At 41.0% G+C, this 254,556-nt stretch overlaps 9 protein-coding genes and 4 non-coding genes across 31 annotated transcripts; 8 read left to right on the top strand and 5 right to left on the bottom strand.

Moving 5' to 3' along the window:
* Positions 1-16,758: 16,758 nt before the first annotated feature.
* Positions 16,759-28,743, bottom strand: st8sia6 (ST8 alpha-N-acetyl-neuraminide alpha-2,8-sialyltransferase 6). Its single transcript, XM_084925346.1, has 7 exons — positions 27,883-28,743; positions 23,640-23,714; positions 23,434-23,508; positions 22,163-22,307; positions 21,055-21,167; positions 20,879-20,971; positions 16,759-20,799 (listed from the first exon to the last, which is right to left on the bottom strand). Exons 1-7 carry the CDS (start codon positions 27,981-27,983, stop codon positions 20,322-20,324), a joined length of 1,080 nt encoding a protein of 359 aa, XP_084781472.1. The 5' UTR covers positions 27,984-28,743; the 3' UTR covers positions 16,759-20,321.
* Positions 28,744-37,881: 9,138 nt separating this feature from the next.
* Positions 37,882-40,951, bottom strand: rpl19 (ribosomal protein L19). Its single transcript, XM_084925345.1, has 6 exons — positions 40,861-40,951; positions 40,372-40,478; positions 39,391-39,513; positions 39,146-39,266; positions 38,802-38,912; positions 37,882-38,074 (listed from the first exon to the last, which is right to left on the bottom strand). The coding sequence occupies exons 1-6, from the start codon at positions 40,863-40,865 to the stop codon at positions 37,951-37,953; spliced, it is 591 nt and encodes a 196-aa protein (XP_084781471.1). The 5' UTR covers positions 40,866-40,951; the 3' UTR covers positions 37,882-37,950.
* An 8,203-nt stretch (positions 40,952-49,154) lies between these two features.
* On the top strand, positions 49,155-87,915 carry cacnb1 (calcium channel, voltage-dependent, beta 1 subunit). 3 transcript variants are annotated; one of them, XM_084925344.1, is made up of 14 exons: positions 49,155-49,436; positions 54,664-54,750; positions 69,797-69,916; positions 70,099-70,221; positions 71,125-71,261; positions 71,742-71,809; positions 72,884-73,044; positions 76,799-76,879; positions 76,976-77,034; positions 78,371-78,480; positions 82,176-82,327; positions 82,457-82,552; positions 84,258-84,443; positions 85,803-87,915. In XM_084925344.1, exons 1-14 carry the CDS (start codon positions 49,347-49,349, stop codon positions 86,340-86,342), a joined length of 2,010 nt encoding a protein of 669 aa, XP_084781470.1. In that variant the 5' UTR covers positions 49,155-49,346; the 3' UTR covers positions 86,343-87,915. The 3 variants fall into 3 exon arrangements, with proteins under 3 accessions (XP_084781470.1, XP_084781468.1, XP_084781469.1); XM_084925342.1 differs by lacking the exon at positions 72,884-73,044 and adding an exon at positions 73,518-73,546 and having other exon boundaries at positions 49,157-49,436; XM_084925343.1 differs by lacking the exons at positions 49,155-49,436; positions 54,664-54,750; positions 72,884-73,044 and adding exons at positions 60,711-60,861; positions 73,518-73,546.
* Positions 54,031-54,102, bottom strand: trnac-gca (transfer RNA cysteine (anticodon GCA)). Its single transcript has one exon. It is a non-coding gene; the product is annotated as a tRNA-Cys (tRNA).
* A 3,605-nt stretch (positions 87,916-91,520) lies between the features above and the next one.
* arl5c (ADP-ribosylation factor-like 5C) lies at positions 91,521-94,675 on the top strand. The gene is made up of 6 exons (XM_084925341.1): positions 91,521-91,743; positions 92,128-92,188; positions 92,296-92,443; positions 92,770-92,853; positions 93,349-93,500; positions 93,662-94,675. Exons 1-6 carry the CDS (start codon positions 91,698-91,700, stop codon positions 93,708-93,710), a joined length of 540 nt encoding a protein of 179 aa, XP_084781467.1. The 5' UTR covers positions 91,521-91,697; the 3' UTR covers positions 93,711-94,675.
* Positions 94,676-95,008: 333 nt separating this feature from the next.
* trnac-gca (transfer RNA cysteine (anticodon GCA)) lies at positions 95,009-95,080 on the bottom strand. The gene has a single exon. It is a non-coding gene; the product is annotated as a tRNA-Cys (tRNA).
* A 3,009-nt stretch (positions 95,081-98,089) lies between these two features.
* LOC146388192 (plexin domain-containing protein 1-like) lies at positions 98,090-112,768 on the top strand. Of its 2 annotated transcripts, none has more exons than XM_084925338.1 (14): positions 98,090-98,521; positions 107,441-107,607; positions 107,890-108,033; positions 110,709-110,778; positions 110,877-110,999; positions 111,091-111,209; positions 111,311-111,410; positions 111,486-111,581; positions 111,670-111,751; positions 111,818-111,878; positions 111,971-112,091; positions 112,184-112,219; positions 112,292-112,449; positions 112,556-112,768. In XM_084925338.1, the coding sequence occupies exons 1-14, from the start codon at positions 98,443-98,445 to the stop codon at positions 112,667-112,669; spliced, it is 1,470 nt and encodes a 489-aa protein (XP_084781464.1). In that variant the 5' UTR covers positions 98,090-98,442; the 3' UTR covers positions 112,670-112,768. The 2 variants fall into 2 exon arrangements, with proteins under 2 accessions (XP_084781464.1, XP_084781463.1); XM_084925337.1 differs by having other exon boundaries at positions 112,286-112,449.
* Positions 108,238-108,309, top strand: trnac-gca (transfer RNA cysteine (anticodon GCA)). Its single transcript has one exon. It is a non-coding gene; the product is annotated as a tRNA-Cys (tRNA).
* trnac-gca (transfer RNA cysteine (anticodon GCA)) lies at positions 109,964-110,035 on the top strand. Its single transcript has one exon. It is a non-coding gene; the product is annotated as a tRNA-Cys (tRNA).
* Positions 112,769-113,616: 848 nt separating the features above from the next.
* Positions 113,617-148,266, top strand: lasp1 (LIM and SH3 protein 1). Of its 2 annotated transcripts, none has more exons than XM_084925339.1 (8): positions 113,617-113,945; positions 123,725-123,819; positions 129,765-129,849; positions 135,500-135,607; positions 139,174-139,252; positions 140,847-140,944; positions 141,133-147,318; positions 147,502-148,266. In XM_084925339.1, exons 1-7 carry the CDS (start codon positions 113,877-113,879, stop codon positions 141,304-141,306), a joined length of 708 nt encoding a protein of 235 aa, XP_084781465.1. In that variant the 5' UTR covers positions 113,617-113,876; the 3' UTR covers positions 141,307-147,318; positions 147,502-148,266. The 2 variants fall into 2 exon arrangements, with proteins under 2 accessions (XP_084781465.1, XP_084781466.1); XM_084925340.1 differs by lacking the exon at positions 113,617-113,945 and adding an exon at positions 123,244-123,359.
* A 4,272-nt stretch (positions 148,267-152,538) lies between these two features.
* On the top strand, positions 152,539-219,615 carry arhgap23a (Rho GTPase activating protein 23a). 12 transcript variants are annotated; one of them, XM_084925326.1, is made up of 24 exons: positions 152,539-152,969; positions 192,454-192,657; positions 195,748-195,772; positions 196,970-197,062; positions 197,861-197,939; positions 198,672-198,732; positions 200,265-201,861; positions 205,542-205,697; positions 206,557-206,665; positions 206,754-206,796; positions 207,950-208,087; positions 208,170-208,478; positions 208,586-208,647; positions 208,860-208,978; positions 209,498-209,616; positions 209,715-209,867; positions 210,511-210,589; positions 210,689-210,762; positions 210,864-210,953; positions 211,045-211,170; positions 211,267-211,308; positions 212,036-212,129; positions 215,718-215,749; positions 215,834-219,615. In XM_084925326.1, the coding sequence occupies exons 1-24, from the start codon at positions 152,961-152,963 to the stop codon at positions 217,265-217,267; spliced, it is 5,247 nt and encodes a 1,748-aa protein (XP_084781452.1). In that variant the 5' UTR covers positions 152,539-152,960; the 3' UTR covers positions 217,268-219,615. The 12 variants fall into 12 exon arrangements, with proteins under 12 accessions (XP_084781452.1, XP_084781449.1, XP_084781440.1 ...); XM_084925323.1 differs by lacking the exon at positions 152,539-152,969 and adding an exon at positions 166,007-166,306; XM_084925314.1 differs by lacking the exon at positions 152,539-152,969 and adding an exon at positions 166,238-166,306 and having other exon boundaries at positions 206,757-206,796.
* A 1,051-nt stretch (positions 219,616-220,666) lies between these two features.
* On the bottom strand, positions 220,667-222,650 carry hexim1 (HEXIM P-TEFb complex subunit 1). The gene has a single exon (XM_084925335.1). It carries the CDS (start codon positions 222,267-222,269, stop codon positions 221,190-221,192), a length of 1,080 nt encoding a protein of 359 aa, XP_084781461.1. The 5' UTR covers positions 222,270-222,650; the 3' UTR covers positions 220,667-221,189.
* A 3,352-nt stretch (positions 222,651-226,002) lies between these two features.
* Positions 226,003-253,724, top strand: plcd3a (phospholipase C, delta 3a). Of its 4 annotated transcripts, none has more exons than XM_084925328.1 (16): positions 226,003-226,389; positions 239,348-239,405; positions 240,103-240,267; positions 244,034-244,262; positions 245,083-245,212; positions 245,746-245,971; positions 248,732-248,933; positions 249,027-249,171; positions 249,388-249,540; positions 249,625-249,777; positions 249,874-250,024; positions 250,176-250,292; positions 250,477-250,655; positions 251,643-251,778; positions 252,107-252,256; positions 252,376-253,724. In XM_084925328.1, exons 1-16 carry the CDS (start codon positions 226,357-226,359, stop codon positions 252,516-252,518), a joined length of 2,370 nt encoding a protein of 789 aa, XP_084781454.1. In that variant the 5' UTR covers positions 226,003-226,356; the 3' UTR covers positions 252,519-253,724. The 4 variants fall into 4 exon arrangements, with proteins under 4 accessions (XP_084781454.1, XP_084781455.1, XP_084781456.1 ...); XM_084925330.1 differs by lacking the exon at positions 226,003-226,389 and adding an exon at positions 234,372-239,013; XM_084925329.1 differs by lacking the exon at positions 239,348-239,405 and having other exon boundaries at positions 226,042-226,389.
* Positions 253,725-254,556: the final 832 nt, after the last annotated feature.

The following is a 254,556-nucleotide window of genomic DNA, read 5'->3' as shown; positions in this document are numbered from 1 at the left end:
TCCTTAAAATAAAAGACCTCCATCCCAGTGGTTTTAAAAATGCTGTTTCAGGACGTAAAAAGCAGGACGTGATATATGCTGAGGTGTAACCTCTGAGTGAAATCTAAATATTTTGCAATGGATTTTAACTGCTATTTGTTTGTCCGGCTTGATTTGGTGATGGGCAATTTAAAGATTCTTCTCTTCTGAATGTCAAGGTAACCATGCAGAAGGAAAAGCCTCCATGATGTTGTCTCCTCCATGGAATGTTTCATTACAAGATATAGTTAAATGTGCAAGTTATCCTCTGACTGTTCTTTATGATGTACCCATGGCTAAGACATAAACAATTTACCTTTACTCTGTCTTCTCGGAAGGCTTTCTGACATTAATAGAACGCGTTTGTGCCAATAGGTACATCAGTTTATTTCAGATTTGCATACAACTAGGTGTTGTTTTTCATGATTTTTCACATGCTGATAGCTCCCATCACTCATCTTCTTTGGAAAGTTCTATTGACTTCTCCTTGTGTTTCATCTGAAAATAATAGAATCAGATTTATGCCTTTGTGCCTATATTCAGTAAGTTTCTGTTGTAATACATGTTTTTCTTTACATCCCTCAGCTGACGTGAGTCTTGCAGCAAATTAGTCCTTTTTTCTTATCAATGCATCAGAAATTCCTTCATATCTGATAATCTGTACTGGTTCTCCCAGTAGAGCTATTTTTTTTTAAAGTTCATCCATCCATTATCTTCCACTTATCCTTATCAGAGCAGCAGGGGGCCAGGAGCTTATCACAGCTACATATGAGCCGGGGCAAACCCTGGACAGGTCGCCAGTGTGACACAGGGCTAACACAGAAAGCCACTGCAACCTTCTTGCTGTGAGGCAACAGTGCTAACCACCGTGCCACCAGGTTGACGGCAAATAACAGATTACTTGTATGAGGTTAAAATGTAGTGGCACATTGTTGCAGCAAACAGTCACCTCACAACAAGAAGGTTCTGTTTTTGAGTTCACTGGTAATGGGGGCCTTTTCATCTGAAGTTTGCATGTTCTTGCTCTGCCCCTGTGGGTTCTCGCCCAGGTACTCTGACTTCCACCCACAGTTCAATGACAGACATTTTAGGAAATTACATTAAATCACATTCTAATCTCAAATCTCAGCAAGTTTTCAGTCTGTTAATGGCTTCACGACTCTAAATCATCAAATCATAATACTTTTTCTGTCAGTTTAGACAAGAGAATCCCACCACAGCAGTTCTTACATGCTTTGCGTGATATTTATTAGCCTGAATGTAATTTTCCCTCCCATATTGTGCTTTTCATTAAAAAAATATATATTCACACTCGCATTCAAAAACATTAATTTTTTTTTTATTTAACACACCAAGAATGACCAAGTTTTGTAATTTTTACATTATATTACCAAAAATATTTCCTCACCAACATAAATAATTAAATCCAGGCCACTGCCCCTTCCAGGAAAACAGTACTTGTCTGTCCGCACTGTGCCAAGTCTCAGGTGGAAACATTTGGACATTTGAATTTGTTCCTCCCAAGGCCACAGAAATGGTATCGCTTCTGTTCTCTCATCTGTCCCCAAGAACTAGTTGTCACCTGTTTTACAGTCACCCAAGTGAAGCCTGAGCACGCCTTGACTGTGCATCTGCAACATCTGGTCAAATTCAGCTGGCATTTTATGGAAATACTTATTAACTGGTCTGTCATCATAGTAGTGGTTAGTCAGAGTCATGCCCATTTGATGCTTTCAGTAATCTGCAGTACCAGTAGAGGTAGATATTTTATGAAATCATGGGAAAGCTTTTAAAGAGACATCATTATGAGGGTTCATAAACTCACTAATCTTGATTACTGGAATAATGGTTTGATTATGTTTTGTGCTTTGATGAGCTAATAATCAGCTCTCTTTTTCTCATTTTTGTTCTAAGCAGGCCTGAAAGATTGAATTAACAGCGCTGTAAAAAATTTTCGGGAGAATAAATTTAAGGTGAGCTTTTCCAGATTACAATGGGCCGAGGAAAAGGCTACCTGTGGGGACCTGATCAGGTTGTAAGTCCCTGTCTAAAAGGATTGCAGCAAGTCAATCCAGTCCAAGAGCATAAAGAACTCTTTTCCTAAAAAACAAAAAACAAAACAAAATAAAACAAATGAATGAGTTCATGTTGCTGAGGGTGGAGAATCTGATTATTTGCGCGGGAGTCTCCACTATCAGCAATATCTGGTGTGAATGCGTGTGAGTGAATGTGTGTGAATGGACTGTGACTGGACTGATGATGTGGACTAAAGGTTGGACTGACTGGACACTGAGATAAAGACTGGACCAAGAGTGGGATGAATAAATGTTGACAAACAATTCACCACGCTGGCAAGAAAAAGGGGATGCTTTGCTTTGTTTTGTTTTGTTTTGCTTTTGCCATGAGCAGGAGGAGCGGAAAACTTAATTCTGGGGCTGCTGATTTTGGGTTGCTGATGTTTGCTTTGAGAAAATTCTGTTTTATTGACTGGGTGTAGATTCTGGTAGTACATTATATAGTGGGGAAAATACCAAGTGCTAAAGGGGAGAAAATGTTGGATGTTACTCATGTTACTGTTAACAAAAGCAGGCCACTGTAGCAGTAAATTAAATTTGATAGAGGAAAATAATTACAACCCAAGTAATATTTATGAGTCAAATAGGGGATTGCTAGACTTTTCATATAAAAATGCAGTTATAGAATAACAAAGACTTGTCCAAGTGACCAAGGTTTTTATCCTTTAAAACAGTAAATTATAAAAGAGCTGGTACTGGAGGGAGACATGTGTTGTACCTTCATCCCGAACAATACTGCTCCAGATGGCTCAGTAACCCGAGTTCTGGAGGGGCTGAAAACTCTGTCTAAAACCATGCATGAACACTTGGGAATTGACAATTTGCTGGACAGCTGGATGACCTCCGTGTTTGGGAAATGGGAGGGGTTTTTCATGTCTGCAATGTTTTCTACTGCCGCTTTTTTTTTAGGGATACTGGTCACCTGCGGTTGTTGTCTCATTCCTTGTGCCAGAGGACTGCTGGAAAAGGTAATAACGAGGGCAGTGGACCCCGGAGCGGTAGTTCCGGTGGCCATGATGCCATTGATGGACTTAGAAGCGGCCGAATGGGCCGAGGAGTGACACAACACGAAGTGCAGTGACTTTTCTTTTTGAAAGGTCAAGAGAGGGAAGGATAATCCTGGGAATAAAGAAAATATTTTACTGCTACAATATAGCCTTTAACATTGCATTAAAATGTTTATTAAAGCTACTGGCATTAGACTAAAACTTTTATTAAAGGTGCAGCTATAATCATTGTATACACACATTGCAGATCGTGCTCATGAAAGAGTTGTTGCTCAGTCTATTCAAGGTCTTAAGCTTCATTTGGCGCGATGACCCAGCGATCTATTGTGTAAGTGACTTGGAGCAATAGAAGGTTAAACCGCATAAACGCTTACAAACACAAATGATGAAACAATGAATGAAACAAATTGCCATGTATGGAAGAATGTGATAGAAAGAGGAACGTCTCTGTCTGTTTTTATGCTGATATGGTGATGGTGTATATCTTACCCTGGGTGTGTTTAATAAAATTAAAAGTGTTGCTCACACTCATAAAGAGCGTTGAGAGTAAGTAAATTAAGATTAAGTAAAGATTAAGTAAAGTTAATATAAAGGATAGAGCCCAGAACATGATATTTTGAACCAACTTTGAATAATTAATAGTTATGGGGCGATCGTGGCTCAAGAGTTGGGAGTTCGTCTTGTAATCGGAAGGTTGCCGGTTCGAGCCCCGGCTCGGACAGTTTCGGTCGTTGTGTCCTTGGGCAAGACACTTCACCCGTTGCCTACTGGTGGTAGTCAGAGCGCCCGGTGGCGCCAGTGTCCGGCAGCCTCGCCTCTGTCAGTGCGCCCCAGGGCGGCTGTGGCTGCAATGTAGCTTGCCAGCACCAGTGTGTGAATGGGTGGATGACTGGATGTGTAAAGCGCTTTGGGGTCCTTGGACTAATAAAGCGCTATACAAATACAGGCCATTTACCTTTTTTTTTTTTTTTTAACTCGCAAAATAAAAACAAAACAACAAACACGAAAACACCAGACATTATAATACAGACTTATAATTTGCACTGATGTTTTTTCGAAATTCTATACGCGAAAAGTGAGCGCGAGAGCCCTCGGTGCGCCTGCTTGCTGCCGAAGTCAAAGTAAACTTTATTGTCATCTCCGCTACATACAATCCAGTATATAGAGAGACGAGACGACGAGGCAGTGCAAGTTACAGCAGTGCAAGTAAACAAACAATAAATATAAGAAGAGTAAGAAAATAAATATACGCTTTAGGACTAGAGGTAAAGGGATCAATAACAATTTAAAATTTATAATTTACAGTTTGATGATTTAAAGTCTCACACACAACCCGTCGAAAGGGGAGAGGAGCCGGATGCTTCCAAATAGAGCACATATCATTCATAATATTGTAAATGATGTATTCATGATTTGAATCCTGGGTTGTGTGAAATCCCAGAAATACTAAAATAAAATCCCAGTCTGTTAGGTTATGTTGTGGTGATCCTCGGGTTGGGGAATGGGTGTTCATACTGGAGTGCAAAATTAAAACCAATGGAAGATGAACAAGAAAAGTTCAAAGCCATCAGGTCCTCAGTTTAGAAAAAAATAGAAAAGAAGAGAAGGAGAAACGAGCAAAAGATAGAGGTAAGCAGATGTGTCATTGGATAATGGCAGGTCATGTATCCTGAAACAAACAGAATCAGAATAAGAATACTTTATTAATCCCTAAGGAAATTATGTGGGTTACAGTTGCTTCAAAAAGAAATGGTAAAAAATAGTAACAGTAACAGACTAAACTCCAAACAATATATTATGTTACAGATTTTAATATTAATTAGTCATTGTCAATTGTTGATTTGTCCTGTTCTCATTGTATGACGAATTATGATGGCTGTTAGCCGTTTGCATACAATGCATACTCTCTCTCTCTTCGTGTGTGTGTGTGTGTGTGTGTGTGTTTCTCTGGTGAATTTTTATGTTAATGTACAATCCTTAATATGTTTTATGTGTGTGTGTGGGGTGGGGGGGGGGGGGGGGGTGGGGGCGGCAGAGGGAGTGTTAGCCCAGGGCGCCAAACAGGCTAGGACCGCCACTGTGCAGACATATTATTAAAATTTGGGCTATAATGGTTGTATTGATGTATATCAACTTGAAATGCTCCCAAAAATGGCACTACAGCATGTAAAAATATAATATAAGCTCTGGCGGACTTGGTTCTATGGTAGGTCTTAAAGGGTTAATATGTTTTATGTGTGTGGGGGGGGGGCGCCAGAGGGAGTGTTAGCCCAGGGCGCCAAACAGGCTAGGACCGCCACTGCCTGCTGCACTGTAAAATGTAATATTGTGTTTAATTAAAAATATTAAATAGGCTGAACTCAGTTTTTATCACTTTGTTATTAGAACTCGATTTAAATAAGTTACCAGTACATTTTATGCAAAAACGCTGATAAACTCAATTTATTTGAGTTGTCTTAACTTAGAAAAACTAAGTAAGATGGAAGTTTTGCTTCTCAGTGCGGAAGGATGAAAGATGTGTTTTGAAAATGCCCCGTCACTACCGTCCTCCTCCCTCTCGGATCAGTCCGCATGTTCATGGTGCCAGCATTTGTTATGGAATATGTTGAGCAAACCTGGAAAAGCGTCAGCTCAAGAGATTATTGTTATGCTGTGGATCTTTATCTGATACACTGACTTGGTGAGTAAATGTTTACTCTTATTCAAACTGATTCTCGTAGTTTAGCACCAGGTTTATAATCTTGCTAGATAGTTAGTGTTAGCCTAGCGTTGCTGCTGCCGCTGGGCTCATGTTACATAAAAATTAACACCACAGCCTTAAAAACCTTACATAAAAATATGTCTGTGAAATTTTCTGTTGATTGTTTGAAATAAAAAAAGTGAGATAAGAGCCCAGACAAAATTCTTCGGGAGGTGTAGCCGTTAGGGGTGGGGTGGGGTGTGGGGGGTATTTTCAATCCATAGCTATAACTATATATATATATATATATATATATATATATATATATATATATATATATATATATATATATATATATATATATATCATGTTTAACCTGAGTAGCAAAAGACTGCAGGGGGTTGAAAACAATAAGCCAGGAGTTAGCTGTGCTCGCAGACTCTTTCGAGCCTTGACCTCCCGGTCAGCTATCGCGCTGGTGGATAACAGAGCTCTCCGAAAACGTGGAAGCACTTTTGCAAATATGTGATATTTTGATAAATTAAGTCGATATTTGATTATTACACAGCTACATTCTCGGCTGAAAGTATCTTAAAAGGTTATTTTGTGACCCAGAAAGGGTAGTCTGGGGAAAAGGAGGATCGCATATGTCCCAGCAGTTGTGGGAGCCTGTGCGTACTTGTAAGCGCAGCAATGGTGGAGGAGCGCGGCTAAAAAACTTATTATTTTTCTGGGTCACAAAATAAACTTTTAAGATATTTTCAGGCGAGAATGTAGCTATGTAAAGTTCAAATATCTGTTCGATTTATCGAGACATCACATATTTGCAAAAATGCGCTGAAGTTTTCAGAGACGTCCATTTTTTTTCATGCTTTGTTGCAGCTTTTGAACATCTGTGACATCTATTAATGTCAAATCTAGACTTTATTTAACAACATAAGCAAACTCTATGTTACAATGATTGCACAGCCATTAAGGATCAAATCAGTTTCTGAAAAAATGTTCTGCTTTTTCTCCCTCTGCTTGCTTCTTACTGTCTTTGAGGCTCGGGACCAGCACTCCTGTTGTTGGACAGAAAGACATCAACTCAGCAGTAAGTATTTTGGTTTTCCAATATATTAGCAACTATCAGTGACATTTATATTAATCAGGCTGAACTTTAATCATACTTTAGATCAGCCTGTTTTACTTATTGTTTTTGTGCTTTGGTTTGGGCAAGTTATTTCTTTACTGATCTTTTCCTGTCATCTGTTATTAGACTTGAGATATGACTGCACTATGCTGTTGCTGGTGACTCCAGTTAATTCTACAAGACATGCTGTGTAAGTAAACAAACAACAACAGTTTGGTCTGCATTTCTTGAAAGATCACATCCCCCAAACTTAGTTTAGAGGGTCTACACTGTAAATAGTGAAGTCTGCAAGTTTTCTTATGTTTTGTGCCCAAATCATTTTGCACATCATTAGAATGAAAGTTATTGGCCATGTTTGCATAGCCCTTTTTAAAATGATGCTTTCATGATATTATTGTATGTTGGGTGGTGGTTACGGCTATCCAGACTGACAATTGGGACATTGAATGTCACCTCTCCGGTGGGGAGGGAGCCTGAGATTGTCCAAATTGGAGTCTGTTTTATACTAAATGCAGAAAAAAATGTTTTAAGAAAGCAATTAAGTTCATGTTCCAAAAAATATGATTGTTTGCTTGCAGGACAACAGGAAGATGAGTCCTCCGTCACAGATGGCGTGGTCAGTGAAGATGGTCGCCTGCAGGTTCAAGCTCATTGCATCTCCAACCCACATCCACTGCCACTGTACTTAAGGGAAGTTAAAGACTTTCTTCTGCACCTACATTTGGATCACCTCGATCCATGATAGTCATTCAGGCAGTAATGCCTGGACTGGAAACAAGCCATCCTTAAAATAATACAACATTCTAGCTCATGTGTTGGAATGAAAAACAAATGTGTTGTTTAAATCAGAGACTGCACTTGTGACAGAACAACAAATATTTTATTTACAAAACAAACTTGTGGTAGGCCTAAACTTATTTTCAGAATAATTACATCTGAGACTTTGTTTCATTGTATGATTATAACAGTGATGGCAATATAATTGTTTGTTGTTCAGCAGAACAGTGTCCAGTATGTTGGCTGTTATACTTTGTTGTGTTTGAAAATAAAAGTTAGTCTGATTTTAACATCATTACAAAAAGTGTTGTTAATTATTTTTAATCATATTCAGGTTACCACAAATTGTTTTTTCATTTAGTTGAACTTGAAATGTTTGTCAGTAGGTAAACAATTAGTATTGTACAGTCAGAAATATCAAGTTATTCTTAATAGACTTGCACTGTATAAGTTGTCCTAACAGTCATCTTAAGTAAGCTTTACTTAGTTTTTTTGAGGCAACGAGTTTCCTTAATTTTTTTGAGTTCTGGGAACTAACAAGGTTGTACAGTGTACTCAAAATGAGTAAGTTGCCCTAACTTGGTCATCTTACGTAAACTTGATCCAATTTTTTTGAGTTCTGGGAACAAATGAGCTTGTACAGAGTACTCAAAATAAATAAGTTGTCCTAATTTAGTCATTTTTAGCTAAGCTTTACTCAATTTTTTTGAGGCAACGAGTTTCCTCAATTTTTTTGAGTTCTGGGAACTAATTAGATTTTACAGTGTGGGCATCACCTTGCAAGTTTAAAACAATGAGGGTGGGGCATGCAGTTGCTGAGCTCCGACGCGAAGATAGGCCTAAGGGTCCGCTGTTGCTAGCTACTTCAGAAAATAGGCGAGACCCTGCTCGACTGGTACATCTGCGGGGCTTTTACCTTCTTGAGGAATTACAAAAAGAGCCGATACCGGCCACTTTAAAAAATAGGTCGGGCCCTTGTTCGCATGGTACTCTCAACAACTAAGTGATACACCTATCTTTTGTCTTCCTATGGAATCACAACAATTAAATGATACCTGCGGTGGGCTTTTGCAATCCTGAACAATTTCAAACAATTAACCGGCTGTTGAAAAGACGGAGCGGGTCTGTGCGACTGGTTTTAGAAGTTTCACTGCAGCGTTTATTTTCTAAAGGGCTGAATGTTATTTGCGACCATCTGTTGTGTTAAAAACTACTCTGAAACCATGAAACCCCTTACGGAAGAGATTCCCGTTTGATCCATTTTTAAATAAATAAAATGCTTGCATCACTGCATGCTGTGACATCAGAATCACAAAATGAGTGTGATTAAAACACAATTAGTTTGAAAGAGTGATACTGGCTGCTTTGGGGGAAAAGGTGACATCGTGTGCAACGTGTTTTAGAAGTAGCCCAATAGCATTTATTTTCTAAAGGGCTGAATGTTATTTGTGACCATTTACTGTGTTAAAAAACTAGCTGGCTCTGTCTCTCTCATAGTTCAACATTCCGAAATCCCGATTTTTAAATAAAATGATCGCATCAACCCGTGAAAAAAAACCCCAGTAGATGCATAAAAACTAGTTAGATTAAAAACTAGTGGTTTGATTAAATGAAACGCTTGTGAACAGGCTGACATTGCCCATTCAGAAGAAATTCCCATTTGTGCCGTTTTTAAAATAAAATGCTTGCATCACTGCATGCTGAGACATTGTCAGAATCACAAAATTAGTGTGATTAAAACACTGTTACCAACACTTTTGACTAGATGTAAATAAAAAGCATTCCAGCTTTGTTAATGCGCACTGTGAAGCAAAACGGCTTCCACCCCTCCACGCAAAAACAAAGAATTGCTCTTAAGAACACATATGTCTGCATAACTGAATGTTGAGACACGCCAAAGCGATAAAATAGTTTAATTAAAAACCCTATGGTTTGTTTAAATTAAAACCCAGTTAAAAACACATAAACTCATATAACCTCTCTGACGCCCCGTGTGTTTCCACACGTGAACTCGCATGCGCACACGCACGAAGCCGTCAAACAGGTTGTCAAACTGGTTTGGTTGGCCGCCATATTGGACTAGTGCCATCGTATTACTACTAACACTGAAGAAGCGCTTTACTTTTGACACTTTAATTAATTTAATGATACTATGTTTATTATAATACTTCTTCAAGAGCCTCTTTAGTTTTTGCTCTTTGAGCACAAAGGTAGTTATGTACTTACTTGCTGTCCAACATGTACCAGATAAGGGTGGTTATCACGGTCCCCAAACTGAGGAAAGTGAACATGAAAGACAAGAAAGACTTCATACGATGTCCTCTCATACCTCTCCCCTCCTGTTAGTCTTACACTTCAGTCTGTCCAAATTTTCTCTCTCCCTCTTCCTCCTTCTCCCGCTTTTACCTTTCACAAAACTCACTTTTTTTATCTGCCCTATTCCAGTTGCTTAGGTTTTCAGTTTTTTCCCACTCCTACTCAGATTGCTCTACCTCACGCATTGCATGCCAGCTCAATGAAGCCAATGAAGTCTATGAATCCCACTATGAACCCTAGCCTGTTTGGCGCCCTGGGCGAACACTCCCTCTGCGCCCCGCCCCCCCACACACACACATTAACATAAAGCTGTTGTACACAGACACACGTATGAAGAGAGAGAAAGAGTATGCATAGTATGCAAACGGCTACCAAACAGCCATCATAATTCGTCATACAATGAGAACAGGACAAATCAACAATTGACAATGACTAATTAATACTAAAATCTGTAACATATTGTATTGTTTGGAGTTTAGTCTGTTACTGTTGCTAGTTTTACCATTTCTTCTTGGAGCAACTGTAACCCACATAATTTCCTTAGGGATTAATAAAGTATTCTGATTCTGATTGTTTCAGGATGACCTGCCATTATCCAATCACACATCTGCTTACCTGTATCTTTTGCTCATTTCTCCTCCTCCTCTTTTTTCTAAACTGAGGACCTGATGGCTTTGAACTTTTCTTGTCCATCTTCCATTGGTTTTCATTTTGCACTCCAGTATGAACACCCATCTCTCAACCCGAGGATCACCACAACATAACCTAACAGACCTACACCTTAGTTCACAGATTCACTTAGGGTGCATTTCTGGGATTTCACACAACCCAGGATTCAAATCATGAATACATAATGGGCTTGGATTTACAACATTATAAATGAAATGTGCTCTATTTGGAAGCAGCCGGCCCTTTCGATGGGTTGTGTGTGAGACTTTAAATCAGCGGTCTCCAACCTTTTTTGCGCCACAGACCGGTTTATGCCCGACAATATTTTTCATGGACCGGCCTTTAATGTGTCGCGGATAAATACAACAAAATAAAACTAGTACCGGTACCGAAAAAAAAGAAGATTTATTCATAACACACTTGAAAAGACACAGGAAAACCGAGTTAACGATCAAAACGATAACAAAATAACGCTGAAAACCGATAAAAACCCTGAAAACCATACATTTCACACCTGAGCCTCAACTCTCGTGGCCCGGTACCAAACGACTCACGGACCGGTACCGGTCCGAGGCCCGGGGGTTGGGGACCGCTGCTTTAAATCATCAAACTGTAAATTTTAAATTGTTATTGATCCCTTTACCTCTAGTCCTAAAGCGTATATTTATTTTCTTACTCTTCTTATATATATTGTTTGTTTACTTGCACTGCTTTAACTGGAGCCTCGTCGTCTCGTCTCTCTATATACTGGATTGTATGTAGCGGAGATGACAATAAAGTTTACTTTGACTTCGGCAGCGAGCAGGCGCACCGAGGGCTCTCGCGCTCACTTTTCGCATATAGAATTTCGAAAAAACATCAGTGCAAATTATAAGTCTGTATCATAATGTCTGGTGTTTTCGTGTTTGTTGTTTTGTTTTTATTTTGTTTTATTTTGCCAGTTGGTTATTAGATGTTGCTCCAGCCGGTCAGTGAATCCCCCGCCGCCCCACCCTCTCCTCCCTGCGCCGCAAGCAGCAGGCGCACCTCGCAAACGAAGGGCGCCCTTACTCCCCGCAAATGGGCGATAGAAAACCGATCGGTGCGTATGCCATTCCCAATATGCGCTGGCTGACGTCGGGGGAGCTTGAGTACGAGGCTTTTTTTAAATTTTTTTGGCCGATGCCCGTGATGCCGCCCAATCAATCAGATGAACTCTTAATACCAACCAAACGCTTATGAACACATAAAAGCTTTCAGCTGGTGTTTCTCTAACCAAGTAACGAACAGCTGGAAAAATGAGAGAAGTGGGAAGTGATGATTTACTTGCTCTCTGTTGCCAAATGAGTAATGTTAGCAAAATTAAATTCTTGCAGTGATTAGAATAATACTAGCAAAGCACTTTTTTCAAAATTAACTTAAAAAAAACATACCTTTAAAAACACATCTGATAATGTATTAATATTTTAAACTTGTATTTAATCTTATATTTTACTTAAAACTACGTTATACAAGCATTTCACATATCAGTACATGCAAGTGTCCACTTTGTGGCAGCATTTCTTCATCACTATGTTGTCACTGTTATGGAGGGAGTGCAGAATTATTAGGCAAGTTGTATTTTTGAGGAATAATGTTATTATTGAACAACAACCATGTTCTCAATGAACCCAAAAAACTCATTAATATCAAAGCTGAATGTTTTTGGAAGTAGTTTTTAGTTTGTTTTTAGTTTTAGCTATTTTAGGGGGATATCTGTGTGTGCAGGTGACTATTACTGTGCATAATTATTAGGCAACTTAACAAAAAACAAATATATACCCATTTCAATTATTTATTTTTACCAGTGACACCAATATAACATCTCCACATTCACAAATATACATTTCTGACATTCAAAAACAAAACAAAAACAAATCAGCGACCAATATAGCCACCTTTCTTTGCAAGGACACTCAAAAGCCTGCCATCCATGGATTCTGTCAGTGTTTTGATCTGTTCACCATCAACATTGCGTGCAGCAGCAACCACAGCCTCCCAGACACTGTTCAGAGAGGTGTACTGTTTTCCCTCCTTGTAAATCTCACATTTGATGATGGACCACAGGTTCTCAATGGGGTCCAGATCAGGTGAACAAGGTGGCCATGTCATTAGTTTTTCTTCTTTTATACCCTTTCTTGCCAGCCACGCTGTGGAGTACTTGGACGCGTGTGATGGAGCATTGTCCTGCATGAAAATCATGTTTTTCTTGAAGGATGCAGACTTCTTCCTGTACCACTGCTTGAAGAAGGTGTCTTCCAGAAACTGGCAGTAGGACTGGGAGTTGAGCTTGACTCCATCCTCAACCCGAAAAGGCCCCACAAGCTCATCTTTGATGATACCAGCCCAAACCAGTACTCCACCTCCACCTTGCTGGCGTCTGAGTCGGACTGGAGCTCTCTGCCCTTTACCAATCCAGCCATGGGCCCATCCATCTGGCCCATCAAGACTCACTCTCATTTCATCAGTCCATAAAACCTTAGAAAAATCAGTCTTGAGATATTTCTTGGCCCAGTCTTGACGTTTCAGCTTGTGTGTCTTGTTCAGTGGTGGTCGTCTTTCAGCCTTTCTTACCTTGGCCATGTCTCTGAGTATTGCACACCTTGTGCTTTTGGGCACTCCAGTGATGTTGCAGCTCTGAAATATGGCCAAACTGGTGGCAAGTGGCATCTTGGCAGCTGCACGCTTGACTTTTCTCAGTTCATGGGCAGTTATTTTGCGCCTTGGTTTTTCCACACGCTTCTTGCGACCCTGTTGACTATTTTGAATGAAACGCTTGATTGTTCGATGATCACGCTTCAGAAGCTTTGCAATTTTGAGACTGCTGCATCCCTCTGCAAGATCTCACTATTTTTGACTTTTCTGAGCCTGTCAAGTCCTTCTTTTGACCCATTTTGCCAAAGGAAAGGAAGTTGCCTAATAATTATGCACACCTGATATAGGGTGTTGATGTCATTAGACCACACCCCTTCTCATTACAGAGTTGCACATCACCTAATATGCTTAATTGGTAGTAGGCTTTCGAGCCTATACAGCTTGGAGTAAGACAACATGCATGCAGAGGATGATGTGGACAAAATACTCATTTGCCTAATAATTCTGCACTCCCTGTATATTGTACCCGCACATTGTTACTGCTCTTTTGAAACAGATGCCTCCCAAAACAAATATTTTTAATCAACTATTTGCTCAAATTGCCACAGATATTCAGATATTCTTGTGTATTATGCTTTTGCTCCCTACCAAGAACTAACGCCCCAGTTCTTGACTGTTGTTTATTTTTGTTCATTTTTATTCTGACAGCTTGGTCCTTCAAGCTGGATCTCAACATTTCCCCCACTCACCTCGGGAACATGACCAAGACCGTGCATAGGGGAGTCTGGGGCTCCACCCCAGTATTGTTTAGAAGTGCTGTTTCAGAATGTAGAGAGCGGGAGCTAGAGGCAACTGAAAGAGTGACGAGAATCATAAACCAGAGGAGCAACTAGAATTGGGAGCAAGTGGCCTGGGACCCCGAAAAGGAAACCTCACATGGAAAATAAGATAGGCCTGCTACTAGAATCCGGGACTCTGACTTTTCTAGACTTTTCTAAGAGAGACTAGTCATTTAAAAGGGTGTGATCAAAGCCCAATGATCAAACACCACTGATCAATGGCCATGAGTACCATTCACAGAGAGTTGGGGAATGGCTGCAATCACAGCATTGTAAGATGGCGAAAGATGTACCCTTAGGCCCCCTCCTCAATTCAGAGATGGTCTTTCCCTTTTCACGTAAATAGCCTCCTTGAGCCTCCAGAGGAACCAGCGTTCCTCTGGTTTGAGCGCTGGCCTGTAGGTGTAAATACACTGTGGACTCCTAGCCTGACGAGTTAGCTCTTCTGTGTTGTGCCATCTGCTTCACCAGAGGTTGTTTGGTTTCCCCGATCTATAAATCTTGGCAATCCTCCTGGCACTAAACAGCGTACACTATGTTACTCTGTTTGTATCGGGTGACCCTTGGGGTGGACCAGTTTGTGGTGCAGCGTGTTTTGGGGTTTAAAAGCCACAGAGACATGGTGTTTAGAAAAAATGCATCTCAGCTGGTCCGATACTCCTGACACGTACGGGATCACTAAGGGTTTTCCCTTAGGCAGCAGTTGTCCTTCTCTCCTGGATCAGCTGGAGCTTTCTTTTGGTGCCTTACCAGTTTTGACACATGTCCAGCTGGGATAACCACATTTACGAGGGGGCTTCTTGATGTGATGTTCTTCTGCTTCCCTGGCTGCTGTGGCTGTGGGGATGGTGTTCGCTCTGTGTTGTAGTGTCCTGATGACACCCAGTTTGTGCTCCAGTGGATGATGAAAGTCAAACCTTAAATATTTATCCGTATGCGTAGGTTTACGGTACACGTCAGCTTTTAAATGTATCCCTTTACTGATGGGAATCTCACAGTCTAAGAAGGCTAACCTGCCACTTTTCATATCCTCCCTGGTGAATTTGATCTGTTGGTCCACCGAGTTAATGTGATCTGTGAATTGTGGTACGTCCTGAGATTTGCATATTAATGATCAAGGAACTGACCTCACAGTCACCTGCAGTCAGCTGAGACTGAAGAAGTCACTTGGATGAGTTGAAAACGCTACATCCAGACGAACAGAATCAATCTTTTGGGATTTACTTACCTGGATGATTGAGCATGCATCAAGACATGTCATTTAAGGGAATGAAACACATGAAAAAATGTTGAATAACAAAACTCTGATTTCCTCAAATTCTGTTCCACAGCAGGAACCAGGACCTTCAACAGAACGGGTGAAGCCAGGAGACTGGGTGTACCTTAAAGTCATTAAGAGCAGTGAAAATAGTGGAGAGAAGAACCTGGATGAATCTAAGCCATTGTAAGTCTGCCACACACGTCAACCACAAAGACAACAAATAAAGCTGAGGTAAAGCAACACTTTCAAATGCACTTTAAAACTATCTACACAATGGAACCTGTACCTGTGCCCTAGTTTATCTGGTTATATCTTTTACTGTGGTTTTAGGCCTAAAGGCAAACACTTTGGCATCAGAAAGTAAACTTTCTCACAAATTCTATAAAAGAGACCTACCCACATTTGAATGGCACATGTATATATATATATAGACCCCATGGGGGTTCCAAGAGGAGTCCCAGATGAGTTTAAAGCACATAACCAGATAGCTGCAGGGTTTTAATCCATATTCTCGTAGCTAACTATTATTAAAATGTTGATTGGATAAATTAACTGTATTACAAACAACAAAGATTCTTGAATTACTTTAGAGTTGCAAATAAGAGACTTTTGGAAGAGCAGAAAGATAATATACTTTAAAGGCATGTTGAAAGTCTTATCTTCAAAAATAATAAAAATAAATAGAAGCTTAGCAAGAGAAAGAACTCTTACTCTTCCCAAAGAGCCTGAAACAAGAAAAGCGGAGAAAATGAGGAGGAAATTCTTGTCCTAAAGGAATTGCTAGACAATATAAACCCTTGTTTTAAGGGGAAAAAAGACAACAGTATTCCAAACGTATTAGACTATAGTGGGCGGGATGCAGATGTTGAATTCATCTATCACAGGGGTGGGGAACGCCAGGCCTCAAGGGCCAGTGTCCTGCAGGTTTTAGATGTGTCCTTGAACACAGCTGATTTAAATGGATAAATGACCTCCTCAACATGTCTTGAAGTTTCCCAGAGGCCTTGTAATGAACTACTCATTACTACTGATTCAGGTGTGTTGACCCAGGGTGATATCTCGAACCTGCAGGACACCGGCCCTCGGGGCCTGGAGTTCCCCCACCCCTGGTCTATCAGAATAACTCTGTGACAGGATGTCACATGTTGGATTTGATTAAATATTTGTAGGTTTGACATAAGACCAAACAAAGTCACAGTGTAGGATGATTTGTTTTCCACCTTCAGTAGCAGGTAATTCAATTGCACATCAGCAGATTCTGCTGATCGACACCATGCAGGACATCACAACATGACACATCAACAGGAGACGAGCATTTTAATAACCTGATCTTCCTTCATAACAATATCATGCACATCAGTTATATCGTTTTACAAAAATTGACATCATGGCATAATTTTACTGGCAGCTAACCCACACTGGTTTTGTTTTCCAGAATTGTCGAGATGATTTTAGCGTAACATATTCAGGTGGAAATCTAAAAAGAAAAATATAAATAAATAAAAAGGTCCCATTCCCAGAGTTAAAGATGATTATTGTACTTCAGGTTTATGTCTTGCAAAAATGAGCCAACATTCCCTTCTCTAAGCAATCTTGCCAAGAAACATCTGGAACTTATTACATCATCTGTACCTTCAGTTAGGATTTTCTCAAAGACAAAGTTAGTGAGCTAGAAAAGAAGTACAAGAAAACATTTATTTTCCATTAATAATTTGTACACTTTATTTTAAAAAGACACAAGTGCAATAACAGGGAAAATGTCTTGTTATTATATTATTGCTTCTGAACAAAAAAGTGGAGTGTGCCATGTGAGATTTAGAGCAACAAATACTTCGCTAGCAGTCTGTCTAATTAAATATCCAGGCCTAGTGTGTGGTTTCCCCTCATTACAGGCTACAACTTGGCATGCCAACCCACTCAGTACACTCTGACAGCGCCTCAGACAGCAGATCCATTACAGACTACGGGACCCTGGACACCAGTATCTCATAAGGGTGGAAGTACGATACTGTACAATAGAATACAATAAAATTTTCAAAATAAGATCCCACAGGTTTCAAAGTGTCCGTGATGGGGCTGATTAGGATTGTGATTTCATGCATGAGGTGGGAAGTTGTATTTTCTAAAATATTTGACCAATAATATTTAAGAAATCTACTATCAGATCAATTTATTAGACATGCAGTTCTTTAAGGTAATCAAAAATGCACCTCTCTGAGAGAATCATACATTGTCATGGTCCCTCGGTCCTACCTGGCTGACATATCAGGGTTTGTTTTGTCTCTCTCTAGGCTTCCGTTTCTCTCTCCTCTCTTCTGTCTGTTATTGTTTGTTGTTGTCTGTGCTGTGAGGCAGTACTCATTCGTGTTCCTACCCTTGAGTCTACACACCTGAAGATAATCAACCCCCTCTGGCCTCTGATCTCATCATCAGCCATTACTTAAGGTAGTCATTCATTACTGGATTGTTGAACTACCTTGTTAGTTAAGCACTGGCTCCTAGCTTGTATTTTGCTCGTGTGTGTTTGCCTCAAAGGATCCGACATTGTCTTCTCCCTCTGCACAGACCTTCCCTGGATTCCCCTTCCTGGAGTGTGGTGAGTGTGCCTATTTTGAGAGAGTATTGTACTGGAGAGACAATTGAATGTTTTCGGATGCAGTTTCACCTTGGACCCCTGGAGACCCATTTTTCCACCTGCACTGTTATTTATAGCATATTCTGGTGAAAACGCTGTAAATAGAATGCGCTAAACTTTAAAATCATAAAACATCAATTATCTGTCTGCATCACTAACAGCTTTAAGCATAAGAAAATTAAATTGTTGTGAACCCATGCTTTCATTTAGTATGAAACATGTTTAACAACCATTTAGTAAATACAATAACTGAGGCCTTGGTTATAAATTCCACATTACTTTCCACGTCCGCAGGTCTGCTGGACTCTACTTGAGTAAGAGTGGCTTAACTTCAGGAACAGCTATGAGGGTGTGTGCATGGCATCATGGGCCTGCCAGTTTTTTGTCACTAATTGCACATTCACCCCAGATGGCAAACTTCAGATAAGTATGACAGGAACAGCTACTCAGCCATGGTGTCTCCAGCTCTCTGCACCAAGGTTTAAGTTACTAAGCTCCCTTAACCTTATAGTTAGAAGAGAAGGTTGTATGTTACTTTTCTCTGGTAGGGTGTCCCTAGGCAAATTAGACCATTTTAATTTCTTCCTATGTTTCATTGGCAACCTAAAGGCTGAATGCATAGCCATCTATCATGAAATCTTCTATCTATTAGGAAGTATCTCCAATGGTTTTATGTCAAGTGTCTTAGTGCCCTAGTGGTCAGTATATTGATAGGAGTTCCACAGAGATATATTTTAAGAGCTCTATTATTTACCATTTATATAAAGAATAAATCTGTCATGTATATGTTTACACTATTTTATATGCCACTTGAGAGCTTTTTCTTTTATCTGGACATTGCAAAACTGTTGTCTTCTTTTGATATATTTCAAATCTACCAAGAAGAGGCCAAGAAATCTATCAAGACATGGCATGCTCATCATTGCTACAGTAATTACAATCGCTGGTCATAGGACTTTCTAATATTAGCTGTGCTTCTTATTGAAATCTGTATTTAAAAACACAAAACAGGATTATAAAAATAATAAAAGGGAAAAAATGCATATAAATATATGTATATATACACTAACCACAAAAATGCCCAAAAGACAGCAAGTTTTTAAGCACTTGAGATACTAAATCTTCCAACTGAGACATCTAGAGAAATCTTTCCCCACCTGGTTAGAGAAGTGAAAGGCACCACACTTTTTGATATTTATGTATTCATTTGAATTTCATTTTCCTTTTATAACATACTGTTAAAAACAAAATATACAAATGTTCACAATATGTTGCCGTTGCTACAACAAGAGATGTCAGGTGTGATAATTCACAGCTTTATAATGCAGTGTTATGCTAAGAAACCTTGCATAATACTCCACGTAACTTGGCATGCACCTCACAAAATATGTAACTACACATCAGCGCCGATGTGTAGTTACACAAGAGGATACCCACAAAGGTCCAATGTCTCTTGTGGACTTAAATGGCAGGAGGCATGTCATTTTAACATTGTGGCTTATTAGGGGCATTTCTGCATGACAAAAATCAATGCTAATACTTTAAAAATACCAGCCTAAAAGGCAACATTCCCACCTACATCAGACACACCTAAATACTGTTACAAATATTGCATAAGAAATTGTTCTGAACAGAGTTTTTCACTCTAAGTGCAAATTTTACAATTACATTTTTACATTTACAATGAGATAAAAAGCACTTACACAACTAACATTTTACCAATAAATGTATGTTGCCACTTTGTGGCAGTAAGTTTTTTATCACTGTCTGGTCACTGCAGTGACGAAGCATAACACACATTTGTGTGATTTTATCAGGCACTACACATTCATTACCAGCTGGTACTAAAATACAAAGTGGTTAATAGTTTAAAAAATGTCAAAATAGGCCTTACATTCAGTGTATTCGTTTTCTTTCTAAAAAGCTTTTCAGCACGAACGTCCTCATATAATGGAGGTATTTCAGACTATAAGGTGAGATCAATCTTTCATAAGGCACTAGACTGAGAGCAACTGCCTTACAGAGGCATCAAACTGCATTAAAATCATTTCAGACTCCAAATGGAACATTTGTTTAATAAATAGAGTTAAAGAGGCACTCATCAGTGCAAATGTCTTGGTTGCTGGAAGGTAAGGAAGGTGTCTATGTGGCCATTTTCCATCTTTCCACTAACCAAAAATAATGTGTAAATTTTCTCAAACACATATGAAATGAATTGAGTGTCTAACTTCATCCTGAGGCTATAGAGAAGGCACTTAATTCTGCACTTTGCTTCTGTGCTGTTGTCTATCCCTGGAAACTATTTTTCATCTGATTCACAGTCTCCCAGGTGAAGCCTGAGTACCCCTTCAGTGTGCAGCTGCAACAAGCGGTTAAATTCAGCTGGCATTGCGTGAAAACTCGCTTTAGCTGGTTTGTCATCATAGTAGTGGTTAGTCAGGGTATAGAGGCCATATGGGTGATTACTAAAGGGCCAGAATCCATACAGATGCACATTTTCACACAATTCCAGGGCCATGCTAACCATAATTAACCCAGTGCTGAGCCGCCTTTCTTTCAGGCCTTCAGAGCTCCAGAATTGAGCCAGACTGTCAAGGTACTGAGGGTTAAAGAAAACAGGTCGAATAGGGCTTTTAAAGTCCTCTATTGTATATGCAACTCGCTGACACACAGCAGTATTTATACCAAAGGAGAAGGCAGGAAGGAGCAGCAGAGAGTTGCCGTACTTGCGAAGACTCTCCACGAATGGAAGGCGGCGTCCCACCAGGGAGCCATACCTGTGCAAAAGAAACAGCTGACTTTGAGCAACAACTCATAAGTAATGTGAGGTGACAGCAACTTTTTTTTCTTGCTTACCTCTGTGTGAAGATGCTTGGGTTTGCTGTCACAAGGCTAGTTTTGCTGCCAACATCTTTCTCATATCCATTTTCCAAAGGAGGTAAGTTGCACCTTAACAAACAAAAAAGTAGACACAGAAATGGTTACGTGGAATTTCCACTCTGGATTTGGTCTACATTGGACACTTTTCTCACCTGATAACAAAGTCAGATGAATCAATCATTTTTCCACAGCTGCTCTCAGACAGGATCCCACCATTCCCAACTACTGAACAAGTGTTCCATTTCTTATTTGAGAAAGGATTCTCCTGGAATAGACAGCGACAAATAAGGCATTATAAAAAAACATTTACAAAAACATTTACATTGTTGCTGATGTCAAATGTTGAAGCAAAAAGGATTTATATATAATCTTTCCTCATCAATTCACACATGTTTTCTGGCAATTTAAACTGATACTGAACTAAATCAGCATTTGTTGCTTTGCTGGTTGAGATGCTACTATATCACCTTAGCTTTTGTGGTTTGGTAGCTTACATACTTTTATATCTTTCATTCTGGATTTGACTTTATTTCTGTAACACTTCAAAACAACATAACAGCTGACCGAATTGCAGTACAAACAGAGTAATTAAAATGTTAAAAAAAAATAAGATAACAAGAACAGAAGAATAAATCAGTACAGGTACAAACAAAGAGCGAGAGGTTAAACACAGATAACAACTCACACTGGGTTAAAAGCCAAGGAAAAAAGCTGTGTTCTTAAATGATTTTTAAAAACAGCAAGAGATGAAGCCTGCCTGGCAGCTCATTCCACATTTTAGGAGGCAAAACTGCAAAGGCTGTGCCTCCTCTGGATTTATAAAATGTCTACGGGACAATCAAAAGCATCTGGTTATCTGATGTAAGAGCATGTGAAGGCATGTAAAGGTGAAGCAGCTCAGACAAATAAGAAGGGGCAAGACCATTAAGACACTTAAAAACAAATAAAAGAATTTGAAATGGATGAAATGACTGCATGTCTGTCATTACTATGCAGCTTTTCTGCTTCTGCTTTTATACTGGTGTATACTTTATACTTAGTTTGTATCCGTTTGAGGGGGTGTAGCATTTAAGTTCCAGTTTGTAATACTTCTAAAAACATATTTTTAAAAGTGATGGTGCATTACTTACATATGGCTGTGTATGTATTTACATAAGCAACCCCCAGCCCCTCCCGCCTCACACACACACACACACACACACACACACACACACACACACACACACACACACACACACACACAAAAACAAAAAACCCTACCTTTGTAAAAATGCTGAACAGCTCTTTGTTCACCTGTAGAGTCCTCTTCTTTTCCCCATCATAAACGAGCTTCAACCCCACTGGAGTGTTATTCTTGGTAATGATGGCTTTGTCAATGCCATTGCACTTACGTCTCAGATCAGTTCTGGGGAACATAAAACACTTTGTTGACACAGGCTAGCGATTTACCAGACAAACTGGTTTGCAGTTATTAACTGGGAACAGAAATATTGCTTTTCTCAAAATACAAGCTATCTGGATTGTCATATAATTCCATATTATGCAGTAAATTAGAAGAATTTTTTAGGGAATAACATTAGTTTATTAAAAACATGACAATGGTGGGATCTCGAATAAAAATAAATTTTAATGCCATTATAAGAAATGCATATTAGCCATGTGTCTGAAAGCCTGTGTGACATCTAAGAAAACTGTCAATATTTAAAGTTGATGCTTGTTTAATTTATACTAACAGACATTGCCAATCTAAATGAAACCACTGCTATCGGTCCCTTAACGTAATGCCAAGGAATACCATTTCTTTAATGCTTTTGATTCTCTTCATGTTCATTGATGTGTTCAGTGAAATTGTTCAGTGTGAGTAAATAGACAGAGAGAGATGAGACATCAGTACACCCACAGGGCAGGAGAGCAAACAACAGGTGAGTGAGGGGAGGAACAAACACTGATCAATATAAAGTTATACAAGAAAAGGTTAAAAATAAAATAAAAGAGCAGTGTATTACAACACAGTTAGCTTTAGTAATCGGTATAAAAAAATCTTTCTTTCAGCTGTAGGTAACAAATACAACAACAACTCCTGTTAATGTTTTATGCAGCTCGAGCTAATAGAAAGTCTCAGTCATATAGTCTTAAAGAGATATTTACCCACATGGTAAATATCACAAGTATTCTTTGTTGTGCCTACAGAGATATTATGTCAAAGTCATCGTCCCTCATTGCAGGGCTCCTTTGGTTTAAGCTACTGGCTCACTGACTCCTACATGAGGCTGATGACACCTGATACCTGATAAGCTGATACCTCAATCAAATCTTTGCATAAAAAAATCCTGTTATCGATACACTATTTGAATATATTGTGGTAGGAATCATATTATGCTTGCAGAGCTCATCTGTGACTTTAATTGTATTTTATTTTTAATTAAAAATTTACTCGAGCAGACACACACACTCCTATTTAGTAAAAAGTTTTACTTTGATTTGTAATTTCTATAGAAAAAAATCGAAAGTGTTGGCAAATTGGTTCTTACCTGAATTTTAAGTAATTCTCCTCCTGCTTCTTCCAGGTTTGATTGTAACGCTCTTGTACCTTGCTAATGATTTCCCTGTGACACACACAAACACACAGTCAACAGAATCATATCTGCACAGCTGACTTTGCACAGCTCATTTTTGATGATGGCATAAACAAAGAGGTTTCTCAGGGAAATTCTGAGACTGTTATGTTTTCTCTCACTTGCAGCCTTTGCAAATTTCTGAGGGCTTTGCGGCATGTTTCTTTTGAGAAGCTGGTTGGTGAGGCTCCACATGTCTGCAAAAAAACACAAACAAACAACAAAAACAAAGAAAACTGGTCAGATTAAGTAATATAGATCAGGAAAATGCAGAAAAAAGAGATGACATATTATAACAGCATTTCATTGTTGTTGTCAGTTGTTCACACATCCTGGGTGGAAAAGGTGTGATTCAGAGTGACGTATTGTTCCAGTCAGTGTCAAGCACTGTACTTAAAACTTGCTTGTTGTCCTTTTTTTCCAGTTTGTGCAACTAAATAATTATAATACATAATATAATTATATTACATCATATCACAGCAACTGTTCCTACTTTTTAACTGATCCGACAAATTACTTAACGTAATTATTTACAAAGGACAGTTGGACTGAATGATATGTTATCCTGGGTCCTTCCAACCTGCATAAAGATTAAATAATCTTGCATGCAATTGGTGTTCATGACTTGAACACTTCTTCGTGCAAATGATAGCCTCAGTTTCCTGTTCCTAGCTGGCAGCAGTGACAGTGTGTGGTGACCTGCTGCTGTAGCCCACCTGCTTCAAGGTTCAACATGTTGTAAGGAACCTTGGAGTCATTTTTGACCAAGACATGTCCTTCAATGCACATATTAAACAAATATGTAATATGCTTTCTTCCATTTGCACAACATCTCCAAAATTAGAAATATCCTGTCTCACAGTTACGCTGAAAAACTAGTTCGTGCATTTATTACTTCCAGGCTGGACTACTGTAATTCATTATTATCAGGATGTCCTAAAACCTCCCTGAAAAGCCTTCAGTTAATCCAAAATGCTACAGCAAGAGTTACTGACAGGAACTAGAAAGAGAGAGCATATTTCTCCTATATTGGTTTCCCTTCATTTGCTCCCTGTTAAATCCAGAATTGAATTCAAAATCCTGCTCCTCACATACAAGGTCTTAAATAATCAGGCCCCATCTTATCTTAATGACATTGTAGTACCATATCACCCTATTAGAGCACTTCGTTCTCGCACTGCAGGCTTACTTGTTGTTCCTAGAGTATTTAAAAGTAGAATGGGAGGGAGAGCCTCCAGTTTGGAGACAGACACTATCTCTACTTTCAAGATTAGGCTTAAAACTTTCCTTTTTGCTAAAGCATATAGTTAGGGCTGGACCAGGTGACCCTGAATCCTCCCTTAGTTATGCTGCAATAGGCATAAGCTGCTGGGGGATTCCCATGATTCATTGAGTTTTTCCTTTTCAGTCACCTTTTTCACTCACTATGTGTTAACAGACCTCTCTGCATTGAATCGTACTTGTTATTAATCTCTGGCTCTCTTCCACAGCATGTTTTTATCCTGTTTTCCTTCTCTCACCCCAACCGGTCGCAGCAGATGGCCCCGCCCCTCCCTCATCCTGGTTCTGCCGGAGGTTTCTTCCTGTTAAAAGGGAGTTTTTCCTTCCCACTGTCCCCAAAATGCTTGCTCATAGGGGGTCATATGATTGTTGGGTTTTTCTCTGTATGTATTATTGTAGGGTCTACCTTAAAATATAAAGCGCCTTGAGGCGAGTGTTGTTGTGATTTGGCGCTATATAAATAAAATTTAATTTAATTTAATTTAATCTTCAGTGTACCCTTTCAAATAAAGCTGTCTATAGCAAATACTTCAGCTTCTACACCTCTTTTCAGAAGATAGTTCTGCTTCTTCTGCTTTTTTCAGCAGATAATTTCCACTACACAACTTTCACACTGCATTCTCGCAGGAAATGCAACTTTTTCTAGTTTTTACTATTATTATTGTTGTTGTTGTTAAATAATGATAAAAAGAAACATTTTATTGCTATTAATAGTAGCTATGTGATATTATATCGAGACTTATGTTTGGATAGGGTTTAAAATATTTAGTTTAATGAATCAAAACTAATTCAGTCCTACCTAAGTGGTAAAACGGAATATACACAATAATGCAACAGCCATCATATACAGCACACCATGTCTAAGTCAATCTTTGACAGGGGTGCGTTGGTCTAAATAAGGCTTGCTATTCAAATAATAAATAAATAAAGCAATGCATATTTACAACCATATGCGCATAGTACACTCCTTGAGAAATTTAGCCACAGTTATAAAACTATAGAGTTATCTGTCTTAGATTGCAGAAAATTTGTTTTGCAAGCTGATCGATGAATATCTTTCATTTCAAAGAGACTTGGGGGGGTTTTTCTCAAAGTCTGTCCTGCTTAAGCTCAATGTATGTCTCAGTCCGGGGGTTACGACTGCTGCAGAAGGATCGAACTAGAGTGAAACGAATTAAACTGAGCAATGAATACAAAACTGTATGAATTAGTGTAACTTACAGTTAAAGTGTATCAGCAGAATTCAGCTAAAGGGCAACAGTAACTTTCCTGGGCGAGCCTGGACTCCCGAGGCCCTTAACCCTTACGCTGACTCACTCAACAGCCTAATATCTAAATGTAGCTTAAATACAAGAATTTTATCATGTCTTTTTCAACACTTAACACCTTTTCGTTTTCATATTTCAAAAGGTTATTACATTTTCATATTTCAGATTTGAGGTATATTTCTTCAGCTCCAAAAAGGCTGAATATATTATTTAAATATCTAGGCTACAGGTCCATATGTCCCCAAACCTTGACCCCAAGACGCTGGCAGTCGCATTATTTATCAGAAAACATCATAACAGAAATACTGAAAAAGTCCTTTACTTTTGACACTTTAGCTTCACTTTAAGGAAATGTACTTAAGTGTGCCTATGTGCCTATGGCACACTTATTACTATTTGGCAGATTTATTATTGTTATTATTATTATTATTATCATTATTCCGCCTAAAATTTTGATCACGCCCCACAGCTTTGAGACAACCCCCAGATTTGTTATACCATTTCATGCGGCTCGATAGGGAATGGTGTGCTATGGGAAAGGGCCTGAAAAAAGGTCCCAACCCAGGCCACTTTGAAGGTCCACCACTCGGCCATACTTTGTCATAGAAACATCATTTAAACTTCTACAGGTCACAAGACTTTGGACTTTTATTGACCAAATCCATGTTGTGAGTGTGGAGAATAATTTGAAAAAAAGGTCTTTCTCTTCCTTTCCCACCCAAACCGTTTGCCCTACATGTATAATTTATACATCAAAACGTAGCTATCGTTGTCTACTTTCATCCAGTGTCTTCCTCACTGAGATCATATTTACGGTTTTCTCACAAATGCCATCAAAGCGCAGCCTCCTCCCTCTCTGTCCCCGTAGACGGCCATTCTAAACCTGCTCTCAATTTTCGGTTCAAATTTAACATCAGAGCGTGTCTTTACACTGTCACCACGTCAGTATAATACACTCTACAGGCATGGAAATTTTATATGTTGTAGTCTGGAAGTTCCTACCACTCACAGTCAAAGAATCTTTGTGATCGGACCTACAGTTTTCTCTTGGGAACAATTTGTTTCAGAGTTTAATTCCTGTTTGCCGTTCTCTGTGTTTGACCCCAAATGCAGTGTGTGTGTGTGTGTCCCAGCCCCTCCTGCCACTCACACGAGTTACTATAGCAACCAGCCTTAACAGCTATGAACTGATGATTGTTTAAAAGTCAACGGTTTTTATCTCCAACCACATACATCCTGTCTTCTGACAACTACCTTTGTGAATATGAGCTCGAAACATACTCTGATGAGTAAAATTAAGTGCAAAACCGTCCTAAAATTGTGAATGTAACCTACAAGCATACTTTAACAGCAAAAATTAAGTAGCAAATCACCCTACCTTTGTTAATAAGAGCTAGAAACACACTCTGACGGGTACAATTAAGTGCCAAGCCATGCTACTTTTGTGAATGTGACCTACAAGCGTACTTTAACCGGTAAAATGAAGTGGCAAACCGTCCTGGCTTTATGAATATGAGCTACAAGCATACTCTGATGGCCAAAAGTAGCAAACTGTCATACCTACTTAAATTTATGCTGGAATTACTCTGTGACAGCAGAAATGTGCATAAACTACTTACGGTAGGACGTTTTGCCAAAGTAGGATGGTTTATCAGAACACCGGCATAGGCACAATTAAAATTTCTTCAGAAATGTTCACTTTCTAGTTTCACATTGCTGTTGCTAGTTGTTGCTACTTTTATAAGGTGAGCACAATCGTTCTTCCACAGCCTCTTTAGTTTTTGCTCTCTAGGCACAAATGTAGTTATGCACTCACTTGCCGTCCAACTTGTACCAGATGAGAGTGGTCATCAGGCTCCCCAGACAGACGAGAGTGATCATGAGAGACAAGAAAGACTTCGAGAGCTGTCCCCTCATACCTCTCCCCTCCTGTTAGTCTTTCCCTTTAGAGGCCCACCTTTGTCTGTCTCCCTCCCTCTCTTCCTCCTTGTCCTGCTTTTACCTTGCACAACACGCGCTTGTTTTATCTACCCTGTCCCGTTGCCTATGTTCTCATATTTCCAAACTCGGTTTGCACTGCCACGAAGTACTTCACAAGCACACACGCCGGCTCAGTGAAGGCTGTTAATCTTTTTCCTCATGCCTGTCTGCTGTTTTACGCACTCATCACTCCCGCCCCCCTCGCTCACTCTCTTCCTGTCTCATTTGCCTCTGTGGTTCAAATCCCTCCTCGATAAATTAAGCACCAGAAATTCAGTCATTTCTGTCTGTCTAGTATGATTTCTTTTCCGCCAGACTGGTTGAGACAAGTTTGAGCCCCTGTGCGCACTTCTGTAACTCTTGTTTCCTCTCGTTACACTTTGGTGGCAGTCAGCCGAGATGAAACCGATAGAACGTTCCTCCACATCCCTCTTAAATTCTCGCCACTTCTGCTTTGCTCGTCCGCCTTCTTTATGTTGTCGCGCACCTTTTTTGTCATTTGCTCACACGAGGAAAGTCCGCCATTTCTTCATCTACAGCTCTGTTTTAGCCCCATTCTCTCGGGCTTCTGTGTGTACTTTCCCCTCCCTCTGCCCACATTGGCTAAACCCCTCTGCACTAAAAGCACGTAGTAACATGAGTGCCCTGTACTGAATTAGCTCACAGTTGTCTCTTGACTCGACTGGTTCGTGTGTTGGTGAGAGTGTGTGTGATAAGAAACACGTTCAAAATCAATGAGAGTCAGAGGAGGCAGGAGCCTATGATCGCCCCTCCAATCAGAGGGACTCTTAAAACCTACCAAACTCTTATTAACGCACACAAAAGCTTCTTTGATTCGCGTGTGAAACTTTGCAAGCTTACAGCTGGTCTTTCTCTATGTAACTAACAGCTGGAAAAAATGAGAGAAAGAGGAAGCCATAATTTCTAACTTTTTCTATGTTGCCAATTGTGTGGTGGAAGTGGAATTAAATTCTTGGAGTAAATCATAATGAGGATTATGTTAAACGTTGCATTTATGGGAATTTTTTTTCACAATGAATAACCATAAACAGATGGTTACTCCCACACTAATTCTAGTTGTCAGTGGTAAATTTCTTTTTCTCTCTCTCTCTCTTTGCAATAAAGGCATAATTCCTACATGCTATGGGATACCAGTTGTATCACAGCAACTTCACTTTAAGTTTTTTAAGTTCTTTGGAGTTTTGCATCCATGTTTATTATAAGGCGTTTTCTGTTTGGTTTCAGCTGCAGCTCATTGGAGATGATGCCATTTCCACTCAAACACCCCATTAGCTATTTAAGCACATTAAACATTCATAATGTTTTAACAGAGGAGTTTTCCTCAGCGTTATGCAGTCCTGTGAGTGCAAGAAGCCTCGAGTCTCTCTAATGATGGAGGATTGTGTTGTTAACTTTTTATTGTACACCTGTCATGAGTAGTAATGAACAGGGTTGTAGCTGTGAATGTCTATATGTTCCCAAAGCTGCTCTGTTGGATTAAAATCTGATAATTCTGGAGGCCATTTGAGTACAGTGAACTCATTGTCATGTTCGAGAAACCATTTGTGAAATGGCATGTTATCCTACTGAACATATCAGCAGATAATGTACACTGGAACATGGTTAGCACAAACAGGGTGGGGATTTGAGACTTTGCTCAGTTGGAACTAAAGGAGCCAAAGTGTGCCAAGAAAATATCCCTCACATTGATACACCCTGACAGCAGCAGTCTGAACTGTTATACCGTTGATACAAGACAGGATGAATCCATGTTTTCATGTTGTTTACACAAATTCTGACTCTACCATCTTAATGTCACAGTAGAGATCAAGATTTTTCCAATCTTCTTGTCCAATTTTGCTGTTCCTATGTGAATAGTAGCTGCAGTTTTACATTCTTTGGCCATGATTATACTCAGCTGCAGACACTGACGCAAACAGCTGGAGGCTCCAAGTCTGAGTAGTCAATGGCGATGTCAGCGTCAACCTCAATTTTATTTCTCTAGGACATTTCATTGTATGCAGACATAAAGATAAAAGCATGAAAATCAGGTCTACAATGGCTTAAGGCAATAAAATAACAACAAAATAAAACTTTACACAGATAAAATACAATTTAGTGTTCACATACACGCACAGATACACACACTTTTTGACAGTAGCCCCAACGTGTGAGAATAAAAAGTGTTTGAATATGTTTTTTTTTAATGTAGATAAAGTTCTAAGTCAGTGGGCAGATTGTTTTTAAGAAACAGTAACTGAAAGCACCCTCAGCACCATCAAATCTAATTCTGAGAAGAGTTTTGCACCTGATGACCTGAGGGTCCAACTGGGTTATAAACACTAAACAGTCAGAGATGCACTCTGAGAGCAAACCACTGAGTTCTTTATGAACTAATACAGCTATTCCTGTTGTATTTCTTTGAATTCCACTGCCTGAGGCCAACGCATAGTTCATGCATGGTTCATGGTGCTGTTTTGTTTGCTTTAAAGAACAGTAACTAATAAAATGAGTGCATCATCTTATCTTTTTAATGATTGTTTGAATTTTTGTTTTTTATTTACACTACAGGGCTTAATAAAACTAAAGAACTCTTCAAGTCATTCAGCTTTATGAGATTCATGATTCCTTTGATTTTTTTTTTTCTAAGAATGAGTTTGATTTCTTGTGACTAAAATGTTGTTTCCCAGTCCTGTTTTCACAGTTATTGTAGTAAGATGACCGCAGCACTCCAGTTTTGTTTCCTGTCAGGTTTTATGGCATTTGAGATGCCTGATAAATAGGTTTCTGTTTAACTTTTAGTTCAGAATTGCTGTTTTTCAACTCCTACTTAGAGTTTATTTGTGTTTACCTTCTTTAGTCTGTCTTGTCTTCCTATGGTTATACTTAGGGGCAGCTGGGGTTCAGGGGGTGGAGCAGGTCCTCTACCATTTGAAAGGCTGATGGATCACTCCCTAACCCCTTTATCATGACAAAGTGTCCTTGAGTAAACCCTGATTGGCTTTCATCTATGCGTCTATGTGAGTGTGTGTAAAAATGATAAGGCATGTGTCACTGGGTGAATGAGACTTGATTTTTATTTAGTTTAGTTTTTTTTTTTTTTTTTTTCGTGCATTTGGTTCTTCCTGCACACACTCCAAACCCATGATAGGGAAGTAAAAGCAACATTTAACCTAATTTGTACATCAAATACACAGTGATTTCTTCACTGATGGACAGATCATGTGACTCCAGACTCCAGTAAGCAGCTGTAATGTGTTTGTCACAGTATGTAAAACTTCCAAGTGTCAAGTGTTTTGCAGATAGCTGAAGTCCTGGGAAGATAATGTGCATTTACACTTGGCATACATCATGAGGCACTAGCAGAAACATAGGTAAAATGTTGTTGTTGTTTTCCATTTGCATGAAATAACCACAATAAGGACTAGGCCACGACTAGAAAAGGGGAAACCAGTGTCACTAGTGTATCATAGGGCAGTCAGACAAACACGTTGCTTCAGTGGCTGTCAGATTATTCAATAACCCAGACGTCTGGTTTTCCATCATTACAGGCTACCCTGCTGCCTCCCACAGCAGTCATTAGCTTGTTACAGACAATGCCAATTCCATCCAAAGACTCCATTAGCTATTTAACCACATTAAAGGCAAAGAAGTAACTTTTCATAATGACATTCATAATCTTGTAAAACAACAGAGTTCCTCACCATCGTGTAACCCTGTGCCTGTGTGAAGCCCTCAGGCTCTCTAATGACATAAGATGGCGTTATTAACTTTTAATTATACATCTGTCAGGAGTAGAAGGAGAAATTGGCAAAAAAATAAATAAAAATAAAAAAGTTCTGTGCAAATTTTTCACATGTCTAAATTGGCTTACACAGGATCAGCTGTGAAGGTCTGTATGTTCTTAAAAATTGGTAAACACAGTTAAAATGTGCATGTGAGAGGACAAAAGCAAATCTATTACAGTTTATTGCAGCAGGGAGGGTGACAGTGGATGAGTGATGGGTTGGAGGAAGAAAAGGGTGGAAGGTGTGCAAAGTGCTTCCTCCATAAAGTCATGCTATATGCAAATGGAACAAGACAGAGAGATTCTTTGTTGTGCAACAAGTCACCTTTTAATAACAAATAACTTGCTGGTTATCTGATTCCTCTGTAAAACTGTGTCATTAATGGTGTAATAAAAGTCCAAATGTAAGTCTGTTCCTCCATGTATATACAAGGTGGGACTTTTGCTGAAAGTACACTGAGCTTCCTTTCAGGCTTTTAAGGTCAAGAGGCCGCATGCTGCAAACATCACCAATCTGCATGTTTCCTGCCAGCTTGCATGTTATTCTTTGCAGTGCATTCTCCTTCACGATGCTTTAGTAGACAGCAGAATTCATGGCTCCATTTAACACAGCAAGTCTGTCAGGTCCCAAGGCATATAAACAGCCCCAGACCATCACACCTCCACCACCATATTTTACTGTTGCTATGATGTTCCTTTTCTGAAATGCTGTGTTACTTTTACACCAGGCCTCAAACTTCCCAAAGAGTTCAGCTATTTTCTCATCAGTTCACAAAATATTTTCCCAAAAGTTTCGAGTTTCAAATGTGAGATGAGCCTTTGTTCTTTTTGGTCAGCAGTGGTTTTCTCCTTGAAATCTCCCATGGATGCCATTTTTGCTCAGTCTGTTTCTTATTGTTGAATCACGAACTCTGACCTTAACTGAGACAAGTGAAGCCTGCGGTTCTTTAATGTTGTTCTGGGTTCTTTTATGTCCTCCTGGATGAGTTGTCGATGTGTTCTTGAAGTAACTTTAGAAGGCTGATCACTCCTGGGAAGGTTCACCACTGTTCCAAGTTTTCTCCACTGTGGTTCACTGGAGCCTTAGAAATAACTTTGTAACTCTTTCCAGGCTGATAAATGTCAGTGACTTTGTTTCTCGGGTGTTTCTTTAGATCATGACGTAATGTGTTGCTTTTTAAACTCTTTTGGCCTGGTTCACTTTGTATTTACTCAGGCTATCTTTGTCTAATATTTACAATTTGTTTAATGATCTGAAACATGTAAATGTGACAAATATCCGAAACTCTAGGAAATCGGGAAGGGGGCAAACACTTTTTCACACTACTGTATACATCAAATGGGGACACAATATATTTCCAGAGTTTCAGAAACACAACCAAAACACCAAAATAAACAAAACAACGAAATAATCTTTATGTCCAAGCAAATTAATCATAGCATCTTACTTATCAACAATTACACGACATGCATGAAATATTACTTATCTTATCAACACAAGGGGAAGTCCCAGTGATTCTGGTGTTGGTGGTGGTGATAAGCGTGCAGTAGTAGTAGCCAAATTAGTTATTAGATATTCTGGTTCCAGCTTCTTGTATGTAAAGATTTTTCCATCTTTGTTATAAGCAGTATTTACGTGGGTTGTTGTTTACAACTTCAGGCCATTCGTGCTTATTGTTACTTTTTCTGTTTATTAAATTCTATTCTATTTATTGAAGACATAAACGTAGGATGTTGATAACACAATTAGCCTAAGGCTAGCTTTTAATGCTAATGATACAAAGTCCAGCAGGAATCCAGGAAACTCTAGGAATACTGACTCAGGAAGACAGAATGAATGTAAACACCCAGGCAAGACTAGAAAACCAGACATTGGAAACACAAAGCTGGAAACAAACAGCAAGCATCAGGAAACAAGCAAAAGAGAGGGATGACTCAACAAAGGATGAGGGGAGACAGAGACAACAGACACTAACATGCAAACTTGGCACAGAAGTGCAGAAAGGGGAAAGCTAAGAAAACAATAAGAGAGTGTACAAAATAAATCTGAGGCAGAGAACCAAAAACTGACAAAAAGACTCTGGATACTTAGAATAAATAATAATTATCAAACTAAAAACCAAAAGGAATGTTAAATAATAAAAAAGAATTCAAGCCCTCTTGAAAAACCAACGCCCAGGACCACGACATTCATAATTAATTTCGGTTTGGAACAACTAAACCTTATTTATTATTTTGATTGTGCTTTTTTCTCCCTAATTGGTTCCATCTGCCGAGGCTTGGCTCAAAACTTGAGGCTTGGATGTCATTATGGCCTTTGGGACTTCTTGGTCACTTTATGGAATATTTGGTGAATTTTCTCAAGCTGCAATCCTTTAAATTTAAATTGTCAACTTCCACGGCTGTGACTATCGAATGTCTCCACATGGGAGTGTTGCAGAAGACATGGGCCTTAGGGAGGGAATATTGGGGTCATGTGGTTTGGAACAGCTGATCCTTGTGCTTTCCAAGGCTGTTTAGTGGTTGGTATTTTTATGCCTCAGTGATCTATTGCCTCCCTGTACAGCTCAGAAAAAATCACAACCAAAACACAAAATAGTCAAATGATATCAACAGGCAAGCACATCTTGAGGAGGAACCTATAAGCGACAGGAAATGGAAGTGGATAATTTACACTTCCCCCAACATGAGAGACATGAGTCTCTGTTCCAGAGTATTAGGAGTTCATCATTAATTTATTAAATAAAGTAGATAACAGATATATGTTTATGTGTGTTAAACAAAAACCTTAAGCATAAGAACATATAATGGCAAATCAAAATATTGAAATCAATCTACAAACACAGATTCTGAGAAACAGTAGTTCACTGTGCACCTGCAGATGCTGTTCATTTAACTGTGGTTAAAGGTTGCAAAAGTGAAACATCTCTGGCAGGTGGTTCAAATCAAACTTTTGAGAAATCCCATGCTGCAACCACTAGATGGCAACAAACCTTGAAAATTAACAAAGTTTATTTGCCCATTTATGGATCAAAATTATGTACACATTTGACAGGTTCATTGAGAACACATGGAAAATCCATCAGTTTGAGCTGGTTTGGGTTGTGGGTCAGTAGAAGTCATAACAGCGGCCTAAGAGAGTTCACTGAAGGATTACTGTTCTTCAGAAAGCAGGAAATAAAATTAATCACAACAGGATTAGTCACGGGGGACAAGGCATAGGGGATGAAGTTAAATTGTATAGCCACATGGAAAACTAATTTAGAGAGAAACATGACTAAGCAAGTTCCAAAGGATGTGAGACCCATGATCCAAACATGGATCCACAAAAAACAAGCACATTCATACACATTCAGTCAGTGCCAATTTTCTGCTTCTTAAGACTTACAAGTATTACAGATGTTATTTACCTTTGTGATTTTTCTCATTTTAATTTTTCTACCACAAACAACTGTAAAAATGAAAAAAAAACATATATCTTTGTAGAATGCAGTTTCTATACTGAATAAATAAAATGATAGATAGATAGATATGTTGAATTGAATTTAAGGGGTAATTTGCTGGTTCACAGTCATGTCCTTGCTCACAAGATAGATATTTGCCCTGTGTATGCATATCAGTGTGTAGGTATGAACATACTTGTGTTTGTGTACATGGGCGACTGACAGGACAGCTACAAGTAAGATGAATATTGCTTTCAATCATTAGACAGAATGCTCTGGCCCCCCGGCCATGAAAATGAATGCTTGTTTACTTTGGAAACATCAGTTTGACAAAACAATCAATTTAAAGGCTTACTTTTTTAAATCTTTTAATAACATTTTCTTTTCATCATTAAAATGATAAGCTGATTTTGATTTAATTCTGTTCAACCAAAGTTACCCAGGATGATAAAGGAGGTGAAAATTTAGTGGATAATAAGTGTGCGACAGTCGTTGAGAGTACTTCTTGCTCTTCTGTGGACTCCACTCTACATTTTGTAGTCAGCACAGTCATATATAACTTTCAATGTAAAGCACGGTGCAACTTTCAAGTACAATCTAGAATAATACAAAAACAGTAAGCACTGGCTGATAGAAAGAAAAAGAGCAGTAGCAGATTCTTATTTCACTACTTAATATACTACTTTTGTAAAATAACTGGGTATAAAATATTACAATTATTACAAACACACAAACTGCATAGACCACCTCACAATTAACTTTATCCATCCAGGTCCAGAGCTGCATCATCCTCCACCAACAAACTGCAGTATAGACAAACTCAAAGGTTGACTTTGAGTTGTTTCAGTAATATTTCTATTTCTGGTAAAAATGCAGAGCTGTCTTTCACAGTGTATGGCTGTGTATACAAATTGATAATGTTAAACATTTTAATTTGCATTACAAGCAACAAGCAAACATGCTGCTTAAACATGTTCACCACTATGTTGTTTATTTTCATAACACTGTATCCTTCCCACTCACGCATCACAGCAGTCTACTGAGTGCCTACTAAACACAGAGCTAAAGCAAATTTTTAGCTGTGTTTCTGAAATTAATTTCCGATTTCATTCGACCCTTTACACTCCCTTGTTTTTAAAAATGTCCCCCGGAGACAAGAGAATACAGATGCTTTCTTATTTTTTCATGTATTATCCACAATTCATGTGTAGGACTGTAGATCAGCCAGTAAATCAACAGTTTTGTTACTATTTTTACTTTGTGAACCAGGACAAAAAGCAGTACGTTGTCACTGCAGAGTTCATCTTTATAACCACATAAATTTATTAGAAAAAAACAGTGTGGGTCAGGGGGCCCAATGACCAAATGGTGGTTAAACAAAAGAAATGGTTTGTTCAAGCTTTTCTGTGATAATTAGGCATTTGCGGGTTTTAGGAAATGTCTAAACTTTAAAAAATGTATTTTTATTGCATAGAGTACTAAGTTATTCAGTCATGCAACTCAAAGAATGACTCAAGAGGTTTAGGAAAACAAGGCCATCCATCAACTTTCTGTGGTCTAACAGAAGCCCCGCACTCCCTCTTTCTAGTGTCCTCTGGTGAACTTGTGAAAACAGAATTACATGTGAGGCTCAATCACTTAAATGTTTATATGGTAAACTTTTTATCAGCAAGCAGTTCGTTTTGCTTCTAATGTAAACTCCACCTATACCGTTTTATCACTGGTGTAACTCTGTTGCAGAGTAAATTAGGAATAAGGCCATATTGTTACAGCTTTGGGAGCCCATTATCACTTTGTGGAAGCTAGAGTAACTTTAATCTGTAAATCATATAAGAATTTCTTTCATTGCCCCTCTGGTAACTGATAGCAGTGGTTAACTTTGGGACCAGCAATGTTGTGCCACCCTGCTGGGTTTTGCTTTTTTTTTTTTTTTTTTTTTTTTTTTAAATCAACAGATCCAACATATTTTTATATACATTGAATCAGCACTAAATTAAGTGGAGAAATGCTAAACATGAACTTTCAGCAAAAGATTGTAACCACACACTAAAGATGTTACTTTGTAGAACAGAAGGGAATACATCTCACATCTATGAAGTGTTTTTAATGCTCATGAAATTATTTGCATTACTTGCAACTGGGGCAGTTGCTTTTTAGACTTGGCACACATACTTAATAACACCGGTTATCAAGTATATGCGTTTGGTTTTTATTGCCCATTTATTGAATGTACGTGCACACAGACAGATGGATATTTGGTCGCATGTAATAAAACATGTCACCGTGTGTTACGCCTTAAGGTTTTCTCAATTAAAAGATATTGCTAATGCATTAGTGCAGGGGTGGGCAATTCCAGGCCCCGAGGCCAGTGTCCTGCAGGTTTTAGATCTCACCTTGGGTCAACACACCTGAATCGCAAGATTAGTTCGTTACCAGGCCTCTGGAGAACTTCAGGACATGTTGCAGAGCTAATTTAGCCATTTAAATCAGCTGTGTTGGTTCAAGGACACATCTAAAACCTGCAGGGACACCGGCCGTCGAGGCCTGGAGTTGCCCACCCTTGCATTAGTGTCATCATGATGGAAGTAAACACACAAGACTACTGTTGTGTTTATGTACACTTTTATTATCAGCACTTGACAGGTGGCAGTCAGGCAGGACATAAAAAGCCAGATTACTTCTTTGTCTCCTCCTCCTTGGACAAGTTCTTGATGATCTCCTCCTTCTTGGCCTGGAGACGCTCCTCTCGGCGCTTGCGGGCCTCTCTTGTCTTGGAACGACGAGCCTCGGCCTGATCGCTGCAGGACAAACAGGAGAGACACGCGTGTTTATACAGTGCATAATCACAGCCACCACAGCTATTTTACCACAGATGTTTAACATCAGTGTGTTTTCTTTTTAGTTGACTAAATCCTTAAAACTGACACACTAAAGACTGAAAACATCCTTTATGTAAGGGCAGAACAAAAACACTGATCTTTTAGTTCTTCCCTCACAACTGCCAAATTATATAAAGATGCAGGTATAATCAACACAATCCACAGATCATTAGTATTGCTAACACCCAACAAACAAAACTCCTTCCGATCTATCGTAACCAACACTCTGCACTTAAGCTGCACAGGCAGCAGAGCACTTTCTCTAACAGACTGATTCAGTTTTTTTGTCACAAGAACAGACACCGGAAATCTTTCAGACCTCAAGCAGTAACTCTCCACAGATCTGTGTAGCAGATAAATCTCTGCTCTTGTCTGAAGAGCTTTATTTCAACCCTCCACAGCTACTTGTGCTTCTGTATTTATCGAGCCATTTTACTTCAGGTTTTGCCCTGCAGTTGATTTAGATTTTAATTTGCTGAGCTTATTTATTTCTATTTTAGCTTTTCTTTTGACTTTACTGAAATGTTTTGTTTCGTCTTTCTATACTTTTCGTGGTCAGGGCACATATTTTAACCTGGGCTTTCAAAACAATCCAGATGCCACAAATAGGCGTCACTGTGCCAAATAAAGATGTAAAAATACTTACGCCAGGAGCTTCTTGCGGGCCTTGTCTGCCTTCAGCTTGTGAATGTGCTCCATAAGGATGCGCTTGTTCTTGAACACATTACCCTTAGCCCTCAGGTAGAGGCTGTGGTACCTGAAACGGATCATGTGGAAAATAAATGAAGGGCATCACAATGAAATAAAAACAAAACAAGATCAACGCCCACCCAAACAAAGTGAGGGCAAAGGATTTAAAAGCAAATTCTTTAGCCCAAGAATAATTCTATAAATACCAGCACGTTTCACTGAGCTGACTTTATTAACTAAAAATCAATCAAATTTCAGAGAGTGTCCAGAGAGTCTTTATTTAACCACTGCAGAACCTACATGTGCCTGTCAATCTTCTTGGACTCCCTGTAGCGACGCAGCAGACGACGCAAGATCCTCATGCGGCGCATCCAGGTCAGCTTCTCGGGCATACGAGCGTTGGCAGTACCCTTTCTCTTACCTGGACACGCAATAAAAAGACACATCAAGTACCGATGACAACGCAAACAAAATTTAAATTAGCTTTGCCGTTCAATATCATCTTAAAAATGTAATCACTTTCTGCTTTGCAAGTTTTAACCTACCGTAGCCTGTGTGTCTTCCCTTGCGACGCGCCAGTGTGTTCTTGCGGCAGCGGGCCCTGGAGTGGACCGTAACAGGTTTGCGGATGATAAGACCATCCTTTACCAGTTTACGGATCTGCTGGCCTGAAAATGGAAGGAAATAAAGTGAGACGATGGGATGCAATGAATACCACCTGTGTGGTTTCTACCTATCAAAGCAGTGCTGAGTAGGATCCTCGGATATCCACAATTTATTCACCAAGTACAGACGAGTGTTAACTAATATTAAAAATTTCCACCCCCCAAAAAAACAAACTAGAAAGTAGAACTGCTCCAGAGCGCTTATGCTGCAGTTAAATACTAGATTACGTACATCACTTCATACTCATGTCACTGACTCATATTGGTTTAATATTGCTCCAGTAAAGCAAAAAAAGATCATAATTGTTTTGGTCAACACTGTAATGAATTACTTAACAATCATTAACCTAACAAACTATTAAATTATTTAAATTTTAAAAAAATGAAACCAAGATTAAAATCCCACGGTTCTCTCAGCATCAGTATTAAGAGTACACACTGTCTAATTTCTGCAGTACATGAAACAGCAGTATGACCTAAAGAGACTGATGTATAGTTGAAACACTAGTTTTTTTTAATTAATATTAGTGAAGTGTATATACAAATATTTAGCAGCGCCACATAAATCCCTTCAGATGGGCGTCTGACGTAAAAACTGCCAAATCAAACTGAGGAGGCCTGCTGCGTTAGTTTCCAGTGTTGATACACATTAACACTGGAGTTCACCTGTAAGATTGTGATGTTATAAATTCACTGTGCATCGAGTATGCAGGGCACTTAATTTATTTAGCTGAGCTGATCCTCTGGCTCAGTTTTGGTCACACACGTGTATGTAACTTTGCATGAGCCGGTGAACTTTTAAACTGAGCCGCTAACAAGGCTTAAAGGACAAACTACAAAACTACTTTTTGTTCTGCTTACGGGAGTTGGCGTTGGCGATCTCGTTGGTCTCATTGGGGTCCAGCCAGACCTTCTTCTTGCCGCAGCGTAGGACGCTGGAGGCCAGCCTCTTCTGGAGCCTGAGCATGCTGCGGGAGGCACAAACAACCACCGGTCAGAATTACAGCTGAGATTAGACCCCCAAAATTTGTTTCTGTAGTCTTAAAAGCAGAATGTCTTTTTAAGGCTGTAAAAGTGTTGTTAACACACCAAAGAATTACGAGAGGATTAGTTAAAAGCTAGCTGTACGGCTAACTACCAGCCGGGCTGACAACATGGCCTCTCCGTCTGCTACATCGTGTTACACAAAGCACCGTAAAAACATGCCACGCTAACTTTGGACAGATCTATAAACTTTATATATTGATAAAAAGGGACTTTGCGTGTCTTAATAAAATGGTACGATACTGAAAGCTGCGCATTTTAACGCTTAAATTTTGACTTTTACTATGGAATCGCCTCGGCTCCTACCTCATGGCTGCTACTTCAGTAGGAAAAGGAAGGCTTCAGAGACGGACCGGAAGCTACCATTTCTGAGGAGAGTCCATCTCTGATCTGTGAAACAGCTCGATGTCGACCCATACAATAATGGACATTATTATCACTTTAATTTTTACATAATGTTACTATATATCCATATTGGAGCAATAAATACATAGGAAAGTGACAGAGAGAAAGGAAGTCTTTATCGCATTTTAAAAGTTTATATCGGTGACATCCCCTTTTGCCAAATAATGGCACTGCCCAGCATTGCTGCACTGCATTATGGGTGGAGAGGTAATTGGGTGTTTTCTGACGTTACACCACATGATGGCGGTGTTGAGACACAAAAACTCGAACAACCCATGAACGTTAAAAAAATATTTAAATACATTTTTCTATTCTTAGTTTCACTTTGAATCCTAAAGGTTTGTTTTTCCTTTAAAAAATTACAGGACAGCCCCCTTTTATCATCCTGCAAGTGGCGTTGCGTTCGAGTCAATGAAAGGACAACGTAACTAAAATGACAATGACAATTTTTTTTAATATTAAAAAATTAATATGACATATAGTAGTATATCATCAAGTCATTAAACGTCTGGAATATTGATCTGGTCTTATTAGCAGTTGTTAATCAGTTTCAGCTGCTTTGGTGATAATCAAACCAACAACAGGTGCACTAGACGAGAAGCAATGAGACATAACCCCTGAACAGGAATGGTGTTACAGGTCACTGACAATTTTTCACCCCTCATCTTATCTTTTGACTCTTTTTTCAGTAATCTCGCATTTGACTAGGGTCAGTGTTAAGACAAAGGCAAAACCTGGACCATACCGAAGTGGCACAGGTATGGTCAAGGTTTTGACGTCAAGTCCTCAGGCCACCATCATGAGGAGTATTTGTGATTGCTTAGGCAGAGGCATTAACACCAGTGGCCTGCTGAAGATCATTTTGTAGGGCTCTCGCAGTGCTCAATCTGTTGCTTTAACAAAAGACCAGACACTGGTCATTCAGATGGTTTAAGGACCTTCTTCGGTTCTGTCTAGCCCTTCAGAGAGCAACTGCCTGTCTCCTGGAATCTCCTCCATGCTCTTGAGACTATGTTGGGAGAGACCTTCTGGCAATGGCATCCTCTAATGAGCCCTGTGCCTCTCACATATCAGAGTAGGTTCACCCTGAGCACACGTGATAGATCTGGAAGTGTCTGGAGAAGCTGTGGAGAACGTTATGCTGCCTGTTACATCATTCTTCATGACTGGTTTGGTGGTGGTCAGTGATGTTGTGGAGAGACATATCCATAGAAGAACACACAGTGCTGGTGCAGTAGGTCCTGGGTTCCTCTTGGTGCATAACAACGCCCAACCACGTGGAAACAGTATGCACTCTCACCTGACTTAAATCCAGTTGAACACATCTGGGTCATTATCTTTCTGTCCATCTAAAACCACCAAGTTGCACTCAGACAGTCCAAGATCTCAGTGATGGCTTGGTTCAGATATGGGAGAATATCCAACCAGAATGCATCCTTCATTTATTAGTTTAGCTTTTCTCACAACATTGTCAGGCATGCACACAAACACGTAGGAACCATACAAACTACTGAGTACCATTTTGAGTTGCTGCAATAAAATTTTGACAAAACAGACTAGCCTGAGGTATCACTGTTCACTTAGATTTTTTATTTATTTTTGGTTATCTTTGAATTTAGCCCTCTGTAGGTTGATCATTTTCACTGACATCAAACAATGTGGTCTCCTTTCGTTCCATAACCAGTGTAGAAAAATAATTGCTATTTCCAACAAAAAGAAATTGCAAAGAGAAACGTTTCCCATAATATTACACAAAATATAATTATCTTCACACTGTCTGAACTGTGAGTGATGTAGTGTGAAATTCAACATGTAAAGGTGTAAAAGCCGCTGAGTAAATAATTAACCTGCTGAGTAAAATAGCAAAAGTGTGATTGAGAACCAGGAGTGTCAAGAATGACAAATAAAGATCATTTTCTGCTACTCGAAAACATATAGTTTGAGCTTTGTTATTCTACTAGAAGCAGTCTTTGGAAGATGAGTACACTGTGCTCATAAAGGCATGAACATGGTCAGCAACAATACTCAAGTAGGGTGGTATTTGAATAATGTCTGATGGGCACAAAATGTGTTCTGGCCTCCCTTCACTGGCTTCCTTTGTGTCTTTAAGAATTTATTGTATGTTTTTAAACCCCTTAACGTATTAATATTACCTTGCTGATCTTTTAACACTTATATATCAACTTATATATGAGTGTCTTCTTTAAAAATAAAGTTGGGTAGTGAGTGGGATTCTTGTGAATAGACTTACAAAAAATAGCCATCTGATACATTACCATTTGACCGGCCACTTAGTAAGAATGCTGTTATAGTATCCTCTGCTTTTCATCCACACCAGGAGCAGCAGCCCATCACTATGGCAACACTGCAAACCTGTTGTGTGGGTGAATGAGGACCACTTGTGTGACTTCTTCACCTCAGGTAATACGAGTGAAAATCACCATCTGAGGGGGAAGTTCAACACAAAGTACTAGATCATCAACTCTCCTCCTCACTGCAGAGGAATGTGTCATCCAGCAAGAGAGAAAACAATCTATAAACTCCATGAACTTTGTGTTGGGCCACTGTCTGCCCAGGAAGAGAAGCAATATAGCTCATCTGAACTGCCATGGCTTTTGGAGGCCTCGGTGCGTAGTCTCTGATGTCCTCTGGTGCAAATAACACCCCAGTTTGGGTTACGTTTTTGCTTTGCAGGGGAAACAAAAATGCCTTCCCTTAACAAATATCGAACAAAAGGCTGCTCATTTGCAATGCAATCTTGCATCTAATTAGCATTATCGGAACCTAATGCTTCAAACAAATTATAATAATGCCAATCTTGATTCTATCTAATAATTCAGTAAATGTGTATAGAGCTACAATGAGCATCTCTCATTTCTTCTGAATCCACAGCTTAGAATAAATAAGTGTTTCCGTAGCATTTGTTCACTCACTCCTGACTGAGACACATTTTCAACTTTAAATCAGCCCTGCACTCTTGCTTCCCTCAAGATTTGAATCCCTGCCATTAAGAGGTGCAATTAATTGGCTGTTGTTATACTGTAACATTTAATGGGTCAAAAAGTATTGATTTGTCTTCTGTAGTATCAACATCACTGAAAGTCTCTCTTCACTGAGCCAGTAGGGAATCTACTGAATCCTCCTATCAGCACCGGGATGCTACAGTGAGTGATATTTTTAATGTTGAAATCATCAGGATGTCAATCATAGTGAGTTTGAACTCCTATCTGTGAGATTTCATTCATATTGTTTATGAAATCATCACTCACATAAAAGGACACAAAAACAGAGCAGGCAGAAACCAAACAGCCGAGAAAATCACCATGTACTGAATTAAAATGTCATGGCTGCACATTTATTATAGTGTTGATCCTTGTGGAAAAGTAAATGGATACTAGAGCTGACTACCTTGAGCTACCTTGGGTAGCAGTAGAGAGATTTAAAAAAAAAAACACGAGAGGCTAGATAGAAAGTCCTGCTCTCCTGCTGCACATTATGTTCTTCTTGAAGGAGGATGTCAGCCAGTTGCTGTAGGAGAGTTAAAGGGACTGTTCAGAGACATGACTACCATAATTTCAGTAAATATGTAAAATATGATAAAATATGAATATAAGTAAAATATGATCCGTTTTTGCTTCTTCCTCCTATGCAAAACTGAGCTCAGCGAAAGTATGAGCTGCAGCCGCGGAGGACGATCTTGTGGGTGTTCAGTCCGATGGCATCAACTCGAATCAGGACGTCACACTGATTTCCCCCCAGAAGGGCTTTATCAAAGACTGCTGCAGGTGTGGGGTTCATTTTCCTTTATGACTGGTTGATGCGAGAGGAGGAGGTGGATGAATCATCCCTTTGTTTATTCAGATTTACACGGATATCATCAATGCTCTGTGAACTCAGTGTTTATTACACTTCCGTGACTGTCATCATCTAAAACTCATCAACACCCAAACCTAACGATAATTTTGGGAACCGGCTGCTCATTTCGATTTCAGCCATGCACTTGAGGTGGGAATAATTCGCTATAACAGTTGGCCGTATAAACATCTGAAAATGCCACACTGAATAATATGCAGGAATTAAATACCAAATGGACCCTCAGAGACTTGCACTTGCATTTGACTTTTTACAGCCTTTTAAGGTGTTTCGGGTCCTTTTTTAGGGGACACTCTTTGACTTTACAATCTCCATGAAGTATCACAGAAATGTGGAAGTTTGCATCAATAGATGTGAGTTAAAACTGCATGATGAGCTTCAGCGAACAGCTAAAAAGGAGAAAAAACAGAGCAGTAAGACTTTCGGGTGAGTTTTGACGTCAGTCAAAGGTTCAGCAGAAAACAAGCACATGCACTCTCGGTGGGGATAGGTGAAAAAAAGGTTCACAGTTCTTCTCTTTTTTTATTCTGAGCTGATTCACAAAAGCCACTAAAGAGTTTTAGAGTAGTAGCACAAGGTGAACAAATAGATTAAAAAGAAAGACATCTTTCAGGATTTCAGATATTTGATTTCCAGCTAATTTAGCATATCTTCATCGTGGCACCATCGAAAAATTGGCAGAAGAAGTGAAAATTCTTATTGTGAGACTTCATGAAGATGTAAAAATTCTAAAGGAACACCAGTAGCTAATTTTTAAAAAATGGTCCACTCAGGAGCTATAAAATAATAGTGCCTTTATAGCCACACTGACTGTACTCTTAAAATTATGTCCCCAACAATGCACTGCTTGAACAACAAGTCCTGAAAAACAGATGCTTTATTTCTTTAGATTTGGCACAGAGATAGCATCAGACAGCATGAAAAAAACATTTTGAGATTAAACTTTTCTAAAGATCTTGAATAGTATAAATATATTTTTTGGTCAGATTCAGTATACAAGACCTTTGTTGTCAGTGTGGAAGCAACGTTACATAATGTATAGGAACAGAAGTGTTGGACCACACCACTTAATCTTTCAATTAAAGCAAAGCAAAGTGGATATTTTTAGGAACCAAAGCAACTCAGACACAAAGTGGGAGATTAAATAAAGTTAGTGGGTCCCTAACTAGTGTGCAAAAATGGCCAACCATCTGCTGACAGAGTTCTAAATGTCCTCTGTCTTTAACATCAGCAGAAAAACTGTGCACCAGGTGCTTCATGGCATGGGTGTCCATGGCTAAGTAGCTTCTGGTGCACAGTTTTTGTCATACACTGGTAAAATTGAACATAAGAATATTGCACATCAGGACTGTACATGAAGTACAGTTCAGTGTTGCAGCTGTTGTGAAGAATTTGAGTTTCAATCTGTTTGTGGATGCTTTTATAGCACTAAAGCACCCGCCTGCTGCAAAGAACTTGAACAAATGGTGTCCAGCATGTGTCTTTGTGAAGTTGCTCAGCACTCTTCAAGCAGTGAGTGATGCAGAGATGTTCCAGAGATGGCTGGCAACAATGTTTTGTGCTGTTTTCAAAAGACACTGGAGTGGCTTTTTGTCAGCTTTGGTGCTGCTACCCTACCAGGCTGTCATGCAGCTTGTGAGCGCAGTCTGTAAAATTTGGCAAGCCATTATGGGGGGGGGAGTTGGCTCTCTTTGACTTTTTTAATAAATAAAGGTGTCATCATCCCAGGAAAGGTGCTCAGTGATGTGAACCCCCCAGAAACCAGAAGCGGAGGGCTCTTTTCATGGTCTCTGTACAGAGGTGTCTGTGGTTTTCTTTGTAGTCCTTGTTTGGTGGCATATTTGGTGTGATCGTGTCCATGATTTCCTCAGTAAATGCATGCTAATAATTCTTTATTACTGAGGTGGAAGTACTGTACAATAACGTTGTTGGGTTTTTTTTAATATATCAAAATACTAGCGGACAAGAGAGTAGCAGAGGAGGAATATTCCAGCATCCAAAGCACATTGCCAAAAAAAGAATTTCTAAAAAAGAAGAAACTAAGAACTGTGACCTGCTGCCTGAGTCGAGTTCAGCAGAACACTTTCGCAGCATTTTAAAGAGAAAGACAAACCAACCAAACCCTTCAGCAAAGAGGGTTTAAAAAATTGTTTGAACAGCGGAACAGCAACAGTTCTTCATAAATCTGTACTGTCCTGCATGTCAAAGACAATTTAATCTGTCATCAAAAGGAAAGGCAGAACAGGATGCAAATTAATGAAATAAATAAAAGATTTAAGTAATTAAAGTTGTACTGTTACACTGAGTTCCTACTGTGGAGCCTGCACTTATTACAGTAAATGCAGTTAAATCAAATCAAATCATGAGACTGCAAAAGTTTCCCCTCAACTCATGTGTCATGCTCCTGTTACTGGCTTCCATCTAATGTCTGTCCAACAGATACATTTAATATTGGGGCCTTAGGCTAAATAACGCCATCAAAAAGTCAAATCTGAGCAATTGATAGGTGGCAAAAACTTTGCTTTCACTTTCGGTCTAAAACAATGCGCCTTAATAAACCAGGTGCATGCTACCTGCTCAGCATCAAATGACAAATCGGGAAATAGCTAGCTGAAGAGCTGGTTAAGGCATGGATGTTTTTAAGTTAGAGGACAACAAAGATAAAAGGTATTGTTTACTGGATGTGTACTCATGGGATGGTTTGCCTATGCATCTGCCCACAAGTGATGATTTGCATTTAGCTGTTCACTCATTTATGTCTTTTCTGTTGTTGTTCCAACTCCAAGAGACCAAAATTATATTTAGTTTGATGATTTTGAAAGCTTTAAGTTAATCATTTATAACTTTTTTACTAGATACATTAAAACTGTGAGATGATAGTGATTCGTTTTTTTAAAAATATTTCTGTATTTAGCTAGGTAACGCTAAATTTGGGCCCCGGCTCCCTCCTAGCAAATCAGACAGTCTTACCTGCTCCTGGGTCAGCATTATAGCTCAAAGTTTATTTACTTTATTTTATTTATTTATTTTACCCAAGGCCACATCAACATCATTCTCCTCTTCTTCAAATCATAGAGACGTAAGGCATTGAGCCTCCCTGCTGCTTCAACAAACTAGCTGTCAAACTGAACTATTCTCACCCCCCATTACAGCCCCGCAGGACCTTTGATTCCTGGATCCCGGTGCGGGGACCAGTGGCTCAGCTTGACAGCCTATCCACACCCACAGCATCCATCGCTGCGGCTCGCTTCTCTCCATCAATCGATAAATGAGGGTGGGGTCTGTTCAGTGGGGCGTGGATCTCGGCTTCCAGCTGGAGTCTGTTGAGTTGAGCGCACACAAGGAAAAGAATCGACGTCAAGACAGAAAGAGAAACACAGAAACCCGAGAGTAGTTAGAAGATCCTGCCTTCAAAATAAAAGCCTGCCCGCGCTAGGTCGACTGACTTTGTAGCCATTAGTTTCTACTGTTACATCTTTCACAAATATAAATTTAACAAAACTGGTACCATCTATTAGTTTTAGCATAACACTCAACTAGTGAAACCCAGTGTTCTGCATTGTTTTCACAGTGCAAACAGTGGAAAAAAACAAACAAATTGTACATAACCTTGATGTTGATAGGCAGGTTGTTTCAAGTCTCAGGAAACAGTTCTTCATCTGTTTCAGGACTCATTGTTCTTTTTTTTTCAGCTGAGTGTAATTCCTTATGGCCAGCGTTGGGGTTATATTTCCAAAAATGTGACATATTACATGTTAATTACATACTTTTAAAAAGAAAAAGCCCAAGTAACACACTACGCCGAACACGGCTTATGACTGGTTGTATGTTTGGGCCGAGTAAACCCAGCACCAATCAGGTGCCTGGAATCAAACGTCCAGCAACACTTTGCATTACCGATGCCTTTGAGCATTTTGCTAACCCTGAAAGCACATAAGGACCACAGGGGTCAAAGTTCATAGGTCGTGCTGGATCAGATGTCCCCAAAGCATCCCTTAGTTGCTCTGCTGTGTGTTCAGGCTGTTGGTGGGCTCTTTGCAAAAGCTGGTTCTGCCAGAGGTCTCTTACTGTGAAAAGGGAGTTCTGTCTCCCCACCACTGCCAAATTAATTTCTCTCTAATATTCTACAACCTTTACCTTATTATACATAAAAAACGTAGTTTTGAACATGTGCTATGCGGAATAAACATCGAAAACTTTCAAGCAGGTAAAAATAACAATAGTTGTAGTGATGCTTCTTTCCTATTCAAAGAATTTTGTTTTGAAAGCAGGATAACCGGAAGTACCCGTGCGTCACACCCATAACTTGACTCTTGTGTAAAAGCCTGGTGCGACAGTGTGTAACGCTATAGGCTGGAAGGAGGCAGCTGTTGCCATTATATTATCAACCAGCTTAGACGCATCAGCGGCTTCATTCTCTCCGAAAAAAATAAAAATAAAAGATGAGTCGATCGACACCATCGTAAACACACGAAACTAGAAACTGAAAATAGATTTTTAAAAAGTTAAATCAAATGGTACAGAAAAGTAGTATGTCCAGGACGCCTTCGACCTCAACCCAGGAGATCCAAATGGACATGTTCGACCATCACCCACACACACAGGTAAGACCAAGACACGGGAAGAGGGTAAAACGTAAATATTATGGGAGTGTTATGTTAAAAATCCCACGTCTACTATTCTGAATTCATACTCTATATGATGCTGGTGAACATTAAAGCTGCTGCACTTCTGAAGATTAACAGGTTGTTCTCCAATTAAGTCGATAAATTTGCCTTCGGGGTGCCGAGACGCTCGTGTACGTTGCACGGATGAATTTAGTCAAATTAATGATTTTAAGAAGAAGTGAAATGGATGAAATATTCTAGTTTTTCCTCACTACGGATTTTGAGTTATAGCTACATCCTTGTTCTGTGTTTCATTTTTTCTGGCGTTAATAAGTCTGTGCTATGTAACTGTGATGTGACGCTTGTTTATATGCTGTCTGACCAGAGGGTTCCCAGGAAAACCACGCCTTTGTTTAATTGATGTCTAATTATCGAGTAACATGTTGAATTGACCAGCTTCTTCTTTTTTGCGGGGGGGGATTTAATAATTTCCATAAATGAAAGAGCGACTTGAGTTTTTCATAGGTGGAGTTGGTTTGTGTTGTTGACATTTTTCCCATTTTGTAACCCCTCCTCCCAAAATACCAACAAATAAACAAACAAACATAAAATAAAATAATAATAACTCATTGATAGCCTTTATCTCCCCATGATGTCACCTGTTTTACAGCCACAAATACAGAGTAGCTTAGGAAGTGACATGACGTTGTGGGCATGTTTAGACATAAATGGATGACAAAAAAAAAGAAAAAAAAGATGAGAATATCTAGAACAAACACACCCACGCTGGGCTCAGTCATTATCTCTCTGGAGAAGGGGAAAAAACAGAACACCTCACCATCACAGACAACCAGCGCTTCAAACCCTGCCAAGTCCCGCTCTCTCCTCTTTACTCCCACTTCTCCCCCTCAGCTCTCCATCCACTTTGAATGTGCCACTATGCCCATCCTGCTCTCGCCTTCTCACCTCATGTGAGATGTCTGTTTTTAGAAATCAGATCTTTATCTGCTGAGAGGCTGTGGTGAGAAGCAGATGGGCACGGCCCTTGTGCCAGGCAGATTAGATGTAAAGTTCATGTTGACCTGCAGTGGGCTATGCTGTTATATGCACTTGTGTTTCTTCTGTAGAGAGAGAAGAAGAAGAAAAAAAGACACATTTCTAATATCCTGCAGGAAATGGCCAGAGTTCTCTCACCAGCCAGTTCTTTAACACGGAAGAAGAAATGAACTGTGCGCTGAGAAATTATCCAGTTTCGGAGCCTGAGGGCATTTTAGATTAAAGATTGTGTCTGCTGACCGCTGTCACATTGCAGATCAGTTGGGCTCTCTGAGCACAATATTGTATAGAAGGTTCTGGTTAAAAGAATGAAATATGTTTGTGATACCTTTCAGTGTGCCACCCTCCACCCCTTATACTCCCTGCCTTCCTGCTTTCACAAACAGCACCCTCCTTAATTATACACTTAATCTGGGAGGATGTTTACCAGCAGGAAGCTTCCCATCCCACTTCCTTTGGCATTTCTCTGCTCTTTAGTGACAGGAATCAGCTCCATCATGGCTCCAATCATAGAGATCCCTCTAAAAACATGCATGCTAATGCATGTATGCACCTGATATCACACACGCTGTGAGATGTGATAAAATTTACCAGCTTAATTGCTGACATATTTAGTGGCACAGGAGCTTCTCCAGCATAGCAAACAGTGGGATCGGGCTGTGAGGATACTTTTGGGTTCAATATTAACTTTATTGATTTGTGGCATGTCCACTCATCAAACAATACAGATATTTTATTATTAAAAAAAAGAAGCTGGACCTGAGTCCTCCCTAAAATCTTACCAGTCTGGTCCTATTGAAAGGCAGATTACCATACCAAGCAATGATACAAAACATTAGAACAGATTCTATAAAACCTTTATTTTAAAAAAGGGTCAACACTTCAGGTGAAACATTTAAAAAAGTACAGCCGTTGTTGGACTTTTTTTTGTGTGTGTTGTAGCAGCAAAATGTGACTCAAAGGACAGAACATTACCAAGAAAAACAGATAAACATGACAGTATATTTGCACACAGGTCAAGAACCATGGATTTTGTCTTGTATCGCTAGGAAAACGAAGAGTGTTTAGCTTGTTTCAGTGAGCATATGCATATGTTTGAAATGCTGTCTGCAATATAGTTCTTCATGACCCTGATGAGGGCCGCAACCTGACATGGTAAGGTATTAAAGTTGTTCCTCATCATAAAATTATTGCTGGCGCTTCAGCGTCTTTAGGCGATGAGCCTTCTCCATGAACCTTGGAAGTAGGTGAAGTTGTGCCAGAAATTAACTTTGTGTTTTCACTATGTGGGATTTGCCAGTTGGACGCTCTAAGACTAACAGCCAAGCAAACGGGTGATGTGAGCAGCACCAAGATTAAATGTTATCAGCTGATGCACAGAAACTGCAGGCTGCAGAGATGTAACAGAGCAGGAGCAAGACCCAGGCATGGAACAGAGGGGGCATTAATGAAAATACCGACAAAGTCAGATAAACCGTGAAAAGGATGAGCTGATGTGAACGTGGGTTGCAAAGCGGCTTACAGAAAACAGCAACTGTAGGCAGAGTAAAGCACCCCGAATAGCACATCCTGTATGCCTTTCACTGATGTGGACTGACATTGTGATTATGAATATTCTTATAAGTTAAATATCCGAATACAAACCAACATCTGTTTGATATTTTTGCGTGACAAAATATTTTCATGAACGCACACAGCACACCTTCAGAGAAGTCATGATTCTTGGATTCTTTCAGTCAGTGTAGGTGGACAGATTTGCCAGCAGTGATGTCATCCTCTATTTTTAAATCTGAGCAGCACAAAGTACAGCTGCCCATCCACATCATTGACAATATATTGTATCAACACTTCATATTTCATTTCAATATTAAAACCCACTACCCATGTTAGCCGAACATTGAAACACAGTAATTGTTGTGGGTTCATCAGAGGTTGTCTTTTTTTCTGTGGAACATCCTGTGGTGTATTCATCCTATCCCATCAAAAATACTAAATCAAGCATACCACAGAAGGCTCTGTAGATAATTTTTTGCGCTGCTGGAGGCTTAAGATTGATTGAAATGGATTCCTGAGCTAGATTTTTTGGAGAGGAGCGTGTAACAGATGTGTTCCCTTTTATTTGTTAACACTGGAAACCTCTCGGCCGCAGCGTGCTTTTATGTTCGCACCAGTTGGCGCTGGTGTAACAGGTCATGTTTGTTTAAAAGCAGGCGTGACAGCATCATTCATCCAAGGGCCTCGGTTTGCCCCGTTGAACATAATGTGACAGTGATAGCAAAATACTGAGTCGAGGACACTCACTGTTGGCTTGTAGTTAATCTGTCTCTGGATCCCACCTGCCAATTCAAGATTAGCCAATATATACTGACATTTGGGAAGTTTTGAGGTAGTTGTTCAGTGTTTACAATGGTGAGCATGTTTGTGTACAGGATCTGGGGGGCTGATTGGAAACAGTAGCAGGTAAATGCTGTTGTTTCTCATGGGAACCATAAAGCAAACAGATGGTTTATTAGAGTGTCACTGAAGAGAATATGTTAGGGTTTCATGCTGATTACTGACCTTCTGTGTATCCTTTTAAGAAAACTCACACTTCTTTAGAATTTTTATGTCTTTTTTTAATCACAAGTCATATCTTTTCATGTCATGAGCAACACTGGAAATATTTATGATGATCACATTTTAGTTTTTATTTACAAAATTCTTTCATTTTAATTGGTCAAATATGTGGATAAAAATAAACAAACATCTTCACTGGTGAAACTGGCTTTGTATTGGTCCAAATCAGCTACCTGCTAACATGGACAGATTAGCCAATTGTATCTCAGTCACTAGCAAAATACGATTGGAATCCATATCAGCTTTTATTGCTTTATGCTTTTGTGGATCCAAATAAAGGGCAAAAAAGGAAAACTCAAATTTTTATTGTAGGCAGTTTTGTCCTTTTTTAATTTTACTGATAAGTTTTAAGCTAAAATTAGCCCGTGTTACTCATTTCATAGAAACTCCATGCCAGTTCCCTCAGGCTGTTTGAGGCAACCAATACCTCTTTTATGGTGTTATGTATTGTACAGTGTGTTCATACACTGTACAAAAAGAACACAAGAAAATAGGAATATAGAAAAATGTAAAAAGCTGTTATAAACAGAACCTGTAATGGAGGTATGTTGTGATTATGGGGAAAGCAATCCTGAAAGAGAGATAGTTTATTCTGCTGTGTGAAAGTTAACATTAATAGAGGATAGTTTTCACTAGAAACTAGAGTGAGTAAAACACTCACTCTAGTTTCTAGTGAAAACTATCCTCTATTAAACTCCAAACTCCAAAACGGAGTGGCTGTCTCGAGCTAGTTTCCTGTTGGGTTTGTTTTGTAAACTAATGTGAAAAAAGAGAAAAAGAATCAAATAGATGTTTAGTGTGTTTTTCTCAGGAATCACATCAGGTGCAGATGATCTATGTAAACAAGATAAAATACACACCCATGCAGTGCTTTAATAGGAAATGCCACAGCTGTTCCTGCTTAAACATGCTGAGAACTAGGGGGCATCCGGATTTGAACCGGAGACCTCTTGATCTGCAGTCAAATGCTCTACCACTGAGCTATACCCCCTTTGAGTATGCAGCAGCAGGAGGATGATTACCTGAGGTGTGTATTAATGTGCTCTCTATGTGGTAGCATGTCATTTCTGTATATTAATCGACCATGTTTATTTCCTTATCAGCAGTTCGCTTTTCATGCTGAAAGAACAACAACGCCATCCTTCTGATTGCAGACAAATGCGATTAGTCGGCATTGCGTTCCCATGACAATGTGGGCAGGGTGGGCTCATAATGCAATGTGTGGCCTCTGCACAACCCGGACAGGCCGTTTGCCAGGGGTCTACCAATCAGATTACAAGGTCCCAGTTTGCATCACAACATGAAAAATGACAAGTAATGAAGGCAGTTCACTGCTCGACTTCCTCTACGGTCTGGGACTTGGGCTGCTTTATCTCTGGCTCCATCTAACCGCCTGATCATATTCAGAAGCTTTTACAAACGCTGCGCCAAATGTTAATGTCTGCCATGCTCCTCGGAAACAAGGTTTTTCAAGAAATATGTCAAGATAATTATTGTAAAGGAACATAATTAAACTTTTTCTGTTTTTTTTCTCTTTTCTCAAAACCTTCAGGGAAAGTACGCCAAGAGGAAGAGCCGATTTAAGCGCTCAGATGGAAGCACCTCATCTGACACCACCTCAAACAGCTTTGTCCGACAGGTAACATTTCACACCTAATCCTTCCCTCAGACTTAATGAGGGCGCCAGACTTGGCCTCATCTTGTTTAATGAAGAATTACAAGTTTAATGGAATCAAGTGAGAACTTTTAGTGCCTTTGCATTTCAAGAGTTGCTAATGAAAACTCATGGTTTATTGAATTTATTAAAGTTTTTATTCCCTTTTTTTAACATATGCAAATTGAAATGTTACAAGAGATTATTTAAATGTGTAAATCAATACAAAACACAACACAGTGAACACATTGTAACAAAAAAATAGCTAACATATATCTGTAGTACAATATGAAATAAAAGTGTAAAACACAACAGGGCAAAGAATGAAAAAAATAAGAAGATAAAATGAGTTAGTGGTACTGTTAGTTTAGCACATATACTAAAAAAAGAAAAAAAATACTTTGTATTAAGTCTGTCCAAAGCTCATAAGAATTTCCATGGAAATTGTTAGCCCTTGCAATTAATCCTAATCTGACTCTTCCAGTGCCAGAGAATGACTGCAAAGCTGTGTTAAAGCCTGCAAAAATGTTGTTTAGATACAGCAGAAGGTTACATTTACATTGGCAACAGTAATCCTCACCCACTTTAACATGTGTATAATAACAATATCTACGGGTGACTTTATTGCACATAAATTTATCCACCGCATCCAAATGTAACTGAAAACATCAACTCATGTAGTTAGATATTCTATACCTCTCATTCATTTAGTATTATAGTTTTTCACAACTACCATACAATGCCACTTTTATTTTTAAAAAAAACTTGTTAAAAACAGCCAAAACCACATTTTTGGTCACATTTTTTTTAGTCACACAAAACAAACTATTTGAATATGTGAATTTTCCAAATAAGTAACATTTATCTGGAAAATCATCATCACTTACAACATATTTATATTGATACAGATTGATTGATATATTTATATTGAATACATCATTGATCCATTTAACGCCCATTTAAAGTTTTACTTTAACAAATTTCGCAAATTTACAGATTTTAACTTAGAAATTTAAGTTAAAATCTTCAAATTTTGTAGTAACCTGTAAATTTGTATATTTTACTGTAAACCTACTGTCATTTAATGGTCGGGCATTGCACAGCTATTAGCATTTCACCTCATGTCATATTGTGTATGGTTGTGTGTGTGACAAATAAAATTTGAATTTGAATTTGAAAGGTGAGCACTGAAAACATGTTTTTCTGAAACACAAGTTGCCCAATTATCAGAGTAGGTTACATTTTTATGTTTGCAGTTCTTTCTCTCTTTACCTGTGCATGTCACAGGCAGCACACACACTATATAAATAAACATTCATGATATGATAATCTCTTACTAAAACCCCTGTGGATGCAGCTATGCGTCACAGCATTATTCTCAACTAGCTTGAGCTGAGAGACATCTGGACAGATTCCTCCAGGTGCGACTGTGAATCCCAATCCCCAAGTCTTACTCGTGCCACACCAATGCCCTCTGATCTGACCCCTCCCGGCCTGTTGATGTGTGTATACATGGATTTCTCTGTCAATCAATGCATGTAGTGAACAAGTTATAGCTTTAAACTTGTCCAGCTGCAGATGTTAATGTTCCTGCTCGGAATGACTGAAGAAGCCTTTCTTCTTCAGCTGTGAACATTTCTTCTCCTCGGGGGGTTGAAGGAGTTGGTTTGGGTGTCACACGCTCATGACCCACGCAGCAGTCCTTGTCTGGCTGTGACATTTCTCAAAGACATGCTGCGCCGCAGCTAAATGAGCCCCCCTTTTCCACCTGACCTCTTCATTTGAGAGAGGGAATGATGCGCCGCGAGCTGAATGACATTTACCTGTTCAGTACTGGTGTTTCTTCAGAAAAAAAAAATCTCACTGCCGTGTGGTGAACACAGGGAGCTCAACTCCCCTGTGGTTTCTAAAGGTTAGCCACATCCCTTGCCTGCACATACCCCCCTTCCCACTGCCTTGTTCTTCATTAACTTTGTGACTGTGGACTACAGGTAGACAGGATTCATATCACCCACGCTGTATAACGAGCGCATTACCTATATAGTAAGGATGATTTCATGCTTCATGATATAAATATGCTCCCATGCCTTACACTACTGCACATCCGATCCACTCATCAGAGTTGTCAGGGTTGATGTTGAGCTGTCAAAATGTTGCACATATAATATAAAAAGTGATTTAGCAACTCAACTGTTAAGTGCATGGAGTGTTTCCGCACATGCACACAATTTTTTAAACTATGTTAAGATATTTTTTAAAGGTGTTTATTCCAGAAAAAGAAGCATAAAGGCGTTATATAGGTTTTTCATACATATAGCCCTTATTAGCCGAACAACTGAAAGCAGAGCCCTGTATAGGCTTTACAGTCTCACACACACCTACGCAAGTGCACACTCGTTCTTTCTCACACACACACACACACACACACACACACGAATAGACGAGAGCCACAATCAACCAACAGTGGAGCGGCTGGTACACTCGGCCTGGTTTCCATGGCAACCGGGCTACTGAATCTCTCCTTGTGTGCAGGCACAGTGGGATGGAGAGACGAAGGAGAGCATGTTTAGATGGGGTTGTGTTTGCTCGTGTGTGTGTGTGTGTGTGTGCAGCCTACGTGTTTGTGCAGTGTCAAGTTCAACAAAAACACACTCTGTCTTCAGGTGTGTGAATACAGGCAGGGATTGTCTGCTGCTGCGGCTGCTGTTGTGTGAAGTTGGGATTATTGTATTTGCTCCAGTAGTATTTGGTGATGATGTCAGTAAACAAAATACTTTTTACTTGCATATTTATGTTCACCTTTTTGGATCAATCATGTCATGATCTAAAGCCACAACACCCTCATCAGGGACTTCTAACACCCCCACCATGGACTGTTCTCCCTGCTGGAAAGAGGCTCTGCAGCACTCGGTGCAGGACCACCAGGTTATGCACTTGCGTTTTTCCCGAGGTCATCGGAAGTGCTGAAATCTAATTGGATACCATGTGTCTATATGTTAATTTCACCGGTTGCTTTAAGCATTGCATTTTATATGGTAATTTTGGATTCTATATATTTTTATATATTTAGCATAGGTGTTTATACTTTCACCCTGTGTTGAACCAACTGCAGTGAAATTTTGTTCCTTGTACACTTGCTGTACACTGAATGACAACGAGTCTGTCTGTCAAATTAACAACCCAAAAAACAGACACAGCCATCACTGCTTCATGATGCAACATCAGTTTAGAAAGGCTGTTATAATAAAAACATGACTTCTAATTAGGACACAACAAGATCCTTCGGACAATGTGAAATCTAGCCTGAACTTCCTATTCCTCTCTAACCCTAAACATCTACATGAAGCATCTCTTATGGAGAATGAAACCAATTGTCTTTTCCGGATTTAATCACCAGTGATTTCCAGTGTTTTAGTTTTTAAGCCGATGCTGATACGACTTTACATTTAAAAAGGAAACAAACTGAAAGAAAAAAAATCTGCTAAATGAGGATGACTATATTCAAAAGAAGACTCCTATTTCCCTCTGCAGGAGGTAATATTAGGCAGTCTGGCCCTGTTGGGGGGACCTCCCCACCTCTCCACATGCTTAAGTGTAAACCATAAAGTGTAATTTACAGTACAGGGTTTGATCCCTACAGTATTGGACAATGTTGTTGTTTGTATTTATACTTGTGTGCTGGTATGTCTACATTGTCTGCCCACAAGTAAAACACAGGTGTTCATAGTGGACTTGAAATCCAATAATCTTGAACAACAATTACTACAGGACAGAAAATGCCAGAAGCCATTCTGAGTTGTCGGAGCTAGAAAAATGAGTAAAACAACATATCATTTGTACACTGTCAGAATACTAACTATTGCATTACTGTAGTGAGCATGCAATTAGTGCTTTTACTGAAATATTATCCTTGAGCTTGTCTGCATACAAATCACAGTAGAGAGCAGCAGCAAACCGATGCACAGAACAGAGTGGGGATAAAACACAAAAGGTCCTTTTGTTATACCAGACATAGCATGAATGTTGGAGTTGAGGTGGAGGTAGGTTGCAGATGCAAGACAGCAAATCTTTATCAGAATAGCTATGAAAAAACAGAATCAAGCTGTTGCAATGACCCAGTCAAAGTCTGGAGCTCCACCTGATTGAAATGATGTGGAGAGCTGTGCATACACGAATCCCTGCTAACCTCAATATGCGAAAGCAACGTTGTAAAGGAGAGTGGGTCAAAATTCCCCCGTTTTCACAGTAGTCCCTGCAGTCGAAAGAAAATTTTCTTTTTAACATGATTGTATATGATCTTCCAGTTTGCGGGTCCTTGATAACCAAATTTATATTGCAAGATGTGAGCTTTATCTTGATGGAATAGCGTTGTGAGTTCATTATTAAATGTGCAGGATCCCATCATTTACACTCCACTGAAGCATACTCTGTGTGATTAATGTGATAGATAACTAACTGATAACTGCTGTTGAATAAAGCAACATTGTGACATGAGAACTTCCACCTGAATAAAACTCACCTCAGTGCAAAGTTCATTGCAAAACTGTGCAGCAAAGATATGACATATTTTAGTAGGTTAAGTGCTAAATTTGCATTACAAGACCTGCAATATTGTTTCAGTTAGTTAGTTAGAGTTTTGCAATATTTGGAATATGTTTCACTCATCAAAAAAAGCCATATAGGAAAATTTATTGACAATTTGAATGTCTTAAAAACTATTTGAATAATTTAAAAAGTAGAATAAGTCAAACTTGCATGTGGTTTTGCTTTAAACACAGATTCATTTCTGACATCAGAATACCAAGACCCATTAATCTTCCCAAAGACAAATCCTGGCTTGGTTGCCATATATGAAGACTTTGAGTGTTTAGATCCCGGAGAGATGCAAGCCGTCCTCCTGTCAGATCTGACATATGAATCCCAGGAGAGAGCCCCAGTTGCTGCTGTGTTTGGCTGCTCGAGGAGCCAGCTGGTATATGTGTTAGCAGCTCTCTGTTTTTTCACCGTCCCTCAGCTGACTCTGTTGTCACCGGTTACAAACACAAGTCAGGAAGGGGTGGTGGGGCCTATAGTCACGAAGAAGCCCCTGTCATTGTGTCAAAGGTTGCCCTCTGGTGGACACAGTAGACTTTTCTACCCGCTGCCTCCACAACACCTCCACCTACAAGTATCTGCTCTCCAACTGCCTCCTTTTAGCCTTTTAATAGTGTCCTATTTTGGATAATGTTTAAAATGTAGAAGGTACATTCATGGGGTATGAGCGGCAACTATTCAACAGATACTTCAAAGGCTCGAGTCATCAAGCGCCAGTTGCTTCAAAGTGTCACAGCCCAGATCGCTGCTCTTCATGTCCTCCATTCCCTAATGCTGCACTGACTACCTCTCTTGTCTGTTTCACCTCTGCTCATATCCATATTAATTCCTCATCTGATACCCCTGTTTCCAAGAGATAGACAAAGAAACAGAGAGAGCTAGAGAGAGGTTGGGAAGAATGAGATCAGGACAGAGGCAAGGGGGACTGAAGCAAAAAAGAGAGAGGGGAGGGGGTTTCCCTGGGCACTGCCCCAGTCTTCTCCCACGTCAGCTGGGGCACTGAATGGCTGACGACTGCATACCAAGCCTCCTTCTGGGTCTCAGTGTGTTCACGTCCCTGTTTCTGCCCAGCCAGGGCTAAATATATTTCCCCAGTTTGCAAATGTAGCACAAGTCCTGCAACCTGACCCCCAGCCAGTTCCAGCTCCCTTCCTCTACACAAGGTTCACGTTCCTCTGGGTTGTGGAGGTGGGGGGTGGATATGTGTGCGTGAGGGTGTGTGTGTGTGCGAAAGGGTTGGAGGTTAAGAGAGCGCTCACTTAGTTTCGGGCGCACGACACTCTTTTCTGGCTTTCTCTCCTGTCACAGACACACATACACTCACAAATACACACATACACTCATGCACTTGTTAAGCTAATGGGCAGACACTCACACTAGGTTCCACGATATACACGTTACTCTGTCGGCGGACTCTGGCGTTGCCCCCTTGGTTTGCCGTGGTGTGGCGAGTGTGGCAAACGAGGTATGGAGAGGACTGAGAGGATTCAAAGGCCTGTGTTGGTAAGAAGGATCTGGATTAATCTGCAAGCTGTGCACTTTCTGCTGTGCCTGACTCAAAGTATGTAATGCAAGTGTGTATCAGTTTCCTTTCTGAATGGACTAACTTTTGAAAATTCAGCAGAGGCTTTGAGATATGACTGGAGAATATAACTTTGTGTAGTGTCCTGATAGCGTTATACCCCCTGCTCTGCGGCTTTCTTTGCTCCCCCTCTTCTGACTATACGACTGTGCGATTCCATTTTGGGCCGGGCCACAGCTGCTGGAAAGGCGCTGTGTTTTTAATTAGACTTCCAGTCCTCACCGTTGCGTTTGCAGCTATGTGGACTGCCTCTCAGACCAGGACTGTGGCCATTTCAGGGGGGTTTCTTTTACTGCTGTCCCTCAATCTCTGGCCTCAGTTGAATTGTGGATCACTGGCGTTGGAACTCCAGAATATTTTAAGAGAACTACGACTTGATATTGTCCTTGTTGCGCGGGTTTCCATTATGTTTGTAGTTGTTTTGGGCAATAATTGAGTTAAACTTCAGTTGAATATTTTTGTAATGATTTGCAGCTAAAAAATGTTTCCTCTTTTTATTAATCAATTTATATCAAACATTTGATCATCTACTGTCAGTAAATGACAATATGGGAATGAAAATACATGTTGAAATTTTTCCATTTTCTAGAAAGAAATCCTGAGATTTGTCATTTTATCTGATCTCAGGTATGATTGTATTAACCCTTTTTTATTAGAAAGTAGAAAGAATAAATGGCACCACTGTGACGTTTCTGTAAATTGAGTATTGACAGATGGATAAATGAAACTTATATATTGTGTTGTTGTTTTGCAAAATTATTTTGTCTAAATTGAATGAGCAGTTTTGTACATAGGGACGCACATGCGATACACAAGTCATCACTTTGATTCATTTATATGCAAGTGAGCACTAAGGACTGAGGCTCAGGAGTTTCTAAATTTGATCTTGATTTAGGCTGTTTATGTTGCATTGCTAACATATTTAATTAACTTACACAATGTTTGTATTTTGTGTGTATTATAGCATGTATATGTCTCATTAAAATCTGCTAATGAAACTATGATCTTTTGCATAAGAATTAGCTTTAAATTGTAGCACATTTGTATGTAGCACATTTAAACACAACAGACATTGTCCAAAGCGCTGCACAGCAAGTAAAATTATCGAAACAATACAAATCTTTTAAGAACAATGAAAAGAGTCATAATGATGGTAATTCATGTATTCAGCTGTACAAGCTTCAGAAATTAAAAACTATTAGAAGCTACTGATCAAGAAGACCTAAGTGAGCAACATGAGACACAGACATTGTAAAAGATCTCATAAATAACCAGGAGCAAGCTCATGCAAGCCAAGCACTTATATGTGAGCAACAGTATTTAATTAATTAATCCTGTACTTCACGGGAAGCCAGGGAACCGATTTAAGAATTAACTGTGATCACGCTTCTGTGTCCTTATCAGGAGGCTAGCAGCAACATTTTGAACCAGCTGTTTTTGCTCCGTCCGACGTATAATTTGTTGCAATTATCCAGTCCAGATGTAATTAAGCATGAATAACTTTCTCTAGGTCACTGATAGAAATAATTTTTATAGCTTTAGTTTAAGGTCCTAATTGAAAAAAGCCGGCTTTAATAAGTGATATGTAAACATATTACCAACAAATTTCTTTACAAGTGAATTTTTGCACTGCACAGTAATGTCTTTAGAATTATTTTGTTTTTCCATCTTACTTACATTTACACAGTTGGTTCATTATGTACACTATATACATTTGGTCCCAGTCTAATGTATACAGGCAAATATAATAATCTTTATACTTTAAAATAATTAGATTTTTAGATTTCTAGGGAGTTTAAATGTCGTTAATAATGATCACGGTTTTGTTTCTATGGTAAAATAAGTGAAAGTATAACAGAAAATCTAATTTTGGCTTCTCCCTTATTCTCAAGGATCATCACAGCAGATGTCCTGAGATTGATCTTTTGCTTGTGTTGCTTGTGTTGTAAACCTTTTCTCTGTTGGTGTCAGAATTTGGCAGCCTGTGCTTTCTTGATTTATACGTCTCAAAAGCAATGAAGAAAAATTTTCAATAACGATAAACTCCAAACTCCAATGGGTTTTGTCCATCAAACAGTTCAGTATTAGAACACTTGCTTTTACACTCCAACGTTTGCTTGTTTGTGGGGATTTCTGATGAGTTCACTCCATGACTCATCTTTCTGGTAATCTCCATTCTCCGTCCATCTGGTTGCCATGACACTGCTGTGACAGAGAAGGGGCCATGGCCATTTACAGCCACTGGCCATTAGCTTCAGCCAGGAAATCTTTAGTCTGTGAATAGTAGGTTTGTGAGACATATATTTTGCTACTTCACCATTTCTTCCCTCCTACCTCTCTTACTGAGTTAACCTCACCCTGGATGTGGTATGAATACACAGTCGGTGAAGCTGAGGCTGAGACTGTTGATACATTCTGGTTGGCTCTCAGAATTCTTACTTGTATCGTTGTGTTCTTCTTCTCTCAACTCTTTGATGACTGTGGCCCCGAGGAGACACCGAGATAAAGCGGATAGGAAAAGAATATTAAATGTTGTGGTTTTTCCATGCTTTTTTTAAAATTTACACATCTTCTGATGTGACAATTGTGAATACATTTTTATCTGAATAATTACCAGGGCAGAGGATCACAGTATGTGTGAGCTTTCTGAGGGTAATTATTTCTTTCTAACCCATTGTGAAGTCTGACAACACCTCCTGTGGTGTTCCTGTTGTTTGTGATACTCACAAATTAACATGTTTGACCTCTGCACTGTTGCCTTGCATAACAGAAAAACACTGCTGATGATCTGCTGTGTTTTTCTAAAGATGTTAGGAACAAACATGGGGACAAATACAATATCAGTGCCAAACGAAGAATTTCATTTTGTAAGCTGAGGCTTAATGCATGCTACTAAAATATATCTGCTACTACTACTACTACTTTATTTCCCAATTATAAGTAACTGCAAAACTCAGCCAATCAACCGATCTCAGTGCAAAACCACATCAGATGATTAGTCAGGTAATACCCATCTATGCATCCAGTTAGCAAACATCACATACGGTATGCTAGTTAAAGGGGACCTCTCTTTTTTTCCTTTAATGTCCCTGCATACAATTTATAAAAACCCCATAATAGATCGATGTGTACTAAACTGTTCCCATGAGGGAAATGATTCAAAAGCAACATATGGAACTACATTTGTAGTTCTCTATGATGTCATCTCCGACACACAGCTCTGGCTGTAAGCACAGAAGCCCCACCCACCTGCTGTTCGAACATTGTGGAGGGTGGGAGCTAAAAAGGTTATTTTTAAGCTGCTTTAATAGTGTCCATTAAATAAACATGAAGTTGGAAATGAGCACAAGAGGTCTCCTTTAATGTGATTTAGTCTGGATTAGCTGCATGCCACTTTGTAACCCAACTCCTTCTTTTGATGCTGGGCCAAACTCAATCAGGAACTTCAGGTTTGTCGCTGCTGGTCTCTCCATCAGTGCTTGCCTGTGAAAGGGCGATGAGGTTTCTGAACAGAGCTGACACCAACAAATATAAATTACTTCAGATGGAAAGAACAGCTCTTTTTTTTTTTTTTTTTTTTTTACTGTAGTATTAACTAATTTCCTTGCTGCGGGGTGACTCTTTTCAACCCTCATTATTCAAAGCACTTGCTGTTACCATCCCGCCGTCGCTCCTTATTCTATTACCCCCCTACGTTCTATTGCACTCCCTCTTTACCTCCCCCCTCCATTTATTCAATATCAATGCTAAGGAGGTGTAAATTCATCATGATGGCAGCCACTGTGCAGAAAATGGAAGGAAACCAGTTCATGTTCGGGACCATTACCGAACTTTACCTCCCTCTCTTTTCTTTTTTCCCCACTATCTGCTCCTTCTGTGAACAAAAGTTTTTGGAATTTCATCCATTAGATGTGGGAAACTGTAGCATGTAAAAACATTGATATTATATCTGCTACATCCCTTAAAAAGCTTACCCAAAGCCCATAATGTTTTGTTGGGTGCAGTTATTGACATGTTATACTAAGGCCTATTGACTAGACTGCGGTCTCCCAGTGTGATAAAATACCACATTGATCACCTGTTGAAATGCTTTTATACAATTTCCCTGCCTCTTATTTCACATCAGGGCATTTCATTTACTATTGATTCCCATATCGTCTTTCTGTATCTCCTTTGCAATACAGCGCTCTGTGGCTGCCAGTAATAAGCTGCAGCCATGGTTACTATGACACTGCTGGGGTCTCTACTAGGGCCTGGCCAATAGGAAAGCAGCTCTGCCATCAGGTGGCCTGTAGCTATTTTGAACAGGAGCTGTATGTGAAGTGAAGCAAGCAGCTAAATTAGAGACACAACTCATTGACTTCAGAGAGGGAGACGAGGAGGAGGACAAGGGGAGGGAGGGGACTGTGGAGGTGGAGGAAATTAGTTCATTTGTTTGCTCAGTCTGTCCACACATTTTGATGGAATTGATGGGAGAAAGGTGTAGAAAGGTTATCAAGTAGTTTCTATTTTTTCTTCTCCTTGTTTCCACTTTTTTGGGATAAAATACTGACTTTTGTGTCCTTCACATTTATTCCTGGCTGTGTGTGACATGAATCAAGTTATTCAAGCACAACTTCATAGTGATCTCTTGTCCCTCCCACTCCCTCTATATTTTGCTGCATCACCGACCTGTTGTACTGAGCGTGTTATTCACAGGTAGTTTCCAACGTCATTTCAGCTCTTATTCTCTAAAAACATCCCCCTGGGTTCCCTTCCAGTGTCTGTTAACCTTCTCTTAGGCAGGGCTTCACATTGGGATGCACCTCTATGGTGTAGAAAATGACTCAGAGTCACTAAGTACAGGCGGCTATCCTCATTAGATGCGGCGTACCACTCACAGGATCATTCTTCCTACTTGAGTGGGATGTGGGCGCACCGCTTTGAGTGTTCGAGTAAATGAAACAGGAAGTGTGGATGGCTTGTAAATGCCCGAGGACACAAGGAGTCACTGGCCATTGCCTTGGAAACAGGGAGGAACTACATTTAGTGTGCTGTTGCCAAGTCACAGAGGGCCTCGGTATGACAGGTGGCAGAGCTAGAATCAACATTAGTATGTGTGGTTTCATTTCAGATCATACAGAGACACGTGAATGCTAATCAAAGGCATAGAGGAGCATTAACCATGCGTAAATGGACGTGCAAACATTCAACCACCACATGATGCTTCACATATGAGCAGCTTCTTTCTCTGAGTAGATATGTTACAATTTATATGAGTTGTTTATTCCTGTTGAACAGACAAATTAAAGATTTAGGAGCATACAGTTTGTGTTTCTGAGAGCAGTAGTCTTGGCTCCACTGGTGCTGCTATGTTAACTTTTCTTTTTAACCTGTAATAGAAGTTTTTTTTTGCTCTAGCTTGTCATTATAAAGTAAATGTTGATTGCACATTGCAGTGACTGCAGAACTGTACATCAATAACACCGCCTGCATTTTAATTGGTTCCCGTAACTCTCGCTTTTACCATACAAATTCAGTAAACCACCAGGGATGATATTTTCCAGGAAAATGTAGTCTAAATTTACTGCACAAAGAAAGCGTTTGCATTTTGTACCAGAGGTGGTTATGTCATGTTTCTCTGCTCATTTCTAATATGAAATCAAACATCTACCTTTGTCTTCTTTTCATTTTCTAAAAAAACATAACACGAAACCAAACCAGCCTACTTTCTTGTGATAAGATAATCTGATTTGATATTTTCCTCATTCAATCTTTAATGTAATCCCTTTTAAAAACACTCACCGGCCCCTTTATTTGGTGCGTGTGTTCAACTACTTATCGAGTAGTTCAAACTGAGCATCAGAATAGGGAAGAAAGGTGATTTAAGGGACTTTAAATGTGGTGTGGTTGTTGGTGTTGTTGGTGCCTGGGTAATTCAGAAACTGCTCATCCACTGGGATTTTCCCATAAACCATCTCTTTGGTTACTTTGGTCCTGTGCTGGGTATTTTAAAGTGCTTTATAAATAAAATTGGATTGGATTGGATCTCTGGAGTTTACAAAGGATGGTTCAAAAAAGAGAAACTATCTCTGATATCTGCCTTGTTACCTGCAGAACTTAATTGTAACCTCTCTATACAACGAAGTTACACAGAACACCGTCTCTGAATGCACAACATATCAAAACTTGAAGCAGATGGGCTACCTTAGCAGAGGACTGCGCTGCAAGCCACTCCTGTCAGCTAAGAACATTTACCTGAGGCTACAGTTCACACTGATTTACTAAAATTGGACAACAGAAGATTGGAAAAGCATTGTCTGGTCTGATGAGTGCTGAATTCTGTTATTGCGTTTGGATTGTAGGGTAAGAATTTGATGTAAACCACATGAGCGTTTGGATCCATCCTGCCTTGTGTCAGTTGAACAGGTGGTTTTTTAATGTGTAATGTAATTTTCTTTGCACAAAAAGGGGCCAACCCTTGTGACCAACTGAGGATCATATAAAATCCAAAATCTTATGGAATGTTTCTGGCACCTTGTTGAATCTATGCCATAAAGAATAAGGCAGTTGTGAAGGCTAAAGGGAGTCCAATCTGGTAATTACCAATTGTACCTAACAAATGTGTGTATGTACCTAGTGACCAGAGCAAAAATAACTGTGATTTCTCATTGTGCGGTGCTGCTAACATGGCAGTGTAACTGTATTAATATTAGCATTGGTGAGTCTGTAATTGGTGAGTCTCAGTTGCAGAGGCGGGCGAAGGCATCACACTTTCTACAGTCATTGCAAAATAAGAGGCCTCAAGCAAATATGTGAGTTTTAGACTCACTCATTAATGTTCTGTAGTTAATAAGAGGAATCAGATCATTTGCACTGTCTAATTTTAACTTGTTTTATGTTCATTTATATTAGAGTGTCCTTGGGTGTTTTTAAAGGCACCTATAAATAAAATCAAATTATTATTATGATCATAAAACTTACATACTGACAGTTCACTGATTGGCATCAGAAATCGTATGAGCCTTTGAAATACTGAATGCAAAAGGTTTACTTTAATTGAACTAATTACAGCTTAATTATTTTAGGGAAATGATTTTTTTTTTACTAGATATTAAAATTTAAAAAATAATGTAACGTCCCACCTGCTGTACTCCAAAGAACTACTAGGTGTGCTGCATCTATTAGACCCACTGGAGAAACACTGGAACAGTTATAGCTATATAACAGCTATATAAAAGTGTGGGAAAAGCCTGCAGGTGAAGTCCTGCAGTAAGGGAAAGGAAAAATCTATATTTATTATTAGGATATATATTTATATATCTATAGTTATATTTTAAAAGAAACAGAAGTGATTGATTACATGAAAATCGTTCTTTCTTATTTAAACAATATATAGTCCTGATTCGTCTTGTGTCAGTTTTGGAAAAGAAGTAACAGGATGGAACAGATGGAACAGTGGCTATCAGGAGCCTGAAGTAAAGCTTTTAATGGGTCTATTTCCATTAACAGTTTTTCATAATCACTGAGAATACAAACTTAGGCCTATGTGATGGTTGGATTAAACTAGATAGATGAATAAACTCACACAGTTACTTCTAATGTTTTCTTACCATTTACTCCACAAAGCAGCTAAGTGCTTCATGTAAAGGTATGACAGTTTAACTTTTTTCGTCTTTGCAAAAGTAGGATAAATCACATGTCCTGTGTTGTTGGTGGTTGCTAAGCTTTAAGGAAAACAGAAAGCAACAGCAGCGCCAACAGTAAGATTTGACCAGTAATGTACTGAGTGTAGTTACACAGTGAAAAGCACTGCTAGTATACTCACGTTCTCCAATCTGTGGATTTATAAAAAAAAAAAAATTGTTGACATACTTTAACTCTAATATTGGCATCAATACTGAAAGAAATTCCTAACAATAGCCGGCCACAGTCCAAAGATATCTGTTATACTCACTGTTTGTCTGAGTACACATGTGCAGGGAATTTTTCATCATCATTGCATATGCTGTATGTCATCTTTGTTCATTCTCACCTCTATTTTAAAAACCCACACCTAGTGACTCATTTTTTCTGCCTGGAACATTCATCTGTCCGCATTTTTGTCAGTACCTCCCACAAAGCATCAGGCAGCCTGTCAGCTCAAAAACGAAAACAGCAACAAGAGAACAAGTGGGATTGTTATATAAATTGAACACTCGAACACTTCAGAAGTTCAGGCTGCCTCCCTCCCTGCGCTGGACTTGCTGAGCAGTACAGCGGGTCGACTCTGCAGGCTCGGAGGAGGCTCGGGTTTTTGATTGTGGCATGGGTGTCTGAATGAGGGTCAGCAGGAGAGAGTCGAGTTCCAGTGCATGAGTGGTGGATGTGTTAGAAACTGTAGCCACTTCATGAGAAATTTATATCCTTGCTGATATTATAAACAGTCCTCGAGCCATTTTTTCCCCTCTCCACATCTTTCTGTCTGTACTTGACACACCCACACATGCTGAATCTATTGTGCCTGTGCAAAAAATAAGATTTAACACCCCGGCCACTCTCGATGCTGCGGTGGAAGTGTCGGCAAATGAAAATGTTATGCATCCTTCCAACCTCGAATAACAGAGTCAGCTTCATGCAGTGTGATGGGCGGGGTTCTCTTTGTGTTTATTTAGGTTGCACTTCACAAGGTGGTCTTGATATTATAATCTCAGGATATTAAAAAAACAGGCTGCAACCTTTACTCCTCATATTGAGGAGCAGCTGAAAGACACATACCTGGATTTAAGGTGCAACACGAGTGGACTGATGGGCATGCAATTCATCAGTTAGACTGCAAACCTCATGCTTATTTGGTCTAACTCTGCTTTCGTTATATGAATTCTTTGTGCATTTCAGGGCTCTGCAGACTCCTACACCAGCCGACCGTCGGACTCGGACGTGTCCCTGGAGGAGGACCCTGAGGCTTTGAGGAAAGAGGCCGACAGGCAGGCTCTCGCCACACTCGAGAAAGCAAAGGTCAGAGATCAAGCCTTTCACATCCATCTCTTATGCTGTGTGCTCATCCTTATTGAGTAACTGTCACGTGATTAAGTGTTTGGACACAGTTAAATCTCTTCAGCTGTATCAGGCAGCTCTAAAGTGCGATTTAGTGAGCTGCTCTGTGCATACTAATACCTTTTCTCCCATCTTGGCTCCAGACCAAACCAGTGGCATTTGCTGTGCGTACAAATGTTGGTTACAACCCAGGCCCCAATGATGATGTTCCTGTGCAGGGCATGGCCATCTCCTTTGAAGCCAAAGACTTCTTGCACATTAAAGAGGTTTGAACTTATTTCATTCTCTTATTATAGAGTCATTTCAGTACATTTTTCACACTGAGAGTAATTTCTGTGGCTTAGAGCACCAACGTTAACTAAAGTTAATGCTTTTGAGTTTGAGTGAGGATATTTTGGATTTTGGATGGTATTGGGAAAAGAATGCCAGTAGCATATTGGCCCCATCCAAAAACTGTCAGTGGTGGTGGGTGGGAAACCAATGAGGGATCATGCTACAACTTATTGCACTGCCTCCTTCTTTTGTAAAGCCTAGCCAGGCCATGAGTGGGAGTTAGCAGCAATACAAGCTGCAGTGCAGTGAGAAATAGGTGATCCAAATTTGGGAAAAAATGGGAAAATATTTGCTAAATAAAAGTAGTGCTCTGATTTGTTTAATACTGTTTAATACTTTGAGTGACTCAAGATACAGAATTGTGCGTTTTTACCAAGTTTGGGCTGCCATTTAGCTTGTTTTACAGTTTATATTTAGTCTAAAGTTTCATATAAAAACTTAATAATCATATCCAAAAAGTTTAAATGATGAAAGTTTTAATGCAGCCCTATTTGGGAAAATTTTCTGGCTGCAGAAATGCTCTTGTGCTCTACTGGAGAAGTGATGATTCACAGTTTAAATTAAGCCTTATTTAGCTTATTGGACCTTGGTGCAGGCCCTTTTCTGTTTGAGATGAGACATTTTAACTCCTCTCCTTTTAAGGCTGCTCTCTCCTTAAGCCATTTCTTCAGATAGTCCACCCCCGGCATTAAGAAGGTTTGAAACTATAGCCATGTTTGTACAATGGTGGATTCTCATGTTTAATATATCCATGGCAGAAAATAAGGGTCAAATGGTAAAATATATTTGTATAAAATGCTGCATTGCCCTCTGATGCCTGTCTGTTCTGAATACAGAAGTACAACAATGACTGGTGGATCGGGCGTCTGGTGAAAGAGGGCTGTGAGGTGGGCTTCATTCCCAGCCCGGTCAAACTGGAGAACACCCGTCTGCTGCAGGAGCAGAGGATGAGGCAAAACCGACTCAGCTCCAGGTAACAATGAAGAGCGAGCTCTCTGTGTCTGCGTTATCAGCAGCACAAACAAGAACCCACTCTTTAAAACAGGTCACACATGAGTCACACAGCACTCAGCGGCAATGTAAAACATACTGAAATAGACAAAAGCACTGCTGTGAGTCACTCTGTTACTCAGTGCATCTATAGTATAGTATGTACAAAAGTCTCTATAGTCTCTGTATTTACACATGCAGTAGAGGAATGTTAAATACTGAACTATTTAAATGTCAATGCTGAAACAGATTTTAGTATACATATTAGTAGAATATGAATTTCTGCACAGTCAGCAGGTAATTTAAGCAGTTTTCCACGTGTTTTTTAATGTTCACATTCGCATCATTATATGTAACAATTTGTGTCTTCTTCTTTGTTTAAGGTAGAAAATAAAAATTCAATCAAAAAGAATCATGTATCGTTCTCCAAGCTATGATTTGTGCCTGTTTTTCTGTATTTCAGTAAATCTGGAGGAAGTTCTAGTCTTGACGTTGCCACGGGAACCCGCAGGCCTACTCCACCTGGAACAGGTGAGGTCACAAGGTCGCCCTGTCACGTGGAAACATAGTGCCTGTCTGTGTGTGTGCGTTTGTGTGGGCACCTGAAAGGGTGAGAGAGAGCGAGAGAGATAGCAAGATGAGACGGGCGCCTGATATTTAGATGAACATTTTAATTGGCTAGTTAGTCAGGCATGATGATGAATCACAGCGTGTCTCAGTGGGTTGCTGTGTGAAGCGAGAAAGGTCTTAGGAGGTCTGTCATTAGCACACAAGACGGGACTGAAATAGAGCCGAAAATGAACTTCACTCATTAAACTTGTTAAGTACGTCTAGCTGACAGAGAGAAGGAGAGACGGTGGAGGAAATGGGTAAACATAAACATCTCTTGATTGACTTTAAAAGGCTTTGCATATCTGTGTAACAGAAAAATCATCTCTCTAACACACCTTGTACATCCTAAGTTGTTGTTCTGACTCAAAGTCAGAATTTGACATAGATTCGAGATATACTAGAGAGAGAGTTAGATATAGACACACATTTTAATGAGCTAGTAAGTGGATTTTGCTACTTTTGTACAATTTTGTTACAATTACTCAACCCTTTCAATATATACCTTTAAAACAAGACACCTGCAAGGCCCCATTCACCCTCCCTCATCCCTATAGCAACACACACCCTGTCTCCACCCCAAACTTCCCTCTTTGCTTGATTCCTTCTTTCCTACCTGTACCTTTTTCCAGTTCCCGCTGCAGCCATCCTTCTCAACGGTTCGTTCACATCTTTACTTCAGGTTTTGTTTCTTTCTCGTCGCACCAAATTCACTTTCTGTGCTCTGCCTCATAAAATTGTGGTGTGTTCTTTTTAAGACTCTTGTAAGTGTCGTTTCCAGTTTAAATCATACTCTGTGTCACTTTTTTCCAGTCTCTGTGCCATCTCTTGCCTCTCTCTGGATGCATCTCACACTTTATTCTTCCCCCTCTTGCCTTTTCTCCCTTCTGCTATTCTCTCTGCTCTCATCCTTTTTCACTCCACCTCATCTCGCTTTCTCCTCTTTCTCCTGTTCTTTTGTTCCGTCTCTCCAACGTCCACCCTTGCCATCATCAGCTCACGTGGACATGTCCACAGTGGCCTTTGACGTTGACCCCCTCGACCTGGAGGCTGAGGAGGCCCCTGAGTCCCAGGGTGACCCTCGCTCTTCCAAGAGCATGTCAGGCAGCGTAACATCCCCCCAGGCCAACATCCACCGACTGCCCTTCTTTAAGAAGGTAACATTAGAGGGCCAGGTGATCTCTCTCCTCCTCCGTCCTGCATTTGCCCCCCTTTCCTCCAAGATATCCAGGTTTAAGCTCTCCTTCTTCCACTCTACATCTCTCACTAACCTCTCATAACTGATCCGTCCCTGCTGCTGCTATAGATCCTAAATCTAACACTGTTTGGCCCCTCAGGCTCCCACGGTTACACTGATATGTTTGGATGTGCGTTTCTGTGCTTGTTGAGCTGGGAGAGGCGTTGAGCTAACTGATCCTCTCTGAAATGGCTGCTGCTGGATATCAGTCTGAATCAGTTTGAAAATGAATTCACAGTGGAGGCAGTCAGTGTAAACTCTGCTTTAATCAACAAACAGCTCCTCTCCCAATTCCCCCACCCCTCTAATCCAAACCTGTTAATAACTAAATGTGCTCTTGTGTTTTGTGCTTTTTTTTGTCTCCTCTGGCTTTTGTGTGGATTGATACTGTAGGTGGCCCGGCTAAACAGAAACAGAAGTCGGTGAGTGTGGCTTGTCTTCAAGACTAACCTCTAGCATTTCGTCTTTTTTCCTCCGTCTCCTCGTCTTCTGTTTGTTGTCTCCTCTTTTTATTCTGTGTATCACTTCTGATGCTCGTTAGCGCAAAAATATTCACTGGATCATTTGTAAATTGTGGTGACACTTCTGTCATTTCCTCAGAGCGTGTATCACAGCTGTTAGTGTGCAGATGCAGGTGCAGAGCCGTCCCAGACCCTGTTAGTCAGCACGTGGCTATAATGCGTCCTGACATGCTTTCATTTTCATTTGTGATGGCTGATTTGAGTCACAGTGGCCCACAATCAGCAGTTTTTATGCTTTTCAGCACAATTTCAATCACACGTAAAGGCTGAAGGCTGTTGCGGTAGGAGTAAGAAATACAAGCAACACCATTCGCACAGCAATACTTATCACAGCAATATCTCATAAGGTTTAAAATTCATTTCACGACATATTTTTATCAATTTTTTTATTCATTATGCACTTTTAGCCCACTTTAGGACATTTGTAACTCCCAGTCATTTCAATTAAAAAATGGAAATTGCACACTAACACATGAAATAACTACAGAGCAGAACAGAAAAGAAGCCTGAAAGGTTTAATCAAACATCCCACTCACTGAAGAGAAAAGACATTTTTATAGCTTATTATTATTAACCTAGTGGGGGGGGGGCAGAAACACTATATTCACAAGAGAAAAACACAAAAATGAGGAGTTTAGCTAGACAGCTAGGGAAAACAAACAGGACCGAAAACATGATGCCAGATAACATGAGAGTATAATCCGACATCTGCAGTGAGGACAAAGGGAAAGAGGCAACTGTGGTTGCAGCCATATAGTCAGTTTCAAGGTTATTAACTGAGCGAAGTATCTACATAACAGCCGTAATAACATCTGTTCATCTTCTCTGTATACTAAGAAAAGGTAGTTCAGTACCTACTTTATTACCTCCTTTAGCAGCAGATATATTGGACAAGGAAAGAAGATAAGCTGTCCCAGAATTCATAGCAAATGCATCATCATACCATGACGATCAACAAAAGTGCCAAAGTGAAACATTTTGTGTAAAAGTTTTTATATAAATGTTTCATTTTGTACTATAGGATGTTAAAATGTTTCATATTTACAATAGCAGAGTGTTAAACCCACAGCTAAAGCGATGAAGTGATGGGAATTGAAGGGAATTTGCCTTTACTCAAGGAGTAAAATTGTAAAATTGAGAAAAGTGGTTATACTGGCTATGTCTTTAGTAAAGGTCATAAGAAAATAAGATTTATTTCCTAAAGACCATAAGCTTGCTTTTCTTTAAAGTATGAGTTATGAAAAGAAAAGGGAAGTAAAACTAGAAGAATAACCACCTTTAAAGTAAAAGAGGAAATGACAACTGGGGAAAACAGGTAGCAGGTACTGATATACAGACAGGAGAAAGCAAGTGAGGGAATCCTCAAGCTACACTACTACTATTACTATAATCACAAGAAGAAAGGACAAGAGCCAAAATTGAATGATATCAACAACAAAAAAAACTGAGATTGTGACATGAAAATAATGCAAATGGGATTCATTTTCTCCCTGGCTGACTAAAATACTTTAAGTTATTTCTTTCAATTCATGTTTGAAACCTAAACAAATATGGCTCGGCCCCCACAATAGACTGGGAAAGCTATCCAGTTTATACGCCACCTTTCACCCTCTGACTGCTGGGATAAGCTCCAGTCCTTCCATGGCTCTTAAACTGGATTAGCAGACATGATGGATATGCAGAAGCACATGTAAGATCATTGAATATAAATAAGATATATTTTATTTACGCCAAAGCTGTGAAATTTCTTTGTTACAGTAGTTAAAAATGAAGTAAAAATGAAGCCGGGGTTAATACCCATCAATTCTTCCATTCCCATCCAATTCTGGAGCTGAATCAGTGTCATAATAATATTATTACTTATTATTGCAATATAATATAAGGAAAACTGTATATCTAACATGAAGTTCAATGAAAGGATGGGTAAGTCGGGTAATTTGATTTCAGTTTTCCAGTTTAATCTTTCGTCCACGAGAGCTCACACGAGTTTTCTGCGTGATACCCGATGGAAATTCACAGTCATCCTTTGCATCATTTTTGAAAAGTATTGCATATAAATGAGATTTTTTTTTCTGTTGTATAAACATGAAACTGTGAAACCGAATATCTACACGCTGGAACTGTATAACGTGTTATTGGAGAAGAACAATAAACCGCGTGTCATTCCTCCCCGTGCTAAATTGTTCCCTGCGCTCCTGTTTTTCCCGAACGAATGAGTAGTGTTGTGATGTTCAGGGCTCCAGCGCTGCCCCTTTATAGACAAGAGCCATTTGGAAGCTTTTATAATATGTATTTTTAGCTTCTGTGAATACAAATTGGGTCAAATGAGCTTCCGTTGTTCTGCTTTATGTAATGTAATGTAGAAGCGCGGGACACTCCAGCACTTTCTCTTGCCTGAAGTGCTGTACAGCGTGCACAGGGGCGGGGGCGTGCTTGGAGTACAAATGTAGAAAAGGTTAAAAAAAAAAAAAAAAAGCATCCAGTTTCATTGTCAGAGTATATCGGACATGTGACTCCTTCCATCCATTTCTCTCTAACAGAGGACAGAAACTAATGTCTCAGTTGATAATTTACAAATGAGCCTAAAGTTCAACAATGCAGGTGGAAATTTGATTATAAATGCTACACTGATTTTTTAGTTTTAGTTTTTTTTAAATATAAGAAAGTTGATTTTTTTTTTACTGTAAAATACTACTCGTACTGCAAACAATACCTTGCAGTAATTATGTGACAGTGCAGAAGGAAAAGAAAGAGCTGCAAAAGATGACGTTTGCTTTAAGCTGTGACGCAGTCACGAGATTTCTCCTGACAACCTGGCATCTGGGTTAATTACGGGCACTTTAATTATGTGAGACTGCAGACTGAGAAGTAGAAGCCAGGGCTTTCGGTGAGAAATTGATCCCTGACCCTGAACATTCATAGACACTCAATAACGCAAATGGACTCCAAACTTCTGGAACTCTCCATCCATCAATCTGACTGCTCACAGAAGAGAAGGAGGGTTTATGGGGAGTGGGTGGGGCTGTTTTGTGTCAAGTTAATGTTGATTTGTGTGTGAGTATAACCCTGTGACTGCAGGTCTTCTAAGGTCTTTGGAAATGTGCTGAGTGTATAACGTGACACCAACTCACGTGCTGTGTTGTCCGTGCTCAGATGGAGCATGTCCCCCCTTACGACGTGGTTCCCTCCATGAGGCCCATCGTCCTAGTCGGACCTTCACTCAAAGGCTATGAAGTAAGGAGAAGCAGCGCATTCTCGGCTTGTAATTTCTACTTTCATTGGATATTACTATTAAATATTACTTGTTTCTGATGTCTGATGTTTTTCTAGGTGACGGACATGATGCAGAAAGCACTTTTTGACTTCCTGAAACACAAGTTTGAGGGCAGGTAAGAATGGAGGCTTACACCCATCCAGGATTTTAGTTTTTTAATGATTATCCATAATCATATACACTCCAGCCACTTCATTAGGTACATCTTGTCCAGCCCTTTAACCAGTTTGCACCCGATAACTTCCTCAAGTCTTCGTGGCGTTTATTTAACAATGTGCTGGAAATATTGCTCAGAGATTTTGGTCCAGATTAACACGAAACCAGTTCCAGCACACCCCAAAGATGCCCTATTGGGCAGAGATCTGATGACTGTGAAGGCTGTTTGTTTGTATTTGTGCTTTATTTGTTTTGGTTTTTTTACATCAAATTCTGACCCTACCATCCAAATTTCACAGCATAAATTGAAATTCAGTAAGACGACGCAACTTTTTTCCCCCAATATTCTGTTGTCCAGTTATAGCCTCAGTTTCTAGTTCTTAGCTGACAAGAGTGGCACCCAGTGTGGTCTTCTGCCGTAACCCTTCTGCTTCAATGTTCAACATGTTGTGATTCAGAGATACTTTTCTGCAAGCATTGATTTTAACAAGGGGTTATTTGAATTACTGTTGCCTTTACTTACCTCAGGTTACAGCTTGAAGTAGTCTTGTCATTCTCCTCTGACCTCTGACATCAGCGAGGCATTTGTACCAAGACAACTGGAGTATACTGGATATTTCTTCTTTTTTGGACCATTCTCTGTAACCCCGAGAGATGGTTGTGTGGGGAAATCCCAGCAGATCCTGTAGATTAGCAGTTTCTGAAATAATCAGACCAGCCTGTATGGCATCAACAATCATGCCACATTCCAAACACCTAAATCACCTTTCATCGCCATTCTGATGCTTAGTTTGAACTTCAGTATGTCATCCTGACCGTCTACATGCCTAAAACACTCCAATTAGATACTTCGATTAGTGAGCAGTTGAACAGTTGTACCTAATAAAGTGGCCCATCAGTGTATATGACATTACTGGATCATAATATTGATTCATTAAGGTGTATATCCCTTAAATTTTATAGCCTGAGATGGATTACAGAGATCACTATTTGCATTAGAAGTGGAAAGCACTGTAACATAATTACTTAAATAAAATAAAAGTACAGTAAAACTGTATATGAGTAAGTGTTCGTAGTTACTTTAGATGTCCTATTTATGCCTTCATCCACTGATATTGAGGATTGTAAGATGAACAGTACTCTAGTCTAGTTGGGGGTACAAAGGGAGGCCAATCATATTTCTGTGTCACTCCATGCCCCTCCCCCCTCTGGACACACCCTTGCAGCCATGATTGACTCTAAATTTAATAGGTTTCTTTTTACTGACCCAGTAATGTGCTGGCTCTCTGTTTCAGGATATCCATCACACGGGTGACAGCAGACATCTCTCTGGCCAAACGTTCAGTCCTCAACAACCCGAGCAAACATACTATCATTGAGCGCTCCAGTACCCGCTCGAGCCTGGGTAAGAGGACGCTTTTGTTATCCGCAAACCACAACAGGCAGAATCACACTGAGAAACGCAACGCAGACAGGTCATGACAATTAGGATTTTATTTTTACTATTTCAACAGCTGACATATTAAAGTTTAGGGAGAATATTAGTGTAATGTATTTTTGTTCATCACATCATGTTACTGAACATCTTTCACTGTCCTTCATATCTATATTTCTTTAAGTGTGTCTCACTTTTATTTAGACAGACAAGAGTCCATTAATATTGCGTTGTTTTTGTTGTTGTTTTTTAAATACTCAACAGCAGCTGGGAAATTACATTTTTAGCAAATGTTACTAAAACAGGAGAAACATTGCATTTGCTATTTTATATCAGCCACACAGGGAATGTTGGACTGATCAAAAAGACAGTGTGTTTCTGTGTGTGGACATATCTCCCACAAGCTGACTTATAAATTATTAAAGGGATGACTGACCCCAAAATCACATTTACATATTTTCCTCTTGTCCATAGTGCCAATTATTCATCTAGGTTGTTATGGTGATTTGCCAGTTTTTAAGATTTTAAAGGTGTGTGCCCTCGCTTGCATATAATGAGACTACATGGCACTCAGCTTAAATTTCCCTCAATCATGACCCAGTTCCCAAAATATGTCCAGAAGTCTTGTTATAAGCAGTTTTATCTACAGACATGTGAAAATACTGCTTATGTAGGACTTAAGAGGGAAAGTAGCTGCCAGATCCTGCTAATCAAATCCATAAGCACCAGTGGTGGCAGTGATTGAATCGATCATGAAGTCTAGAGTCGAATGTGAAGCCATCTGCCATCAGCTAACGGTTGGCCAAAATCAGGTCATGCAACAGAATGACCGAAAAGGCATAAAAGTGTTGCAGTGGCCCAGTCAAAGTCCAGACCTCCACCTGACTGAAATCCCGCCGGTGCCTTAAACAAGCTGTGCACAAACAAATGCCAACTGCCAATGGCTGCCCCTCTCTGAGCCTGGTTCTGCTTGAGGCCTCTTCTTGTTAAAAAGGAGTTCTTACTCTCCACTGTCACTAAATGCTTGCTCATACGGTGTCATATGATCGTTGGGCTTTTCAGCATTTTTTAGAACTTCTATCCGTTCATCCATCTGCCACTTATCCAAATCAAGGTCGTGGGGGGTTAGAGCGTATCCCAGCTGTCATAGGGCAACTGAATAAGGTGCCAGTCTGTCATAAGGTTGACACAGAGAAAAAACAATCATTCACCCTCATACCTATGGCCAATTTACCTCGGAGATAACAGGTAAGCATCACACACAAGGGCTGGTATCTTGAGATCTGAGGAGCTCACAGAGAAATGGCCTAGATAAATAAAAAGCACTACAGGCACTACACAAGTTAATATATTTGATTATGGGGTGAGCTATAACTTATAGTCTTTAGACCAGCGGTCCCTAACCCCCGGGCCTCGGACCGGTACCGGTCCGTGAGTCGTTTGGTACCGGGCCGCGAGAGTTGAGGCTCAGGTGTGAAATGTATGGTTTTCAGGGTTTTTATCGGTTTTCAGCGTTATTTTGTCATCGTTTTTATCGTTAACTCGGTTTTCCTGGGTCTTTTCACGTGTGTTATGAATAAATCTTCTTTTTTTCAGTACCGGTACTAGTTTTATTTTGTTGTATTTATCCGCGACACCTTAAAGGCCGGTCCGTGAAAATATTGTCGGGCATAAACCGGTCCATGGCGCAAAAAAGGTTGGGGACCGCTGCTTTAGACAACAGTCACACTCTTCTTCATACAAATATAAACTTTAAAGACTTAAAGACAGACTTTTTAAAATTGGGATCAGTCTGTAGCTGGGTTTAGTCTTTTTATTTGACTTCTTAATAAGAAGACAAATGTAGAAAATCATCAGACTTAATATCTTTTAAGCTTTACACATTAAGAATATGTGTAAAATAGCATACTGTCTGTATTCGAGCACAAAATGAAGCTCTTGAAGCTGAATGTTTGAGAAAAACATTTCAGCATCTGTGTCGTCAGAGGTGTGGTTAACAGTGACATCACATGGAGGAATTTTCTGTCAAATGTATACATGATAAATCTGAATATTTTAGGTTAGATAATTACTAACGATCAGTTCCAGCAGTTAACGTACTTCAGTTTCAAGTTTGAGGTGTATCATCCAAAGACACGAGACTGTCACTTATTTTCTTTTTACACCTGCTCTGATTGCCTGAGTCTGATCTGGCCTCCTCTCTCTCTTCATCCTGTCTACACCCATCCTCCCCCCTTTCTCTCCCACCACCCATCCTCTTCCTCCTCTGTCTTTTGATTCAGACGTACTGGGTACGTATGCTCTTCCCGCAACAAAACAATGAAGCATCTCTTTCTCTTTCCTTCCCCTCCCCTTTTTCTTCTAACTATATTCATCATCTGCTCATACATCGTTGTCTGCCTGTCTGCTTGCCTGTCAGTTTCTCTGTTCCTCATACTTCTGTGTGACAGCCTGTAGTCTCTTAACAAAAAGAAACCAATTACAAAACCCAAGCAGGAAGAGATCCGTGGGAGGGCAGCAGAGCGGCTGGTAGCAGAGAGGGAAGACGATACTCTCCCATCCTGCTGTCACCCTTATGTTGTGACTCATAATGCTGTTTATCTTCAGTCATACCCAAGGATAGCATCTATTGCAGCTGGACCTTGCCTTTTAAATTCACTCTTGTCATCACGGGGGAGCAAACGTCTCTCTGAAGTTAAATCCAAATTCGCAGAAGGCTTTGTCGAGGTTAATGGAAACCTTGGCTGCTGTTTCTTTGTACAACTTAAAAGTTCACGTCTCTTGTCATTCTGCAGAGACCCCGTTTCGCCTCCGGCTTTAATTCTCTATCCTTTAGCCCTCTGGAGGCTGCTGAAATGTGCGGGCCACGTCTCTGTGCAGATTGCCTTGCCCCTGTTATCTCTCTTTGCCACTTGGGTTGGCAGCGCACACACACCTCCGAGGCGCTGAGGGTTGACCAGACAGACGAGGAACATTCTGGTTTTCTGTTTTAATTTCGCTCCTTACGCGTCGACAGGCTAATAAAAAGGTGGAGCTGTCTTCGAAATGCTAAATAACCAGCTTTCATAGGCTGCTGTTGAGGAACAATGAACACAACGTTCAGCATTCTACAGCCTTGAGTGGTGCACCTGATAGTATAATTACCGCTCTGCCTATTAGTGCTAACAAAACAACTAATGTTCCACTTCATCTATTTAATGAGGTTGTTTTTTTTTTTTTTGTTTGTTTGGTTGTTTTTTTTGTCGTTGATGTTTCTGTTTTAGTTACATGGTGAGAAATTGTGCCCTTATTGTAAGTTATTTCAAGTACCACAGGCATCTCATTCTTAAGTGCCTCCTTTCTCTGCACCTTTTAAAAAAGCATTAAATACATATCTGAAATGTCAGGAGGGGGCAGGAGAATGAGGATGTTGGAGCGCTCCATTTAGCTGTGCATAAATGGAACTTTTAACTGTGGTCCGATCTGATTCATACGCTTGGAGCTGTTTTGTTTTCCTCTTAACTCCGACATGCATGAGTAAGAACTAACACGTCTGTTATGTACTTGTGCACAAAGTTAAGGAAGATTGGCTCACATGCAGTGCTTTAACTCCTCAAACAGAGATCATGTATCTGTTTTGTTGTCTCACTGTATTCACGTGTCTCGTCTGTTTCCTGGGCATTCAGCTGAGGTGCAGAGTGAGATCGAGCGTATCTTCGAGCTGGCCCGAACTCTCCAGCTTGTTGCTTTGGATGCCGACACCATTAACCACCCCTCTCAACTGGCTAAGACTTCCCTGGCTCCCATCATTGTTTATATCAAAATAGCTTCCCCTAAGGTATGCCTGTTTCATTCATTCGTTTAAACCGATTTTCATACTTAATTTTGGAATGACTCTACCGTCTTCTGATTCTGATAGCAGTAAATATTGTTTCAGTAGACACGGTGCTCTGCTATCTCCCTGCAGGTTCTCCAGAGGCTCATTAAATCCAGAGGGAAGTCCCAGGCTAAACACTTAAATGTGCAGATGGTTGCAGCAGACAAGCTGGCTCAGTGCCCACCTGTGAGTTTTGCTTTGCGACTTGAGCTTTTTTAACATATTCACACCCTGACACTCAGTCAAATTTCACCCAGTCTAATGAATTTGAACTCATCAAGTACCCCTTTGGGATTATTTTCCAACGGTATCTGACGATTAACAGCTGAAAGAAGACAGGTTCGAGGCCCTCGATTCAGTTTAATTCAATTTTATTTATACTGCCCCACATCACAACAACGGCTGCTTTTATTCTTAGTGGGGGCCCTATAAAAATAACAATCAGACTACACCTTATGAGCAAGCACTTGGCAAGTGCTTTTTCCATCACAGTTTTTTGGGGGTTTAGGCATAAAACCTACGTGGATGGATTTCAGGAAAAGATGTAAAAATTTATATCACAGTACTTTCCGGTTTTACAGAATACCACTTATGCATCTATCTTTACATGAGCGGGCTTTGACATGATTTTACAGAGCAATAAATGATCTACTCTCAGGCTTTGTTAACAAATGATACATTTTTGGCACAGAGCTATAGAATCGGTCCTTAACAGGCTGCCTGTTATGCTTTTACGATAGACCTGATCGTTCTGTCTTGAGTAATATTTAGTCATCATCCCAGCTGGTTCCCTGTTGCTGTGTGTGGAGGAGCATAGAGACCATAGTCTGTATATGGCTGTTGTGTCAGCCATTGGTTTAGGACAATGCATTTTGAGTTCTGTCCACCTCCATATCAGTTTTTTGAACGAGCGGGTTCTAAGGGCGGCACGATGATTCAGTAGTCAGCAGTGCTGCCTTTTTGTTTGGAGTTTCCATGTTCTCTGCATCCTCTAACAATTCAAATACATGTTTGTTAAATTAATTGGTGACACCTAACTTACTCTAAGTTGGATGTAAGTGTGTGGTGTTTGCATATTTATAAAAAAAAAAAGAAAAAAAAGGAACAGTTATAAAAATGCCAAAAGGCAAAACAGAAGACAGACGGAGAGGCATTTTCTTTAGGTTCAGAAGTGGCTTAATGAACTCATGTTGACTGTGAGCTCACATATCCACAATGTATTTCCGCTCCTTTTGCAATTTTCAAGTAGGGTCTTGCTTTAAAACTAGCTGCACATGCTACCTAGGCTTAAAGAAAAGTTGAAAAGTCTGACCTCCATAGGCCACATCATTCACTGTCTTCCCCTGTGATGCTGGTTGCCATGATTTCTGCAGGAGCACTAAACTGCAGTGAACCGAATAACTACATTCGGTTGAACTCTCACTGAAATAACTGATCAGAAATATGGTTGTTTAAGTTTTTCATTATCAAACTGTATGAATTAGTGTAACTTACAGTCGAACTTCACCATTAGAATTCAGGTGAGGGGGAACAGTGACTTCAATAAAATAAAATAAAATACCATACAGCTGTTATGAAAGGGATAGCTAGATATAAACAGTTTTTTCCAGCAAACTGTAAATCTGCTTTTTAATACCTTTTTTTAAAAATGCCTGACTCTTTTGTTGGGTTAGCCTCAAATGGCTACTAATTCCTTTCTCACCACTGGCATAATTTTTCAGATAGAGTTACCACTTGCTTAAATGCTGAGGCATTCTACATATGATGTCTTGAAAGGCGGAGCAGATGGTTTTGTGATAAAACAATTGGCTGTTACTAGAATTCATGTAAAGACAGAAGGAACATTCACTTTGGTACAGTGAAATAAATGAAGAGCTGTTTTTTGTTGCAGGAATTATTTGACATCATCCTGGATGAGAACCAGCTGGAGGATGCCTGCGAACACCTGGCTGACTACCTTGAAGCCTACTGGAAGGCAACACACCCTCCAAGCAGCAACCCTCCCAACCCTCTGCTGAATCGCACCATGGCTACGGCAGCCCTGGCTGCCTCCCCAGAGCCCGTCTCCAACCTACAGGTACAGGTCCTCACCTCCCTGCGCAGAAATATGGATCCGTGGCCTGACATGGACGGCACTGTAGCCACTGAGGGGAAAGAGGAAGAACATGCTCTCTGAAGTCCAGTAGCACAGGGGGGTGGGGGGCGACTCCGGCAACTCAACCCAAACTCAGCAGCCTGTTCCTTTTACCCTGGAGTAGGAGTGCACTAATAGCCTGTTTATGCTGTATATAGGAAACCGCAGATACATCTGTGCAAGAAATTAACACCCAAATGAACCAACAAGGATCCAATTTTCCACACATGAACAGCTAGCCTAAGAACACCTACGAGTAAAAATGATGTAGTCTGCATGTTAGCAGGTCAGCTTTTCCTTCTGTGCACTGTTTAAAACTGTGAAAACAGCTCAGCTGAAAGCACACTGGACTCAAGGAATAACCTCAGAAGGTACCTCTGCCCCCACAATCCCTTCTATTTTACTGTAATCAGAAGTAAAATAGCGTCTGCTGCCCCCACCCTGCCCTCTGCAGCTCTGTGGCCTCCTTTTCTTCAGCGCTTCTAGAGGCTGAAATCCAGTTTGCTGTCCTCCTCTCTGTTGCCATGGTACCACCCCTGAAAACAGCAAGTCATGTCCGCCTCTTCAAATGGAAACGCTTAGTTTGGTGGAGGCTGTTGCTAACACTCTGTCCGGTTTAATCAATTTATCTTAAGAGTGAGAGCAAAATACTAATCAGTTTTCATTCTGTTCTTCAGTCGCTACTGGCTCCTTATCAGCTAACATGAGCTGCATGCTGTCAGATTAATTACATGGCACACAAGCGACAGTCTTGCACCGAATGGACACAATTATGCAGGGATCCTTGACAAAAATGAATGAAAAGTATTTTTAAAAAAAAAGATTCAAACTGGATTGAATTTTTAAATTTAAGGAAAACTGTTTCAGGATAAACATGTGAGTTATATCATTTTGCTGCTTTGTTCTGCCATGAGCTCAAACAGCCAGCAGATGGCACTATTGTAATTGTAGATATATAGTTTAGCTTCTTTATAAGTTGCTGGGATCTGTTTTTGTTTGTAGGTTGATATCATCATTTTATAACAGTCAATTAGCAGAACTAAACAATTTCTACTTACTGATTAAATTGTGTTGTTTGAGTATAGACTAGTGTGTGTATGCACAATGTTAATGTGGAATGTGTTTCATATAAGTATCTACAGCACTAATGCCTTTAAAGTCATGGATTCTTAAGCTGGAACAAGTATGCATCTTTGTTCTTTCTGCCCTGTCTGCTAACCCTGCTAATTAACTGCTGACACCTTGGTGTGCTGTTTGTGTCTCTGCATGCTTTTCGTGTGGCATGGGTGCGGCTCGCTGCAGGGGGCGTACTTGGTGCATGGTGAGCAGAAGCGGGAAGGGCCTCTGACAGAGTGTGGTGGGAGCGGCACGCTGCATGACTATCAGACAGACCTGGGAGGGAAGCCCCAGCAGCAGCACCAGCAGCAAGCATACCTGCGCTCCTCTCGTGGCCAGCTACGAGGAGGCAGCGGGCGAGGTCTTTCACGGCAAGACACCTTCGACTCGGAGACCCAGGGCAGCCGGGACTCGGCCTACACCGAGGCCGGTGACTCCTGCATGGACATTGAGACCGACCCCTATGAGGAGCCTGAGCCCTACCGAGGAAGTGGGGGCAGCCGCCTCCACCTGGCGCAGCATCTCGGCCGACAAGCCTCCTGGGAAGACGAAGGTGCCGAGCCGGACCAGGAAAACCGAAACCACCCTCCGATGCCGAGCCAGACGCATCCGCATGGACGTGCCAAGCTGAGGGAGCGTTACTGCCAGGATCCTGTGGACACAGGGGCCAACATGAGCCGCAACAAGAACCAGGATGACTGGGGGAGGGACGTCTACATCCGCTGAACGGTCATCATACCACAGAGCCAAGGAAGCCCCTGGACAGACTGAGGACAGAGGGAGAGGAGGGGATGGAGGGGAAATGCTCTGCTTTTTGGGTTCAACAGGAACTGAAGTGTGGGTTTGGGGCCATGCCGGTCAGGCTTACAAAAAAATCTGTTTACATCCCAGTACAATGTAAAGAAATACATCAACTGCCAGATGCCATTCTCATCAAGTTCTTCTTGTAATTCAGTTTATTTACATTTAGAAAAAAATAATATTGGTCTTTTTTGTTTCTTATGTTAATACTGCATGAATATCATGGATTTCTATACTCACAGCACAAGGACAGTAATTGTTACGACTCTGATCTGTATGATTCGATCCTCTCTTCGATTGTAAAGTGCAAAGGTCGGTAGAGCCGTAGTGCATCACGTCTGTCCTCTGCAGTCTTAAACAGGGTCTAATGTCACGGTTCCCATGTATGTACAGTGTCAGGGTTTCTCTTTACCTTAAGCTCACTCAGTGCTTTTGGCTTTCAGGGTTTCCTCCCATACTGATATCCAGAAGTTTTGAGTCTCTCACCTCCACTTTCTTATCACCCAGACCTTAAAAAGTTGGTGGAGAAGTTGCCATATTTTAGCACGTAAATTTATCAATGTTGCTATACTCATGTCAGTGCGATAACAATGAATAATACACTCCAAAGATGTTTACTTCTTCCCTGACCTGGTTCAGTCACCATACCTGACTGTATATGTCTGACCCAGTCCTCCCATTTCTGTTATCCTCTTCTTCATGGGTGCTGAGGGCACCTCCAGTCGTTCTCTGGTTTCCAAATGTGGTGCAGATTCAAAGTAGTTGTGTGAACGAAACGTCCTGCCTTAGTCACTCCCACCCCTTATTTCAAGAAAACTCCAATCACAAGTGCCGGAATGTCTCGCCAAGCCATGTCTGCCGCTGCTGCGGTGGGATGTCTTAACTCTTGTTACACTCGTTTTCATACCATATCTCTGTCTCTGTGTCTCGTGGCTGCTCCGTCCCAGCTCGTTGCTCATCTCTTTTTTTCTTTGCACCAGCTTCGTCGTCTGTTTTTCAGGGCTAACAGTTATATAAAAAGTACTTGTACGTGTGGTTAATCACTTCGAACTTCCACCCAAACAGCTCGCTTGTCTAATATTAAATACCACTCTCTTCTTACTCCTGATTTCTGACTGAATTAGTGTTGGGTTTTTGTTTTTTTCAGTGAACATTTGCATTATTTTTTAAATCTTCAGTTCTTGTGAGCTAGTGAGAGGAGTATAAAGTGGGCAGTGGGGGGGGGATAGGATCAGCTTTGGTCTTTACACAGTTATCTATAATGGAGAATCCATGAATGTCTTTGGTAGGCTGCTTTGGCCCACCCCCGTCTTCAGTTGAATAAATAAATATTAAATAATGATCAGTAAATAATGTTATTGTTGCGTTATCGCAATTGTTAAAATGATGAAATAACATGTATCATTGGTGCCTGATTGTAGCTACATTTTGCTTTTTCTGCCTTTCATTTTTAATCTGTGGATAAATTCGTATTTTAATTAAAAATCGAATAAGAAAATGCCATTGTGTCATTTCATTGTTACAGTGAGATGCGATGAACAAAAACAGCTGTCAAAAATGCTAAATGTCTGCACGTGTATGTCTGCGTCGTGTTGTTTATTCCACTGAATACATGTGAACACATAGTTCAATACAAATCATAGAGTAGATTAGTTTTTCAATAAATTACATGACAATTAGTCAAAATTGATATGAAAAGCAAAAGACAGGCTTGCTGCTTCCATAGGAATTAAGAGGGTAAGTAGCAGCCAAGTACTGCTAATCAAATGCACTTAATTAATTAATCATCAGCACCTCTGTGGAAGCAGATATTTTGATAGTTTGCTGGTCTGGAGCATTCAGGTGGGTGTTAACACAATGCCACAATTTCTCCAGGAATGGATGTCTCAACAAATTCGCCCCATGTCAGAAAAATACCCGAGAGCTACATCTCAAACTTGACAGGCTTCTGTTAGCAATGCTAAATGCTAAAGTGCATCATAGAATAATTAGAATTAGAATAAAGAAGGGTATGAATTGAAAGGTCGCCATCAGAAAGCCTCTTCTCTCTAAAAAGAACACAGTATCATAGCTTCACAAAGATGAATCTGAACAAGCTACAAGAGTTGTGGAATAATGACCTTTGGATAGATGGGACCAATGTGGAAATGTTTACCCATAATGCACACCACCAGTTTAGCACAAAAACATCATAGCAACTGTGAAGCACAGTGGTGGAGGAGGGGCAAACTGTGCTTGTTTTGTTTTTGCAGCAACACGACCTGGGCACCAACCATGTAGTCAACCATGACCGCCTCTGTATACGAAAATATTCTGGACACAAATGTGAGGCCATCTGTCTGACAGCTACACGTTGGACCAAACAAGGTCATGCAACAGGATAATAATCCCAAGTGCAGTAGCAAATGGCTGAAAAGGAAAAGAATCGACTTGTTGAATCAACCTAAGGCCTTTAAAAAGCTGTGCAAAAACAAATCCCTGCAAACCCCAATGAGCAGAAGCAAGGCTGTAAAGAAGAGTGGGCCAAAATTTCTCTATAATGATGCAAGAGACTAACAAAGTCGTGCTGAAAACAACTACTCTGCATTATTCTTGCTAAAGGTAGTTAGTTATACAAGCTATTGGTTCATCAGGTTGTACTAAGCTTTTTCATATGACTGTCTTATTTTTTTTTTAAAAAGCCAACACCACCCTGAATGTAGAAACTATCCCATACTTCTGCTGGATGTAAACCTGCAAAACAATGAGCCACAAGAATGTTGACAGATTCCGAGAATAAAAAAAACCTGTTTCACTTTGTATTCACAGAAACGTAATCTCCAAAATACTCGTATCAAATTTCAGCACATTTCAAAACACCTGCATTTGCTGAAGTGCAGTTATGAAGTGCAGCTGGCTCACTCCAGGATGTGGTTTTTGTCATCGTCGAGCTGATGCTCTGCACAGGAGGAACTGTCACAGACCTAAGACACGGTTTCCATCTGTAAATTGAAATGTGAGACTTACGTCAGAGCGTTGCTCAACAGGGTCAAGATGACTGTAATAACAAACTGCTAAAAACTGACAGAACGGGACAGAACAAATACGCAACACATGCTTGCATGTAAAACTAGAACTAAGGGTAAACTTCCATTATTATAGTTAAAGCAGGATCATTTTAAAGAAAAACACAAAAAGTTATCTGCAGTATCACTGCTTCAGATTTTGAAGTGTACACATGTGGAATGACATCTTTCAAAGTGTTTCTGATGACTGTTATCTGATCATCTGTATTAACAATAAGGACCATATCACGGTTATAAAGCAGAGTTAATTTCAAGTATATACTGTTTGACATGCAAGTTAATTTAAAAATATCACATCGTAGATCCTTTAATGTAGCAAACAGAAATACTGGAGAGTGATAAGGTAACATTAAATGCTTAATTATAGTGGAAAATAAATGTGCAGCGGTAATAATCACAGTAATAATAATAATAATAATAATAATAATAATAATGATGAGGATGATGAAGATAACAGATACCATAACTGTATTCCTGATGAGAAAGTGTGCTTATGTGATTACTTTTACCTCAATAAACTAAAGAAAATGCCTTTCACCTTCAATATATGTTCATTTCCAGAATGAAAACTGGCAATTAATTTCACTTAAAACACTTCAAGCTATAAATAAATTATAGGGAAATAAATACAGGTACAATAATTTGGCTGAGGTGAATATAAGTATGCCTCATTACTGAATCTCTTATGGGTTTAAAATTAAGACAAATCTGTCAGATCAGAGGCCCTAATATGCAAAGAGGTCATCAGTGTTGTGATTGTGTAACTGGAGAGTGGAACTGATATAAAATTGCTTGGACGGTTCAGTGGAAATCCCGGGGAATTCTTTGGTTGAAGCCAGTTTTGCTTTCTGTTGGTTTTTACAGTTCCTGCGTTTCTCAGAAAGGAAGGTACATAGTTTTACTTCCCTTTCCATATATAGGCCGGACATACGCGTGTCACCGACTGCGTCATTATCCCACTCGTGCCGTCGGTGTGGCAGGACTTGTAGGTTGCCTTCAGGGACTATAGGTGAGCTCAGATTTTCGATATTTAAGGAGGTAAATAAATTGTCAGCACACATAGAAGCATTTAATGTACGCTAATATCTCGTGATGACGAAAGATGATTTATCTAGGATTTTTCGGTACTTATTCGGCTTTTACAAACATATTCTTCTTCAGTTTGGAGCACAAGTAGTTTTCTACAGACCTGATAAAGAGGTCACTACACAATGAATGGGGCAAAGAAAGCGATTTGGGAGACATTTAAAATATATTTAGAATATTTGGCCCAAATAAAAACAAAGCAAAACAATAAAATCTTAAATGCCTTAAATTACTTTATTACCCCAAAGTAAATAATCACATGTACAAAGAATCTGAATCAGAAATATTATTAATCCCAAAGGAAATTATGGGCAAGGGCGGCTGCTATTTCTATATTTTTTCCACTTTGTAAAAATGAGGGTAGAATAATAAAATTCTATATAGTAGAATATAGAAATGCCAGGGTATATTGTATTACCATTTACCATTTACAGCTAGGACGATACTTTCTGTCCAGGGTGACAGGGTTCCCCATTTATTTGGTACAGCCCAGTATTTCACTAATATTCTCAATTATGGAGTCAGCGTCTCACAATTTAATTGGCTCTATATAATAGTGAACACCTCTCTCACACTCGTGCAACAAAAAGATATGTGCTGATCTGTGACAGCATCCCTACTAAAAACACAAGCAAGTAAATGTGTGAAAGTACAAAGACGACCACACATGACTCCAAAACAATCTCAGTCTTCCAGTGATGCTTTTAAGATGTTGGGAAAATCTAATCTGAGCAAAATCTTTAACTTACAATTATTTAAACAAAAAAAGGAAAGAAAAAACAGCCTACCCACTTGCATCTGTAACATAACCCACACCGTCCCACACAAACCCCAACTTACTTTGTGGATAATCTAGCCCTTGGCAAATCCCTCACCGGCCCACGTTTTGTATTCCCCGCAGCACTGAACGCACCATCATTACTATCTACGCTGCTCGTGACTGACTCGGCAAAAAGTGCAGACTTTCTGAGGAGGAAGCGCCGCCCACAAATGGTATGCCGAGGCAGAAACTGATAATAGATCCCGCAGCAGAGTCAGCCTGACAGTCAGCTTCTAATCGATACTGAAGTCTGCTTCCTCTGGATTTCTTTTGTATTCATCGCTCACCTAGCACTCACACCTGTTGAACATGGGATATCTGCTGTCTAAGATGATGGCTGTGTTCGGGGACAAAGGTACATCTGCTTTAATTATTGTGTTCGTCTTGTTATGCCTGCATTGTTGCTGTTTAAATGAAATATAAAAGCCCGTCGGTGTGTTAAGCTCCTGTATCGGGTAATATGTGATAATTGTGAAAAACAATTTGACTCTAATGTTTGATCACCTTACTAAAAACTGATTTCCTGACACAGTAAAGTTTCAGTCCTTTCTTATATAAGAACCTTGAACCAAGTGTTGGACGTGTTTTACTGAAAGAACAGTCTTTCGATAAGAGATGTGAATCTGTTCAGCACATCACCCTCATGTACCTGCCTTTTATCTTATCTGTGTGTACATTTATCTCCTGAGGCTGAATTTACAGTGAGCATGCAACTTTAACATGTTTAACTTTCCTACAGAGCACAAAGTCATCATTGTGGGTTTGGATAATGCTGGAAAGACGACCATCCTCTATCAATTGTGAGTGATCTGACTGCTTTCTGAGTCTTTCAGTAGTTTTTTAAAATCTGTTCTCACAGTTTAATCTAATTCTAAATGCATATTTTCCCTTCTTCAAATACATCTAGTCTGACAAAAGAAGCCGTCCACACATCACCAACTATTGGCAGCAACGTCGAGCAGATCACCGTTCGGAAGACTCACTTTTTGGTTTGGGATATCGGAGGACAGGAGAGCCTGCGAACTAGCTGGTACTCCTACTATGGCAACACAGAGGTATGGCTCACCTACACTCTTCGGATCCTTTCTATCTCTAAAAAACTTTTAAAACACAGTAAATTTTTCATTGAAGTGCATTGGAAGTGATATTGGCAGTTCCCAAAAATAAATCCAGAGAAAGTGAAAGCTTTTGAAGTGCTGGCTGCTAATGCACCTGCATCTGTTTTATGACTTTCTCTGTGATCCATTGTTTACAGGTACTGTATCTTTAATAGAGCATTGTAGACATGCTGTGCTCCCTCTTATGAATCAAGCGTCCCATAAATTGGGTCCTGATAAGAACGACCTTATAACAGGTTTAATAACTATTATTTCCCTTTCAGATCGTCATTCTGGTTGTGGACAGCACTGACCGGGAACGACTGACTGTAACCAAAGAAGAACTTCACCGAATGCTCGCACATGAGGTAGGATCTTTAAAACATAGCGTAGAGACTGACTTTATTAAAACATTTAGGGAAGTTAGGAAACTTTACTTGGTCATAACTATATTAAAAGTGCCTTTTAACATATTTGAATACTGCTTACGGATGATAAACAGGTAGAGGATGGTTAATTATACTTTGCTTTATTGTTTAAATAGGAAGTGTTTTGCCTGTTTTCTTTGAGAGCTGCTTTGACATACAATCACATTGTTGTTTTGTGAAGCTGCCCTCTTTTGGCATTTGTGTTTTGGTGTTTGACGTTCCCTCCCGCTTTCAGACACACACTGATTGCATAATAGATGTGAAAGCAGATTACTCACCCATGACATACTGTGATGAGGAACTTTCTTCTTATAGTCAGCATGTCTGTGCGTTTCTATGTTCCGCTGAGGTTGCTGTTTTTAACAACATCGTGTGTTTCCAGTGGAACCCGAGTGCAGACACGGTATTGGTAACCCATTTTTTTATTCTTTTTAGGACCTACAGAATGCAGCCGTTCTTATCCTGGCCAACAAACAGGACATGAAGGGTTCCCTGACAGCGGCAGAGATCTCCCAGTTCCTCACGCTCGACTCCATCACAACACACTCCTGGCATGTTCAAGCTTGCTGCGCCCTGACAGGAGAGGGGTGAGTCTAACGCACCTTCAGCTCTCAGTATCACCGACTATTACTCAACCTTCACAAATATGTGACGTAGTTAACAGAAACATGCCTCTGCATAACACAGCTTTTGTTGAAATAACAGCCTTTGAAACACTTTTCAAAATGCTTCTGATCTCTTCCTGCAGTCTACCTGCCAGTCTGGACTGGATGAAGTCACGGGTTGTGGCAAACTAGAAGAAAACAATGGATTAAAAGTCCTGAAACTGAACCAGCCTCTCGGGCACCGCAAAGGCCGCAGTGTCAGGATTATTTACAGTGTTTTGAGCCTGTGACCATGACATTTGTGACAGAAACTGCCTCGCCACGTCTACAGTATGACTTACTGACAATGTGACATCCTGAAGAAACCTGCGTTGTGTGTACCTCAGCCTCGGAAACATGACAACAGACAAGCTTCAAAATCTGTTTGGTGGTTTGATTATATTTTAGTAATCTGGAGGTTGTGCACTGAGGGGGGTGTGCTTACAAAGTGTTAGTTATATATTGACATAAGTGGCCTGTGTGTAAATGAGAACAATGTTTGGGCAAATTATCCTACCTCACCAGAAGTATCACATTCCACTTTAACTGTCAAGAGTGACTAAAATGTTATTATTTCATTATTAGAAAGGAAAACAATAAGGCAGGTTGACAAAGGACAATGATTTATAACACTAAGTCATATATTTTCCTATTAGTATCTTAATTTTGTCGAACTGATCCAGTGATTCCACAGACGCTTTAAAATAAGACAATCATAATTTCATTTTGACTTAGTTCTCATAAATGAAGATTTTTGTTCTTAGTTCACAAACTACTGATTCATCACAGTTTACCAGCAAACAGTAAGACTATAAAGAAAAAAAACAAAAGAACATTATGCAGCTGCTGTGGTTTTCCTTCTCAGGATTTCTGCAATGTTGCAAAAGCCTACAAGCCTGCATCTGATGTTAAAATTTAATTTAACGCCAGCAAATAATTTTAGCTTTATTAAACCTGAATATTTATATTAATTAATTCTTTTTTTAATGCTCTTGGACTGTGTACTGTGTATGACAGCGATTTCTTGAATGGGAGAAGGCGCTAGCTGCTATGAGTCATAATTTTACAATGTACATACTGTATAGTTTGATTTTTTTAAATAAATGTTATTATTGCTATGTGTGTGTTGTTGTTTTAATAAGCGATGGGCAGCATGCTATTGAGGTTGTTAACGCTTGTTTACCTTTGGCTTCCTTTGTCTTTACCATCCTTGTCTCTGTCCCTCCAGCCCTCTGTACTGTATACCCTCCTTAACTACATTCACGAATCTTCTCTGTGGTCTTACTGTTTTCGTCCTGCTTGACAGCTTCGTATTGACACGCTTTGTTCTATATAACTTTTTTCTTGTTTATTAAACAATAGCGCCTAAACTACAACGTTACGATAGCACTAACACGACTTCAACAGCAAATGTGGCGTTTTTCACTGGCAAAAGAGCAAAATCAGATTTTAGGGGGCATCCGGATTTGAACCGGAGACCTCTTGATCTGCAGTCAAATGCTCTACCACTGAGCTATACCCCCGCACGTTATCACGGGCGGCCCGCTCCTGCTTTAGATACAATAATAATAATCCCATGTTCTTGTTTTGGACATTCTGTTTTTCATAATCACTCGAAAATCTAAATTCGAGTTGATTTTGACGACAGCCGTGGTATTTAATCGCTAAATAGTAGACGGTTTTCTGACCGCTAGAGGGAGAAATGAGCTTACATTTATGGCTGTCACTGTAACTGGACGGCGAGAATAAGAACACGCGTCACATTCGTGACAATAAGCACAAAGGGGGTAAGTTTGCATATTTATTTCGGCAAAAAGAAAAAGAAAATGAAAAAACAACGAAACTTACACACTTTCATCATCACGTGGTTTAACATCAGACGGAAAGTTATTAAACATACAACAATCCTTCTAGATGCAAACATCATCGGCTGTTTTAACAATGACTCAGCATAAATGAAGAAAAAATTGATGTGCAGAAGTGACTTTTTTCTTTTAAAGGTGAGAAGTGAAAACTGTGGTCACCTCAGCACTGTGTGACTATCACCACATCTGAAGACTTTGTGATTTTTGAAGTACCCGTTGTGGCTGAGGAACAACCAGTGTATGTCTTAAGTCACACATGTTTACCTACCAAAGAGTTTGGGATTTTTTCTTTAGACATGAAGCCACAATTTTTCTGTCCTTTTTAAAATTTCAACTGTAAACAGTCATGCTGACAGGAGCAATCAAGTAACATTCGATTGCCAAATAACATTTTTCTTAGACTTTTACTCTGATATACCACCTTCAAGTTACTGAAATACACACATGTGCAGGACAAATATATAGGATTAGGTTGACCTTTTGTCCCCTTACTCTTTGATTTGTTGGACCTCAGCGAAGCCCTCAATACAGCTGATCATGGGACCTTGTGTTGTGGTACCTTGTAATAAACATATATTAAACCGATTCACTGTGATAGTGTCATACTATCACAAGTAGCTGAGTAAATTTTTGATCAATCTTTGATTTTTGATGTTCACATCAAGTCTCTGACCTGCTCTTTTTTAATTTTTCCATTTAAGAAACATGGCTAAACTCCTAAAAAGTTGTTCTCAAAAGATGGACTCGACTGTTCATCTCCTCTTGCTTGGAATGTTGTGATGTCCTGTTTTTCGTGGTTGTGTCCTCATTTTGACTTTCCACAAGCTAGTTTTATTGATGGGCTGTAAAGAACTTTGAGATTTCTTATCTTGAAAAGCATTATATAAATAAATTTTACTTTTAAACTTAAATCAATAGGCTAAAATAAACACAGATATACAACTAAAAACATATCAGGCCAAACTAAAAACTCCAAAAGGTCACAGGAAATACCTAGAAACATGAAAAGTATCATCAGGACAGAAAACAAGGACTCGAGAACAGGAACTGAAATAGATAGGCAACTGAAAAGAGGAAATGGGAGAACAGACAAATACAGCAATCAGAGGGTTTCCAATAACTGACAACAGCAAAATACCATTATGCCTTCGTGAACTTTCCCCGTCCATGTCAATAAAAGTAGAATATTTTATTTATCAAGAAACAATGTGTGATTTCAATGTTCTTTTATGTTTTGGAACAGTGCATACAGTATATATACCAAAAACTATACTAATAATTCAACACAGGTGATACTAATGAAAGCAAATGCAAAGCGAAGAGAACTGACAAAGAAAGCTGTAAGTGACCAGAACACAAAATCCACACCCAAGTGACACAAGCAAATTTAACTGAAGCATTTTGCTACAGCTACTTGAATTACAGCACATGAATAAACCCTTTGATGAACATTATAGCCTATAGACTGGATCAGGTGACCCTGAGCTATCCAGTCATGCATCTTTATCCTCAGGCTGCTGTGAGACTCTCCATGATGCACATACCTTTTCACTCCCAATGCTTTTATTTTGCACTGCTGCAGTCATTAACTTTTGTAGTTGTCCTGTTTGTTATTCCTGGTTTCTCTGTGCTCTTCTTTTCTCTTGTCTCTGTCAATTCACCCCTAACCAGTGCCTGGTTCTGCCAGAGATTTCTTCCTGTTAAAAGGGAGTTCTTCCTTCTCATTGTTGCCAAGTGCTTGCTCATAGGAAATTCTGTAATTGTTAAGATTTCCCTCTATTATTATTAATAATAAAGCTATTTTTAGTATTATTATTAATGAAACCGTTGCTGTGATTTGGCACTATACAAATGAAATTGAATTGAATCTTGCACACTTATTTTATTTTTTTCAAGGTGATATGTCAAAATGTCTTTTATGAAACATACCCATTGAGCTTGAAAGGTTCCTGTCTGAGGCTTCACTTTAGCTTTATCTGAAAGTCAGAAAATAAAAACAATAGCAATATTTTTAAAATGCACATGGGTATGTCAGCATTGTTTAAAGAGAGCCTATGAACCCAACATCCTAAGGGATGTTTAGCAGGCAGCAGTTCCTCTTTGCACGTAATTGCAGTAAGTTTCAAATAACAGGATACCCCTTGTGAATGCAGTAGGTTTTTAACCATTGTGAATATTATACACACCAACATTTTAATAGAGGAAAATTTGGAAGATGCATATTATCCGTTTATTTACTGTCCTCACATTGTCACTGTGTGAAAACTGCCACCTGCTGCTGTCATGCTGTATACTGTGTTTACGATCGGGATTATGAGACATGGTACTCATTATCTCTCCAGCTGTGAATCTAATAAACTCTCAGCTGTCATTTTCCCTGCCAAAGATTCCATGTTTGCTCGCATAGCAGATAGAGATAATTAAATAGAGAGGTGTTGGAGTGAACCGCATTACTTGCAAACTTTGCTTTTTGCCAGTTTGCATGTCATCTAAAGCAGGCCTTTTACAAAACCGCTGGAAATTAAACTCCTACAAAGAAAGTTTTGTGTGCCATGTGGGCTACGAAAGGTTAATGACGATGTTTAGGTTTTAGGTTTGGCATTGTTAGCATCATGATCGCCACGTCTAATCTGTCAGATTTCTGACCGTCCTCACAGCCCGTTTGGACAGACGGAGGCGCCATTCTGCTGCTGCCATTGTTGGTCTTACTTTTATTATTTCTCTGAATGATGCTGTGATTCCAGAGAACTTCACTGAGGAATGAGCAGAGTTGCTGTGTGGTTAATATAAACAGAAAGGAGGCAAACTCAAGGTCCAGACCTTTTGTGGACCCCAGCGAGCTGATCTCTGTGTCTTTGCAATCACCATGGCAGCAGGGGAACAACGTTGAGGAGGAGAGAAGGGGTGTAGTTACAAACAGGGTGGTGTGTGCCGGCAGTGAGATCGAGAGTGGAGAAAGAGGAGAAAAGAGGAGCAGAGACGAGGCTGTCATTTTTGCTTTTGTCTTTTTGAGGTCAAACATGTGTCTGAGGTTGGTGATGCTATTTCTCTGTCTCTCCCAAACACAGCTTGCTGAAGTTTGGGTTCAGCAGCAGACAGGTGAGTTTCGGTGTCTTTTTCATGCATCATCATTAATGCTTTTGTTTATTTTGCCTGATTTTGTCGCAAAGATGCTTAAGCCTGCAGGTGATTTTTCTCTGGCAGCTTCTCCATATATATATATATAAATTTGTTTTTAATCATTTGCTGTATGCTTTGAAGCCTGTGCACTGGTATTTATGATTAGCAATAACAGTAATTTTCCCATTTACTCTAAAGCTAAGCCATTCTTATTTACAGAATGTGTGTTTTTAAAATTTTTATCCTGATGTTGCACATGCGACTCTGCGTGTTAATTTAATTTGCTCTAAGCCACAGAACTTCAGTAGGAATCTTTATGGAGCAGCAAATGGGTATACCATGCCCTTTTCATTTTACACACAACAAGTGAATGAACTAGTTTACAATAAAGGGCACAATAAAAATACCCTCTTCCACAAGCATGCGACAGAGTCTAAACAGCAACCCACAAACAGCCCGTCTCAGGTTAAAATTAGATTTAGACTTGTTTTTCTTCTTGCATCCCTGCAAGTTTGGCACAACTTTTTACGAGCCTGCTGCATGGACGACGTGAGTCTATCGTTTGCATTTCCATCGCGAGATATACAAGTATGTCGAGTAGTGGTTGGGAAACATGTTAGCTGATTTGAGAGTCTGAATGGTTAGTCTCTGGAAACTCCCTTCTTGCATCCCAGCTCATCCTTTCAGCGATTCCTGAGCTAAAACAGCTGTCTGAGAAAGAGATATGATATAAACTGAAAATTGGTCAGTACTTTTTCTTCCTCGGGATAGAGCTCATCAGAAAGCTTATTTCATTAAAACAGCGGAAAGTTTGAGAGTTCTTCTGCATCATAGTGTTGCGAAGGAGGGACTCCATGTTCTTGCAACATTAGGGGTCAACTGTCTCTGTTGATCTAGCATAATCCTCCTTATTGGTTCTTATCTGCACTGCCACTCAACATTATATACAGTTCAACCTTTTTAAAAAATGACTTTGGCCCGAAAGCCATCAACATCATCTGAACCAGACTGTAAAAACACAGGCCTGAGCTGAAAAGAACCGTGCACCCAGAAATGACCTCAGTGTTTGGCCTCCAATCATTTGTCCTGCTGAGAAGTTTGCTTAACAAATAGCCTGAAGTTAATCCAGGCATTTTGGAGCAAAGTATAAAAAAAATATTACAAGAAAGAGAAACAAAGTGACGGATTGTTTTCTAAGACTGAGCCACAGATAGGATGTTATTGTCTGCGGGCCCTTATTTTATAAAAGTCATGTGTAATGTCACTGGCGATAGCAAAACATGGATGCGTTTTAGGAAAGTGGCAAGAACAAAAACAGCCATCTGCCAACAGCTGAGCAACTATGAATTATGTAGTTATTTAGAGAAGGCTTTGTATATGAAATAGCTGCGGTCTGAGCTTTGTCTCCTTAATTCATTTCTTTTATCTGAAAATGAAAAGCAGAAATAATGTTTTGGTGTCTTGAACGCAGAGATTTTGTTTCTCCATAGCAGAAGAAAAGTGAGGTAATCAGTACATTTGTTTTCTTAACAAAGACTTGTCTCTTGTCTTTAAAGGCTCAACATGAAATTTGTTGCACCCTCTTGGGGTTATTGTTTGACATGTTTTATATTCTGGGTGTTATTTTTAAAGGACGTTCCTCTAAAATCATTAAACTATTGCAGCAGCATGCCAGCACATGAGAGCGGGTCCACTTATCAGCTATCTCATTAGAACTGGGAGACTTCAAGTTTAATATGTGCTTTCTATTGAAACTGCACTTCTACAATTCAGACACGCTCCTTGAAATGAACCAGGGGACGTTTGGTGCTTCATGCCAAATCCTTCAGCCTCTGCACAGGAAGGGTGTGTCCTCTCAGACCACTGAGCTGACCACTTGCAGAAAAAGGCAGCTAAATGTTGTGGTTTGGTAGCTCCTAAAAGAGTGGGCAGAGATCAGTTTTCATTCCAAAACATCTGCCTATTTAGTGCAGGGGGGGGGAGGTTTCTCTTTCACCTCATGAGGCTTTTGGTTATCCTTTATCTTATTCTTTTAAACTTTAACCCAGCAAACAAACCTTTTTTTAAATAATCAAGTTAGATCAAACTCCATCTATATACGTGACCAGTTGTGGCTTCCTTCTTTAATATCTTTTTATCCAAACTCGGTGCAAATGTTAATTTTCTCAGGTATTACCTTCTAACCAGGGAATCACCCGAAACTTCACAAAGCCAGAAAGACGCACAAAACAAATCTCGATGCACAGTCACTGCTCAATCCTCTCTCTGTTGCACCTCCTTTCTTGTGTGGGTCTTTTCGTGAAGTAATAACATTTATATGCTAGGTTTCCATTCATTTTCTAAAATGTTTGGCCATATGTTTAAACATTTTAACGAAAGGCTCAAAATTTTTAGAATCAGCCTAACTTTAGTCTAAACAGTTTTTATAGCTATATCTTGCAATTCCAAAGACAATTCCAGTGTTACAAATTAGTTCAAGTGAATCTTGAAATTAAATCTCAAAGCATGACTGAAAAGGGGGTTTCTATTTTCTTCCACTACACAATCTATTCCAAGAAATGCTGTTAGACACCAAGCAGACTGGACTGCATTATGCAGTTTCAGCTCACTTGCAGAGTCTGACTCAAATCTCACTGCTTTGTCTGCCAGTAAATTCAATAAAATGCCTGGTGGGGGTCATGATGACCCAAGTAGATATTATAGCTTCATATTCAGTACATGCACTCCTCCCAGCTTTTGTTATACTAGAATATGTCCATCTGCTGCACTGCAGACATCATTTGTGCTCTTACCTCATAGATGCCACTACAGGGTGGATCTGGTGCTCAGCAATCACACGTCTAGGCGTAATATACAAGCTGCCACGAACACATTGACGCAGCACTTAATTGATTGAAAGGGTGGAGAGTAGCATAAATACAATGAGTTCCCTATGAGGTTAAAACATTTGAGCTGCCACTTTAGAAACTTGTTAAATGACACACTGTAGCTTTGGTGACTGTGGAAGACATCAGCATTATAACTGTGAATGCAGAGCGATGTTTAAAGCAGGCCTCACCAGTGTCCCACACAGTCTGAACTCTGGGGGTTTGGCAGGACAAAGCTGAGGGACCAGCAGGCCTGAGCTCTCCTCCCACACTCAAGACAGAAACGCAGGCATCAAACCAACATCAACTGACATTTCGCTGGCAAGAGAGGAGCTCCACTGGGTACTGGCACCCATTGAAACTCGGTTACGGAATTATGGCCAAATTGAAAATGTCTGAGTCAATATATAAATGTTGCTTTCCTGATGATTGTCTGATTTTTCTTTGCTGAGGCTTCTTTATGGAAAAGTGCAGCAAGAAAGGATTCAGATCTACTCTGTTAATTTTCTCATTAACAGAGTGGGGTGGGAGGTGTCTGCATGCAAGGGAGCCCTCCCATTGTCCTCAATTAGACTTGACAACATGAGCACAACAAGAGTTAAACAACACACATGGTGAACAGATTGAGTTCACTCTCCAGCTACATACACCCTTTCTGAGCTTTTGAAAACAGTAAAATCTGTACTGAAATTTCCAGGTAAATTACAATACACAGCCGTGATGTTAGACTGCATTATGGTATATTCAACTCAGGTGTGCAAGACTGAGTCACTGCAACAGGTGGCTTTAGCTTGCTTTTAAAACATGACTATCATTCTTTTCCATACCAACGCACTAGCAGTTTCTATTTTGATAACTAATACAAAAGATAGTGTAGGCTGCAGGTGGCTAGCCTGACTTAAGCTGAAACTAGTTTCTACTGCTGCAAAGAAAAATAAATGCATAGTATTGTCCCAGCTTCAATTCAATTAACGATGAAGCTGCAACATTTCAGCAGTTCAGCCGTGTTAACGTTTAAGATCTTCTCTGTCGCGTTAGCTCATGGATGAGTTAGCAGTACTTGCTAGGATTAGCGTGACCTGGAGAGCAAGCAGGTCCATATTACCTAAGTAACAACCTAAATTATGGCGTTTGAATGTTAGTTTAAGGAGTGTTTGAGCATAGGTTTCCCAGCCGGACCACTGCAGGTCCGGCAAGTTACCTTGCTCATTTTTAATCTGCTCAATTGCGAAGACTCCCTGCAAGAAGTCACCGGAGCAACAGAGACGAACTCTTCGCGGCAGCCGGGCTGACCACGGCAATACATTAACGGTGATTCTGAAAGGAAACTGAGCTTGACGGGGTGATTAAGTTGGCTTTTTTTTTTTATATAACCCGCGACCTTTCCAACGCTACTTGAAAAAAAATCACCTGTAGTTTGCTGAAAGCCCAAAACAGCAAACGTTACGTACAGGCGACGACCCTCATTTAGGGTTAGATGAGACACCCAGCAAAGAAATGGCACTGCCGGGGGTTTATATAGGCTGCTGCGTGACGTCATCGTCGTGTCCCGTAATCTAGGTAAAAATCCCGCAATCAACTGTCGTAAATAGAGCAATGACTGTAGACAGATGAATCCCCCTACGGTGGCCCCTAGAGACAAAGCACGTACAAACTCCAAAACACATGCAAACTCCAAAACACTTGCAAACTCCAAAACACATGCAAACTCCAAAACACTTGCAAACTCCAAAACACTTGCAAACTCCAAAACACATGCAAACTCCAAAACACTTGCAAACCCCAAAACACATGCAAACTCCAAAACACTTGCAAACTCCAAAACACATGCAAACTCCAAAACACTTGCAAACTCCAAAACACATGCAAACTCCAAAACACTTGCAAACCCCAAAACACTTGCAAACTCCAAAACACATGCAAATTCCAAAACACAACGGAAGTGCTCCAGGACGCTAGGGGCAGTGTTGAGCTTTTGTTACCTAGTAACTACACAAGCCAGGAAGTACCAATGAACGGATTTGGGCTGTATCCCAATTCAGGGTCTGCAGCCTTAAAGGCCGCATTTTAAGGCCGATTACGTCACAGCGACACGACGAAGGCTGTCCCGATTCAAAGGCTGCTCGAAATGCGGCCCTCAAATGCGTCCTTAATTTCCCTGAATTTTAAGGATGGGTCGGTGTAGCCTTCATGGCCCCAAATTTCCCAGATTTCATAGCGCAGCGGTGGTGTGGATAATTTTGCTGAAAAAAACGGCGGAAGCGGAGCCGCCGAAGAGTAAACTTTCTGAAGTAAGTACTGAATATTATGTCACTTATTTATGCGCAAATGTTTTTATAATGAAGAACATTAAAACATTACTGTTGGCCACATGTCGGGAAAGTTATGTGACATTAGCGATGTTTGTACTAACTTGGTTTTAAAGCCTTTACTTCAAAATATACGCCGTTCAATAGTTGACTTTAATCTTACAGAGAATGTGATGATTTTATGGATAATTAAAGTCAGTCATATATCCACAAACACAACAAGCTGAAAGTCAGTGATGCTGCTCGGTTTGCAGTCCTGAATATGACGGCACAAGCAGGATTCACTGCACTGTTAATGTTAGCTATGTTATATTGCTGCCTCTGTTCGGTGGTGTCCAGCCAAACGGACTTTAACGTGTGTTTGAACGAGCTGACGGTTCACTCGTTAAGCTGAAAGAAAGATGCTTTAATCACAGGAGTCACACATGTGTCCACTGTACCATCTGGGAACTCTTCTTGTTTCGTAATAACACAATCCTCCTTCTTTTGTGCTGTTTTGTAGCAGTCCTGCACTCTCTCTCTTTTTCTTTCTCTCTGATTGTGGAATAAAAGTATGAACGTTTATTTATAAGTTACACTTGTGTTTGAATCCTGCAGCTTATCACACATTTGATTTCCATGTGTGACAACTGCAAGTGTCCAGAGTGAGGACAGACTGAGGGACCCACTGCTGCACATCACCTGTGAGGCTTTGCACCCCTGATGATCCACCAGGACAAACTCAGCAGTGTGTGAGGAAGAGGAGGAGGAAGAGCCAGCAGCAGCTGACAGATGGAGAGAATAGACAGACTGTTCCCTGTTTTTGAAGGACTGCTAGGAAAGTTTAACATAACTAATTGTCTGTCCTGAATCAGTCTTATTAGGTAATGTTCAAATAATGTTATCATTCCAGTGTTTTCAGTGTGGGAGAAAGTACTCAAGGCCTTCAAGTTACACACTATGAAAGGCAGCCAAAAGTTTAATATTCAGAAACCTAAAGTATGTATCAGCAGCAGAATGGACCTAAAAATAAATGTTTGTTTCAGTTCTATGAAGCTTTGAGTATTTTGGATTAGTAGCACTGCTGTGTTTGTTGCATCATATTGCTGTAATTGTTTATATGCTTTACATATTCTGAGGTAAGTTGATCTATAGTGTTACATCATATTCTATAAGGATGTTATGTGTTTGTAGACTTTCTGCCCAGTTTGACCCATTTAGCAGAAGTCAGCCTGTTTAAGGCTCTGATATCTATTCTGTATGACTTAAAGCAGTTATGACATGGTCTGATTTTCTCACCCAATAAAGGAACATTCAATATATCAGCCTACTCTTCATTTTATCAGAAACAGTTATCACAGCTTGTACATTTTCTTTTTATAAATATATGTAAGCAATGAGCCAAATTTAGTAATGCCAACATACTGAAGGAACAACATTTGTCTCTTATATATGATACACCTATATATGCACTGTCAAAGATACTTGTCTTTGAGTGAAGATTTAAGGTGATGAGACATATAAATAACTGCAACTTGAATCTGTACTGAGGCTCAGTATTTGACACAGAATTCATGTTCACTGCTGTAATAGCTAATAATGATTAATATAATAACTATAATATTGGCCATATTATATTTACATTACCAAAGTGATATGACTTTAGTCTCATGAACAACATTAGCTAATTGTTATTTACTAACTAATCTTAAATGACTGTTCAGTACAGAAATGAAGCCCAAAAATCATGTTTTACTGTCCTGTGGTCTCAGCCTCAGATACTTATCAAATCACACAAAGCTCTTGTAGAAACAAACAAACAAATGAACAAAATATGTTCTCCTTCATTTCTGTCAAACCAAGTTGTATGACACGTTTCCAGCGGTTAGTATCATGGTTGCTAGGCAACCTGGGAAGCGCGACGGAGACTAGACCGTCCCATACAGACAAACTTGCAGTTTATTTTGCAAATCGAGCTCAACACTGCCCCTAGCGTCCTGGAGCACTTCCGTTGTGTTTTGGGGTTTGCATGTGTTTTGGAGTTTGCAAGTGTTTTGGAGTTTGCAAGTGTTTTGGAGTTTGCATGTGTTTTGGAGTTTGCAAGTGTTTTGGAGTTTGCATGTGTTTTGGAGTTTGCATGTGTTTTGGAGTTTGCATGTGTTTTGGAGTTTGTACGTGTTTTGGAGTTTGCACGTGTTTTGGAGTTTGCACATGTTTTGGAGTTTGCAAGTGTTTTGGAGTTTGCAAGTGTTTTGGAGTTTGCATGTGTTTTGGAGTTTGCAAGTGTTTTGGAGTTTGCATGTGTTTTGGAGTTTGCAAGTGTTTTGGAGTTTGCATGTGTTTTGGAGTTTGTACGTGTTTTGGAGTTTGCAAGTGTTTTGGAGTTTGCATGTGTTTTGGAGTTTGCACGTGTTTTGGAGTTTGCACATGTTTTGGAGTTTGCAAGTGTTTTGGAGTTTGCAAGTGTTTTGGAGTTTGCATGTGTTTTGGAGTTTGCAAGTGTTTTGGAGTTTGCATGTGTTTTGGAGTTTGCAAGTGTTTTGGAATTTGCATGTGTTTTGGAGTTTGTACGTGCTTTGTCTCTAGGGGCCACCGTACGAATCTATCTTTCCAGGTTTAATTTTTCAAGGCAGGAAAACTGGCAAAAAAAAACCCATATTGCACGAAAGGGTTTGCCCTTGATGTTATCCCCTAACTAAACAATGCAAGCTGATTCAAACCAGAATTGATTGACAAATGCCAGCAGGAAAACATTTAAATCACTTTATTTTGAAAAACTTGCTAGTCCACAACTGAAAATCATTAGATGGCACCTACAAAACACCAAGGGCAAGGTTAACAGTTAGGAGACCACTCTAGGATGCTGAAAACGCAGCAGTGTATTTTGACTAGGCCATAAAAGGAAAAGATTAAGACAGAGGAACTTAAATATAGGCCTAGAAATAATTTTGAGAACTTAGTAACATCTGTTAAGCATGATAGAAACACATGATTGATTGGGGGTCCTTTGGTAGCAAAGTGAACTATCTGAACTGCATAATGAAGCCAGTTTCCTCCTACAACAGGTAAATGGCAGGTGCAAACTATGCAAGGACTATTTAGAGCCTTTTTTTAATTGAATTGTATTTATTTATTTTTGCCATTATCTTTGAACTGATTCTTTAGAGCTGAGAGGAGACATTGTTCATTGTGTGGCTTCATGTGTAGACCTGCACTGGTTCCAGACGTTGTGCAAGGACAAAGATGTCCACAGGTTTACATCCAACTCTCAGTATAAACCTACCAGCAGACATGCATTTTCCACACTCCATAAGAAATTACAGGATGGTGTTAAAATAAACACCTAAAATTAACCAGGAATTTGTGGCTTGAAAGAAAGACAAGTTGTCAATTAAAACACCCAGAATTTTAAAACAAGTCCTACCTACCCCAGTTTGCTTACTACAGTATGGTTTTCTTTGTTTATAGGGTCTGACAGTTCTTTCCGAGCGTCAGTAAATATTATTTGTATCCAATTATTTTCATTCAACAAGGGCATTTAACTGACAAGGCTACAGCTGATACCGGCTTGGCTGACTGACTGAGCACTAAGCATGACCATAACACCTTCAGTCTGAATAAAAATGAAGTGTTTCATGTGCATTTTATTTTTGAAGGCAGTGAAATGAAACCAGCAGGTTTATAATCTGAAATGCATCCTGACTAGGGCAGCACTGTAAAATCATATGCATTATTTTGGACAGATGATTGGTACAGTGTGGTCCCACAGCACCACGAAGAGCCTAATGGAGGTGACAGCAATGCTTATAGAACCCTGAGGTCATCTTCGGGCCACACTAGAGTGAGCAGGGCAGTTCTGGGTGGAGGACTAAGCATCACCACCCTCCCAGACAACATGACACGTGTAGTGGTAAGTTATACACCACAGTCTTCCTTATTACTGTAATGGTTTGTGGCATTTAATATGTTCTTGGCTCTTACCTGGTTGTATTTGTTTTAGTTGGAGTTAAACACTGCCCTCTTTTGGAAAGAAACATTTACTCTTCTCTGCTTACACGGAGAAGCTGTGCCCAACACCTGAAATGTATTATTTAACCGTGTTCTCTGGGAACTTTTAATCCTTTTGTGACATACTCTGTCAACACACATCATGCTTTTAAAGCTCTAATCTCTTCTGTTTTCTGCATGGAAGGAGGATTCTGGCAAATATTACACATGGCGCATCTTTGGTCCGGAGGACCAACGTACTGAGAACCTGTGGATAGACATGAATGATGTCCGGCATGGTCAAGTCAGAGTCCATGGCATTCTGTCAAATTCATACAAACAGGCTGTGGTGAGTCTCACACACAGACATAAGGGAACTGTCTTACTTTCTGTTTCTTTCTTAACCCATAAAAAGCAATAATGAAGTGAAATTTTACAGAATTAAAAATTAAAATGATTTGAACCCTTGAATAGAATTTCTCCTGGTTTGTAGACTAAGTGGCTCACTACAACATTTCTTTACACCTGGTCTACAAAGTTGGTATTTGTGCATGGGGGTGTAGCTCAGTGGTAGAGTATTTGACTGCAGATCAAGAGGTCCCAAGTTCAAATCTGGGTGCCCCCTAAATATATATGCACTGCTTACTTTGTTAAGCTGAACTGCTTCTTTATTTCCATGTTCAAGACAACCTGCTGGAAGCAAACGGGTGACAGAAACAATACAATTCACGTGAGCTCTCCAAAATTGGGCAATAGAACATTTGAAAAAAAAATGCCTTTTTTTACTCCAACATTTGAATGGTATGATCAGGATTTGGCATTAACAACATCAAGGCATGAATCCTTTCTGCCTTGCCACTGCCAATATTCAGGCTGGTGGTGGTGTAATGGTGTGGGCGATATTTTCTTGGCACACCTTGGGCCCCTTACTACCAACTCCAACTGAGCATTATTTACATGAGTCACCTTGCATATTGTTGCTGACCATGTCTATCTCTTTTTGATCACAGTGCACCCTTTTCAAATGGTTGCTTCCAGCAGGATAACATGCCACAACATAGCTCAGATCAACTTAACCCTGTTTCTTGAACACAACAGCGAGTACCTCTGCAATCAACAGATTTAAATCCAATAGAATACCTTTGAGATCCAATAAATTTACAGCAACTGTGTGCTTTAATGACAATATGGTCCTTAATCTATGAGGACTGTTTCCAGCATCTTGTTGAAATTGTGCCACAAAGAATTAAAGCAGGCAAAGTGCTGAATCCAGGCAAAGCATTCATCACAGCACTAGCAAGCTGTACCTAACAAATTGGCCAGCAAGTGTCGCTTGCTCCAGATTTTTACTGTATTTTTTCCCCGTATTTCTTTTAAAACTGACAGTTTTGGTTCATCATCCAGCTGAAGTATAAAAATAATATGTTCCTGCAACCTGGCAAATACTTAATAATTCTACATTAATTAGAAATACCTGAAAATTTCCTTTAACATTTGATATGAGACCAAGCCAAGATGAAGTTCCCTCGTAAATATGTGGTTGCATGGAAGCTGAGGCACATTAACATATTGGTAAATGTGAGGAGCTGCAAAACTGACATATAATAATACACTTTAAATATAGAAAGGTGAAAACTACAAAGAGTGAAGACTGATGGTAAATGGTCTGTATTTGTATAGCGCTTTACTAGTCCCTAAGGACCCCAAAGCGCTTTACACATTCAGTCATCCACCCATTCACGCACACATTCACACACTGGTGGACTGATGGAAAAAACAGAACTGCAGCACTTTGCCACTGCAGATGTCCAGGTTATATATGGTGAAACAGCACTTGTTTCACTTCTCAGATCACATTGAAAATGTATACCTCTGTTAAGACAGAGTTGACAGCCATTTGGAAAGTCCCAAAACAGCTTAAGCGTGTTTTGATGTTGCTGCAACTAAAATTGAACATGATAATTTTTATATTTGGTTACAGCAGGATCATGTTCCCGCTCTTGATCCTAGTCATGATAAGTTTTAGGCATGAATTATAGTGTTTTGAATGTTAGTTGTTTAGAAGAATATCTGTTTTGGAAAGTTAACACCCAGCCAGTTCAACTGTCTGTACTTACAAAGCCAAGTTGTCGCTATAATTCAGCTAGTACACTGAAAAACAATTACATCAGACAGCATGCTGGGAAAATGTTAATCACAGACAGGCTGCTTCCAGTCACATGTCCAGATCCTGTACACCCAATGTGTTGTGATAAGACCAGTTGCTAAGCTCACGCATAGGGGGTATAGCTCAGTGGTAGAGCATTTGACTGCAGATCAAGAGGTCCCCGGTTCAAATCCGGGTGCCCCCTTATTTAGATTTTGGTCATGACAAACTGATGTAGTTCTTGTAAGATAACATACAGGATTTTCGTCACATTAGAAATACAGCTTGTTATAAAATTGAGTATTGTGCTCATTTACAGTTACATATTTTTATTATTGTACTCTATCAGAGAAGCTCAGCATGTTGCCCAGTTCAGAATGCTGCATATTTATCTTATATGATCTTTCATGTAGCCATGCAGCTCCTTTCCCATAAAGCCACTCTCCTTTTAGGCCATCATTTCTTCTGATTAGCTGCCCCTCATGTACAGCAAGTGGGTGTTGCTTCTGTGCTCATAGCTAGAGCTGTGTGCCTGAGATGACCATATTAAATTCTTATATTCCTTTGTTCTTTCTCATTCAAAGGAAGAAAAGTAGAAAAGACTGTGTGAAATGGAGCAGTCTGAAAGTCTTTTTAAAAAAGAAAGTAGAACAAATCTTTTTACTGAGAGATTTGTCCAAAACAAAGGTTTTCCCAGAGATTTTGAAGCTTCTTTGTACCATATAAGGAGCAGTTGGGGTGCTTTTAACTGCAGAATAACAAATCAAAACATGACAACAAAGAAATTTCTTCAATCTGTTTTTTTTTTTATGACAGATAAATCATTTTTTTTAATCTCTTCTTTTGTCTGTGTCTGTTTGAATCTTCTCTTTTTGCAGCGAGTTGCCCTGTCCTTTGACTTTCCTTTTTATGGACATTACCTGAGGCAGATTACCATAGCAACCGGAGGTACGTTTTGATTTTCTAACAGACGTTCAAGTGACCTTCTGCAGTGCAGTAAGTTGTACACAAGTCTTACATATCTTTTCCTTCTGGCCTTTTTCCAGGGTTTATCTTCACAGGGGACATTACTCACCGTATGCTGACTGCAACACAGTACATCGCCCCTTTAATGGCTAATTTCGACCCCAGCTACTCCAAAGAATCCACTGTGCAATACCTTGATAATGGTATAATACCATCTGACATTTGAACATGTCCTTGAGTATGAGATTGTCTGATCTTTCTGTTTGATTTCTATTTGGCTTTCATTATGTTCAGGTGAGGTCTTTGTGGTCCAGTGGGAGCATGTCAGAATCCCCGGCAAAGAGTCAGTCGGAGGTTTTACCTTTCAAGTTGCTCTTTACAAAACAGGAACCATCACTTTCAGCTACAGAGACGTGAGGAACATTTCTGCTCTGTGCTCTTACTGGCATTCTCAGATCAGGTCACTTGATCTTATTTTTGCAAGCATTAAGCGAAACTTCTTTGTCTTCACCAGATACCTCTGTCGGTAGACGTGATCAGTTCAGCTGAGCACCCAGTGAAAGCTGGGTTATCTGATGCCTTCATGGTCATGTCGCCGTCTTCTCAGTCAGCAGGTCAGCAATAATTGTGCACTACAATAAAGTGCTACCATAAAAAAACACATATAAATCATAATATTTCCATTTCAGATCTCCCACGGCAAATGATCTATGAGTACCATCGAGTTGAGATAGACGTTACAAAGATTACCAACTACTCTGCTGTTGAGTTCACTCCTTTGCCTAGTAAGTGAATATCTAAATCTCCAGAGATTTCTTTCCACATGCAAAGATTTAAAAATCAGCAGTGTTTTCCTTTTCTTTCCCTGTGCAGCCTGCCTTCTGCATGACAGCTGTGAGCTCTGCCTCTCAGCCAGCCAAACCTCTGGTTGTAGTTGGTGTCACGTACTGCAGAGGTGAGTGGGGAATTCTGCAAACTGACAGTGTTAGAAAAATAATCATTTAAATGTCTCCTGTTTTAGATGCTCAGACGGCATGGACAGACACAGACAAGAATGGCTGGATTATGCTTGTGCAGAAGAGGTATAGTTGGACTAAATATCAGTTTATTGTATTGTGTTGTCCATGTTTTAACATGTGTTTATCATTAATTGCACTGTCAACTGTATTGGCAGAGCCAAGGCGCAACATGTGAGGATTACTCCAGGAATGACAACTCCACTGGGGCCTCCATCACGCCAGAGATTGAGGACATTACCTCTCTGACTCCACGACAAAAGGGCTGTGACAGTGACGGTGAGAATATGGAACTAAACTCTGTGTGTTTGCTCAGTAAAAACGACAAACAGAATCTACAATGGGATAAGTATTTAAACTTTTACTTTCAGATGAATCTAAACATCAAGTTTTCAAGACTGGTAGTGGTGAGTACCACTTGTAGAAACTGGTAAGATTAGGTTTGGGAATGGATTCTTAAGAATTTGTCTTAGTTCCAGATGTAAAAACTGATTCTTCAACCAAGAGCGTTGGGTTTGCTAACACTGGCTGGATCGCTGGCTTAGCATCTGCCCTGGTGCTGCTCTTGGCCCTGATACTGGTATCTCTTTACATCAGCTACCATCCTTCTGCTGTATCACCACTTTACCTCATTCAGGTGAGTTCAAAACATATCCTATACATGTTCAGTCTGAGTCAAGCTGATGTTCATATTCTAAACAATGATAATAATATGAGTATTATTATTGCTTGATGCATTTCAGCGACGCAAGAGCTACTGGCCCTCCTTGAAGTTTCAAAAGCAAGAGTCTGGTTACACGGAAGTGGAAGGAGGCGGTCATGAAAAAGACAGCATTGTTGAAGCCGGGCCATGTTAAATCCATGTGAAGGGAATTATGGATCATGCATGTTGTGCAAATAACTACATCGCAAATTGAGTTCCAAATAAAGGATTAAAAGTCTTTTTTAAAAACATACCTTAAAGGGATGGTGCTGTTGTTGAACATTATTTAGAAATGTAAGGTTCCTCCACTGCATTACACTGTAAAATGCATGCCACTAAGCTGACATACATAAAATTTGCAGTTTTTTCATCAGATAAGCAAAGATATGAGAGAGTGAGCTTCACTTTCAGTTCCTGCTGCTCTTGATTGCGATTGTGATGCTTTTGAGTTCCACTTTTTTGTCTTGCTCAAATGTAACCCTATCATTTCCTGAACAGTACTCCCGCTTGAAATGCATGCTTTGTGGGGGGGGGAGGGAGATGCATGCTTTGTGGGGGGGGGAACTAAAGATTCTGCATTTTTCTTCTATGCTGTACATAAAATAAGTGTAAACAAATAGTCTAATGTTGCAGCTGGCTACACACATTAAATAATGTAGGCCGATACGCAGATACAGTGCAACTCTTTTGTCAGCAGATGTCACTCTAAACAAAAGGATCACATGAGCAGTGAAGTAGGGCATGTAGTGCAGTGAACGTGGCAGATGTGTAAAATTTGATGTGAGAAAACTGGACTGGTGAAGCACAAAAAAAGAAAAGATGATCGCACAAGTTTTTAATGCGAGCACAGATGGCGCAAATACAGTTAAGTTTGATATGCAAATACACAGGCGTCGATTGGACCTTCATACTGTTACAGAAAACTGAAATAATGTTGCTTCGTTTCCAAGTAAAACAGTGCTATAGTCCCAGTTAAATATATAAATGTACGAATGTTCTCGTTCCTTATTTTGTAGTAATATTTTTTCTTTTTCGGAAATAAAAACAAACATAAAAAAAAAACGGATCCTCCTACACAACCTCTTCCCTTTCTGCTCGGACACGCGCAGTCGAGGGAGGAAGAGAGGGGGGCGGCGGGAGCGCGCTTTCCGTCTCTGGTTAGTGGACTGACAGCCAGCTGTGCAGCTACAACGACAACAACCTCCTGGATTTCCTACATACAACTAGATTAGAGTTGGTCTGCTACTGCTTCTAATCATACATTATAGCTGTTTTTCGGAGCAAACACTCGACGGCACACAGCTACGACCAGTATCATCGGCGTTTTCTGTGCTAACTAGCTAGAAGAGCATTCCTCCAACATGAATCCGTTGTGTAGCAGATGTAATCTAGTCGTTTACCCCACGGAAAAAGTGAATTGTCTGGACAAGGTAAGAACCGAAACCTTCTCGTTTTCGTATCTTTCTTTCTTAAATTAATGCTGATACACTGCCGTGGAGTGGTGCAGTGACTCAACTTATTTCAGCACCCCAAAAACTACAAATTTCACATATTTTTGTGAATGAATCGAACACCCCAGCTGGACAGGTATTTCGCTAGCCTTGCAGGCTAACGGCTAACTCACGTCTGGAAGGCGGCGGCACAACAGTGCGTACACTAAAATCAAATTAAACCGCATTGTGGTATTGGTGGGTTATCTTAAGGGACCGGAATTTGTATTTTTGTCCCAAAGATGATAGCCTCAAGCTGTGGTACGGATTTACCCCAACCAGCACTTCACAGTGCTTCCGGAGAGCCATGTCTAGTCTAGGCCTGGCTCCAACCGCTGCTTTGACGAAACCTGACAATCAACGTTTTTAACCTCGATGGCAGACTTATTGTGTGTATTTAAAAATTATCTATTAACGCACGATTTATAAAGAGAACGGTATAGTCCCGTTGTCATATTTTTCGTGTCCACTGTTGTTGAAGACAACGTGGACTGATGTGGACGTGTCTGTGTCTAATTCACTGGCTAATCCAGGTCAGGGATGATTAGTCGATCAGCCTAGTTAGTTTTTAGGCAAAGTAGACGTATAATCTCATCAATTGTAGCCACAGTGGATCTGTCGAAGCTACCAATTTACACGGGAGCAACAACTGGTGTTAACATGGTGTTGCACGTCGTCTTCCTCTTTCCCTTTCAGCTTTGATGAGGCAAAGGTGTCCAGAATGTGTTGAATATTGCAGCAATCACTTCTAATGTAAATCTGTAAAGAGATATTGCACTCGCTGTGTTGATCAGGGTGGGGTCTGGTTGCTTGATATACGATCCATAGGTTATATTTGACCAAAGAAGGACCTGGGGCAAGTACCTAATTTGTCTAACGGAAGTCTGAATGGTCAATGAAAATCAATGCCTGTTGAGTTGTGTCTTATCTGTTGGGCTTAACAGATGGAAAAGGTGTAGAAAGACACATTCACAAAGCAGTTTATCTAAAGGAACATCAGCTCTGACTGGATACGTTACTGCTCTGCTTCACTGTTGTCTTCCCCAAGTGCCCTGTATTCAAATACATTTACGTCTTCCTGCATAAGCACCGTAGTACAAGTTATTTTAGCATGCTAGAAAACTAGTGTAAATGCAAGTCAAATTGCCTGAACTACAGCTTGAATGCAGGCTGTAATTCAGCCTGAAGGAGCGTGCATTCCAGCAGACAGACACTCCCGTAAAACGTGCTCTGTCAGTGGCCTGCTGTGCTATCTCCCTTCTCCGAACTGAGCACAGGAGTGTAACCCGCCGTCTGTCTTAGCTGCCATTCCACATCAGCGCACACCCCCTTTTAAACATGCCAAAACAACCTCCCTTTCCCCTTCTCCATGGGACACACACACATTGTCATTCTATTTTTGTTTTAAGCAGCAGAGTTGAAGATTTTTTTTCATGTACCAGGCTAGCTCAGGTGAATGCTCAGGGGCCTAAGGGCTCTGACACGTCTGTGTTTTTAATCTAAACCAAGTATCTTAACCTGACAAGCTTCTTCTTTTAATATCCCTCTTTTGAGAGGCTAAACCACATAGGCTTTTTTGTCTGACAGCTGCATTCCTGTATAGCGGGGTAGGGCCCCGCGGGCAGCCGAACACACGTAAAGACAGGAAGTGAATTTTAGTTCAAGCTCTTGTTGGTAACGGTTTTGCCTTGTCATTTGGCTTCCTTTGACTACCTAAAATGCTTGCTGGTAGTAATGAGACGAGATGCATATTTGGCTCTAGTGTCCGACTCATATCTAACAGAGTGGCTTTTTGTCGCTTGAGTTGAGGGCAGCTTTTGAACTGTAGCCAGTGAAACTTTTAACAAGGAAGTGTTTTTTTAAAAGCACAGGCTAATATGCAAATCACACTAGGTCCACTTTAAGTTGATATGCAGTTCTTGGATAAATAAAATTATTGGTGTGTTTTATTAAGCGATAGATTCAACACTTTAGCGGGAAGTGTGGATTTTCAAGTTAAACTGAGTATCTGTGCAGAGTCACAGAAACACTCAAACAAGCTTTGCAGGAGTGTCTGTGAATTTATCATTGCCGCATGCTGTCTGCATTTTGTATGACTGAAATATGCAAACTATTCCCACCCACAGGTGAAATGAAAGTCCTTGAACATCTTTAAGGGGGTTCATTAATAATTAACTGTGATGTATGTGTGGTTGTGTTCACAAACTAGCTGAACTGGTTAATTAGTTCTGCAGTTTAAAGCTTTTTCAAATGTATGTAAATATTATGAGAATGTGCGTTATGACGGCTTGTGTTTTATTAAGTATGTAAAACATGCACTACTTCGACATGTTTGGCTTGTGAGCCTGTTAGTTGGGTCAACATATTTTGATTGTTCTTTGGAATTTATTTGTTGAAGCATGTCAGACACAGCTTTTATGCAACCAGTTATCTCCCACATGGCATCAAGTTTAGTAGGTAAGTCTCAGCCTAACTCTGAACAAGCAGCCTTTTGACAGAAAGCCAGAAGAAATACAGATTAGCCAAAGCCAGATGGGAACTTTATTTATATGGAATGAAATGGGAAAACTTTTATGGAGCAAACAAAGAAGAAATAGCGTTGCATGTGCTTTATAAGTGCTTTTTATTTGTTATTTTATGTTTAAATGATTTCACATATTTAAACTGTGAGAATAGTGTTCTCGCAAACTGGGGAAAATGGAACAAATATCATGTCTTAATATTTGTACATGGCAATATATGATGCTATGCATATCTCTTTATTCATATAAGTAAATATAGACATGCAATACTGCAGTCACTCTAATTAAAACTGACATTTCATAGTTTGTTCTTAAAAGCAGGCAGTTTCCCAATGACACGTTTTGGTTTCTTTGAAGTGGGACTGTTTGAGGACCTGATCCACAGTCTGTGTGTTACCTACAATGATGGTTAGCGGCTCAGAAGCTAACCAACGCACTCCTGTGGATGGAGTCCACACCAAATTGCATTTATCCTCCTGAAAAATCAATACTGCTTTTATGTATGCTATATTTAGAAGTTTTTTACTGCTTTATCCACCATTAGACACCTCTTTCAAACGAGGAACTGAAGGCGCTGTGCTTGTAAAAGCGACCAGTCTCCATTGAAAAAACAGATCTACCACAGTCTCTGCTCAGTTAATGTTATAGTGTGACTTTAGTTTTTTAATAAGGTAACTTGAGTCCAAACTAATATGCTAAACATAAAAAATTACAGCAGTAGACCAACACCACCTGTTATCTGCTTGGAAGAACTGCTGTTTTCATCAACAATCTGGTCATTTCAAAAAAAGAGCAATTTCTTTCTTAATGTCTGGTTTATAACTTCGCATCTGACACATTTTGTTGCTCTCTAACCAATATTTTAGAGTTATGGCTAACTTGTGTCCCTTTTTTTTTTTTACTGTCATTGTTAACAATGTGGTTAGTCTGTAATTCCTCTGCTGTGGAACAATAGTGTCTAAGATGGGAGCTTCAGTTGTACTGCTCCCTTTCAATCCCTGGAAGTTGTTAGAAATCTGGTTAATGGTAATGTTGTTCAAATTGAGGTGCTTTGTACAGTTTATACTTAAGCGTGATATAAACTCTTCCTATGTACCGAGATGTGGTTTATAATTTATAAATTGCTCCTATTAAAAATCACAATAACAATTTTCTGGCTTGCAGAATAGTCTCCCTACTTCTAACATTAAACGCCTTACTGTTTGTAGGTTAGTCTTATGCAAATTTGTAATTCTGCAAAAGCTACACGATGTTGTGTAGGTTTAAAAAAAATCTTAAAGGTAAAGTAATGTCTGTATTTTCACTCTGTTATTCTTTCTCCAATTTTTGCTCCTTACCTTAGTTTCAGAGGAACCTGTCTGCTGCCTTTGCCTATATTTAGACAGATTATTTTGAGAGCTGATTCATGTTATCCAAATGTCACAAGAGTTGAGGACTCTGTGTAGCCACTGCCACCAGTCACATCTCTTTGATGACTCAGAGTCACAAACACACATTAAACTCACAATCACCTGAGGTGTTGACTCGACATCAAGTGGCCAGGTACTTCTGCTTGGTGTGAAGAAGCCAGTGCACATGTGGGGTTGGTTGTCCCAAACTATTACATGCTTATTTGTACCTGCACACATTTCGTGACTATAGGGGTTTACACCTTGATTCTTGGGCCACAATTTTTGTTCATATTTTTGATTTTCCTTTAGAAGGGATTGGGGAAAAAAGAGGGAAAAATAGTTTTCCCATACATCTGATGACTTGATCATGATTACATTCTGAACAAAAAAAAAACCAAGATTTCAGCTGCTTTTTGGTCAAATTATTGACCAAAATAATTTTAAAGGAATGCGAAGAAGTATGTTCTGGCTTTTTCCATATCAGCTCACCTGGGTTCTTCAGGTTCATGAATTTTCTTGAACCTAAAAAAAACATGGAAACCTCTGTTTATGGTACATAGCAAAATTCAAAAAGAATACCTGGCCATGTGATTTTCAGCATTTTTGAGATTAGTTTCTTGTGAACATTAGCCAACATATATTGTTTATTTTTGTCTGCACCAAGGGACAACATTGATAAATTCCTGCATGTATTCAAATAGATAAATGCCACTAAGTGTTTTACAAAAATCTAAATGACCTATCTAAGAATCTTAGGTTAGAGAAAGTTAATGATATACAAATGTCTGCTGCAGGAAATTAAAAACTAGTGTAAATAAGTATTATTAATGAAAGCATCTTTTTTCTTATAATATAAATGTGTTCTTCTAATATAAATGTAAATAACCTTTTACCCTCAGCAAATCACACAAAATTTCGCACATTTCACATGATTAGAGAGTTTATATGCAGATTATTTACACTTAAGCAGAAGTGTTTTGGCATTTCTTATCAACTCTGTCTCTTGTCTTTTCTGTAGTTTTGTTTCCCACACAGAAATATGTGTATGTTACACATTACAGTCTGGTGTAGTTTGAAAAGTTAATAGCATACTGGGGCATAGCCTGTCAAATCACAGTCTGCCTGCTGGACAGCAGCAATGCTCTGGGCCTGGGTGAAAATTAATGGTATCAGTTGGGCTAATAATTAACCTGCCTACATTAATTAGTTAGTTTCCTATAATAGCACCAGCCAGATGTGTGAACTTTGTCTTTAGGCATGTGCTATCTTGTGGAAGACTAATCATTCACACTCGCAGAGCTGCCGTGCACTGTGGTGTGTGGTGTGTTGGTTTTGGCCACTGTTGGAGACAAACAGCCCTCACAGCATGTTTCAAACTATACCACTTCCCAAATTGTCTGTACTGAAGTTTAATTTCTGGATATTTAGCCATAGGTAGGGAAATATTTCATTATGGTACCAGGAGACATCCTTGGGTGCACTAAATTCCTCTCATGTCTAATATGGTGATTAACAGAGGACGGAAACATGCATATCCACTTAATGTGGAACATAGATAGTAATGAAACTGTTTTTGTGTTAAAGTGATAATGAGACTGTCAATTAATCAAATGGGAAAGTAACACCAGCCAAGCTTTTGAAAATGTGTCTGCTTTAGTGTCACTTAGGAGGTGCCCAAATGGTGTTTCCAACCAATATTTCTATTGAAATCTATTGAAAGCAGTCATTTGGTTTTGTGTTTTGGTTTACTATTGGACCATGGTGAGTGAGTAATCTGCCCTAATTATGTGCTAAATGTGAAATCAGAAGTGGTTGGCACAACAGGCCTGGGGTATTTTAATGCTTTAAGCTGGGCACTTCTATCAGAATATTTTTAGTATGTTATAGTATGCATCTGGTCAGACTCTCAGTAAGTTTCCTCCTGATTTGTCTGCATAGACTGTGTGTTTAAAGGGTTACTGACCTTCCATACATCTACATGGGATTTTACTTGGTCCATTTGTATTTGACTCTTACTGAGAGGAAGCTGTGAGACTGAATGAACATCTCGGCTCTTGGCTCGATCGTTGGGTCCACGCTGACACAAATACATCATGCATTAACACATATAACCTACATACAGTAATACACACATCCACTGACAGGGTTAATTCTCACGCACACACAGACACAGGCGTACATACACAACTGCCCTTGAGCTGTGCTGATGCAGGGAGACGGAGCATTTTTTTTAAATGGTGTTTTATTTCTAGGGCTCTAGTTCTGCAGTGTCCTCATTTTACATCTGACTACCAGATCCTGTCTTGGCACCCAAGAGCCAGGTTTTCCTGGAGCTGGACAGGGCTAACTGCAGGATGACCTCGCTAACACATGGCTGGAATGTTTCTCTCATTCACATATTTTTGTTTGTCCATTTCTTTCTGACTGCCACCTACTCATCTTTTCATAGATAGGTGATAGCAGTTTTTCTTGGTGGTGTTAAAGAAGGCAGGGTAGAGTTGAGGGTTCACCCATGGTGCTATGTGCATGTATGGGTTTTTGCAAAAGGGATGTTATCAGTTGCCTCCCAGTGAGTCTTTAATCCTGCTGTTCAATGCCACTACCATTACCAACACTAGTCCTTGTTCAGCAAGCGTGACATAGCAGTACCTGAAGCAGTTTTGCACCTGCTGCAGTTTCTTGTTTAGAGTAGCTCTCCAGGTCATGTAAAAAGCTGCAGTCCAGCATGGTGGAGATGGAGGTTGGTGTACTAGTGTGGAGAGCCACTGGTCACCCAGCAGATAGGGAAGGCCTTGGTTTAGCTGGTTAGGACCAGGGATGACCATGATACTTAAGTTGTAAAACATTATAATATTTTCACCTCAGTATTTATCTACTTTTTGTCTAAAATACAAATGTTCTTTTAACCAGTGTCTGGTTGGATGCACATTACCAAAAGAATACAGGAATTAAACTTCGACGCAGTGTTTTTGTGACATGATAAATACGCCATTCACAGAGAACCTACCAGGCTCTACCTTTGAATGTATGTCAGTAGTCTTTAAACCCACAAAAACAGTGTTGCACTGTATTGTCAGGGATAGATTTCTAGAAACAAAACAAATCCTGTTTTCCTTGCTTTTCTAACAATACCACTGAAACTTAGTCAGCTCAGGCATGATGTCACTCCCAATTCTGACATTTGACTTCAGAGGAAATAAAAAAACTCAGCAGTAAGAGAGAACTTAATCCAGCATGAAATGTACCAGGTAACGTTATCATGCTCCAAATCTGCCTTTGGGATAGTTGGGGAACTTCGAAGTTAAATAGTTGTGGAAGAATATCAACTAGTATTTTTTTTTTTTAATGCATAAAATGCCCAGCCACAGTTCGCAGGTGACACATTTCCAAATAAAGAGGGGGTTTTCCACTAGTAAATCAATCACTTTGTTCTCTCAGATAGATGAAAAAAAATAACCAAACACACTTGGAGGAGTGTCATTGTAACTAGGTGAACTGCCCAAGTAAAGTCAATATATAAAGAGTGTGTTCATATACCATACCATTACTCAGAATGTTCAGATTACACTAAGATGAGTGGCTGATATTTGCATTGTATCACACATTGGTGTTGAGTGACCACAATGATGTCATCTATGGCCACTGCTATGCCTAAAGATATGTCTGCTGTGGGCAGTAGGCTAAATGCATACTAAGCACTTAAAGTGTCATTGGTGGTCCTTTACTCTGTCCATGATGTTTAGGCTATAAATTTGAATATTTAGATCTTGCTGGAGTTGTATAATTTCCCCTCTTCAAAAGGCTTTGTTTCCTCGGTGTATTTCGGCACCTTTTTAGAGTCTCCTGCTAGTGATTAGTTCAGTTGAAGAGACTGTTTGCTTTGAACTGCCTGAGTAGGGTGTCTGCCACCCGAGAGGGTCATGCTGTCCAAGCAAAGGTCTTGGTTGATGAGGGTTGCCATGGTGGAATCTGGGTTAGCAGGTTGGGCAAGACTTAGGGATAGTTTGCTAAACAGATGAGTTCAGCAAACTTGTTCTCAAGGTCAATATTTAGTCTAGGAAACAACGGGAGTATCAAGGTCCATGCTCAGCTCACGTGTGTGACTCAACAGAATTTTCATTTACACTTGTCTATTTAGGCTCCACATGGATAATTTATTACTAGTTTATTATTAAAGAATTGGGGGATTTTGGAAGGGATAATGATAGAGACTAATTAATAGTGACTATGATACTGGGCTACTGCGTTGGAAGTAGATCAACCTGCAAAGATGGCTGCCAGCACAGCTGCAGATCAGCTGAAGCTATAGGAAATGGAATCTGCTTACAGTATGCTGTTGTTTGTGAAGGGATTTGCCATTGCAGTTCTAGACAGAAGAAGGAAGAGCAGGAAAAAGTAACATGTGTCCATCTGCAGCTCCCCCAGGCTTCAGCTGGGTTGTAGTGGGATAAAGAGTTTGCATTCGAAGGCTTGGCACAGTGTGTTTGGCTGTGGATCACAGCTCCGCTGAGGAGAGCCGAGGCCTGATTTCCACTGTGTGCTGCTTCTTTTGTATGCCTCAGTACAGTATTGCTTACCCTCAGCTACAAACACCCATGCCAAACACATTCATACACTTGCTTGTTGTCAGTACACACCTCTCTGGGTGGGCTGTTAACATCCAGACAGAACAAAAGTTGATCTCAAAATCAACCTGAAGCCATATCTTTTGATTTGATAATTTCTGAAGCCTCCATTGTGCTGCATGTTTCCATTCATAATAGTGCCAGGATTGCATTGTTGATCTACAGCGTACATATGCAATAACCCTCAACATCATAGTGATTTATTCCAAGCACCCTGTAACACATCAAATTGCACTGCACACAACAGAACCTGATGTTGTATTTCCATATGCTTCTGTGGTTTTATCCTCTGCTTTGAATCATCTTTTCCTTGTTGTTTGTTTGGAAGACTAGTGTTTAGTGTATGGGCAGTTGGTGTAGAAAGTGATAAAGAGTAGGTGAAAGAAAGAGAGGGAGGGCAAAGTGCCTCAAGGCCATGTTAATAAGGACTCACTCTTTCTCTCTCACCCTCTCTTTATGTCTCTGCACTCCTCCCTTCATTCCCTTGATGATAGCAGGAACAGCCAGATCATTGCTTCACTGTCTGGCGTTTTCTTTCTCTTGCCCACCCCTCCCAAACATGCTCCCTTTCTCTTGCTTTCTCCAGCTCCTTGCTTTCATGTTTCCTCTCGGTTTTCTCCAATCTTCAGTCCCTCTCTCTGAATCTTCAGGCTGCAAATCAGTCCAGTGCCAGAAGAGTGAAGAAGAGGAGGCATGAGGGCGAGTGGGTGGTAGGAAGGGAGAAAGGGTGGCTAGGGAGATGGAGGCACAACATCTTGTGACAATGGTAGGGGAGTCGAAGAGTGGCCTGCACACCAAGCAGAGTCTCTGTAGCAAGTATGTCGCTGCTTTCTTTGCACTTAACCTCATAGCTTATGGTAAAGGTGTGAAAATTTGTGACCACAAGAAAATAAACACATAAACTGTACAGCTATCCTTTGTCGCTCACACAAGAGTATAGAGATCTGTTTATAAATAGCAAATACAGTTTGCTAGCAAAGGAGAAGTTGTTTTGTTTCTGACTCTTCAGTGCCAGCTGACGCAAAACTGCATTGCTTCACTTTTTTCACACAGACCTAACAGTTGTCCTAACTGTCATTTCACTTCCCTCTGTTTGCTGATGTATCAGCGTCTCTTTGTATACAAGTAAAATAAATCGAACTCTCCTTGCTTAACTTATTGTGTCCTCTCTGTTTTGACAGTATTGGCATAAAGGATGCTTCAGCTGCGAGGTCTGCAAAATGACTCTAAACATGAAGAATTACAAAGGCTTCGAGAAGAGACCATACTGCAATGCGTAAGTTGTCCCTAAGTTAATCACTTTGTGTGTGTCAGTGAACATGTCTCATGTTTTGTACTCAAGCAATTCAGCTTGCATCCCTAAGACAGAGTGACAGCAGTGTTTAATTTGTCCACAGCCTGAAATGGGACTCTGTTTGTGTGTGTGTGCTGCGACCCAACTAAGGCCCCTCTTTCCCTCCCTTGCCGGTTATCTGTAACTATTCCAGCTCCCCCTTCAGAGAAAACGCCTCGATGTGGTGTGGGAAAGTGCCTCCCTCCCTTCTCCTCGGTAGGGAAGGGGGGGGGGGTATCAACAAAGGAAATTCCTGAAGTTCCTCTACAGTGACACAGGCGGACACTGAAAACTACCATGTCCGCTCACGCTTAAGCACTAAAGGCTCATCAGGAATTTGTGGAATCCCCCTCTCTCATTACTTATAATGATTTTCTTCTCCTCTGTGTGTGTTTGTGAGAGCTTGAGTGGAAGTTCAGAGAGGGAATGAAGGCAGGAGGCGTGGCTTCATGTTCTGACAAGCTCTTTTGCTGAACTGCCATTTTATTGTTGAGGAAATGACTCAAGACAACATGCTACCATTGTCACTTTCAACTTCAGTGTGAAAATAGAAGTAGTATGCTTGTTATTGTCAGCAGTGACATGTAGGATTTAGCTTCCTTTGTGATTAAAACCTTTGTTCGTTGGGATTTTTGAGGGCGTACATTGACATTATAATATAGACATTCCAGAGTTAAATGCTTCAAAGTAACTGCAAGTAAGTGCCCAGAGGTTTCAAGATGACTGTCAAGTCAGAAGGACTTTGCAGTATCTCTCGAGCAGCTGGAGGGACACAAACATGTCGTATGTTTCATGTCATGGCGCGTATTGGTGCAGAAACAGAGTAAGAAAGGCGTTTGAGAAATTCCCTGCCCCACCCCGTTTAAAAAAAGAAACTGAGATAAGAAAACCAAGTGTTGAACTGATTTGCTCATTTGATTAGAACTGCACAGTCCAAACGGACAGGAGTGTAGAGTCTAACTTGATCGACTGGTAGAAACATACAAATGCTAAGGAAAAGTCTAAATGTTACGGTTTCATTTTTTGTTTTGAAAGCACATTTTTCTTCTCAGAGTATTTGGCTGCTAAAAGTTGTTGCCTGTGCATGTTGGGTTTTTTTTTAAATTTCCACATAAGCTGCTAACAACCATGTGCCCTGTCAGGTAATACAGGTGATGGCAGTTTGGTGTGGCCATTAAAAAAAAAAAAAAAAGTTTCCTTGTCTTTCTGTTCATTGATCTGAATCTGATTCCCTTTCTTCTCTGAAGTTGGAATATGTCTAACTACTTGGGAAGCTGCAATTTAACCTGAGAAAGCGAGTTAGAAATGATTAACTGCCAAATGTGATAAGCAAAACCTGCCTTTAAATGCAAATCATTTCTGGGTTAAACTGCTGTGTAGGTCAGCCAGTTTATACAGTAGACACGTGTATCTATCATCATATTTTGACCTTTTTTAACTGGAGAAGCAAAGGTCTTACTGCAACAAACAATAGCTCCAAGCTATAGTTGACTTTGAAACTGAGCCAACCAAATTGAATTGAACCACTGATGTTTAACAGATAATACTTGAGCTTTTCCGACTGAAACATTTACATCGTCTCTGCATTTTTGTTGTCCCTGTATATAAATCAAAACTGCCATGTAAGCAGAACAATTAAAATACAATTAAAATAAAGCCATACAGGTGCAGTATACTCGTACAACTGTGCCTCCTCTGACTTTCCCTGTTGGCTTGATTTCAGCTGAGGTCTAATTATGCCACAATGAGTGTAAACACCTGTTTATAGGCCTAATTATAAGCTTGTATATGATGATAATATGTGGTAATGTTAATGACTGTTATTAGTCGTGAAACATCTGTTCTTGTTTTAGTGTGTAACTCAGACTCTTATCACTACTTTCATTCACATTTATATTTAGCTTGTTGGCCTCCTACAGCAGGTGACATCTCCTCCTACTATCCCATTTGTTTACTAAAAATTAAAATGGCCTCTTCTTTTCCCAATTTCTGCTTCCGATGTTCCCTTGGTAAGGCAGGGAGGCCCTTCAGAGCCTGTTTATTATGCCTCTTTCCGTTTGTTTAAAACAGCCTTGTTTGAGTAAACATCATCAGTGGAAGAGCTTGCCGCTACTTCAAGAAAGGAATGCAGCTCGCATCCCCTGTTATTATTCTGTGGGATAACGACTTTATCATTACTCCTCTATATTTGTACTTAGTAAGTGATATAGGCACTGTTTATTTTCTCTGTATTCCCATCCACCTCCTCCCTGAGAATCTCTGGTTAGATAGTTAGAAGTGGTGGGAGATTAGGAGGATAAGTAGAGAGGATAATTCATTATTCCCCCCAAAGACTAAAGGAGCCAAATAATAGGATACTACCTTAATGGCTGATGTGATATTCATTTGAGCATCACACAGTGTTGTTATAGCATCTCATGATTCCTTGATTTACTGTTATTTTTACAATGCAATTTCCTTACTTCCCCTGGACTTGGGCAATTTTCTCTATAGTCTAAGTATCTCGCCACCCTCATGAGATCGCTCATAACCAATAACCACCCTCCATAATATACATACTGTGTTTACATAAAATGAGCGATTTAGATTACTGTAACTCTTGACTATAAGTGGGTGTATATTAGCTCAACAACTAAAACTGTAAGGCCTCCATTTGTCTGGCTCTTGTTACTTTTCCCCCATATTCTTTGGGCTTATATGTATCTAGTATCTGTGTCTACATTTTTATGTGCATAAAACGGCACACCCTCTTTGCTTTTCACCATGCTATCCCCCCAAACACACACGGCCAAGCACACACTATCAGTGCCTCAAAGAGTTTGAGAGGAACTCTTCAAAAGGAAACGTTTAATAAGCACTACAAGCTCATTCATTCCAAAGAGGGCAGAGTTGCAAACTTATGTCCTAGGTGTCAGTTAGAAATTTATTACATTAAATTTTGCATTAATGTAATAATAATAACAATAATAATAATAATGGTGATAGTGTGGAATTAATGTACAAATGTAACAACAAGTTTTTTAAAAATCCCCTTGATTGCCACACTGTAGCTGATTATAGTAAAAATAATAATTACCATTATTTTGGTCAGTATGACAGTCCAAATCATATTGCACTTGAAAACCGTTCTTTTTAGTTAGTTAGGTTTTGATGATTGTGTCTTTTGACTCTGGCTCACAATAGCACCTCTAGTCTTTGTTGGCTCGCCTCCACTGTTTGAATGTTTCCGGGTACAGATGGGGGTGAAGAAAGTCCTGGGCCACGGTCGAGCACCGGGTAGAAATGAGAGCTTCATGGCTAAAATGGATGCAAACGAGTAATCCTTTTAAGCAAATTATTTTGAGTTCATAATTGATGCAGAAAAAAATGTAATTGATATTAAAATCTGATTTATTGTCTAACTCTATTGTCCATTGTCACAAGATAACTCAAGTTGATTTATTTTTATGCTGGAAGCTGACTGACAAAGAGACTGTTATCTGCTGCACATAGTGCAACTGTGTGTGTGTGCGTGTGTTTGTGTGTGTATTTTTGTGAGGCTGCTGTTCAGATTTCACAGTTAGCTGCCCCTCAGTTACGCATTGAACTTGTTGAGTAGGATGCTGTGTAAATGTAGATGAAATGTTCTTGCTGAATGATTCATTACAACCTTTCCAGGTCTCACAGGGTCAAGCTGGCCACAGCATCTTCTGATTCCACTATTCAAACAGGCCTCTCCTCCATCACAGTAGGCAGCTTGTGTGTGTGTGTGTGTGTGATTACACATGCGTGGCCTCCTGACTACCCCACTCCCCTCCATTTTGATCACTCCCTGTTTAGCATTTGTGCATGTGTCACCCCTTCCTGTTTGCGACTTATTACCTTGTTATACAAGCTGACAGACAGATGAGTGTTCTTTTGACTCATTCATAGCCTCAAACTTGCACAGAATCATGAGCTTAGTTATACACACCGACAGAAAGACACACACACACACACACACACACACACACACACACACACACACACACACACACACACACACACCTCTCAGATCTCACTGAGTCACTAAGCTTGTATCTGAAATTTAATGGCCCTTGAGTGAAACAGTTTACAGATACAAAGGTGACATAAACACAGTTAACACAGATCAGGTGCAAACTAGACACGCCCAGCTTTAGAAACAAAAAGCACATATTAGTTTCCCAGCTTTGATAAAGGCCCACATACCCGGACAAATTTAAGGGATAGATTGCTTGTAAAATGACCTGTAGGGATGCTTGATAGCAGCCAGTTTGTAAAAATTTTCTCCATACAAATAGGCATTTGTCAGTGCAACTAGCATATTCTCAGAAAATTGCTAGTATGTACTAAGTAGTGCTATTAAAAGGACAGATTCTTTAAAAATTATTTATATAGGGTCAAGGATCTGTAACGTTGTTGATGGATAAATTTTTTTTAGAGCAATAGTACCATGGCCTTTTTTCCCTTTAGACCATAAGGTTTTTTTGCTCCTTAATTTAGGATTTAATGTGGTAATTAATGTATGCACTCAGCTGTGAGTTGCTTGTGTACGATAAACAAATGAGGTTAGTGCGCTTCTATAGAAAAATGCCTTTTTGCTTTTATCACTATATGTCTGAGAGCAGTGAAAGTGTACTTTAATTTGCATGAGTTGATTAGCTCACCTAGCCTCAGCTGCTAGGATAGCAAACCACTACATCTAAATGTGTAGATAAATGTTGCTTCAGGAAATTGAGAGCCATATACCGTTGTGTGTAGATGGACACAGAAACGCTGTTTGGGTTGAAGTTCCAGTTTCTGCTGTTGTCCAGATCTGACTACTTTTTTCTACTTCCCGTTCTCCAAAATTGTCCCTTTTTAAAATTAGCTGGTGTATGCTGTAATTAGCTGTTGTCAAGGAAACCGTAAACATATTGCCTAAGTGGGTTACCCAGAGGCATGGAGACCGGTTAAAGATTTTTCGAGGTCACCCAGTGCTAAGAGGCAGGCTGGGAACTTCAGTTCATATGAGCAGTTAGATAAGCTGTTTGGGCTCTTCCGCTCCTGCTGGACTACTGCCATGTTCTTTTGCAGCCTTAAGGACCACACTGAACTGGCAGGCACAATTATTTGTGGACCTGAAGGCTACTTGTACTCAGAAGCCTCCAGTGTATAAAAACACTGAGTTATGCCACATATACGCACATGCACACATTAACTAGTGATTGCAGTTCATGCAGTCATTATGTAAGTATGTAATGAACAGCTTTTGCTTGGTGTGCTGCATGTGAGCATGCTTATGCTGACCAAAACAGTATTTATATTTGCTGTATGTTTTCCAAACAGAGCATTTTCTCCTAAGCAGCTGGAGCTCCGATGGTTGTTACGGATCTGAGACTGCCAAGAAGATTCCCAGAATCAGTTGAGGGGGGGAAAAATGGTCCCTTTGCGGTTTGCTGAAAGGAGCTGCTTATGACATCATTCACACTCGCCCATGATCTCTTTGACTCTGTTGCTGTGTTGGGTGCATGCTGTTCCTCTAGTGTGTCTATATGTGCATATATATATATGTCAGGGTTTTTTTTCACACCTGCTATGGCTCGCCACAAAACATTGCAACCTTGAGCCCACACCTAGTTTCCTCTTTCTCAGAGTACCTTGGCTCTCACTGACAGAGCGTTGTGTGTTATACTGACATGCTTTTTGTATGCAGGGACTCTTAACTCAACCTCAGGACCACCTTGAATAACAAATGACCCCAGAGTGGGGCCACAGACTGCACACTGCTTGACTTGTGCTGTTTTTCTAGGCTTGAGCGTCACAGTGAGAGTCTCAGTGGAAGCTGGCAGCTGCCTATGTGTGTCTACTATGTATTTACAATCTCTGCTGTTCTGTTTATTTTACAGACACTACCCCAAGTCAAGCTTCACCTGTGTGACTGACACTCCAGAGAACCTCCGCCTCAAACAGCAGAGCAAGATACAGAGCCAGGTAACCCATTGGGAATATCCATAATATTCACTGCTGAACTAAACTTCAGCTGTACAACATACCGAGTATAACACTGTGCCATGTGTTTGCGCATAAGAGGCAGTAGAAAAGTATGCTTAATTTAAAAATTCAATGATAGTTAAACTTGGTAGTAAGTCTAACATGACCAGCTTTCAGATAACATTCAGTCTTGCTCCATTTCAGCGTCCGTCTGCATGCTCACTGCTTTAAAACAAAGCCCTGAGAAATCAAGCATGAAATTGACACAAGTAACACATTTGAAGCTGGGAGGCCCATCGTCATGCAAACTAAAACTGAGACAAACTAGAACAGAAACAACTCAACATTTATAATCAAAAGATGTACAGACTGGAACATATGAAAAGGGGCCTTGCTTAAATGTGTTTTGCAAGAATTTCAGTTTCCCTTTATTGAGATTTGAAAAGAAAAAGTCTTGTTAGACAAGAAGACGTTGCAACATTTATGGCTGTAATGCTGAATGTAAGCTCATTTGTTCAAGGACCTCATTATACCCACCATCCAGTGCATGTCAAAAAACACTCTGCAACAAAGTTCACATCAATTTGCCCACTTTTTTTCTAACCGCTGTTTCTGTTGTTCCCTTACTACTTGATTTTTTATTTTTTTGCTGTCTAGTGTATTGTCCACTTCCGCCACAGCTGGGTGGGTGCATGAGCGTATTGTGTCAGCGTTTGACATGCTCCCATGAATGTCCACTAAACAAAAGACTAACTGCTTATTTTAAATAGTTTAAATTTAGCTGATTCTTTTTTTCTTTTTCTTTTTTTGTAAATTAGGCTGGAGGCTGACAGCTATAGTCAACCTCACTTTTTCTACCAGTGATACCCACTTGGCAGTGTTTAAAGTGGGCAAGATAATTTATTCCACTACCTTTATGTTGAAGCTTTGGTTACTAGTTATTTTGCAAATTATTCATATCAAATGTAAATTACTAAAAAAAATATGCTAAAATATGCTAGCTTAGCAGTATACAAAGTGAGTTGGTTCAAGAAGGGCAAACTGTTGCATTGGACGCTGTCCGTGCAGTTGTTTCCAAACATTTAGGTTAAAAGTGTTCAGTGTGTTTGTAGAAGGATGTAAACGGGGAGAAAATAAGGTGTAGTATCTAGGCCTTTTTTAATAACCTGCTTGTTTGAGGATTCCCCTTCACCAGTGTTCATGTCTTATAGCCTTTTGTTTACCATTTATGATGGTTACAAACTGGATTATATGGACTTGTATTTTTGCGCTTTTATAGCGTATCATATTTATGTGGATACAATTTGCCAACATTTCTGTACTTTTAAAACCACACCAAATTATTAATGCAGTTTGAATACTTCTTGTTGTACAGCAACACTCAGGGTTCACTGATCTACCCAGTTTCTCTGCTCCTATTTTTCTGCAATTAGTAGCTAATCTTGGTCTAATTTGTAACCACAAAAAACACTAAGGTTGTTCTTGCAGTTGCTAAAATTACAAACACCCAAATGAATTATAATATGTTTTAAAAAAAACGAAACCCCACTGACCAAAATATCCTCCTTAACTGGGTCATTCCTTATTGCCTTAATAGAAAAGAGAAAGCTAGAATAGAGAGTCGGGGAGATTTGTGCTCGCTAAAGACGGTTTTCCTCTTGAACTGCTTGCAGTTAAATTTGGATGTCAAATCATAGATAGAGTAAGTTTAAAATATTATTATCTCTGTCCACAAACTTGTTATAGTACGCATTCCACTGCCTTAAAATTTGTTTCAGTTTCACTTCTCCAAATAATAGTAAGATGTCTGGGCTTTGTATAATAGAATTCCAGGAACTTGTCTATGTCCACTAAAGTAAGCACAGAAAAACACAACAAACAACACACATTAACGCAGACTTACACAAAGATTAGAACAAATCTTTCAGCACAGTTTTAGTCTCTAATTAGAATAAAATATGTGAGAGGTACAGCTGTTGAAGCCTCTTTACTTTGGAGAAAGAAAACGACACACAATCCACCAGGAAACCTGAAGGAGAAGCTTGTTTTTGCAGCTTGTTGTAGAAGAGAGAGTGCTGTACAGAGAGGCAGGCAGGGCATATCCATATCTTATCCAAAAGTCTGTGTCAAACACTAGAGATGAGTGGGGTGTGGATGTGACAGGGGGTTTTGCAGAGTATAGGGGTTTGGATAGCGGTCATATGGGGAGGGGGATGACTGAGGAATCAAGGGACAGATGGTGTTTTTCTACATGGATTGTGCATCCAAACAGCCCCCACAAAGACTCCATAATACTGAGAGAGAGTGTTAGCTAATGGTTTACTGTTTCCAATAAGATCCATATAATAAATGCTAGTGCATGGGTGAATTTTAATCATTTTTTTTTCTATAGCATTTCTTAACAGTTATAACATGCTTCATGATTTGAATGAAACACAAACATCAGAAATGTGCCTTAAATGCAGTAAATACAGAGATGCATTCAAGCATGAATTCTTATTTATGATATAAATCGATGTTTAAAGAAAGGCTACCATATAAAATGAGTTTTCAGCAGGTGTTTTAAAATGAACCACTGAGTCAGCGGAACTGATGAACTGTAGATTTAGGTGCAACAACCTTAGAAGTGCCTCTGGATGTGAAAAATGATCAAGGAATAAGGTCTTCGCGGATCTGCTGTATAAGGAGTCTGGCCACTGAGAAGTACATGTGAAAAGTGAGCTACAAAAAACTGTGTACACCCAAGTATTTGGGTGACGGTAAAGGTTTGATTTTCTCAGTTAAAAGGAAAAGTGTTGCTGGTGATGACGGGTCAGTTTAACCACTGACCTCCACAGTGGAAGTTTCGGGGGCAGGAATTTCAGTTTTATCGAGGTTGAGATGGACAGAGTAGTGTGGGATGTTGTGGCTTTTATTTCTCTTCTCATTTGCAGTTTAATGTCACAGTGGACAGGAAAATATGATTTCACAGGGGAAAAAAAAGACATAAGCCTTAAATTTGTCAAAAAGATTATTTTTTTTTTTATTTTTATTTATTTTTTTTTTAAAATCCCTTTAGCAAAGTTGTCACCTCCGTGCAGACGTTTTTGTGTTTTTTAGCTGAAGGGGTTGATTGTGCTGTCAGTTCAGCAGACACCCTTAAAGAAAAAACATCCTGTTAACTGCTGAATCTTTTGAGCTAAAGTTGTGTTTTTAAGGGCGCTTTTTAGGTGTTTCTGTGTCATCAAATTAAAGTTGAGGGGAGGTTTGTTTGTGGAGATCGGTAACTGTCTAACCCCTCACCACCACCACGCTGCCGCTACTGTGTTGCTACGAAACCTTATTGCTATGGTAGCAGGGTTTGTCACACCTCATTACTAGACTTTGTGGGGGGAAGACAGAAAGAAACAAGACAGAAAAGGAGAAAAAAAAAACTAGAGAGAAACGAATTGGGAAGGAGGAGAGGAAGAGCTATGAATTGCACATGAGAAGAGACGGGACGGCACCAACCAGAAAGAGGGAGGAGTGTGTGGTGAGAGAGTAAGAGATAAAAGTGAAATTCCCTTAGGAAGGAAGGCTGGTGGAATGCAAATAGAAGCAACGAGAAAGATTATAATGAGGAAAAGCTCCAGCTCTATGGGATGACTGACTGTTGCCGTTGAAGCAGTAAAATATGAATGAATGAAAAAGGAGCACAGCAAGAGCAGAGTGTGGGTGGGGAAAGAAAGCAGAGGTATGATTGGAGGAGAAGAAGCTGTTGCATAGATCCCAAAAGACAAAGGAGACAGGCTTGAGAAATAAAAAAACATAAGGGGGATCACATATTGAACAGAGAAGAGCAAGGAATGAGGGACAAAGATGGGTCGAGGTCACATTAATCTTCTTATCTGCGTGTGCATGCCTCAAAGCTGTATACAATTCCTCATTGAACGAGGATCAGCTATAGTTTTGCCTCATTTTCTCAGTGGACGTCACACCGAGGGTGACGGCAGATATGGACCAATTACAGCGCATCACCTACGCACTCGCGCACATTAGCTGTGAATCACAGTAACATTGTGTCATCACAAGGCTCCGGGAGATGAGAGGGAGGATTGGTCACTGTATTGAGCAGTGTCAGGCATTATGTGGATATCTGGGGGAGAGGATGCAAGGGTGAAGCTTTGTTTCCTGGTAATGGACTGTGCAAGCAGGCGCCCTCAGTCTTGGAGGAGTGCAGGAAATCAGTGCAGTCACCATGGAGGCAGGGACAGAGTTTCAGTGTGGGGGGTGGAGTCTAAAATTCTCTGAAAAGATGACAGAGAGAAGCGCTAAAATGTGTTACAGCTTTAGTTCAGAAATAAAACGTGTTTTCCTGTTTCAGGTTTGTTAAGTGGTGTATGTGGTTGTGGCTTTGAGTGATCACCCACGGTGTAGCAGTGAGGGAGAGCTTTGTAATTTCTGATTCTCATCTGACGTTACATGGGCAGGACGTTTCCTCCTCTCTGCCCCTTAGGGTCAGAATAGGGTGGGAAGGCTGGAAAATAACACACACACACGCTGACACTGTTTGTTGCACAGTACCTCTCATTTTAACCATATATGGTTACTACCACGTCCTGCATGTAAGGCCTTCACTCACTCAAGCAGGCAGGAAGTTAACGTCACCACAGAAGACAAAGCAATATATGCAGGGCAAACCCTACTCAGTTTGTGCATACAACACAAACAGAGAGCCTATTTGATGCGTACAAGATTATTGAATTTGCAGAAAACGTAAAATTTGACTAGTAAAGGCCAAAAGCAACTTTGTTGTATTGTCGTCAAGCTTATGCTTTATAGTGAGAGATATAAGTAAACAAATACAATTAAATGGTCATAAAACTATAATTAGTAGTTAATGTGATTGATCCAGTTTGCGGATAATTGTGTCCTGTAATTTTTTGGGTGCTTTTCCTGTGCATATCAAGCTGAAAAAAGGAAAAAAATGTGAGACATCTTTTCGATCTCAAGAACATATCACAAAATAATCCACGTTCAGATATCCCTCTGGATGCAGGGCCCCGAATCATGTGTGGTGTGGAGGGAATTTTCAGCCTCAGAGGCGGTGTGTAGATTTGAGCTGCTGTTGTAGTAGAATCTGGTACATTTGTTTAAATTTCAGCTAGCCTTCTTATGGAAATACCCAAGGAAGAAGATGCAAAATATAAACGAATGTCAGTTTCCCAGAGACGACTTGTCAACATTATCATGTTAGTCCATCGCATGTTGTTGAGCTGTGGTCGAGCTGTGATCGAGCTGCCAATAAAATAATTTTCTTCCTTCCTTCCAAAGAATTTTATCAACCCAAAGCTTTAGTTCAGCAAAACTCAGCACTGACATTAGCAAAACCAAGAATTTTATTTCACGATTTTTAATTTTTTACGATTATATTTGAGTTGTAAATTAATTTCAAAGGTGCAGGAAAATACCAAGTCTCTATTATGAATCCTCAAAATGTTGAATATGATTTGTTGAAAGAATCTAGGTCACTGCATCTATAAATAACCATTTCCACTGCATTTGCTGGATTTTCCTTGTTGACTCACTAAACTGAAACTGTTGATGTCAATGTTTAATTCATTTTACATGTAATTTGCCTTGCGTGTTGACCTTGCTTTTATTTCTAACATGATCCTGTTTTGTTGTGCAGGTTCTTTACAGGGAGGATTTTGAGAAGAATAAAGGGAAGGGTTTCAGCGTGGTCGCAGACACACCAGAGATGCAAAGAATTAAGAAAACGCAGGACCAAATCAGCAATGTAAGCATCACCAAAACAAGTACTTCATTCACTCCACTTGTTTGTTTATTTCTCAACATCTTAATAATAAAGCAGACTGAATATTTGGAGCTCTTTCTGTGTTTCCCCCCACCCTGACAGCCTGGTATGAAGCCAGTCTGCTCTGTGTTGATTAGTTTCCCTGTGTGACTATAATCTCTTTGCCAATATTGAACTGAGGATTTCTTCTGTGGAGAATGATTGGTCTACATGAAGTACTCTGCAAACGGCTCTTCAGTTCTTTAAGATTTACTGATTTTACTGCTTTAAAGGAAAGCGGTGGCATTTTTAATCTTTTGGGTGTAAATTTTTAATTGGGACCAAAATGTTTGGAATGGGTCCAGTTATTGAGTGAGGACACTGTGGATGGCTACCACAACATAAGATTTAAGATCAGCCAATATGATTAAAAAAAATAAAAAATCAATATTTCTGCATTACCTCCTTTTCCACTTGACCGGGAACGTTGTCTAAAGACTTTTGAGAATCTTGAGAATCCACCAGACTCAGTTAGTCCACTCCGAAGTTCACTTGACTTAGTCAGAATTGTTTTCCACACTCGGAGTCTACTGAGACAGCTACTGTGGTACTTAACTCGCTAGGTTCTCCACGTTGGTCAGTGATCTACTCTTACCAGTTTCAGTTACAACTCCCGTAATTATTCATCTTCTGTCTCACTAAAATAAATACCACTTTATATGCATCTATCGATCTAATCTAGTCATCTATGGTTTAAGACAGCGGTCCCCAGCCTTTTTTGCGCCACGGACCGGTTTATGCCCGACAATATTTTCACGGACCGGCCTTTAAGGTGTCGCGGATAAATACAACAAAATAAAACTAGTACCAGTACCGAAAAAAAGATTTATTCATAACACACGTGAAAAGACCCATGAAAACCGAGTTAACAATAAAAACGATAACAAAATAACGCTGAAAACCGATAAAAACCCTGAAAACCATACATTTCACACCTGAGCCTCAACTCTCGCGGCCTGGTACCAGTCCGAGGCCCGGGGTTTGGGGACCGCTGGTTTAAGATATGGAAGCCTGCTTATCAAAATGTCTCTTACTAATGGATAAGCATTGCTAGGCAACTGAGCATGCCATGATTGTTGAGTGCAGCATGGGAAATTAGAAAATTGTACAAGGAAAGCAAAACAAATAATTTGTTAAAAATGTAGCAATTTATATTGAGGAAGGAGCAACAGCACCAATCCTGATAGCAGGCATCTGCAAAACAACTGTAAATCTCAGGGGACAGCTGTCTGTGCCACGCCAGGCTGTAATCATAACAATACATTTTCATTTTATTAGCATTTTTACGATCTCTGTCCAGATGAGTGTTTTGATACTGTTTTAGAAATAATCTCAGCGCGTAATAACTTGCCCTTAAACACGTATTACATGACCTTTAGCGAGTGCTGGAGATGAAGCAGAGTAGAGAAAGTAAGTGGCAGAAAATGTGAAAAATTAAAGCCGAGGTTTTTTTTTATTTTTTTTATTTTAAACAAAAAAAAAACTTGATTTCCTTTAAAGCTTAGTCATTATGCTTCAAATGAAAGCTTTGGAAGCCACCAGAATAACGTGGCACATTTTTGTCATCAGTTTCTGTTACATTGCCTAATTGGTCTCGCCTCCTCCAGCTCAAGCCTCAGAGAATTTCCCCAGATTAAGATCTCAAGTTCTACAATTTTTTTGTATACTGTTGCTTTTAAAATCTTTTTGTCCTCTTACTTGCTCTTATTGCTCCTTATACATGGTGAAGGAGTTCTCTCCCATTCACTTTTCATTGGGTCCAATCACCTTCACTTTCCTCTCCCTCTGCCCCTGTTATTGATTGATTTGCCATTTCTCTGTAAATACACAACAGGAATGTAGAAATGTTTATATTGTTCACCTTGTGTCCCCCAATCTGCTTAAGTCAGCTGCAAAGACCTTTCTTTCTATGTGAAACAAACTGACAATACAAAGACACCTCTTCATACATACCGAGCTCTGCACTGGCCTCGCTAATGGCATAATTGGTGTGGAGGGTGATGGATAATTACAGTTTTCATGTGATGAAGATCTTGCATGTTGGAGATTAAGGAAGTCTGCAAAGCAGGAAAACAAACACATATTATATGCGTTTATGGGCGCGCACACAAGCCACAATTTAACTGTTTAAGGATAGATTTAGGCGCATCGTGAAGTGGCTTTAGTTGAAGCTGATAAACGAGACATCTGCTTGCAATCAATTTATCATTCACAGCCAATCATAAAGGAGCCACTGCAGATGAACATTAGTGTCTTTTATTTCTCTTCTCTGGACACTGAGAAACAAAGTGCAATAAACCCTCTTCTAGTCTCATCTCTCTGTTTTGCCCTTCTCTTTGCCACATCTCTCGGTCCATCCTTCTATATTTCCTGCCACCAGCAAAGATTGAGAGGAATCAGGGGGGATGGTCAGGGGTAGTTCAGCAGCAGCTAGGGCAAGTCCTGTAAATCCACACACAAACACACCATCTGTTCAACCTGCTTCTTCAAAACAAACTAAAATAATCTCTCTCACACACTCTCACTTAGCATATTGCACTTGAGAATAGCGACTGTGTTCTCCCAGTCACTCGCTTCACTGTCCTTGCACAAACACTCCGTCATCCCATCCAGTCGGTGAATACACTCCTCACTGACGCCAGCAGCACAGTGGGCTCTTTGAGCCGGGGCATAAGCGGGAACAGAATACAGGGTTGTAAATCTTGACCGAAGAACTGTTGAGTAAGTCTGTTATCAGTCTGGTAATAAGGAGACGGGTTATATAGAGCAGTCACTCAGTTTCTGTTTCATCAGTGCTGCCTGTTTGATTTTGAAACACTGAACACAGCCTTTGTCGCACTGGCTGGAGAAATGGTCATAAAGTCTGCCTAAACATCTAATTGTGCTGCTTTTTTGTTTTTGTTCAGTTATAACTCGGCGTATGGCTTACAGAATGAAAAAAATCAATTTTTTCTCTATTCACTTACACTTGAGACTGTAGTACTTTAATTTAAACTTGATTCCATTTCATATGCTTAGTCATACAACCCCACCCTTCTCCTTTTCCTCTCAGTAGTTCCTTTTGAGTCTTGCTCTGTCATTCCAAGCGAGTGTGTAAGACTTGGGGATTTGAGTGACTTGTTCTCTGTACTCCTCCTCTGCTCTTTTTTTTTTTTTTTGGTGTGTGTGTGTGTGTGTGTTTGTGTGTATGTTTCACCTGTCTGATGTGTCAACAAGCCGTTGCTATACACCTACGTCCTTACACTGCTTCCGGTACCTGAGATGTCATTTCCTCTCAACATCAAGCTGCTTCCCTGAGCATTTGCTGCAAATAGTGCGCCCCACCTATCTCCACAGACACTGAGAAGCTAGAGAGCAATTGGGAGACCCCTGGTGGATAGAAAAGGAACTGTACATAGCTACAAGTCCTTTTTGAATCTAGAAAAGACTTGAAAGGATTTGAATCTCCTAAGAGAAGGTGCATTATTCCTCATCTTCATGAATGACCTGTTTGTGTTTGTGCATTGCAGATTAAGTACCATGAGGAATTTGAGAAGAAGAAGATCGGAGGAGAGGGTCCACAACATCTGCCAAGCAACCCCAGTGCAGGTATGACCAGCAATTACTAGTAAATGTAGCAGAGAAGTAGAAGGCAGAAGTGAAGAAAGCACCGCCTGAATCCACAAAAATATCTGTGTAGCTGGATTCTGAACTGGAAAATGTACATGAACTAGAGAACAAAAAGAATTACGTTTTTCTTTAGCTTTCTTGGCTTGTCTGCGCTTGGTTCCTCCCTCCCAGAGGCTATAGGAGCTCAAGTTGTTCACTGCACTCCTCTGCTTTTTAATCTTCTTAGCCATAAATGACTACATTACTGCAAGCATAATTCTGTTTCACAATCACAGCTGTAATCATAATTGTACATAATCTGTTTTTATTCATTACTCAAGTCAAACAATTGTTTGCTGAAGCTCAGGCACAGAAACATTGCAGTAATAATTGCAAACAACAACAGGAGCAGTTATGTCAGAACAGTGCTTTCAGCATTAGGAAGTAAGTGAAGAGGTATGACTAGTCAGCCTGCTATTTGTATTTCGTGTGCCAGTTCGACACCTTTACACAGAAGGTCATTGTTTAGAGGGTTGTGAATCAAGAGCATGCGTGCCTTGGCTTGCCATGTAGGGTTTTTTTTTTTTTGGGGGGTTTTTTTAGCATTTACTGTGAAAGAGCTTTTGCACAAACAAACAATAAATACACAGCTTGTATGCATAGAAAATACATGGAAATGAATGCCTAATTATAGACTGTACTGAGTCAATGTTTACAAACTTCTGAATTTAGCCTTTGTGGAGCTTTTTTACATTTTCTCAGTGTTCAGTAGTCAGATTTTTTTTTTTTTTTTTTTTTTTTTACCTGCGTCTCAATATTCCTACACGTATTTATTAGTTATTATAGTCATTTATCTAATTATTTATGGGTCGTGTACCTGAATTGTGTAGTTGTGAACTTTATGTATGTGCAACCTACTGTGTGTAACCAAGTCAGGTCATTTCTGACCCCATTATTTTATACAGGAGAACATTTTTAATAGGTATTGTGTTTATATTAACTATACTGTTACCTGTTAAGCGAGATTTTTTAATTTAATTACAGTTCTGTCATTTTTATGCAAATATGGTATTGTACAAACAAAATGACCTTTATTTACACAATTTATTTATTGTCTCTCGCTTCTTAAAAGACAGTTTCTCTTCATTTTAGAACTGCTAGAGAAGAAATGCATTTTAAACGGTAACATGTGTTTGAGTGGCACCAAAACAAAGATGAACTGGTGACTCTTTAATAACGTTAGCAACAACAAATTGACTAAAGTATTAAGAGTGTTTTGTTTTTATTTTTCGCATCCTTTATTACTTTGTTTGTAGTTAAAACAAAATGTATGCAAACATCTTGAGCTTGTATAATAATTAAAATATTTTGTGTATTAAGTGATCCCACCCTCCTTAATCCTTGCCACAGCAATGGGCAAGTACTCTTAAAATTTTGCAAGGTAGCAGAATTTGATGCTACTTTTTATGATTTAAAAAAAAATCACAGAGCCGCATAATGCCATAAATGACCTTTTGTGTAGGTTAAAGCACCAATTATAAGTAGTACTGCTTATGATTCTAACTCCTTCATTATCCCTGTACTCCTTCACCAGGTGGTTACCAGCAGCCTGCAGCCACTCAGAACTACCACTATGATCCTGCTCCTGAACCAGTGCGCCAGGCAGCCGCTGCCCCGCCTCCCAGTGCTGGGGTATGTCCTTCACTCTTCTAATTAAATTCACCGATTCCAAAACCTAACAAGAATCAGAAGATTTGTTGTAATTTAATAACACAAAAGCAAAACACATTCTTTCCAAGATGATTAAGCTCATTTTCAGCAGACTGTAACCGCAGCTACTCGTTTATAAACTAACCAAGCTCATTCTTTTTTGCTGACAGAAGCGATACAGGGCAGTATATGACTACTCTGCCGCCGATGAGGATGAAGTTTCCTTTATGGACGGAGATGTGATCGTAGACGTGCAGCAGATTGATGAAGGCTGGATGTATGGCCGTGTGGAGCGTACCGGCCAGCAGGGCATGCTGCCTGCCAACTACGTGGAGGCCATCTGAGCTAGAGGAGAAGAAAAAGAGGGAGAGAAAAAGGAGGAGATAGAGAAAGGGAGGGAAAGTAGGAAAGGAAAAGCCCAGTGCCATCTCATCTTAGCGCCGCTTTCTCTTATTTTTACTCTTGTTCCCTAACCTGCCCTGAGAGACCCTGAACCCCTTCCCCTTCTACATCCCTGCTCTGCTCTCACTGTTCGCCAGCCACAGACACACACCCTCTATCTAGCTGTCTGTCCTTCTGTCTGTCTATCTGCCTGCCTGCTTCTCTATTCGTCCGTCTGTGCTAATGTCTCTCTATTTGGATGTTCGTCATCCTCTTTGTCTTTGTCCCCATCCTGACTCCACTCTCATGCAGCTGCAAGTGGGAATGGAAAGTCCTCAAAGATGAATTCACAGTTCATTGCAGTATGTCAGGGGTCCGTGCCGTGTCACACAGCTCCATCCTAGCTACGCCACTTAGCAATCCTACCACTAAAACATGCAAAAATACGGAAGAAAATGTTTGTTTTTTGAAAAAAACAAAAAAAGATATCCCTGAAGTGAGTAAACCTGCAGACACAATTCAGTGAAGAAACTAGCTCAAAGTGTTGTTTGAGTGGCGTTTTAATGGGCCCATTTATTTGTCTTTTTCTTTCTTTAATTTTGCAGCGTGATCTTGGCCAGACTGGAAAAACAGTGTATAGAATCTCAGTCTGTCTTAGCGTGAGTTTTTTTTCACTTGAGTCCATTCCTTTAACCTCCAACGCTGTTGCTGTTGCATCAGTCAGCCAGTTTTCAGTCTTAACAGAGAGGTTTTTTTAAAATATATTTATAGATGGACGCACATCTCGCCAGTCTGCTCAAGTAGGCACCCTCATGTTCAGCACTGTGCTGTTGTCAAACTGGAATAATAACCTAACTGTAGAGCACCTCCTGTAGAGCCTTACACAGGCTTCCTGGATACAGGAGGGATCAGGGACACGTTAGGGGACTTCATCAGTCTTTCTCTTGCAGTTACACTGAACACACGTCTGCATGTACAGTATTCACATTTATTCCTGATTTTGCAGCCTAAATGCCTTCAGTCCTGTGAGAATCACAAAGATATGGTGATCAAGATTAAGCTGTTTAGGGGGGGAAATGGCTCTTCCCCTTTGCTAAGAAAAAAAAAATATCACCATCACAGAAATCCTTTATAAAAGACGAGGCCAAGCACAACTCGATATTGTGAATCGTTTATTTGAAATTCATTCCACCGTTTTTGAAAGAGTACATTCCAGTCTTTTTTTTTTTTTTTTCATTTAATGTGAGAATTTTTTTTTTATGGCTGTGGTAGATGTTGTCATTTTTCTCGCTCTTTTCTTCCTGAACTGTCCTTGTTGTTATTAGATGTTTGTTTTGAGAGAAAAAAAACAGATCTGTGTATTTAATAAATAAACCAGCAACTCAGTTTGCAAGACAGAAAAGGAGTATTTATGGAGACTCTTGTAGTCACTGTATTAGATCAGTCATGGGATAATTACTTGGAGTTTCAGGACAGCGCTAACTGCTTGTTGTTAAAGCCCGTTTCATTGTTCTGCAGCTTCAAAGAAGGGAGAATTTAGAAAAAATCATTTAAAATACACCTGAAAGTTAGATTTTATTGTATGCTCTGTTCATTTTAAAGGCAGGTGCCACCTGAGCCAGGGCGGCACATGTGGCAGGCCAATCCCGACAACAAGCCAGCCACCACTCGCTGGCAGCTAAATGTTGAAACTGCTGGTTCTTGAGCGTAAAATGAAGCGTTTGCGTTGCTGGCTCTTCCACAGAAAGGCTGCGACACAGTATTTTTGTTAAAACCATAACACGTGTAATTGTCATTATTGTTGCCATTCCTCCGTGGTGTAAATAATGTCACAGGCCCCTGACCTTATGCACCTTTCCCCTTTTCTTGCAGTTTCATTCTCCTGTGATGCACTGTGACTGTCACAGACATGAGCGATCAGGGTGGGGCCATCCTTACAGTGGAGCTGGGGAGCGGGGAGGGAGGGGATTTCGGCTTCATTAAGTGAAACAAGGCTCTCACTATGTAGCTAGATGACATTGTACAATTGTATATGTATCATAAATGTAAGTTAGGGGGAATTGTTTTTACAGGTCACGGTGCTCTGGGAAGTGGCTTGCCTGCAGATAAAAGCGTTTCAATATTTTTGTGAATGTGGAGAAGTTCTGTGATTTTTAAAAGCTGACTCACGGTTGATGCACGTTGTCAGTTGGTGTTGAACAATCAAACTCTCTAATGTCATGAATTGTGACAGTGCTGATGAAAAAAAAAGTCACTGAATTAGAAAAAAGACTCTTCTAATCTTCTAATAAATGAGAACGAATGAACACACTGTACAGCATCTTTCCTGCATTTTGCATTAATCTCTATTCGACAACAGGATATTTGCAAAACAGACGCTAGATCGGAAAGCTGGTTTAGAGCTCACGGTTGTGTGTATCTCTGGGGTAAATTGAGGAATTTTGTGGTTTGGCTTTGAGTGAAATGATTGTTGTTCCTGGCTGATGGTGCATTTGCTCAAATTTAATTATTAACAAAACTACTCACACTGGTAGATTCCGGATTGCGTCCAGTCTAAACTTATCTCAAGTGTGTTGATTGTTGTTAGGTGGTGGTGTGGATGAAATGAGGGAGGGAGGGGGGGAATGGCCAAAGACAGCCAGTGTTGTTTAAGTGTGGCTCAGGATGGATTTGTTAAGGCACTGTCAAATCTAAGTGTGTGAAGATGTAAGCGTGCGAGGCTGGGGGGAGAGGGGGCGACTGAGGGTGGCGATCCTCTCGATTTCCCAGTCTGTGAGAGGCGGCAAGTTGTTTGTTTGACCTGGATTTTAGTCAGGAGTTAACCTCTTTGCGCCAAATACCGCTCCTCTGCTCTGGCATCACTACTGAACCCTAACTTCATATCATAACCCTGCTTCCATTCAGTTTCTGTCTTCTTATGCTGTCCAACCTCCTGCTGCAGTCCCTCTTTCCTCCAGCCTTCATCGTAGGCTCCTGCTCTTCTGATGAATCATTCCCTGCTTCTATGATACTGGTTATATACTGTAGACTTTGCAGAGTGAAATCATATAATCCACAATTGCAGGTTTAGCATTCAGACCAGTTTTTGTGCATTCCATCTTAAATTGTTTTTGATATAATTTTGTTATTTTTTTAAAGAAAAAAAAAATATACCATATGCATATTGACATACACATGTATTCAACACTCTGAATACATCCTCAGATTAAGGACCTGATATCATCTCCTGTTGCCCTGATACAGCACTTCAAATTGTACTTATGATTCTGCAGATTCAATAAAATGTCATTTTTTTTCTCAAGACTGCTCTGTCTGTACAGTCTCTTCACTTGGACACATGAATAGCAACGCAAATGTAAAAATCTACATAGGTGTGCAAGGCCCTTTTTCAGCAAATGTCACATTATGTCGCTTCTACGAATTTATGATGCAAAAAAGGACAATTGCTAAATAGGAGAACTTTTTCATGTTATGTTGTCATACCTAAAAACCATTGTGCTGATTAATGAATTAATGTTTAGCTGAGTCTTTTGGGGGTTTGGTTTTAAGTCTCAAATGGTTCATTAAAGGACCCTCATTAGCGTGCTTGTGCTAATAAATTCAAGCTATTCCACGTGGGACAAGAAGAAACAGTATTTCATACAACAATTTTCACCACTCCCCTTGCAGAAGAGGGAAAACCGGCTCTAGCCAGAATTCAAAAGAAGTGGGAAACACTGGTGCATAACTGATAACACAGGCTCCTCAGAGTCTCTAATTTAAGACCTTGAGAATCTGGCAGGTCCTGAACTGCTAGCTTTATTAAATATGAACTGCAAAGCACCCTTCTCAGCATTGAAGAAGTGAATCAGGAATGTTTCCATATCTAAAACCATACTGGGTCTGCACTAAATCAGTGTAGATGCCCTAACCAGGGAGAAATGGATTAATATTGTCCCTCATTTGGCAGGTCTGTCAGAGAAACTCAGAACCGTAACAGCGCAGTGTGCTTCAGACCTAACAACATAAGTGTACATTGTGCAATGCGTTGAGGAGCGTTTGGACTTTTACACGGGCGAGACCAAAGAACCACGCGTGACACGTCACACAACGCAGTTATACATCTTCAGCTAAAGCAGAGAGGACACGGGAATAAAGGAGGCTATTTATGTCCACACTGAATGACCGCTGTTAGACTGCTGGTGTCCTAGAGCAGCGGTCCCCAACCCCTGGGCCTCGGACCTGTACCGGGCCGCGAGAGTTGAGGCTCAGGTGTGAAATGTATAGTTTTCAGGGTTTTTATCGGTTTTCAGCGTTATTTTGTTATCGTTTTTATCGTTTACTCTGTTTTCCTTGGTCTTTTCACGTGTGTTATGAATAAATTTTCTTTTTTTCGGTACCGGTACTAGCTTTATTTTGTTGTATTTATCCGTGACACCTTAAAGGCCGGTCCGTGAAAATATTGTCGGGCATAAACCGGTCCGTGGCGCAAAAAAGGTTGGGGACCGCTGTCCTAGAGCACCAGTCATCAGTCACCTATAACACAGTCTGGAGATCCCTTTCCAGGTGATTCAATCCCCACTCACACCATAACCCATGTGACCTTAATAATTTCCAACATGACATGGTAGGACAGTGTCTCCAATGGGATTCACACCTTGGCCTCTGTGACAGTAATGACCTACCTTGATTCACACCTGGGCTCATGTAACTCACAATGACAAAGATGGTGACTCTCAGGATCTCTTCAATGGAGACAATCCCACAAGGGGTAAAATACCCAAGACCCTCCATTAGTTTCTAGAACTAAAGAAGCCACTTGGATGAGAAGTAAAATGTCTTCACAAGCAGAAAGAAGTCCATTTGCCTTCATTTCAAGTGCTTAAAAAAAAAAAAAAAAACCTCAAAAAGGAAAATTCTGAACCTATTTGTGAGAGGTGAGACAACTGAAACGATGCTGGGGGGAGTTTGATGACCTCTTTCAAGCATAATGGGGGGAAATGTGGTGGTAAATGGGAGATTTGTGCAGATTAAAAGGGATCTTCAATGAGGACGGTTACTGCTCCATTAGGCAACAAGATTTGAACATAGTTTGATTGAAGCCAGTTTACTTATAAAGCAGGAAAAGGTCAAAACGATGTAGTTATCAGGGAGAATTACTGGTTCAGTTGTGGTATGTGGAACATCCTGATTCACTATTGTTGTTGTTGTTGATCTTGTGAGAAATAAGAAGAACCCATCAAGCTAATTCAACTTGTGGAAGGTTCTCTACTTCTGTCACACCAGCCCTTTGGATGTCCTCCTTCACTACAACCATGAATCTTCTCTGTGGTCTTCCTCATTTCCTCCTGCCTGACAGCTCCATATTCAACATCCTTTGAGCAGTATATCCACCATCTCTCCTCTGCACATGTCCAAAACATCTCAGCTTTTCCTCTTTGTCTCCAAACCGCCCACCCTGAGCTGTCCCTCCGATGTGCTAATTTCAGCCTTGGCCATCCCAATAAAAATCTTAACATCTTCAACTCTGCCATCTCCAGCTCAGCTTCCTGTCTTTTTATCAAAGCCTTTATCTCCAAAACCATACATCATAGCAGGTCACCAACATCGCCTGCTAGTCAACGTGCCTGAAAGCCAAGACTCCGGGTTAGAAAATCACATTTGCTTTCTTTCCCCCTTGCACATTCGCTTTCTGTGTAGGGCGGGGCGTGTGGAGCTCTCCGAGTTCCTCCGATCTGTTCCGATCTTCGCCGATCTTCTACCCCGGTGGTAAGGTCGCTGTTTGTGCTGCGTGTTCTCCTCACATCCGCACAGTCTGTCTCCCATCATGGTGGACATCTTGGTGTTGATGTTTTTCGCCGTTATGGGCCTCGTCTTCCTCTCCTACATCATCTACATGCTGTGATGAAGATGCGTCCTGGTCAGGCGGTGCTGGAGCCTAACGGAGGATGTTTGTTTTTCCTCTCCTGCATCCCCGGTTTACACCACAAACAGAGGTGAGTGTTGTATTTGCAGGCATTATTAAGCGAAATCCTTCTGTGGTGGAAAATGAGTGCATATACCCGAGAAAGGCCGGTGTTCCTGTTGATGTATCGATTTTGGGATGATTGATTTCTTTCATCGCCGTCAGTGTTACTAAGTTGCCAGCGACAGACCTGTTAATGCTTCCCATGTTTCAGGGAGTAGAGCCACGGCCAGGCCATGATGGTTCCCTTTGGAGCTTTCATGTGGGGATGAGAGGAGCGATCCAGGCAAGAGAGGAAAAACAAATGGAGAAGAAGTGGAAGCCAAACTGTTTTGCACTCTGCAATCATTCCCCTCCTTCCTTCTTTGGAACAGTCAGATCTGACCAGGATGCCCAAACAGAAATTTTAACCCTCATCATCATTTTCTGTGGTACTTCTGTGTCAGTATTACTGTTTAGAGGAGTAGCGATGTTACCTGCACATAAGGATCCAGGACGGCATTCATAAAGGTGTAGAATTTGCCTTTTTTTTTTTTTTTTTTTTACGATTATTTATTTATTTATTTTTTTAAGGATGGATTTGATTTGAAGTGTTCAGTTTGACAGTATTATCCAGATGTTTTATCAGCTCTTTTTGCACAGGTTTGTGTTTCAGCAATCAGGTGGAGAGCCTCAGACTTGTGATGTCACTATACTTTCCTTCTCGCTGTAATCATCATTGTCCACTAAATTAAGAGGAATGGAAAGGTATTTGTTGCACTATATCAGTTGCTTTAATGTTCTGAAGCTTTGCAACTACATTGTTCTTTTTCTGTTTTTGTCCTTATTTTTTTTGGCCACAGATGACATCCACAAAGAGGTGTTTTTTGTGTATATCTGAGTTTCATATTATCTGTTATATTTAAATAATGTTCACTGATGCACACACAATTTTCTGATAATTGTGAAATGTCAAATAAAGATGATTCCAGTAAACCCAGCTGCCTTCTCTTTCGCTTTTTGGAAAGCAAAGTTGAATTCAGCCTTTTTGGGCACTAACAACTGTCATGGTCAGTTTTCAAGAAGATGACAAACATTTCATGGTTCGAGCTTCTCAAATAGATGGAGGCTTTCCTGCTTATTCTTAGGTGTATTAAGTTTAATACATTTGCTCTTGGAGTGACAGACCAAATCACTATTTGTTGTTGTCCGCAGATACTTTTATTGACATTTATATTGCTTGAGTGGTTAATAAGCAAAAGCAGGGCTGAGGTTGCACCAGACCACTAAAAGTGGATTGTGTTGCCATATTGATGTAACCACAGCTGGAAATTACAGGAAAGAATAATCCTGGGGGGGAAAAATAAGAAGAACTGTTGTCCTCCGCAATTCAATATTAAAAAGGTCTCCAAACAAGAGTCGAATGTAAAGGCAGAGGCTTTAAAACATGCTGTAAACCACTGGTTAAAGTCCAGAACAATAGGGTCAGGTTAAACTTTAGCAGAAAACCTCTAAATGAGCCCACAGAGTTCTGAAAAAGAATTCCTTGATCCAAGCAGATTGAAGAGCAGAGTGTGGCTCATGACCATAGCATTGTACGCTTTTTGGTCACTCGAGACACGACTGAATATAGAACTAATTTCATCCCTCTGAAAATGGGGGACTATGTACAAAACTCTCTATAATTTTTAATTAATACAAAACTTCTATCAAACTCATTGAATTAAACCTGAATGTCTGCTTTTCAAGTAAATGTTGATAGATTTAAAATCCACCGTGGGAGGTATCCAAAGGCAAAATTACAAAAAAATAAAATACACCTAATTGTACATTATGCTTTTATTATGAAATTTCTTAGGCAATATACTTCACAATTTTGTATTTTTTTTTAGTCTGGTATGTTTATTTCTCTAAATAAAAGGCATATTGCACACACAAAAATTCCACTCGAGTGTTCTGTGAAGTAATGTCATGCTGTACACTTTCACGTATCTGCACATCACATCCACATCTCAGCTACTGAGAAAACATTTGAGCAGGATATATATTTTTAACCCTTGAGCATGTTGGAAAAATATTCATTCTTCTCTAAAAAGGGTATGACCTGAATGATGACTAACAGTACCATATTCCATGCACCACATTTCCTGCCAAACCCGCCCCACGCTCTGTAGCTGTTGTGGATTTTTGTGCCAGATGCTCTCCTGCAGATGGTGCTGCTGACCTATAGCAGGCTGTGGGGCCTGACCTGAGAGCAGCTTATCCGTAAATAGATCAGAACAATCCAGATGCATATATGGAACAACAGGTCACAGGAGGTGGGTGGATAAAGAAAATACTCACGTGAAGTTTTTCAAGTTGATCACAAAAATGCTTGAATTCCAGTTAAAGGCATATTTTAGTCGCTACTCAAACCAAAGTGTACTGTTACACAAAACAGGATTTATTCATAATTTTCTATTTTATCAACAGATGAAGGCTCCTCTGTCTTATTTCTCAATGAGGACTCTTGAACATTTGCATCTCTCTGCAAGGTCACAGGTCAGCTTCTGCATAACAGTGGATATCTTACCCTAACAAATTTTTTTAATGAATCCTGAAAACACGTTGTAATGTCTCCTTTAAGTTATATGAACGTAAGCTAGTTAAGCTAGATTAGCACAAAGTGTAGAAACATGGTAACATGGCTAACCTGGTTCACCCCTTACTCAAAACGTTTAACCTGTATGAATTACACAAATATAACATAATATGTTAATTGGCGAGCTGTAGAGTTGTTGGTATGTAGATTTAGTTTTCTTTTGACAGGACAAAGTAGGCTTTTTTTCCTGCTTTGTTCTCACTTTTATGCTAAGATAAGCTAAATATCTGTAGCCATGCAGTATAAACACAAACTGTAGCAATTTCAATCATATCCTTTCTGAAACTATATAAATCTATTTCCTAAATGTTAAACTGGGATGCATCAGGGACGACCCTGATGAAAGCCACAAGCCCAAACGCGTTGGTCAGTCAATAAAGTTGTTCCTCTTCCCTTAGGTGTTGCTGGAGTTCCTGCATTGTGAATTGTTTCATCCTCTCCATGCACCTTGGAAGTAGGTGAAGTTGTGCCAGAAATTTTTGCTCTAAATGTTAAACTATTCATTAATTCATTCCTTCCCACCTCCTCAAAGCACTTAGCTAAAGTTTCTCCCACATAGGCAGATAGAGCCCCTCTGGGGAATGATCAGAATTCCTCTGCTGATAGTATAAGCTACCGCTCTCACCATTACAATACACCCACTGTTTTATCAGAGAGCACACACACACACACACACATGTGCAGTCATTTTACTTCAAACAGCATCTTTGGCACGGCCAGATCAAATGACACTGCAGCAAGCTGACACTACACTTGTGAGTCTTCATCTGGGTTAGAAAGAGAATGAAGCATTGAGCTGGACTAAAGGAAAGATTTCAATCACACTCCTGTTCGCCTCATATCAGATTGTGTCACAGCTATGTTTTGTGTCCCCTGAAGCTCGACAGGCCAGAAACAGGTGCTCTTTTGTTTTTCAGCTGCAAAGACCTTGACTTTCCCCCGGAGCCATAGTTTTGGTCTAATGCAGTAACACAGGACATTTATATGTGCTTATAATTACTTTAAAAGGAGAAAAAAACAATCTATATAGTACCCTAGCACTGCTACAGCTGCTGACAGCATTCCTGGCATTCCCGAGGATATTTTGTTGTCTTTTGTATTTTTGCTTAATTCTCTGGATAGCTGGAAGAATGTGCACAACATTACATCATGTCCAGATGCTTCCGGTGCAGACTTTGATGGCTGAAATGTCATCCATTTAAAACCTAAATGTTTTTAGGATTTAAAGACAAATAACGTGGTGTGTTTTAAGTGATTCCTTTTAGACTTCTTCTTCTTTGATGCTTTTTTTTCACCTTGTTCTCCATTTGTCAACTCTGCAGCTTAAAAAAATGAACCTAAGGAGCCTTTCTGGGAAATAAACTGTAAGTAATCAGTCACTGGAAGAGAACTGGGAGCAAACTGAACACAACACAATCATAAAACACATCAAGTCGTTCCAAAATAACCCCTGGAAGTGGACAGTGGAGTGGGAATAACAAATAATATAAGGAAAGACTTTCCCGATGTGAAGTTTCCTTTTAAATTAATCCTGCACAGTTATGGAAAGCCAGGAGGAACAAATGCACATCGACAGCGTAATGCATAAACTACTGCCTGCTTAAATAAAGGATAATAAGTTTACATCTTTTTCAAAAATCTCTATATTTCCATTCATGAAGGCGTCTCCTGATTTTAGATGGTGATGATAATAGATGTTGTGATATGATGAATCTAATGTATATGTATGTGTTCAAAGTTCAAATATCAGGACCCGTGTGACTAGATTGTATCTGTGGCACCTTTAACCTCCGGCAACTTTTTGCCAGTGAGCCGGAGTTTGGGATTGAGAGGATAGAGAGTGTAGTGATAATAATACAATAGGTGAAGATGGAGGGAGGTGGAGAGGATAGAGGCAGAGCAAATAAAGAAAAACCAGGCAATGAAAGAAAAGAGAATGAGGGAAGGGAAATGGGGTGCCTCTGTGCTTATAGCCGTGGCCTTCAGTGTTAGAGTTCCTGTTGTTGTGGGGTGGGAGTTTCCCTCTGTGGCGGCGGTGAGGGAAATGGCAGAGGATGTCTTTTTCCTGGCTGACCAAGAATGCCCGGCTCTCGAGGTCTTTTCTCCTCTCGTGTGTGGTTTTTAGTCATTTTTTGCCAAAGTTTTTAGTGTTAATAATACAAACATCTCACCACAAACTGCTCGTTTTCTTTTCATTTCATTTGGAACACTGATGCATTGCGGGTAAACTATTTTCTCCCTGGGGGCACAGGGATATATGCTCTTAAACGCCCAACAGATCCTGACAACAGATTGGACTACACGTCCCAACATGCTCCCCTCACAATAGGAGGCGGGGGCCATAAATCCTGCCAGCCAATGGTTTTACGTGAAGGGGTTCTGTGGTTGGTGAGCTGCACGGGCAGCTGTTGTCAATGGCAACAGAGGTTTGCAGGGAAGCATGAGCTGGACAGCTGGTAGAGGGTCCTCTGCTAGGAGTCACATGAGCTCCCGGCAGCCAATCTCAAGCCTTCCGCCTTCCTCTATCGGCTGCTTCTTCTCGCTCATTTGCTGTTCTGGTTCTCTTCAGCTGCAGCAGGAGGGGGAGGGGAGATGGAAGGAGAGGAGGGAAGTGGAGACAGAGAGAGGGAGGGAAAGGAGGCGAGGCCAGCGTACACAGGGAACGAGTGAAAGAGAACGAAAGCGGAGAGCGGGAGTCTCTTCCTTCTGTGTGGCCATCAAGCAGAGAGGCGAGAATTGGACGTGCACACTGTTTCCCCTCTAGCTGTCACCCAGAGCGGCAGGGGAAGAAGAGGAAACAGAGACAAGGACAAAAGATGAGTGTCTAGCTGGATGTTTCAGGCTGTCACACTCAGAGACAGAGTCATGCCTGTGTGGAGAGGCAAAGCAGCAGCAGCAGCGCTCGGCTGCCAGGCTGCCTCGCCTGTGTGACGAGAGCAGGACTGCATTTCTGCTGGGAATACTAAACCAGGAAAAGAAAAGAGAGAAGGCAGGCAGCCGGTGATCTTGTGCCATGACTGGGAAGAGGAGGAGGGAGGAGACTCGTTGAAATCATGGACCAGGTGAGGATGGAGATGAGGAGGAGGGGAGGGAAGGAAGTGAAGGGGAAGTGAAGGGGAACACCACCTTTAATGTGCTCCACATATCCACACCTCTCTGACACAAAGCACGCAGCGCAGACGCAGCAGCGGCTCCTGGTTTATTCATAACATGCATCACAACTGTTTTCATTCCCTCGAGGCAAAAACAAACTGCACAGCATGCTGCCGAACCCACGGTGTGTGTTTTCTGATTCACCCCTGGCGAGCTGGTTTTCACTCTGAGAGGGTGGGGAGGGGGGGACAGGCCGGGCCGGCAAAGGTGTCGCCACCGGCAAGTGGCAGGCCTCTGGAGAGATGACACAGTTCAAAACATCACCGGCTCATATCTTAGGTGAACACTTTGGAGATGAGCAACAGAACAGAATAAAAACAGGGGTGTGGCTGATTTTTACAGGATAACATGTCGTGAAGCGAGTGGCACCTTCACCTAGAGTCAGGAGTAAGGGGATGGGATGTCGTGCAACAGTGTTCACATCCAGAGCGTTACTGATAGAGACCGAGGCAAGCCGAAATATTGTGTACTCATGTCACAGCCTTTGCAATAGGTCTCATCGCCTGCGCCACATGTTTACTCAACGCTGTAACTTGATGCAGGTCGAATGTCCCTCTCTTGCGCCCTAAACAGACAGTGTTTGTGACTGCTTTGGTGTATTTTATGACCTGTTTCTCAGAGCTCTGTTTGCAGGCTGATTGCTGCAGCTGTCTTTTGGTGTTGTCTCCACAGTGGAGGCGAGCAGCTGCTGGTAGTTTAGCAAAATGATGGATGGTTTAGAGGAGCAGAGACAAGAAGCAACACCAATCAAGTCTCCCTCCCTCTCGCATCTCCCCTCCATTGCCCTCAAATGTGTCTCCTGCTCATTGATTACCTCATCCCCCGTGTCCACCCTCCCCCTGTCTCACTCTGTTGCTTTGCATCCTCTCTTCTCCTGAGAGGGGATCTGGTGTGAGCATCAGGTTTGCGATGAAGAAGAGGAGGGATTACGGGCGTAAATAGGTGACACACCCAAAGCCCAGCCCTTGCCTCGGGGTTAATTATTCATGCTGTCCATGGGTGGGGGCGTGCCTGTCCTGTATGTGTCCGCCTGCTCAGGTTGGGGTGATGTTAGCCCCCTTGGTACAGCAGGGATGATGTCATGACTGCTGCTAGCCAGACAGTCAGAGTGTCTTTGTTATTGTGGGTGGAGATATACTTAGAGGCAGGGGTATAAGCTAGCAACCCAAGCAGCAAACTTCAGGTAGTAACAGAGAGCTCACGATGTGTTTGGAGGACCTAAAAATTTCACGTATGACTTATTAACCAAGTGTTACACACACATTCTCATGAAAAGTATCAGTTCATCTTTGCAACAACAATGACAAAAAAAAGAGAATGGTGTCACTTACTGTGCAGTATAGATCACAGGAAACAAAAACTATTTATAAGACTCCGCAGTGCTGTAAAATGCTGACACGGCGTGGCCTTGGTGCAGTGCTAAAGCTGGGTCAGTGTCATTTTAATAGATGGACTATATTGTGATGTAATGTATGATTATACAGTAGCACTTTCCTGTTCACATGACTGTGAAGCATTATCTGCTGTTTTTTTTTTTGTTTGTTTCCTGGGTGTGTTTACAGTAAAGCAGCCGCGAGATGGTTCTTGGTATACAGTCTAAGTCTGAGAAACGTTTAGAGATACAGTGAGAGTTGGAAGCCTCAGTATGCACTAATATCACTGTGTGGATGCAAAAGAGGCATGCGGGCTTTACTGCAGTCATCGAAAGGCTTGCAAAGTTTACACGGCATCGTCACACGCTTTTGTCCTTCTTTCTGTTTGTAGCTGTCTATTGAAGGACACGCATGTACATTCACAGTGATAAGGAGGGCAGAGGCTCAGTGAGGGACAGGAAAAAGGCTTGTGAGATAAAGTGCCTGTGAGAGAGAATCCAGGGCAGCAGCGGGACACCTCTTACTCTCAGAGTCCGTCTGCGATGCATTCTTCTGTGTCCGAGTGTTGCCACGATCCTCATCCTCACTGCACTCTCTGGTTTTATAGGCTTATAAATGTTCTTAGTTCAGAGCACCTCCTTCCATGAGGATGATTAAACTATTAGACTAACTGCAAATCAGCGTGGGTCATTAGTGCTTTGTGATCAATAGTCATTAAGGGAGACATGGGCAGGGCTTGTGGTGACTGCTGGCGTGCGAACTCGAAGGCCGGAGATGGAGTTGCATGACCGCATCCATCACGCAGAACCACATCACTCTTTCTACTGTAACATCCTTGGACTCCACTGGAGTAAATTTGTAGGATTCACAGTTTAAAGTAAACCTTATTTATCTTATATTAGGCCTTGGTGCACTCCCCCACACTTCTTCCGCTCTCTAAAACAAGTTGTTTCAGCTCGTCTCCTTTTACGCCTACTCTCTTCTGATTGTCTGCATCTTGCAAACTAACTCTTGGTGCAGCAGGTGGTCTTAGTTGTGTGCCTTACATGGCTATATTAAGGATACCCACTATCTTTTTTTTTATCATTCAAATCCAAGAGATGAACCCCCCCCCCAAAAAAAAAAAAAAAAAATTATACTTTTGGCTCACCGGCACTACTTGCACATATGTTGAACTCATTATGTGAAACTTAATATGAGCAACCACAACTGCAGCTGTTTGTGTATGACAGAAAATAAGGCAGAGCATGACAGATACATTTAAAAGTGTGTCACTACATCAGAGGGAATCCCTGATACAACTGGATGAGGCACATTCATGTGGACAGGGGTGACGCTGTTGTGTTTGTGCTGCTGTCTGAGTACAGCTCCCTGGAGGCTCAGTAAAGGAGGCTGGGCGACATGTCTAACTTTAGTGTGTATATGTGTGCATATATATATCTATGTGTGTGTGTGTGTGTGTGTAAGTTCCTGTGGCTGTCAGCCAGAGTTATCTGGCAAATTGCTTTGTCTGTTTCCCATAGATGTGACTGAAATGGAATGCAGTCAGAATTAGCTCAGGGCGAAGCAGCCACGGAGGGAGATATTTTATGAGAGTGAAAGTGTGTGTGCCTGTGCGTGTGCGTGTTAGGGAAGAAAGGGTCTTATTAGGTTACAAATGAGATAGTGAGAGAGAATGTAAAAGACAAATGTGTGAGAGGAATGGATAAAGAAAAAGAAGGAGTGTGTGTGTGTGTGCTTCATGGTAGAACAGGTGGTCTAATCTGATGTCCCACCCATGGCACCCCGAGGCCTCCTGTCTACAGCCCTTCAGTCTTTGCACTCTGAAGAATTTCTCACCGCGGGGCAGCAAACAGTGAGAGACTGTTAAAGATAAACTTTGAATGTGCGCTTGCATCCAAACTGAAATCAAACAGTCACATACCTGCTTGCAGTAATCAGACGTGATATTAAAACCACGGCCACAAAAACAGCTCTGACCTACCCTGACCTATCAGAGCATGGAGTTGGGACCTCTGTCTGGCGGCAGATCCTCTTATGGATGCTTGTTACAGCTGGTTATGTTTTCTGTGTGTTGAAGTAGCGTGAAAGACCCAGAATTTCCCAGCAGCGTTTTTGCATTCTGCTAAGATGATTAATGCTATTCATTCATACAGTCATTCAGTGTTTATATTGATATTTTTACCCATGTTTAGAGCTTTTGTAGCTTCTCTGGTCTCAGTATGAGTTCTGTAACACTGAGTGGAGGGGAGTTACAATGACATATATCCACACTGCTGTAGGAAAGAGGTCACAGAGGTACATAGTTCCTTGCAGACATTTATGGTAAAAATGGCTGTCACCATATTATGCACAGTCTCTGCAGCAGCAAGAAGGCTCCAGTACTACTACATGCTTATCAGTGTAATACTTTTCATGCGGGCTTCCATTTCATGTAAAATCAACCAAATCTATAAAAGGAAAAAATTAAACTAGAACCTCTCAGAACCTGTCGTCAGCTTCAGTTAGTTATATGTGGAGCAGCACAGTGGTCTGCTCTCATTGTTAGCTCTGCAAAAGACTGGCAGCCAGCTGGATTAGGATCCACCCCCCGCCCACCCATGACCCTGAATTGGATAAGTGATTAAGAAAATCAATTGATGGGTGGGTGGCTGTAGTATATTTATCAAAGCTATGAAAAACATTGCTGTCATAGTAAAAGAAGCTCTATAGACCGAAGTCAGAAGAGACAAACAGAAGGCGTTTTATCATTTCCAGCATTTTCAATCTCTTGTAAATTTTTATGTACAGAAGCCGGCCACCAAACCCATTTTAAATCAACATTAAGCGTCACCATCCAAAGTTTAAATTCAGATTTTTTTCCAGCTTGATTTTTTCTATAACTTTCCTTTGAGCCTGAATATGATGAAATGTGTGCATAATAGCATACTGTTAGCCTTTTTCCTTTAGGCATCCAACATCTTGGAAGAAGTGTGAGCTTTTGACCCACCTCTGTGTCTATACTGAGAGATGTAGCTCAGTAATTTTATCATAACATGAAGGTAACATTTCGCACAATTTGATTAAATATACAAAAGAAATTAACTTGTTCTGAGGGAGTCTAGAAGAACCGGCTCGTTGATTTTTCAAAGAGAAAATTGTAGATTTGTATCTATTCTGTAGGCTCTATTTTTCCACAGAAATCCTTTCAACTCATTTTTAAGACATTTAAAATGCAGAAATGCATTTAAACATATCGTAAATATCATGTTCATGTCAGGTATAAAGAGCTGTTTGTGCATGTGGAGTATCTTAGCACAGGGCTCATGTTCTTAATTCGGTTAAATTTTTAAGGCGAGATAACCAACTGTTCGAGGCCAGCAGGCAAACAATGCACAGATTGTCCCGTGAAAGAAAGTAGGACACCCATCTCCAGCAAGTAAACATCTCCCGCTCAGCTTAGGACCTCAACCTCAATGCACTTAAGTGGCAAGCAATGAATGCAGATGGCAGGAGTGGAGGGGGGGTGTTCTCCCGCAGGGGTCAGAGGTTAGCCAGTGTGGCTAAAGCCCTTCCTGTCAGCAGCACTTTGCATCAGTCCAGCCCACATCAGGGAACGGCAGGATGATGACACGGGACGAGAGCAGCTGAGCAGGGATAAACCAGCCAAAACAGAGGAATGAGGTTTATCGCTTGCATTGGGAGACCGTCCAATTAGGAAGCCATTTGAGTCCAATTTAACCTAATGGGCCTGTTTGGCGTGCTCAGTTATCGGTTTGACATGTTTTCGACTCCCTATCTATTCCCACTCCTGCTCTGTCATCCTTGAGTCTCAGAGCAGCTGACTTCAGTGGTTGAGGTGCTGCACAAGGATGTCAGTCTGTAATGAACAGCTGCTGTTTCATTACTTTGATCATCTAACAAGCTAAATGGATGCTCTAAAGTTACTGGGCGCCACGGCAGCATATCAGTAATGAACTGAGCTTCATGACCCGCTGACCTCTTGGCCTTTTTCCTTTGTACTGTCCAACTTTTCCTTCATTCACCGCAATGACCCGACTCTATCACATCATGAATTCAGACTCTCTTGTTGTATTTTGTGGCTCTCATGTCCAGAATAAACTGTTCCCTTCCCCGTTTCTCACATGGCCACATATTTCTTTCCATTTTTAGGGCTCATTAAAATCCTTGTCATCACTTTAAATCACATGAAACCCCATAGATGGGAATAAAATGAAAAAGTCATCTGAGATACATCCAAGGACCTAATTTTGTTTTTATTCTCCACCCTCATACTGTATCTCACCATCTCTTGTAGGTATGGAGCCCCCTTGTGGCATCCAGATGCCACTGTGGCTCAGTTTCTATCTTTCAGGGTTGGGAGCGAGGATTATCTATTTAGGGAAATCTCTGTGGTGAGCAGCAAAGGAACAGATGGTTATCCTTTTACAGAATCCGACCTAGAATAAGACGATGTTTGCTTATTTTGTTATTAACAATGATGATGGTGCACATTTACATTAATTCCACGAGCAAAGTATATAATCCTCTCTGTCTTGGCCATTAAACACTGCAGGAAAAAAGTGTCACATCTCAGTTTGTTATAAAAAGCACTGCCCTCATTCTCAGATTTATGGTTAATACTTGTAGATCAACATCTTTATTAGTGATCTGTGTTTTGGAAAACAGCGCTGACTTTCCTTTTGAATTCAAAGATTTTACAAGTGAGCAAATCCACTCCTTTTATCTCAGTCTATGACTTTAGTTCAGAAACGTGACAAAAGCATTTAACACATGTGATCCAACTGTTTTAAGCACTTATAGTTGGTTATATTAAAAAAGTGGTGACCTCTCTGAAGGTTAGAAATCTGTCAAAACGTTTCTCTTGTGTGGTCTCACGTCTCCTCCGAAATGAGAACACCCTCCTTTAAGGCCATGTCTAGACAAACTTATCTCTGAGTTTTAAGGCCAGAGAAATGCTGGGATTAGGGTATGATCCCTTCAGGCGTACGGGATTATTCAGTTTACTGTATATACTGCAAGAGGTGTGGCTTTATGTGCACCACAGATCTGTCATGGCCGTAAGGTCCTTGAGACGATTTATCTTGCTGCTTCAGAAAGTCTGATGATGTTTATGTTGTAGATTATAAATTATGAAGACCTTGGGGGCGCTTGATTATTCTGAAGTGAGTTCTTTATGATAAAACCTGCTCCATCTTTTTGTAATAAGTGCTTCTGTGAAGGCAGAGGATTAACTTCAAAGACTCAGATCCAAAGACAAAACACACTTTAATCCCCCAAATGTTTTAGGAGAAGGAAATAGTCGTCCTAAGATGCCCAAAATACTAAAGTCTAAGGATGTGACCATGTGATGTTAAGTTACAGGACTTCTTTTAAAGGTATGAAAATAAGGAACAAACATTTGCCTCTGGATCTGGAGCTTATGTCATTCTATTAATATACGAGTTATTTCTGGATCCTACTGATTCATCGGTAACCAGCAGAGAAATCTGATACAAACATGTTGAATGATATTGCACTCACTGATTCCCGAATGTGACTGGAAAACATATCTCATCGTCCGAGCTCATTGCCATTGTTTTCCCTCATGCCACAGGAAGTGATATGAGAGAGAGGAAAAAGATCTGTGAAAGGTAAAGAGGCAGCAGACACATTCAGCCAGCAGGAAGGAAACTCCGTGCTTTGCTACTGGAACCATGAGTGTCTGTTTATTTTATTTCTCTGTCTCTCAGAAGAGATTTAAGGGAAAAGAAGAGGTTGTCCTTTTGAAGAATGTGTGCCAAGCATTTATAGTAACAGTGGCCATTTATAGAAATAGTGGAAACCCTTGGAAGCTATTCAGCCCTTGTTGTTTTCTGTATTTGTCTGGAACTTTGAGGAATAAATTGATGGAGAGACACACTGGCGATCTCAGGATGCTAATTCTACACTCGTGTGTACTGACACTAACACCTGAACATCGATTAGTCTTCTTGTTAGACTCTGGGCATTTCCTTCTCTTTGTTCCTTTATCTCAAACACTCCCGCATGGCTGTTCTTATCAGCTGTCTCCATGTTAAGGCCTGCTTCTGTATCAAAAAGAAAACTCCAAGAAGTTGAGGCCCAGCAGTTCATGAGTGGAGATGAGATAATGTATAAGCTTGTACAGGAAGATGGGACTTAAACTCTCTTTACAAAAGGCTTATACGCATAAAAACCCATAAACCTCTATCTTTGATACAGAGGCTTCTTTCTGTGGTGGAAACTGGATCGTGCACTATAGGATATGGCGTATCAGCATGTCCAGTGTAAACCCCAGGCTAGCGGTAGTGTGTGGCTTGCATGTGTGTGTGTGTGTGCGTCTGCAATGAGTCACTCTCTCCATCCTACACCCAGCTCAATGTCCGCTCCAGCAACAAAAGCTCTGAGCCTAACCTGTCTCTACCTTTGCAGATTGGGTGCCCACAGGCCTTTAGTTGTTTATAGAGGAATGAGCGAGACAGCTGCAAGAGCGAGTGGGGATTACAGTGAAATGTAGAGATGGGTGAGGGAGGTCTACAGGTCAATAGAGAAACAAGGAAAAGAGTATATGCTATGTTATAATATCAAGGAGGTTCGTTACTGACCATAGCTACAAAAAACAAAACAAAACAATCAGCTTTCAATGTGCCAAGCTGTTGTTCCCTCTGCTCCCTAAAGCTTTCTGGGCATTACCTGACAGAAGGGCATCAAATGAACTGGTAATTCAACAGTCGTGACTACGCTCCATCCCTAGCACCTAGTTCCCAAAGTACCTGTGATGTTACCTACTTGGTCCATCTAATAGTGAATTCAAATTGAGCAGGTTAATAGTGAGAACAAGTGTGGAGCAGACTATCTTCTGATGTGAGGAAGGGCAACAATGTTTCTCCCAGAGTTGAAGTTCATTTGGGAAAATGGCTGTTTATTATTTTTTGACAAGCACAGTGCAGAATGACAGGAAATGAGCAGAGAAAAGGGAATAGCTTGCAACTTTTGGGAACTGAAATATGACCATTGCACAATCTTAGTCTATATATGCTTATCCATATTAATAAAAACATTACTAACACTTTCCCTGTTAACCTTCCTGTAAACCCCGTTACCACTTACAAATGATGTCACATTCATCCGTGTCAATCTCTTTAAGCATGCAGAAATAAATGGAAACCAATTGCTGCAAAATGGCTACAAAATCCAAAAGCACAAATGAAAGGTCTGCATCATTTTGTAAATGAAGCTCTTAGAAATCAGTGTAGCGTGAATAGAAAGCATCTTCTGAATGGGGTTCAGTCGCTTGGCACAGCATCAAGCGATTACAAAAGCTGCGCCAAGGCTGCAATTCAGGCTCGGTGTTTAACTACTTTTATTTATGTAGCGGTATGCGGTACAGTTACAGTCCCTCTCTGTCCGTTTAAGCTGCCTGGTCAGCTGTTTCCTCCTCTCGTGCCAGTTGTCCGGCCAGACAAAGAGGACTCCTCTGTCATGCGGGGGCGGGGGTGTGGGGGTCATGGCTCTGGTTGGAATCCATGGGGTCACCGCTCTCCCTCTCAGACTTCCCATAACACCCTTCAAAGGAGTGCCACGGGAGCTTTTATGTCTCAGAGTGAGACATACAGCAGAATTGCTTTCATAACTACATCTTACTCACACATACATAAATATTTCAACCTGTCTCTTTCTCATCTTTGACACCCGCGTTGCAATCACACGCTCACATATGTTCAGATGTGCTTAGCAATGAGCAGCTGAGAGAATTACTACAGCGTAAGCATATGGGAGGTCAATTTTTAGGTCATGTTTCACGCTATCAAACCGAGAACATGTTAATCAGCCTTTTATTACATTTGAAACAAGGATTTAAAGACGGTTACTCTTTATAATAGATTTGAAAGCGAGTGGGAGATAGTGTACCTTGGCAGAATTTCCACAATGTGTCCTTTTGGCTCTTAGCAGTAGGAAAACCCTCCAAGTACCATCATTAAATGCAACAGTATCAAGGAGACGGATATAGAGCGACTCTGTAGAAGCTTAAGGAGAACGATGTTGAGAAGTTCTGGCAACTAGACTCCTCAGACATAAAGTAAGCGTGTGCAGAGGGCGTTACGGACATTTACTGAGAGGCTGGGCACAGTAACTTAGGGGAAGTGAAGTGAAATAGAGGAGATATGAAAGAATTAGGAGATAGAAGCCTTGGGCGTGAGGACTGGGCGGGGTTAGCTTGGAATAAATGGAGTGATAACAATGAATAGTAGCATGCTAGTGCATAAGCTGTGCGAGGTGGCCTAAAATGGTATGAGGAATGCCCACCCACCATTCCATCCATCCGTCCTGCCGCCTTTACAGCCTCAGCCAGGCAGCGTCGGGCCAGCGGAGGGAGGCGGGAGTCGAGGGGTGGGGGAGCGGTCGAGCGAGCAAATAGGATGATGGTTGTTTATGGGTTGGTCCCACAAGGCGTCGGGCTGTGTGCGCGATTATGTAACGGCTGAGGAGAGGCTCTGGATGCTCTCTGCTCATCCCCAGCTGACCCTCGAGGGAAAGAGATTGGGGAGGGAGGGGTGTCGCCTCACATCACAGTCACAGATCGGGGCTTACTCAGTCAGTCGTGGGGGACATACCCAGCGCCTGAGGATGTGTGTCAGTGAGTAAGCCCGACCCAGGGATGTGTTAGCCGTCAAGTGCAGGAGAAGAAAACGCTTTCTTCTGCCTGCACTTACTACTCCTTCCTGTCCTTCAACAACAACCTTTTATAGCCACCTGCTCAGATATAACACACAGCACCTCAAGTACACAAATCTTTCTCTCCCTCCCTCGCTGCACCTCTTTACTCTCAGCCTACCAGCAGCCATCAATAATAGAAAGCCCATTTTGCTTGCCTGACAGGGAAATTAATGTGTTGCGTGACTGTGGATCTGCATGCAATCTGGGATAAGATGTGGACAAGCCCCAACTCAGGAGGGGTCTCCAACATAGGATCGCTCTTCCCACAGAAGATTGTCACGGCAAAGACTGATTTATGCCTCCGATTGCTTGAATTAAAAACATACTGGCTGCAGAGTTAGATCCTGATCCCAGGTCAGAGTTAAGATATAAAGTGTCCAGCTGCACATCCCTCACACTCCATGAAACCCCCCTTTTCCCACACCAGAAACCAAGCTTTGTGAACCAGACCGTCTGCACCATTACCCTTCTTACTCTCGGAGACCATCTGCCCTTCTCTCCCACCTTAAGACGGGGATACTCCAGCTAAGTCTCTTGCTCCGCCATGGTGGATTTACAGACAATCTGATATTCACTGAAACTACTCTGACCGCTGTAGATGTGTAACCTGGGGGTGGATTTAGGACACATATGGTAATTGTCTGTGTCAAATGAGGGATGAGTGAAGGTCATAGCTCTGGCTTTCGAAGAGTGTCCCCTGTAAGCTTTTGGCAGGGATTGTGTGTCTCCAGGCAGGCTTGAAGCAGAGGTTGGAGTCCACGAATGGAGACTGAGCAGACATGCAGAGATGAAAGCTGAATTGGCAGCTGTGGCTCTTGGCGTGGGAAGACTCCCGTAAGCGGCTTTTTCCCACTATGATTCCAGTTGGTTTCCTCACAGGCAAGGAGGTTTTGAAGTGGCTCTCTGATACTCATACCCCTTCAGAGTAATAGCAGCCACATGGGTTCCCCCCCCCCACCTTAGCTTTGAGTCATCACAGCAGCCAAAGACCCCAGTCTCAACAATTTTATCTTCTTTTTTAAAAATTGTATTTATTTTTTATCCATAGCTCGTGCTGAAGTTTTTATTTGCACTTTATATGATGCCATGGAGCATATGTAGTTACACTGTATCCTCCTGGCAGCAGACTACACTTCCTTTTGTACTTATGAGTAAACTTCCTCTGACTACATCTATTGATTCACATGAACTGCATCCAAAAATACAAATCTCAACACTTTTCCGAGAATACACAGACTGCTCTGGGTGGGGAAAGAATTAGAACAGCTATCAATGAATTATCCTTTCAGTCTTTCTTTAGCCTTTTTTTTCTGTCATATCCACATTCCCGAGATTCTTGCTGCTCCTGAAATTATACCTAATGTATTGTTTTCCCAACCCTGTGGTTACTTTTACAGTAAATACTCATTGGGAGGTTGCTTTTCTGTGTGATCTATGATGCAGCTAACTATTTGTTTAAGCAAAATGCCAGAAACTGACTCACTCATTTCTTTATCTAAATCTGAATAATTGCTGTTTAATTGAGCTCTGTTGAATAAAGTGAGTATTTTGTGGGTTTGAACACATCACCTTGGGTTACAGAGGTGATTTGGTTCCCTTATGACAACATTCACAGTACAATTTAATCAATAAGACGTAATGTAGAGTCAGACAAATACTTGTAGTGCCTACTGTAGTTTACTTTTTAGACATTTTAAGGGACACACTGTGTCAGACTGTGTTATTGTTGACATTTCATAGGTTCAGCAAAGAAATGGGACGTTTATATTGTATGTATTGTTTTTAATACTTGAAGGATTCATAGGTCAGCGATAAGTGGTTTAACAAACAACAACAAATCCCTCAGTTACAAGGAGTGGACTGAAAGTGACTGAAATGGCAGCTGGAAAGCCCAAAGGAAAACTTGAAAGCCTGGAGAACTGTTGTTCAAGGCCACTGTAAAAGTTACAAGAAAGTCTGGCTCCTCGAAAGCAAAATATAAAGTAATGTGTAATAACTATACATTTACAGTCACTTTCCAGATTATAGGAGTGCATTTAAATTTAAATCCATCTTTATACAGTGAATTTAATATTTAATAGGACATAAAACTTTTTAAAATAGCGCCACATCAAAATGATAGAGCATAAAAGTGTTGCATATAAGAATACAACACTGGTTAGATCTAGTTTGTCAGGTGTCAACCGGGGATAAAGACGCAGTTTCACTTTTAATTTCACCGATAATTATTGTGACACAGTGACTTTTACAGGCGCTCCTTTTTCATTTTCACAGTTCTCGAATTCAGTTTCTAAGGTACTCCGATCAGAGCTGTGTTGGGTGTGCTTTTGGCTTGGAGCCCTCCTCTCGTTCAGCGCACAGCCAGAGGGAGCCCGCATGCTTCGCGTCTGCAGGGCGGAGCGCACAGTTTTATCCAACGCACCCTCATTTAATTTGACTCTCTCCGTGTGAAGTTTAGTACGCTAAAACAGCTCACTTCCGGTGCAGATAGCAACCATAAAAGCTCGAAAACGGCTTTAAATCGACTAGATGCCTTCTCTCAAACTCATCCACGTTTGAGCATTTCTATTGATGACAAGTCCAAAATTGCCTTTTTCCCCCACTAGCGAAAAAAATAGACTGTTAAATCTTACGAGAAATGACTACAGCACTAATGTTTATCTACAGCTTCCAGAAATATTTTTCTTTTGGAAGTTGTTTCTTTGAATTTGGGAATTTGGACACATTCCTCTCTCCAGCTTTACTTTGAAGGCGGAGTCTCTTGACTTCCTGTGCACCCCCTCTTTGTATTTTGATGCCGCTACAGTCAGTTTCCAGGCAGGGCGAGTTCGCAGGGACTTAGATATGTACAACTGATGCGGTCTGCCGGAAGAAGAAGGAGAAGAAAAGGAGGAGGAGGCGGAGGGGCAGCGCACCGGACTGCCCCAAACAACGGGAAAAGACTTGGGAGTTGTTTTTTTCCTTCTAGGAGGAAGGAAGCTGGAAAAGTGTCGAATATATAAGTTTGTGTTTGGAGCATTGTTACCCTCAGAGCTCCCCGTCTGCCTGTGCGGCAACAAATCTGCCTCTCCTCGTTGCAGCCAAACAGTTTCTGCTGTCCAATGAATGGAGTTGCTTTTTGCCTTGTTGGAATACCTCCCTACTCTGAGAACCACGTAAGTACGCCGAGCTGACAGTGTGGTCCTGCTCCTTACTTATCGTTAGAGATATTGATACTTGGACATATTGCGCTTGATTAGTGTGGAGCGGTGCGCGCTCGGGCCGGTCAGAGAGCGTGATTTCCTAAGAGGATTAACTGTAGTTTACATAGCCACTGTGTACACACACACTCACAGTCATACTGTACAGAAACTAAGTGTTTGATCAGAGTTTTTCTGCAGCTTTTGCGTCGCTACTGTGGACGCAAGTGGTGCGCAAAGAAATGAATTTAATCAGCCGCTTTATAAAAGCCAACGTCCCATTTTACGCCCGGGTGGGTTCAGTCTTTTGTCCGCGTCTAGCTGCATCGGGACGCGGAGGAGCTGTCAGTCCAGACGGGACGTCCCAAATGGGGATGGTGCGTCACTCCTCCACTAGAATCGAGCTTCTCCTCAAATCAAACATATTAATCACGCGGATTTGGCTGCATGGGGAGTCTTAATTGATTTAGTTCCATCAGGGGATGCTACCTTTAATCAAAACTGGTGGTCTGCTGCTTTTAATCTGTTACAAATAAGCTGTAAAGTGTTGGGAGATGACTGCTGACACACGAAGTGGTGGTATAACAGTAAATGAGAAGATGGGAAAGGTGTGACTTGGTCTCAATAAGCATCACAAGATACCGCGACCACCATCACTCACACACAGCAGCTGTTTTAAGCCTGCAGAGATATACATGCAATGGTAAGTTGTTTTTTTTTCTCCTGAGCAATGCTCTGGATGTCTGTTGGTGTGGCTCTGGAGCTGTGCATTGAAGCACTCATAGTGAAGTCATGAGGTGAGATGAGAGGTCTGCTTGCATGTGTGTGTCTGCTCAGATTTAACCTCTGAGGGTCCTTATCTTCTTGTCTGATATGGCTCCACCGTGAAAATGCAGAACTAGCAGATATTTCCTGTTCTTTGGTAAATTGCATTCATCTTTGTGTTTGACAGGGTGACAAGGTTATGTTTGCCAGTATCTCTGCTGTGTGTTGCAATATTGCTCTGAAATCATCAACCTCCGCTGTCACTCTCTAAGCTTGCTAAGTACATGAGGCTCCGAGCCCTCTCAGCAGTACCTCATCCCTGCTGTTCTGCCCCGGTGCTGGAGTTGTACAGATTCTCTCAGCTGTACTGGACACTGAAAGACAAGAGTTCACGTTTAAAGAGCTACAGGATCCACATTAGGTGGCACAAGTCAGAAGACTGCAGTTCATGTTCTGTTTGGTTGGTTTGTGTTTTGCACTTTGTGTTGCTATTTATGTTAACTTCCACTCAGCAGTTAGGTTCAGACACCAAAAACTACTTGGTTAAGTTTAGAAAAAAAATGTTATTTGGGTTGAAAAGCAGACATTAACCTTGTATGTTGAAAAATGACAGTGTCTTTAAATATTACACCCCATGAGGGTTTTTTTTATGAATGAATTCAGAGCGAAAAACCTGTCTTACTATTTCCTAAACCCAGTGATCCCAGACCAAACTCCCATGGCACCAAGTGTGCATGCATTTTTAAAGCCGGCTCAATGCGGACTAGAGATTAATATAAGAAAAACAACTTGTGCATCCCTGATCTACACAGCTGCGTTCGGTTTACTGGCCGGGTGCTGTGTGTGTCTGCTCAGATTTAACCTCTGAGGGTCCTTATCTCCCTGAAATAGCAGATATTTGCTTTTGTTCTTTGGTAAATTGCATTCATCTTTGTGTGTGTTTGACAGGGTGACGAGGTTACGTTTGCCAGTATCTCTGCCGTGTGTTGCAATATTGCTCTGAAGGAATCAACCTCCGCTATCACTCGGCGGCGCGCTCAGTCTTGCTGTAATTAGGAATTTGTCTGTTTTTATAGCTCGGCTCTACATTTTTTCCCTCCTCTCTGTTCTTGCAGAGTTTATCACCTCCAGCAAAGAGCAACACTTCCTCTTGTGTGGTCGCACATTGATTGAGCCTCTGCTGTTTTATGTCAATGCAACAGAGCTGCGAAAGCCCCTTCAGACCCACTGAATTCACTTTTATCTGTTATGTAGTATCACAGTAAAACATGAAACACTTTGATGCCGTGCGCGTTCCCACATAAAACTGTAATTGAAATGAACAAGAACTCATAAAATTCAAAGGGTTTGATATCCCCCAGAAAGACTGCCTTAGCTGTCTCTTGTTGCAGAGGCTTCTGTGCCGAGTTCAGCTCGTCTCATTTCAGTCCCTGATCTGTTCTAAACCCTGTGCTTCAGCCAACACCCTGCTCTTCTTTTTAGCAGTGTTTTTTATTTATTTTTTATGCGATGGTGCAGGAAATGAGTCGCATGCCTCCATCAGCACAGATGGAAATGATCGGGATTGTTCTCCTCTCTTGCCCGAGTATTGGCAAGCGCACAATTGAACATTATTCCTTAGCGAGATGCAGGATGACACTAGAATCTAATAAAATGTCTAATTTGTCAAAATGAGGCGCAAAGTGAATCAGGCTTTGTGTGTTCCTCCAACATTCGAGCACAGAGAAGAGGAAGGGTGGAAAGTGTCTATGTGATGAGAGCAGTTATGATGATGTCCAGTGGGACCGGTTTAATGGAGTTAGCAGTTCTGCTCTAATGTAGCAGTGCAGCGTTTGCGGGTGAGATCGATACCGGCAGCGGAGAGCAGGGAGGGGGAAGAGGGCAGGATAAGCGGCACTCCTGATGTCTAATGCTGCATTGTGCCACGTGATGCTGGAATATATTGATGATGGGAAACATGAGAGCACTTTTATGAAAATCTTGCCTTGAGCTGGTCGATGTTAAAGCTCACGTTTGTCCCTGCGGCGCGCCTGTGTTTGTTCACTGATACACTGCAGACTAACGCAGCATCACCCTGTAGCTGTTATTATGTGCAAATCCTTCAGTTCTCTCTACTGATCTGGAGGCAGTTATTACACTGAGGTCCAGTCTCAGAAGATGCTCATTGCCTCAGAGAAAACCTCTTCTGGCAGAGGCAGTGGATCACAGGACAACCACCTCAGAGAGGCTGCAGACCACAGAACAGTCTGCAAGTCCAGGATCAGCTCCTGGTCAAGGGAACCCTAACTGAAAGCAGCTGTAAGAGGCTGCAGAGGAAAGCATTTCAGTGATCATTAGCAGATGGCCTCACCACGTAGTAGGCACATCGCACAGCAGATGCTGCAGTGCTGACTATTTTACAGATTTTCATAACAGTTAGGCTTTCTTGGACTTTTTTTTTATTTTACAAAATGTGCATTTTCCAAAAAATGTTTTGCTTTCATTCACTGCTCTGTACTGTTAAAGTAAACGTTGATTCACTTTACCGTCAAACAGGTGGTAAGTGTCACCACCACCATGAAGCAGAGTCACATCTGTAGGTGAATCTGCTAACAGGACCTTCAAGTTTTAATATCCACATTTGGATCCAAAGTATTCGTACTGAGGAAGTGATCGGATGACATTGTCGTATCGATATTTGTACTTTTAGTCATTTGGTTACATTGTTTCATTTTGAGGATGGTAAAACAAAATGTTTAGGATCAGCTGCAATGTACTAATACTACAACTCATAGGCTAATACGACATATAAGCTGTGAATATTTCTTTATAACAGTGGAGTCAAAAGATAAGCCAAGTCAGGAAACTATACAAAAAAAGCCCCAAAATGCATGAATCTCTCATTAAAGCTGTTCCACGATTGTTGTGCACCTTTTGTTTTTGTTATTCCAGCCACGAAAGTAATTCCTTTGCTTGTATTGTGCATTGCATTATGGGACAGGATTGTCCACAGAATCAAACAGAATCGAGCAGTACCCAAAATATCGGCGAAGCTACACAGAGCACACTGTAAAGTAAAGTTTGTGTTATTGCAGGATGTGTTGTTGAGATTTGGTGCTGTATAAAAAAAAAAATCACTTAAATTGAATAGACCATCCTACATCAGTCAGTTCGTACCTCACACCTCCTCCCCTCTGCCGTCACCCCTGCTGCATTCCTCTAACCCAGAGACAACAGCTGCACCGCTGCTCTCACACCTCACATCCACAGTTATTAACCCTGTGAGTGCGCGTGTGTGTTGACACATGTTAATAACACTCAGACACAGTCAAGCACACAGGTGTTCGCAAAATTAGCCACTCCTGCTTGTTTACATCCCACTTAAAGGGTCAGAGTTACACCTAAAACTCATAATCCGTGCGCAGGTGCATGAAACGTACACACAACAGACACGCACACGCATGCGCGCAGATGCTTTTTGGCATTGAGGCCAGTCTGAAAACTAGCTCTGTGAGAGTTTTAATTTGGCCTTCTCCCCCATGTGTGCATGAGGAAGTCCTTGATGTTGTACAAACATGGGACAGCCGGTATAAAGGTAGGCGAAGGACATCAGTCATCATTGACCTTGTTTGCTGTGGTACAAGGGGAGCAGCTGTTGTAGCTCTGCAAAGCAGGCGTGTTTCTGCTACTAATGGATCCTTATTGATCTTCCTGTAGGTAGTCAGCCAGTCTGCATTTCTCTCTGCCACAGTTAAGCATCAGTAATTGGTTTAGTTTTGTTTTTAAAAATTTTACATTTGTATCTGTTTATTATGCAGTGGGTGAAAGGCGAGGACTTTTATAGGGTGTGCATGATGCTCTGTGCACATGTGCAACATGTTCTCATCCCAGGGTGCAGATACTGCTGTTCTGTCCCGGTGCTATGGGAGTTGTAGAGATCCACAAGATCTCTTGCTGCAGAGCCTCAGCAGCACTGGACAGTGAGGGATAAGAGTTCATTTTTAAAGAACTACAGGATAGCACAAGTCATAAGTCTGCAGATCACTTCCTGTTTGTGTTTTGTGCTTTGTTATTGGGCTTTCACTCGCTATTTATGTTCACTTTCACTCAGCGAGTAGGTTTAGACGCCCAAAACTACTTGGTTAAGTTTAATGGAAGTGGAACTCAAGTTTGTATATAAACCATCATAATCAAATAACTTGATATTTGTGCTTCCTGGGAGGCATTGCTGTTTTCTGAAACTGGCCAAAGAATTAAGAGAATTTCTAATTATTTACACACTGGTGAGACACTCTGCTGGGTGAAAAGTGACGGATCTCATACCTACCTAGCTCTTCTCTTGCAGGGCACGCTCGGCCTGTGTTGTGCCTCAACTGGGATATTTTCCTGTGGCGTCTGACTGGCAGGCGGTGGGAGGTTTGGTGTAAAACAAAGCCCTCTCTCTCAGAAACAGATGAGAGCTAATTAGATTCAGCCTGTCGATGGTCTGGCATGCGTCAGTACCTCTTTGTATTTGTGCCTACAAAGACGCTGTGTTGGTGTGTCGAAGTGTTGTTTCTGTGAAGGAAAATATGAGGCTGCTGTACAGCACATTACATTGCATGAGGGGTTTATTGTTGACATATTGAAGAATGAAGAGCACGCCAGGTCTTGTTTGGAAATGCAGACTTGACTCTGTCTGTATCTGCTTGCAGGATCAGTCTGAAGGCAGCAGCTCAGGGTGAGGTTTGACTCAGGGTCAAGGTTCAGAGGTTAGGGGCCCCACTCGTCACACACTTGGCCCCCAGTAAAGAGGCTAAGGAGGCAGGCGGGGACGCCTGTCACTGTGTGCAGCAGGGGGGGCACAGGGGTTAACCAAGGGCTCCTGCGTGACTGATTTACATTCACATCATCTGATCCTGCGTGTTGTTTCGTCTCGGTGTCGACTGTGCACAGTTCTACTTTTCTTGCACATGTTCTGTTTTTGCAAAGAGAGAGCTGTCTTAAGAGCGAGTGTGTGTTTGCAGAACACTATATGGAGCGATGCATCTTGCTCTCATCAGCTGTGCACTTCTTTTTTTTTTTCTTTTTGTAAACAGCGGGGATTGCACTGGAATGTGAGAGAGACTAGGGTGGAGGAAGGGTAAAGAAAAAGGGAAGATAACAAAATCGGGAGAATCCTGATGAGTCATGTAGGGGGAAGCACTGAAAGGTAAAGAAATAGGAAAGAAAAAGAGGTTGTTCCTCCATAACTTTCATATAACCACCCAACTTCTCCCTCTCATCATATAATATGCACCATTTGTACTGATTGCATAAGTGGATGCATAACGAGCCCATTAAAATCCTTTTAGTTTCAACCAACCAGGCTGATTAGAAAACATCAGAAATTGTGTTTATTTTTGTTTCAGTGTGTCTTCATGATACGAATCTCCAATTGCACGTCATGGCTCAAGAGCGCTAACGTAACTTTGTTTTTCGGTGTGATGCGAAATGTTAAAGCATCCAAAGAAGAAAAAGAAGAAGAGTTGTGTTTGCTTATTAGTGAGATGATGTTTGCTCACTGTATTTAACTTCTCAGAAATGCTGCTCTGATGTTGTTTATACTGTAAATGGCAGCCGGCCAGGTACCGTCCATCAAAGCTGCAGTTGATGAACTGTGAGGTCACACACACGGTAGATCGCTGTTTTTTCATTGGAGGTTGAGCGCTGACTCACTAACCTCTATCTCTGTTTCCCAGACATCCCAGGCCGCAGTGCTGCAGTGTGCATGCACGCGCAACAACAACAGCAACGGTGTGTTTCGTGCTATTTGTAAGCGGTCTCAGACGGGAAGGCTGTTTTGACAGTCTGGCGAAATCATGGGACAGAGATTATCAGGAGGCTAATGAGCTAAGGATGCTGGGAAAAGATAAAGCGCTGTGGTTTTCCTGATGCCTGGTGGTTGAGCACAACATCGTCTCTGTTTACATATTCGCTTAGATTCTCTCAATGGATAATCCTAGTCATACGATTTATTTGGTTTGCTGGTTTTGTGTGTAACATTACTCTGAGATGTTGTCTCACTTTGTTATTGTGCAGCTTTAAATCAGTAGCTTGATGCTGCTTGTATTCGGGTTTCAACACTTAACAAGAAACTACAGTCAGAAGAGAAAAAAACATCCTTGCTAAAAAAATATCCAAGTTTTAGCTTCAAATTTTGACATCCATCCATCCACCCATCCTTTTTTCCACTTATCCACTTCAGGGTGATGGTTTTGGGTTGTGGGGAGCCTGGAGCCTATCCCAGCTGCTATAGGTAAGAGGTGGGGTACATCCTAGACAGGCTGCCAATCTGTCACAGAAAGCTGGGACAACTAAGACTAATTGAAAAGCAGCAAATTTCAACCTACACCTCCCAAAATATTCATATTCTCTTAAATATCATTAGATATGCTAAAAGTATTGTAAAGAAAGAATCAGCTGATTCTGATGGGTGACCAGCTGTTACAGACCCTTATTTACAAGGAGGTCACTACAGTTTGTACCTTCTTGTTTGATTTGGGAAAGTTTTTATCCCAGATGCCCGTCCTAATGTAACATTGAGGGGTTTGTGTATCCTTGTCTGGTGGAAGTGTAAACTACTACACTATGGAGTTTGCAAACTTAAAAAATTTGGGTCCCTTATTTTTCTTTCTTTTAAATTTAGAGCAAAGAAACCCATATTTAATCAGATATGTGGATTTAATTTGAAAGTGAAATAAAACAAAGGAATGTGGCTCAAGAATGTGAGACACAAAAGCTTAAAAAATGGCTGATTGCTCAAAATCAAAGGCGCCAAACTAAAGGTGAAATCTAAAAATGATTACCAGATATCAGCTAAAATTTTGAGAAAGCTACTTTTGGATGAAAGAAGAAATACATGAGCATAAGAAGAGTAGAGCACAACATATGGTCACCTCTGCGACTCCCTGATAACTGCCGCCGCTGGGGAAAAATTTGTATTAACAACTGGTGAAAGAATGTTTGCAGATAAATTGGCATTTTCCATGCAAACTACAGGTAACTTTGGCAGTCTTTTTGCAACCAAAGCAATGGCAAGGAGGTTTTCCAGACTGTATATCTCTTTGTGACCTATTTCACATAGCATCAGCCAACAACCACTCACCAGCTGAGCAGGAAATAGACATTTTTCCCTAGCAACCTGGGGTTAAAAGGGGGTCGCTGATCAGTCTCTAGGCTGATGTGACTGAAGCCTTACTTGCTCAGGCAAATACACAGCAGTTGTGTTCTGTTGGCTGAAGGTTTGCATGAATTCAGATGTACTCAAACTCAACTCTAACTCTGCACACATTGAGCTTCATTATTCTCACTCATATCTCTTCCGGCTTCCTTCTCTTCTCTACTCTTTGTTGGTCTTTTTCCCTCTCTGTGTGTGACTGTGTGTGTCACAGTTCTTATTAATAGAGTAGTACTTTTTTCTTCTTCTCTGGCTTCTTCCGAATTTGAAGCTTTCTTGTTTTTTCATTTCCTTGTGAATCGCTCATTGCTTTGATCCCCTCTCTGCTTCCTTCTTTGGGCATCTCCTTTCAGGATACTCTGCTGCCGCCGCTGCTTTCAATTCTGTCTGTATGTGCCGTCTGTGAGCAGAATGTCATCCTTAAAGCAGCGGGTATTCACATGTAGGTTTTTGCCATGAAGGGTTTGTTTTTGTACAGTTCTTGTATATCCAACCCCCCCACCCACCCACCGCCCTGAGTTTACAGAGTGAAAACTAACAGTCCATTGTGTTTCTGTTAACTTTCCTCTTTACTATAAGCAATGGCAACGTGTCTTTAATTCGAATAACAGAGTGAAAACATATGCGAGTGTATGATTCCTATGTTAACAGTTGGAGGCCTCTGCAGGCGTCCCATTAGCTAAGCAAAATAAGAATACAAGCGCGAGCCTAATTTCCTTCAGGTGGCAAATTTGACCTTCTTTTCTGAGGTGATAGAAGTCATGAGGCTACAAAAGGACAGTTTATTTCTGCAGGGTGAACAGTCTCTGGGTTGCATTAAAAGGCCGCTAATACAGAGTGACAGAGGTTAAAGATGCAGACATAGCATCATCAGCTTGGCGTATGGATCTCATCGTTGCTCGGAGCGCTCAAAAGGGCAGTGCCTTTGGGATCTGCTCGAATATTAGGACTAAACGGGGTTTTACATCACAGTCAACAGGAAGGAGCAGATGAAGTGATAGCGTGGGACGATCGCCCTGTATTCGAAACATGCCAGTCAGTATCTGCAGAGCATCTCTGCTCTGCTGGGGAATGCTGAAGAGAAGAGATGGTTTGCAAAAGCCCCTTTGGATTTAATCTGAGGATCGCCAGGTTTATCTCAAAGTGAGAACAGAAGCTGAAGTTAGTGCCAGAAAAATCACACCTAGCAAGTTTCGCTTGACCTCTGCATCACATGCGTTTGGCTGTGCTTCAGATTTGACTAGATTGAAAAAGGGAAGAATTGATGTGTCTGCCTCCAAACTCCTTTAAACTGCAGTAATTGATTACGTGCAGTTGCTATCTTTTGCCCGGTGGCATCATGCGTACACTGTTAAAGAGAGACTTTGTGAGCCCGTGGAGAGTCATGTGAATCAGAACACTGATCTCAATTTGAGATGGTCTATGTGAAATATTGGAAAATCTTACTGAACTTTTAGACAGTGGAAATTTGTCCAGCTGGGTTAAGAGCTGCATCAGTGTACTCGTGCATCTGCAAAAGCAGTCTTTAAAACTATTTTCACATCCCCAAATACCCAGACGTAACCCACAGATTCCCAGGTGATCAGATTCCATCTGTGAGACCCAAACATAAGAAAAGTTTTCATTAACTTAAACTATTCTTCACTACTCTGAGAGCTCCCTAAATGGCTACTCTACACCCCAGACTCAGCTTTGAGAATTGCTGGATTGTACAGTCCTGTGTGAACTTAGTGATGGAGACTTCCTCGGCGTGGTGTGAGCGGTGGTGCATGGCAGGAATGTGAAAACCAGATGACCTCAAATGGAAACTCCAGGGCTGATGGAGGCAGTCAAGCAGGCCATCTCGCTAGCTCTAATAAACACTCTGACTCCTTTCTGCAGTCGTCTTTCTCTTTCTTTTTTAACTGCCTCGCTCAGTTTCCCAACCTGGCTTAGCATCGCCTCCACCACGCCCCACATGTTGGACTGCCGCCTGGTTTTTGTCCCCCCTAGGGCTGAAGCTTAAGTTCAGCTTCAGCCAAGGAGAACAGCAACGTCATCTCCAAGTCCCAAAGTTATAATTTTCATCTGTTAATTATACAGAAGCAGAGATGAGCTAAATATATACATGTGGGTCTGAAGAGGGAAGCAACCGAGAAGAGGGGGCTCAAAGTACGGCCGCGCTTCTTCCAAACGCAGGCGAGGGGGGTGGAGAGAGTCAAAAGGCCTGCTGGAGCCCTGTGGTTTTCTGTTGCTGAGGCCTGCTTCTGAAAACAACCAGGAAAGAAAGAGAAGAAAAGGGAAAAAGGGGAAAAAGAAGGGAGGGGTAGCGAGGGAGGGCATCTTATTGCAGTGGAGCTCAGACGTGACGCTCTGATTGCTCCCAGCGGTTGTGGTCAGTACAGTGGAGCGGTGAGGGGTGGGGAATACAGTGCAAGGAGCAAAGTTAGCTCTCTGCCAGATGTCGTCATAGATCCCGTCAGTATCAGAAGACTCGTTATAAGGTACAGCTGGGAATTTACCTGATAAAACCCAGCCGTCGCCTCATAGTGGCTTTCAGAAGCAGCAGGATGTGGCTGTTGTTTCGGTCCTCTTTGTTTCATGTTCTTTGGCTAAGCGTGAGGGGACGCCACATGACTAAAAACACTGTGGAAAGAGAGCACATCTTTAGCAGGAACCAGTGTGTTTTGATTTAAGAATTCTTGGTGACTGCTCGGCCGTCACACATCTTTCATGCATCAAAAGGTGGAACGTTTTCAGACTTCCAGATTTCAGACATGTCTGAAAAGAGAGGAAGGATCTAGCATTCACACCTGGCTCTTTGAAATGAGCCAAGTGGTTTTACAGTCTGAGAGTCTTAAAGTTCAGACCTATAGTAACTATTAAGGTGAAACATAGGCAACTTGATAGTATTCATGGCAACTTTGAGCTGTAATTATCATCTATTTAACGTGCCATTCCCTCTCACCCTTCACTAAAAAATAAGCGGACACAAAAAGTTAAACTGTTAATGCATGCATGAAATATCCAGTAAGAGACGAAGCTTCTTCTTCATTTTAGTTCCGTTTTATTATCGAAGTGACCTGAACATAAAACATGCAGTCGACTAGAGGAGCCACTTCTCGTTAATTAGGTTAAAGTGAAGCACCGTCTCTCCACTTAGTGTATGTCATAGTGTGTGTGTGTGTTTTGCCTGTATGCTTCATCGCTCTTTATCACATGCACAAATAGAAACCATCTTTTCCTTCATACATCCAGTTTTGATCCCATGCAATATGGCCTGCAGGTCTCTCCTTGCTATGAAAAATTTATAGCCACGAGAGACCCACCCATTAAATTAGAGAAGTATAAATGCGACACTATCAGATGTTGAAACTTTTTGAATTTGCTTCCAGAAAGCCCGTCCAAAAAAGTTCAGACGGGGAGAGCAAAAGCCTGCAAAGATTATGTCATGTTAAAACAAAACACCAGCCAACAACACGAAGAAGATCATCCCAGTGGAGCTGAGGACGTTACATGTAATTGGAGGAGAAGTTCATCACTGTGGAAGACTTAAGAGGCATTCACACAAATATATATGGGGATTAAATAAAGATTCAGATAATCTGAGTCTTGTAAACTGCCTGTGGATGGTTTTGATATTCAGGCTGTTTACAGGAAAATCATTTTATAGATCCAAGAGCATTTTTGAAAACCATGTCAGTGAATAGTTGGTTCTTTTATCGTAAGCGATGCAATTCAAACAAACTCAGAAACAGTGACACTTACTTTGTGCCTGAGATTATTTTTAGGGTTTTTCATGGCTTACTTGAAGGCTGTGAAGGCAGCTTTAATGCTGAATGATACATACAGGCTGCAATTCCACCAGCATGCTTTTCAAGACAATACCAAGATATTGTCCATGTGCTCAGTTTGCCTGCCTGCAACCCAAACCTGTTACTCATTAGCAGAATTTGACGACTTATTTAAAAAATCTATACCAGAGGAGTCCCCAAACTCTTGAGTATTTATTTGCTTTAAAGATTACACCTCTCTTCCCAAGCAATCCCAGAATTCTGTTAAAAGAAGAGGTGATGTGCACGTTTTTGGAAAGCGAGTTGTAAAACAGGGCAAAAATCCATAGGATAGATCGTTCTCAACACTCACTTACACATCTCTTAGTGTGTTTAATCATTTGTCAGCAGACTGTCTGTTAATGGATTCATTTCTTAGCCTTTAATTAGCTTGATTGAGCAAAGAAGTGACATTTTTGTGGTTTAGCCTCCAGCCGTGCAGTCTGGACTGTCGTCGTTTATGTGCTGCATTATTTAAATGAAACAATAGAGGAGGTATTTAGAGTGCGTCTCTGCGTAAATACGCGCCTGCGCCGCCGCTGTCTGAGCCCAGATGTTTAAATCGTCCTCTCCTGTCTCCTCTCCATCTGCTCTCTTCAACTTCCTGACTCTTGCTTCTGCTTTAGATCACTCTCTGTCCTCATTTTTTATTCCCTCCAAGTTTCCCCCCCTTTACCCCGGTGTTCGCTCGCCAACATCTGTCAACGCCCCCACCCTTTCGTGTTCTCCTTCCTGCTCTGTATCGGGCATTTTTGTCCACGTAGATGCTTTGCAGGCCGGCGGGCTGACTCATGTATCCCAGCGTTCCCTTGTGGCAGAAGTAGCACAATAGGCACATTTTTTTGTGTTATAATTTCCAAAAAATGGGTTATATGAATGAATCATTTTGCCTATAAATTGAATTAATTAATCAATTCTTGTGAAAAGGAGCAGATTGTCACATTTGGGAAGCTGGAGTCAATGCTTTAGCTCACCTAGTTAAATGATTTAAGAAGTAATTATCAGTGCTAAATGATTACCTGTGATTTAGGTCCCTAATTGAGATTGTGTTGTTACTATCAACTTATCTGATGTGTTAAGCCAGCCGAATGATTGTTGATTAACACTGCAGTAAAAGAGTGACATGCTATAACACTGAAAGCCAAAGATTCACTAGTTTGGCAGGTTTTGTAAGACTTCCGTTATGATACACCACAGCTTCAGATTTCACGCTGTTGGGTATCAATGTTTTTTTTACTATTTTCGGGACTAAACAGACATTAATCTTAACCTGGTTAATTATAGAAATGATCTTTTTGTGGCCTGTTTTTAAAGCAGTGTAATGTCGGTTCAGATTAAAAGCCTGACTCATATCAGTAATTACAGACTTCTTGTACATTATTAGCTTCATGGAGCTAATAATATCTTAAGTGTGTGAGTGAGTGGGCGGGAAAAGGTGACTAAAGAGTTGATATTTCAGTTCTCAGCCAGCTCACTTGGGCTGATGTCATGTGGAGTGCATGCATAATGCAGTGGGTTTAACACAGAAGACGCTTCTTCTGGTTTGCAGATTTGAGTCATGCATTGTTGTTGTTGTTGTTGTTGTTGTTGTTGTTGTTGTAAAAGTCCTCTGGCCAGTCAGGGAGGGTTAGACCACCCCGGTACCACCTCAGCTGTGTGTTGATTAGATATCTGACCCTTGCACGTTTCGTCTCGCTCTGCACCTGCTATCGTCTCCGAGCTTTGCACAACAGAGACCACAACAGGTGTGACCTCCCTAATATCCAGCCGCAGTCTCCCACCCCGAGCTTATCCATTTGTAACTCATTTACAACCACAAATCGCAGATAGCGGCTTACAGGTCGGCTTCTTGCTCTTCCTCGCCCTGGGCACACACTCATGCCACCTATTGTTGTAAAACTTTACATTTGCATGTAGCTCATCACCCTTTGCTCTCTCCCCTGCGGCCCAGTGCCCTCTGGGCTTTTCCCCCACCCATCTGCTTTTAGACTCTGGGTTGCAGCTGCCCTCTAGTGTCTGCTGTCTGCTCACTACATCATGAATGCTGTTACATAGGCCTATAGGTTCCATGGCATGGGGATTTACTGGAGATTAAAGTTAAAATTAACCATCTTAAAACAGCTACATCCCCTTTTTTCACACAAGCACTTGCTTTTGTACAATCCACTTCAGCAGATTACGCTTAATGTCTGTCTAAACGGAGAAATCGACTCCATGCTGATGCCAATTATTGAACCGCTACATGTGAAATGTGCTCTAATAAAACTTTTATTCACTCATTCTTTTATTAAAATAGCCTCATGTTTCGTAACTGTAGATTATATTTAGTTAAACCTAAGAAATACTGAGGCACAAAAAAGTTTTTCACAGCCGCTTTGTGAACACTCTTTTAAATGTTTTCTTAAAGCACGAAGGCAAAACCAAAAGTCCCCAATTCTTAGTGGGAAAATGGAAAAGACAAACAGCTTTATTTAAGGAAAAAGTGTGGCTTTGATTTTCTTGTTACTCATCTTGGGGGACCCCCTCAGAGGTTGGTAACCGTGGCGGTGCATCGGGCATATATTTGTGGTAAAATCTGAATCATTCCTTAGTTTCCAATGTGATGACACAGATAACTCATGTGGGCGCTCCTTTATCGCCTTTCCTGGCACATGTTGAGTGTGTCACCGGAGTTTGTCTCACCAGAGGCGACGGGATTTTCCTCAAGGGTTTCCAGACGTCAGATTATAATGATATTAAAGTTCTTTATCTATGTATTGTCTTTGTTGTGTCAGTCATTGTAAGCATCAAACCCCGTCTGTCCTTTTCTGACCCTTTTTGTGCCTTTTCTCAATTCTTGCAGCCTGTGTTTAGAGAAGACACCCTACGGTTGTGTCTGCAGCGCGGTTTGTTAGCGACAGGCCAACCGAGCGCTCAGTCAGCACTCTGAATGGCTTCACTCTGCTCTTTCCTGCCTTTTTTCTCCTCATCACAGCGCTGTTTTGTAGATGCAGCAGAGAAGAGACAGACTTTTGTTTTGCCTTGCGAGGAAGCTGCAGTGGGGAAAACAAAAAGGGTAGGGAGGCCACTGTGTGTTAATCAGTTGGCTCACTGTCATGATCCGACTATGAGAGGGATTAAAACATATCGCCAGACTAATCTGTCCCTTATACCAGCGGGCAGTTTTCACTTTCCACAGATGTGTTTGTTGTCGGAGAGCAGTGAGGGGCAGAGACGTCGCTCCTCTGAGAGCTGCGGTGCATGTCGGGCTTTGATTTCCTGACATTTCCAGGAGTTTCGCGCTCCCAGGTTAAGATCTAAAAGAAACGGGGGGAAGACAAAACCTCGAGTGCGATCATCTTCAGGGTGCAGTGTGTTTACTGAGCAGTCAAATTGTTACAAGCTAGATAAAAAAAAAAGGTATGCTGTTGTGATTTAAATTAAGCCCATATGCAGGTGATGTCTGCCTGCTCGGGCATGTTTCAGCTAACCAGTAGACCATGTGCTTTTGTTCGAGCTCCTCACGTGTGGCTCACATCAGATAAACTGTAACTCAATGCCTTTATTTTCATTTTTTTTTTGCCAGCCATCTCTCTTTTTTTCTCACTTATCCTCCTGTTTTTGTAAGTGCTGTCATGGTTCATGAAAGGGTGACAGAGAGAAAGAGAGGGTTTGAGACAGCCAGAAGCCGTATGTTTCCAAATTAGGCACTCCTCCCGCCTCACTAAAACTAACTGTTATTGTGAAAAGTGCCATATGAAATCCCACCTCAGTGCTGCCGCTTTGAAATGGATGCAGATTTTAAATCCCCGTCTGGCTTTTTCTTTCTCTCGCATCTCCCCCTCCTGGTGATGAATCGGACCTCCCCCTGGTGATCCAGCAGGGCGGTTCCGGCTGGTGGTGCATTGAACCCGAAGCTCTGGTCTGAACCACAGAGAGAAGACAAACCCCCCTGCAGCCACAGCCTTCTGACTTTAAGTGGAACCATAATTACATAGCCTAGTGTATTTATACTCAGCAGTGACTCAGTGGGACATGTGGCATGTGCTTGTGTGTATGCATGTGCACAAGAAAACCAGCCTTTTGTATTCACATGTAACTGGTTTCTGTGTGTGTGTGTGCCTGTGTGTGTAAGTGAAAGTCTACTGACTCAATAAACTAACTGGGGATAAAGGGAGGTGTGGATCCACCTCAATGTAGTTTGTTATTTTTGCAGGAAAGATCATTAAAAGAGCCACTATGTGACTCTTGGAAGTAGAAAAATAGAAAATGTGTGACGCCCATAAAAATGATGTTCGTTGTTATGATGACGTACGAATTAGAAGCAACTATTAAGGATGCATATCAGTCATGCAGTGCAAGCGCCTTGCTGCTTTAATAGGCCTGTTGCTAACATGCAAAAACTTGAACAAGATCAGATGTTTGCATGCTGTGTATGAATACATGGAGCTTATTAATAAAAAAAGCTTTTTAAAGCCTTTCCAATGTTTGCTGTAATGCAAAATTGAGAACATGAAGAGCATGGCCTGCGAGTGATATGTGGGCGACTGCAGGCCAATTATAACATTCTGGACTCTTGATCAAAGATCTCCCATAATGTAAATCAGAGTTTTATTGTAAATGAATTACTCTTTACATCATTCAATGACCGATCCCACAGACTGCACATAAAACATGGTTGTATTGAACGCAGGACCACTGCAGGGATCTCAAAGTGATCACATCTGGATGAGAGCGTAGCTAGCTTGATTAGCAAAGCGATTAGCATCACACAGATACTTGTGAAGGAATGATGCACAGAAACTAAACTGCTTGAATTTCATTCACCAAAACTGGCGTGTAGACTTTGACTGACTGTTGTCCTGTCACTCAATGTTGCATAATTTTACACCATAATAAAATTTAAATTGGTAAGTAGAGATGTAGAGAAGGAGGACGTTAACTTCACAGTTAAGGAAGTATCTTTAGCCTTTCCAGATTTGCTTCATTTTTCAGCCTTGCATTTGCAGCCTTACATTGCGCAATATCTTAACTTCCTGGAGTAAATGTAACATATCTTCCTAACGCACATGTATACATCCTTGTGTGTTTGCACAAGATTAACAAGAAAAAGAAAAAGTGACCCACACAGAAGAGAAACACAGGATATCATATTAAAGTGCTAGATGACACCGAAACGCTTTGAGTTCATATTTTATATTAACTGTGTTTTATATTTTTTGGTACTTTTATTGGACAGGCCACTATTATTCACTCTTCTTGGGGTATGTTTCTGCCTGTGAAAGTAACAGACTCGTTAATTTATCACCTCCTCAGTGAGTATAAACTATCAAAGCCTGCAGTGTGTGTTCTTGTTGGCATAGTGCGACATATCCAGAGGGTACGGTGTTTTTTGCGGGTGACGGCCTTCTCCAGTCAAGTTGGAACTTGCCCCGCTGTTCGGCAGGTGAAACCTGTCTAACCTCATCGGTAACGGATGCTCGGCAGGTTAACAGTGACGACAACCAGAGGGGAACGTTGGCTGTCTGTAACAACAACATGGTTACCTGTCTGCCGCTCTCGCACGTACCCTGGACGCCTGGCTGTTTGGTGAGAACTCACCCCTGACTGATTTAGTGGTTTTTAGGTGTCACTGTGTTGTATATGGGTGGATCCTCTGGGAAGGAGTGTGTCTGCACGTGAGAGTGGGAGTATAGGCTTGACAAAGAGGTCATGTTGACATCCAGTAGCGACCGTGTTATTTTCAGAGCTTTTACAACCACAGCAGCGCCCGTTGCTCTCCTTCTCTGTCTTTGGCAGCTTTTTTCCATGTTCTCTCATTATCATTCTCCCTCCTCTGTGTTTTCCCCTCCTAACTATAAGAAAAAGGGAGTAGAAGACTAAGCATAGCAGCCGCAAATGTTTTTTTTCCTCTCTCTTTGTGCTGCAAATTGGCCTCTTTCTCTTTTCTCTCTTTTTTTTTCGTCTCCCCTTTGAGTGGAGGCGGTGGAGGCAGGGCTGGCTTTTGTGGAGTTTAGCAGCGGGACCAAAGCTCTGTCACTGTGTTTGTGTCGCTCACACACACACATGTGCAGCACACGTGCAGCACAGGAAGGATCCAACGTGGATTTAACCTACCAGCAGCAACCCTACAGGAGATATCTTCACCTGGACTGTTAACAGCTGACCCGCTCTCGGTTTTTCCCAACGTATGGCTTCAAGAGTTCTGCTTTACAGTGCACAGGTGTTTGTTTACTGATGACAGTCAGACCGGTTCATGTGGAAGGAGTCAGTAACTGTCTGGATACAGTCCGAGTAACAAAAACAAGGACTAAAGAGAAAGCAAAAGAGGAGAAGCAACAGAAAAGCAACAGATCAAGTAGCTGATGGTCGCTGTGATAAAGTAAACATTCGGGATTAAGATGAGAGAGAGATGAAGTTTGTCTGGCACTAGAGGTAGAGAGGGAGGGTGAAAGGAGAGAGTGGGGGCAGTGGGAGGGAGGAGAGACAGAAGATCCAGCCCTCTGGGACAGCAGTTGTGTGTTTTGGGGGGTGGACAGAGTGGCTTTGAATGCAGAACATCACTGGACACCGACAGGAGGGCTGCTGTCAGTTGGTCTCTGTGTGTGTGTCTGTAGTGAAACCAGACCTACCTCTGATCCCTGCACCACACACACACTCCTCTATCTGCTGCCTTTTTCTTCCTCTGGTTCGAACCCCCCAATAGTGCGGATGAGGGTCTTGGAGAGCTGACCGATGGAGGTCAGGAGCGTCAGGCTGTGATGTGTAACTTGTTGGATTAAACTTTCCCGAGGCGCAGCAGCAGCAGCAGCAGCAGCAGCAATGGACTGGAGCCAGGAGGCGTGAAGTTAAATGACTGGAGAATCGGAAGACACTAAAAGCAGCCACCCTGTCTTGGCTCGATTGTAGGTCTGTGTCTGGACATCGTCCAGGACTTTGTGTTGGTGCTTGAGTGTGTGCAGCCCATGTTGGTGGCGAGCGATGCGGATCTGACCAAACTCAGCGCTCCGATGCCCGCTGCTATGCTCCCGTGTCCTGCGCCAGCCGGGTCTGACTGGAGCTTCCAGAACCCGGTGGGGGTGGACTGCAGCTCCCCTGAACCTCGTTGCATTTGGCTGGCGGTTCTACGCGGAGCCACGACCTCGGAGCCACCCACTTCGCCACCTGCCATGCCTATTGGGCACAGCCAGAGCTGTCATCAGCCCAGGGTAAGAAGGGGTCACCGGTCTTCACCCATCTAACGTTAAGATGTGGTGACTGTGGCTAAAAGCATCAGTCAGTGGCTGCTGTTAAATGACAAGTTGAGTCCAAATTAAATGCTTTAGCTAGATAACTTGATGAGGATTTCCATCAATGTATTGATCCCCATCACAGCTTCTAATAGCAAGATGTGAAATTCGTAGGAATTTCCTGTTTTATCTGTTTTTAAAAATAAGATTTATCAGTTAAAACTGTACATTGCTTGTTTGAATAGTTTCTCATTAATTTTTCTGTTGTCAAATGAATTGACCAGATTGCTTATTTAACACACTTCCTGCTAAATCCTCGGCCACTTTACACTCCAAGACATCGGAGATGTTTTTTGTCGTGCTCGTGGTGACTTTTGTGGTTCTCCAGAATTAACACAGCAAACAATGATATCAGCAATACTCTCCAGAAACCGCTGTGTGCAATTAGTCATGCATGTCAGCAATGCTTCTCTGTAACTGTACTCATTGTTTGGAGCCGGTTAACCCCTCAGCTGTTGGTAGATTCTTTAAAGTTTCTGGAGAAATGCCTGTGTTGCCTTCAGGCTCTTTTTTTTTTTTTTTGGCAGGCACACTTTGTTTAGACTTCTTTGAGTGGATCAATATAATTAAGAAAGTGTAGTTTTTATCTACAGTCAAGGTGGCTTTTAGCTGCAGTTGGCCTGCAAAGACTTATACAGGACCACATACACACCGGACTGTTGAATTTGTTGTGGACTTGTTAATTTTGAACAAAAATATACTTAGAATTATGAATTTAAGATCAGATAAGCTACATTTAGCAAATAAAAATATTTCCCAGCTTACTCACGTTTTCCATCCATTGGATTAGGAATGGCTTGCATATTGACCCTTTTCTTCCTCTGGGGAGCTTCTAATTACTGGCTAAGCACAGTTTAAGGTGGCTTCTAAGTACCACTTTGATCGAGGTGTCATGCAGTTGTACAGCTGTGCATCCCCACCCCCAAGTCCCAAATGCCCTCAGAATTCAGGCCATTACTTCCTCATTTAACCGTGATCATTTATGTGGAATATCGCATCTTTTTTCACTGCTTTTTTTTTTTTTTAATGGTTCTCATCATCCCCTTCCCCCTGACTCATTGACACAGTTTAAAAAATGCCATAATGAGGAATGTAAGTGTGGGGGGAGGAAAAGGAGAGGCTGTACGGACACAGCTGGGACAAACAGACACTGTACACTGTTTACATTTTAGGAGAGGGGGAGGAAGAGCAGTTGCACCTAGCCGTCTTTATCTGTTACTTTAAGTTGAAATATGCACTTCTGCTATCTCTCTGGCACATCATATGTCTGGTATCTTGGTCTGCTTTATTATCGTTGAGATTTATTGCGTTTGAGGGATCACAGGATTGGCGCATTCAATTCTTTTTGCATTTTTTTCCTTTACATTCAGCTGCCGGCACGACCGCAACACCCTCACGAGTTGTAAAGGTGAAAATCTGTCATGTAAAAGGGGTCCTCGGATGCCAGAGTGTGATAAAGCGCAGTGTTTTGTTGCACTTTCACCTCTTTGTTAAAGCAAAAAGTCGAGGCAGCGAGGATAAAAAGTCCCTGGACAGATTTAAACCCACGTCACAGACTAACTGCCATGTGCTGCTGCCCACTCAGCTATCAAGTCATGCTGTAAAAGTTATTCTAAAACCGCTCCTCCTGGAAATGATTCTAGGCCTTGGATTGAATTAAAATAGCTTAAATGAACTTCACTGCTACCAGTGATGCAGGTTTCACTTGGACAAATAGGCATGTTTTGCTATTCAAGAGAAAAAAAACCCTGTTTAACAGCCATTGCATCATCACCTGTTGGCCCGGTTGACCTGACTGTGGGGCTGGACTGGTTTTTCAGCAAACATTCTGCATTCACACACGTTCGCAAGTATGGCCCCTTAAACATATCGTTATATAAATTACAGAATCCGCCGGCTTCCTTAAGAGAGTAAAGGTGGATATTCACGTGCATGTCATACATTTGTGAGACATAGGATGCTTGTGGAGGTGCAGAGGTGGGGGAGCGCTCTCTGTGTGTGGCCGGTGAGTCCAGGAATTATCAGGATGAGATGGTTTGGCTTTTTTTTCACGCCGTCCCCTCTCCTGTTCCCTCTTGGCAGCTCGGCTCCGGGCTGCGGACGCAGACAGCTATGACCATCGGGATTAAAGGCTCGTCAGCATTTGTAACAGCCGCAAAGCTCCACTTTTCAAACAGGTTGCAGCTCTCAGCTGTTTAAAAGAGCATTATTGTTCTGTCCTGCTGGGGTTTTAGCAGGAGCCGGGCTCCCTGACAGTCACTGCATTCCTCTGAACTGCTTTACCTCTGGATGGAGCGAGGACAAGAGTGTGTGTCTGTGTGTACGTGTGCTACCCTACACGTACGCTGTTCCCGACGATTATGCCGTCAGCTTTACAATATTGTCATGTCCTAGAAAAGCCTCTTAAGACTCAAAAATCCTTTATTACGGGATTTCAGGGAAGATTACCACCCCCGCTGTTTATTTATAGCGTTTTTATTCTCTAATAAAGCTGATGGGGCTCTAAAATTTTGGCGCCGCAATTTAAACATCAAACATTTCCTCTGGATTTTATAGATGCAGCATGCTATGTTGTCCTTGAGCTGCTCCTTTCTTGTCTTATCAGTCCTGCATCTTAATTATATGGTTCTTAATTGAAATCAGGAGGAAAATGTCCTCGGGGAAGAGCCGGCTGCTGCTGCTGCTGCTGTGTGTTGTCAAAGCACACCACTTTACCCACTAAACATTCACTCAAAGGAGGAAGCTGTGGTGTGACATTACAAGCTTTTCTGCATATTCAGTTGTTTCCAATGAAGCATTTTTTTTACTCTTTTTTTAATGACATCATCTACAGGTGATAACAGGATTCTTCAGTTCTCTGTACTCGCTGAAGTTTATTTGCTAATCAGCCTCAGCAGGTAATACTTCTTTCGGTGAAAACAATGTGAAACAGTTTAAATTCTCTCTTGCAGGGCAGGAAATACCAAATGTCTTCTTTCCTCAGCAAAACAGGAGCGAGGTTTCCCTCGTCTGTGCTTCCAGCCTGCGTAGGAAGTCAAGATTAGACTGCAAAACCGCAGAAACAATTTTCCAAGTTCCTTGTTGGTTAAACCGAATGTCCTGTCCTGGAGAGGCCTGTCAGCAAGCTTAAACTGTTTTTTAATTTTATTTTGGTAGCGGTGGCAGAGGAAACTGGTCGAATCATGCTCAGAGGGCATGAGAGGGGGTTTGTCTTGTTTTAGGGGGAAAAGGTTGAGTCTAGATTCGGCAGAATGGCCGAGCAGAAACACAGCCCACACAGTCCAGAGCTGCAGAGTGGGAAACTGTCCTCCTGGCTCAGAGACCCAGGCAGACCCTGTGTGTTTTGGGTAATCACAGGGTTCAGTATACTCAGCGCCGGGAGGGGCCATGTGGTCGAAACCGGCGTGCTGGAGCCTGTCCCTCGCTGGGGCCCGATACTCCTCCTCCTTCTGCGTCTCCTTCTCTCCTCATCCTTCTCGTCTCGTTCACTCTATCTGTGTTCCCGCCCCTCCTGTGCCAGTTGCTGTGTGTGTTTCAACTTGTCCAAAACCAAACCGCGCCCTCCAAGGAATTCACTCTGTCTCTTCCTCCTTTCACCCCGTTGCTCTTTCATTTCCTCTTTTTTTCTTTCTTTCCTGGCCTTTTCTTTTTCTTTATCATTTTAATTTGACACTCCAAGCACTCCCCTGCCTTCCTCACGCACCTCTTTATGCGGTTTGCATAATAGGCCTCGCTGCATGCCTCTCTAAGAAAATAGAAGGGTTATTTTACATTGTTTGGACTGCCAGACTAAAGATCCAGCTTTGAGAATCTATGGATATCACAGTCTGTGAAACGTGCACATCATATCTTCCAAAATAATCTTTTGTGATTGTTTGGAAAATAGCCAAGATTAACCAAAATTATATTTATACTTCTTAAAGTTTAAGAGTTTTAACCAGCAAACATCTCGATGTTTCTGAAAGTAGGCTATACGTGCAAACTTATTTTTTGGTTTCTTTTTTTTCCCTCGATGGAATGTGAAATTAGAGGAAAAGAACATGTGCGGTAAATGTCGGCAGAGCCAGGTTTCCACTGCAAGAATAGAAGTGGAGAGAGAGAGGAAGAAGAGGTGGAAGGGAGGAGAGGTTGGAAGGAAGGAGAAAGAGGGGTGAAGAATGGAAGCGCCTCCATAACCCTCCGTGGTTATATTTGTAGGGTTATCCCGCCCCACAGTGCTGCCCCACTTCCTGCCTCAAGCCTGCCACTTCCTGTTGTTCTGTGGCCATGCGGAGATTTGCCAGGACAGGCCTGTGCGCGTTATTGTGCTTGCGTGTAAGATTGTTTATCGGGAGGACAGGAAGCGGAATGATGCGGTCTAGAAATACTAACCCACTGACACGAAAACATGTATGCAACATACACAATCACAGAATCTGAAGACGCGCAAAACGGTTTAGGATTTCGACTTTTAAGGGCACACTGACTCATATCTCAGTGTGGTTTGGGTAATCTGAATCTCAGAGCGTTCACTCATTTTTCATATCAAGTGACATGCACATCAAATCACACCTAAAATGACATCCGTGGCCTCTGTTTGTTGATTCATGGCTTGTACACTCATAAAATAAGTCCCTTTATTAGGGCTGTGCGATGTGACCAAAATCTCATATCCCGATATAAGAATTCTATCGTCCCGATAACGATATAAATCACAAAAATGTAACATTTTCTGTAAATTCTGTGACTCTCAGGCAGCTCGACTTGCGGGAAGTGTTTCCAGCTGCGCGTCATGTAGCTGGAATCTAGTGTTTTAACCAAAGCATGAAACGATACATTTTTAGACATAAGTTGTAACGGCCGCCGTTTTCTTTGTGAGTATTTATTACACGGCGTGCTGCGGGGAAAAGCCTGTTCTAACGTTTGAGTCTAAGGTCTATTTTTTAGCACCTGGCGGCTCTTTTTTACTTCTCATCCGTAAATAATCTGCTCTTTCACGTGATTCAGTTTATTTTGAAAAGTCTCAACAGGATCTTGAGCTTTATTGTGAAAGGTTTATGTGGAACATAAACAAGCGGACACGCGATGGTGTTACCGTCGTTGTTGCTAACCACAAGGCATAAAAACAGGCGCTTGTCTGTCTGTAGTGTGGTTATATTAAATATAAGAGAAAGAGAGAACTTTAAGAAATTAATATAGCCACTACAGTGACCATCAAAACCATGAAAAAATATTGCCGTAAACAGTTTATTTTGGGACACCACGAAACAAACGATAGCGTAAAATGAAACGATAGACGTTTTTATATCGTTATCCGATAGATATCGTTATATCAAACAGCCCTACCCTTTATTGTATCTTTAGGGCTGTAATGGCATGTCACAAAGTGACCTTTGACAGGGGTGTTCATCCCATATTAAATCAATAAAATCTGTGGAAAAAACATCATAAGTAAGACGTCCAGTATACAGATGTTTTTGTTAGTCATTAAATTAGTTCAAATGTGCTGAAGATTCTGTGTGGGGAGTAAAAATTCTGTTGTTGCAGGGTTTTAAAGGCTTATAGCACAAATTAAAAATGTATATTCAATTCAGTTGTATTTATATTGTGCCAAATCACAGCAGCAGTTGCCGCATGCCTTAGTAAATGTGCAAAACCCAGGTGAATGTGAAGGCGGTCAAGCAGGTGGTACTTGTTTGTATCCGTTGACAGTTTTGTACATTAATGTAACAGTTAGTAGGTGAGAGGTGGATCACATTTACTTTTAATAGACTCTTGTAGCCTTTCTCAGAGTGTATGACGTTAGCGTTTAACCAGTGTACGAACTTATTTGGGCAACCTTTACCTCTGTCATCATTTACTTCGTCTAATGTAATCGAATCTTCAAGTAAGATTAGATAAAATGTCATCATTTAATCTGGTGTCCTCCTGAGCTCATCGTTGATTTAACCAAAACAGTACGTAGGCGTAAAAATGTGCGCAATGTGATTTAAGATCCCCGTGCAGCTCCTGGTTTGCACGTATCAGTGTGAGCTCTCATCTTTAGTTAATGAAAAACAAATCAATGTCTTTTTTTGTCTAAATGATCATTTACTAAGAAGAAAAATGATCCGACTGTTTATAATCTCTTTCTGAAACTATTAAAAATGTTACTTTTGTCTGCTGTGCATTGCATTTTTATGCTGTAGCATCCATCAGTAAGATGCTAAGAAGTTATTTTTACCATCAGTATGCAGAAGATTGCAGCTTTAAACAAAATAAAGCACGGCACGGTGACTGAAAGACCGGGCTGACTTGGTCGGACTAGTCATTACAGTGTTTTAATTTATGTTTGGAAGAGTGTGAGAGTGCAGGGAGTTCAGTTTTACTAAGAAAAGTTTTGCAGTGACTTGATGTGTGCAGCAGACTTAAGCTGTGAGCTGGCACTCAGATTCCCTTCTTCCTCCTCTCCCTCGCTCCCACTCCTGCCTGTTTGGTCAGGTGATTGTGTTTGACTGACAGATGTGGGTCGATGGGGCAGCAGGCGGGTGATAGTTCTCACGTGTGTCTGTCAGCTGAGCTTGCCGGACTTATTTACTCAGCAGCAGGAATGAGAAATTTAGAGAGCTGTGCTGAAAATCTGCCTTTATTCTCCACTCTCAGAGTCCCTGGATCTTCTCTCCCTATAATAAGACCAAGGTCACTGTAGTCTGAACCGGGTGATACCCGCATTTCCCGCTTGGCCCCGTCTAGATGTGGCCTCTTCCTGATAGTCCCCCCTGCCCTCCCCCAGGTGTGTTTATTGACTATTGTTCTGAGGCTGGGTGGCATGCAGAGGCTAGCAGACAGGACTTCACAAGGAAGCTGCTAATGAGCGGTCCGGCAGCGGCGGAGTTAATGTCACTGAGTACAGAGGCACCTTGTGCTTCTCCAGTGAGCCATAAATCTGGACAACTGCAGGTTTTTCTCGAGTGTTGGTGCGAATAATGGGAAAGAACTGATATTGCTGACATTTCTGATGCCCGTAAATCTTATTAGAAGCATATATTCCAGCTTACTAAATGACAAAATGCAGTCTTTTTGTATAAAATTGCTTTTCCTGCTGGGGGTAATGTTTTTAACCAGATCTCTTTGTGTTTACAGGCTAAGGGGCGGAGGGATGGTTTCTCCTCAGCCGGTGACAACCCTCGGCCGCCGATGGCGACCCGGCCGGGAAGGGAGGGGGTCGGCATGGGCTGGAAGGGTCCCCGGACGCTGGTCCTCCATAAGAACTCCCAGGGTTTCGGTTTCACATTACGCCACTTCATCGTTTATCCTCCAGAATCCGCTTTGCACACTAACCTCAAGGTGAGAGTCACAGATGTCTGCAGGTCCCTGAAACACTAGAAAATGCCTTAAATGTTAAAAGTGTTTAAAAGTGTTGAATTATGTTATAAAAATACCATTTGTGCTTCAGGGCTTAGTGTCACAAAGTACTTTGTGTTTGTTTTTATAGTACACATGGTCTCCATTTCATCCTAGCTGGCATTTAAAGGGGTTTCGAAGGCCTTAGCTTTAACTCGCTGAACTCAGGAGAGAGCCAATTTGAGCTCAGAGATAAAGCCAATCATACTGTGGCTGCGGGTCAGCGAGGTTGAGCGGAGCAAAATGAACACAAAGACAAGGGGAGAAAACAAGCCTGGGTGATTAGAGACAGCAGACGACGAAGAAATCGAGCTGTTAGAGGAAGAGAGGCACAAGATTTGGAGACAGAACAAGGACCGGGGCTTAGATTTTACTACTTTGAGGAATTAAAAAAAAACACCTCCATTTTACTCCTGTTTGTTTCACAGGCCTGTTTTTGTCCCTGGTGAATTCAGGCTTGTTCTGGTGTTGGGAAATGAGCCCGAGTGGTATTTAGCTGTTTGAGGTGTGGGGGCAAACGTCTCCAGATGTGAAATTGAGGGATGTGGAGGCTGGGGTGGGGTGAGCCAGCTGAAACAAGGCCTCTATTATTTTTATACCACCCCACCATCTAGCAGCTGCTGATAGGAACACGAATTGAATGGGATCTGTTGTCTTATCCTGGTACCACTCACTGGCAGCCGGGCCGTACCATGCCAGCCCTGGACAATAGGCCCACTGCTGGCCTTTGGCCTCATTTCTGCCCTTGTCTCCTCTGCCTCAGAAGGGATCACATGTTGTTTTTCGGACAATTGGACTCACAGATCTTTCTGTTCTTATCTGAAGAGGCTTCATGGAAACCTCCCAAATTAACCTCTTAGTGTCCAATTAGTACAGATTCACAGGGTCTGTGACTCATTCATGCTCTCGATTTATAGGTTCACAGGTCATCTGGGTCGTGGTTCTAACAGGACCCTTCAGCATCTTCACAACCTTCTCTTGACACTTCCTCTTATTAGGATGTAGCTTGATTGTTATTCACTTTGGAAAAAAAACAATATTTTATTTAATGTGAAATGAAGTGAACTAAAAAAAGAAGTAACTACAGTACCACAGATTTCTTTGTTACTTAATTTCTTTGCTTATTTACTCTGTGTAGAGTCAAAGTACTTACTGAGTTACAACATACAGCAGTCATGCTTTTGCCATACATATAAGCTGAAATAAACAAAAGTACTCATTCAGATAGGGAGGACATACACTGGATCTATTTTTAGATGCTAGCTCATTTTATTATTTATTATATCCTGAAGCCTGTAGTAGAAGATGTGAAAAACAGCTCTGCTTTTGTTACCTGGTCAAAATTCACTCATTCTGAGGAGACATTTGGGTGGTCTGTGGTCTTTAGCTACCAGCCTTGTGTTTCTCTGCACATTTTGCACATTGCTGTCACATTTCTTTCCTTACGAGCAATAAATTCCAAGCAATGTACACATTTGCCCCCGTTGAACTGGGAACTGAGGAGACTGTTTTTTGAAGGGTTTATGTACCTGCATAACCATTTGATCAAGGAGAAGTTTCTTGGATCGAGAGGTCAAAGTTCAGTCGCTTTCCTCGGACTTCCATGACCTGGATGACTGAGAACCTCCCCAGATAACTATGCGTCCAGTAACTTTGATTTTAATACTGAATTTTGGACAAAAAGTGTGTTACATTACATTAAAGTAACACGTTATTAGTGTGATGATACAGTGAAGAATTGCTGTTTTATTATCACTGAAAACTGGGATGTACCTTGTGAGCAACAGGGTGGATACGGATGCATTTTTGTGTAGGTTTAGAGTCTTTTCAATCCAGTGCCAGACATCCGCATAAATTAAGATATGAGTAATTTTCCAGATGTATAGAATCCCTAGCATAGACTTTTGTGTCCACCTCTTCCCATCTCCTTCCGGATGTGGTGAAATTAGGACTGGCCGGGTGGTGAGTGTCCCCAGCTATGAGTTCTATTCTGGGGTCGGCAGCTATCCTTTCTCTGCCTCTAAACCCTCCACCATTGTCTGCAGAGCCCGGAATGAGCCCACTCAGCGCAGGATAAAGCCCGGCAGCAGTCAGCCCACCGTGCCCCTGCCCACAAACTGTCCACTCAGCTTAGTGTGTGTGTGTCTGTGCGTGTGTGTGTGTGTGAAGGTGATCAGAGAACCTGCAGCTATCAGATCTCACCACCTCGTTTCTCACTGTCCCCGCCTTTATTTACTCGCTGTGTGTGTGATGTCATGAGCACCTGCAGATTGTCAAACCAGATAGTCAGTGTCTGTGCTGGATCTGCAACATTAAGAGCTCATGAAAACAAACAGGTCGGTGTCAGGAGGTTTGGCATAAATTGTCAGTGAAGTCACCGACACGTGAGGGAAAGCTGTAAACAGTTGATCTCATCCTTCCACATTTTGGTTTCTGTTCAGAAAAAGGTCACCTGGGGTTGAGACCTGTGGCCAAAGTTAGAAGCCGTATGCTGCTGAAGTGTCTGTGTTTAAACCAGGAGTATGAGGGCCCTGTATGAGGCCTTTCTACTACATGATGTAAACCCCGAATCAGCACTTGGTAGCATTCCTGAATGGAAAAGTAGTGATAGCTTTTGTTTTTCCCCTCAGTTTTGTCTAAAAGTTGAATGCTGAATGGGCATGAAAAAAAAGCACTTTATTATTGGTTGCAAAATTTTCCAAATGTGGCACAGCCAGTTTTCGTCCTGCAAATCTTTGTATATGGTCAATTTTGTGACAGTGTCTGAAGTAGTAACTTTCCCCACATTTCCAAAAGTAAAACTTTTTTTTTAAAGCTCAGCGCTTGCGTTGCATCACATGTCGACCTTCCTGTGCATGTGGAAAAGTTTACCCCTCGCTATCAGATCTCTCTCGTCTAGAACTTCTTAAACGCGGCCAAAGACCATCTCAACAAATGTGTTTGTAATTACTAGGACAACAATAAATGTCTCTTACAGGAATTTCACGCTTTAAATTTGCTCTAATATGTGTAATTCTGTCTTTCTGTTTGCAGGATGAGGAGAACGGTAACGGAAAGGGTGAGCTGCTTCTATTTTTTGCCTTCTCAGTCTTTTATTAGTGCTCCAGTTAAAGCTTACTACAGGGATAGGGATAATGATGATGTAATTGAGGCAAGACCCTACTGTAGTTCCCTCATGTCTTGCCTGCTCTGCAGCCTTTATGCGCCACCTACAGGACGCTATCCAGTACTACATCTAAAAATCCACCTGCAGTTAGACTTCTGGTTCTCCAGCTTTTTCTAGTTTTCTTGACTTGAGATGCTGAAAAAAAGTGTGAATATTTATCAATAAATATCAATAATAAATTTAATTTTTCATAAATTAACATGCAGTAGTATAAGCAGACTCTTATTTATTTTCCCTGAAAAAAATTTACCTTAGTTTTGCAACCCACAGTCTGACAACCTCTGAGTTAGATGCTCATGGACGTATTTACTCGTCTGAAAAAGTGCTACTTTCAGCTGCTACCTGGTTCACTCGGGGTTGGGACAGAAGGTAGCTCTGCATATGTGAATTGGAAGAATTTAACAGGAGATGCTCTTCCTAACACAACCCACGAGGCATTTGTGCCTCCTCCCGGGATTCACCTGACGAGGGAGTTTTCACTCGTGAGGTGAACGTGTAAACAACTACACCGTGGAGCCACGTCGCTCGTGTCAAAAACAAACCCTTAACAAATATCTGATGGGCACTGATAGAAAGTGTCAGCAGTAACTGTTCGTAGGTGTAGCGCAGCAGAAGGAGAACAGATTTGTTTGAGCCTGCAGCTTTACTCGGCGCTTCTGAAAGATTTGTGGGTGTAGCGCCTATCAAACAACCAGCCTGGCGTGGACTCCCAGGTGATATTCATGAAGTATTCGCAAAACAAATACATCAGAGAGTACATCTGTATATCAATGTCATGTCTACTTAGATATGCATGTGAATTTACCCAAATGAGTTCATGCAAAAAATGTAAACTAATGGATTGTTGTACTGTGCACCTCCAATACAGAATGGCATTTTATTTATGTTATTTTACTATTATTTACTATTTGACTATTGTTTGCTATATTTGGATGATTAATAATATTATATAATATTGTATAATTGTAAATGTTCATGTGTAAGAAAGGTCATACCCACATGTGCATTTCTTTTTCTTTCCTTGTGCATTAACTGAATCTGTCTATGTCCTGATCTTTGCACATCCCCTCTTTTCTTGTTGTCATTCAGGGTTTCAGAAAGGTCAGTTGGAGCCGATGGACACTATATTTGTGAAGAACGTGAGAGAAAAGGGTCCGGCCCATCAGGCAGGCCTGTGCACAGGTAAAAGGAACATGTTGTGCAGGAGTGAGGACGCCTCGATTTGCATTGGAAATCTGTTCTGCGTGCAGGTCACGTGACGCTGCATGAGCATGCAGAGAGAAGTTGACTAACAATAAAAACAAAGGAGACGAGAGTTATTACAGAACGAGAGCTCAGTGTGTGTGAGGTTTTCCTCTTGTGTATTTCTGTGACAGCAGAGCAAACCAGTACTCGGTGTTAAAGCACCAGCTTGATTTAACGCAAACTGACGCATCCACAGAGTTGCACGCTACCTCAAACGTATGCAAACACACGCCCTGCGAGCACCGCGTATGTGTTTCAGCTTGCATAAAGTAACCGCAAATGCATATAAAATTTGAGCAGGTAGTTATCGGACGCCTTTCCTCAAGGCCTTGGTTCACAAAAGCTGAGCTGTTCTAAACATACCTGTTCTTTATGCTTGAAAGCTATTTTAATTTTATTGATGTACTTTTTTGCCTTCAAGACATATTGAACACCACATGAAGTGAAAAAGTGTGAGATTAAGTTAAAGCTGGCTTTTGATGCCACCCAATACAGGTGATTTGCTTAATGTGGTTTTGGTTTTGCTGACTTTAGACAGCCCAGAGTCAATTATTCAAAAAGTTCACTACTTATTTTTCACTCCGGGTCATTATTATTTTGATGTCTTCCTTCAGGGAATTTACCCCTTACCCAGTTTCTTTATCATTTCCTCTTGCTTTAAAGGTCAGAGTTCGCTGATTCATTGTTCTCAAATGTATTAGTGATATAATATGACAATCTGTCCATGCTGTGCAGGGGATCGTCTGGTGAAAGTGAATGGAGAAAGTATTCTAGGAAAGACGTACTCACAGGTGATCGCCCTCATTCAGAACAGGTAAGAATCCCTTCCTGTGAGCCCCTTCAGAGCCTTTTAGGTGTTGATTTATTGTCCTGTGAGAGAAGTCATAGGAGAGTGACACAAAAAGTGGAGATATGTGCACTGACTCATGTATATCTTCATGCTTGCCAGCTTACCATCTGGCTATAAGCCGAGCTAGGCAGCAACAGGAATAGCTTGTTTCACCCTGAGATATGAGAATAACCTCATGACAGATCAATGCGACGCATCCAAATCATATCTAATGGCCCAAATGTAATGTAGGAGGGAGTGCGTGACTTCACCTTTACAAATATACTTGTTTAACCGGGCCACAGGTGTTTGTTTTTTTAAATAATATAATTTCATCAGTCTAAATGCTAAAAATTCACACAAGGGCAAAAAACATTAACTAAAAAATCCCAACAACCAACTGTTCTGATTGGCTTTCTGCCTTTCACATAGTTTGTTAGTCTTTTGCTGTATATTATGAGTTTTAATGGAAGGTATGAAACATCAAGTGACATACCTCAGTTCAGATTATCCGATGGAACTGATTCATTATCCTCCTGCTCAAATCAGTGCATTCCTAACTGGTATTCGTTTAAGAATAGCTGGAGTTTGTTTAAGGTTTCTTTTGTATTTGATTTTATTGTATTTTTATTTTAGCTATAACAATCCACAGGTACAAATGTTGCCTCTGAAGTCTTATTCTTGCTCTTGTCTCTTTTTGTGGCACGTGTCCTGCAGTGAGAGCGTGTTAGAGCTCTCCATTATGCCAAAGGATGAAGATGTGCTTCAGTTGGTAAGTGTGAGTATGAGATTTTTCACACATATTTTACCCCACCCCCACCCCCACCTGAAATACACACACAAAATAAACCCACACATATTACATGCATTATTTTAGGACACTGCAGAAGTCTGCAGAGATGATTCACAGCGTCACTGTTGAAGAATTTCAAGATTTTGTTAGAATGGCTGCAGAGTGACTCACAGGCTCTCCGCTCTGTGTTTAGATTACAACACATGATCATTTAAAACCACTGGTATCTGTCAAAGTTTGTGCTTGGGAAAAAAAAAAAACCAACCCAAAAACTCGGTTCTCGCTCACACACCCATGTTCCGTAAAACACATTTTTATCGCTCCACAGGTTGCTCTTTCACAAGATCCAACATGCATCGTTAAATGCCCCTCCCATTAACCTGGAGCAACTCGTCAACACACACAAACACCAGATGAGCTGATTTAACTGGTCTTTCTCACAGATGCAGAAACATCACCGTTCCTCCCAGAAATGCCCCAAACTGCCCTCTCCTTCCAAGCGTCCTGCCGTGTCTTAATATTATAAACCCCCTCCTCTGTTGTCTCGCTCCTCCCCTCGCTGCTACGCCTGTATTTGCTGCATTCCTAGCATGACCTCACCAATCCCGCGCACCTCCCTCCACACTCCCACAGGGTGGAGTAAGATGAGGAGGAGGAGAGAGGGAGTTTGGAAAGATCTGAGAGAGGCAGAAACAAGTCGATAGAGCAGATAGAAAAGTCACAAATACAAAGGAAAAGAAAAGAAGTTAAAGTCTGGATGTTTTAGGACGAGGACGCGGTACAAAATGAAGAGCAGAATGTTTTAGCTGCAGAGCTGTCGCATCCGCGGTGTTAGTGAGCTCTTTCTTTTTCTGCTTGTGTGGCTTCGTTCTTAACGCACAAGCTGTGGAAAGGCTCTGGATTCTGTTGGACAGCCTAAACGTTTCATTAGGTAAACCTTTAAAAGTGTCAAACTGTCTCTGATTTAAAATTTCTTTGTCATGCGAGTTTAAAAATAACTGGAAGTAGGTGTGTTTTTGGTTTAAATATGGCAGTGTGGCCGATTCCTGAAATGATCGGGTAATTTAAAGCTAGTTATTTACATTTGGATTCTCCTAAAGCAGCAAAGTGTGTGTGTGTGTGTTCTGTATTTGTTTAGATAACATTAGAGGATACTTTTGTATTTATAGCTAGCTGCAGTGCGGTGAGTGTTGTGGCTTTTTCTCGGGGGAATTCTTCCAGTTTGGTAGCTAGTTTGTGTTTGTGTGGAGAGCCGAGGCCTCGGGGACAAACTGTGGCAATAACTCAGAAGCTTCCCCTTTCAGGCTGTTGTTGTGTGTAAAGCAGCACGACACTGTGCCGTTGTCAAACTTGTTTACAGGAAGAGGCCATTTTTATTTAAACTTCTCATTCCACACATACATAGACGCACACACAGGCGCACACAGACACACACCTACATACCTACCTTTGTAATTTCCCATTTCTTCCTGTCACGTCTGTTCTCACGGTTCCTCCATCTTCCCTTCTTTCTCTAGGCGTACTCCCAGGATGCCTACCTGACGGGTAATGAACCGTACGCTGGGGGAGCTGAAAACCTTCCGCCGCCACCCCCCCTATGTTACCCACGCTCCAAGACGACGTCGGTTTCTGGAGCTCCCCTCTCATCCCCCATGGGCCAGAACCAGCTGGATAACTGGAGTCGCTGGCCAGGTTCTTCCAGCCCCTCATCACCCTTGGACAACCGATCTGCTGTGTGCAGCCCCGCCAGCTGGCAGGAGGGGCGGCCAGGCGAGCCCGGTGGTGTGGGTCACAGCAGTCCAGCCCACCGCACAGAGGAGATCCAGTACGGTATGACCAGCCAGCAGCCTCAGGGCCAGATTAGGGGACGCTCCTACTCTTCGTCTTCCTCCTCTGGAGGCCCTTTGTCCAGCCCGCTACAAGTTCACTACCCCAACCACCATGGTGCCAGCTCTTCACAGGCTCAGCCACGCAAGTCCAGCTCAGCCTGGACCAGTCCCCCTCAGCCACAGGTCAGCCACAGCCGCAGTGACCGCTGCCAGCAGGCCCTCTCTGACTGGTACTACAACCAGCAGCCGGATCGCTCAGTACGCAAGATGCAGACCCGCCATCGGAGCTACTCTCAAGACCGGCTCAGTGAATCAAGGAGGCAGCAGCAGCGTACAGGTGGCTGGCCACACAGCGCCTCCCAGGACACTCTGCTCTTACTTCAGCAGTCAGGACCCGGACCCCAAGGGGAGCCATACTGGTCCTACGGAGACCACACTGCCACTAACTATACTCGAACACGCTCTGAAAATTTGCTCGCCCTCTACGACCACCATGGTCGCTCATTAGAGATGTTGGACCGAGGAGCAGCTGGACTGGTCTCGCCTCGGATTGACAGGCCCGCGTGGCTCCAGCAGGCCCCCCAGCCTCCCCCGAGGACTGACGCTTACCACAGGCAGGGCAACCATTTTAGCGCAGCGCAAGCTCCTCAAGTGTCCCGGCAGTCACAGCCAACCTCTAAACACCACCCACAGACCCACACCCAGCCACAGCCGGCGCCCACTCAGAGCAGGCGGCTTCCTCCTGGGCAGAGCGTGGACGACCAGCCGGTGGGCTACCGTAGCTACAGCCCATCTTTTTACCGCAAAACAGGCCGCATCCTGCAGCAGGCTCATTCGTTCAGGGACCCTTCATACTCTGGCCCCCACTTAAACTGGAACCCAGTACCTAAAACCAGCCCTCCAGAGGGGACGCCAGCACCTCCCACTGCCTCCACCACAACTCCAGTTGCCTCCGCCACGCCCGAATCCCAGGACAGAGGGTACAGGCCAACAAACCACGAGAGGGAACGAGGGGCAGTGGAAGGGCAGGCTGAATTGGTGGCACAGACCCAGGAAGTGGTGATGAGGCAGAAACCCCCCACCGGGCGGAGGAATGTCCAGGGTATGCGTCACCCTCACTACGCCCTGCCTTTGGATGGGCTAGAACCCTCTTTGTTTTCTCCTGATCCCAAAGACTCAGCCCCAGCTCCCGGTTCCACAGGAGATGTAGCCTCAGGCAAACCAAATGGAAACCTTGCTCCCCTCCCACTAGAGGATGACTCTCTGGCCTCCATCCCCTTCATAGGTGAGTAGGGAGCCTCCAAGCTTCCTCCCATGTCCCTTCTTCTACTTCCCTAACACAAAAAACCCCCACACTGACCTTGAGATTTCATTAGTCGTCCTCTAAAATATAATCTACACTGAGTGTTTATTGAACGTTAGCGAAAGCTTAACCGAGAGGAAATGCAAAGCAGATGAAAATTTGAATTTGTGTGTTGTTTAATTTCCTCCTCGTCTGTATATTCAGACGCCAGAGTCTGCCCAGACGCAGTTTCCGATCCGTCTGTGAATGTTTGCGTTGGGTAATAGCGGTATTCCCACAGTCTTACGCACCATATTAGTCATATGTGCCTGCTGGCTGCCCTCCTGACTTTAAGGTCACCTCACTGTGCTGAGGAAATGAGGTGGAGGTCTGGACTTCCTGAATGTGGGTTGTTGTTTACAGGGATAATTTTCAATTTCACATCTGTGGAGTTTGATTTTGTGTGTTGAGGCGTGACAGGAGCTCAACAGCTACTGACAGTACTCTGAATGGTTTTAATCTAAACCAGTAATACTAATAACGAGCTGTCATAGCACCGTCCGAGCAGGACATGCAGTCTTTTCTGTTTGTTTTCTACAGTTATGGCCTGCATATGTTGCCGTCAGTGGGAGTTGACTGCGATCGTGTTCGAGCTTGTTTCTTGCTCTGAAAAGGCTCAAACAGAAGGGGCCCTGTAGGCTTCTGATTAGATTCTATCACTTGACACGGACATTAGTCAAAGTCAAACCACAAGCAAATGAAGTCAGCCGGTGAGGCTGGACTTGCCTATATCGCCCACTCGCAGCCTGGGGAAAACTTGCACTAATGTTGAATAGATTCAAATCAGCTGACTGGGAAGCTCTGACCCATCTTGGAATGACTGGATATTTGAGCCAAGCTGCGCTCTGCCCCGTAGAGTCATTTAAAGAGAGAAACTACAGGAAACCAGGAAGGCATCTCTCGGCCTCTCTGTCAATCCGTCAGAGCACATTCTTGCCTCGTACTTTCACCTGAATTAAACGAAACCAAGCAGCCAGAGCAGCAGGTCAGGACATGTTTAATATCCATAAACTGAAACTAGGATAGACAAGAAGTAGTCGTTCGTTCGTTCTTTCTTTCTTTCTTTCTTTCTTTCTTTCTTTCTTTCTTTCTTTCTTTCTTTCTTTCTTTCTTTCTTTCTTTCTTTCTTTATCTAACTGACGCAGATGCAGAGGCTGTTTAGGGACATGCAATTTCATGGGCTGTTGTTTTTCTTCTTCTTTTCAAAGCATGGGTGTCTGTGAGATAGCAGTTCAAAGGCAAACCGTGTCTGAATGCAGATACTGTATGTTTTTATCAAATCTCGTACACCATATTGAATTTTTCCTAAATTCAATGAAGTGTTTAATACTTTCTCTGTTTCTGGTAGCTCATACAAAATGAAAACGACAAATTATATCGAATGCTGCTGCAGGATTTTATTGTGCGCCCACTTGGAGTCTTTGTAAGCTATAAATTGCCAGGAGGTTTTTGTCATGGTCCTTGTGGGGAACAGTGGGGGCTCCCGCCTTCAATGCAGCTATTGTACTGCTCTACTAGATGAAGGGTTTTATGTGGGGGTTCATTCTATGACTGTCTTTACTAGCTGGACCCTGGACATGATGGACTTCGTGTACTGGCCTGTGTACTGGCCCTCTGTGTTTTCTTACAGGCACCTGCTTTCAATTACTTTGTATTGAAAGCTCATTCTCTCTCATTTTTCTTGGTCTAAACTTCTCTACATTGAATTACAGTTGCTACATTGCATCTGTCATGTAAAACAAACAGGTTAGTTTGATAGTCAGTTAATTCTTTGAGATATTTCGTAAGCAGGAGTACAGGTAGTACAGCTAGTAAAACATGCTGCAAAAACTCAGGCCTCAGACTATTTATATTCAACTCTTGCCTCTGTATGATGACAGAGAGAAGGAATATCCCTAAGAAACTCCACATGGAGTTCAAACCTTCTAGTTGTGAGGGACAGCCAGTCAAAGGAAAGCTGGCATCTTTGCCCTAAAGGGAGAGGAGCTAAAAGGGTTGGTTTCAGATAGTTCAGAGTCCATGAAATGAGGTCCAGTTTAGGTGTAATAAAGATAAATAAGAATTATTTGGAACTGTATATCATGCAGAGGATAAAAACTAGAAATCAAGCACAATAGGTCCCTCTTAAGAAATTAAATATTCCAAAGAGGAATGAGTCTTTAAGCATTTCTTCTATCTTCACCATTCGTCCAGGACAAATCTGAGTCAGGAATTCCTCCTTTACTATATGTACTGTAGAGCAGCAGCACAGTGTACTTCAGTATGCTGCTCCCCTCTGCTGGTCTGTCTCTGTGTCGTGTTTCTGAGCTCACTCTGGCTGCCTGTTAATGACGGCCTTTGTTAAACCCACAGCCCGGCTATTTCTGGGCCATGCTGTAAACAGGCAGATTCCTTATCCCAGACTGGGAATGTTTTCCGCCTTATGTCGGCCTCTAAAATGCACAGGAGTGAAGAATAGAAAAGCGAGGGCGGGAAGAAGAGCATGAAGAAAGGGAAGAGACAAAGGATGTTAGAGGACTGGACTGTAAGAAGAGAGATGGTTATTAAAATAGGGAAAATTAAATATGAAACCAGTGCAGGGTTTTTCTAAAATGACCATGTGGTGGTCAGTTGAGGTGTGGCGGAGTGAGGCTGTGCTGCCCTCTGCTGTTTCCTCCGAGAGCAAACCAGAGCCTCGACGCATTTCGGTCCTGAGAATTTAAAACATCACGGCAAATCCAGCTTCTCCTCACTGTATGCAAATATCAGACCAGCCCCTAATCCTCACTGTCAGTCAGGAAGTGTGAGCGTGTTTGTGTATGAATGTTTCTGTGCGTTAGTTTCATGTCCCTTTACTTTACCTGAAACTGCTGATGACTAGTAGCCTGTGTGATCCTAACCATTTTATGCCTTTGTCTTCTTAAAAACTAAGTTTCTTTATCAGCATAAAAAAATCCCCAGAATTCTTATGTTGGAAAGAAAAGGAAAAGATCATTCATGCCCAATAATTTATTTTCTACCTTTTGGACAGTAACGGTTTCTCTTGCATGTATCAGATCATGCCTGCGCTGGGGTAGATTTCACAAAGAACTGAAACCATGAGCCAGTAAACCTGTAACAAAACCCCCTCCTCTCTGTTAGCTACTGAACAGTTCTTCCTATGGCAGCAGAAGACGCAGGTATTGTATTTTCTGTAAGCTTTTTGCCTGTTCAGCCATGTTCCTGTGGGACTTTTTCTTACTGTAGTTGGGTCGCAGCTATGCTTACTTTCCTGAGAGAGGACAGGAGCTTTTAGTGACTTCTGCTTCATCTGTGTGTTCTTAAGTGACCATATAAATGTGTGTGTTTCTGACTTTCTTGTACTTCTCACGGGAATCTGGAAGTGCATCATGTTAAAGTATTGTGGTAAATGTTTTAAGGTGATAGTCACATTTAAAGTGAAAGAAACTGTGAAAAGCGTTTTCTTTTTAAGTCTCTCTGATGGTAATCCTCCAATTCCTCATCGTTCCTCTACCTTAAAACCTCTCCTCCTTACCTTCTCCTAACCCAACCCATTTTTTTCTTACCTTCTCGCCCTTTTTGCTAACACCTAACCCTTCTCCTTCTCTTTCACCCTTTCCTTCCTTCCCTCCACCCGCCCACAGACGAGCCAACCAGCCCCGGCGCCGATTTGCGCGCCCGGCACGTGCCGGCGTCCTCCGTTGTCTCCAGCGGCATGAGTTCAACGCCCGCCGTGGTCAACAGCCCCGCATCCCCCACCTTCACCTTCCCCCTCACTAGGCTCTTCTCACACGACTGCAGTGAGTGCCCCCTCCTCCCTCCCTTCCTCACCACTGCATGCAGCCAAAAATTAAGATTCTCCTTTTATTTCCGATGTGGATTTATAAAGCATGCATGAGATTTGAAGAGAGTATACAATTTTATAACTGCTGTAATTTCCATCTTATGAAGCATTTAGTCTCTTATTGTGTTTTAACTGCCTTATTCAAATGGGGGGGAAAGCTGAAATCTTGAACTTAAGGATGCACTTAAGTTGTGGAAATTTATGTTTTATTTTATAGAACTGAAAAAAAAAATTGTTTTTATGAGAGGTGAACTTTAAAATCTCACTTTAAAACGCCTTAAAAACCAAAATAGCTTGACAAGATGAAGTTTCAGCAGTTTGCATGTTGAATTTGTAGATTGGACTTGAACACATTGGTTTAGATCATTTTTTGGTCACAATTCTAAGCGTGCATGAAGCCCAATCTGTGTATTTTCAAATGAATTTAGCCCATATTGGTGGTGTACAAACCAAGACTTGCATGATTGTGAAAAAACTGCACAAAAAAAATGAATATGGGTGTGTACACCTGTATGCCAGAGGTGAGCAAACGGTCCAAAGAAACCAGTCTAACCCCCACTCCTCTAGCTCATGTCCCTACTCACCATCTCCACCAAGTCGCTGATTCACTCGCCCTGTTAAACCCCCCCACTCCTCCTCCACCACCTCCCGCTTCCTCCCTCACTGCCCCAATCTCCTAATCCAACACCATCCACTCTGGTGATTGGCATTACATCAACATTCTTTCTCTGTTTTTTTTTCCTCTTTCTCTTTCTTTCTGCTCTCTTCTCTCTCTCTCGTTCTCTCCATTCATTCATTCATCCCTCACTGAGCAGGCAGTATTAAATCCAGTCGCCGTTCCTCCTATGTTCTAGCCATCTCCAGCGAGCGCTCCAAGTCATGTGACGAAGGACTCAACACGTTCAGAGAGGACGGACGATCCTTGTAAGTACTGCAGATCCCAGACATCTGCTAGAAATTCTATTTCACATTATTAATATTAACGACTCTTTGTTGTGATGTTATATTCAAGTAGGAGGCTTCCAAAAAGAGTGAAGAGCTTCTTCACAGATGGGGTGAGTTCCTCACTTTTTATTACTGCACATAAACTGACACGATCTGTAAATACTTTGCATGTTATCATAAAATTCAAAGACGAAGCTAAAATGCAAACAAATGCAACTAAATCATTATCAACTCACATTGAATTTAAAATAGTCATTTGTATTTATTTAACTAAGGCAATGAATTAATTATGGCAAACCAACATTAATATTTTTAAATGCGGTCATACAAAAAAATGGATGGATGGTTGCACAAACATCTAAAACAAGTTATTATAATCATTATAATTATCATTATCAAATTCAGGCTGAGGTTTTGAAGGAGTTTCAAATGACTTCTTCCTGCCACCGCCGAGCTACAGAGACACAAATCATATTAAACTTTTGTCATTAAAACCAATGAGGTGTTTTTTCTGTGACACGCTGCCATAAAGTCATAAAGTCTGAAATGAAGTGTTGGGACACGTGGCTTACGTTTGCCAACGTTAAATATAATTTAACTACAGCTACCGTGAGCTGGTTACACTGGAACACTATGAGTGTGTCTTCTGTTATTACAGCTTTTTAAATCAGCTTTTTATTTGTGCAAGGGAAGGATTGTGTTATGTTTTAATAAAGCTTTTATCAGGTAATATTTGGCCATATACAAAGACACATAAAGGTGTGATAGCTGCTAGTTCAACTGGTGGTTTGTCTGTTGCAAAATCCTGCAGTATGGAAACTACTGTATTCTTCTGCCAGGTCAGCATGAAGAGTGCAGTTTTTTTTTAACTGTTGCATGGTATTTTTAAAAGCAATTTTAAATTTAAACAATAATTAGCAACACAAAATAATATGCATTGATGTATTTTTGCACATTATAAAAGAAGCTTGGGAGTTAAAAAATAAGCAGAAGGTGAAAACTAGCTGAAACCACTTTGTGAACTTTGAAAACTAACTTTAAAAGAAAAAGTAAGATGCTTACTTTTGGTTTCTGTTAAAAAATGTTATACAACCAAAATAAAAAAGACTAAAACTAACACTGAAACCAATAGAATCTAAACTAAAACGAAAGATTTTCAGATAATAAAAACTAACTTGAAATGAGAAAATCCGCTCTAAACACTAGCTAACTGAAAACAGAAAGTCAACAAATTTCCTGAAACCTTTTCCGATTGTGTTTCAGTCTCTGGACAACATCGGGACAGCGGAGGAGGTTCGGTCGAAACGTCACTCCACCTCGGAGCTGGGAAACATCACTTACAGCGATGTACGGCGAGAAGGATGGCTGCACTACAAGCAGATCCACACCGAGAAGGGCAAGGTGGGCAAATCGAGCTTGATTACAAGAGAAATCTGGAAAGCATAGCAAAGGAGTCGCATCGCATCTCCTCTTTCCTTCACAGAAGGTAGGCAGCGCCATGCGTCCGTGGAAGCGCGTCTTTTCGGTTCTTCGCTCCCAATCGCTGTTCCTCTACAAGGATAAGCGGGAGGCGGTGCTTCGCGGAGCCACAATTGGAGGTTCGGCTGAGGATGAGCAGCCGATCAGCATCCGGGGCTGCCTGGTGGACATCGCGTACAGCGAGACCAAACGAAAGCACGCCCTCCGGCTGACCACCCAGGACTTCTGTGAGTACTTGCTGCAAGCGGAGGACCGGGAGGACATGCTGAATTGGATAAAGGTCATCGGGGAGAACAGCAAGATAGACAACGAGGTCAGAGAACACACTTTTACCGGGCAGATTTTCAATAACTGTATGCATTTAATATGTTCTCAGTGAAAACCTCAGACTCATAATGCAGGCGTGTTTATGTCTCGCAGGAGCTCGGCTTTTCCAGGCAGGCCCTCATTAATAAGAAGCTTAATGACTACAGAAAACAAAGGTGAGTCACCCGATCGTGAATATAGCTGTCCTTTCTCCTCATCCTGCCTGGATATTCCCCTCCCACACACCAGAAAAATGCAGGTTAACTTAAATTGAAGTCAATTTTACTCTAACCTGTCCTGGATTTTTGCCACCGGACGAGCAGATACAGCTAAATGTAAATGAACCACAACAGTAATACCTACACTGTCTCTCTGTCTCCCCCTACAGTCCAGCTGTCAACAAGCCAGACTCCTCTCCCAAGTTGTCCCGTATGAAGCCTCCCTTCCTGCTCAATAAGACGGAGAACGCTGCTGGAGCGCCACGCTCGCCCAAACCAGAAGGCAAAGGTCAGTGTCGAGGAGACTAGAAGCCATCCACGCCGGCATTCGGCATTTGCTGAATACTGGGCTCTAACTTTGCTACCTACTTTGTCTTCAAACTGATCTTGGGATCAAAACTATAAAGAATTAATTGGACCAATTTTGAGTGTATTTGGAACTCCTCAAAGTTGTGAATAGCTCATCATTTAGTTGTCATATTCACTCTTGTTGTGGAGGCACCTTTAGTCAACTGCTTTGTTGTTTCTTCTCTTTTTTGTCCATATTATTTCAATATTTAATTATACCATGCTAACACAAAGCAGCTATACATAAGACTGACCTAAAAAGTACAACTCTTGCCCAAAGTAAGTACTAACCTTTTCAAATGTTTAGAGATTTATTTATTTTTTTTATCCCATTCTATTAAAGCAGTCTGCTGGTTTTCAAATCCTTTTTTATTTTTGTTTTAATGGGTGACAGCCTTTAGATAAGAAGGTGTTTAGTCCAACATGGAAGTTGCTAAGTTTCTGTTCAACCTGCCTACAGATGAGAGCAGCCCTCCCAAGTCTCCATGGGGAATTAACATCATGAAGAAGGCTAAGAAAGCTGGGCCCAAAGCTTTCGGTGTGAGGCTGGAGGAATGTCAACCTGGCACAAATAACAAGGTTAGCCACACTGACCTCTGTCACCACCTGAATGCGGTAAAACTGTTTTCCTTTTCCTTATTTTCTGTGATCACACGTTTCCGTGTCTCCTTCTGCAGTTCGTTCCAATGATTGTGGAGATCTGCTGTGGCCTCGTGGAGGAGATGGGTCTGGAATACACCGGCATTTACCGAGTCCCAGGGAATAACGCCATGGTGTCGCTGCTCCAGGAGCAGCTCAACAAGGGCGTGGACATCAACCCTGCAGAGGAGGTGCAGAAATATAAATATACATTCAGTCGTGTAAAAAAAGAAAGTGCAGCCTCTTTCATTTCTGAGATTTTACGTATCAGCACATAAAAAAATCATCTGGTGCTTCGTAAGTCTTAAAATAGCCTGTAAACGCAACCTCAGATGAACCTCAGTGCTGTAATTTATTTAGTAAAAAATAAGCCAAAATCCAGAAGCAGTAAGTACACACTTATTGCTTCACAGGTGCCAGGTGCTGCTAATTGAATGCACTTGATAAACTGATCATTAGCAAGTTTGAGCGCCTCATTTCCAAACAATTTGAAGTCTGTTATCGTCCAAGAGGTAGAAATGGAAAACCTTCAAGAACAGCTGCCAGTCTTTCCAAAGATTGTTTGAAAAGATTCCAGGAAATTCCTCGATAACAACGTGAGAGGCTTCTAAAGTCATGCAGAAAACCATAACTTGAAGTTATTGCTCCTGAATGTGTTTCTACAAGCCTGCTGAATCATTGGGATCCGCTTTTTTTTTTTACATGATCATAGAAGGCAAGAATACTGTCGATCCTCAAAGAGAGGAAAAAAAGAAACAATTAACTGGCACTTTTAGTACAAAAGGTGATTGGTAACGATATCTGAGTCGTCTCTGTGTGCTCTGTCGTCTGCAGAAGTGGCAGGACCTCAATGTCGTCAGTAGCTTACTCAAATCCTTCTTCAGGAAACTCCCAGAGCCACTCTTCACCAACGGTGAGACCAACAGGTTCCAACATGCCATCGCAAAACATCGCTGTGCAGCCTAATCACACAGCTTCATCTGACTTTTTATATCTTCTCATATCTTAACAGACAAGTACAACGACTTCATCGATGCCAATCGGATGGAAAATGCATCCGACAGACTGAAGACCATGAAGAAGTTGGTATGTGTTTACCCGCTTGGGTTAGATGCGCGCAGAAGTCGGGCAGGTTAAACAGGTTTACGGTTTTGACGTTTCACTCTGTTTTCCTTTCATTTGTATAGATCCGCGACCTCCCAGATCATTATTACCACACTCTCAAGTTCCTGGTTGGTCACCTGAAGACTGTAGCCGACAACTCGGATAAAAACAAGGTGGGATAAAGGGAATTTGTAAATGCGGACGAAATGTATCACTGTTAAGTATTTGGTATTAATGTCATCAATATGTTCCTGGCGTCTCTAGATGGAGCCTCGTAACTTGGCTCTCGTGTTTGGGCCGACGCTGGTTCGGACGTCTGAGGACAACATGAAAGACATGGTCACTCACATGCCCGACCGCTACAAGATCGTAGAAACGCTCATACAACACGTGAGAGATGCAAACGCGCACGTACAGTATAATTCACTTACATCCTTAATAGTATCCAAGTCATGCTCAGTATTTCTTTCTCCGGCTTTCTTGCAGTGCACCTGGTTTTTCACTGACGAGCTAGACAAGGATGAGAAGGTATGCTTTCAAAGGCAATGATAGATGCTGCAACTGACAAAACAAAGTGCAGAATGTTTGGCACAAAGTTGCAAACGTCACTGCAAATAACTGCAAAGCAGCTCTGCGAAAGAATCTGTATTACTCTAGAAAATGACAGGAAAAAAAGAAAATCCACTATTGCGGGAATTTGAAACATTGTATCCAACATTTTAAGAAAAATTACTGGTTGAGTGAGGAGTCACATCATTCATTATTTCTTTTTATTTGGTCATTTAATATTTATGATTTTTCTTTTCATGATGTAATGGAGCTCTCTGACAAACCCAACAAGTCACTCTGCTGTTTGGTGGCGACATTTAATTTTTAATCTTTGTGAAATTGGAAATTGTTGAGACATGCTTTCAAAAGCAAATCATTCAAGACTTATTGACCTTTCTAGGAATTTTCTTCCAGTTTCAATAACTAATATTTCCCTAATGATAATTGTCTCATAAGTATGCAGCAGCCGCTACACTTGATCTCCAGAAATGGAACTGAATTAATGATAGCTGCATTTGAGCTCTTGGCCTAGGGATTGAGATGCTAGCCACGTCCCAATTTGAGTCTGTCTCACTCTGTTCTTCATTTGCTGTCATGTACTGCCCATAATAAAGATACAAACGGCCTCTAAAACTACGGCGGATACTTAACAGTTTATGGATGCAATGCTCCGAATTTTTAAAGTAAATCTACCCCGTCCCTGCAGACACCAGTGGACACGGAGGACGTGCAGCCCGCCCCCAACATCGACCACCTGCTCTCCAACATCGGCAGGACCGCTCTGCTCGGCGAAGCCTCGGGTGAGCACGCTGTTTACAGCTCCGCCTTTCTGTGACGAGCCGCACCAGTAGCACTGAGTTAGAATTAGTAAACGCGAAACGAATGCTGCTGCTTTTCATTTAAAGCTGGAAGTAGGTAATTCCTCACTTGTGTGTTGAATGTTGTGCGGCCAGGTTTGTCTAAAACAAGACAACAGTAATACATTTATAAATATTAAAAGAAACCAATGATCACCGAAGTTCCACTGAGAGGTTTTTACAATTAATCTGAAGGAATATATTTCTAGAACTAACAGATTCTGTTTGCTTAAAGGCAGTTGATAGAATTCCTGGCCTGATTCAGAATTCTCCTTGGAAGTTTGTCCCAGTTTAAAGTATGATTTCCCTACTTTCCAACAGAACTGGAAAGCAGCTCAAGGAATGAACATCCGTTAGCAGTTTGAGTGTTTCTGTGTTTGATAGTGTGCCTTTACTTCTCTTCTTTCTGCTGACCTCTTTTTTTCTCCCTCCATGTTGCTCACCTTTCACTTTCTCTGTACATTTCTGCATTTCCTTCTCTCAGCTGAGCCTGTGGAGCAGCCACTGCGGTAGGATGGCACTGTTTGTGTGTGTGAGTGTGTGTGCAACCAAATCAGTGCACCATACTGTGAAAGTAATAATAATGGGTGTTAGAGAGTGTGTGTGTGTTAGCGGTGGTGATGGTTTGTGTCTCCATGGTCTCCATTACTCTCCTGAAAGTCAGCGTCAGACTGAAGTCTCTGTAAAAACATGTCACTTCAATGTCGGCCCCAGTCTGACTAATGAATTAATGGATGACTGGATGCTCTCTGAGTGTTAAAGCTGCTTTATCTGACACCGGAGTGTAAACTGTGCTCTGTCACTGAGAGACAACTCCTTCACTGGTGGCCTGTGCCTTGTCGAGCACTGCGCTGCACTCATCCTACAGGCAATTTCGGTCTGTGTGGCCCCATCGTAAAAATCCTAACCCCACTTCTGCCTGTAAAGGGACTCTGCATGGTGCTGTTTCATTGTTTCATTATCCCTTCAAAAGAAAATATTTTGTGTAAAAGCTTCAAGATGGCAGCTGGAAGCTCCCTCCTTGTAGCCAAAGTGAGTGCAGACGTAACAGGAAGTCTGTTTAGCTTGGGGTGGACTCACAGGGACGTGTCCTCTCATGTATTATCAGCACAGTGTGAACTAGGAATGTCTAATGTGGCACTGGCATATATGGTAACAAGCAAAGCATCTCATATTATTATCTTTAAAAAAAATATATGCAAAATAAGGTTATAAGGAAAATTACATTCACAGTTTGTTCCGTACTTGCTTGTCAAACTGTAAAGTTGCTATGTAGGGCAACATATAACTGTATTTGAGTCAGGACTACTATAGTCTGCTCTGAGGTTTCCTAACAGCCAGCCTGCATACAAGCAGGAAGAGCAGCAGACCTGACTTCAGTTGCAAAGGATGTGATACTCATGTAGTCAAACACATTGCAAAAAGAACAGCTGGGGTGGAGATGGGTTGCAAAGCAGCTTAAATTATGCGCCTTATATGAGATTTGCCTAGAAATGTATCAGCTGATGTAGGCTTGAGATCAGCCAATCTGCCAGGGCTGCACTTGAGCTTCACTTTGCCTTACCCCTGAGATCTAAGTTATCATCAGTGATGATCCTAGCCTTCACTTTAACCCCGTACTACTAGAATGTCTTTTCAGTCAAGGCCAAAGAAAAATCCCAATTTTTTCCAAAAAGTACTTTTTGCTTGTCTCCAAACATAGGGTTAGGGTTCAAAGGTCGGACTGGGATCATCACCAGTGATGGTATGGAGAGAATACTCAAGTATCCCACCCAACAAATTCATATTTAACATGTGTAATATCCTAATAACGTATACCAAATCTATACTAATCAACAGAATTATACAGACGAAAACAAAAAAAAATGTTCAAGAAGAAACAGAAATCCTGCAATCCTCACATTAGTTCAGATGAAAACGATTCAAAAGGGTCGTCTGTTAATATTTAATTGTTTCTGTCTATAAAGTCCGCTCATAGCTGTCGCCATAGTTAACTTAAGAGGCCAGATTTTCAATAATAGAACTCATGTGTTGTTGGATTTATGGGTGATTTATAAAAGTTGTTTTCAAAATCCAGGCGCAGTCGGTTCATTTCTTACTTTGCTCTCTAATTGTAAATAGTGACAGTAGTTTCTTTATATGCTAAAGCCAGTTTGGGCTGCATAATGCGTTAGTAATGCGTTAGTAATGCATTAGTAATGTGTTAATAATGCATTAGTAAAAAATGTGTTGGTCCTATGTGTATCAGAATTGTAGTGGGTAAGTGATGTTAGTGTAGCAGTAAGAAAGGCTGTGTTACATTTTGAATGTCATCACTAGCTTTCTAGTAAACAAGAGAACTTCTCTAAGCTGAGCAGAAAATACACTGACGTGGTCATTACTGCTGACTCCCTGAGAAACAGCTCCATCCAGAAAACCTTACCAACCCTCCCCGGTTTCTCAAGAGATTTGGGTGTTCCCTTTACTACGATACACGAAAGACAAATCCAGGGCTTCATTCCTGCATTCATTTGTGAGGAATGTGTTTCTTTTCGTACTGCTTCTTTTTCGTACTGCTTCTTTCACTGACCGATGCCATCCGTGTTTTTCGTGATGTCATCAGTGTGTGCCGTGATTTTTCTAATGAGGTTTCTCCTCCAACACCAAACCCTGCTTTCCCCCCAAATCATTGTTTTCCCTGAACACAACTCCAGTGTGTGATTCAGTGTCTTTGTTCTTGTTATGGTCCGAGGCCACAGAGGAAAACAAGTTCCTTTAAAAATCCACCACAGGAATTGGAGATACAACTGCAGCTGCACTGCTCACTGCAGAAAAAACCGTTGTATATGTTTGTTTTCCATTTAAGGTTAAGGAGCAGAACATCATATGCATAAATTGAATCCAATCAAAACTGTTCCATCTGCATCTGCCAGGTCATTGTCGACCCCTTTATAGGGGCTTAGTCAACCTGCACTCTTTTAACAAAATGTTCCTCTACAAGAAAAAAGAGTCTAATGCTGTCAAAATGTATTAGACCTTATAGGAAATCTAACATCTTCTTGTTTATGAAAATGTTTCCTATTTGGTATGTGACCAAACAAAACTAACCCTAACCCCAGACAGGTTGCCATGACCTCGGCGTTAGGAGGTTAATCTGAGTCCCTGAAGCATCCATCACCATAAAAACGGCACAGAATGAACCACTGCCTGCAACATGTGAAGTACTGATTAAAACTTTTTGCAGTTTTCTGAGAATAAACACAATTTTATCCAAAAATTAGCCGCACGTTAAGAAGCAATGTCCCAGGCGGTGTTGTCCACTTTGCACCTGATGGAAAACAACCTGCTTCATAGCAAAATCAGCATTAAAGTCTGTAGGAACATACAGGGAGCAGTGCAGGAGCAGTTATTTTATTTATTGTTGTTTTTTTCCTTTTAAAAAATAAGTGATGATCACAGCAACTCCCTCTGTGTCCTCCACCATGACTGTTCTGGCCTTTTGTTTACTTCGTCCGTTCTGACCCACAAATGTCTCCATTTCCTTTTCCCCAGATTCAACCAACAGTGATTCAGCGAAATCAAAGGTAACCTCTCCTCACATGAAGCAAGCCTGATTGTCCAACCTCCTGCACGCACAGATTCAGCAGTAATATTTCCTGCTTTTTCAGGGGTCAAAGAAGGACCTCACAGCCAAGGAATTCCTGGCTCTGTCCATCATGTCAGCGGTTACTGGCCGCAAACGCAGGAAGCGCCATAACGCCCGCCGCGTGGGCAGCAGCACCGACGATGACTCTGAGCATGAGCCGATCAAAGCTGGACATTTAGGGGCAGGAGAGGAAGAGGAGGTGGAGTCGCCAGTAGGAGACACTGCTCCTCGAGCAGAGGGAGAGGAGGATGATGACGAAGAGGAAGAAGAGGACGAGGAGGAGGAGGATGAGGAAGTTGTAGAGAGCGGAGTGAAAGAGGAGGGACAAGAGGAGCCGGCCGTAAAACCCAATCGGTTGTCCTGTAAAGTGGAAGAGGAGGCGGGAGGAAGGCAGGCAGCCATGTTAAACGAGGAGGAGGAGGTGCAGGCGGAGGTGAAGGGGCCTCAGTGGCGAGCTCCAGAGGATGCTCGCTCTATAGTTTCAGGTTACTCCACCCTCTCTACTTTAGGGCGGAGCTTGGGATCTGAGGGGAGGGGAGACGATGCTGATGATGAACACAGCGAGCTGGTGAGCGAGACAGATAATGAGAGCGGCTTCGCCTCGCGCTCTCTTACACAGGAGAGACCCGATAAACACCCGGCGCCACCTGTAAACACGCAGCTGCCGGCGCCGCCGCGAAGCTTTCTCTACACACACTACAAAAGCCCCGCTCTGTCAACCAGTAACATTCTCACCCCACCCACTTCCCTCACACAGACACCAGACTCCACTGAGAGGAGCGACGGAGGGGCCCGCTCCACCACACCTTCTTCCTCCTCCTTCTCGTCCTCCTCCACCACTCACAGACTGCACTCGCGGCCTTCCTTTAACTCCCACAAGCTGATCCAGTGCGACACTCTGGCCAGGAGGAAGCTGAAGTCTGAGAAAAACAAGACTCGCTCCCTGGACCTGATGGAGTCACCCGAGGGCACGGCTCCATCCGAGGGCTCCGGCTCAGGAACGGAAGGTGCACCCACAGCAAAGAGGGATACCTCCAGAACCAACACTTCCTCAGGCAGCAGCCAGGAGAGTCTGCGCCCAGCCCGACCCAAGCCTGCCGTGCTGCCCAGCGAGGCCGCTTCCTTCACTCCGACCGGCCCGGGCGGGAAGTCGCTGGCCGATCAGGTCCGCGCCCGACTGCTAGGCTCAGCTGACAACCTGCACCGCGTCGGACTGCGGAAACCACCGTCACCCGAGACGCGCAGGAAGAAGCGGGCTTGGCGCAGACACACTGTGGTGGCTTCCCCGACTGAGATGTCCGATAAGAGACCCCAGCTGATTGTCAGCGAGTTCCCCTTGTCTCCTAACAATCAAAACCAGGTCAAAACACAAGGGCTGCCTCGGGATGCAGAAGGTCTTGACCAAGGACCCGCTACACGTCAAGCACCCACCTCCAATTTCCACCAGTACCTTTGAACCCTGACCCCAACCACCGCTCCAAGAAAAGAGGCCAAAGCTGCTGATTCTCAGTTTGTGCGTAGGGATGGGGGAGTGGATGTCCAGCTGAGCTGCTGACGGCCTGCAGGTCAGTAAACTGGCAGCAGTGCAAACGGGGATGTGGTTGGTGGACAGGTGAAAAACGGCCCACCTTTTTTGTTGTTGTTGTTGTTGTTGTTGTTTTTTTTTTTACTTTTCATTGAGCTCCGTTTGCATGGCAGGGTGCGTTCCAGTGTTGCCAAAGCTTTCATTTTCTTTTTCCTTTAAGTGTGCTCTTATAGAAATGATAGGACAGAGACACAAACAGACGCCATCACGATCGACGTAAGAGCCAATAATTCTGATTCGAGTAACAACTGAGCATCCCTCTTGTCTTCTCTTCCTTCCTGTCTGGATCACAGAAGACGTAAATTAAAACTTTAATCGACCAGAGGAGGATGCTGAAATGCAGCTTCTACAGTTATTAAAAAAAATCAAAAAAAATCATATAAAACCATTTCAGGAGGGCAAACAACTGATTCTTCATATCAGTCTTCCTAACGTTTCCCCTCTGACCTTTCACACTGTAAAACTCCACCAAACTTCAGCTCACAAACACATGAAATGCAGTTGTCTCCCTCTACTTGTTAATAATGTTTATGTGTGTTTGCCCAAAAATATTCGTGACCATGTCTAAACGTGCAGGTGTTTGTGTTAAACGATTTTTGTAACATTTGTACAAAGCCTTGTTAAGTTAACCCTGTAAATATAAATATTATGTTATAATATTTGTTTGTACTTTTTTTTTAGGTCTTTTTTTTAAGGTTTACAAAAGTGCAAATAAGTGCACAGTCGTTTTTTTGTTTGGTTTTGTTTTCAAGATGTTACTTGAAATGTTTCCCTTAATATATTATTTGTTTTTGTTTTATATTCAATATATATATATATATATATATATATTAAATATATATATTTTGTATTAAAGTAAAATTTATTGCAATTTCACCTCTTGGGTGTACCTGTTTAAAGGCGACGAGATAAACACGACTAAACGTATTCCTTATTTCCTCATAGATGGCCTTTCTGATTCACAGCACTGTGCAGGAAACCTTTATCTCACGAGATAAGTCTTATAATAAAGATTATCTCGTGGCTAGTTACACAAAATGTACACAACACTCTGTAGTAACAACATGTAGCAAGTTCTGAATTTTAATCAGGTAATTATTATGTGATATCGGACAGTTTGCAGACAGCTGATCATGCCGCCAGGGCTTCAAGTCTGGGATTACTGAGCATTGCCTCAACAGATCAGCTCATATTCACTGAACACAGGAGCTCAAAAGAAGATGCCTGACAGTGTTTAACAGACTGGTGTAGGATTTTCTTTTTCTTTTTTTTTTGGTGTTTTCAGCACACAAGGTCAGGTTCTAATAAATCTTCCCTGAGTGGAGAAATGGTACGTTGGAGGAAATGAAAAAAGAAGAACAAGAGTCTGTTGTTTCTGTCTCGTCTTGACCGCAGAACCAATTTGCAGTAGCGAAAAAAACACGACCCGAGCGAGAGGTGCAAATTCAGAAGTCACAAAAGGCTTGCTTGTTTCCCTGCGACCAAATAATAACCCAGTGAAAGAGAAGAAGAATGATAATAATAAATAGGTTCTAGTCTCGTCTTACCTCAAGGTTTTTTCTACAAGTGCCTGATTTCTGGAATGTGTTTTTGTTCTGCAGTGCCATGCTCTGTTCTTATCCTTCCATTTCCTTTTGTTATTTCTGGGTCTCCTCCCCTCCTCTGCTGTGGTTGACGGTATAATTGAGGCACTGACCCAAAGATGTGTACATTAAATACAAGCAGTCTAACAGAGGCTGTACAAAACAAAATAAAAGAAAGAAAGAAAAGTAAAGCACACTTCAAGCCAAGGACACTTCTATGCACTCCCTTTGCCTTTAACAGAGGAGGGGAAAAGCATAGTATTCTCTCAGCTGCTTCTTTTGTTTTTTTTAACAAACTGAGGTCACCTCTCTATGCCTAATAATCCACAGTGTGTGAATAAGGTACACCTAACACACCCCACCCTACAACTGCATTAGGTCATGCCAGACAGCATCCAGTTTCCTAAAGATGAACAAAAACCTCATCAAAGGGAAACGTCGACAGTCTGAAATGTGATTTTACCTTTTGTGTCGTTGTTGTATTTTAAAAGCGTTTCTTTTTTTGTACATACTATCTTAATATGTAACATATTGTATTGTGTACATTTGGAATTGCTTTCGAGTATGACTAATATGAAAATGACTGGACTAAAAGAAAAAAACAAATAAAAAAACATGGTTGTCCGCCTGAACTCATTTCCCTCGTGGCTGTGTGCTTAAAAGCAGGTTATATGATGTAAATAAACAGAACTATGTTTTAAAAAAAATTTGTTTTTTGTGACTTTTGTGTGTGCGCAAAACACATTTTTTACAGTGGAGTTGTGCCTCACATTTTGCAGCGCGGGCATCTTAAAATAGGAGCTGACTGGCTCCCCCTAGAGGCTTGAAGAGGAATAAGACATAGGGAAACGGAATCTGGAGTGTTGAGGGTCTTTATTTTAATTTATGGGAATGTTTAAATATTTATGGATTCTGTGAGTAGCAGCTGTAATAATGGGATTCTATTAAAACGGATGACCCCACCAAAGTAAAGACACACTTTTCATCACATTCTTAGGCTTTGCAAATGAGCAGCACTTCTCACATGATCAGTAACCAACCTTGTCTGCATTGCTGTCCACAGGCTCTTCAGGAACAAGTCTCACCACTCGCCAGACATTTTGGAACCCCCTTTAGGCATTTATTTGCATGCTATTTCTAAATTAACTTAATAAAAATGTAAGTTACACCTCTATCACCATCTACCCTGCTACATAATTATCCCATCAATTGCAAAACAAATCTCTGGGTGCCATGTCTCTTTTTATCAGGCCTGCCTAAACTTGTGAAGTTACTAATTTTAACTGGGGGCCGGGTGTAAATATACATTATGTGATTGGTAGCTGTAATGATGAGAAAATCCATTATCAAGTCAGAATAAAGACAAAAATTTTCTGCAGATCCTTGACTTTGCAAAAATAATAACCACAGTGTGTCTGTATTACAACCTAGAAAATTCAGTAAAATAAACAATAAAATCCCACTTGCATGTCTTCCTGTATACCTAAGCTTTCATAAAGAGCATCTTATCCATATCCCATCCCCCCTTCTCATATGGTCTTCCATTCAGAGGCCACTGATGCCTTGTGTCTGGCCCATATCGGAATCCTCGCAAGAAATCTGACCAAAGCCGCTGACAGCAGCTCCTAGCTGCAGCTTCCTGTGTTTGAGGACAGGCTGAACAACACATGGCAGTCTGATTCAGAACTTCAATTTTTATATTATTTTATTGGAACTAAAAGGTTAACACACAACTGTTAAAATGTTCACGCTGAAGTCTTTTTTTTTTTTTTTTTTTGCAAAAAAAGTATCTGAAAGGATGGCCCAATTAGCTGCAAGTCCTTCTTGTTCAGTTTCTGGAGGAGGGGAGGGGGGGGAAGAAGAAAAATAATCCGACATACAATATTTGCTCTTAAAATTAAAATCAGAACAGTTTATGTCAATGGATACCTACAAAGTTGAGCAGAGGAACAAACGGAAATTTCTTTTCAAATACCTCTTTATAAAAAATAAAATAAAATAAAAATTAAAAAAAGAGAAAGAAATCAAATTTGAAATATTTACAATTCTCCTTGAAAACAATAACCGAATGGGACATTAACAGCTCAAATAGAAAGGGAAACGTCAAATATTTACTTATTTTGTCCAGGTGACAAACTGCTTACAGAAAAACGTATGATAAATTCTTTTAAAAATGCAGTAGTCCCATGTTTTACCTTATCCAAAGGATTTTAATTTGTAGCGACCTGGCCCCTGTCCTTGCTGGGCTGGCTCTTCAGGAGCAGCTCCATGTTTTGGGCTTTCAGTCTCTCCAGTTCCTTCTCCATCTCTTTGACCCGGACCGAGCAGTTCTGACCCCCGGGCTCCACGGCGCGTCTCAGCCGGTTGTTCTCCTCCTCCAACCGGGACATGCACTTCTCCAGCTCCAGGTACTCCTTGACCAGCTCCTGCTTGGTCATATTCTGCAGGCTCTCGACGTGATACATCTCGTAGGTCTCGGAAAAGTCTCTTTGGAGGAACTCTCCACCCGCGTTCCCGGGCCTCCCGATGCCATCGCTGCCCCCGCCGCTGCCGTCATCGTAGTCCTGGTCCTCGTTTTCCAAGACCTCATCCTCGCTGCCAGTGTCCTCCATGCAAACCCCGACCCCAGAAGGCCGCCTGACCCCCATCTGGGTGTTGAGGTCGGGTTCCTCTCGGTCGTGCTCGTCCATCAGGAACTGAGTTGTGTTGTAAGGGGCAACCGGGAGCCCTTTGGCGAACATTTCCTCTCTTATGCGCGAAGCTCTGGCAGTCTCCTTCTCTTCTAGGGCTTTCTTTTCCTCCCAGGAAAGTTTGTTATACGGCTTCCAGTGGCGCTTCTTCTTAGAGGTCCTGCGCCTGTGCCTTTTCTTGCCTAGACGCGCATCTAAGCCCGTATCAGAGTCGATGTGCAAACTATCCACTTGTACCTGCAGCCGTCTGTCTTGGCCGTTTTTTCCCTGTGTGGTGTGGTGGTCTCCTGTCGCTCCTTGGATGCTGCGTTTCTGATGAGGCTGAGTCGAAATCGGGCACTTCTGGACCTCGTTTCCGGCTGCTAACCCAGGGCACACCTCCCTCTGCCCGCCTTTCATTTGCCGTAACTTGTCTGTGTTGATATCCTCGCAGTTCTCCGCCCGCTGCTCCTGCTTATGCTCGCTCTGTCGCCCCCTGTCGCCGTTTTGTGGTCCATCATGGTTTCTAGCTGGGAGATGCTCCAACGCGTCTCCACTGCTCCCACCTGAAGGGCTGGCTGAAGTTTTCAGGTGATGGGTCGTCTCCTCTGGCTCAGTCATCCTGGTGTTCCGCTCCTATGGCTCCACTTTAGCACATTTTTAGATGATATTCATGCTCCCGTGACTGAGTTTAAAAGTTCGTTAAAAAGACGTTAATTTGAACAAAATATTCTACAATCTCGCGTAATCACTAAAGAAACTTTTGAGATTGTTTGCGTTTGTAAACAAACGCGCGCAAAGTAAAAGTAAACTTCCGAACAGTAAACACTTGTTACTCCTCCAAGGGTTTGTCAGAGCAACTGTCGCTAACTACCATTAACTGTTTCGATGCTGTCAGAGTTATCGTTCACCCGGAGACTGCGTTCCGCCGTCACAACAGTGTCCAGTGTGCCGCTCAAGAAGAGGGAGCTCGTGTTTATATACCAGCTCCGCCTCTACCCGTGCGCATGCTACTGCTTTCAACTCCTGATGGATTGTGGGGTATGACGTTTTCGTTTCGGCGAAGCCTTGGCGGAGACCTTCGCACCAAACTACATAGCCCACAAGTCTACCATAACTGGCGAGCTTCTTAACCAATCAATTAAGAGGATCTCGAGTCCGCTAAAGCCTACCCTACTCTTTGTTGATTGGACCAGAGAATAATTTTGCTGTTGCTAAGCTCAAGGTATTTTCTGATTGGGCAGATCAATAGTCAATCACAGGACCGTAATCCACGCAAAGAAAGCAGTCCCGGGCATTTTACGGACGCTACTATTTACAAATGAAGGGGTTGTGTTTGCAATTGAAGAACTAAAAGTTAATCTGTTTACATTTGAAATAAGTGATTTGCAAGCTGGAGCAAATATGCGTGGTTTAAACACACAATAATAGGCTTTGTTTTTATTTACTCATCCAGCCAACATAGGACAAAATTACCCATACAATTAAACCCCCCTGTATTTTAAGCTACAACAAGAAACTGTCTTGCGGAATCTAGTCCGTCTTCGACGTTCATTTGAGAAACTAAGTAAATACAGCTTATTCAAAACATACTTTTTTTTACATGTCAGCTGCCATAAAAATGCGTTGCTCAGGCGCCATTTGAGAGATTGAATGTTTCCGTGTCAAAAGTGTCTTCTGTGCGGAGTGATATGTTGTGGGGGCAGAGGGCCAGGGGAACTCTGGAATCAGCGTAAACAAACGACATTTATTGTGAAGCTGCCGTGGAGAGCGCTGTTCCGAACCCCTCGTTGTTAAAGGGTGGGTCAGGCGATCTCACACTTGCTCAATAATCCTATTAGCAGTTGACGAAGTGGTGTAGATCAGCGTTTGAGTTTTTCCGCGCAGCCAACGTTCTGATACGCAGTGTTAGTTTTACACTGTTGTCTCGTGTTAACGGCTAAGGAGACGCTAGCTAGCTAACGTTAGCCAACGGGCGCTACGTGTCGTGGCTCCCAAACTAAACACTACACGACTCCACATACATACGAAGCCATACGTACTACAACAAAAATAAACTTAATGTTTAACTCATTGGTCACAGAAAAACGCTCCTAGTCGGTGTGAGTATGACGAAAAACGCCATACTGCACTAAAGCTAGGTAAGCTAACGTAAGTTAGCGTACGCTACCGTGTAGCGATAATATAAAAAGTATTAAACCATGAGTGCTAGACCGTTTTTAAATAAAATTGTTTGGCTTGTGTCAGTTTGTCGATTCAACTGCAGCAAAGTAAAGCAACTACATGCGCTGTGCTACTGGTAATGATAGCCATCTGCTAACTAGGCCAACGTGTTCATATGGGGCCCGCGTAATTCCTGGGCTGTTTTATTCCGTTGTGATTTTCTCGTTTCACTAAAGCGATTAGTGTACACATTTCAAGTACTGCCACAGTTAGTCGAACTGTACAAGTGAGAGTACCGAAAATATACACAAACAGACTGAAAACATTCGTTTTTTGAAACAGTCCTTCACATGAGACGTTTGAGCAACTGTCTTGCTTTCAGGAAGTAGACCGCGCCTGATCTTTCCAGTTTCCCTTTAGTTAACTGGTGTTAGCAAGCTCTAGATGGGTGTAACTCGCCAAACCAATAATCTTCCACACTATTCACAACTTTTCTGTATTGTCGGCTTGTGTGAAATAAACAAATGGAAATAAAATGCTGTGGGGAAAAAGGTTGAAACCTTTATGTGGAATATGTTAATGTGGTTAATTTGTTTTGTTTGTTTTCTGATGCACATTATTTACATGTGCATACTACATGCATACATATTTGATGTCACAATGGTTAAAGAGTTAGTCATTATTCTGTGTTAATCCTTAACTGTGCATGCTTCACTGTGTCATCCACAAATTGTGTCCAGTTTTCACAAAGCAGTTTGCTTCCATTAATGGAAGAAGTGGGTTATTCAGTCTGTGGCCTTATGTTGGGTGACTGGTCTCTCCTAACACTGCCAGTGAAGACTGGCTACAAACAACACAGGCCCACTGTTTCTACTAATAGAAGCAGGCAGAGTTTCAGCTTTGGCAAATAAGCAAGGCAAACTGGGAAATCCTTTGAGAGGGGAGGTGATCTGTTCTAGTTAATATGAAACCTAATGACCATGGAGATTGAGAAACAGTACCAGGGCTTCCCATATTCTCAAATCAAGGAGCGTGCGCAGCTACAGCACCAGAGCTGCTCCTGCATAGATCACAGCTTGTGAGGATTAGCAGGCATGACTTAATCTCTCACCCTGTCCAACATAGTAGTTGCTGCAATTGAGCGGAGATGAAAGATATATGTAATATACTATTATACGCTGGTGCACGGGCCTGAAGAGGAGGTGCAGGAGTTTGTGCAGACAGCAGGTCCAGATGGGTGTTTTAGTAAGGGAAACAGTCAATCCACCAGCTTCATTAAATGACCAGGTTAAAGAAACATCACCTTAGGCTCCATCCACCCAGCCTACCAAACCTGTACGTGTGTGTTTGCTTTGCACATGGCTGTGACTCAGCTCTGTCACTCTCTGCTCTCTGTTATAACTCCATTACTAAGACTTAATTAAGTTTGCAGGCAGTGCTCTGGTACTGTGAGCACCATCTAATAACCAAAAAATTAAAAAAGACTGCAGTGCAGGTTTTCACTTTCATAACCAACCCTTTAAATCTGTGCAGACAGCATGAACATACTGGCCACAGATGATGAATGTGGCATTACGGAACTGATTGTTGTTGTTGAGAGCTAAGCAGTTACTTTTAATAACCAACAGGGGACGCCAGCTCCTCAGTCACTGGCATTTGAATGGGGAACAGTTTTACTAAAGTGGAAGCACTTTTTTCTGCTCTTGATCTCCATTTAGAGGAAGGTGTTTACATATTTGAAAGTTTGCCTGAACAATCAGGGTCATATGTTTGCTTTACCTCCTCTGAAAGAAAAGATTTCAGCTGTTTAAATGTTTGCTGAGCCTAGACAAAGGGCAACCTGCTCTTTGCCTGTGGACGTTAATCACGCCACTATATTCATGTAAGGATGCAAGCTTTTTAAAATTTATATATCATAAAGGTAGGTGAAACAGCACAGTTTTTCTTTTTGGAATACAGCATGGCATCGGCGCAAAATAAACTCGAAATAAACATTTTAAACAAGTCTATATTTGGGTTTATTTATTTTATTTATAAAAAACAAAAAGGTCCCATAAAAAGTTTTTTTTTTTTGAAGACCAGATTTAACCAAAAAGGCTTTGATACGCAACTGTTGAGATTCTGTGCGCACATAGTGCGCTTTAAACCATTTTAACAAGTGTGTATACAAATTAATGTATGGAGGGGGACTTGACCATACCTGATCCACGATCAAGGTTCCTTTGCGTTTTAGTTGGGGCAGGAAGAGGAGGAGGAGGAGTAAGGTGTTGGCTCCAGAAGCGTGCGACTCGTTTGGAGTCCTGCGCACAAACATGAGTAGCAAATCTGGGGAGGGGACTCCTGCGGTCGGTTCTCTCTCTCTCTCGCTCGCTCTCTTTCTGCGGGCTGGGGGTCTGTCTGGGGCAGTTTAAGGACACCTGCGCCCTCAGCTTCCTCAAACCCCTAAAGTTACAAGCTTAAGTTTATTTCGCTGGAGTTTATGTAGCGATCATGTTAAGCGTAGGCACCGGCAAGACCAGTCCCAGGGAGCACAGGAGGAAAGTGAATGAGAAGACGACGGACCTCATCAGGAGGCTCGGTAAGGACACCTCCAAATCTGACCTGCTCCTAGGAGTTCACCGTCAGCTCCAGGCTGAAGTGTTTTGTTTTTTTCGCTCATTGTTGGTACAAACTTAACTGAGGCTTCAGTGATTTTTAGTCACCTTGTTTGTTATGTTGCCTTTTTCTAAGACAGCAGTTATAATCGGTAGCTATTTATGCCTTCATAATTCACAACATAGTTTCTCTTAGAAGGCGGTGTAATTCGAGAACTCATCATCATTCTGAAAAGATTCATTTCACCTACTTTCATTGATAATTGCTCACTTCTTAGTTACAGATTGTTTGGTTTAATTTGTAGTCTCGTTAATTTGTTTCATTCATTTACTTCCCCCAGTTTACAAAAAATGCATTAACAAAACACGCATAACAGGTTTGCTTTTTTTAAATGATGATGTTCTTAGAAAGTGAGTAATGACCGAGGTTACAGATAATGGCATCAAACAGAAGCGAAATTCTGAGTATTTGTGGGTGTAGTTACAACGGTCATGTGTTTATGAAGAGCAGAGTTGCTCACTGGACTACTGCTCTGATTCAGGCTCCTCGCCATTCCCATCTCAGCCTACTCCCCTCACAGTTCAGTCCCGATATGTCACTGCCCCTTCCCAAACTCGCCCCAAAATAGACACTTGCTGAGCAGCCATAGCGCACCTGTCAGAATCTCTGAGAAGACGCTGGATTTCTGGAAGGCTGAACCAGTGTTAACGACGTATATATGCAGGCATACAAAATTAGCTCACGGACAGAAATGTTGGATGAAATCTTTGCTTTTTCTTTTATTTCTTTTCAGGTTTATATGTATAAAGGGGACGTATTATGTTTTTTTTCCCCAACCCCATATTTTTAATTCCTGGACTTTACTAGAGTAGCTTTGCATGACTCACTTATAAATATTTATCTTGAGGTGCTGCACTGGCACAATATGATGCAGTAATAAGCTGTACTATATCAGGGATTTCCACTCTCATTGATGTACAGTGACACATAGCCAAGAGTAGAAACCGGTCTGAAACTGAGCATTCAGAGCAGCATGAAGCCTGAAACTTTGGCAGTGTTTCACATGAGCATCCAACATTGTAACAGCATAAGCATGAGGAATGCACTCATGACTACCTAATTAGGCACATCTGTTCAACTGCTTATTAAGACAAATAGGTAATCAGCCAATCACCTGGCAGGAACACGGTGCATTTAGGCATGTAGACATGATTAGAACAACCTGCTGATGGTCAAACGGAGCACTGGAATGAGGAAGAAAGGTAATTGAAGTGACTTTGAACATGGCATGGTTGGTGGTGTAAAATGGGCTGGTCTGAGTATTTCTGGTCTGCAGTATCATAATTATTTTTGGTCAGTCTTTTAAATCATAATTTTAACACAATTACTGAGGAAGTAAATCCAACTCTTTTTCTTAATATCTTAACAAAATAGAGTATTAAGTGTTTTATTGGTCAACTGAAACAGGAAGTCCAGTTAGCTGACAAAGAACAGCACAAAGTAATCGAAACAGGAACATATGAGGGAGGCACTAACAAGCTGACACAGTACAGCACAACAATGAGCTAAGAAAACCATAAGGGATTAAATATGCATGTGGGGTAATCAGGGGTATGGAAAATACCCGTTAACACAGCTGAACCTAACTGAAGAAAACGAGACAAAAGATGCAAAATTAAATAAAACACACGAGAAACTAACTAAATAAAACATGGAATAACTAAACAGAGGCTCTCTAATGCAGAGACGGGGACTAGACAAGATACAGGAAACGCACCAGGAGAGGAAAATGTGAAACTTGGGGGATTACTGATAAACAGACTCTGGATCATGACTTTAAACTCCAGGAAGATAATTATAACAACCCAGAATGGGGCATAATAATTGTTTTATCTGCAGTGGTATAGTGCTTCCTGGTTTGATTCTTGCCAGAGATACAAGTTTTTTGGGGTTGGCGTCCGTTTAAGAACTCTGTCAAATCAAACATATGGCGTTATCTGCTGTGGCAGCCCCTAGTGGTAAGGGGGTGGATGGAAATAACATCTTTATTTATCCTAAGGTCACTATAGGCCAAAATTGTGATTGAAAGCAAAGACCTTAATAAGTAAAAACAATATGCAGAAACAGTCTCTTATAAATTCAGCTCTTCTTGCATGTTTAGTGAAAACAGAAATGCAGAATTTTAATGTTTTTGCAACAGTGTGTAAACATGGATCCATACTTCTGCAGTGACACCATGTTTAAACTCTGACACTATGCACAGACTTGTTTAAGCATTACTGAAGTCTGAAACTGTATCTGCGCCTGAAAACGCAACACTGGCATTGCTATATTTGAGTGTCCCACTAATACTTAATAATAAAGCAAGTAAGGTCACCCGAGTAGACTCACCACCACCACTTGTTGTCATAAATTAGTCAGGTGACTGTCCACCCACCATGTTTTAGCCGCTTTCACATCAAAGCGAAAACACCGAATAGTTTCGCAATCTGCTGGTGGGACTGACCTAAGTTCAAAGGTTTTGTGTCATGTGGTGTCACAGGACTGATCCGCCTTCCTCGTTCAAACATTTCTCACTCACGGTGAGCCAAAGTGACGAATGTGGCCTGAGAGGCAGAGATTTGTTAGTTTTGAGATAATCCATGTTTGAATCAGACTAGCGCACACATGGATAAATATATTCATTGCCACAGACGTCCCCACAGGGGTTTTGGGGGATTTGATTTCAGGGAGAGAGTCTGCGGCTGTTGGCAGCGCTGTTAATGGTGGTACACAGCAATTAGTTTCTTGTGTGAGCAAACAGCCTGCATAAGCCAAGGATTTACAAAACAACATCCATGATGAGTTTCAGTCGGTTTAGACCGAAGAGATGGGACAATTTCACACGTTGCACCTACAAGATGAATGTAAACACAATCGTGAGCTGAGGTGATGTTTTCGGAGGCCGCTGCAGGGAATATGTGGAATCTGTTTGGTATCTGAGTAAACTCAGCTGTAAATCTGAGAGCTTTACATATGCTTTATGTCTGCGATTGTGGTCAACAACATTCCCGGCCAAACAGGTCACAATCAACAAGGTTATCATCTGTTATTAGGTTTGAATGGTCAGGTGTTTAGAAGGATTTAACCTCAATGGGATCTAACTGAGCCCCAACATACAATAAATAGCATCAGTTGTGTAACAACAGACACTTATTCCGATTGTGAATAAACTTTTTTTTTTTCTAAATAATCACAGCTCAGCTGTTTTTGTGTGTGCAGGCTCACATTGTAGCAAAGAAAAGTATTGCCAGTTTATTAGACAAAAGGTAAAATATATACTGACGTGTTCAAGCTAAAGTCAGCTCTATTCAACTCCATTCAAATTTCAATTTTTTTTCAAATTGTGCACTGTCCAAAAGAAAATAGGAATCCCCTTTCCCTTCAACCAAACCATACTGCTCTCACAGTCTGGTTTTCTCCTGCCTATGGTGAAGTCTGCCAACCTCAGGTTGGAAAACAGTAAATCAACAGTAGAGGTTTGACTTTAATGTGGCTTAAAAATCACGATCATAGCCTTGTTAATATGCATTGCAACCTTAAATTGTGCTTTGACGGCATATTTAACCACATATTGGCAAATAAAATGACAGTTTTTTTTTTTTACAAAAGCTCATTTATTTCTCAACATTTTTTTTTAAATATTTTACTGGAATCCAGATATTGTTCAGAGCGAGTCTAGTTGCACACAGTGAGTCCTGCTTACTGTGTGGTCATAACTCGCTTATTAATGAGCAAATAAATGATGTTTCATTCATTATAAGAGACAAAGAGAACGTTTGACTAAAAGCTGCTTGTTTTCGACTTAATACAAAGAGGCTGCTCTGCTTTCATGTTCAACTCTCTGCTGTCCAGAAACCATTGGCAACGATTCTGCATTTCCAAATGACACTCGCTTTTTTCTACTCAGTCCTTTTTTGGGGGGTTTGGGGGGGGTTCACATCAGGAAATTCCACAGAGAGTCCCGATTCCAAAGAAGGAAAATACGGTTTCCAACTGATCATTTTTCTTCTTTTGAGCTGGAATCTCATCATTTTGCCTAAACACTTTTGATTTTGGAGATGCATACTGGATGCCACTGTTTGCCTCCTAGAGGGGACAGCTGTGCGACAGAGCTGAGAAACTTTAATTGGCCCGTATTAAATCTACAGCCCCTATACTTGTCTATCTCTATGCGAGAATCCATGCTAGCTGACTCTTGTGACTGCTGCTATGCTGACAGAAACGTGAACCGTGTCCCGGGAGGAGCTGGTATGTGGGCCTGAGTGAAGAGGACTCATGCAAGCACAGTGCACTGACCAGCTGATATAGTTATTTGGATTTTAATCCTCCTTTCAGCGTTAAAGCTACACTGCTGCTCACAGTGTCAAAGCACCCTCGGAGGAATCTCCATTGCTGAGTTAATTAAAATGTTAATTGTTTTCCGTTATTTGCTTTATCCACTTGCAAGTGGCACAGTTGTAGAGATAGATAATGTCAGTCTGTTGGGTTGAGACGAAAAGATCTCTTGTATTGTCATGAAATTTCATTTCCTTTCATGTTCCCCTGAGAAGGAATCTTATTGGCTTTGGTGTCCCTTTCTCTTTCCTGCATGAACGTTTGGTTAATTGACATTAAATATGCGATGCATATCTCTGTTACCTCCATAGGAGATGAACTGTGTTTTTCAGTCCTAGGTTTTACTGCTTTGACTGAGGAACTCATTTACATGAGGCAACACTTTTTAAAGCAATGCTCATTAGTAGCATCCCTCTTAAGTAGGCTTTTAAAAACTCGGTGTACAGTACAGCGTCTGGGTTAACTGTCCCAGACACCATTATTTCAGCAAATTATAAATACCTGTCTAGCCATAATTTTGGGATCATACTTTTTCAAAACTACACAACATCTTCTTTACTAACCTTGTATTTTGGATCGTGTCATCCCAGACATTCTCTTAGCTGCAGTTTTGGCAGTTTTACGTCTTCTTCCTGCCGCATTATCACAGTTGCCTTTGCCAACTGGAGAAATTGCAGATGTTGCTCCTCACTGAATGATCCTTGAATACTTTTATTGAAAACCCTTTATTTCTAAGAGAGTGCCACTGCGCCAGTATTATCCTAAAAATGCCTGATTTGAAGTGGTACAAATATTTGTTGAGCCAATCATGTGGCAGCAATTGCATTATAGTCATGTATACACGGTTAAGATAACCCCCTGAAGGTCAAACTGAGCATCAGAATGGGAAAGAAAGGTAATTGAAGAGATTTTGAATGTGGCACAGTTGATGGTTCCAGACAGGATGATCTCTGAGTATTTTAGAAACTGATGATCTACTGTGATTTTCTGCACAGTAATTCCTAGTGTTTCCAGAGAAGAGTAAAAAATTTCCAGAGAACAAGACCAACTGCATGACATTATCACGTCAAAATAGACCAAAATCTCTGAGTAATGTTTCCAGAAACTTGTTGAATTGATGTTATAATTAGCATATAGGCCGTCACAGGCCCGGCCTGGTATTAACAAGGTGTACCTTGTTAAAAGTCAGCTCATTTGTATGTGTTAATTAGCCAAACTTTACTAACTACCAAAATATAACCGGTGTTTAGTTTTCATCTTTATGCACAAACTCTAGCAGTGCTTTAAAGTTTGGTGATTTGGAACTACTTCAGCCAGAATAAGCTAAGCTTTAGCTTCTGTAGATGTCAGCTAGCTGACTTGTTTACATGTACCTGCTGACAAAACCCACTCTCAGTAAGCGCCTCTTTTTGATGGATATCTGGTCTCTATCTTGATTTAAAGATAAGGTTTAACAGTTGTACTTTTTAAAACCCTTTTAAATTGTCAGTGTTGCCTCAGCGTTTTTTTTTTTACTCCGAGTGTGCTATTACATTAGGCTTATCAAGCAAATTAGCATACTTTTTCTTACAACGTCATCATTAAAATCACAGCTTTAATTAATGACTAAATATCTGTTGGTAATAGCTCATTAGCAAAAGGTAGCAAATCAAAATGGCAAACTAAGACAGTAAACATGGTAAATATCAGTAAACGCTGACATTTGTGAGCATGTTTCGTACAATAACATTAGAACTGGGGCAAAAACACTTTTCAGCCTCTTTTAAAATAGTACACCAACATGCTAAACCGAAATGTTAGACATTTCAGAGAGTACTTTCACACTTATGAAGAGGCTTTTCAGAAGCACACCAAACTGTACCAAATTTCTTAAATCTGTGGATATGGCCACACTTGGGGACTCGCAGCTACTCACACTTTGCATTGTGGGCAGATAATAAAATTATACAGGTAGTAAAACAAGAATGTGGCTGTAGCGGGAGAGGGAATAATAAAAAGTGAAGCAGGAGGTTGAGAGAGAGCTAGTTAAGGCTGTTTGGGTAGCTTAGCGTGGTCACTGACCTGCAGTTAATCAGGTCCTTGTGCTGTGCTTGTGGGAATGCCTTGCATGTGGTAACAGCTTGGAAAAACAGGCTTGTTATGGACGGCCTGGCAGGGGGAGTTCTTTGTTTTCAACCCTGATGGGGAGAAATCCATGGTTTCACCCAGTGCGCTTTCACTCAGGGAAAGGGAGGGAGTGGAGGGCAGTTTCTGTTTGCTATAACTTTGGGGGTCCATTACTTACTCCAGAACTTGGCACTGACACGATGAGGACTGTGATTTAAGAGCTAAAGAAACAAATGAAGCCCTTTCTTTAGACACGAACAGAAAAGACTAAAGCCTGAAGAATAATTTGAGCAGTGAGTGAGAGCTGGTTTTGGCTGTTTCCTTCAGCAGTACTAAAAGGGAAGGTTCCATAAGAGAGCCTGTTTGTTCTTGCAAAAGACTAAACATGCCATGGCTGAATGCTGTTTAACACCTGTGTTAGTTGCATTACTGATTATTCAGTAGGCTATTTGCAGCAACCAAGTTCTTAACATAACTTTTTAAACCAGTTGTTTGAAGCATTTACATATTCAGATACATTTACTTTATTAAGAATCCGTTAAAGTGAAAGTTAAAACATTTTCAAACCCTCCCAATGAGAACTGTAACAACTTAACCTTTTAACCTCACATTTACTGAAATGATTAACTAAATGAGAAAGCAGCAAAGTCACAAACATGCATAATTTAAAGGAAACACTCCTTACTACTATAAATACATTTTAAAAAAAACTGTTGAAATACACAGTGGAAAAGTATTTGACATCATCCTGATCATCAAGCAAAATGTAAAATTAGACAAAGGTAACCTGAGTAAATACAAAATGTTGTTTTTAAATGATGATTTAATAATTAATTAATTAAAATAAATCTATCCAAACCTACTTGGCCCTAAGCATAGCTGGACTGGCCATCGGGCATACCGGGCATTTGCTGGAGTTATTCTGTCTTTACGCTGTCAGCTGCCTCTTCTTCGCTCATTCTTTCCCCTCCCTCTCCTGTTTCTACTTCAATGAACATGATCATGAAACTGATCAATGATCAGCTGATCAGCTTTTCTCTCTTGTTTGTTTATCGCCCACTTTGCGCCAGAAAGAGGAAACCAGCGGATGTCGCGTTAAACAACAGCTGCACGTTTAAGCTTGATCAGCTGTTGTTAGAATTTATTTAATATTAATTTCAAGTATCAGCTGATGTTTGCTGGAACCACAGCTGTAAAAGCTGCTGGTCATGATATCGGCTTGGATATGTGGTGAGAGGGAAACATGAAGATGAAACCAGATGTCCTTACTGAATCATCAGAGCTGAACAGGTGATGGAGAAACAGGTTTACCTTTTAGGTGACATGAATGAGTTAAAGGGAAGTTATGAACTGTTTCTGAGAGACAAATAACACCAGGATCCTTTTTTACGCTGACAGCTGGTAACTGTGCAGGGGCGGGTCTAGCAAAGTTTTGCCAGGGGGCCAGGTAGGGCATTAACAGGGAAAGGGGGGCACAAAGAAATACGTTCTTATTCTCATTTAAAATGTCTCGCTTTTATTAAATAATTATCTGAAGATTACAACCAAAGTTTTTATCTGACATAGAATGTATAGAAATCATACATATACCAACAAGACAGTGTACATCACTTTCACAACAGCGTCTGTTTTCATTCAAAGGCTTTATGGCTTTTCCTATAATACCTGGGGGGCCGGTCTCTAGTCAAAATGCCCGGGCCAATTTTTTGTCCCAGTCCAGCCCTGGCCCTAAGTGAAAAAGCAACTGCTCCCGGAATCTAATAACTGGTTGTGCTACTTTGACAGGAACAACTGCAATCGAGCATTTGCAATAACTGACTGAGTCTTTCACATCACTGTGGAGGAACTTTGGCCACCAGATTCAGGCCATGAACTGATGGCTGGATTTCATCTTTCAGGATTTTCTGGTAGAGAGCAGAGTCCAGGGGTCCATCAGTTTTAACAAAGCAGCCTCAGCCCATTATATTACCACCCCCATGATGTTCTTTTTATGAAATGCTGTTAGTTTTATGGCAGATCCAACAGGACTCATACCTTCCCGAAATGTTGTCTTGTCTGTACACAGAATATTATTTCCAGTCTTGGGGACCATCAAGATGTTTTCTGCCAAATGTGAGACAAGCCTGTGTGGTTTTCACCTTGGAACTGTCCCATGGATACTATTTTTGCCCAGTCTTGTAGATCATCGTGTGATAGGTTGCTTTTTGAGATTTTCTTTTTTTAGACTACTTTACTTTGTCAGACAGGTTCTATGTAAACATTTTTTTGATTCACTGGGTCTGGTTGTAGTTATGCCTGTGTCATGTGTTGCTGTGTGGCATCTAGAGGTGTGGACCCAATATGCGGGACTCAGATGGAGAACTGAACCTGACAGCAGCTTTATTGCTGAATATGCAGGAAACAAGGATACAAGGAACTTAAACTGAACACACCAGGGAACACAGGTGAACTAAATCTGGCTAACAAGCAAAACTTAACACAACACACATAGGACGAGAGGCAGGAAACAAGCTCCAGACACGCAAACTTGATCCAGGGAAGAAAGTAAACAAATGGAGACAAGACTGAGGGGATACGGCACTAAAACGACTGGACACGGAGAAACCAGACAGACAAGGGGACACGGCTGGAGAAACAGACAGGGACCATGTGAAATAAAAAAACAGGTCAGTCAAGGAAAGACACGAGACCATAAGCTGATGAAGTAAACAGGAAACAGAAATGCAGACTAGACACAGACAAAAGTAAACAAATACAGAGATGGAGACTGGACACAAACAGACAGAGAAACAACCAAGGAAACAAGACTAAGACAGAGTGGACAAAAAAGGGAACTGACTCAACCAAAAAAGGGACTAAAAACTAGAATTATAAGCACTGGGTGGAAAAATACTAAACACCAGAGCACTAGGCAAATAAAAAGTTATCATTATAAGTAATGATCACATATAAATCCAGAAGCGAATCAAAAACTCACAAAACTCAAAACACACAGATTCTAACAGTCTACGTGTAGCTCTTGAAATAATTGAATTCACCTTTTCAAAACATAAAGTTAATCACAGTTCATTCATGGTTTAATGAGAGGGGCAGACTACTTCATCACATAGGGTCAGGTTGGTTAGGATAGCTTTTCCCCCTTAATAAATCAAATCATCATTTAAAAACTGCATTTTGTATTTACAGGGGTTGTGTTTGTCTAATATGAACAATTCATTGATCTTAAATTTAAGTGTGACAAATGTGCATTTAAAAAAAAATACAGAAGGAAAGAAAATAAAAGATGAAGTGGGCAGTTTTCACACTCTGAGCCCTCTGTGGGTCTCTCATATTTGAAGCTTCTGAATGAGAGTGGAGAAACTGCTGTGTTTTCTGCTTTGTAAACAGACACTGCTTCAGCCTGAGCTGTGGATTTATTTTCATTCCCAGTTACTTCTGCCATTAATGAATAATTTAGTCTCAGATAAGTCTTAAAGTCTGTTATGTTACAATAAAGGGCCTTTAAAATTTGCAATGTGTTTTCTCTTCATTGATTATATGGCCTGATCCTTTCAGTTCCACAGCCAAGTAGTGATATATGCGTACTATCTAAGGCACCACTGAAATTGTGAATCTTGCATCTCCAGTGACGTTAATAGCGAGGAAACACTAATACGAGCAATACAGCTGGACAAACATTTTCACAAGCCGTCCATACTCCAGCTGTTATAGCAGCTTTCATTCCTGCTGCCTTTTGGCCTGCTCCTGCCCTCGGAGAGAAGTAAATCTACAAACTATCATGACTGAATTGCATCTCATTGATCAGCTTTCTTTTAAACTTACAGCGGTTTATTCACCCTAAAGAAAACAGATAAATACTGCTAAATGATAAAGTCATGGTTTTTTAGATGATCCATGAACGCTTGACTCACACGCCGAAAGCACCGGTCATTTTTTCCAAGGTTTGTATATATAACACAGCCCAAGGTTTTGGATATAAGAAAAGATGCGTTGAGCGTATTTGTTCAAGGTCAGTTTTCAAGTAAATAAGATGGCTGAATGAAAGGCAGGCATTTTTAAAACCAGCAAACACTCTCAAGCTCTTAAAAATCTCAAAGGATAAACAGGAAAGGACTGAATAAAGCAGATAAACACGAAAGCAACTATAAAGTCACATTTTTAAAAAATGAGGTGATGACATCTAAGTACTGAGACACATAAAAAACACATTTTATTTTACAATATTTCTGAGATTATTTGAAGATGGAGTGATATTTTAGTCATGCTAGCATCTAAGGCCCCAATCACAGAGGCCTACAGATCAGTCTGTGACCATCTAATAGGGAAAAATGCATGTATTGTGCAACCAGTTGGCAAGCAGCTGGTGGGAGTTGCTAGTGTTAAATTGATTACAATGCTATACCAAAAACCTCGTTTTGATTGCTTTCACTAGCAGTTTGCTGTGGTTACGGCAGTTTGGGTGTAAGATGGCAGCTTGTCTGTAAACACAAACTGCTTGCCAAGTGGTTGTGAAACTGTAAATGTGTTGCAAATTGGAAACGGACACCATTCACCTTCAAAGTAAAAGCTACACCTGTTGCAATGTGTTGGCTTCAGCTCTGACGTGGAACTTTTACTCTGGAGGTGAACGTTCTACATTTCTGGTTTCCACCACACTTTTTCAAATTTCACTACCATTTAGAGCGTAAATAGTGAGTGTTTGCAGACAAGTCAGCATCTTTCATGCAAACCACATAACCACAATTATCTGCTAGCAACCAAAGCAATCACAACAAGGTTTTGGATAGAGCACCTTCTATCAAAAACCTGATTTCAGTGAATCAGGGAATACATTTTTTTTCCTTAACAACCAGAGGTTTCCAAAAGGTCGCCAAACACTCTCTAGGCCTAAGTGACTGATGGGTAAGATAGCTAGGCATGCTAAAGCTGCAGAAATGGCACATACTACAGTTCTGAAAATGTAAATAGTGGATTAGGTTGAGTTAAGTCTCCAGTGTGGGTTTTTAAAAAAAAAAGCATATCCTGTGTTATCCTCTTAATTTTCATTTACTCTAATATGAGGCTCAGTGGATTGCATGGATGTAATGAACATTTAGTCTCACTAGTTATAAATGGGGGAAGAAAAAAAAAGTTCTTGAGGACAGATTTGTTTGCTTTCACTGCCAGCGCTGCTGGCTTACTGATTTGCTCTGCAGGAAGAAATTAGCAAATAATAAAACAGGCGATTTAAAAAGAACAGGCAGGATATCACTGTGTTTACAGGTCCGAAGGCTGATTGCTGTATGTAGCTGAAGTAAAGATCAGAACTGCCTTATTTTTTTTTAAATGTTATTTTAGTATAATTTTAAAACTCTTTTATGCAATATCAAAATTAGCGACTTTTGATCAGTTTCCACCATCACAGTGTCTTAAAGCATGTTCAATCATCAGGTAAGTAAATCCCAAAAGGTTGATTCTGTTCACCTGGTCGTTGCATTTTCAGTGTGAGAAATGTTTCGTCACTCATCCAGGTGACTTCTTCAGTTTCAGCTGACTGAAGGTTTCCCCAACCTTATAAACAGTACACGGCACAATGACTGACAATTTGCATATTAATGATCAAGGAGCTGACCTCACAGTCCATTGTTCAGTCAGAGGGCTAGTTTCAGTTATTGTGCAAATGTACTGTTTAAAAGGTTATAACTTAAAAGTAATTAGAAATATCACATAGCAGAGTAGCCACATGTGATTTAATTTTTTTTTTTACACCTATTAGTAATGCTGATGAATCTATGGTTCATATGCAGTCAGTTTTAAAATGAGGTTCAAATATGTTTTGCAGCTCCACACAGAACTTGTTGGGCAAAAGTTACTCAATAATTGTTCTTTTAATAGTAACGGTTGTTGACCCCAGGATATGTCTCTACACTCCTTACATGGAATGACACAAAATTTTGTAGACCCTTTATGGCTTATTGTCACATTTGTAATGCCCCTGGCTGAATGTCATGAAGTGTGCTTTAGAGGTGATCCCTTTTGCTTCATCTAGGTCAGACTTTTGATCAAAGCCGATGAGATTCACATCAAACACGGGCAATGATGTCTTGAGCTTTTCACTGAAGTTAATGCATGCAGCATGCTAACAGTACGTACTCAGAACCCATAGTTCACTTCATAAATCCACTACAGACTCGCATGCATAATTTGTGACTCTCCATAGGGTAGTTTTGTCTTAATTCAAACTGCTAATTGTGTACTTATTGGAAATGATTATAACAACACACTAGCTGCTGCATTTAGCAAACATTTAACACTTGTCAAGCTACTGACCAAACTCGTTAGATATTCAGTGTAGAAGGTTAGGTTTGTGTGCATAAACTTTAAACAGCAGCACTTCAAGCCCTTATAGAAATCTTCTTCTGTCAGTCTTGATGCATAAACATAGTAAACATTATATTGTTTGCGTGGGTTCTCTGCAGGTACTCTGGCTTCCTCCCAAAGTCCAAAGACATGCAGTTGGTGGAGTTCGGTTAATTGGTAACTCTAAAGTTGTGAATGTGAGTGCGAATGGTTGTCTGTCTTTATGTGTTAGCCCTGCGACAGACTAGCAACCTGTCCAGGTGGTACCCTGCCTCTTGCCCTAGACAGCTGGGATAGGCTCCAGCCCCGCTGCGACCCTCAAAAGGATAAGAATGGAAGAGAATGGATGGATCAATCTGTAAGCACTGTCATTTTGTGCTAAGCATTTCAGTTAAAGCATTGCACTGTCATTTGTCTAAAATTTCATAAAAGTATGCCCCGTGAAGCTTGAATCACTAAATAACTGTCAGGAAAAAAAAAATCATACTGGAGTGTTTATTGAACCTTCTGCCAAAAAAGAAAGAAATGAAATATCAGTTTGCATATGTGACTTTTAATTTCAGTATCAGTTTTACTGCATCTGGCTTTTGTGCAATCTATTGCCCAAAAATGTAATGTGCAATTAATTTAGGTTTTGTTGATGATGATTTAGAGGTCTCAAACACTGACATAAACTCCTGTATCAAATATAATATGTTTGGCATTAGAGTTAAGGAACTTGGGAAAACAGATGTGCCCTTATGAACCTGATTAAACAATAGGCATGTATGTGAAGACAAGCTGAACTTAAGTTGCTGATGATGCATTTGCACAGTGTCAACCAGAGTCATGCACGCATTAACAGCTCTGTTTTTTGAATGTGTGTATTCTCCAGGGCTTCATGAAAATGAGGACATACGCGTGATGATGACAGGTTCCAGCATGCTGAAAGTTCGGTCTACAAGTTGGCAAAGGAACCGAAGCATGCGGCTGCTGGAGGACGGACTCACTGTGTGGTGCGAGTCCAAGAGCTCCCGCAAAGGCAAAGCCCAGCAGACATGTAAGTTTGTCTGAAATCCAGCTTTATGGTCAGAGTACTCTGTAAGGAGAGCTCAGTGTGTGGTGTGGTGGGGGGCTGGCTTGAGCAGACATCATGACCTAACGAAGAGGAGAAGTGAGCTAGTTATGAATGGGAGTTGAGTAAGAAAAGGAGCTTTGATTATGACTATGCATGAACTAATACGATAAATAGAAAGGAAACTTAAGTAATGGAAGAGTATACGTGAGAACAGCGCAAACTGAATTATATTTAAAGCAAGCAATGTAAGCGTCCCGCCATTAGTCCAATAGAAACTGAGATGTGATTCAGTGCGCTCATTCAGCCTGCACATTGTTTGGGGTTGTTGAGCTGCTTTATCTTGGCTCTGTCTTCTGCCCTCTCCCCTACTTTGCCCATTTAAAGACAGTTCTAGTTTCTCTGGTAACTGAGGAGGGTAATCATGTGATCTGTTGTGGTTATGACTTACCAATTCAAGCTTCCTAATATACATTTAATAGTCTTACTGACACTTAGACCTCCGACAGAAATGGGCATGAGCTCTTTGATGGGATCAGTTTATAATTTACCAGCGCATAAAACTGGATTTAGCTTCTGAGACTGAAAAGTAAAGCCAGTGCAGAAATTTCTTAAATGTGCATTTATTCCTTTAGTTTCAGAAAGCATTAAGATTATTTGAAAGTCCTCAATAGAACATTATGGTATCAGTAGCCTAATTTAAGTATTATTTAACAGAAAAAGCATGGTATGCTTCAGGGTGTGACTAACTTGTGATAGGCCCTTTAAATATCACTTCAGTGATTGTTTGACATGTGGAAGGAGAGTGTAGCTGCTCTCTAGAAAGTCAACACAGAGGAAACATGCCTGTAGGTTACCCTGGTTGAGAGTGGTAGGTCGAGAATGTTTCACCTTGAAAAACAAACGTCAAGCTAATGATCAATGTCCAAGTTTAACTGAATTGAGTGTTTTCTGTTATAGCGGGTAAACAAAACTGATATTACATAGAATCCTATAGACTCAACTCCCACTTATGCAAGTTTGGGCCTGTTATCACTCTTTGCACAAACTCCTTAAGGTTATGTACACAAGGTGAAAAACAAGATAAGTTGTAGTTGGAGGTTTGCAAGTTGCTTAAGGGTAAAATTAAACTGCAAAAGCAGATGAGATTGTTTTGGTTTTTTTTTGCTGTTAATATTTATTTTCAATTCCTTTAGCGATTGGACCTCCTTGAGTACCTAAAGCTTTGCAAAGCACAATTTTCAGTAATAAAATAGTGGGGGAAGAAGTTAGTAGACTTTATACTTAATTTCACAGCTCATCCATTATATTATGTAATGTTATTATAATGCTTTGCTTTTCAGCCCACTGTTTTAAACAACTAGTCATGTAGTAGCTATATTAGGATGTTGTGCCAAAGCACACAGGGGGAAAGATAGTAATGTCTTTTATCTAGTTATTCAGGGAATCAATTCATGGATGTCAGCACAGTATGTAGGACACAAATCTTGTTCAGAGCGCAACTCTTCTGTCACGGCATCAGAGGGTTGGACTGATGGCCTAAATTACCGAAGCACAATTCCTGGAAGAGTTAATGAAAGTAAAAGAGCAAAAGAGACTTTGCAGCAGCATCTATTCAGTCTCCCATTCCATTTAGGTCTTTGTAGCTAATTCTTTCTGTTGAAATGAAAATTTACTTCAAGGTGGAAAGCTTTGAGCACGTAATATGAGATCAGCTTTGTTTTCTCCCTTGTTGCCTGACCTTCGGCTCTCCCACCTCTGTGCTGTTTGTGCTCTCCACCCTTATGTTAGAATGCAGTTTAATCCTAACCCTTCCCGCTTGTCTCACAGCGTGTGTGGTTGGGCAGGTTTGTGGGTCAATGGGTGTGAAGGCCGTTTTGATTGTGCCAGCCATGCCGCAAATAGACACAGAGCGGCCGAGCTGCAGCGTGTAACACTCCATAGAATGATGACATCCAGCAGCGTGAGAACAGAGTGACCACTTAAGACACTGGCAGGCTGCTGAGGACCAAATCTCTGTACGGGATAAAGGTCCGGCTCTCTTCCCTCTTTCTAGTCTCCCAGGTCTTATTTGATCTAATGTCTGAAGTTCAGGGTTGTGTGTGAGATCCTGGCATAATATACACCACCTAAAACTTCACACTACACATAGGCACACACCCACATGTATATGTTACTTTTACCATGGCTCCGAGATGACCACAAAGGAAGAATGCGGAGTAATTTCGAAGAGGTGGATTGCAGAGGCTTTTATGACCTCTAGCAAAAGAATGAGGTTATTGTCAGAGAATACTTATTGCCCAGCAGGCATCTCAGTGCAGAAGCAGAAGAGCCCCTGTGCTGAATAAAGTTCTAGTGTTAGAATAAACTAGGAGACACTGTGTGTTAGTGTCAGCCTGTTTGCTCCCCTTGTTTATAGTTGTAAATCTGAGGTTTTTTCCCGGGCCAAAAATGAAGACTTGCAGTGCAGTGCACTTATGCTCTTTAAGGATGTTGAATTGTTGAGATTCAAAATGTAAAAATGCATATGCATATTTTTTGGGGAAAAAAACTCCTTTCCCCTTTTTGAGCTGAAAAAAAAGTAAATAAAAACAAATAACGTAAATCCTATATTTCCTTACTAAAGTACAAAGAGCATATAAAATGTTAAAACTTGCAATGCTTATGAATTTTTAAGTTTTGAAGCCAACCCCTTGTGAATATGGGAGTTTCTTCTTCTTCTTCTTCTACTTCTACTACTTCTTCTTCTTCTACTTCTTCTTTGGAATGCCAAAAGCTTTTAATGACTCACTGGTCTGAACTGTGGACAGACTGGATTCACAACCGAGTGATGTCGTGCAGACTGCAGAACATGTTTGCTACTGTCATGCTAAAATAAACAAGACCTCGTTGCTGGTTATTTATATTCTTTTTAGGTGTGGTCCTTTGGGTGCGGATATGTTTTGGGGCTGTCTTAATATTATGATGATGCGATGTACCGTACATCCAGCTGCTCCTTTATTTCCCACACCCCTCCCATTTATCCCAGGTTGGAGCTGGCAATAGGACGCTACTTTTGACCCCTGGTGGTTGGGTTTTGTGTTTCCTCCTGATTGTGAACATGTAGGGCAAATGTGCTATTTGCTGTGCTACGGAAAATGTATTTACAGTAAATGAGAAATCCCTTAATTATTTTTTACTTTTAGATTAAGGAAATAGCCCATTTGAACTTTCCTGAATATAATAATTTTCTTGGTAATTCTTAGTCAGGCAGGTGGAGAGCCGCTGCAGGTGGCATCCACACAACCTTTTGAAAAATAATAATAAATAAATAAAACTTTGAATAAATAGGTTTTAATTTTATAGGGGGGGGGGGGGGCACAAGACAAGATTTCATTTAAATACTTTTACTGAAAACATTCATATATATTTTACACTATATTTTATCTGATACTGAATGGCCTCTAGCAGCACAGTTAGATTTCTTTTTTTCATGTCTCATACTTTAAATGAAGCCTGATTCTTAAGCTGTCAGTACAGGAACCTCACACTGAAGGTCTAAGTCATTACTCTCATGTCATTTTTTTTGTTTGTTTGTTTTAAAATTAGTCTGCTGACGAACACGTGTGGATCCCAGTATGTTTCGCAGTCTCATTGATGTGTCACTCGCATTCTCTAAAAACGCCTCACACTTGACCTTTAGCTGCTTCTTGTGCAACCATGGTCTCCTGCTGAAGCAGTTTACTCATCGATATTATCGCTCCTGTGCCAGTTGCTGTGACGGAGGTGGAGTGTGTGTGTGAAGGCTACCAGTCGGAGGCACTGAGGCGGCTGTCTGGAACCCTACCAGAGAACCAGTGCTTCACAGTGGTCTTCAAAGGAGCCAGGAAGAGCCTGGACCTGAAGTGCCCCACTGCAGAGGAAGCTCAGCACTGGGTGCGAGGTCTCCGCATGTTAAAGGAGCGAGTGGCCAGAATGAGTCAGAAGGAAAAACTGGACCAATATCCTGCCCAATTTCCAATATGCTAGAATAAATATAGCGTAGCTGAGGCAGCATTGCTATGGTGACTGACTCTGCTGTCACATGTACCGTCCTACGTACACAGCATAGTTAAGGTGAGAGGTAATTGCTCGACAAAAAAGCCCTGTCTAAATATAGGCCTGCTATCACTCTTAATTATAATCTCTCATAGCCAGAGGAAAATAGCAGTGTAGTGTTCAGGTAGAGTATAAGATCTTCCCCGTTGCTCTGTTTGTTTCTCATTTTGTTTTCATTGTGAAATAAAACTCATGTCAAGTAAAGCAAATGCTTTTCACTTTATGTGGCTGTGCAAGGACACCATAAACTGTCAACAGGTTAAAAATTGACATTGAATTGTAAAAGGCTTTTGCTTTAATGGTCCAACACAATGTGAAAAGCACTAAATGCATAAAGATGAGTCAGTTGCCGATAGTTATCGTGTCAAAATCAGTCTGGAAAAACACTAAGAGACAATTTCAGTGACTGTTTTGGAAGATAATGCTTGACTCAGTTTCAAATCAAATTCATGTACCAAATATGCATTTTGTCCTTTAATTCTTGCTAGAAAGGGTGAGTATGAAAAGGAAAAATACAGACCCTTTCAATAACAGCAGGATAGAATAAAAAAGAGATCAAATATAAGAAAAAGGAGGTTTAGCAAAAAATAATCTCCCTTGGGAAAAGAGCAGGTATTAAGTGGATTTATAACAAATAAAACCCAGTAACATCCCATATAAAAGTACCGTCTTAACAGTTTGACTCTATGCTTTAGTCTTGCTTGATTTCTTAACTCCCTTCACTTGGATTCGAGGGTACCTCAAGCGAGCAGATCAGAACAACGACGGCAAGATGAGCTACGATGAGGTCAAACGGCTGCTGCTGATGATCAACATTGACGTGAGCGAGCAATATGCCCGCTGCTTATTCAAGGTCAGAGTCATGTGATGTTTTAGTACCTGTATGCTCATTAAACTGCAGCACTGAGTGTAAAGAAGTGAGGGAAGTATAGAGCTGTAGAGTTGTTGCTATCTGGTTAAGGAGGTATCATTTTACTCGGACACCCTGGAGTCCAGAGTCTGTGTTCAATTACCAACCCCAGCAGCAAGCCAACCACCGGCCTCACTCCACATCTTTACCCCCTCCCTCTTATCTTCCCCACAACAAATCACGAGCCATTTATTTCTTTTTTGTGCAGGGATTACTACCTGCTATGTCCCTCACTTCACTATTATAGCAGAATTGTTAGTGTTATTCTTCTTCTCTGTGCAGCTTACAGTGCAAAGACGCATGTTTTCAACGTAGGTGCGCACAGCTGCGTTGAATTATTATAGAGGTGCTTTTCCCACAGGGAGTTTGATGCACTCCCAAAATAAAAGCGAACAGCCTTTGATATTGTCTATTTTCTTCTCTGTGTGTTCACTTTCTTGGCTCTTTTTAACACACACCTTTTCTGTGCATCTCAGCGGTGTGACCAATCTGGCGATGGCCGCCTGGATCATACAGAAATTGAAGAGTTCTGCAGGGAGCTGCTGCGACGGCCTGAGCTAGATGCCGTGTTTAGACACTATTCAAGTAAAGGTAGCGTGCTCTCCACTGCTGAGCTGCGTGATTTCCTGGGAGACCAAGGGGAGGATGCGTCGCTGGATCATGCTCGAAGTCTTATACTCACCTATGAGCTCAATGACCGGGGTAAGTTGTAAAAGCACTCATTAAAGGACTCAAAGGAGGAACCCAAAATATTTATATATAAATACATTCTGAATGTGACTTTTGATGCCGTCTCCATACAAAAGAAATAGCGATTTAGCCTATCACCATAAAATCTGAGGCACAATCCTGCTGCTGTGCAAAAAAAGCAATCCACCAGAGCTCTTTGTTTTAAGAAAGAAAAGTTGTGCTTTGTTTCGCTTTTCTTATCACTGAGTTATTATAATTCAGCCATAATGACAGTACTGATTATACTGTATGTGCACTCACTAACCATTTTATTAGGTATGCCTTCTTAGTACCTGTTTCGGCCTCCTTCTATGTAGCATTGATTCAAGAATGTTCAGGAAACAATCCTCATTTTTGGTCATGATGACATCACACAGTTCTTGCAGATCTGTCAGCTGCACATCCAAAATAGAAATCTCTCCTTCCACCACATCCTAAATGTGCTCTTTTGGTGACTTTGAGTACAGTGAACTCATTGTCATGCTCAAGAAACAGTCTGACATGATCTGAGATTTGTGACATAAAGGGGCATAAAGGGATATAAGTATTGTGTTTGAGAGAAACATATTACAGAAAAAAAGCTAATTATTTATTTTAATCTTCTGTCCCTTGTAATGGACATGGGGTCATGTTTGATTACAGAATGAATGATATTGGTTCCATTTCTGAAAAAAAAAAAAAAAGGAAACAAATCTGAGCATTAAAACACAATTTTAACATGTAACCTATCAACATCACGCTTTTTATTAAACTTCATTCTGTACACCTAATACTCACCTCAACCGGGGTTTTTAGGTCTCATCACCCAAAGCATTAATAGTGATCAGGAATGGTATGACAGAGAGGCTCCTTGCACGAGTTCCTTAGATTGCATTATATATATCTATTAAAATATAGATTTAGTGTGCATATAACTCTACACTCTAAAAAAGCCTTGTAAACCTTGTATGTTTATAAGAGGTCTTCATGAAACGGTACATTTGGAGCCTAGGTTATGAGTTGTGCCTGTTTGTAATTTGTTTATCTGTCTCTGGTTTGTGCACACCAACATTGTTTTTTTTTCTCTAAAACCTGGTTATCTATCTTCAGAGGCCCACCTGTTTGGTGGTTGTGACCAGTGTGGTCCTGTTTTAATGTTGCATGCTAAAAACCAGCTGCAACCTAATTTTGGTGTCATTTAAACTGAATTGAACTAATTGTTGAATACAGGAAAAGTAAAGCTGAATGCATTTCTACCATATTATATATCATTAATTATGTAAATCAACAGGATAAAAGAAGAAATCAAACTTTAAGCAACTTTAGGTCTGATTCCCTTTCCACAATTTTGAGCTTTTTTTTCCTCCATCTGTCCTCTGCTTTCTAAAAGATGGACATGAAAACTTGAGCTGGTAAGTTCTGCTGTCCACTGTAAAGGACACTGAATAAAAGTTTTGTTTATGAAAAGAGTAAAATTACTAAACATATCCGTTAAAAAAATCACTTAAACTGCCCTGTGGTCATAAAATATGGAAGCTACAGTTCCCGTCATTTCAAGAAGAAAGTCCAGGTGTTCTGTTTGCTCTATTCCTCCAAATGTGGCATTAATAAAAATATATCCTCTGCACAGTACAGTAGGACTCATATAGATTGCATAAATGGCGCTTGGTGTAGAGGTCTTAGACGCATGCCCTTCAAGGAGGACAAAAAATAATTGCTGGGTCTAAGGAGGATGCAAAAGAAAAAACAAAATAAAAGAAAATAAAGTAAAAATAACTAAGCAAGTACAACAGTAGCACAAGCTGAGATAAATCACCGAACTACTTGAGTTCTGCTCCAGTTACTAAGTGTTTTTTTCTTTTATAATTAAATAACATAAACTGTTTGTAATGCCAAACTAAGTAAGGCTGTTCCAGTCAAGCCATCTATTTCTTTAACTGTTTAACCATTTAAGGGGGGGTGGAGCCTATCCCAGCTGTCATTTGGGAAAAGGCAGACTACACCCTGGATTGGTCAGTACAACTAATTCCCTTGACAATAATTACTGTAAACAAGAAATAATATTAACCACAGGAAGAATGTAGTTATGACTCAACTGTATGACAGAATTTAGTTTCAAATTAAAACAAGAAATTATTCCTTAGATTGGATATATATATTTAGTAGAATCTAACTTTTTATAAACCTCTTATGTTCATGAGAGGTCTCAATAAAAAAATAGTACATTTGCAGCCTAGGTTATCTGAGTTGTGCCAGTTTATGATTTATCTGTCTCTGGTTTGTGCACACCAACATTGTTTTTTTCTAAAACTTGGTTATCTATTTTCAGAGGCCCACCTGTTTGGTGGTTGTGACCAGTGTGGTCCTGTTTTAATGTTGCATGCTAAAAACCAGCTGCAACCTAATTTTGGTGTCATTTAAACTGAATTGAATTCAACCGATTGTTGAAGACAGGAAAAGTCAAGTTTGATGCACTTATAGCATAATATATATTATTAATTATCTAAATCAACAGCATAAAAGAAGAAATAATACTTCTGGCAACTGTAGGTCTGATTCCCTTTCCACAGTTTTGAGCTTTCTTCCTCATGCTGTCCTCTGCTTCCTAAATGATATACATAGGCTGACATGTTATCCCATTTCATGTCTTCCATGTATCCCTGCTTTCTTTTTACTTGTTTAAAGCCCTTCGTTATCCTGTTAAATCCACTTAAAGATTACAAATTGATGGAAATAAAATACCATTTATTGCAGCTCAGAAGAACCTGCTCATGACACAAAATGGTTTCACCATGTACATGCTGTCTCTGGAGAATGATGTCTTCAACCCTAACCATGCCAGAGTTGACCAGGACATGACCCACCCCCTGGCCCATTACTTCATCTCCTCGTCCCACAACACTTACCTTACCAAGGACCAAGTCACCGGTGCGAGCAGCACTGAGCCATACATGAGGTATTGAGACAGAGAAGAATGCAACATTGGCCCTCAGTCAGTCTAGTGAGATATGTGCCTGTGGTTTCAAATGAATAAATCTGTCACTGTCAGGGCTCTAATTCAGGGCTGCCGCTGTGTGGAGCTAGACTGCTGGGATGGAGATAAAGGTGAACCCGTCATCTACCACGGGCACACACTCACCTCCAAAGTGCCCTTTAAGGAAGTCATTGAAACCATCGGTCAGTATGCCTTCAAGGTAAGAGATTTTGTAGCTTGCACTCATGGAAATATGCAGTTATGCGTTGTGCTTACAGCTGTGCCAACCCACTGCACTTCTTTTGGTTATACACCTGACTCTGAGGCAATCCTGTGGTATTTTGTATAGTATTATACTCTTGGGTTTTGCATATAATGTGATCTAATTGCATTTTAATGGCTTAGCATAAGAGTTTTCCTGTGTTTCTCCCTGCAGACGTCCCCATACCCTCTAATCCTGTCCTTGGAGAATCACTGTTCTGTGGAGCAGCAGGCTGTCATGGACAAACACCTCCGTAGTATCCTGGGCAAAAAACTGCTCACAGAGCCTCTCAGTGACCAGCCACTGAGAGACCTGCCTTCTCCCGAAGTACAACAACCACACGCATAGAAGCACAGCTGGACCCATTTGCTTTTCTAATAAAGTAATTTATTCCAATGGCATTCCTTGCAGGAGCTTAAGGGGCGCATTTTGGTAAAAGGAAAGAAACACACTCCTCACCTGGGTGAGCTGGTGAAGAACAGCAGCTGCACCAGCTTCTCTTCGAGCTCTGAAGATGAACTAGCCAGCAGCATTAAGAGCACACCCATGAAGGATCCTGCAAAGGTCAGTTCAAGAAAGGCTCGTTATTGAGTCGTGGAAGCTGTTAACACAAACACTTTAGTTAATTGACCAATTTTTTCCTTGCATTGCCTTTTCCAGGTCCGTTCGAAACTGTGCCCCAAGCTATCCGACCTGGTGGTTTACTGCAAGAGTGTCCCCTTCCGTGGGTTTGGAAATGTGTCTGAAAAACCGCCAAATGAAATGTCTTCTTTCTCTGAAAACGATGCCCTCAAGCACATCAAAGAGTCTGGTACAATAGTGGAGATAATTGCATCTTGACATCAGATAGAGAAATTCAAAAAGTTTGCCAGCATCGTGTCTTTTGTGCAGCTGGTTCTACAGAAATTATAATTAGCCCTCAACGTATCATGGCTTGTGGATTTCTGTCTTTTCATTTACAGGGAAGCTTTTTGTAAGACACAACAGCAGGCAGCTGAGCCGGATCTACCCTTGTGGCCAGCGCCTTCAATCATCCAACTATGATCCTCAGGAAATGTGGAACTGTGGATGCCAGCTGGGTTGGTACTCCACACTGAAAGCTACGCTGCTGTTCAGATGGAAGCAAAAAAAAAAGTTTTTTAAAAACCCAGAGACGTGTTTTATTTCTGTAAACTTACTGTCATGTCACATGTAACCTGCTGACATCTCTGATTCCGTTAATTTAATCCCGTGTCCCTCCACTTTCCTCTTTCTGCCGTTAAGTGGCTCTAAACTTCCAGACGGCTGGGGAGCAAATGGACCTGAACCAGGGCCGCTTCCTCGCAAATGGTCGCTGTGGATACGTCCTCAAACCCAGCTTCCTGTGCAGTCCCACATCCAACTTTAACCCAGAAAACACGGGAGGAGGCCCCGGTCATACCCCGACTCAGCTGACTATACGAGTGAGTAACTGTTACTAAGGGTCACATTTACAGGGGGAAATGAACATTATAGATAGATAGATAGATAGATAGATAGATAGATAGATAGATAGATAGATAGATAGATAGATAGATAGATAGAAGAATTTAAATTCATCATGAATATTTTTTAAAGCATATAGATTTTAATAACCACAATATATGTGATGAAGTTTTTCCAAAGTTTCGTTCAGATGTGCCTACCTGTTAAGGAGGAGATAGACGTTATAGTAAGATTTCTGTACCGCTGTTCTAAACTTAACATAAAAAGTAAGGAAATTAGTGTTTGGTTGACTATTTCTTTGTGGTAACAATACTTCTTGGTAATAAATCTTATATACCACTGGAAGGATACCACATTTGTAAGGAAAATGCATTTGTGGGTTGAGCAGTAGTGTTGAGAATGTGGGTTGCACTCATGAAAAACTTGCCAAATCTTCTCTGCCAACGCCAAACAGCTTATTCTGCTAATAACTCTTGTTTGGTGTCATTTGTTGGATTGGATAATTGAATTCTGAAGAAATAAGACATATTGGTAGTTTAACAGCAGTAAATGCTGGTTGAAAATTGTCATCCCATCCCACAGCAGTGTGCGACCAAGCTGGTCACCAACATGAGGAGTTATAGACAAATAAAGAGACTTTCCAACGGTATAGGATTTATTGCTAAGAAGTATTGTTAGAAGAAAAAGGAAGTTTCCTTCCTTTTTGTGGCAAGTTTATTTTTCATAGTGTTATTTAGTTCTTGTTATTACTATCCATACTTCAATTTTTTTCATAGAGGAGAGGCCATCCTCTGTTGTTCCTCTGGAAGAGTTCCCTTATGTCTAAACTAGAGTCTAAACATAGAGCTATTGTGTGCTAGCCAGATTGTCGGATTTTGCAAAAAAGTTGCCTCCAATAGACTTTTTTATACATTTCTAATGATAATTTCATGCACACAATGATGAATTATGTTTTGCTTTTTCAGATAATATCTGCACAACAGCTGCCAAAAATCAACACAGAGAAGGCGAGCTCCATTGTGGACCCACTAGTGTGGGTGGAAATTCATGGGGTGGCTATTGATAAAGCAAAACAAAAAACCCACCGCATTGACAACAATGGTAATTTTTATTTTTTTATTTTTTTATCCACAACAATAAAATTTTAAAAATACATTTTTATATGTATTTTTTTTTTTTTGCAGAGTGATAATATCTTTGTTATCTATGTATATTTAAATTAAATGCAGGCATTTCTGTAAATCAGTGTTACTTTTATAATGCAGTGACAGGAGACAAGAGATGATGTCAGAAAGCTTCTTTGTACCTTATTCAAATCTTGGAATATATACTTGTGTAGGAGTCTTTTCAATCCAATGCCATGATTAGTTTGTTTGAAAGGTTTAATGCACCAGGTGGTGTATTTACAGCTCTTGTGCGCCCTCTGCAGGTTTCAACCCTCGCTGGGACTGTACTCTGAGCTTCCAGCTGCAGGTCCCTGAGCTGGCCCTGGTGCGGTTTGTAGTGGAGGACCACGATCATGCTGCCAAAAATGACTTTGTGGGGCAGTTCACTTTACCTTTTACAAGCTTTCGCATAGGTGCTTATTAAGATTTAGTCTACAAGTCAGCCGTCTACCAGTTCTTCACTCTCGGATGTTCTTTTTAAAATGTGTCATACCCTTTTGTTTGTTTTTTTTTGTTTCTTCTCCCCACCCAGGTTATCGACATATTCACTTACTGAAGGCAGATGGTTCTAGCCTTTCTCCTGCTACACTCTTTATCCATGTCAAAGTGACTCGCAGAGGTGTTCCTGTCAAAACTATGGCTGAGCGTATTGCCGCTGCCAAAGGCAAAGCGTGACACACATCTGAACAAGACAATCAGATATCTGGACAATGAAGGACCTTGGAAGGAGGAGCTCCGAGTGTAAACAGACAGAGACAGAATGCTGCTGTTGTCTTATAGTTCAGACCCCAAGTGGTCCAGTTTGCACAAAACCACTTCCCAGTGCTTGAAAAAAGGTGTCTGTCAGAGATGGACACATGCCCTCTTGTGACTGTAATTCATAACAAAAAAATGCAGAAAAAGGGACTGTTAGAGAGAATGAAGATCATTTATTTTATGTCATCGTTTTATTTTTTAACATGTTTTTTTAACTTGAAGAATAATGATCGCTTAAGTAAAATAGCACTTCTTAAATTGATGCTATAACAGAATGGCAATGAGATGTAAACCAAGTGTAACTAACTGTGTTTGACAATATACATAAACATCAGTGTTTTAGATGTTATTATTGGCACCATTAACTGTGCTGTAATACAGATTTAATTTTGTGTTAGTCAGTGCCCCAGGGCGCCATGGCCCATGCTGCCCAGGTACAAGTACTTGATACTCCAGATATCTGGGCACTTTTTTAAATTCTGTCTGGAAGACAAATTCTAACATATTCTCACATCTTCCAGCAGAACTTGACAGGCTTAACTTGCAAAGATAAGCTTTTTTCTTAAATGTGTTGTATTTTATCTTAGCATCATTTCACATATGTTCAAATATGCTTGTTTAAAATCATATTTGACTTTTAACGATACAGTATTTCCATATAAGCTTCTTTCATTTTGTCGACTTTTGTCTTCGTATTCAGATCTAGAAAAAATGCTGTTAAAAACTAATTGCATCAATCTAATACAACCACTAATTACTCCAGGCTACAGTGAATCTTTTAATACTCTTATAAGGAGGTTCACTGATAATAAAATGGTCCAGCGATGAAAAGTAATTACTGTAATTACAGTTTTAATGGTCACGCTGGTTTTGAGAAGAATGTAATATGTATTTAATAGTGGGTGAAGTAAAACTTTGCTCTCTTAATGTTTAATACAGAAGCTGTGGGATGCGTTTGAGTGGTTATGTTTGCAAGAAAAATGTTTTTATAAAGCACTTCTAACAATTTTTTTCACATGCTGTCAAAAGATACAAGTGTCTGTTTTAGTTTCAAAAGTCCACAGTGTTGTGTGTGGACACCTGACACTTTAATAAATGCATAACCAGAAGGTTCTAATCTGTGAATTTTTGTCTGACTTTTCTGTGGTACTCTAAAGCTATCAGCCTAAAACATGATAAATCTTTACATTCCAACATTAGAACTATCAATGGATATGTCCCTGCCTGATTAGGCCAAAAGTAAAGACAAAAAAAATGAAAACTCTTAGCAATATTTATGAAATTTCACATTACACAGCATGGCAGCAATTTCTCCAACAACTGGACTTCTTTTGTTTCCGAGCATCTCCATGAATTATAAGTTAATCCACCCACTGAATATTTTGTGGTAAACTTAATTAAATACAAAAACACACACAGTGGGTTGTGAATGTCAGTCAGCAGCACCACAATGACAGAAAAATGAGGAGGTCAGTATTAGTAGTTTTCCCCCTTCAAGAAATATGTTGCTAAAAAGTCTTAAGTTAACGCTAAAATCATCACAGATATGTTTTTAACATCAGCAGAAATGGTTCAAAAACACACCTCAAATATATTAATATAGTCCCTGTTGATATTTAGGTCAAAATGTTGCATTGCTAACAAAAAGTAATCACACACGGCTCTCTGAAATAATCATTAGCAAATATAATCATGTTATCGTCTCATATGACTGCCACGATTTCTTATACTGTGTATGTTGCAACTCTGTGGGTATTTTGTCCAAGTGTTGTTGCCGTAGCTGTAGCTCCATTGCTGTAGTAATTATTGTTAAACACCGTGTCACTACTTTTAATGTATTCATGCAAAATGTCAATAGAAGAATATCCTGTTAGCTTACTTTATGCAAAAACTGGGTTCTTTAATGCTCCTATCAGGGTTTATTTATTATGAAAATAGATTAGATGTGGGCCTAAAA

The sequence above is a fragment of the Perissodus microlepis genome, chromosome 4, assembly GCF_051167445.1.
Source record: "Perissodus microlepis isolate ML-2025 ecotype Zambia chromosome 4, ASM5116744v1, whole genome shotgun sequence".
NCBI classification, from domain to species: domain Eukaryota; kingdom Metazoa; phylum Chordata; class Actinopteri; order Cichliformes; family Cichlidae; genus Perissodus; species Perissodus microlepis.
The sequence above is the reverse complement of the archived record's forward strand: the minus strand, read 5'-3'. Positions and strand labels throughout refer to the sequence as shown.

Excerpts from the sequence above, each read along its gene's own strand:
- arhgap23a (XM_084925315.1), top strand. The coding sequence starts at position 185,029 with ATGTTGGTGGCGAGCGATGCGGATCTGACCAAACTCAGCGCTCCGATG. Across the intron at positions 205,698-206,556 it reads GCTCTTCTCACACGACTGCA|GCAGTATTAAATCCAGTCGC; the intron begins GTGAGTGCCCCC and ends CTCACTGAGCAG. Across the intron at positions 211,309-212,035 it reads AGCTAGACAAGGATGAGAAG|ACACCAGTGGACACGGAGGA; the intron begins GTATGCTTTCAA and ends CCGTCCCTGCAG.
- hexim1 (XM_084925335.1), bottom strand. The coding sequence starts at position 222,269 with ATGACTGAGCCAGAGGAGACGACCCATCACCTGAAAACTTCAGCCAGC.
- rpl19 (XM_084925345.1), bottom strand. Across the intron at positions 39,514-40,371 it reads GATCGCCAACGCCAACTCCC|GCCAGCAGATCCGTAAACTG; the intron begins GTAAGCAGAACA and ends TTCCATTTTCAG. Across the intron at positions 39,267-39,390 it reads GGGAAGACACACAGGCTACG|GTAAGAGAAAGGGTACTGCC; the intron begins GTAGGTTAAAAC and ends TTGCGTGTCCAG.
- st8sia6 (XM_084925346.1), bottom strand. The coding sequence starts at position 27,983 with ATGAGGGGACAGCTCTCGAAGTCTTTCTTGTCTCTCATGATCACTCTC. Across the intron at positions 21,168-22,162 it reads TGTTCAGCATTTTTACAAAG|GAGAATCCTTTCTCAAATAA; the intron begins GTAGGGTTTTTT and ends TGTCTATTCCAG. Across the intron at positions 20,800-20,878 it reads CCAAGCATCTTCACACAGAG|GTATGGCTCCCTGGTGGGAC; the intron begins GTAAGCAAGAAA and ends TCTTTTGCACAG.
- arl5c (XM_084925341.1), top strand. The coding sequence starts at position 91,698 with ATGGGATATCTGCTGTCTAAGATGATGGCTGTGTTCGGGGACAAAG. Across the intron at positions 92,444-92,769 it reads CCTACTATGGCAACACAGAG|ATCGTCATTCTGGTTGTGGA; the intron begins GTATGGCTCACC and ends TTTCCCTTTCAG. Across the intron at positions 92,854-93,348 it reads ACCGAATGCTCGCACATGAG|GACCTACAGAATGCAGCCGT; the intron begins GTAGGATCTTTA and ends TATTCTTTTTAG.
- LOC146388192 (XM_084925337.1), top strand. The coding sequence starts at position 98,443 with ATGTGTCTGAGGTTGGTGATGCTATTTCTCTGTCTCTCCCAAACACAG. Across the intron at positions 107,608-107,889 it reads ACAACATGACACGTGTAGTG|GAGGATTCTGGCAAATATTA; the intron begins GTAAGTTATACA and ends TCTGCATGGAAG. Across the intron at positions 112,092-112,183 it reads AAAGGGCTGTGACAGTGACG|ATGAATCTAAACATCAAGTT; the intron begins GTGAGAATATGG and ends TTTTACTTTCAG.
- plcd3a (XM_084925328.1), top strand. The coding sequence starts at position 226,357 with ATGAGAAGACGACGGACCTCATCAGGAGGCTCG. Across the intron at positions 240,268-244,033 it reads AGGCAAAGCCCAGCAGACAT|TTGCTGTGACGGAGGTGGAG; the intron begins GTAAGTTTGTCT and ends CTCCTGTGCCAG. Across the intron at positions 251,779-252,106 it reads CCACCGCATTGACAACAATG|GTTTCAACCCTCGCTGGGAC; the intron begins GTAATTTTTATT and ends CGCCCTCTGCAG.
- cacnb1 (XM_084925344.1), top strand. The coding sequence starts at position 49,347 with ATGGTACAGAAAAGTAGTATGTCCAGGACGCCTTCGACCTCAACCCAG. Across the intron at positions 49,437-54,663 it reads ACCATCACCCACACACACAG|GGAAAGTACGCCAAGAGGAA; the intron begins GTAAGACCAAGA and ends CAAAACCTTCAG. Across the intron at positions 70,222-71,124 it reads ACTTCTTGCACATTAAAGAG|AAGTACAACAATGACTGGTG; the intron begins GTTTGAACTTAT and ends TTCTGAATACAG.
- lasp1 (XM_084925339.1), top strand. The coding sequence starts at position 113,877 with ATGAATCCGTTGTGTAGCAGATGTAATCTAGTCGTTTACCCCACGGAA. Across the intron at positions 123,820-129,764 it reads AAGAGACCATACTGCAATGC|ACACTACCCCAAGTCAAGCT; the intron begins GTAAGTTGTCCC and ends TTTATTTTACAG. Across the intron at positions 135,608-139,173 it reads CGCAGGACCAAATCAGCAAT|ATTAAGTACCATGAGGAATT; the intron begins GTAAGCATCACC and ends TGTGCATTGCAG.